The following is a 239,594-nucleotide window of genomic DNA, read 5'->3' on the forward strand; positions in this document are numbered from 1 at the left end:
TAAAGAAAATGCTGCGGGTAGAGCTTTGTTTTATTTTTTCCTGTCCTTTCTGCTCAGCTTAATTTATTAAAGATAATAAAGCACTCTGAGGTTTGTAGAGTTAATTTTTTATGACTGTTTGGCGCAACGGTTAAAAACAGAGTCGTTTCCAAGATACGTAATTGCTTTGAATCCTGTTATTTAATTTTCTGTGCTTGTCTTTGTTCCATCTGGTATTTCTGTTTGCTGTGAGTTTGACAGAAGAATGAAGATCGCTTGCATTGCATAACAAAGTTGAACTGCATGGACCAACAGTATTGTAAAGGAAATGCTTCAGTGTTCGGCTTCTGTGTCTTTTCTCGGATTGATTTGTAGCTTTTCAAGACGTTTTAGATCTGCCTTCTTTATCCTTTTGTAACCTGCACATGTTTTTTCTTCCACTCCACATGTGATGAAACTGACTCAGGTGTATGTTTATTCTCCCTCTGTGTGTGTGTGTGTCTTCACTGCAGATGGTGAGGCACGCCCTTTCTCTCCCGGATCATCTCAGTGAATAGCCGGCCGCACAGAGCTGAAAGGATCTCAGCTCAGCTGATAAATAAAACCCTCTTCCCTCCGCACAGTGTGGGAGAAAGTGCCACTGCGGTGCTGGTGTGGCATCTTTGTAGGCTGATAACTGAAGTGAAAGCAGCGTTTGAGCGATCATCTTTCACCTGGAGCCACTCACCTTTCAGGACGTGGCCCCAGAGCCGGCTGTCAGGGCAGGTCTGTCAGTGGGAGCAGAAAGAGATTCTCACAACCGGCAGAGCAGCACAGATGCAAGCAGCCTTCCTTATGAGACTGGAGATTTATCCACAAGGGAAAAGACATGTTATTTTTTGGGTGACCTTCATGCAGGTCTAAGACTTTTTCATTGACTTTTATCTTTGCTTTAGCTGGTGCCCAGTGGGGCTGTGTGTGGTGTTGACTCTTCATCTTTATGATTTTTCATCACTGGGCGAGTGTGTCTGAGTGGCTGGGAGAGCCAGCATGGCCAAGCCTCTGCTGAAGATACAGCGCTACTTCCGCAGGAAACCTGTGCGATTCTTCTCCCTCATCCTCCTCTACCTGACCGCCGGGAGCCTCGTTTTTTTGCACGCTGGCTTCGTCGGGGACAACGGTCCCGGGGCCCGAGGAGGCCGAGACTCTCTTATAGCTTCGGAGATGGGCAGCTGGGCTTCATCGGACACTCGGGGACTTGGCCTCATGAGTAGGGTGTTTAAGGAAAAACGGAGAAGTGGACGGAGGTTCGGTCCCCCTTGGATGAAGAAAACTAGACAGGAGGGCCTTGGGATGGTGGGCAGGGGGCGAGACTACACCAGCAACTGGAACCGCGCGCTGAAAGGACGCAATGCCAAAGACCTGGATGATGGAAGAGGTGGGTGAAAACCGCTGTTGCAGTTGTGCACTTTTTTTTTAGCTGGGGAGTTTTCCAAATAAACCATCTGAGCCACAACCTTTAGTTTCTTTTACATCTCAAAGCAAGTTAGCAAATGTCTCTTTTAAGCAGTTTTAAACAATATGGTTCAGTGGTTAGTCCTGTCCAGGGTGAACGTCGAGTCATGCATTATGTCAGCTGGGAGAGGCTCCATTTGTCATATATGGTACACTGTTATCGCACTTTTCATTTAACTGCTTCATTTTTAACTATTTTCAATATGTTGCAAGAGAAAAATGCTAAATTGGCAACATAGCAGCAGCAGTGGTACAAATGCTGAACTTTTTATTGCAGGCCCAGTCATAATGGAAGCTCACTGGCATACTCACAAGCTGCTTTTGTCCCACTTTGTGCTAAAATGAAACAGATCCCAAAAATTACAAACTGCTGCATCTTAATGACTCGACGCTACTAGCTGTAATTGGTCATGTGGGAGATCTCCTCAGAGTGGAGTGAGATGATAATTATAATTATGTCTTTTCTCCGGAATAAATCCTTTAAGGATCTCCCCGTCTCTGTGCTTCAGCTGTAGCTCCTTCACATGTTCTGCACATGCTCACATTTTGACTGATATGACAACAACCAAACGATTAGACGATTGTGGGATTAACCCCTTTATCTGGCTCATGTGCACAATCCCGTCTTAAAAGGTTTACATGTAAACTCAGTGCCAGCTTATTAAATCATAATGTGTTATGGAAACACTGGTGTAAGGCTGGAATGTGTCTACCTGCAGCTGACATCTCTGAGCTTGAACAGGACAAAGATCTTTTAAAATGAAACATGGACAAATTTGCTCCTGGCTCTGTTTTCTCTTCCTCCTCTCTGATTTTCGTATCGTGTCTATCACTTTCTTTGCTCTCGGATGAAGCACAAACATTTGAAAACGAAGTCAACAGTTCACATTTCTGCCATATGCATTTATTAAGTAAAAAACGACCCCTGTGTTGCTCCTATCTTCATGGCGAAACACAAGAGAAAACTATAAACTAGTTAAGTCCTTAAGAAAAAAGTAGTAACACCATTTTTTTCCCTCTTATGTTAACATGTAACATTTTACCCACAGTCGTTAGATAAGTGCAAGAAACTCAAAGAGCAACAGCGCCACGGAGGAAGAATACAAAACAGCATGAGTTCGAAACACTCGGGTGCCACTACTGAAAGCTAGAAACATTTTGCTCATCAATGGGAGTCCAGACACAGAAATATCACAATTTCACTGGTGAAATGTGAAGAGGCTTTACTCTCTCTGTGGCATGTTTTCAGCATCTGTGCCTCAATTACACTTCACAGCTCATCTCGTGTTACTACACTTTTGAACTCTTATTTAAATAAAAGGAATCTATATGGCAGTGAGAAGGTTTGTTAATGGGGAAAAAAAGCACCTTTATGATGGAAATGCACGGTAGACTTGGAAATTAGAGGGTTAAGTCTCCTCAGAGTCGAGTGGAATTAAAGTTCAACTACCTGCTGTACAGGTGGGAACTTCTTTTACCTTTTATTTTGTATTTCAAAATATTATTCCCTTTGTGTTAAACCTGTAAAGCAGATTAATTGTCAGGTGACTTTTTGAGTGGTGCTTAAAAAAGAAATAATATTCCCGTATCGTTCAGCCAGCGAGAAACCCTCAGTCCGGCTGTGATAATCTTCACGCACTGGCAGGGAGATAACTTCGCTGGGAATGAGCACATGCTATCTGGCTGTTTCTATTTAATCATCTATAAAATCCTAAAATAGACACTTGAAAAAAGCGTAAATAAACAGACAGATTTTGTTTGAACTACCTTTTAGTGATGTTGGTTCCTGTTTTTTTTTTCTCCAGAGAAGCTGTACAGCCAGGTGGGAGAGCTAAACTGCCATAAAGATGAAACATAAGTGTGAGGGACTGCTGCTCCATCTGTGTTATGTGTGCTATGACAACAGCAGAGTTCCCTCCTGATTTTTAACTCTGGGAAAGACTCCCAACATCTGTAAGCGTGAAGCGGGTCATAATCCCTGAGTCACAGCACAGTAACCTGCTGTGAATTCAAATTTAGACTATAAAACAATGCACAAGTGGTAATAACCTTTTTTTTTAGCCCCCTCTGCATTCAGAGGGAGCAAAGCAAACATGTTTACAATGTACACTCAGCCACCCCACGCCTCCACCCCCACGCCGCCCTTTTCTGAAACTCTAACCTCACGGGATTGCAGCCGAACGTGATGATAGAGTAATTAATAACCTCAAAGCTATCTTTTGCGCTCGTGCATCCAGCGCCACTCATTAATATGTAGTGTTTAAGAGCCTTTTGTCTTCCAAAGGTGGCTGTGTTTGGGTTAAGAGTTTTTCTACCCTTCTCTTTTTACTCCAAATGTAATAATTCACCTTGGCTCCAAATTTAATTTGAAGGGAATATTGCGATAAGATGCAGACCACGGCGCATAAGCACATTTTTGCTGTGTGGGCCAATTGCACAGATGTATGCTGCACAAATAGACAACAGGAGTAGGCTGGAGAAAGGATATACTCGGAGCACTATGGAAAATGTGATTCACCAGCTACAATGAGGTCATTTCGGAAGATGCTAAAATGATTGAAAACAATAATTGTATCAGTTGCATCTGCCGTTTCATCCTTTACCTTCATGTAATGCGAAGCAGAAGTGTGCTATTCAAAACAAGAGATGCTGTTTCATCAAATCTGCATTTCCCTCCATCAAAAAGCAGATTATTTTCCAGCTCAACAATAGGTAGATTACCATCCGCTGCAGTGCACAACATGCTGCTCAAATGCAGGCCTGTAGACCAGCACAATTAAGATAATGCAGGGGACTCTATGCTTTTTCCCCATTTAGTTATTAACAGAGGTTTAAAGGGGTAATGGCAGAGCACAGATGGTGAGAGGTTTGCTGGTAGGGTCTGTGTAGCCCGGTTAAACACGAGAACGTTGTTCTAATGAGAGGCAAGAAGCTGTTAGAGGGTCATTGTATGCCTCTGCAGAGGTTCACTAGAGCCCAGCCCCCACACACTTCTGAAAAATGCAGAGAGATGACTGCCACTACAGTTACAGGCCACTAGAAGGGGATATCTGTCTTTATAAATAAATAAAGCTTCTGCCCCAGTTTGGACTCCCATGTGCGATGTCACCACAGCGTGACGCTGTGTGTGAGGACTCTAATGTGGATAAAATTCACCTCTGACACTTCTGACAAAGGGTTTTGATTGCTCTGTATGAGCTGTTACGTTAGAAATGTAATCTTATGTACATATAAGTTATGTTTTATCTGCACACACGACCAACTGTGTTTTCTTTCCTTTTTCAGCAAAGTACATCGGCTGCTACATTGATGACACTCAGAAAAGAGCTCTGAGAGGAGTTTCCTTTTTTGACTACAAAAAAATGACTGTATTTCGTTGCCAGGACAACTGTGCAGAAAGGTATGACAGTAGCAAACAACAAAAAAAATCATCCATTAGGCAAGTTAACCTTCTTTTTTTTGCTGTCTTTTGATTCCTACTGAGAAATTAAAAAAACCCTCCACTACAAAAGAGCTGAAGGGGAGATAAAAAACCTGCAGGAGATCAAAAGGTACTTTCCCATCGTAACTGAGCTAAAAAAGCAAAAAATAAATAAATGAAAGAGAGAGAAAAGCTCACGAGGAAAGATGCACAGTAGACCAAGCAAAATGACCTCCAGGCCCATTTGTGGCTGCACACAGGCTCCCAATCATATCACATTTTTATATCACATATAACAAATCCTTCACAGTTTTTGAGTTCCAAAGTTCATTCTTGACTCAACGTGACAGAATATGTTTGCTTATGGTGTGAAAATGTTTGAAAATGCTCTTGGAATAGACTAAAGTATGAGCCAATGCTCCACCACAGACCACATGATATTTTAGGCATCCAAGTCCTCCCAACTTTGGATCTGCAGTTTCAAAAATACCCTTTTTCTATTTAATTGTAGTCATGGCACACAAACAACTTGCTGGAAGAACTTAACTGGACTGCCCCTTCCTTGGCCTCCGTTCAGCTATGGCCACATTAATCTGTTACTGCGGCCCAGGGCAAAATGAGCTAACCGGACCATTAACCTCCCTGTTTGTGTACGTGAATAGTTTTCCTGTGCTTGAGTAGAACATTGAACACAACGTACAAAACGAAATGAGACAAGCGACGTGATAAAGACTTTAAAACTAGATTTTGACACGGCCTCTTCAGGCCTCTAAGATTATGCAGTGCTCAGCTTTTACTGTGTTTTAGTTCTGCATATTATAAAGAAATGTGATTGTTTTGTTGAAACACTGAACTGCGGTTTTGAGTCACGCTGGCGTTGGTTTATAATTAAAGACCATTCATTAAAAAGCAAACAAAACAAAAAGCCTCAGGCCGTTTATTAAATTACATTTGCATTTATATCATGTTTTATAAGGTAAAAAGACATCAGTCGGTTTGTTATAATGCAAGTATTCTTTCACTGATTGCCAAAAAAAATTCTGTTTTGTTTTAGGGTTTTTTTGCACTGCCACAGTTTTCATGTAGTAAAAATACGCGCTCCAGTTTTCAAGCCATTCATCTCCCCCACTTCTCCTCCATTTGTTTCCCATTATCCTCTCATCCCGTCTCACTCTCCGCAATACCTCACCATCCTTCTCTCACCTCTTTTTTTTTCCCTCCTCCCTCCCTGTGGAGTACCAGGGATGGCTCTATCGAATGCACTGAATTACACCCATGACTGATTCACAGAGCAGAGAATAGGAGCAGAGAGAGATGCCTGTTTTCAGCTCCTTCTCCTATTAGTTCTTGCCTCTTGCAGCCACGTTTGCTAGAGTAGCGGGTTAATAAAAGCAGACAAACAAATGTGGGGCAACACATCGTAGGGGGGGAAAGGGGTTTGGGTTTGATTGACAGCCTGGGGATTTCTCCTGTGTGAGGTATGCATGTTCGATGTCTAATTGCACCTGAAAAGCCTTCTGGGAGTCAGATCCTTCATCAGGCAACAGTACGGAGAGGAGAGGCCCTGTGTGATAAATTCTAGTATACTGCACACATTTATAATTGGCTTTGCTTAAGACGCCTGCAAAGCACATAAGTTTTCTCGTTTTCACAGCGATGCATTATTCTTGAATAATATTTTCATGCACAAACCACATCAGTGGAAACAAACCACATCAGTGGTTTGTTTCCATTGATTACAGCTCTCCCAGCTGCTCCAGAGGATGAACTGTTTTTGCCTGTGGAGGATTAAGGAACATAATGAAGGCTCAAAACGATCACTTAAACCCCTCTGTCTCCCTACGCTAACAATGCTAATCCTTTTTTTCCTCTTCCCTCCAGGGGATATATGTATGCAGGCCTGGAGTTTGGCGCAGAGTGCTATTGTGGTCATAAGATCCAGGCGCCCAATGCTTCAGACAGCGAATGCAACATGGAGTGCAAAGGAGAGAAGAGCAACGTGTGCGGAGGGCCCAACAGACTGTCCATCTATAGGCTGGAGCTGAGTCAGGAGTCAGCGCGCCGCTGTAAGTCTGGCATCAGCATATCCAATAACACAACACGTCAAGTGTTTACTACTGCTGATATAAATACTCTATATCAACACTGACAGGTTCACAGTCTAAAATAAATGTGAAATGAATCTTTTAAATGGAACCTTCAAAAAGTTTAATTTCATTATAGATTTGCCATAAAAATAGAATTTGATATTTGAAAATAAAATATTAAACTTGGGTCCCTTTTCTAAGATGGATCTGATTAGATATGAGTGTCCTGAGAGTCTGTACTTAGGCACAAAGATGTAATTTTGATTCAGGAGTGTAACACCCGCGGCTACTTTGAGGGAAAAGATTTGTTTTATTGCCACAGTCGGGAGCAGGCTGCTCTGTTGTGTTTACCTCTTTCCCCGGAGAGCTGCTCTACCTACACAGCCCAGCCGCCTGTGGTCTTCATCCTAAACACCGACTGCCTGCCAGTGGAAAACTTCAGTCTTGGGAGAAAGAGCTGATTATCAGGAGTTGTAATGATCTTATAGTACAGAATATGCCTAATTTTTTGATTCCCTGCTGGATCACTTACAAACTAATGAACAGTCTTTATTTCGTATGCTAGTTGAATTTTAATTGAGAGAGACAGAATATGAACCAAACATCCAGAAAAATCTTTCCTTTGTAACAAATTCAGCAGGGTGTCTAAAAATTATTTCTCCTGCTATACCTGTTATAAAACTGTGGCTTGCTTTGTTGCTTTGTTGTGGGAACTTTTTTCTTTATAATCTAAAAAAGTCCCGAACACATGGTGGGGTGACTCTATCCACCCTTTCCTTTTTGCATTCACTCTTCCTTTTTCTCTTTCTGGGCTCCTGCTTCTTGGAAATACTGTGAGATCAGAGAGAGTTACCATGCAGATATGTGGTGAATATTTTCATAGCTCAACTGCTCTCTCCAGAGGTGTGCACTACAAAGCAAGATTATTGGGTTAGGGCGGTATTTCAAGCTTAAAGTCAAGGTTCTCATTGTGACGAAGGTGGCTGTACCTTGGTACATTCAGCTTTATGCTGAACAGATAACCTGGTGCACAGCAGGTTATAATCACAACATGCTCCAAGTCCTGAAGGAAAACATTTTATAGATGCAACCTAATAAAAATGTTGGCACAGCTGAAGGAACCTGCTAGAAGACTGCAGTACAAAAATCACCATATATGGTCACAGTTCAGTAGATCATGCATAAAATGAATACTTTTATACGCGATCCTAGACCTGATTTTACTCTGCTGAAACCATGGCTGCTAAACAAAGATTAGGACTTTGACCAGTCTGTGATAAATCAGTTGAAATAATTGGACACACTCTAATGTAATTTCCACATTCCTGTTTTGGGGTATGGGCCACTGTAAAACCTGAATGCCCCCAGGCCTTCCTTTTGCTGTTTCATTGTTACAGCCCGTTCTTTTTCAATCTCTATCACCTGCTCTCCTCATAATGTCTCTGACTGAAGCAGGCGGCACTCAAATGATCAATTCTGAGTGGACGAAAAGTCTAATAATGCGTCCGAATCCTTCTTTTATGTGAGAAGCGGGAAGCCTGGATTAACAGAGACAGTTGATAGCAACCGTGGCGATATCCGTTATCTCTGACTGGGGGTTTGAGAAATTGTTGAGCCAGCTGACACAAAGAAAGTTTGGCTATGCTGAACCTGCTTCACAGTGCACCCCTCTGTTCCTCTGCTGTTTGTTTGTTATTATTCTCATTTCTGCTTTTAATCCTTCTATCTAACTGCTGCGCAAGCATTTCATGTCGGCATTTTCACCTCTAACCCCGATCTCATGTCATGTGAGGGCTGCTCAGAACATCAAAGAGGAAATGGAGGAAATGTGATGTGCTAGCTGTTTTGCAAGCTTTGCCGAGTAAATCCCAGCTCTTAAAAGCTATAATAACTGAGCACAGATGCATCGTTGATGCACTCTTTGTTATTGAGACCTCATTTTCTGTGATAGCTGGATGGATTTATAGCTGCAGCATGTTAAAACACAGAAAGGTAACACAAACAGGATCCATGGAGAGAACGTGGCATTAAAAATACAACTTTAAGTCAGAGAACAAGGTCGAAAATAAATAAAACATTTAACACACACACACAGCACTAGAACTAATTTATAAAGGGGATATTCTCTTTTTTTTAAAGTCTGACACCACTGATCACTAATACTTCCTGTAAAGGAAAGGAGCGAGTGCTCAATAGTCTTGTTTACTGGTAGTGACACTATAAACTTTGAGAGGAAGGAATACCAAAGAGACGAAGCTCCATTTGCATATTTTACTTGGCTATGTCTGAGCAAGCAAGGTGTCTTCATCACACTGTCTGTCACAGTGAAAAGCAGCGCTTGTTTGGTTTCTCTCCTCTGTCATTAATTCTTAACAGTTTGTTGACAACAGAGACATTTTCGTAAGTACTCTATACTGGCGCTGCTGACAGGTTGACAGCCTGCAATAAATGTGAAATGGATGTTTAGATTTCCTTTAGCAGTGACTTAAATCTGGGTGTCACCCTTTAAAGTTGTGGTGCAGTGCGAGAAACATTTCCATCGTGAATAAAAACTAATTTATCTTTTCAGTTAGGTTCAGCAGGCTGGAAAAAAAAGGTCAATAACAAATTAAAAGTAAAAAAAAAAAGACCTACACATGAAGGAGAAGAGCAGCTTTTGTGATGTGTTGTCTTCACCAACATCAGACCACAGAGAGGATTTGAGGTTGCAAGTCATCCCAGGAACACGAGTGCTGCTGTTAGTTTAGGGTCTCTGTGTTCTTTCGTGTTGGTAAGTGACAGTCTGGCTTGTTTTGTCTGTTTCAGATGGCAGTGCCATTTTCAAAGGGTGTTTCCACCGGCCAGACAATGTCACACTGGCTCTCCCCTTCAGCGCGGTCATCCAGAACATGTCTGTGGATAAGTGCGTGGACATGTGCACAGAGAGGGTGAGTGGATGTTGGGGATTTGTACGCTGCGCGAGTGTGTCTTCAGTGTATAATGGCTGTTGTGTTCCAGGAGAAATCGCTGGCTGTGCTCGCTGGAGATCGATGCTACTGCGGATTCCCAACGCCCCTCTTCTCCCTGCATGAGCTGGAGGACGAGGGCATGTGTCTCAATCGGTGCCAAGGGGAAGAGTTTGAAAGCTGTGGAAACGACAAGTACTTTGTCGTCTACCAGACACAGGTTCAAGGTAAATTTAAGTGTTTCCTGGCAGCGGCTGAAAAGCCACACATGTGTTGAAGTTGGCCACATTCTGTTGGTGGGAAGTCCAAGTCAGACTCTGAGGTTTAGCACATTCAATTTAAAGTATGATAACACATGTGGTATTCAAGTGCAAAGTGTCAGCATGAGCCGGAACTTTGTCTAACTTACATGTCGTGCAAAGTTTGCAAAATGATTTTGGCACTGACTGTTCAACCCTGAGCTGTAGATGATTCCACGTATGAGATGCATGAATCTGTGGTGGATTAAAGATGTGATCATGCAGTGAAGAAGATCATTTCAAAAATCACTGTTCTTAGCCCCTTCAACCAGACGTGCATCTTACACTCTAATATTAAGTTAGTGCTGTTTTGGGCCTAGCATGGAATTCAACTCAACTCATATTTAGGTATTTACTGGCTCCACAGTTGCTTACTTTCTATGTTGACTGCATTGCTGATTATAGCACTCTGTGATGTGCAATAAAAAAAAGTTGTGGTTGTCTTCCTTATTAACTCACACTGCTACATCTGGACTACTCACTGGCTTTCTAGCTTCTACTACTTGCATGTGCCTCTCATTTAGATAAGATGCCAACTTCTGTGTTGAGCTGCCCAGAATTCACAATAGTGATCATCACTTGTGATGAGAATGGGATCTATAGATCAGATCCAGATCTGTCAATTGGACGCAGCAGAATCCCAGCAGTGATAGGGATTAGGGAAAAACCCCTCGGAATCTAGATGCTGGTGATGGAGATGAAGATGGAGGCTTGGATGGAGCCTGACATGGGAGAGGGGAGGAAGCTGGTTGCATGAAGGCATCTGGAAAGGAAAATGAAAAATCCGCAGTGATATTTAAAGTACATGGAGTAGCGGCTGATTGGCCTGAAGAAGGCGGGCAGAAGGACAATTGGACTTGTGATCTTGCAAAGAGCTTGACAGTGTGGGAAAGGGGAACTGATGCAAAGCTTAGATAAGTTACCAAACATCCGAGAAGCAGACAGATGTTTGAATACAGATCTTTCTTATTAAACGTGTGTGTAAGCTTCATTTAGACAAGTTCATGTTTTTAAATTTTGTAGGCAAAGTCCTGAAACTTCACTCTTGAAGCTGCTACTCGTCTAAAATGACGTCTGATTGGTCGAAGTGCCTCTTGAAAACAGAGCCCAGAGGAGGTGCAGGAGTGTAGTTCCCTCTTAGACCACTTGAATTACAACAAAAGGTTATCGTGGATTTTTGTCAACTGACATAAAAACTATATCACCTGCGCTAGTATCAATTATTTAATTCCTCTGCTAAGCTAATTATGAGCTGCAGGTACATTTTGAGTACCTCCACACTATCCAAAAGCTATCAGCCTGGTTTTTAGGAAACTTCATGGAGTAGTTGGGCTAAAGGAAGAGATAATTGACTTCAGAACCACATAAAGAGAAATGGATAAAGAGGTGGGATTCATTTGTATAGATGTCAGCTTTGCACTCTCACATTCAGGTACAGACGAGACCACCAAGACTAATTTGGAGGAGGTGGCTTTAGTTGTACTTCCAAAGGAACTCCATAGTGGTTTGTTTATGGTGGGAGCATGATCCAGCTCAGAGGCTAAGAGGTGTGTGCTGACAATCTGAATAAACACGCCTTCCCATTGCCAAGCACACTTTGCATTCAGGGAGAATGCAGTGTGCACAGTTTTTAGCAAACTGAAGTGAGGGAAACAGATATATAAATACAAATGTTAGGAGTAAATGTGTTGTCTATGCTTCTTCTCCAGACACATGTGCTCAGTAAGCAGACTGATTGTTCTGGTGTGGTTTGCAGTGACGCACTTCGGTCCGCTTGGAGAGTTCCCTGTTTGACCAGAAACCAAATATTGGGGAAAAGCTGCAATTTATGCAAACTCATTGACTAAAGAGCAGTGAACTAATGTTACGAGTCCCAGGACTAGTTGTACCAAAGTAACAAGTGGTTGGTTGGTTATAAACATGACTTATAAACCCTGTTATAAATTTCCACATGTTCCTTTGTTCTAGTGTCCAGCGTTGGCTATACTTCCTTTATGTCAACAACAGACGTAACTCGTGCTCAGTTTCAAACTGTATAAACCAAATCAACACTGAGATTCATTCAGGAGGCTTCACTTTCAACCAGTTAATATTTCAGGTATCTCACAGCATAAATCACAGCCTCAGAGTTACTTTTAAATAACTATGATTGTTCTCATTTGAGCTCACAACATCAAATGAATTACAAACTAAAAAAACCTCCAGCGTCACACTTTAAACTTTAACCCAGTCACAGCGTTAACACTATCAGCACTGTGCCATATGCCAAGGGTTCAGCGTCGCAGTATTGAAAATAAATACACGCAATCACACACACAGATTATCGGTACATTATGAAGCTTAAAAAAGCGTTGTTTGTAACATAGCTCCTGCCTTTTTTTTCTTAAGATGCCATGGCAACAGACTAAACTAAGATAAACAGCCGTGTCCCTAAAAAGACTCATTACACTAGTGCTAAAAGGTTGTGTGTGTGTGTGTGTGTGTGTGTGTGTGTGTGTGTGTGTGTGTGTGTGTGTATGGTTTCCTGGTATACCAACCTGAAAAACACACAGGAATGAAGACATGAACCACTTATTCATATGGAGTGGGCAGGGTCCCTACCTTAGGAAACCCAGATGCAATACACCAAAGCACTTTGGCTCCAATTTAATTAGTTTCTTTCTGCATTTCTGTCATGAAGTAAAAATAATAACCTTCTGTTTGCACAACAGGTATAATTATCCCACTGTGGCTCCCTTTTTCCTAATACTGAGATATTTTGCTTGTTATGAGCTGGAAAAACTAAAAATAAATACAAAGCTTAAAACCACAACATGTGAACAATTTCGGGAATAAACAGAAATAAAAAAAAGTCTCAGCATTTTGTGTGCGCACAAACAGGATGCAAGTGTGAAAACACCCGAGTGTGTCCACGCAGTTTAAGCAGGAGCAGAGGGCACTAAGAAAAAAAATGGCTGTGATATTATTGTCTGGAGTTTGCAGACATGCACACGAACAGCAAAGGGATGGGTGACATATGAGGAAGTCACACTTCTGAGTTCTTCTGCCTGACCCCCCCCCCCCCCCCCACACACACACACACGCACTAAATTCTTATTTTCGTGCCATTATGCACGCTCGATGTTGCAAATCATACGAACATTATTTATAACTTTACATTTTTATTTGTTTTTTTTCCTTTTTTGTAAATTTGCAATTTTTTTAATAGTTTATGCTCTAAAACGTTTACTTAAAACAATATCATCATGAATGTTCTTGGATTTGACTGTAAAATCTTGGGTTCCAGACACATGCATGCTTATCGCTGTATTTCTTGTTATTCCAAATATTGTTATGAAACTCAAAAATCCAGAATAGGTCTGTCTTCAGTCCAGGTGTTGTTGTGGGCTGTGTTTCCTTAATGCAGTGGACAGATGTGGCTTGGATCAGCAGAGTCACTTTGCAGTAAACAGAAATGGAGGTTGCTGTGAACAAACAAAACAAAAATCAGCTGCTGTGTGAAATGAACTTCATGTGATCATTCTTGGCAAGCTGAACCCAGAAAAGGGAACCTGTCAGAGGTCTGAATGTGTTAGCTTTAAATCTGGTTTCAGTTGGAAAAACCACATGGTTTTGGCCCAATGCTACACCCTACTAGGGAAGACAGTAGTGCTGTGAAGCTGAGATGTTGTTGTCTGGTTTGTGACCCCTTGCAGTCAGTTGCTTTGTTCACAGAGTGTCTGAGAGAGATTGCAGTTGGTCTGGATCATGAATATTTGGAGACAGGTTGCATCCTGTTGCAAGTTTTAAGGAGATTGTTTTTACACTTGCATGACTGAGACATAACTCAATAATTCAAACCCTAATTATTACAAATTGAACACAAATGTTGTATATCTAAAAGGTGTAATAGTCTGGATGGAAACAGACAGGTCAACTTGAGTTGTTGGGAGACTGTTTGAAGTTATTAGGTGATATTTTGTGGAGAAAAATATAATAAAACAAGCCCGCCTTGACATTTTTTCTTTCTATAATAATCATCCAAAGTTGAAACTTAATAATTCTGTGTCTGTTATTACAAAACTGTGTAAATACGCAGGAAGTGACTGATTTTCAGTATTAATTTTAAACTTTGAGGTTCATTTAATCGGCTGATCTTTGTCCACTGTCAGATAATCGGTGCATGGACCGGCACTTCCTTCCCACTCGTGCTAAGCAGCTGGTGGCCCTCGCCAGTTTCCCTGGAGCTGGCAACACCTGGGCTCGCCACCTTATAGAGCTCGCCACTGGCTTCTACACCGGCAGCTATTACTTTGATGGCTCCCTGTACAATAAAGGTATGCCTCGGCATGTTTTTGACACGATTCACAGACGCTCAGCCATGAATGCACCACCGTGGATGCTATAAAGTCACTCTGGGCTGTTTCACAGGATTTAAAGGGGAGCGCGACCACTGGCGGAGTGGGAGGACAATATGCATTAAGACACATGAGAGCGGCAGGAAAGAAATCGAAGCCTTCGACTCCAGCATCCTCATGATACGAAACCCCTACAAAGCCTTGATGGCAGAATTTAACCGGAAATATGGTGGACATATTGGATTTGCTTCCCAGGCCCACTGGAGAGGGAAAGGTAAGCTGCTGAAATCTCTGGATCAGTGAATATTATGTTGCACGGAAGTCTCTCCGTCATCGTACTATGAAGAAAATGAAAATAAAAGACTTCATTAAACTGAGGCACTGAGGGCATATTTCATTTTTTGTGCTGATAACATTGTGGTGAACAAAGTTTGAGTAAAGCTTCACAATAAGTAGAAACTGGAACACTGCAAAATGAGAGAAAAACAAAAGAACTGAGAAACTGTGATATAGAAGGGCAAAGGATTGAGGAAATGCAATCAAACTCTGGCCTTTTTTAGCGGTTTGACCTGCACCAGTGTGGCTGAGCGCAACATTTTGTCTTTTGAAAATCATTTACACCATTTAGCCACAGCATCAGCATTCAGATAAATTAGAAGTGTTTATGACAAGTCTGATTCAGATCTTCATTCTAGGTTTAAAGTGGGAAATATATGTATACATGATCTGAACACTTAGCAGCTTACTTTGTTTCCTTTTTTATGCTGTTAGCTGCAGATGTTATCAGTCAGAAAACGAATACACAGTTTAAAAAGCTGGTGAAATGTCTTCCATCCAGGAAGTCACAGTTTAGTCATGTTTAATTCCTCTTTTGTCCACTTGATGCTTAAAATAATGGATTAAGTTCATTTTTCATTAATAACTATGTCTAAAATATAGAGATGTCTTTATATTTCAGGCAAATTTTGCTCTTCCTATTGCATTTTTCATGTCTTAGTAACCGTGGCAACCGCTTTTGTCTCGTCCCTGTATCGTCTGTCTGACTTTATGCGAGGTTTCATCGATTTTTTTTCCCAGAGGCTGGAGAGTTGCCGACCCAGCAGTTGTCTCTCTTTGTGGAAACATCAGCACATTTGGCCTGCCATTTCCAATGAGTGTTTATTCCCTCTGTTGTTTGGAAAATGATGCAGTGACATCACTAAAGAGAAAGGCTTTCTGACAGCTGCCACTTCGAATAGACGGAGAGCGGGTCAGCGTGACATTGTGCGCAGGGCCCCACATGTACGATTTGATGCATTCACCTCCGCAGAGGGAGACTGTGGGGCACAGATGATGTTACAGACACTGATGCCTTCCAGCGTGGCCCCATAATGTCAGCTCAGGGGCAAGTGCAACTTATTTTGGAGGTCATGCCATTTTAGAAAGCACAGTGAGTTATTTTCCACTGTTATCTCGTAGATTTAGCGGCTATACAGATGCCTTTTTTGGGGTAATCTGTCAAAAAGATACTGTCTGTGTCTTCACTCTGAAATGAGCAGAACAGGATTTTGGAGAAAAAGTTAAAATACTTTGATGTTTTTTATTGTAACTTCTGTATTTGCAGCTTCTTGGCATTTCTGCACTGCTGGTTGTGTTTTTGGGTGAAATTTCTGATATTCTGTCCACTCTGGCACTAAAGTTGCCTCTATTATTGGTTTCTGAGACATTGCAAACTCAGCAGACTTTAAACTTTATCGACACCCTCTCCCAGCAGTAAAGATTTGTCCTTATGCAGCACAGCTCCTGCCAGCTCCCACTTTTTATGGGCCACTAGATGAAGCTGAAAGAAAAGGTTTTCTCACAGCAGCTCTGCAGTTTGAATGACAACCAAAAATGTCCAGACATTTCAGAAATTACTTAATGTGCCTTCCCTGCCTCTGGAGTTGAATGACATCAGTGCTAATACAGCTAACACAGCTCTCACTTCCTCTTAACTCTATGCCCACGCTGACACTTTGACTTTTTTGTACCGAAGTTCATTTTACCGAGAACCTAAATTTTATTCGAACAGACAAAACGTACATGCACTTAGCAATATGAGCTCTTTGACAATTATGACTTAATAACCTTTGGTAACCGCTTCTTCGTCTAAGCTGAAATCTCAAAGTGCAAATTTTCTGGTGTTAATGGAGACGGCTCAGTTCTGTTATTTCTTCTTATTATCTTTCTTTCACTTACACTTTTGGTTTACAATTGTTTCATCATTGTCAAGCAAAAGTCTTGAGCCACCCTTTCTGGTGTTTTTTGAAGTGCTCTTGAGCACTTTGAAGTGGCTTTCTGAAGGTCTTTCAAGGTTTTGCTTTGGAAATCGGCTGCCCCGTCACTTCTTTTTAATTGCAGTCTGCTATAGCAGTGCTTTTTTGTAAGTTGACCTATGAGTCATTCAAGCATAAAGGCAACAACTCAAAGGATGAACCAGTGTGTGTCAGCACATAACAGACAAACTTAGCAAAGAACCAATTTTAAATTGTATCTTTAGGCACTTTGTACTAGCATGCTGACACAAAAATTCATACGTTATTCCCATTTCTTTATTTGAATCTATGAAAAATGCCAAACATAACACAGTTAATTAGGATAAAATAGTATTTTTGCAAGAGCAAAGAGCTATTAGCCAAAACTGGGTATATCGCAGCATGGTGTGCCGTGTGTCTTTTAAAAACAGAAAAATTAGGAAATTGAAGAAGTGGAGGTCAAAAGAAGAAGTGTCAGGCCTGAAAAAACTACAGCAGATAAACAATATCTGAAAGTCATTTTCTTAAAATACAGGAAAAAATCCAACAAAGACCTGACACCAGACGCCAGAGGTGATCCATCTGCTGTTCACAGGGTGGCTGTAGATGTTCTTCCTGCTATATTTCAGTCTGTACTGTAGAATGCCCTTTAACTTGTGCACTGGTACCCAAAACCCTCATTTATTTATGTTCTGTGGCCTCTTTGTCCTGCAGAGTGGCCCGAGTTTGTCAAGAACTATGCCCCTTGGTGGGCGTCCCACACGCTGGACTGGCTGCATTATGGGAGGAACGTCCACGTGGTCCACTTTGAGGATCTGAAGAGGGACCTGTTCACCAAGCTCAAAGGAATGGTCGAGTTTCTGGGTTTGAAGGTTTCTGAGGATCGCCTGCTCTGCGTCGAGGGCCAGAAGGACGGGAACTTCAAGCGGTCGGGGCTACGTAAGCTCGAGTACGACCCGTATACTCCTGAAATGCGTTCAAACATCAATGAATTGATCAGAACAGTAGATGCTGCTTTGAAGAAAAGAAACATGTCTGGGGTTCCAGAGGAATATATGCCAAGATGATAAATGTGAAGACCTCTGTTTTCCTTTTTATTTTGTTAGTTTTCCTTTTTATTCCTGAACATCTTGTAGAATTTCATGAGATAAATAGATTTTTTATTGTGTTAGATGTCTGTTAAGTCATGTAGATGGACACCTATTGCATTTTTTCAGTCATCTGTTTCTTTTTTAAACGAAACTAAATCAGCTTCATGCATTCATGGAGTAGACGTGACAGTTTTAGCAGGCAAGGTTTGTGTTTCTCTCATTTGCTGAATGAAAAGCACTCCTTATCCTGCTCTATGCACATGTGCTGTGTAGGCATGTGCACATGCCTTAACACAAAGAAGCTACAGTAGCTGTGACTACAGAGGGGCTCATCTGACTGTGCTGACAAAAGATACGATACAACACTGCAAAGTGTGTTCAGTGAGCTTATTTTGTGCAAAAGAAAAGTCAAAACATTAATTTTCCTGCTGCTATTACAGTTACAGAACTATTTTATATAAGAAGCTCACTGAAAGCTGTATCTCTTTGTTAGGGGGGAAAATGCAATATGCAGGGTATAACTACCTGATGGTGATGATACTGTGTGTTTCCAAGATTTTGTAAGGTGTTTAATTCACTGTATGTATGAGAAATCAGAAGGTTATTCAAGAAGCTGAGTTATCCCTTTCGAAGAGACTGACTCGAGGAGAGAAGAGGATTAATGTCTGCAGCATTTATTTATCTCCCGTGAGCAGCGCACACGTTGATTCATTTGGCTGTGAATATGTTTTCTTAACACTGGACTCGATGCAGAAATCCAAAAAGCACTTCGGTGTGCAACACCTTCCCCAAAGATCACTGAGGAATTAGGCATTACACTCGTGTAATAGACTGGAGTTTACCTTATAAGTAGTGACTGTTGTAGAGGTTTATTTATGAGAGCTAATCATACTGAATGTGAAAACTGTCTTTTTTCTTTTTTTTTCACTGCTTTGTTGTAAGAAAAGCTTTGAAACCGTTAAAGCTCGTAATCATTTTCCTATTCCTTGTTGAAAAAAACAAAAAAACTCCAGCAAACCTTTGTGCAGCACGTCTTAAAACGGCACTCGATCTCCTCTGCCGCTTAAACACAAACAAATACACAGATTGATAAATCCAAGGATAAAAAAACAACAACAGCACCGGTGATTGAGAGCCAGACAGCATTAACTGACTTCCATTTTCAGTATAATAAAACTATATTTTTATAGTGTATGCTGACACGTTCAAAATATTTGTATTGCAACAGGCAAACGGGAGAGGTTGTTTCTATTTTTAACACATGCTTTAAACTTTATTGGCTCTTTGCATTTATTGACAAGCCGGCACTTATTGAACAGGTGTCACATTTGAATGTATTTTCTATGGAATGAATGTAATGTAATATGGCCCAATAAATGAGTGAATCCAAGGAGTGACTCATGACTGAATTTTTTAGAAATCTGCTAAGATCTGTAGTAGTCTTAAACATTTTTATTAATATATCACATACCATATCACAACAGCGATCTGCCTGTGACTACAGGTAAGAGAAAAAGTGTTTTCCTGCTGTGACCCTTAGGCGCTCTGTAGTTTTATGGTTCAGTGTGCACAACAAGGCTTTCCTGTAAACCTCTGAGAGCGCAGCCAAGAGAAAAACAAGACTAAGCACTGACAAGCGTTCTGCTTCGTTACCTAAAGCTATAAATACTAATGTCATGTGCTGCTAACATGCACGTGCTAATTTCTTTTAGCAAGTTAAATATCAAAACAGGTATATGAAAGACAAACATTGGAGACAGATTTGCCTTCAGAAGTGCTCAACAAGGGGCTGGAAACATTCTTTAAAGATTTTGGTCCATATTAGCATCACACTGCACATCCATGATGTGAATCTCCGGCTCCACCTTTTCTCTATTGGTTTGAGAGCTGGTGACTGTGGAGGCCAGCACAGTAAACTCACTGTGATGCTAAAGAAACCTGTTCGAGATGGCTTGGGTTTTGCGGTGTGGTGTGTTATCCTGCTGGAAATAGGATAGAAGATAAGTACACTGTGGTCATAAAGGGATGGACATGCTCAGTGACAACATTCAGGAAGGCTGTGGTGATCAAACAATGCTCAGTTCGTCCAAAGTGTGCCAGGAAAGTATCCCCCACACCATTACACCACCAGCAGCCTCAACTATTGATAAAGGATGGGATGCCAGTTTCTAAGGAAGAGCAGCTGGTTTGCACAATGTCTACATGCATAAATGCGCATTAATGAGCAGTTGAACAGACCTACCTAATGATGTGGCCAGTGAGGACGCAATAACATTCAAACTGTGTTTATAAATTAAAATAGTACAAAATGAATATAATACAAGTGAAAACTCATTTAGCTCATTTAGAATGTGAAACCAGAAACACAGCTGAAGAAAGTTTGAACAGAGACATCTTTTTCTCTCTTTTTAGCAACACTCTGTACATGTTAGAGAACTGAGAAAACAACCTGCTGCAACATAGAAAGCAAACAGTTTCCCAATTCTTGCTTGATCCAGGAATGCACCTTACAAACCAACCTTCTCTCTTTCTGTTTTTTTCTAGCAGGAAAGAGGGTTATGTAAAAATGTAGGTTATTCTTAGGAGGCTAAACACTGTCTTATTTTAAACTTTGCTGTAGTAAAAGTGTATTGTTATGTATGTTTCTCCTGCAGAGTTGTGTCTTTTCACTCTGTGAGGATTCATTCTCCACCATGAATGTAGTTTGTAGCACTTCCAGGGCTTCATTTTTCATCCCTTTAGAGGTTGCCGTCTGTGTTTACCGTGTTCACCACCTTATAATAACATGACAGCACGTCTATTTCGGCCTTAGCAGGGCCTCCTGTGATTCTGACCCTGTAATTTGGTAATTTAGTCCTTTTCTGTTTAATGATCAGCTCCTGGGTCTTGTTGTGTTTCCTTTCTTTTAAAGATGATAGCAACCTAACCATCTCTTTCAGTTTAATTAGTAATAAAAACATTAATAAAAACCTTTGATTTAACTATTTTTCATATCTTTTTTTTCTCGAATGCTTTTTGTTACTTTTCCAGATCCCTTGGACCTTTTAGTGAAACATAATTAGCAGTAAATATTGAGTCTGACTAGCAAAGTTTTGGACAAAATAAAAATCAAACAAAATGAAGAGTTTGAGTATTTTTAATTGAGTTTGAGAACTAACTCAATTATCTTTAAATATTTGTACAAAAAAAAATTAATGGCAGCTTCTAGAGGTCCAAGATGAAAATTCTTTATCTTTTGGCTGCGCCCTTTCTCCATCTCATCCGATCCCTACACTGCTCTACACCACTACATCCATGAATTTTCTCCATGGTCTTGCCCTTTTACTCCGGCCTGACAGCTCCATATTCAACATCCTTTGTCCTACATATATATCCACTATCCCCCCTCATTTACCCAGGCTTGGGACCAGCACTAGAAGTACCCTGGCCTGTTGCCCTCGGTGGTTGGGTTGTCCAAGAGGAAAAGTGAGCGTAATGAAAAAGTCATGAGAATTTACCTGAGGCTTGTGGATATCTATGCTGAAATTATTGGCAGTCTATTAGAAAAAGCCAAAATGTTGACCTCCTACTGGCTGGAGGAAAATTGAAGGGATTACCAAAGATATCAGGATTCATCCTCTGTGACCTCTGCCAGACGGATGTAAGCGAGATATTTCTTGTCTTGTCTTTCTCTTCCCAACCAAACAGCATTTATACTACAGCTGTCTAGTTTTGGGTGAAAGGCATCACGAAACGCATTATATATTTCTGAAATGCTGTAATATAATAGATTACTGTACAGTTACAACTATCAGATAGTCAACTACAGCTAGTTATCTGGATGATCTGTGATTAGAGAGAAAGAAAATCATCCATTGTGCCTTTCTCCTGCAAGCAAGCTCCAATGAGCTAATGTCAGTTGTGCTGGGAAGAAATAGACCACTCTGCATCTTTCCATGAGTGGAGATGTGAACTATACTTTTATTTTTACTGCACCAAAGAGAAATAACATGATGGTAAAGATCAAACCGTATCCAGGACAGAAACATCTATCCAGTGCCGCTGAAATGACCCTTTGAAGCATCTGCACAGACAGCATGCTAACACAAAGCTAGAAGGCAAGAACCCAGAGTGATGTTAAAGCTGAGTGTAAGCCAACCACAGCCCGGCAGCTTGAGCCTGATCTTCATCATGTAACCAAAGCAGGGATGACATGCAGGCTTGTGATGTTGTAGCCTATTTTGCTATTCTTGCATGTTTCACTATGTGTTTTAAGTAGTGGCTGCTGTGGGAACTGGTGCAGTGAAGCTGCGTCCTCAGCACTGAAGCTAAATAAGAGCTGTATAAAGTGTACATTGGTTGTCCCAGGGAGATAGCTGAGGTTCCTGGACGTTACTGTAGCCACCACACTCAGACCAGACACTGTCCAGTTATCCAGAAAGTTGAAAGAAGTTAGTCTGTTATGCTGGAGCTGACAGTCCCGTGGGAAGACCAGTTAGAGTACAGTAAGCTCAGGAAAGAAAGATGTGGACCTAGTTGCCAGCTGTCAGAGGCAGAGGTGGAAGGTGTGAGGTGAGAGGTGAGAGGGGTGAAAGTCTTTGCAGGCCAGTCTCTACACTGAGTCATACTGCTGTTGGGGATATGGAGACTCCAAATGAGTAAAACTGTCAAAAAATCTTGGAAGCAGCATAGAAGCTGGCTTTGGCTGAAGAAGGGTGATACATATCAGAGGATCCCTGGATACAAGCCGGGGCCTGGCATACCCCGGCTGGGTCATCTGGGAAAGGCTGTCTGTAACAGCCGATAGGCCAGGGTAGATCACTGAAGATATGTCTAGCATGCAGCAAAAAGTGTATGCTTGAACAACAAAAATTAAATAAATAAATGATGCAGAACTCCAAAAGCATAATCATAATCAAAAAAGCGTACAAGCTAGACGCCAGAGAAGAAAGACGCATTAAACATCAATGATAAAACTGTGTAGTGGCATATATTTTCTGTAAAAGTTGACACTAAAAACAACACTGCATCTGTGCCTCATTTTTTTTCACATCACCCACAAACATTTCCTGGAGAAACCAATGATGTTCCTACACCAAGCCACAGCTTGGTGTCAAGGTACATTTACACATACACTGTCTGACAGCACCTTAGTCACTTTTATGAAAACCACATTTGCAAAATATCTTGATGATCAAAGCTTCATGAGATTTACAGGCAAAGCAAAGGCATCATATAGTCCTTTAATAGTTAATAACAGGTTAATGACAGGCTGAGTGTGTGGTGGCTATCAATGATATATCAAAAAAGTGTGTCCCTATTATGATTGGTTTGTAGCCTGAGGTTTGTATTAACTTGTAATTATGTTACCATGCATTTCAGGCCACAGAGTAACCAAAAAGTCACGTAATCAGCAGTAATTGCACATGACAAATTGCTTAGTTTTTGAGTAATGACCCTAATACTTACTTATGGTTTTTGTCAGGTTTGCCAGCATTTCCTCCAGCATGATCTAGATCACATTTAAAGTCATAGTATAATACTTACTAGCAACTATGTGTGTTGGTTTTAAAACAGGACTGATTGTGGTGACTGTAAACAGAAACCATCCAGTGGCTTCTGACACAGTTTGTAGAACTCCTGACTTTAAGCAAACTCTTTCACATTTATACGTGGGCAGGTTACAAACACAGTTCAGCTTTAAAGGTTAAATCTCTGACCAACATTTCATTGTTACTCATTGACAGGGTTTCAGGTAATCTGTGCTTTAAGGGTTTCCCCACAGCCCTACACTGTTTCAACATTTTAAAAAATTACTAAAACTCAATTCCTCTCATGCTTCCTGTTAAGTTGTGAATCTTCTTGCAGCGTGGGAAATAATTATTTGATCCCCTTCTGAATCCTCAGTCTCAGATATTTCATCTGAAGTAGTTTCATTTTTGCAGTGAGTCATACATAAAAGTCATAAACTGATTTGTGTGTCACTGAGTGAATGATGTATTTGGACCCCACACTGACTCGTTACTTGGTGGAGAAACCCTTGTCAACAACCACAGCAGTAAAACGCTTCTTGTAGTTGTTCACCAGGTTCCCACACACTCTAAGCTTCAGCTCCCACCACAGATTTTCAAAAACACTAAGGTCTGAAGACTGGCTAGACCACTCCATCACCTTAATGTGCTTCTTCTTTAGCCATTCCTTTGTGGACTTGGTGGTATGTTTTGGGTTATTGTCCTGCTGAAGGACCCATCTATGACCCCTCTTCAGTGTGTCCTGTAGCTTGACTGTGGGAACATGCCTACAGGGGGATTGCGGATGCTGGAAGATTGGGGTGTAGTGTGTTACCAAAAGTGTTCTTGGTGACTGTGGTCCCAGCTGCTTTCAGATCATTATTAAGCTCCTCCTGTGTAGTTTTGGGCTCCATCCTGAGGGCCACTGATTGTCATTTTATGTTTCTTCCATTTCAGAATAATGGTAACTTCTTGCCGAGCTTCTTCCTGGTGGTCTCGTAGAGCATTCCAGTCTGTGTGCAGGTCAACAATCTGGTCCCTGATCCACTTTGACAGCTCTTTGGTCTTGTCCACGGTGGTGGACAGATTCGAATGAAAGACTGAATCTGTATACAGGTGTGCTTTACACACATAACAAGTTGAGTCAGGAGTATCTGAAATTGATCGACTGTAATGTGGCACACAGCCCATCTATAGGAGCCAGAATTCTGATTGTATTGTAGGGGATAAAATACCGATTTCACTCAGTGACATGCAAATCAGTTTATAACTTCATGTTTCGTATTATGTTGAAATTATGTCTCTCTTGATTAAAATACAACTACCATAGAAATTAGAGACTGTTCCTTTCTGTTAAAGTGTGTATGCAAGTGTTTTGAGCGTATATCTTTTTAAGTATAACTTTCACCCCACCGTACTCAAACATAGCCTCAAACATGCTGTGAAAAAAGAGGCTTCTCTGTTCTTGTGCAGTGACCGGTATGATACCATTGCACCATATACAATATATGCAAGTAAAATATTGATGAAATAACTGGTATTTCACAGTAAACCACATATATTTCACATTTAACTCACAGTATAAAAGTTTTCCTGAAGCCTCAGTGGGCAGAACTCCAGAAAAACAATTGAACTTCAGATCAGAAATAGTTGAGAGTCTCTAACTCTCTAACCAACATTTCATTGTGACTCACTGCCAGTGTTTTGAGAAATCTACTTGTGTCTTGTCACAGCCCTACACTGCTTCAGCAGAATGTCAATGAGGTATAGGAACTCATCCGGCCCACGATTTACCAAAAATTCACTGGTTATTGTAATGTGTGAAGTACAAAAGGAAGGTGATAAGGTTTTCTCACTGCTTGGCTGTACAAACTAAGACAATTAAACTCCACTGAGAAGTCAGTGAGACTCACAAACAGCCATATCAAGGACGATTTAATCTACTTCACCATCAAATAAAAGTGTTTTAGTTCCAGAGTATTTTTATTATTATTAATATTATTTCATGGCCAATAATAATTAAGGTGTGGAAAACAATGAGTATACAAAAGTGCACAGACATTTCTCGGAGAAGCCTATGATAATCTGACATGACAAATGTCACCTTGACCTTCAGCCCAGTTTGGGTGAGACCTGTTAGGTGATCATTGTGTGAGTTTGACTAAATTCTCGCTAATGGTGTAGGAGGAGTGATTCTTGTGAAGTGTCAACAAGTGGACGATGGATTCCTCGGCATGCACGAGCTCATCGGTCCTTCAGCCAGATGGGTGAATAAAAATCCCCAGACTCTTTAATTCCTGTTGTGATATCTCTTAGGTTAAAAATGTTATGAGTGTTTATCTCTGTCTCATCTTTGTGGTTTTAGAGTTTAGACTCAAAATTAGGCTCAAACACAGTGTGCAAATATGTCATGTGGTTCTACTGGTGTGCAGAGGCGGAGGTGATACCGTTGGATCAGATACAGGTGCAAATAAAATGTTAGTGACATAACTGGAATTGTCAGTGAAATGCGGATGCACAACAGACATTAAAATTCTTTTAGTTTATTAAAGCTGTGAAAAGCAAGGATTTTGGCCTCACATGTTATTCAAACCTCGCTCCCCCACGACAACATTTTCTGACAAAATTAACACATTTTGCTAACAATGGCTTCGTTCCTTTCTTGCCCTTTTTTATTCTTGATATTTCTTGCTTCACATTTTCCCAAAAAAATGAAAACTGGCCTTGAGAGAGAAGTCTATCTTTTCCTTGGCAAACAGCTTGATGTACGATAAACTGGAAGGCTGCTACAGATTTTTCATCACCAGAAACACATTGCTTAGCACAGTTTTAACTGATGTTAGTGTTGTCTGTGCATTTTTTTTTACAGTTTCCCAAATGTATATCTCATTGCAGATAAGAAATGAGTACATTTTCAGTAAGTGATTGTTTGTTTGAAAAGCACAGCCTCCAAATACAAATTAAGCCTCAATTTTTGAGAAATTCGAGAGTGAACCAGAGAACTAACTTTAATGGATCTTGTTTAATCTCAGAAACAAAGAAAAGCAGCAACAAAAGTCAAACTTTTACAACTACAACTACATTCATAGCAACATAAATTGTTGCACAGTATCTGCGAATACAGATTGTGTGATTGGCTGAGCTTCACCCTGTCTTACTCTGTATTGTGGTCAGTTACACTTATTGAAGTGTTGCAGCGTGAAACTGTAATGCATTGTTATATTATAATTAGAGTGAGTGCTCTTGACCATCCTTTGTTTAACTTTTAATTAAGATATCAAGAAAGCAAGTCAAAACTTGTGTCTGTTCCAACAACAGACACAAGTTGTTTCCTTCTTGTTTTAGTGTTTTACCAGTCAAATCAGGCTTTCTATAACCATCCAACCATGCAGGAGTGCCGCAAGAATCAGAAAGTGATCTGCAAATGCATGCACCACCTTGTGTTCCTTGATGCATGAAAGTATGTCATGAGATTGTTTTTAATTTATTTTATTTTAGTAAAACACTTAATATACAGGTAATGCTTTGAGTCTAATGTATAATACATGGTCATTTTTACAGCTGGAATATACATATTTCATTCACAGTAAAGACATATTTTACATTGATTGCACATTTTTAAACATTATTTTTGTTGTCCAGTGAACCAACTGACTGAAACAGTTTGGGGTGATTTTTGCACATCTAGATGTGTGTAGAGGCTCGTCCATCCATGGAGCTGGACCTGGACAGGTAACGGCTGGTGGTACGACCTTCATCTCCCATTGCATTCTCCATCTTTGAAAGCAGAGAGCTCTTAAACTTACGCCTGAAGTCGTTGCCCATGAAAACGTACAACACAGGATTGAGGAAGCTGTTTGCTGCTGCCAAAGCAGTGCCTGCTTTGAGTCCGATCTTCAAAATGGTGAGGTTGTGGTGGTGGGGGTTCAGCTCAAGTAGGATGAACACGTGGTACGGAAGCCAGCAGATGAAGAACCCAACAATCAGAGCAGTCATCACCTTGAATGGTTTGGTGTTTTTGGCCATCCTGTTGGTTCGAAGCTTGAGGATGATGATAGAGTAGCAGATGGTAATGATGATGAAAGGGATAACAAAGCCAGCGATGAAACGGCTCGCTGCGACAAACTTGTGACCGTGTTGGTGTGTGTAACTGTTCAAGCAAATCATCCGACCTAGGTGTTCCTTAACATCCCGAAAAATCATAGAGGGAATGCTAACTGCGATGGCGAGCAACCACGCCATGACAACAGCAACTAATGCCTTTCTAACAGTGCGCTGGTTCTGAGCCCAAACTGGAAACATGACTGAAACACAGCGGTCGACACTGATGAGGACAAGGACGAAGATGCTGCTGAACATGTTGAGGAACATAACTGACGGGATAAACTTGCACAAAAAACTGCCAAAAATCCAATCCTCAGTCACCGTGTAGGCAATGGTGAATGGGATGAGGGAGCAGAACATAAAGTCAGAGAACGCAAGGCTCAGGTACCATATGGTGTTGACTGTTTTCTTCATCTTGAAGCCAGAAATCCAGATGACCAAAGCATTCCCACAGGTGCCCAGCAGGAAAATGATCACATTAATTATGACTAAAGTCACACAGGAGCCTTCACATTTTGGCTTGTGCTGAAAAACTGGCTCTTCATGTGTAGTGATATTGGAGGAATCATTATAAGTGTAGGACGCATTTTCAGGATAGTCATAGTCCAAATTTTCTATATAATCCATTTCTTCTAAGGGTGAAAATATGTTTGGAATTTCTGTGAAAACAAACAAACAAACAAACATTTAATTTAAACAAATGTTTCCCATTTTAATTTTAATCTGAATAAACATCTTTGTGTATAACTGCATATAATTAAACAACAGCAACAACATACCTGCAGCAACAACTGTTCTCTGCTGGTGATGATCGTGTCCAGTGCACAGTACCAACTGAGCTGAGATAATGCTTGCAGAGGTATAAGAAACAGCATGCAACCAAAGTCAGCTGACAGGGTGGTTTCTTAACACTTCCATCTCCTAATTTCACTACTGCATTTTGTGGTCTTGCACTTTAATAGCTCTGAGGCATTTGACTGTTTTTTGTGGATGTTTTTCTTCTTCTTTCCTTTTCTTTTCTTTTTTCAACATAAACAATTTTTTACTTTTTTATATATCAAATTACTGATGACTGATCGTAGTCCTAGAAACCGCAGCATTACGCTGTTATTAGCTATTACTTATTATTATTACCCATATGATCAGTGGGCAAGGTTAAATATTAATATCCTACTTCAGCAAAGGTTATTATTCTCTTCTTCTGGCACGTAAATAACAAAAGTCTTGAATTTACCACACATGTGCTGCCCAGTGTGAGTTTTGTGACTTGGCTTTGATGGTTCTGTCTCTGACAGCTGCACACTTTTGGCCAGATGTGGAAGGGAAGCAAGCCAGAGCACATTGTTTATTTAAGCTTTGGTCAACATGATTTTAATTTGATATTGCAACGCCAACCTCTGATGCAGATGATTCAACTAATGCGCACAAAGTGCAGCAGCTGTTGTAAACACACGTCTGTTATCATTTTAATGACTGAATTAGCTCTCAATGGTTGTCCTGCTGCATGGAGCCATAATCACGGAGGCAGACGCAGCCGTTCCTTAACGTTCTGGGTTTCTCCTGACCGCGAGGAAACAGCTGCAAGAAAAAGAAACACAGATGGCAAAGTTGCTCAGTGTAGAAATGCTGTGATGAGTGAGGAGGATGGCAGTGCGCTCAGACGTGACTCCTTTTTGCATCTCAAACTTCCACTTTTCTACAAGATAATTCACTGATTGGGTCCATCAGGCAGAGAGGTGATCCAACGAGAAATGTGAAGGTGTTTTAAACTTTCTAACAAATTGAGGAAACCAATTTGTTTGTAGCTCACATTTTTTTAACATGAGTTCTTATTTTGCATGACCAAAGCCAGACACTGAAACAAGCTTTTATAGGTTACATATTTGGCTCATAGTGTTATGTAAGCTGTTATATTTATTGATTACTTGTTGTGAATTTATGAATTTAGCACTCACATTATGAAACACACTCATGGTTTATTTACAGTACTTTTATCTAAAAACAACACACAAACACAGGCCGCTCCTCTTACTTTGCCGTCATGAGATAATATGGTAGATAGCAACAAGTAACAAACTTAGTTTCGGAAATATTATGTGCGGATTGCTTAGCTGACCTCATGATGCATTTCAGCAAAACTACTTTAACTCAGAACGACTCTGTAGGATGGATGTGTTAGTGAAGATAAGGTTAAAAATAACCACACACGTATAAACAGTAAAACACACAGTAACCACATTTTGCTTTGCTGCACCGTGCATGTGAGAAAACACAGCTTCCTGCCTCGTGAAGAAGATGTGTTACGCTTTCATAAAGGACAGGAGATTATTGTTCATACTTTCACTAAGGATGCAGATATTTAACTGTTTGGATTTTAAAGGGTCACTTTGATAAGGGTGATAGCACTTAAAGCATTAAAGGAATATCATAAAAACATATGTTAAAAATTGTCAATAAAGATAATACTGCAGGTTCTGTAGAGTTTGGTACCATTAGTTCTGCTTTATACAGAAAGGGGAGAGAGAGAGGTTGTTGTTGTTTTTCTCGAGGGTGTCAAAGCTAAAAATGATGCAGTGCACTGGGTTCAGAACTATGGCACAGTAAAAATGAGGAGGTTGTCCTTCACCAACCTATGCTCATAAAGCATCCTTAGCTGTAGCAAGGCACTGCGATATACATGGCCTTGGTTTGCAAGGTCTCTAGTGGAAGAGTTCACAGATTAGAAATAAGCCATACACAGCAATAATCTACAAACCGGATTCCAAAAAAGTTGGGACACCAAACAAATTGTGAATAAAAACTGAATGCAATGATGTGGAGATGGCAAATGTCAATATTTTATTCAGAATAGACCATAGATGACAGATCAAAAGTTCAATCTGAGAAAATGTATCATTTGAAAGGAAAAATATGTTGATTCAAAATTTCACGGTGTCAACAAACTTGAGTAAAAAGTAAATTTGAGCATAACGAAGAGCTGGAAGACCAGTTAACACTAATTAGGTTAATTGGCAACATGATTGGGTATAAAAAGAGCTTCTCAGATTGGCAGTGTCTCTCAGAAGCCAAGATGGGTAGAGGATCACCAATTCCCACAATGTTGCGCAGAAAGATAGTGGAGCAATATCAGAAAGGTGTTACCCAGCGAAAAATTGCAAAGACTTTGCAGTTATCATCATCAACTGTGCATAACATCATCCGAAGATTCGGGAGAATGGAAGACTGTTCTGTGGTCAGATGAGTCATGATTCGAAGTTCTTGTGTGGGACGCCATGTCATCCGAACCAAAGAGGACAAGGACAACCCAAGTTGTTATCAACGCTCAGTTCAGAAGCCTGCATCTCTGATGGTATGGGGTTGCATGAGTGCGTGTGGCATGGGCAGCTTGCATGTCTGGAAAGGCACCATCAATGCAGAAAAATATATTCAGGTTATAGAACAACATATGCTCCCATCCAGACGTCATCTCTTCCAGGGAAGACCCTGCATTTTTCAACAAGATTATGCCAGACCACATTCTGCATCAATCACAACATCATGGCTGCGTAGGAGAAGGATCCGGGTACTGAGATGGCCAGTCTGCAGTCCAGATCTTTCACCTATAGAGAACATTTGGCGCATCATAAAGAGGAAGATGTGACAAAGAAGGCCCAAGACGATTGAACAGTTAGAGGCCTGTATTGGACAAGAATGGGAGAGCATTCCTATTTCTAAACTTGAGAAACTGGTCTCCTCGGTCCCCAGACGTCTGTTGAGTGTTGTAAGAAGAAGGGGAGATGCCACACAGTGGTGAAAATGGCCTTGTCCCAACTTTTTGGGGATTTGTTGACACCATGACATTTTGAATCACCATATTTTTCCCTTAAAATGATAACTTTTCTCAGTTTAAACTTTTGTTCTGTGATTTATGTTCTATTCTGAATAAAATATTGACATTTGCCATCTCCACATTGTTGCATTCAGTTTTTATTCACAATTTGTTTAGTGTCCCAACTTTTTTGGAATCCGGTTTGTATATTACTTTCATTATTAACGTCTCAGCTGCCTAAACGTAGTCTGGTGCAGGTTATGCCTTGGTATTTGGAATTAATTTTACAGCTGTAAAACCATAAATATGGATTTTTTTGTTCAATTTCAGTGTTTTTAATTATTTTTTTTAATATTAAATATTACTGAACTGTGTTTTAACACTGTTTCTCTCTTGTTTTTACTTTTCGAGCATTCTTTGTGAATCAAATATTCTAAAAAACATCTACAAAATAACATCTTTAATATTAATTCATATACTGTACAACATAACATTTTACTATCTCCCCACTGAGATGCTGTTGTTTTACACTGATGAGTTAAAATGGTAAAAAAAAAAAAAGTGCCCTCATGCAATCATATGTGTTGTTGTTTTTTTTGTTACATTTTCTGCAAAAGGCACAGAGATTGTACCTTAGAGCTGATATTTTAAGAATAGGTTTCTATTGAGCAATCGTTGAGTTAACCCTGTGTCATTCTGAGAGGAAATGTACATGAGCAAACTGGTCATGTGTAACTCTGGCATTGAGCCACAAGTGGAATTTTTTTATCCACAAAATGCGACTACAGCAGCACCGAAAATGGAGCAGCTCTTTGCCCAGACTTCTTTTGTGTTTGGCAGACTCCCTCGTTTTGTTGTGCAGCCTGATCGTTCTACTTCAGCTCCCCCTGAAAGCTTGCTGGAGAGTTAATTCAACAATAAAATGAGAACCAGCGAGGTTCAACATGTGGGTATGTGCTCCTCTAAAAATAAAAAAAAATAACATCACTGCAATTTCCTAATTCGAGTGAGTCAAGTGATGAACTTGTTCACAAATTTGAGGAAATGAAAGTTACTATTTCATATCTTCTGACATCAATACTTAAAAAAACTTCCTTCATTATATCCTGATTGCCATGGTAATACAATGAAAATGATTAACTGTGTAGATTTCCACAGTGTGTACTCGGGCTGATTTTAAGCTTCAAACACACTTTTTCTTCTTCCAAACCCTTCTCCCCTCATAGCCGGAGGGTCCTCTGCTGTACAGTGTCAGCTTTCACTCGTGCTTGTGGGCCATCTGAATTGTATTTTGAAGTAACTTGAGTGTTATTACTGCTTTACTCTCTACTGCTTGAAATCCATTTTACACATTAGAGTCTAGCAGAGATTCACCCGTCACTGGCATAAATCTGCTTACCTTAGATTAAAGTGGGATGCATTGTTGAGTCACAGTACTGCAAATAGATGCTGTGGTAAACTGATCTGTAGAACAAAGCGTGCCATTAACCTCAGGATGTGATTTTATCAGTTTATCACACAGCACATCCTCAGATACCTGTTAAGTCTTTTATTAGAACAGTCTATCAGGCAGGAACTCACCATCATAATGGACACATTTAGAGACTCAGCTTCGCCAAATAGTATAGCTGCTGAGAATAGCAAGGCACTGATACAACCTACAACCTGTATGCTGAATAAACATGCGATTGGACTTAGACGGGCCATTTCGTTCATGCAAACCGCCGATTTGTGTTCAGGTTTACTGAGGTTATTTGTCCTTGTTTATCTCAGATAGACTCAGACAATTGCCTCTCAAAGTGAAAAAAGGTATCTTGATATCACTGTGACAGAGACTTGGAAAAAGACACTTGGTTGTTTTGGAGTCCTTAAACATGCCAAATGAGTCAACAGAGATAATCTGAATCACAGGAAGCTTTCTGACATGATAAACCCCTTACCCACATTCCCGGTACACCGAGCAGAGATGAGCAAATGTCAAAGATTTATTTGCATACGTATGTTGGCGCTCTCAGGTCTGACTGGCTGCCCCTGTGGCTCATTAGAGGCCATCATCAACGCAGCTGCAAGTTAAGTAGTCCAGTCAATCACCTGATTAGAGCTCACTCCTGACTGCAGAAGCACTGATTGACTCTTCCTGTAAAGAGGGAGCTTTTGTCTTCCCACTGTTGGGTTTTGGTCTGCGATATTACAGAGCATCTTTTCTTTCAGTGTAAACTACCACAAGTTTCAGTTGTTGGGAAATGGAACTACATAAACAAAAGCAACCAGAATCTATATCCAGTTACGATGCACTGACTGGGTTTTTTTTTTTTTTTTGCTTTTTGTTTTATAGGAGCTCAGCGGACACACCCGTCTGTGGTTATCATTAAAATATCTGCCTGGACTGTTGTGAAATTCAGGTTGCTAAGGTCCCAGTAGGCCTCATGTGTTTTGTTATGTGGGTGTGCGATATTGCTCTCGCCCTCTGACTCTGTGGCCTGCATGAGTCTTGTCTTGACTAACTATTGTATCCCTCCCTCCAACACTCCATGTTAAATTGCACTCTGTTACATTAAAACAGTGCAGAAATATGCAGGGCTCGCTCTAAATGTTTTAGGCTAAGATATCAGTCATGACTTCGGGACAGAGCCAAAGCTTTGGCAGCACACTCGGAGCAACAATGTGTTGCTTATGCCAACTTCACCCGCTGCACTGCAATTCAAATGAATTATGCTCCTGGCAGCAACTTTTCTCAACTTATCAAAATAAGACACGCTTTTTTCGGTTTGAAATAATGATGCAATTTGCAGTAAAATGCCTGCTGGAAACTTTAGTAAATCACAGCTGTATGAGTCATTTAAATAATTTGTGCTCTGAAAAGGAATCTTTGACAAATATACATCCAAAAAGGAAATTCCAAAAATACAGTCTTCAACCACCTCATGTATTTCTTTTTTATTTTATATATTTTACTCAGAATACAGGAAATAGGTACAGCAATGTATTAATACTCATGCAAACATAAATGGAAATACAGCATATAAGGAAAAAAAGAGTATTTGGTGTGAAATGTATTCTTTTTTGTAATTTCTTTAAGTAGTCTTCAGGAATACTTCTTCAGGCCTCTTGAAGGACATTTAAAGCTCATTTTTTATGCTGGCTGCTTTTTGTGGTGTAAAGATGATCACACACTGCTTCATGTTGTGAAGCACAAAAGAGAATAACAGGTTAGTTGGATACTAGTCCATAACTTCAACATGGATCAACTGAAGCGCCACATCAGGTCCTGTTTCTGGTCTTTTTCTCCCATTTCTTAAGGACATGACTTTCAGACACTATTCATCTGCTGGAGATCGTTTTGTAAGTCATACGCATCTACTTTTGTCCTCATCTTGTCCAGTTTCCCTTTTAGTAAACCCAACAGCAGCGTTTTAATGCAGAGCAAATGTATTGCACTGTTACAGAGCATTAGTAAATCTGGACCTAGAATAAAACCCACTGGTTACCCGTCTGAAAAAATAATAGATTAGTTCTTCTTCCTTTGGACTAATGAAAAACCCATTAAGATAAATATTATTTTTAAATATGACACTTGTTTGATCTTTTGTTCAAATGTACTTATTTTATTGTGTGCAGTTGGCTATGATTTTCAAATTGAGTACTGATGATGATTTAATGTTTCTGGAAGTATTTTGATTTTCATTACACCCTTCAAACTCTTCTATGGCTTTTTCTTCATCTTCCTCCTTTTGTCATTTATTTTATAAAGAGGTCTATAAATTAAAATCATACTGTGCACAGAGAAAAGAAGAAGTCATCAAAATCAATCGAGTTCAGTAAACTTCCTGTGACAGTGCATGTAAACTTGTATTTTTATTATTTAAACTGATGTAATTAGTCCAGACAAGCTAAATCTCATCATACTTTATTGATTTTGGTTTATATAGCTACACCAGTCATGAAAGTGGAAATGATCCACAGCCCTTTAAAATAAACTGAGTTGACGTCAAAAGAAGCTCCACATGCGATTGTTTTTCTTTCCTCTGTGGTTTATGAAGATAAACATCTTCATACATGGAGATCGCCCTCAGGAGGATTACAGCTGGCAGCTTACCAACTGTAGTGTGCACAGACAGACCAACAAGACCCAGAGGTAAATCTTTCCATTAAAAGCCTCTTGTTCATTCAGACCAAAAGAAGAACTCACACAGCTGTCTGTCCTTAAGACAAGAGACTATAGAACCTTCAGCACAAACAGAGAAAAAAGCTCAAAATGCATGAAAAGAAAAGCCTGCTTCCACTTTACTGACCTGTTGCTTTGACCTCTTTGTTTTAAGAGAAAAATACACCTTTCAAGCCAAGCTGATGCCACTTGGCAGGTCAGTCTCTGTGTGACCAGAAGTGGACCATCAGACCCATAAACAGCTTCAGGAAAGTGTCATTTTGTATTTCATCACCATATATTCGGTGACAACAGAACATGCTTATGGCGATATAGATGCTGTTTTTTGTTTGTTTTAATCTCTAAATGAAGGACTTTGGGTTATTTTCACTATGGGTCACACTGGAAAATGATCATAACATCAGTATACAGTTTACTTACATCCATAATTATGTCTAATGCACAATTTAGTCCAAAAAAAATCCTCAACACTGCACTGCTGGGTGCCAGTTTAGTTCAGTGGAAGAGCAGGTGGCTATATGACGTACGGCCTGAGTTTAAGTCTGATCCGTGGCCCTGTCATGCATGTCTTCCCTTCTCTCTCCCCACTTTGCTGTCTAGCTACACTGTCTCTATCCAAAAACAAGGCTAAAAGCCTCCCTTCACACAAAAAAGTGGTGCCTCCTTCATCAACTTTCCTGTTATTTTGGGGGGATTTTTGTCACCAGTTGGCATTGGTCTGGTAACCTCTGGTCTGAACAAATGCATATTTGCTGGGTGTCTGCTGGCAGTCAAATTAATCACAAACAGGTAAAATAGTAGCAGGTAACTGTGGTCACCAGTAAGCTCTAGGTCTGTGTGACTGAAGCCTTAACCAGCTTGTTAGCTTACAGGGGCAAAGGTGCATCTTTTTGGGTATCACAGCTACAACTAAATTAACCAAAACTGATACGCAGACCAAACTAAAATTACTAGATTTGTCCCTCACCACCCCACTCTGTCAGAAATCTTTTGTTTAGCAGATTACAAAGAATTCTGTATGCTGCTCAGTTAGAAACTGTTTTCTTCCCAGTAATGATGCTTGTAATCTCTGTGTCACAACATTGTTCTACTCAAATTGCAAGAGTATATAAGTCACACTATTCTAATCGATATGTGACACAATATAAATTGTTTTCACTAAAGGTCGGCTAAGTAATCACTTGCAAGTTCTAATGCTAAACTTTCTTCAGTTTGCAGCTGGGTTCAAGTCTGTTTGTGCTACGAAGTGTGCAGAAAATGAAGCTCTGGCGCTCTGATTCCAAACTGCAGGACTTTAAAATGCGAAGCTGGCGGGAAATGGATGGAAAGGAAGATGCCGCTGGCTGTTTGTTTTTGTTTAATATGATGAAATCAGCCTCCAGATGGGATCCTAGAATGATTACCATATGGGCCCACAGTGATTTATGAGACTCGTTGGCGCTGAATGCCTCGGTTGCTCAGATTCCACCTGCCGTCAACACAGACTGATCACTCTGTCATATGAAGGAGGCAGTGATGTGTACATTTCTTTGAGATGTCAAAGAGCGTGTTAAAGTGAAATAAACCTATTTTATCTACATGGCAAATGACACATTTTCACAGATTCTGATGAGTCTAATAACCATGCAATCAGATACAAGTTAATGAATTTTTGACAAAAGAAACGATGGATAAACTTAATAACGCTTAACAATAAAAGTCATCTGGTTTTATTTTCTGGGGTTCAGAAAAGAAAACAAATTACAGCCTTCTCTGCAGTGAGCCAACTATCCATATGTTGATTTATTTACTTTATTTCGTTTTCTGCAGAGCAAACAATACACAGACAAAATATTGGGCCGCACCTCTTAACCTTTGTGGTGCAGCCAGTCATACGGTCTGCTTTTACCAACATTTATGAAAGAATGGGTGATTTTAAAGAACTTACTAAACTTGAGAGAGATGCTGTAATAGGATGCTGCTGATGCAACAGGTCAGTTTGCGAAACGTCTTGCCTTCTAGATGTTCCACAATCATCTGTAACTGGTATTACAGTTTTTCTCGATTGGTTTGGCTCATTTCTTGAAACCGAGATGACATTCTCAAAATAACATGGACAAATCTCCAAACCACCTTGCAATTGTTCACAACAGAATGTCATTTTTCATTGGTTTTATCAAATTGCAAATGCTTTAGTACATGTCTCAAGTGACTCTGTGCTTCTTTTCAAATGATTATGTACAAGTAGCTACAGTTAGCACAATGAGCCCACATTTAGCACATTTTCCAAATAAATAGATCTTGGCGATCTAAACTGATTAGTTGATTTTTCAGTGAAATGGTCACTCACTCCAAAACATATCAGCATGGTTTCATTGTGTAAGTCATCATATGCACAATTGTCTGTTCAACTGTCAAAATTAGTCAAAGATATAATACCATGAAAGAATATCTTGGAACATTTGATAAAGTTATGACAGTACTTGACAATCAATCAGGTGAAATTAGAACTAACCAATCAAACAGGTTGTTTAGATACCTGACAGGTGTTGTCTATGATTATGACTGCTGCCAAAAGTATATAGACAGAGCTTGGCCCGGGGCCAGTTTCATTTGCAGTGTGAACATGGAAGCACCTCGCCAAGTACAACAGCAACTTCCTGCTCGAGGAAGAGGAGGAAGAAGAAGAGGAAGAGGAGGAGTGAGAATGCGTGGAGGAATAGGGGGAAGAGGCCGAGGAGCACGGAGGCACCATGATGTCCCAGATGAAATCCGGGCCACCCTTATTGACCACGTTATAAACCATCGCCTCACAATGGCAGAGGCAGGTCGCCGAGTGCAGCCTAATGTGCCTCGGTCTACAGTCTCCTCCATCATCCAAACCTTTTGCAGGGAAAACAGGTACAGAACTATGCTATTGAACTATTCAGTGTTGGTGTGTGTGTAGGCCTAGAGTACTGTAATATCTTCATGTGATGTTATATGATACTATAAAAAATGACAAAGAAAAAAAAATGGAGAAAATACTGTGAATAGTATTCCAGTCACTGTGCAGTGCATCACACTTTTAGTACCATAAAACAGCAGTAAAATTACATTGGTAACTCATTTTGTAACAAATTTACAGTGTTGACCTTTGACTTGTATGTCTAGGATTGGACGACAGCCTCAAGTGGGTGGCAGAAGAAAACTTCTAAATGAACAACAAGAACGAGAAATATGCAACATGGTCATTGCAAATAATTCCATCACACTGAGACAGATTCGTAATGCAATCCTGCTAGACAATGTAATGTTCCAAAATATAAACTCTATCAGCATCTCCACAATAGACCGGGTATTGAAGAAACATCAGATGACCATGAAACAGATTTACAGGTTACCATTTGAAAGAAACTCTGACGGAGTGAAAGGGCTGCGGTACCAGTATGTGCATGTAAGTCAACTACTGATTGTCTATCATTGTAACACTATTACAGTAAGACATGGTTACCACTGTTTTTTTGTTTTGCGTTATCCTTTTTACCTTCAGAATCCAGCTTTGTGTGACTAGAGCATTTTGCCTAGAAATTGTCTTCAGTTCTCCACTCCCTGTTTTTACAGTACTTTAGATCCTCCCTGCAGTATCTGTCTCTACTTGACTGATTAGATTTATTTCTATTCTATTGTAGAGAATAATGGCATTAGAAGGCAACGAAACCCCTCACATCCTAGTGTTCGTTGATGAAGCTGGCTTCAACCTGGCCAAAGGTCGAAGGCGTGGCCGTAACATCATTGGCCACCGAGCCACTGTGGATGTCCCAGGCCAGCGAGGAGCAAATATAACAATGTGTGCCGCTATATCAGAAAGAGGTGTGGCCACACACATTCCCAGTTTAGGACCCTACAATACACAAAAGCTCCTCAATTTTTTGGACCACCTATATACTGATCTGATCCCAGAAAATGAGAGAGGTGAAGAAGGACCTCAGCTACCACATTATGTCATTGTGTGGGATAATGTGAACTTCCACCGCAGCCCACGCATCAGAACCTGGTTCACCACCCATCCCCGGATGCTAATGGAGTTTCTTCCACCTTACTCTCCTTTCCTAAATCCAATTGAGGAGTTTTTTTCAGCTTGGAGGTGGAGGGTGTATGAGCATCAGGCTCAAGACCAGAGGGCCCTGCTGCATGCAATGGATGCTGCATGTGAGGACACACACGCCGTTTCTTCCCTCGCTGCATCGCAAGGGAAAATATCCGTTGCGATGTGGATGAGAATTTATGGCCTGACAGAGAGCAGCGCGTCGATGGCCAGGGGGATGAGGATGGTGGCCAGGAAAGAGAGGGTGACAATGGCGACCACTGAAAATATTACTGTACTATAGTTCTGAAACTTTATTCACAGTATGGTAGGCTAGAGTTTTTTTTGTTTTTTTTGTTTTTTGTTTGTGTTTATAACTGTTCACATTTACAGAATCCTGTATATGTTTTCTTTTCACAGTATGTTCTCTAATGTTAACATTTCTTTGTACGAATGAAAATGTTTACAGTTTCCTTGAGTATGAGTGGTTTATTGGAGGCTGATTTTACTGTAAAATCTTTTAGTTTTATTCATAGTGGTATTCTGTTGCTAGACCTGTGCTTCAGTGACAAAACGTCTAAGCGTTTTGACTTGCAGTGCTTAAACAATGCCAAAGGTATAATGCATTTTGGGGGCATTGACTATTTATATGAGAAGGATATTTAGTTTTGACACATGGATAAACTCTTTTGGGAGAGATATGAGCTTTTGCAGGGGATCCATGGTGTTGTGCTAAACCATCCAGGTTATTTTGACAAAAGCACTAAATGAATGCACATGTGCCAAGGCAATTGAGAAGGATCTGTGCTATTTTGACTGTACTGACCTTTTATATGGGAAAGGAATCTGCTTTTGAAGCATGGACGAAGAGTTTGGGGAAAGATATTTGATTTTGCTAGTGAGCTATAATGTTGGGCAGGACTGTAAGACTGTTTGGCCAAATGACCTTATGGTTTTGAGAATGTCATCTCGGTTTCAAGAAATGAGCCAAACCAATCGAGTGAAACTGTAATGCAACGTGGAAGTATTTTGAAACCAGAAATAAGTGTCAGAGTGGGAGTCAAGGACTGCTGAGGTGCATAGTGTGTAAAAGTTTGTTTGCTGGTTCTGTATAACTGTATACTGGGAGCTTCATGGGATAGTTTTCTATGGCTGAGCAGCTCCTCTTTTCTCCCTACATTGTATATTATACAAATCACCTCAGGGCATTATTTACAGTTGGATCAAACTCTGACTATACATGAAACACGGTGACAGATCTGATTACTGACTTGTTGGTGATACCAGGGGGCTTTCCTTGGGTGTTACTATTAATGGATTTCAAATGATACACCCACCCTTAAAAACAAAGCCATCCCTACTTGAGCTGTGTAAAGACCTCCACCAAGTGTGTGATTTAGTTTCCCTTGTCACAAAATCATCACCCTGCATTGGAAAATCTTTATAATATCTAGAAAAGCAGCTAAAGGCAAGCGCCTTCAGGCGAGCGCACAAAATCAAAGGTTGTCATCCAGTAGGATTGTCTTATATTTAATCAGGTTATAAGGTGCTCTAATTTTATTTTGTACCCATCTGTGTATTACCAAAGTAACCAAAACAAGTCACCAGCCAGTCATTTCTTGGTGGGTGAAGGAAATAATGAGCAGCTCACGGTTCCTGAGTCATCACTGTGTGCATTTGACAGAACTAGTGGCTCGCTCACCCACGCCTCTGAACAACACAGGCCAATGTGGAAGTGCAATAATAAGTGAAATAGCAAGAACTGCCTCAGGGAGGGCCATCGTAATAGCTGTCCCTCAACGGAGACCCAATTATTTTGGTCCCCTGTCTTTCTCGCCAGATCATTCACTCACCTATTGACTCTGCTCATTTCTTCAAGCTGGTGCAGGACCTGACATGCTGGTACATGAAGCTGGTACATAATGCATGACTGTTATCCAAGGGGATATGTTACTGACGAGCAAACAAATATGACAGTGTTTAACACAATCAAAGATACCAGCAAGACCATCAGTCAGATGCAAAGACAGAAGACAAATGGTACAGCATTTACACGGCAACATAGCACATTATCTATTTTGTCCAGACATTCATGGAGGGAGCATCTTTGTGAAATTCTTTGTGATTGGAAGAAACACAACAGGCAGACGAGAATGCAAACTGAATAAATCATGAGCGCCGCTTTAGGCAAAATGTCACGAGGAAGATGCACACACACTCTTCACTATTGTATTTACACCTCAGTTATTCAGTAAAATTAATCATCTACAATTCCCTGTACGGGTACCATGCAAGTTCACTCAGTTAACTCACAGTTTGTGGGGCAGCTTATTCAGAAAGATCATATCAGCAGCAGTATGATAGCAGGAAGTGTTTATAGTATCTGCAGCACAGTCAACAACCACACAGAAGAAAAGGGCTGGGTGGAGCAATAACACCTTAAAGAGGCAACCTTACTGTAAATTGTGCAAAATGGTTTTAATGCATAGGTATTGTCATGTATGAGTGTGGCTGAACTACGAAACCGCTGTATTAAGAAAAAAGCATCAGGGACAGAAAAAGAAATGCAAAGCCAGAAAACGCTACCAATGCATGTAAAATTGTCTCATATATTGTATTTAGAATTGTTGAACGCTGAATATAATGATGACAGTGCAGCTGATTTCTGTACATTATGCAGTTTGCATGTAAATAGGTGAACAATATAAACAGGGAGTCGTTGTTGTTATAGTTTTAAAAGTGTCATTATTTGTTTATTGTCTCCTGTGTGAAACCTCTCCACTAAAACCTCAACAGAGACAAAGGCAAAATATTCGTATGAAGTCAAGGGGTCTGTAAAGCTCATTTTCTGCATATGTTTTAGTCTGATTTTCTTCATTTCGTGGAGGTGTTCGTGGACATGTTAAGGGCAGCCAAACACAGCTCTCTGTCCTCTATCTTGTCACCTGAGGGGAAAAACACACATCCTGACCTCCCAAATCGTCTTGCAGAAGCACTTGTCATTCTGCCACCGAGAGTCGATCCTGCAGTGACATGGGTATTTCGGATGCTGACATCTAAGGGCAGTTGTTGCTCTCAGTGTGGCTCTCCTGCACACTCTCATACATATTGAGACCCCCTCATCCTTGCCTGCTGAACCATCCATACTCCAGAGATTGCAAAGAGCGCCACCATCGCTCTCCCCCTCTGACTCCCTAACGAGATCCTCTATCTCTGACACCCAGCTCTGTCACCCAGAACAAAGCCTCGCCTCAGACAGAAAAGCAAGCAGACTGACTGCTCCACAGAGGCTGGATGGAGAAGAGCGAACCGTTAGGGGAAGAGGCACAGTGCTTGTGCCAGAGGGATTTATTTCCTGCCCTGACAGGTTGCTTTTTTTCCAGGTGGGCAGATGGATTTTCTACCTCTAGAAGCACAGTTCTAGCCAGCAGCAGAAAGACAGCGTGTTATTTTAATAGTGTATGACAGGTCATCTCTGGAGTGTACTTTAAGTTAACATGTCAGGTGGTGTGAAGATCATGATAACGCACGTAGCAACCTGTGAATAAACAACATTTGTTTTATTCTGCACAGAGAATAATATGAAAGCTTGTAAAAAAAAAATGCCGCATAGACATTAAACATTAATTAAAACATTGCTATAAGAGATAAAAGCATATGACAGGAATGCATTAAAGATTAGAGATGCCTAACTAATCCCAAAGTAGCACAAGGCTTTTAAGGCAGTTAATAACAGAATTAGCACTCATCAATGATTTTAACTGCAGACTCGTGTGGTTTTTATCTGCTCTCACAGCTGAGAGGGTTAGCTCATGTCAGCATGTGCCAGATGGGCATAAAGCAAGTCCACAATATGACCTGGAGTGCATTCATCTCATGCCATCATTTATCCTTCATCAGTTACTCATTCTGCCATATTTGGCCTGACTTTTGAGCTAAAGGGGAGTCAAGAAAACCATTTTTGTGAACATTTCAGATGGAGAAAGGGCCAATATGTCACCATTTTGATGCCTGTCTGTGTTGTCGCCAGCTGAACTGAATTCAAGAATGGAGGGAGGTACGCTGAAGTCGCTTTAGCCTCTACACATTCTCTTAAGTCTTGATTTAAGAAAAAAAAAGAAGATATAGTTGATTCTACTAGTTGCCCCAGCTTTGTGGGGGATCTTTGACTTTGAAGACTGTAAATAGCATCTTACATACTTCGATTTCCAGGAAGCATCAGCATTTCCTATCACTTAAAGTGTAAAAATAATGAGTGCTACACTCCTTTAATGCAACAGCGAGCACCTTTTCGTGATCATCCTGACTGCTCATGTCTGTCAAATGCTGTCAGTTTCTAACTGAGATTTTATGTTATTAATTTTTGGTCTACATGACAAAGTTATTGATGACATCAGCTTTGCATCACTACAGATGTTTAGTTATCATCCAGAGTCAAAGATTACACATTGTTTTCTGAGCTTTTGCAGGAATCTGTGTATAGGTAAACTGTAACATGTTAAATCGCTGGCCTGCTTCATGTTAACTTTGATTATTCGAGCCAATTTTGTACATCAGTGTACTGTCACACGAGGTGACAATTTATTGTCACACCTTGTGTCTTACTTGTGCTGCTGTCATACCAGAGATTCACTTCCACTGGTTGAGTCAATAACTGAAGGGAACTCAGAGAAGATTAGTCGCTGCATTCATCAGTAAGGTAAAGAAGTCAATCATCCATGCACTAACACTGAAATAAATAAATATGGTAAATGGCCTGTATTTGTATAGCGCTTTGTTAGTCCCTAAGGACCCCAAAGCACTTTACACATCCAGTCATCCACCCATACACACACACATTCACACACTGGTGATGGCAAGCTATTGTAGCCACAGCCACCCTAATAATTGAGGATCTCTGAGTAACAACAAAAGGCAGACACAGACAGACCAACTTATAGATGTGACAGTAAAGCAAGTGCCAAGAGTGGCTCCAGAGATAAATGAGAACAACCAGATACAGCTCATTTCACAAACCATTCGGAAACGAAGTGTGTTATCCAATGGAATTATTCCAGAGCTAATGTCTTATTAATTTTAATCCACCGAGAGAAGCAGAGCTCTACTGTCATCACAGAATATATATATATATATATGAAAGCTGCAGGAAGTCTTCAGGTCTGGAAAGGGAAGGTAATTTCTTTGAATGGCCAATAGGAGGCGACTTATTTGATAATAGAAGAAATCTCTGGGAAAATGACCCATTTATTTTTATTTATACCCTAAATGAATGCATTAGTTATGATCTTGTGACCTCACATGCTCGTTTATTGGTTTATTTAATAAACCAGTAATTTGTTCAATTTGTAAATTATTGTCAGATTTAGAATGATAACTGAAGACAAAGCAAGGCCAGATAAGGACGTAGCTACGATGACAGTGACAAGCTGCTATTACGACGTTTACATACGCTCGTCGTGGGCATGAATGTCACGATCATTTTGGAACTGTGTTTTTTCCTGTTTATATGTGACTGTACATCAGACATCTTTAATAAGAACTGGGAGAACAAGTTTGAATTTATCTTGGACTTTTTCTAAAGCACACAGGGTCAAAACAAATATATGCAAATATATGCAAACAGTCACTCATCTTAATAAGTGGTGCTGAAGGTTTGACAATATATCTTACTCTTTAGTGATTGTGATTGACTGAAATTCGTAGTTTCTGTTTGCATAAAAAGGATTTGCTTGACAGTGCTCGTTGGATTAACCAATATACAGTGGCTTGCAAAAGTATTCGGCCCCCTTGAACTTTCCCACATTTTGTCACATTACAGCCACAAACATGAAAAAGTCCTGTTGTACTCTCAAGAGGACATCTTGCACCTTCTTTTTCTATTGCTGCCACATTTATGTGAGTTGGGCTAACAGAGCACAGGGACTTTCTTTTCGAAATGATGAGGGTTATTTTTTGCAGATATTATGGTTCTGTAGCTAAACAAAACTTTTATTCGGTTTCCTTTGTAGTGGACAGCAGGATTTACTACCTTACAGTTTCAATCCGTGCACATACTTGAGCAAGCACAGGGCACAATGAGATAGCAGGGATTTTACTCAAAATTGTGGAAGGAGAGTCGGTGGCTGTCAGATGTGGTGGAGGAAGAACAGACATTAGAGCAGGAAGATGAAAGCACAAAGGAGGATATACCAGCTTTTTAGGTGGCATGTTATAAGATTTTTCTTTTTTTAATGCAGGGCTCTGAAGATTTTAGGCAATACAATTTCTAGAAAGGGAAGAAGGAGCCTTTTCACTTGAATTCACACACACGCACAAAAACACACTTCAGTTTAAAATGTAATTTCTTCTTTTATTCTGTTGATTTCTATAATTAATAACATATATGTTAAAAGTGCATTATCTGCTGTCTTTATCAATTACATTTAAATGAGGTTGGGGTTTTCTTTTTTGCATGAAACATGAAATCAGGACAACACTGGCAACAAACCACAGAGACAGCTGCTCCTCTGATTACATCAAACAGGAAATAAGCAACCAAGTTTTAGAAAACATCCTTCAGCACATCAGTGTTCGCGGCATGACTCAGATAACCTATGATCCAAATTTAGTAGTTCCAGGTTATAGCCGATTCAATAAGTCAGGACAGATTCTTTAAGATTAGGCAGTCCATCAAAGTAACAAATGCACTTGATGTCTTTGATAAGGTTGGAACAAGCCCTTCTGGATGGTGAGTCCTCTCATAAGCACAGTGCAACATGCCACATCATTCTGCTGACACCATGGACGGATGATTTCCTTCACAGGCTGCTGAGTAATCAAAATCCCAACACTTCATTACCCTGGTTTACACTATGCTGCTTACCCATAATGTACTTAGGTGACATCATTTTCTCCCAGCTTAGGCTTCTTAAAAGCTGGAAATGTCCTCCTCCAAGCTTTCACCTTCCTGCTCCACTGTCTGACCCTCTAAGTATTACTCCACTTGCACCGTGCTGAGAAAAATCCTGTCTTCCACCCTCTGTCATACATCCATTACCTAGCAACCCAGGTTTAGTTGAGTGTTAGATGTGGAGAATGGAGAGTGTTCTCTTCATCTAAATGTTTTAATGTTCATGACTAGAAAAATGTCTAGAAATTCACAGAAAAAAGAAAAATATCCATAACATCACTTTATTCTGTAATAAAACAGGACCTGATGTCCATTACCAGGGACAGAAGATAAAAAATAGATAACTATTCTATTTGTTTTTCAATTGACGCTGTAGCATGTTTCTTTCAAAGGCAATACTTAAATAATCTAACAATGAAATATAAAAACATTTTTTCTTCTGCATTTCAGGAAGATATGAGGGTGCGGTGCCTTTTTCTCAGTGAGGCCCGCCCTTCGCTTGTAAGGTCTCATTCTTCAAAACCAAAAAGGCGAAGGCCAAAACACCATCTGGGTCTCAAAAAAGGGAGTTGACAAACCACAAGGTGTCACCAGTTACGTCGCTGCGCTGATGTCTGTTAAACCAATATGCAGTTCTGAAGTAAGTGAATATGAAATAAGCAGCTGGTAACTGCAGCCACAGACAAAGTAGCTGAGCCCTCAGCAGCGTGGTGCTTCTGAGAAGCTCACTTTGAAGTCAGATAACTACAGAAGCTGCTTCACTTAACCCTCGCTGATTGCTGCCAAGGCTGATTGAGGCAGGCTGTGATTTTGGCTCTAGTGATGATTGTGCTTTAGTACCTTAGATTTTGGCCATGATGCACTATTTGACCATGAGTGAAAAGTGCTCGGAGGGACCTTGTGTGCTTCTCCACAGCCATACTTCACATATTATCGATGGCAGGTTCTTTTGAGCCAAATACCAAAAATACATTTGGTGCAATTAAAGTTAAGTTTAAAAACAAAAAGGTGCCCCAGCAGGTGTATTTGCACCAATCACAGCTCATCACTGGGAGAATACTGATTAAATATTTTCCCAAGTTTTCTATCTTTCTTCCTCTCTTTTCTCCAGTCAGACTCTCAGAGAAGACATGGCGACATAAATACACCCTTTACCACTATACCCTCCTATTTGCATTGAGAAGTCTGCATGAATAACACAGGTAAAGAAATAATGCAAGTCAAGCAAGCGCCATTATCCTCCAAGGCGAAATTGCTGTGGGTCAGAACAACAAAGGCTCTGTGGTGGGAAATGATGTTAGTGTGCAGCTGCAGAAAAGGGTGCGGCGAATTCAAAACCTCAGATTTCAGACGGACCTTAGAATGGCTGCTAATTCATAACCTCCCCTGAGATACCTGTGGTGAGAGTGTGTTGCTGCAGAGTTACAGGCTGTGCGTGAATACCAGCTATTTAGAGCTGATAGCCCGCCATGGCCATCTGCTGAAGATATGCCTAATAGTGTTGGCGTTGGCGTGCAGCCAGAAATATATCCTCAGCACCTCAAGCTGTCCACAGCAGGTGGTAATCTCTATAAAAGCCATTTTACTATAAACAGAGGATGCACATTAAGCTTTAAAAGACATATATAAAGCCTAATAGAATGGCAGTAATGTGAAGGACAAAGAGATAAACAGATGAGAAGGATTACTAAAATGTCACTAGAGAAAGAAGCTGAGGATGAGGATGTTACTCTTGGTTTATACAAGCATGGGTTCCTTTTTTGTTATATTCAAAGACTTGATAGCAATGGCTTTGAATCCTGATCATAGTGATTTTGAGGCCAAGAGTGCTGCTGCAGTCTTTAGAGGATATGCTGGACAGAGACCGAGTTGTTTGCGTAAAAAGCAATGCTGCCCTCATCTGTTTGTTAGGGAGTTTACATTCTGCTGGCAGAAGAAGGGCAAATGGAGGTGAAGTGTGTCTTTTAAATATTGGTCTATTTATTTCCTAGAACCAGTTACTCCCAGTTTATGGTCACAGGTGGAGGAATTGAAAGTAGCTTCCTGTTATGACCAGAAGCAGTGCAAGAGCTGGCAGTCGGGTTTGGGATTGAAACGGGCAAATCCAGGTGCTAGACTAAAAAGAAACAGTGTAATTACCAGAGAAAACTAGATTTACATCTCCTCATGGTGATTGCATTTTGCTTGATATGCCTGCTTATTACCTTAAGACCTGATGAAGTGGGTGCATTACAAATTTGGAGAGGAGAATTGTTTTATTTTGGGTTTAGAAGAGCTGCAGCTGTACAAACAGCTGTATCTAAGACGACTACTGCTGTGGGGACAAGTACACCCTTACTGGTTCCAAAGCAAAAGGGATAGGTAACAACCAGGTTCTGCTCATCAAATGCATTTGATTCATTTATCTTCAGCAAGTGTAAGCATAAATGCAGAATTTCTGGCAGTTTTATTGCTCTGGAGCATTTAGATGTGTGTTAACATGATGCTACGATCTTCCCAGGAACATCCAAGCAAATTCATCCCAAATGTCCTTTAGACAGACGAGACAAAAGAGGAGATGTTTCGCTATGTAGAGAGGTGATGATTTGGGTTTGTTTTGCAGCCACAGCACCTGGATACCTTGAAGCCAAAGTAAAATGTGAGGCCATCAGTCAAACAGCTAAAGCTTGGCTGATACTAAATCACGCAACAGGACAATGATCCCAGGCACAGCAGCAAATATACAAGAGAATGGCTGAAAAAAATAATAATCAAGATGTTGCAATGGCCCAGACTAGGTGGTTAAGAGAGCTGTGTATAAACGAATACCACAAACCTCAATGAACTGAAGCAGCACTGTGGAGAAGAATGAGACAAATTTCACCCACAACAAAGTGAGAGACTGATGAAGTCATACAGAAAGTGATTACATTGGTTGTTGCTGCTAACAGTGGTTCTACAACCCCATAGGGAGTATTTAGTGTTTCACAGGAATGCACCACGATGATGATGATGATGATGATGGTTACAGAGTGCTTTGACAACTTCCTTTTTCACAGGACTGTATGTTGTTTACCCTGACTTGTCAAATCAAAATGATCTTTTGTTGTGTTTATGTCTCAAACACTGCAAAATTGCATGAATTAATATAACCTGAAATTTAAAAAAAAGGTTTCATATTTGAACAGAATGAGCTATATTCAGAGTTTGACAGTGAAATACTTAAACTTACTTACTTAAAAAAATATATATTTTTCTAAATGTGGAAAAATGCTGTGCCCGCCCAGATCCTGCAAACATGATCTGTGAAATTACTCTGTTTGCACCTGTAGGTAGATTTGGTCTGCATTAGGTGAGTCTTTCACTCTCATTGGCTTTTAAAATGTAAAAAATATTTACATATTAATAGATTCTGGATCTTCTGAAGAGAGGACGAAGCACCGATAAGGATGGAAGTGAGTTGTTGCTTTTTCTTTCTTCGATAACAGGTCAAAGCAAAGGAGATTGTATAAGATGGGCAAGAGGGCACTAAAATATTAAGGGAGAGATCCACAATGATGGTCGAAGTATATACCGCAGGGGGGCGTTTTAAACCCTTATTTTGCAGCAAAGAAATAAACTTTTGTGAATTTTTAAAAATCTAATTTGTGTGGAGATTCTAAACATGTAGCTTGAGATCCCACTGAACACAGAAATGAACGCTAATTTATATAATGCTTTCAAATAACTACAAAATAAGTACCCAGTTGTGTTTCAAGATTTCTCTACAGCCTTGATCTTTGGCAATAGAGGGGCTTTAAATAGGATTTGTTTCTTCTTTTACATGTTTAAAATACCCCATAACTAAAAAATAAATTAGATTACATTAGATACCTACTGATTACATAATGTCGCTCTTGTCCCTGAAAGGTAAAACTCGGGGAAAAGGTTTCCATGACTCAGCCAATCAGGGACGGCTACGAAACGAGAGTTGTATTGCTGTATTTTCACCCAATCGGCTCTGCCCTTCAATACACTTCGGACCAATGATATTCGAGGATGTTCAAACGTTGAGCCTAAGGAAGTTGGTGATGTGTGTATTATGTGTACAGCTGTTCCGACTCTGACAAAAAGACAGCCGCCGTTTGGTCGTTAAGTTAGCTTAAGGTTTAGAGCCTCCGTTTGTAGCTAAAGGTAGCTTGCTTCCTAACTTACGGGCGTTAAAAGTTGTCTCGTTTAGTTGATCTCTCGCGGCAGCTGCTATGCTGTTCGTTTTCCTCCTGTTCGCCACCTTTCGGGTCTCCATGCTGGAGTGAAATTAGATGGGGGGCATTACACCAGAAGATGGAGGATTTAACCAGGGCTCCTCATGGCTGCTGTGAAGGTGTGGAGTTACTACAGCGCCCGTGTCCTAGGAGGATGGGGCCCGCTGCTTTGCATCGCCCTCGGCTCACTCGTGGCGCTCCTGATGCCCATGGTTGGGGTGGAGGATCAGTGCTGTGCCTCCCTGAGAGGCATCGCTCTGCTCCGCTGCCAGCTGTGGGGAAGTCCACAGCAGCATCCAGCTGTGCAGTCCACCAGCCTCACCGTCCCCTTCACTGCTCTTGATCTGCTGCCTCAGAGGCCCAAGCCGACCAAAGGTACACTCACGTTATTTACTGTGGAGGTCAGCTTAGTGCCATATGCAGAACAATGTTAACCATATGTCGAGAAAGAAGGCCCGTGTGAACTCATGTAGGGCTTAATTTAACAAATTTATAGAGAAAACTGCGTTCCCTTTATCGCTTTCAAGCTCTGATCGTATTGGTTTTTCCTGTATGTTGGGATTTCTGAATGATGACATTGTGAAGACGTCAGCTTGTAATTCTCCAAAACCTCTGCAAATTGTAGGTATTTTCACACTGTTTTCTAACTGTGAAGACCAGCGAACTGTTAAGGAAAAAGAGGAAGCACATCAACTAAATGTAAAAATAACAAATTTGCGGCTTCAGTGTTTTAAATTGAATATTAGTTCCCTGAATGATTTCTGAAGTTGTTGAAAATTCTAGTTCATCCAAGTGTAATAACGTTTTTTTTAATTAATTAATTAATTAATTAATTCATATTTTGTCATGACATGACCTGCTGTTTTACTGCATCTTCACTGCTCACCCTGTCAATCATGTCGTGATTGCAGAGATGGAGCTGGAGGCCAAAGCTGCACTGCAGTTGGCTCAGGAGATGAAGAAACTTGGGAAGAGGGAGAAGGCTCACAAGCTGCTGGTGCATGCACTTAGCATGAACCCAGACTTCGTGGATGCCCTGACGGAGCTGGGGACCATTTTAGAGGAGGAGAAGGATGTCGTCCAGGCAGATCACCTGTACACCAAGGCCCTGGCCATCTCACCGTGCAACGAGAGAGCTCTGGTTAGCCGAGACCGGACCCTTCCCCTGGTGGAAGAGATCGATCAGCGTTACTTCAGCATCATCGACAGTAAAGTGCGCCAGCTTATGTCCATTCCTAAAGGGAACTCTGCATTCCGCCGAGTGATGGAGGAGACCTACTACCACCACATCTACCACACCGTGGCCATCGAAGGCAGCACGCTCACGCTGTCAGAGATCCGTCATATCATTGAGACGCGTTACGCCGTCCCCGGAAAGAGCCTGCAGGAGCAGAACGAGGCGATCGGGGTGGATGCGGCCATGAAGTACATCAACACGACGCTGTTGTCCAGATCAGGAGCCATCACCGTCAACGACATCCTGGAGATCCACCGGCGGGTGCTCGGCTACGTAGACCCCGTGGAGGGAGGGAGGCTGCGCACCAATCAGGTGTTTGTGGGCCACCACATCCCTCCTCACCCTCGGGACCTGCAGAGACACATGCAGGAGCTCGTTCAGTGGCTCAACTCCGACGAGGCGCTGCAGCTTCACCCCGTGGAATACGCTGCACTCGCCCACTATAAACTGGTGTACATACACCCATTTGTTGACGGCAACGGACGTACGTCGCGGCTGCTCATGAACCTCGTGCTCATGCAAGCGAGATACCCACCAATTACTATCCGCAAGGAACAACGGGCTGAATACTACGCCGCTCTGGACACAGCCAACGAGGGTGATGTGCGGCCCTTCATCCGCTTTATAGCCAAATGTACAGAAATAACTTTGGACACGTTGTTGATTTCTACTACGGAGCACGCCGTGGGGCTGCCGGGAGCAGGCCAGGACCAGACCTGTTTCGACTGCAAGCAGACCATCCCATTCCACAACTGAGCATAGGGTAGGGATACAGGAGCATGGCAACACTGGCATGCAAACATAGATGTCATTTCATTTTAGAGCTCCATCATAAAATGTGAATTCCTTTGTCCACATCATACCCATCATTCCCTCCTCACAGTTTGGATTCTGTGCCTGCTGAATTCATCAGCCTGCTTCAGGAAGGTGAACTGAAATTTGCTTTTTGTCGTGTCAGGTTTGCTTTACCACACCCTAATTTTCCCACGCAATGAAAAGTCGTGTTGTGGGAGAGTTTAGGCGTTTTAATTCTCCATCATATTACGAGGAGGAAACAAAACAAGATTTCTGTCGGACTTGAATCTTCAGTTTCAACTGCGGATGTGCACGGTGAACATTTAGTTCTTTGACGTAAAGATGATGTCTCCAGACACTGTAATGCACTTTCCTGTATTTTCTTATTTATTTTAAAATAAAAGTGGTCTACAATGAGCAAAGTCGGGCATCATTTGTATGACTTTATTAAAACGAGTTTCAGACCAGAAAAGAAGGGAGGGAAAAGAAACATGACATGGTTTCAAAGAATGAAAGTGAAAAAGCACAAAAATAAATACTGAGATTAAACAAACAAAAAATAGCCTTTTATTATTTACCTCTATTCCAAATGTAAAACACTGACTATAGAAATTATACAAACGGCAATGCACATAATACAACCTTTTTAGTATAGACAAAACAGAAGGTGACTTCTACAACTTCAACTTTTTTTTTTAAATTAGGCCACTGCGGTGAGAGCAATACATACAGCTTGTATTACATGTTTTGAAAACTTAAGATTCATCACAAACTATGCTGACCTTTTTTCTTTTTTTTTATAAAAAAACGTGTTTACCGAGTATCATGTACACAAACAGAATTTTATTAATGTGTAAAACAAGACAAGTGGACAGCTGATCGACCCCCTGAAACATGGGATTACTGAAATGGGAACTGCATAGATTCTGACCATCCTCTTGTTTTTCCAGAGTGCCGTCGACTAAAGAAAACCAAACCGCACTTATAAAAACAGCTCGAGTTTATATTCACACTTTTTTTTTTTTTTTACTTCTTCTTTCAATATTAAATGTTAGAGTGCTGCAAGTGGCTCTTTTTTACTAAATAATCTGCTGTGGTAATTTTCACTAAGGGTTAACATCAAATAATCTGAAAGCCAATTAAAAATTCGCCAATGTAGACAAAACTAATGACTGAAAACTGTCTTGAAGGACAAAGCCTTTCTTCTTTCTGAGTGATAGACTACAGGCTCACGAAGCCCACTTGAAGCCAGGTGTTTCCTGCCATCAAAGCACTTCAGAATCACCAGCTTCCTGCTTATGTGCACCCTCTTAAATTTCAGGCAGGTACCCTTCGTTCCTCTTTAAAGGTGACTGACGTTCTCCACCTGAACAGACGGGCCACGCATGGAAACATAAAAAATATAAGCAGGGTTTACTTAAAACAGATTTGTGAACACTAACTCAAGCATCAGCTGTGTGCTGCAGGACAGCAGCTTTCACACCGTCTTAAAAGGTCTTGTTTTTTTTGTTGACGGTAGCTTTAGAGGTCTCTATAGCATAATAATACTGGACATTAGTAGTTGACGGTGACTCAGTGATGATGTTACATAAAAAATAATGAATCAGCTGTACTAGAAGGTCAGGAAATAAAACTATTTCGGCTCCTTAAAAACATCTGGAGAGTGTCTTTTCACCACTAGCACATCCAACATTATGTACACACACCGACTATATTACACCACGTCCAAACTTTTGCATATACCTATTTAAAACAACATTCACAAGTTTGGCTGTTTTGAATATTTAAAAAAATACTCTCCCATATGCTTCTGTTAAAATCCCTTACAGTGCACAACAACAACAACAACAACAACAAAAACAAAAGAGAAAAACAAAAAAAGGAAACCTTGCAACAATTTTAGATACAGTATATTTACACACAAATATGATACACTTTTAATAAAACATCCTGGCTGCCATCTTCAAAACACACCCATCAAAAACAATCCGAAACGCTCTTTGAAAAGGGCTCGTGATGGGGATTTAAGGCAACCTCGCAGAACGGATGGTGAGAGCATGACCGGGATTAAAGGGACATCAGGTAACCGGTTACGAAAAAGAAAAAAAAATTAATCAAGGACATCCATTTGTAAGGACACAAGATGGCTTTCAGTGTGAAGGCGGTCGTCACGCTCTTGCCGGTCTTCTCACATGTTGAGGAGCATCTTGGCAAAGTCTGAATTTGACAACTGCTTCGGCTCTCCGGCTGCATTTCCTGCTGCGCTGGCTGGCTCTCCGTCCGCAGCGCTCCCGTTCTCCACTTTCCCGGCGGGCACGGATTGTCGGTGGAGGGAACGAGGGAGCATGGAGAGCTGGGTGCGTCCTTTCCCTCTCCTGGGAAAAAAAAAAAAAAGGAAAACAGTTGAATTTGTTTCCTGTCTTTATTACCAATATAGATCTGGGAATCAGGGAAGAGCAATTGCAAACATTTTGTGGGAGAAACGTTTTGGGAAACTTACGCTCCGTACACCTGGCGAGGCATGGCGTCTCCCGTGGGCCTGCTCGACCCAGGCTTATCTATCGTGTTTCTGCGAGGAGGGTTGCTTATAGCAACAGAGATTTTGTTGCCCTCCACTTCTATGCCGTCCATTTTCAGCACTGCCTGAGAGGCCTGGGTTTCATCTGCAAACTCAACATATGCCAGACCCTGCAGAGCCACACAGCATAAGAGGGTTAACACACCTACAACTTTGCCCTGCGTGTGGGTCGAAGGCAGCGATCACTAGCTCCATCATCTCACCGCTGTGCTCTTTATTCCTCACCTTGGGTTTTCCTGAGCGATACGTGACCAAACGAACTTCTTTGACGGTGCCGTGATTTTTGCAGATTTCCGCCAGCTGCTCCTTAGTGCACGAGAACGGCAGTCCAGAGATGAAAATTTTGTGTTTCTCCATCATCGTGTTGTATTTAAACACCTACAAGGACATAAGCGTAAAGATATCACTTTGCACTGCATGCTCCAATCATGTTAGCCAAGCTGGATGAAAAACGAATTGAATTGATGAATCACAATATTTTACCCCCTACAATAATAATCTTGGACTTGGTGAAGTGGCATTGATAGCTGTATTAAATGAATAAAAATGATGAGGCGTCTAAGTTCAACACAAATGCAGGAACTGAGCCACGCTTACCTTAAAGTCAGGATTTTTGTTTTTGTCGACACAGGGTGACACAAACACGGGCCTGCCCTCCACGTCCCGTCGGTCCAGCTTCAGGGCTTCAGGGACTGACACTGGGGATTCAAACTGTATATAACCGTAGCCTCTGAAGCTTCCTTTACCAGTAAAGATTGGGCGAATCTGCTTGATTGGACCACAGGTCTCAAACAGCGTCCTGAGTTTCGCCTCTGGCTCCTCCAGGGTGTACGCCAGATTGCTGACGAACACGCTGCTGTTGTCATTTCGAAGCTCCGGGTTGTCTTCGTTCTGCCTCTGGGCAGACGGAGCTGCTGCTGCTGCTCCTTGTGGGGCTTTTTTAGTAGCAGGCAGAGCAGGCTTATATCCAGGGGGCGTGGCCTTTCCAAAGAGTCCAGTCTCTGTCTCCATGTACTCATCTGTGGGTTGGTCAGCGTTTCCTCTGTGCCTTTTAGGACCTTGTTATGTCACAGAGAAACAAAAAGTTAGAATCACACTTAGTTTTGGTTAAAAAAATAATTAGTCCATCAGCTAAGGAGTCTATTTCACCTGCGTCCTCATTCCATTCATCTTGATAATCGTCCTGTTCTGCTTTCCTCTTCTCCCCAGCTCGCGTTCCCTTCTGGACCTTCTTCTGAGCCTTCTTTTCTACCTTGGCTTTCCGCCGCTGCTCAGCTCTCTCGTCCTCTTGCCGAGCCAGGTTGGCTTCTTTCTCAGCTGCCTAACAGATGGTCAGAACATGGTAACATTAGCCAAAGGCAGCCAAACGATACACCTGGCCGGTGCAGTACTGCTCCTACCTTCGCTCGCTGTTCATTAATCCTGTTCAGCCGGGTCTCTGTCTTCTGCACAGCGAAGTCCCAGTCCTCCAGAGAACCTGTAGGTGGGAACGTGTAGTATAAAGCCATACTGTGTCAAATTCTCCCTTTTCTTAAAAATAATGATTTATAATGAATTTATAATCATTTTTAGTTTGAGGCTCACCTTCCACTCTCTCAAAGCTGAGCAGGACTTCACATACATGCTCCGGGTAGTCTGAGGTGCACTGAACTGCTCTGTGGAGAGCTTTTCGACAGTGAATCGAGTCCCCGTATGACCTGAAGATTAAAAAAAAGCAAAAACCATCAAGCACACCCATTTTTTTAGTTAGTTAGAAAGTTTTTCCCAGTCAGGCATGTCCCGTCTAACTCGCACACTGAAAATTCCAATTACACTGACATGTACTGCATGTATGTACTGTGAGTGTGCAGTCAACATGTTGACTGTGAAACGATGTGCAGTCAAATACATTTGGACAAACTGCCGGTAAATAACAGATACTGTTCATCTGCTCTGCATAGTTTTTTAAGCCCGACACTTTTTCTGTTGTCATCCACTTGTCCAGTTTCATTGTTTTTTTTAAGGGCACACATGTTGAGATATGCCAAGTTCTAGCTGGTTGGAAATCACCTTGTTTGTCTGTGCAAAATTCTTACCTTGTAACTTTCAAATTGTGTTATATTTGGTTCTTTTCATAGATTGAAATAACGCTTCAACAACAAAAAGACATTCTTCTGAATGTGGTCAGCTAAATAGTCTGGACTGAAAATGAGCGAGAAAGCAGCCAATGTCCAACAGTGATGGGATTTCTGGCTCTTTTTAGAGAACCGGCTCTTTCGGCTCCCAACCGGCTCTTCAGGTCGTTTTGTTGCTTTAATTAATTTATTATTAACAACAATATAAAATTATGCACAAAAGGAATTACTAGTGTAAAAAAAAAAAACCCTGTGGTTTTATTTAGATATATTTATATATAAATATATACGGTGGCCCCAAGAGACAAAGCACGTCCAAGCTCCAAAGCACATTTCTAGCGTTACCTGAACTTCCAAAACAGAGCTACTAGATCACTTAAATTACACAATTGAAAGCATGTGTGTATTGTTTGTGTATTTATACACAAGCACTCATATATATTCAAATAATTTAAAAAAATGTTCATTTACCTGTTACTACCACACACCAAATACGGTCGTTGGTACTTGCTGGCTTGTGTAGCCACAAGATAACAAAAGCTCAACACTGCGCCTAGCATCCTGGAGCACTTCTGTTGTCTTTTGTACGTGTTTTGGAGTTTGTACGTGCTTTGTCTCTAGGGGCCACCGTAAATATACTTTTATTTATTCACTCCACATAAAATGTAATAAAGTGAGAGAAGGAAAAAAAACCCACGACTCCCAATAAGGAGGCGGCTCGCGTCGTTCACTTCAAAGAGTCGGCTCTAAGAGCCGTTTCGTTCGCGACCGACACATCACTAATGTCCAAAGAGAGTCTTTGAAAGACCTTCAGGAAACCCGGAGACTGCTTTACAAATGACTACAAGAAAGTCTGTCTCCTTGGTAGCAATATATAAAGAAATGAGTGGTGGGCTTGAGACCTTTGCACAACAATGTAGGGTGTATATATTGTATAATGCACTACTTAGAAGTAAATGAAGAAGAGACAAAGACAAAGTCACAGACTCACAAACCTTTCCAGGTTGTAGTACTCGAGCCACATGTTGGCATACTTGGCGTTTCCTTTAGTCATGATGCTGTCCCACAGTTCTCTGGCCTTCTGCATGTTCTTGCAGTGAAGCGCCTGACAAGGAAAAGGAAACATCTATATGACAAACACAATAACTCCTGAATCCAAGTTGTCAGTGAGAACACCTTTACCCTCCATCTCATTACAAAGAGGGTAAAGGTGATTTTTTACAAGTGATTCTACTGTGACTCAAACATGTCTGTAGGAAACTGTGGAGCTATATTAACTCTTTATTTAAGACCTAATTTAAATAAAGAAGCTTACTTCTTTTGTTACGTGATTTGACCTGGCTCATCCTACTGTGCTAACTGATTTACTCGCCACAATCCAACAACACTACTACACACTGCATGCTCCTGAAAACGGTTGTCATAGTAACACCGCTTACCTCTATCCGTGCCCAGATCTGCATGATGATACAAGAAGGATCGCCACTTTCACCAAACCCTATAGTGACAAAGGAAGGTGAATAATGTGAAAACTAAACCAGGACAAGAAGACAGCAAAAATAGATGTCGGTGCCGTCTGCTTACGCTCTTCGACATCGTGTTTCATGTAGTCCAGAGATCGAGAGAAGGCTGCTCGTAACTCCTCTAACTCTTTGCTTGACTCTGCAAAAAAAAAAAAAAAAAACACAAGGTAACACATCATCAAATAAATTATTTGAGTTGTGTTTTGGGTTTTTTTGACATACAAAATGTTCATGACACAAAACCGCTCTCACCTTTACTGAAATCCACGCGTCTCCTCAAGTAGTCGAGGTACGCCTGCCAAATTTCCACGTAATCGGTAGCCTGAATGAAGCCTGCATTTAGTGCCTTCTCAAAGACGTCTGCGTGGAAGACAAAAGAGAATAATACACATCAGACGACAACATTTCTCCATAGGGTCGTTAGTATTTTCAATAAATTCAAGGTGGTTTTAAAATGAATGAAAGACAAGCACACGTCTTTCATTATCCTTTATAATGCTAATGATTTAATATCAAGGTAAAATTCGGGTTGTGTTTGGTTTCATCTATTGCCTGTTTTATGACTCTTTATGGGCTACAGTGGTAGACATTAACCATAAAAGTCATAATAAACCAGATTAGGATAGTCAGGTTTTTTTCAGAAAACAAAGAAATAACTATACTGCAAGTTAAAATAAAATATTTCCCCATCTCACATCGTAAATATGCTGTATTTTTCAGGGAGCAGGCCATATTATGGACTAATTTTGCCTTTTTGTCATCACATTTAATATAAATGTGATAAGGACTGGTCTCCCTTAGCAACTTCCAAGAAAAAATAAACACAAAAATGTGCAGGCCTACGTGATCTTATAATGATGGAGCCAAGTCCATCCAATCATTTTTTTAAACTCTTACATACTTGGAAGTCAGGCAAGGTTAAGAAAGGTTACATTTTTCCACATTTCATTAGTCACACAGCTCAATCTTTTTAAACTCAAACATAGTTTGTTTATTCTGCTTTGTGGTTTCATTATTACTAAGTTAATATTCATCCTGTGTTAGTAATTGCTTCCACAAATACTTGTAAATTCTTTTTTATAATAAATGAAATAAACAAAATAATCACTTATAATGAGAACAATTATCAGTTTGTCTCTAAAACCAATGCACATCCATTCAGAATGAACGCAAATTAAATTCCACTGAAAAATCATATCAATCTTTTTCAGTCGTATTTGTTATGAAGAAAAAAAAAAGGAGTTCAAATAGTTTCAATATTGAAAGCAGCGAGCGCTCTTGTGTGAACAGCTTCGAGCTGTGCTCGTGTTCTTACCTGACACGGTCTGATGGTCGGCTCCGTGCCTCTCCAGAGCAAGCAGGTAGCTCTTCCACAGTCCCATGGTCCAGGGGCAGTTCCTGACTGCACGTTCATGAGTGGAGAGAACCAAGTCTTTGAACTTCAGCTGACGATCCTGACGATCACAGAAAGAAAGATAGTTAAAAATGGTTAAAACAGTCTGAAAAAAGAACGAGATGAACAGCAAGGTTTTATACATTAGACGGGGTGTGTGTGTGGGTGTGTGTGTGTGACCAACAACTCACGAGGTATGTGGTGTATTTGGCCCACATGTCTGGCACCAGGCAGTTCTCTGACAGAGCACGCTCAAAAGTTATCTGGATCCGTGCTGGGTCGCCCTCCTTTAGTTCAAAGTCGATGTAGGCCTGATATTCTGCTAACTTGGGAGTTTCTGCTACCATCTGCAGCAAAACAACAGCAGCGTTCACAAAAACGATCAACATCATTTAAAAACATTACAGAGAACGAATGGACATCATATTTAGCAAAGTGCATTACCAGTGCCTCCTCAAACGGTTTGCACTTCTCCATCTGCTGCACAGCTTTCTTGTACTGATGCATAACCGTCTCAGGGACGCCATGTTCGGACCACTCCTCATATTCTGCGTAGGTGCCTTCCATGTCTACAAAGCAGCAGAGCACAGTTGTCACAGATTTTACATTTACATCACACCGTCGATAGTCATTTTTCAGTTTTGCAAAATGTTCTACTTTATCTGTTGCTTTATTTAAATTTAGAGATTCAAATGTTTCAGAAATGGCACGGCTCTCCACTCAGAGAAAAACAACACGATACCAAACCATCCGGTTACCTCTCCAGTAAACTAATGAGGAGTGCACTCGTCACTCTGACACGTTAATTTTATCCTAAAAGCCAGCGTCATCATTTTCTTTAAACTGGGTAATTTCTGACATATGGCTCTCGCAACAGGAATCTGTCTCATTTTACAGCAACCAGTCTGGCCAGAAGACACGTCATGCTTACCCATTAAGGGGATGGCCAACTGTCGGCGAAACAGTGTATGGATTCGCTCGAGCTGGGTCTTCAGCATCTCTTGTTCCTCACGGCTGGGAATCCTGCCAGGGGGAGGCTGAGAGGAAAGCCAGCAGAGAACATGGGTGTTAAAGCACAAGCCATTCGGTTAAACATGGAAAGAATTCAAGTCAGCAATCTGAACTGAAGAAGTGTTATATTTGACATCATTAACATGGAAACTAAATTATTTCCACTAGCTTTTAATTTCTAAGACAATGGTTGAAACAATATGGCATATGTACACAATCAATACAAAAACACAAATATAGCTTATGTGTGAATGATGAACTCTGTCCTAGTGACGGGCGCACAAACCTGTACTGTGGACAGGATGGCGTTCTCAAACTCTCTGTATGCCTCCCACACCATCTGTCCCTTGGTCATGTGAAGCCCCACTGCTGTCACCGCCCTCTCAAAGATGGATCTCACCCTGTCGATTCCGCCTGGTGAGCCCATACCGCCGATCGAGTACTGTGCGTACTCAAGCCAGATATCGGGGCCTGTGTGTGTAAAGTTAAATGTTAGGATTGTGTAATTACTAATCATCAGGCCGGAAGGTGGTGGCGATGGTGTTGCGCACTCACAGATATAGTCTTTAACAGCTCTCTCAAACAGCTCATATACTTTCTCTCGGTTTGGCTCCTCCTCAGTCAGACGGATTTCATCCTTGAGCCAATCCAGCCAGATCTCTGGGGGATTAAACAAAACAAGGTTTCAGTTGTAAATAATGCAGAGCCGCTTATTCCTCCAACCCCAGAAGCATGTTAGCCGTGCACCGACCTTCAGTGAGAGGGAAAAGCTCACTCATCTTCTGCCTCGCCTTTCGCAGGCGGAAAAGTTCCCCCTCTTGCTTTAGCAGCTTGATAAGATCCACATGGCAGTTGTAGTCGAAAGCGTTGATGGACAGCTGAGGAGTTACACAAAGATGAAGAAGAAATGAGATATGTGACAATGCACTTCAGGGGTTTTGTAGGCACAAAATCATAATCGGTTGGCATGTAAAATCTACTTTAAGCTGTTCTTGCATTCACAAGAGGTCGCCACAGCAGGTAGCTCCGCATATTTGATTTGGCCGAATTTTTACCCTTCATGACGCAACCTCTCCCAGGATCGCACCAGGGATCTTTTGATTCTTAGGTGAACACATAAAACAGCTACAATTGGTTTGCATGTAGGAAAAGTGTGTTACCTTATTTAATATATCTCTATGAATTTAAAAATATTTTTATGAAGCTTTTTGGCAGGCCAAGATCTCTTTGGTGAAAATACAAATCGGTTATATGCAAAAAAATCCCTGCACACAGTGTATCCTAAATAATCCATGCTTTCTTTTATGTGTTTACTAATTTATTTATTTTAATTTATTACCACCACAAAAGAAAATAAAGTTCACTTATAATTCATCTAATGAACTATGAGAGTTCTCTTTAAAGAGTAATAGCATTGTTTTTGTTGTTCTTTATTATTAACAGCTGCAAGACTACAAACTAAAAAACTAAACCCAATCCTTCATGAGAGCAAATGTTTATATTTTGTTGAGTTGTTGGTTGAAAATTCAGGTAGTTTCGTGGGTTGTAGTTTGATCTGTTAGACTTTTGGGCTACAGCAGTGAGACTGAGTATTTAAAACATATCTCTGTATATAGCACACTACAGTCAGCAGTACCACACACTGATGCTCGCAGAGGGACTCGTGTACAGTCATGCAGTTGGATCTATATTTGAGTGTATTTGTAGGTTGCAGGAGAGCTACACCTACCACACAGTCAACTCAGCGCAACACCAGCGACGCTGCAGAAGCATTCTCCGTACTTAAGACTACAGCAGATTCAATGTTATGTGAAGGGGTCACTGATCACGTGACGCCCATTAAAGTTAGCACAGCGTGTACTGTTTTTGTTTGTACTGTACTTTCTTTCTAACCCACACTAAATGCTGGGATCCCGCCGTAGACTGAGACTGCAACAAAAAAGGCGCGTGTGAATAGGAGGCACGCGAACTATTAGCCTCGCACATTAGCAAGGCAGCTAATCACGACAGCTATATAAATGACGTGGATGTATATTTAGATGTTTTGGTTAACGAGAGCTACCAACACCACGTATATTTTCTGCCTTTACTCTACCATGTCATGACGGAGGAGTTCACAGCTTTAATGCTGCCAACCCGATTGTGGCTGGCCGTGTTTACCACCCATTCATTCTCATTAGCCCCTCGGCTAACGCTGGCTAATTACCTGCTCCTCAAGTCGCTGGATCTCGGCTTCATTTTCTTTCTCGTCCTCCGACGAATCGTCCTCCTCGTCTTCGTCTGAATTTTCCACTCCCATGCCTTCCTCCTCTTCTTCGTCCGATTCCATCTCCCTCTCCTCCATCCCTGCATCTTCCTCCTCCATATCTTGCAACTGCGTTTGCTCTGCGTTGCTTGACGCTGCCATGTTGGAAAGCCTATCTGCCTGGTAACAGCCTGCTAGCAGCCAGCGGGACGACGAGAGGCGGAGCCCGTCAACACGGGTCACCGTCTAACCCCGCCCGTGGCCGCTAGTAGGCGCTCTCTGGTTGTGTAAAACCTTCTTCTCTCATTTGTTTGTCAACACAAGCCGTTCGTGCTTCCTCGTGTTCACTCGTTGATTTCCGTTCGCAGTTGGTGCTGGAAACATGGCGAACGTCTGCCTACGAAGCTCCTCGTCCTTGCTGCTGTTTTTCGGCAGGAGGATTTTCAAACCGGAGCTGAGCGCTGTCTGCTTGTACCACAAAAAGGTAACCGAGTGAAAATGCGTCCAAACCCTCTGACGTCACCTTACTTAGAGTTAGCTGACATTTTTTGTTGTTGTCACTGGTAACACTGCCCTGTCTGTCAGCTGCCCCACCAACAGATCACAGATATATATATATATATATATATATATTTTCTGATAAGTGTGACCTCTCCCTAAGGTTGTGGACCACTATGAAAACCCGAGAAACGTGGGCTCCCTGGACAAAAACTCCAAAAATGTGGGGACTGGATTGGTGGGTGCACCGGCATGCGGCGATGTTATGAAACTTCAGGTAAGCTGGAAGCCAGCAGCAGAAACCAATGTATTGTCATGTCTTTGAAATTCCGATGTTTGACTCTGTGCTGTTTGCAGATCCAAGTGGATGAAAATGGAAAGATCGTCGATGCAAAGTTCAAAACATTTGGCTGCGGATCGGCCATTGCTTCCAGTTCTCTAGCAACAGAGTGGGTGAAGGGGAAGTCGGTATGTTAAATTACCAAACAAAGTACAGGCAACCAAAAAATGGACCCTAAGTGCTGTTTTCTCCGCTTTATTGTAAAGGGTCTCATGAATCTGCTTTTACCGTGCAGGTTGACGATGCTCTGAAGATCAAGAACACAGACATTGCCAAAGAACTCTGCCTTCCTCCAGTCAAGCTTCACTGCTCAAGTAAGTTCACAGTCGTTATTAACACCTCTTAAGACATGGGTGTCAGAATATATATCATATATCAAATATAAAGTCTGGGGGGCAGAATCGACCCAGCAAAAACTTCAGTCCGGCCCACTGGAAGACTTTGGAAAATGTGAATGGTATTTTCATTTCAAGTTTTGTAGCTTTTCCTAATAGAAGGATCTCCACTGTGGCCATTCATACTAAACCAAAGTATTTTAGGTCAGTTAATAAAAAAAAAGACAGTAATTTCTTATCATTTAAGCATAAAGGGTCATGCTGACCGATTTCTTTAATTCAATATGGCAGCATTTCCTAATTGTGTAGAAAACCTGAGAAATATGATTCAAACTGGGGGGTTTTCTTACATTAAGCTATTTCAGGGATTAAATATGTAGTTAAACAGCTTCACAACAAAAAAGGGGAGTTTCCCTGGTGCAGCCCACTTAAGATCAAAATGTGCTGTTAAGTGTCCAAAATAGCTTCAGGACCATGCACACCATTTTCCCCCCGAAACAAATTCTTTCTCTTGCTCTGTTTAAAAGCACATACATTTATGCTTTCAGATCAGGTGTTTCCTGTAATAAATCATATAATTTCAGCCATGGGGATGATAAAATCCAGCGCGTTCTTGCGATACTGGATTTTATGAAAATTGTCAGCAGTTCCTGAGTTGTTTCTGAACATCTTAACCAATTCCCTCTCATCTAAGGGTGACAGTTTGGGTCTTCTTCCAGACTTTGACAAAAACACAGTTACCAGACCCCGTGTGTATACTTTTAACCCTGTGTGAGAATCAGAGAAAGTCCATAATAAATTCAGAAGAACAGTTCAAAGAAATCATTAAAAGTCCCCTAATACAATGTCAGCCCTCCCCATGATAAGTGTAAACTTCTGACCATCACTATAGGTTAACTGATGATGGTGTGAATAGCTCTGTTTCTATGTCTTAGCCATGCAACAGATTGGCGAATTCTTCATGGTGTAACCCGTCTCTATGGAAGATTGAATGAATGAATGAATGACCGTATTAATCACACCTACATAATGATTATATGAAATCAAATCACCCAGTTATCATGAACTGAATGCTTTTTGTTTTCCAAATTATGCTCATAGTGGCTCTAAAATCTGCTTTTTTTTTCAGTGCTTGCAGAAGATGCCATAAAAGCAGCACTGTCAGACTACCGGCTAAAGCAACAGGACAAGGAGGAACATGTTAAAGCCAGCAATTAATGTTTTTATTCACTGACTATAATAATAGATGTATCCTATTGTTGGATATCGTGCCTCTCCTAGTGCCAGAGCAGTGCAGACAGGTCGCTGTAATCACATCGCATCAGATCTTGCATCCATTGGGGAATTCTCCACAGGTGTGGGTCCCATATTGTTCAAGTGTTAATAGCGTTTATGGATTCTTTGCTTTTATCACACAATCAGAATTGTTTATTTAACAATGGGTTCATGGTGAAGCTTAACACTTTAATACACAGAGCATTAAAGACATCTTTAATGAAGCAGGGATGTGGGTTTGTAGTTTTATTTTTTTTGGCTTTGAGGCTCTTTCTGGCTCACTTGTGAGACAATGTAGGTCCCAGATGAAAGACTTGGTATGAGAATGTCAACAGTTAAAGTTTACATACAAAAAAAAGTTCAGAAAATTTGTATGAGGTGCTTTGCTTACTGTGAATAAACAGATTAAAAGACTTCAGTGTCTGTGTGTGTGTGTGTGTAAATGTCATCCTGCTGATCCTGAATCAGCAGGAGCCACCCTCTGCTGACGCACGAGCACCTTTTTCAGCACGAGCAGCACTGCCAGCATTACGAGAGCCACTAACACACACAGCACAACGAGCAGAGAGACTATCGCTGCAGAGGCCTGCTGAGTGAACAGCTGTGGGACGAGAGTGGGCACGAGTGCATCTCTATGTGTGGAAAGCAAGAACTGTGTCCCCTCAGCAGGGGTTACGTTACTCTGAGGGTATCGAGCTGTAATGTTGTCTCTGCAGCTCTGTTCCTCCTCAGGGAGAGAAGTAGTAGTCTTTAAATGGAAGGGGCTGACTGACTGACTGTTATTTAGGGATAAACACTCCTCATAGGTAAGAGTCTCTAAAGAGTAGTGCAAGACACGCGTCTTGGAAGAGTCTTGATTACTGTTTAGAGCTTCAGAAAGCAGTCCATTAGTGGTTAGTTTTGATATTTTCTCTGCTGGCTGCGCTGTTAGCATCCTCCCCTGTGCAGAGCTGAGGTCACGTTCGTGTGTCCTGTCATTTGGCTTCAGGACACGAGGACAGATGGTCACGACAGAGAGATTCAGAAGCAGACGGTGGGCGAGATGATCAGGCTCTGTGCACACAATGTCTGTGGCCATCTTAAGCCTACCGCTCAGCAGCCAGCGGTACAGATACAGAATGTCACACTCGCACACCCACAGGTTGTTGGTGAGGTCCACAGATCTGAGACGTGGCAGGCTGTCAAAGGCGCTCTCTGGGACTGACCGCAGGCAGTTGCTGTTGATCTTCAGGACCTGCAGGTTGACCAGGGCAGACAGTGAGGGCAGGTCCAAGGCAGAGATGCAGTTTTCTGAAAGATCTAAGTGGGTCAGTGATGGTGGAAGACTCATGGGGAGACTGGTAAGCCTGTTCCCCTTCAGCGTCAGGACCTGCAGCTTGTGGAGACCCTGAAGTGCCCCGGGCTGGATGGCACGAATACGGTTGTCCTCTAAGTCCAGGTGAGTGAGGTTTCCCAGCTGCCTCAGGACACCTGAGGTGATGTAAGTAATGCGGTTTTCTTGCAGCTGCAGGGACTCCAGGCTGGGAGGCAGGCCACGAGGGAAGCGGGCTAGCAGATTGTGACTGAGGCTGAGCTCCTGGAGGCCAGAGAAGGGCCAGAGCTGGTGGTCCACATTACAGAGCTGGTTTCTGGCCACAGATAGAGCCGAGGTACTGAGAGGAACCGAGCGAGGGAGTGACCTCAGGCCTAGTGACTCACACAGAACCAGAAATCCTGGGCAGCAGCACCCAGTAGGACAGGGAGACACTGCAAGGCAGGCTAGAGGACAGATGCAGAGAGCCAGCAGGACACCACATCTGCACCAAAGCATGACTCACTGCAAGAATAATGCAGGAAAGACAAGAAGTTAGATGAATTTAGAGGATATGGTTCTTCTAAAAGTTCTATAAAGGAAGGGGTATAATGTTATAAGATGGCTTAATTAACGGTTAATAAGCAGCTGAAAGATCCCTGGTTTGATCCAGGAAGGACAGACAAAGTCCACTGGGGCTGCATCAGGAAGTGCATCTGACATAGAAACTCTGCCAAAACAAACACGTGGAGCCACCTGCTGTGGTAATCCCGTGTGGATAAGGAAACAGCCAAAAGCAGCTTTATTAAAGGTTAATGAACCATTTATTAATACCAGTACTCCACCAGCACACTCTGGTACATATAATGACCTTATGGAAAAGAGCTGCAGAGTGTAAAACCCATTCATGGAATTGCCAAAGCTATTTATAAAGCCACTTCTTACGTCTTAAAACCCCATGATAAGGTGTGACTTGTTATAAAGTGATGCCAAAGAGTGAAAGCTGCCTCACTTACCATTCTTCTTTCTGTGTATTATCTGCTCCTCCAAAGAGACAGGCAGGGGTGCTTTCCCATGCTCCCTACGTGATCGACTGTCCCTCTAAAGATAACCGACGTTGCTGATAATTCCAGGCAGATGCTCATCAAAGTTTAATGACAGCCTTAAGGAGCTCTATTACCTGTTCTTGATCATCTTCTCCATCCGAACTGACCAAGAAGTCCTTTTGTTTGTCAGCTGTTTTATGATGAACAAGCTGAAAATACAAAAGACATTCAGAAAAAAAAAAATGGTATGAAAAAAAGGATGTCCTAAATATTCTCCTGTTGGAGCCCAGCTAAGGTGGAGGTTATTAGTGACTTTAGTGAAGATGTGCTACAAGGTTTGCATCTTTCTGGAAGGAAGAGTGAAAGTAAGGGGCTAGCATTTTCTCGAATTATTTAGCACCTCATTGATAAAAGAGCAGGGAATCTGAGCCCGGTGTACGGCTCTGTCTGGGCTCACGTTTCAGCCACCACATGGTTACACTTGCTTTTCAGCTGGTGTGCTATCATGTCCTGTTTGATCTTTGGCAGTTTGACCTACTTAAGACCTGAAAGGAGTTTTATGTTTGAGGATTAAAAAAACGAATTTTCTACATTTTTTAAACAGATTTCAGATGGCATCATGATTTATCCATGTCACACTGGAAATAAGATATTAAAATACACAACTGAAAGAGTTGCACTGTTCATACAGCATCAATATTTCATTACTTGCTCAAAATATGGAACAAAAGGGATTCGACTTTTTATCATAATTCTAATGGGAACAAATCAGGGTCCCCAGGATTTGTATAAACAATACATGAGCTCCTGTTTTGTGCCAAAGGGTCCGTATGTATCTGGATTACTGCTATTGAAATATTAAACAATTCTGTACAGTTGCCAGCAAAGGACAAAGGGGGCTCTCGTCATCTCCAGGCTCGAGTACCTTCTTCTGCAGTCCTGCGAGGTGATGGTGCCAGCGGCTTCATCCCGGCCAATCAGAAAGCTCTGGCAGTGTTTTTTTTTTCTTTTGCAGATCAGGGGTTTGAACTGTTAAAAGAGAAGACAGCCTATATCATCACAGAGCAGATATCACAGATCTGGCATTTCGGTAATTACCTTAAAATAGTTACCAGTGATTTCTGTGTGGACGCAGGTCAAAATTACAGATTCCCAAATGGAACATAATGTGCACGTTGAGATTGTCCTCTTTTTTTTCCGAGACCTTCCTCGCCTTTTCTAATTGTAGGTTTCCACAGGGTTGTATCTGTGCTTCATTTGGCGTAGCTTCAGCCATTTACGCTGCTACATTTACGGCACTCAGAGACATCTTTTTTGATAGCTTTATTAAATATAAGCAAAACAAAACGGTCTTTTTGTAAACAATTCAAGTGTCAAAAAAGAAAGCAACTGTGGCTGAGGTTAGGCGGAAAACAGTATGTCAGCATGACAAAAGCATCGGCACATAATTCAGGCTTAGATTAGATGCTCAAGGTCATTAACTTAACAACAGGACAGAGTAATTTAATCAAAGAAAATCAGACAAGAGAGACAAATATGCATCTGTCAAGCCTATACACGTAAGCTAAACATGCCAACTGTCTATCCTTCTACTCACATTTCAAACGTTTACACTTAAAATAAAAAAAAGCATAATTTATCGTATACATAAATGCACTAACTATTTAAAAGAAAAACTTAAACATTTGTTTTCTACTGCCTACTTTTTTATACATTTGCCCATTGAGAGCAGGTCAAAGGTATTAGCCGAATAAATATGTACAGTCATTGTACAAAGAAAGTGCACCCTCTTTCAGTTCAAGACAGTTCAGAACAGCATCCTGTGACATATTACAACATGTCACTGATTTAACAAAGACTAAGCTGAAACGCAGAAGCAGTGTGTGAAAACTAAGTCCACCCTTCCATTATGAAGTAAGGGGGTAACTAACAGCCAGGTACTGCTGATCAAATGCATTTGATTAACTAATCATTTGATTAACTAATCATTTGATTAACTAATCATTGATTAACTAATCATTGGCAGGTGTGAGCACCTTTATAAAATCAGAGGTTTGTAGGTCTGTGGTATTCAGGTGTGTTGACACAATGCTGAGGATGAAAGACATCAGCAACAGTCATCAGTGTGGGAAAGGTCATAAGGTCATTTCCAAACAAACTGAACTCCATCACTCTACAGTGAGAAATATAATTCACAAGTGGAAAATGTCCCAGCAAATTCACCACAAGGTCCACGCCCCTAAGATCTACAGCTCAGACTGTGCAGGCCTCAGTTAGCATGTTAAATGTTAAAGTTCATGACAAAACAATTATCAAAGAAAAGACTTAACAAATGTGGCTTATTTGGAAGGGTTGCCAGTAGAGATGCTTAGGTTTAAGTTACATCTGATTAAACCACAAGACCAAAGCAGACATGTGTGGTCACTGTGCACGGCGCCATGTTTAGGGAAAACTGAACACAGCATATCAGCACAAACACTTCATAACAGCTGTCAAGCACATTGGTTGCAGCCACTGTGTCCACCATGAACTCCTCTGCATACCAAAGTATTGTTGAGTCTAATGTGAGACCATCTGTCTGACAGCTTACGTTTGGCCTAAATTTGGTTATACATCAGGACAATGATCCCAAACACAACATCGAATCTACAACAGAATGATTGTTGCAATGGTTCAGACAAATTTCAGATCTCAGCTCGATTGTAATGCTGCAGGCCAAATACCCGCAAACCTCAATGAACTGAAGCACTGCAGCAAAGAAGAATGGACCAAACTTCCTCCACAACGACGCGTGAGACTCGTAAAGTCATTCAGAAAACAATGACTTCAGATTATCGCAGCTAAAGGAGCGTACTTAATGTTTCACACTCTGCTTCTGCATTTTGGTCTGCAGTTTTTCATTTTAAGAGCTGATCATTCTTTAATATGTCCTGATACGTGAAACCTTAGAACTGAAACACACTGTGATCTCTTTTTACCATGACATGCAGTACACATAGTAGATTTGTGGTAATTTATACAGCCTTTGTTCAGATACCTAAAAATAACACAGTTAAAAGGTTTTTAAAATAAAATATGATATCATGTGAAACTTAACAACCCGATGCAAACAAAATGAAGTAAATATAACTGTAAATATAAAGAGAAAGTTTTGCTACTTATCACGTCAAGTTTACTGACATTTCACTTTGACTTATTTACAGCACCGAACGTGTTGCTCTAAATGACGGATCCAGATGTTTTCACTCCAGCAGGACATAATGAGGAGATTCCTTTGGACAGGTATGTGGAATAATACTTTATTTTAGTTCCCTTTGAAAGTGTTATTCACAGGAAAATCATACTTATTATATAAAGTTTTACTGCCTCGGTAGCACAGTGGTGTTATGTTTTTTTCAGTAATTACAGGAAAAAGAAAAATCATGTGCTTGCCGTGCCAAGTTAAAGTTGTTTTCGGCACATGAAGACAAAGTGGCCGTTAAAAGGGTCTCGGTATGCTGCTATCTTTCCTCGTGCCTGCTTATCAATCAAACAATTTGAGCTGTACCATTTGTAAACTTTTCAGTAACCAGTGATTCGGGTAATAATCCTCTTCACTGTATATTTAAATCTAGATCTTAGACTTTAATGATGGGTAATTTTTCTTCATGAGGCATGACTTCACCTAAATATAGACCTATTTCCCTCTGTAAGGCTATTCTAATGAAAACACATTTTGAGGACCCATTTTGCCTTTGCCCGTTTCTGATCTTGTTTAAAAAGCGAGAAAAAGCCCACCACTGTGACCTAGTGGTGGCCTTTTTTCAGATGGCAGGTGCAGACTGGCTGACTGGAGCTAGAGCTGGAGCTGGTGCTGGGACTGGAGCTCTGCTGAACCTCCTCCCTGTGCTTCACCTTCTCTTTGTGTTTTGGTTCCTCTCTCCGCTTTTCCACTGCCTCTGTATCTCTGACCTTTCTGACCTCCTGTCGAGGTGATGACCGGACGTCTCTCCCTCTCTCTCCCACCAGCGCCTTGGAGGGCATCCGCAGGTTCTTCGGGGAGGACATGCTCTGAGTCTGGACCCTCTTGACGTGATCGACGGCGTACGGTTTCTCCTGCAGGTCACTTGAATCCTTGCGTCCTCCGGCTTTATCGGCCGTATACTTCCTGGGTGGATGAGGTAGGGGCTTATATGCCTCCAGCTTGCGCTTGTGACTCATTGCAGAGGCACAGCAGATGATGAAGACCATGACGATGAGAAGAGAGGTCACCACGATGATGATGAGCATGTTCTCCTGCAGGAAGTCCACTACTCGGGTCAGGACGTAGTCCTTCAGACGGATCATGGTGGTGGTTATGGTGTTGGTGAGAGTGGGACCCCCGGTAGCGGCGGTAACGTGAACAGGCGCGCGGGTGGAGAAAGACACCGGGAAAAGGAGCTCCAGCTCGGCTTCATCTCCGCTGCCGTCCATGGATATGTTGTAGAACAGAGGTGTGGCGTGACACACAGAGCAGCACAGCGAGAGCAGGGTCACACAGGAGACCTGAAACACCAAGTGAGACTTCATCTTCTCTTTGAGTCCTGCAGAAACAACAAGAGGATGCTTTTAATTTCAGGCAGCACATAGACTCGAAGTCACTGAAAGAATAAAGTTGATTGTTAGGTGAAAAGATTTGGGACTGCCTTTCTCAACTTTAATATCTGATCAGAAGGCATGTGGTCCTGTCTTGGGTAAGATTTATGACGTGCACGTTTCTGGTTGTACTGTCGCTGTCTCTGTTGGCAAGTGTTGTGCACACGTGTAGTGCTCTGTTGGCTATTTTATTTTTAAAGCTTGGCTTCATTCTGATGGATGACAATGTGCCCAACAGCTCCTCTAAAACAGCTCTAAATCTTGTTGGTTTCATCCTCACACATTAGGAAGACATAAAATGTAATAGCTTTAGTTTTAATGTGGTCTGACTGTTTCCCTTAAGACCAGCAGCCTGTTGCAGTGACTCCTGGTTTTCAGGTGCTGGTAGGACAAAAGCCTCACTAACTGTTGCTACTCTTTATCTTAAGCTCCTCACTCACCCTAAATATTTACGTAATCACATCTCAAGTGTGACAGGTATCCATCTTGACCCGGGTTTTTCATTTGCTGCCTCTCTCTCTCCTGCACCAGATCTATTTTAGCAGACAGCAGAGTAGCCATTACTTACTCGGGGTGGAGACAGAGAGTTTGGAGCTGGAGGCCTTATAATTTGTAAAGCAGAGGGAGGCCACCCATCCACCACACCAAAGCCAGGAGGAAACTGTATTCTAAAGCGAGCACAGAGGCGTGGGAGACCTGCGGCTCTCGCCTCTATATTTACACTGGGCAGCAGCTGCTGTTCACCAGCCCACAGCAGCACAGTCTCACTGAGGATATTTCTGCTTCCAGGAAAAGCTGCATTTACACCATGACTGAGTGAAACCTCCTAGCTTGCTCAGTGTTACATTTCTCCATCCTTTTCTTTTTGGCTTCCTCTCACTGAGAAGATTTAACTGAAACCAGTGAGTCTGTTAGCTCTGCAAACCTGTTTAACTCTTTAACCCAGTCTGTAATTACACAGTGCTAAGCTGTAAAGACAAGCTCCCCTTCCCAGTGTGGTCAAACATACAGCATGTACTGTGCTGCACCAGATGGCGGGCTGGGTCTCCATCCTTGAATGTACAGCTCTAGGACGGCCCTGCCCCTTAAGTCCCCATAATTACAGCTAAAATTACATTTCCTGTATTTCACTAGAGGGTCGCCCTTACCTTCAGCTCAAAGCCTTCTAATTTGTGACACTTTAAAGCTTTTATAAACGTAATTACATGAAAAACTTTGAACGTGCAGAGCCATATTTTACACATATACCTATCTCACATTCAGCCTGATGACCCAGTGTGCAGCAACTTACTAAACAAATGTTAGACCATCTCAAATATTTCTTGACATACAATTGTGGCTACCTGGTACACGGTGCAGATTCAAGGTTAGACATTTAGATCTTTTTTTTAAGGAAGTATTCAGAAGAAAATAATCCATAAATAAGTCGTGCATTCAAAACTATAGAAGTATTTAAGAACTGTACCAACGATCCCTTTAACTTTTGCTGCAATATTACTACTATTACAGTTGCATGTTGAGCGGTTTTCCCTTGCAGTGAGTATATTATAGCACAAGATTATCAGCATAGCTGAATCTGTAGTGATGCATCACATGATTTACAGTTGGATTATGTGAAAAGTTTGCAACATTTGAATCTCTGACATAAAATAGTTGAACCGAATGTACTTTTGCACAAACATTCAGACTTCATTTATTTCTTCATCACTATTTGCCACTCGTGAAACGAATGTATAAAAGTACAACGTATGAAAGGTCAAACATCCTGAAAATATTTGGCTTCTCTTTAACCTTGAACTTAATTTCACCACAAATGTAAAATGTATACTTACAGGATGTGCTAGCCTCGGCTTCTCTTCTGTGCAGCACAAAGCAGTGAGTAAGACTGCAGAAAGAGGGAGGAAAAGGGGGAGACAAGACAAGACAGACGAGAAAGTAAGAGTGGAAGACCGTTTCCGAGGATTCGCCCTCCCTGCTGACTTGTGCCGACTTGTTGTTTATACTGAGCTCTTAAAAGTATCCTCACCTCAAACTCATGTCCAGCCCTCCATCTTCAGGTTCTCCTCCCTCTTTTTCTTTTTGAACTTTCTATCCTCCAAGAGCCTAACTCTTGGTAAGTTCATGTAGCCGGCCATGTGGGACCAGATTTTTTTATCATACATATGTTTTTTTTGAGAAACATTTGATCTGAGCATGGTGATACTTCACACTAACAGGACAAAAGATACACGGGATGCTCTACAAATAGAAACAGTCTTTATTTGCAACGAAAGGCTAATTTGCCACAGTATGTGCTCGTCCATTCACAGTCTGACTGACAGATACAACCTTAGCCTCAGTGTTTATCTTTAAAACAAATATGTTGCAGTTGGTGCATGTTAGTCCCAAGTTCTTCGGAAAAGGGTATTTCTATTCTTGGTGGGGCGAGTTCCACAACTTTTTTTTGGCCTGCACTGAATACTCTCTAATTACGTTCCTGCTGATTACAGCCTGTCTCTGCAGGGCATACAAGACCAGTACAGGGAGAAAACACTCTTTTCATCCTGAAACACATGTACAGAGCAAATATATGAACTAAATGGACTTTTAGGAGCACTGGATAACTGTTTAACTTGCAGGGCATTTATTTAAGGGTGCTCGTGTTCTAGTCTTGTTACACAGTACTGCGTAAAAGTGTCAATTATAGTTTTTTTTTCTTTCCAGGGAGCCAAACCTTTCTTATAGTGGTCTGAAGAAATACCTTCTGAAGGCCATTTTCTGGAAATCTTTCAGTTTTCTTTGGACATTGGCTGCCTTTTCATTCATTTTCAGTCCAGTTCTTGTACCCGTCCATTTTCACAGGAATGTTTTTCTTTTTTAAGCCACTTAACACTGACCCATGAATCATCCATGCATTAGAAAAAAGGCACCAGTGTTGTGTCTGCACATAACAAACAAAGAACCAAGTTCTATATTTAGCCACTTTGGAATAAAGTAGGTGTTATAAGAGGCTGGTAGTAACTATTTGTTAAGTTGAATCTGTAGAAAATGGTAAAGATTAAAGTATGACAGGCACAAACTAGCATGTTTGCACCAACAAGGTGATTCCCAAAGAACTGTTGGCCAAAACCTGCACACATCTATGTGATTAAGAAACACAAGAAAAAAAAAATCTAGCAAAGACCTGACACAAGACGTGAGAGAAGATTTTTCCCTTCAGTTAGTCCATATTAAGGATGGCTCATACCAAATATTGAGTTTCAAGCTTGTTAGAACTGTATGAACTCAGAATTGACTTTTACTTTATTCAAATGATACAAAAAAACCCAAAAAAAACCCCAAAACACTGCAACTATTTTCCAAGCAACACAAAGAAATGAGAAATAACTCAAGACTTTTGGGAATGCATGTTGACTGTGTGTGTCATACAGTAGTACCTAATAAAGTGTCCAGTGAGTGTCATATTGATCATTAATCTGTGTATTTGCTAATTAACAACTGAACAGTGAACTCATTTTAAAAATTCTTTATTAATTTTTCTTATAATCAATGGTTTGATATTTGAAGCAAGAATAATGAACAAAAATGCTGAGCAGACCTCCACACGAGGCTTTCATCCTGGTTCATTTTTCATCAGATTTTCTTTCTTGATAACCTCCGACGTAACGGAGGTTCTGCTTTTCTCATGATGGCAAGGTGCAAGGAACAAACAGGGGGAATGTTTAAAAATCCACCTCCCATACAAATACCCTCTTCAGCACATCCACAAAAAAGAAATGGGGAGGAAAAAAAAAAAAAAAAAAAAAAATACAGATATATGGTCACGTTATTTACACAGTTCTCACTCATTTTCTAGACCTCAATTACAAACATACATCTATCTTTCAACACATTTTTTATTTTTCCACCTACAGTGTCCCTTTGGATCTCTATAAGCTACTACTCCTCAAAACTCCGCTCTTGTGCCAACAGTGCTAACCCAGAGAGTGGCAGTCTCATAAAAGATATGGCAGTATGACCAGTGTCAGCCAAACATGCATCACACTCTACATTTCCTGTCACTAATATTCTCAGATTATTGATGACTCAGCTAACAGATTCCTGGTTTTACATCATTTTACATTTTAAGCTTGTACCCCAGAGGAAAGTGTCACAGCGTCAGGGGCACAATGTGTTTGACAAACCCTGACAAAGTAATGCTGCCTGGTGAACTTTATTATGGACTGGCAGGACTTCATGATGTCACACAGTACGTAAGAAACCGAGTCCTTTGAATTTTGTACTGAGTATAGCACCTCAAAGTGGGTTTAAACTCCAGGCACCTCGCCTCCATTTATTCCACAAAACTACTCACACAACAGTCGACCTACAAAGAAACCAAAACTAAATAAAACACTTCCAGGGTCACCTCTATGGCACTTTCAGGTCTTTACAGTGGTAACATTTATTAAAGGCAAACAACAGATTGAACCATTACCCGTCTCAGCTTCCCACAGGGAAACAATCTTTAAAAAAAAAAAAAAAAAAAAAACAGCAACAACAACTCAGGTTGAAAAATATGATCCATTTTCAAATTTGACTGCACTAAATTGGAGCATTTGAGAAATAGCCAAGATGTGGAAGTGCTAAGAGGGATGTAGAAACAGCTGGAACAAGAAACAGGATTTAATTGAACATTGAAGCAATAACCCAACTACTTACTTCTTCTAAATTAAAAGGAAAACTCTGTAGTCGAAAGTCTACAGTGGCTGGTACCTAAAAGGCCAGAGACATGAGGACCCAGATTAGGCCTTTGAGGTCTAGCCAGCTTTAACATCACATGTTTAAAAGCAGTCAAGTAGCTGCGGGATTATTTGATGTCATTTTAGAAAACTTTCTTTTGTGCTTGTACAGAAAACGCAGACATCAGATGGCAAAGCAAACAAAAGAGCAGTGACAAAAAAAATAAGCCCACTGCACTTGACTACAGTGATGTGCTGAGCAAACGCATGGATAACCAAACAATCGGGTTGGAGTTTTTCCGCGCAGAAAGAATGAAAATGCAAAAGCTCGTCTTTCCATGGGCACCACATAAAGAATCCCAACAACCAAGCAGTGCAACTGAGTCACCGCAGTGAGTGTGTTTTCCCCCTCATACCAAGAACAGCCAATAGGAATTGTGGAATGTGTCACTTTCTTGAATAAGTGCAGAGTGCATGTTGGTAAAGCAAGGTAGAAAGGAATGCATGTTTACTTGGACTATTACGTCCACAGTCGGAATGATGGAAAAGCGACAGGAATGAAAGGAAACAGCAGAGGCGAAGTGTGGATTTCTGCAGCTTCAACAGAGACAGCAAGAATTAGTCACTTAAGATTGTGTCTGAGTGTTTGGTGTCCGCTGTGGCAACCTGCAATGTATTTTCTTTTAACTACAAATTTAATCTGTCAGTCTCTCTTTCAGAAGCATCCAATTAAATTATTTTAATTTCATAGTGCATCACTGATTTTGTTTCTTTACTTTAAAAAAATACTGCTAAGGAAGTGTAAACAAAAGTCCAGATTTGGCAATGTCTTAATTTTGGAGAAGGGCAAACACCAAACACTGAGGCCAACTTATAAAACATGATGCTATACAATGATAAATTGGGGGTGGGGGGCTGTTGACATGGTTTTCTTGATCATTATTCTAAAATGCAAAGAATTATGTAAGATCTTTTTATACAAGTAGACACAATTTAAAAAAAAAAAAAAAAAAAAAGACTGCCACAGAATAAAAGGAAAAGTCCTTTGCCACCAAAAAGAAAGTATTTTCTACTAAATCTGCCACATGTTCTTCTTATTCCACCTGTTTTAAACTGAGGGTTGGGAGCTGGCTAAGAAAAAGTTCATCTGGAATGTTGCTAGGGATCTTTGCTAGGCAGACGAAACACTGTCATTGAGATAGGCAGTGAGTGTTCCCGCCCACCCCCACCCCCAGCCAGTGGAGCGTCCTGAATTGTAGCGGGTTGGGCAAAAGCGTCCTTAAATGGCAAGTTTGGACATCTGCTCTTCAAGTTGGACGATTCGCTTTTCTTGACTGCTGATCATGTCCTTGAGGGACTTGATTTCTTTCAAGATCTCCTCCAGCTTGGCTTCAGATTTCTGTGAGAGATACGAGAAACAAAAGTGAGACTTAATGGGCTTTTAACCATCTTTATGGAAATACAGCTACAGTCACTTTTAAAATGAGGTAAACTTAAGGTGGGTCCCTTAGTAGTACGCCTTGAAATCCATGGGTCAAAGAAACTTCTAGGAATTTTAAGCTGGTTTTGCACACACTGAACTTAATGACTGCACCCATGAATAGGGCAGATCATAGAAAGATGGATTCACAAGGAGTGAGTCTAGTTAAATCCACTCCCTAACAGATTGTGGCAGGTTTAGTTTATTTAAATTCAACTTTTACCTTAAGATCAAAAAAATCAATTTACTTAAAGAGACAAGTTTCTTCATTATTAAAGTTTGATGAATCCATTATTTACTGCTCAAGTTAAAATGTTCATCTTGATCTACACTGACCAAAATTGCTGGTTATTAATTTTCTTTCCTTCTTTTTTTGTCATAATCTAACAGCTTTAAGTCAAGTGTCCTTAAACCAAAAGCTTCATTTCCCCTAGCAAGAATGACCTTAAAGCAGACTACTCTCTAATCTGTGCTACATGTAAGGCCCTTTGGGACAACATCCCAAGTTTTGTTTTAAATCAAGTGTGGTAGGATCTGGCAGTCTGAGGGTTAACATCTTTCAACACCACTGGAGCCCAGTGGGCTATGATTACAGAGCAGACCTTCACAGAGACACATGGGCTGGGACCAAGGCTGTGTTGTGGGTGAGGTGCTGCTGGACGCCCAGGAGCATGCGCCCAGAGCAGCAGAAGACCTCTCCCTCTGTGGGCCAGAGTGGGACGAGTAACATTTACAAACCACCTCATCTAAGTTTGGCAGCAATCTGCCATGACTAATAAAAAAAAAAAAAAAAATGTAACGCTAGGAGTCCCAGACAGCCACCTGCAAGGAGATGAGACAGTGGCATAGCATGACCTACATGCAGGGACCTCAACATATACAGTGTAAGACTGTGAAATAAGGCATCTCAATCTACTGTTTAATCTAATCATGCAAAATAAACAACTGTTAAAAAAACGACCTTACTCCTCAACACTACACGTCTGAGACTGAGTGACAACGTACTGTTAAATCGGTTTTAACTGGACACACTGATGAAAGCAAACACTCACAATTGATGGAGCTGGATGGGAGGACTTGTTGGAAGAGCTCGACTTCTCTGAGTTCTTGGTGACCTTGTTGTCCAACATGTTCTTTTTGACCACTTTGAATTCACGGTTCTTGCCCGGGACGTAGCCATTCTTCAGAGAGATGAGAATGGGGTCTCCATTCTTACCATCAAACCACTCCTCAGCCTCCAAAGCAGGATCTGGACCAGCTGTGTCTGGGTACAAGTCGTCCTGGAACAGGTCCGACTGACGGGAGAGAATAGAGCAATAAGTTGTGAGGAAAAGAGAACTTGTGAATGTGGTGCTTGTGATTTAAAGAGTAGATTAGAGGTCTAAAAGCTGCTGCAAAGTAGCATGTTAGGGCGAGTACTCACCTTTCTAGGCACAGTCATCACAATAGGCTCACACTTTCTTTCATGCAGTTTATAGAACCTGCAACATAAAAAGTCTGGTGTTACTCACAGTTCAATACATCATTACACAATAAAAACAGCAGTTTCCTGTGGATTGTTGTATTGCGGTTACAGTTTGCCTCCTAGTGGTCAATCAATGAACTCCACATTAGAGATGATGGAATAAAATCAAAACGATTTCTGGTTTCAGAGATGATGATTTAGGACCAGTCTTGGGTTACCTTGCAATTTCACACTTATTGACATCGAGGCCCCTCTTTGGCATGTAGCCCATACCCCTCTGGGGCTCCTTGCTGGCAAAGGTATTCAGAAAGTGAACATAGGGAGCCTCGTCTGTGATTTCAAAGTAACGGATGCTGCTGTCTCCCTATCAGGATATAAACAAGTGTTTTATTTCTAATGTGTGCACATTTAAATTGAGACATTAAGCTTTGTGTTAGAACAATGCTTGATTTGATTATTGGGTGCTTAGAAGGAAACGCACCTTTCCACAGAGGTAAACGACATTGGTGTCTGGGTCATAGAAGGGCAGAAGCACTCCATTGCTGGTGTCCATCTCATTGACAGTCATTGGCTCCTCCAAGTTTTGCTTAAAACAAAAACAGAAGAAAGATTAATTTGAGGCAATACTGTTCAAAAACATTAAAACACAGCTTTACATACCAAGTCCATAATGAGGCAAACTGAAGTGCTACAGGTGTGGAAATAGATCTTTAATCAACTCTGAAGCCCTTATAACTCACACAAGTTTATCATTACAACAGCAATGATCAGTAACAAACCTTATAGTGATCGGGCGACCCTGAACCCTCCCTTAATCATGCGAATGGGGGATTCCCATGATGCACTGAGCATTTCTTCTTCACCCACTCACATTGTGTTCATACACCACTCTGCATTTCATCATTAGTTATTGTGAAGCAGCTTACCGTATTCCAGAGAGCCAGCTGCCTCTCACTCATGCGACTGAAGCCAGTAGTGAGGATGTTTCCATCACTAAGGAAAATGGCCCTCATGGGGCGAGCGCCCTCGTGGGCCTTCTCTTTCTCCTGTGAAATAGAGGTTAATGGTTAGCCCTGCGAGTCCGTGTTACTGCCTTATCTGCAGTTCATCGTGTTTGTTTCTGCTGAGGTCAGAGGTAGGAACACTCATAAACCTGCTTACTGGTGTGATCATTTAATCAGACAACCATCAGGCAGAAGTGAAATAATCTGAATGAATATTTTTGATGTTTTATGAAAGGAAAATTCTGGCACGGGTGATTTTAAATGTGGCATGAATGCATCAGAAATATTCAGCATTTCTGATACTGATGGGATTTTCACCACAACAGCCTCCAAAGTTTCATCAGAACAGCTTAAACAAAACTCCACTAAGCACAGTTCTGCACTGATTCAATGTGAGCAGCTGAAGATTGGGAAAAACATGGTTTGGTGTGATGTTTCTCAGTTTTAGTTCTGCCAAGGAAGGCTCAGGCTTTGGTTATAAACTCCATGAATCTACAAATCCCAGGATGAATCCTTGGCTTTTAGGGACAAGGAAAGATTTTGTATGATTCCAACAGAGCATGCTTGGAATGTACGGAACAGGAGAATCAAAGCATTAAATCAGAAGCTGTCAGAATGACGTAATGCAATCATGTCAACACTGGAGCACAATCTCAAAGGGAGGATTTCAGCATCTTGCCCAATCCATGCCACAAAGAACTGAAACTGCTGTGAGATCAAAGGGAAGCCTGACCCAGCATCAACAGGGATGTCACAATACCAGAAATCTAAGAGGCTGACGATGATACAAGCAAATACCACTTCAATTCTACAACACTATCAATCAAGTTAACGCATTTAAACATAACCTCTTATTTAACAAAAACAAACCAAAACAAAAAACAAACCACTTTCCGACACTTCTTGCATTCTGGTTTTTGGAGGTCTATGTTATATCATTAACCTGATAAACTAACTCAAATGCAATTCTGGCTGCACTCTGTCTTTTTTCCGCTCCGACATTCACAGCAAAATTTGAATGCATCTGTACTTGTTATTAAACTTTAGGTGCTGTTACTGCCCTATTTTCTCAGGTGCTTACAGCAGCCAAGGCACATTGTGTAAATTTTTACAACACCTTGGTAGCAAATTACCGTTTCCCATGACAGTCCTTGGTCTGAATCCAAACTAAAACTGGTAAGCTTATGCAGTCATAATTCAGACTCACAGCTAACAACAATTTTAAGGGAACAATGTTACCATACCGGGGCTTACTAGTCTCTCTACTTCCAAATCAAAAACCCCTGCACCTGAATTCATATTTACCTTTTAAATACTTCAGATACAGTTCAATATAAAAACAGAAAATATGACAATTTATTTGCAAACTACTTACTCCAACAATCTCCTGCTTGCGGGGGTCAATAACCCGGATGGACTTGTCCTTGCAGGAAGTGCAGATAAGGCTTCCATTGCGGTTCCAGCACACATTGTAAATGACATCAGGATGCATGTCCTCCAGGTTGATCATGGCCTCACCGGTGCCCACATTCCAGATGATTATCTGGTTATCACAACCTGGTGACAGATGAAGGTAATGGTGAGGTTTGTGCTCAATCTGATCATCAAGTTTTGAAGGCAGCATTGTTTTATAGATTTGGAAACACTGCCAGAGCTCTTACCTGCACTAAGGAGGATGTTTCGTGCTGTTGGATGCCATGTGATGATGCCCACACGCTTGGAGTGGCCCTCCAATATCACCACTGGCTCAGACATGGAAGTGACTAGGCCATTCTCCGGAATCTGCCACACCTGTAAAGAGACCAGGAAGTCAGAAACTGGGAGCAGACAGTAAAAATTCTCTGAAGTATGAAAGAAAAAAAATATTCTAAAGGATTTCATGATGATTATGCTGAACACAGTCTAGCAATTAAAATTTATTAATCCTTTATTTATCCAGGTAAAAATCTCATTGAGATTAAAAATCTCATTTCCAAGAGAGACCTGGCAAAATGATTACTGGATCTAAACTGTAATTACAAAAAGGAACCAGAGGGGGGCAGCAATCACCAAGAATTCACAGCATGGTCCTTATTGACTGATACACACAGACTTAGCAAAATCTAGTTACACAGGAAACTCATGAACAATGATGGGAATAACGGCGTTACAAGTATCTGCATTACTAACTGCGTTACTTTTTTTCAGTAACGAGTAATCTAGCTAATTACTATTTCTATTGTTACAACGCCGTTACCGTTACTAACAAGAAAATGCGGTGCAGTCGCATTACTATTGTTCAACAAACAGACGGTTGAAGCTGTCTTCAGCTTACCGCACCTTATATCAGTTGCATGGAAGTAGCTGTCTATGTAAGTAATCTGGGCGCTACAGCTTTAAGTAGCTGCGCACACTCCTGCAGGTGGCAATCACTTTCTGGCAGATGATCACTTTTTGGCACAACACCTGGAGTTATCAGGAGCAGTAGCTAGCCACTGTAGAGCATAGGGAACTAACTCCAGATGTAACCCATTGCCATGGTTTAGGGAACAATGACGAGAGAATTAAGCCAACATGTTTTTGGTGTCAGGTGAAATAACACCGACCAAAGGAAACCCACACAAACCCAGGAAGAACATGGAAACTTCACATGTTCAAAACCAGATGGGTTGAAAGCCGGGACCTTCAGCAGTGCCAAACCCAACTCAAATTTTAAGAGATATGCAGAAAAAAGCAACATTATTACCCCACCTCAAAACCAGCTATTTAAGACTTCAGGATGTCAAGTACTGATTGGTTACTATTCACTAACACTATTTATAACATGATTACGTTGATTCATCTGATCTACTTTGTCATAACACTGCTGCATGAAAAGAATTTGAGGTTAAATTTTTTCCTTACATTCTTTAGTGCTCGGTGCCTGGCACAGGCATCCTGTAAAGGTTGTCCTTTCAGAGGAATAGAATGGGTACGCCTAATGCAGCATTTTAAAAAGAAAATAAAGGCCACTCCAGCACATTTTAACATTAAATTAGCTTCGTTGATGTCCAGTGTGTACTCTGTGATAACAAAATCTATTCCTTAATCTACAATAAACGTTTTATGCCCTGCCTACGTTATAGTCCTACTTTACAGGCCTGCTGTGTACACCAGCCAACCCACTCTTACCAAATCTAAACTAAACATCACTGAGAGTCTATTTAGGTTGTGAAATTTACCGTCACATGTTCTATGATATGAAGAGAGGAACCAGCAATAGTTCCTCTCTTCATGGCTCACACTTCTGCAAAACAAACCAAATAAATACTGCCTTGATTTAGCATGGGATTAACAGGAAGTCAGGCCTTTCAGGTGAGGAAGTGGCTGCCATCTAAACAGGCTGAAAGCCTATCCCAGCCTATTATATACCAAATAAGGACATATGGAGAAAAGTAAAACAGCAGCCTGAAAAAAGTCAGTGACCTCAGCTCAATAAATAGCTAAATCATTCCCCAGCTCTGATTCCTACAACACATATTTGAGCTTAATCTAATCCAGAGGGTGAGGCCTGCAACCATTCATGAGTAACCGCAGCCTTGCCTTTCGCAATAAGAGCATGTAGCCTCTTGCCTCTTATGATCTAAAGAATGTATGCTCCTGTTGACCCGAGGAGGTTTGAGTTTGGGTGTAATGGGTGAGGCGAGCCTTACCATCACGGTGCAGTCCTCTGAGCCACTGGCAATGACCTGGTCATTGTGGGGGCACCAGTCAATGTCCAACACCGGGCCTGTGTGACCACACACTGTGGGGTAGGATTTATCAATGCGGCCCGTCTGTAAAAACACAGATAAACAACAGAGTAATAAGATTAGTCTTAGTCTAGAGAACATTATCCATGCTGGAGGAGCGAGTGTGTTTTGAAACAGGACAATTAAAGGATGATCCTAAATCCTACCTGCAAAAAGCAGCTCATAGATCACACACAAACTCCAATCTAAAAAGGTACTTTGGATTTATCATACACACACACACACACACACACACACACACACACACACACACACACACGTATATTTATTAATTAGTTAATGACTAATGCTGGCTGAAATGAGTTATATGTACATTTGCAGTGAAGGCAGCCTACCAGAGCAATTATGAATTTAAAAAACAAACAAACAAACAAACAAAAACCTCAGACCCAATAAAACTATTTCAATTTTTTAAATTTGCAGAGTGGGGAAACCCCCCAAAACAAATGCATTTAAAAGGTAACACTTAACCATCCTTGTGTACAGTTAATTACAGTTTGGTGAGAAAATACAAAGAACAAGATTAACTGTGTGGAGACAAAGATTTCTTTTAATGGAAGAATCAAAAAACAAACTAGTTCAGCATCACTGAAATCAAATTTAAGATATCAACTCACATTACATGGCTCAATAAAACAATTTAAGCATGAAAAATAAAACTAAACTGCTTAAAGCCAGCCTTGATTTATAACATCTCCATAGACAAAAAAACAAACAAACAAAAACACTTGGGTTTTACTGCAATCTGAGTTTGTGTCTAAAACAAACTCAGATTAGATTTAGCTCCTGCTGGACCACCCATAGTAATTAAGGAAAGTTTCTAGTAGTGACGTCAGTAGACAGTAGAAACATGCCAGAGATTCAGTGCAGCAATTTACTTTTAAATAGTAGCCCCAGATCAAACATTACTAAGCTCTTTATATAATCTGCTCACGCAATTCTGACTATAAGGTTACAAATGAATTTCTAATGTATGCACTTGCACATCCTTAAAGTCATACTGCAGATGGATTTCACCTCTAAACCCTATGAGTCCAGAGAGCCAGGTGATCTCTCTGCACGGTGAGGTGACCTATGCTCTAAAGCCTGGGTGACACGCCCTAGTCTGTGCTGACTCCCTTGTGCCACTGCAGAGCCATAGAAATGATGTCACCTACTGTGGAAATAGTCCCTCTGCTGCAGGCCTATTTAAAGCATCATGGCTCGTATAATACAAGGAGTCCCTCACTGCCCACAGCTATTCTGAATGGCTTGACACGAGCTACTAAATCCAAGAACCGTATATTCTGTAATGAGTCAGTGAGTGCTGGCTGCAAGAGTCAGGACCACTGAGGCATTAAAGTAGACTGCAAATTGTACATGACAGACTTTATAGCCAAACAATTAATGTATTTAAAGCTTTTAAATATAAACATTTTACTTCTGATTCATAGCAAACAGATTTTGTTTTTATAAACTCTAATTATAACCACTATGAACCCTTAAACTCACACAGGCAATGAGATGGCACTTCAAACTCGCTGTTATTGCATACTTTTAATAACATGACTCATTTAAGAGGTCCACATTGATGCAAGTGTCTTCTGGGCCAGTCCAGACCTGCAGTGTCCCTGTGCTACGTGAAATATACCACGCTTGTACCAATGCTGTCACCTGACACAAAGCTGGGCTGTGACACACACTCCAAGCTTAGTGATCAAAGTCTGGTTTATGTGACAATGATCTCTGTGTGTGTGTACATGTAATAAGAAAAATCACAAGATCGTGCCAGAACCTTGCCCTACTGAACACACCCTCAAATCCACCCTGAAGCCTAGTGTACAATAAGCTGACTTTGACACTACTGTCAATAGGTTTCTGTGAGCTACCAGCTTATATCACATAACACTACCATTACATTATGAAAATATACACCTCTCTTTGTTTAGTAACTTACATTCAACTGAGCCAGGATGTTTCTGTGCACATAATTTCATCACATGCGAATGTATATTAGCTCGCAGTTAAATGTATTCATGGACAAGACTTCCCAAAGGCAATAGGAACAGGATGTAAAGCAGGAAGGACATGGACTGATGACCAGGTGGTTCAACAGAAACTGCATAAACAAGTTTGGAAAAGAACAAACCGATCACACAGATAAGATAACCCAACAGTTCAGAGCCATTTGCATTTCACTTATTCTAGTACTATAGCATTCCAAAGAGGGCATGAAGACATTGTCCATATGTCTGTAGTATCAAGTTGGAAAACAATACACAGTAAATTAGTAATTGTAGCACACATTTCCCATCATGCTTCTCTTTAAAATGGTAATCTCATATTAAACATAGCCAAAATTAAACAACAGGAAACTTGCAAGTAATCCCTGTGAGCCAACTCTAGAGACAACGCTCTAAACTCTTTTTTTAGCATAGCTCTGGTAGCAGTTTGAACAGCAAGATCAAGCTACTTTATGTTCTGTTAGTGAGGGGTAGACAATGGGAAGAAAGCAGACTTAAAGGCAGGTGGCCTTACAGGAAGAACAGCCATAAGGGCTTGTTTCAGTGAAAGAATGAACTGAGCGGCTGCATCAAGGCCCAATAAGAGATAAACAATGATTATCTGCACAGGGAATCATGCAAGGCTACTAGAGTAGAGTCCAAAAACAAATATGTAGAGCTAAAAAAAAAAATGAACAAAACTGTTTCACACCTTCTGGTTTCCTTGTCCTAAGCTTCTGAAGTTAATAATAAATGTTGGTCTGATTATTCAAGACCTTGTATGTGATGAGAACGATTTTAAATTTCATTCTGGATTTAACAGGGAGCCAATGAAGAGAAGCCAGTATAGGAGAACTATGTTCTCTCCTTCTAGTCCCTGTCAGTATTCTTGCTGCAGCATTTTGAATCAATTGAGCAATTTTAAAGGATTTTTCTTACAATAACTAATAACTTTACTACAATGTTCGTTGCATATTATGACTCCTGTGTTCTGCTAAGCAAAAAGGATCAATCCATAAACATGTCAGCCCCTTTAGTCTCCGTTGCCCTTTCGCCTCCCGCCTGTGCTAACCGTTTTACAGCCTACGAGTCTCGTCTGATCCTCGTCTTAGTGCGTTTTATGAAGAAACAGATACACACAGACCGAGCACCCCTCTGTGTTTGGGCCATACTGATTTGTTAAGTAGGGCTTAATTTGTACAACACACACTTGAGCATAATATGACCCCCTATGCTCTATGAGAGAATTTTGCCTATTTTTATTTATTTATTTATTTTAATAAATAGCACCTACTCTGCTCAACTCCACTCTACTCAGTTTTTAGTGTTTTCCATTATATGGTAGTACCTGGTAACAGGTGCGTGTTAGTATCTACAGAACTGGGCTTTCAAGCAAGCTGAGTCGAGCTGAAAATATAATGTCAGACTGCAGGCCACTGATTGGCCAAGGAGTGATGTCACTGGATGAATCACGAGAGCGACTCCTTCACAAGAATCAAACATAAACACAAAAAGCCATAGGTGCAGATACACATCGCGTCAATGTCGTCCATTGTTGTGGTGTGGAGGTTTTAACTACAGATGACATGTGTTACAGTAAGAAATAGTTCTCAGATGGAACCAGAAGCATGAATACCAAACTCCAAAAGAGAAACTGATGTTTATATCTCATCATTTTTCTACTAACAGGATAAGTTAAATCCATACTTTATGCTCGAATCTACTGTGATATTTGTAGTCCCAATAACACTTCGACTAAACTCCCGAAAACCCAGGCATGGCAGAAGAGGCCGACAGTTCGACCAGAGAGCCAGGCGTTCTTCACATTCCACACCTCAGCCTCAAGCAGCTCTGTTATGAGTATGACTAATGAGAGCAAGTGGGCCGCTAGGGTGTCAAATGTAACACCCTTTGAGGTGTTAATGGCGTTTGTGTCTGATATACACAATTAGGAATTTCAGGGTCTGCAGAGCGAGCACAAGCGGCTTGCCTCAAGTCTGCAGAAAGTTATGATGGCATGATACACAAGTTCAGGAACGCAGCTGGCATGAAGCAGGGCATCAGTAATTGTGAGCATGGGAAATTAACAAGCACCAGTGGGATTGCCTGTGTATAGCAGTACACCTATTGTGTGCATCTTAAAAGTCTCATATTGTGAAAATGTATTGTTTTGTGGTTTTTCCCCCACCTGGAGGCATAAAACAAAAGCTGTGAACATTTTTAATACGTTACTACTTTCATTCCTCCACTACATCTACAGTGGGGCAAAAAAGTATTTAGTCAGCCACCGATTGTGCAAGTTCCCCCACTTAAAATGATGACAGAGGTCAGTAATTTGCACCAGAGGTACACTTCAGCTGTCAGAGACAGAATGTGAGAAAAAAAAAAAAAAAAAAAAAAAAAATCCATGAATCCACATGGTAGGATTTGTAAAGAATTTATTCGTAAATTAGGGTGGAAAATAAGTATTTGGTCACCTCAAACAAGGAAAATCTCTGGCTCTCACAGACCTGTAACGTCTTCTGTAAGAAGCTTTTCTGTCCCCCACTCGTTACCTGTATGAATGGCACCTGTTTGAACTCATCATCTGTATAAAAGACACCTGTCCACAGCCTCAAACAGTCAGACCCAATAACGCCGCCATGGCCAAGACCAAAGAGCTTTCGAAGGACACCAGGAAAAGTATTGTAGACCTGCACCAGACTGGGAAAAGTGAATCTACAATAGGCAAGCAGCTTGGTGTGAAAAAATCAACTGTGGGAGCAATCATCAGAAAATGGAAGACATACAAGACCACTGATAATCTCCCTCGATCTGGGGCTCCACGCAAGATCTCATCCCGTGGGGTCAAAATGATCATGAGAACGGTGAGCAAAGATCCCAGAACCACACGGGGGGACCTGGTGAATGGTCCCAGCTCTCTGCAGGTCAAAGTAACAAAGGTCACCATCAGTAACACACTACAATGGCAGGGAATCAAATCCCGCAGTGCCAGACGTGTTCCGCTGCTGAAGCCAGTGCATGTCCAGGCCCGTCTGAAGTTTGCCAGAGAGCACATGGATGATACAGCAGAGGATTGGGAGAATGTCATGTGGTCAGATGAAACCAAAGTAGAACTTTTTGGTATAAACTCAACTCGTCGTGTTTGGAGGAAGAAGAATACTGAGTTGCATCCCAAGAACACCATACCTACGGTGAAGCATGGGGGTGGAAACATCATGCTATGGGGCTGTTTTTCTGCCAAGGGGACAGGACGACTGATCCGTGTTAAGGACAGAATGAATGGGGCCATGTATCGTGAGATTTTGAGCCAAAACCTCCTTCCATCAGTGAGAACTTTGAAGATGAAACGAGGCTGGGTCTTCCAACATGACAATGATCCAAAACACACCGCCCGGGCAACAAAGGAGTGGCTCCGTAAGAAGCATTTGAAAGTCCTGGAGTGGCCTAGCCAGTCTCCAGACCTCAACCCCAAAGAAAATCTGTGGCGGGAGTTGAAAGTCCGTGTTGCTCGGCGACAGCCCCAAAACGTCACTGCTCTCGAGAAGATCTGCATGGAGGAATGGGCCAAAATACCAGCTACTGTGTGTGCAAACCTGGTAAAGCCCTATAGTAAACGTTTGACCTCTGTTATTGCCAACAAAGGTTATGTTACAAAGTATTGAGTTGTATTTTTGTTATTGACCAAATACTTATTTTCCACCCTGATTTACGAATAAATTCTTTACAAATCCTACCATGTGGATTCATGGATTTTTTTTTTTCAAATTCTGTCTCTCACAGTTGAAGTGTACCTCTGGTGCAAATTACTGACCTCTGTCATCATTTTAGGTGGGGGAACTTGCACAATCGGTGGCTGACTAAATACTTTTTTGCCCCACTGTATATGCTCATCCACCTTTAAAAGCCATTTTCAACTTTCCACATTAAACTGCAGCTACTTGCAAATCTTCTGTTATTGGTTGCAAGAGTGAATAGAGATTCCTTAAGACTCAATGCAACTATCCACCAATCCTTTCTACTGTGTATACAATTCAGGGTCAGAATACTCTGGGGGTCACTTTGCAAGAGGCAAGGCACACTGTGGACAGGACGCCAGTCTAATCACAGGGCTAACACACATTCATGCTCACATTAACACCTACAGCCAACATAGAATCAAAAACATACTATTCAACTCTTTGGATGGTGGGAGGAAGCAGAAGTAACCTCAGAGCTCACACAGTCACATGGAGAACATACCGACTCAACAAAGAAACCCCCCAGATGGTCAGCAGGTTTTTAACCGGGAGCACTTCTGCCATGAAGCAAGAGCATTAACCACTTTATCATCCCATGGCCTGCTTATTGGTTATTGCAACTGATTCAAATGTTCAATCGAATGTGAACTTTGAAAGCTTGAAAGAAAATAAATAAATAAATAAATAAATTATCAATAGACTGGAAATTTTCTCCACCTACATACACCCTCTACTTCTAAAAATTCTTTTTAGAGCCGATTTCCTCATTCCACTCTGCTTCGAGTCCCTGAAACTGCCTGCTTTCTATAGTTTGTGGCTAGCCTTCTGGCTCAGTACTGCATATATGAATGACAACTTTTATACTGGTTAAGCAGATCATTTATTTACACCATTTGCCTCATGAGAGACAGCAGTGAATTAGAAATTGTGCATTTGAGGTTTTAGAGAACTCTGCACTTTATTGCTGTTTTTACAGTAGACAAGGCATGCTTTAAAAAAAAAAAAAAAAAATTATATCTGCTTACTAGCAGTGCTCTGGCCCTTTCCTGCTGTCATACTGCAGGAACCCAACTCATTTCACATGGCAGTTTTAAATACTACCCAATACCATATCTCAGCAACAACATAAAGCCTCTGGTTCAGTTTGGGTTTGGGTATAGGTCAACAGATTATTCAAATTGCGATGTACATTGCCAGTAATCCCCAGTACCTTTGATCAGTAAATAACCCAACCTTTAGGCCCTGTGTATTCAGGCAGGTATAAGACCTTAACACCTCAGCAGAGGAGTGTACAGTGATAAGGCAACTTGTCCACACCTCAGCAAAAAAAAGGTCAGCATTTTGTGAGGAACAAGAAACTGCACCAGTATAAACCACGCCTACACGAGCAGCAAGCGACTGTGCTCACTGCTGAATACCTAACATGTCCATAACTACACTACAGACATTTGAATCCTTTGAGAGGAATGTCTGAGGCCTAGAAAACAACTGGTTGCATAGCAACAAGTAAGGCTGCAGAAAATAAGGGTGAATCACACCCGATGGATACAAAGCACAACACTGAAACATACACAAAAAAAGAAGAAAAATGCATGAACGAGATTCCCTGAAGGCAAAAGAGGACATTCTTCTCATTCACACAAGGCCTGCACACCACACTTCCTCTCCTTGCAACTCAACATGTGATTCACACATGCACACCACTAACAGGGTCTTGCATGCATGCCGTCCAGTGCTAAGAGCTTCATGGAAATTTCCACTTTTGCAAGTCTCAGCCTATAAAGCTGAGGCGAGGAGCTAAGGTAGAGATAAACAGCTGAGGAGTAAGTAGCAACGGCGGCTCTGTTACACACGGAACATTATCCCAAGATTTACAACCTCCGAATGATAGGCCAGGAACAATGCAAAGCTGGCAGTAAACCAGAGCCGTATTTCACTGAACAGATTAAGCAAGCATACCTGTAGATAGTGTAGAGTTTATTATTAGATATTTTTGCAGCCAACATCTTTGAAGCATCTTTGGTGACAGAGATTACTCAAATGAAAAATCAAAGCTTCCATTATCTTCTAGTACGTCTAAACAGATATTTTACACCCCCTGAGGGATGGACTCTCCTCACGTCTATTATGAGCGGAGTACATGCTGTGACAGAGTTCTGCACTTTTGGCTGAAAGCTGCTAAAACATACTTGGAATATATATGTTAAGTTGGTAATGCATTCAGATGTAGATAGATGAGAAATGGCTGCAAACTAAATAAATAGCTAAAAAAAGATTTCTTTCTAAAAATCTTCTTTAAAGATTTGCTACTTAAAGAAAAAAGAAGCCAGGAGTGATACTGATTATCACATTAAAATATTTAAATACGGCACTTGGATACAGTGAGTGACTCATTGACAGAAACAACATCTGACTCCAACCCAATTCTCTCATCTTGGCCGCTCTTCATATTTCGGCCTATCCCAGAATTCACATGTGTACTTACACTGCACGAAGCAGCCAATGGCAGGGCAGGGAGGAAATGGTCTTGGAAGCCTGTCAGGCAGGGAGCAGTGAATGACCATATATGGTAAAATCTGCAGTCAGCAGGACTGAGAGGCAGAAGCGGCAAAGGCAGAAGCAAAATGACCAAAGTGTGGGGAAAGACCCTGGATATCATGCACACCCAGTGCATTTTTGCATAAAGACACAGGAAGCAGCTACAAAGGCAGTAAAACCTAGTGAATATTAGACAGAGGAGAAATAACGTGTCACTGTAGAAATGCCCAAGGATTACTAACAGGCACAGGCTCAGCAGAATGAATGAATGGTACCATTGATTTAAAACCCACACTCCAAATTTGATTTCTGTAAAGTGCTTAGAACATAAAGGTGTTGCTGGGTAAAAGTGTTTATTGAGCAGGATTTTTTTTTTTATAACACTCCCATCATAGGATGAACAAATCAGATTTCGATTTAAAGGACTATAAATTAAAATCCACAGTAACAATTCACTCATCCTTCGCTCTTCGTTCGTGTTGACCAGAGAGGAGCCATCAGGATTTTTTCTCCCAATTACGAGCTAGCTGCTGTATTCACTTCTACAGCTTCCTTCATATGGAAATCAGGGAATAAATTAGCAGGCATCCAGCTAAGAATGAGAAAGGGACAGATTGAAAGCATGAGGGAAGGGAAAGACATGTGCAAAGCTAGACATCTGATCCCCTCTCTATAAATCTCATTTTTCTCTCAGGAAGAGGCAACAATACTCGTGGCTGTGCTGAGTCAGGGCGGCCTGCCGCACTAACCCACAACCTAGTGAGTCACAAAAAAGAGCCACCCCCACGAGGTCAGGTCACAGATCTGAATTTTAGGTGATGCTTTTTATATACCCAAAAAAGCAATTTGAGGACAAAAGAAATATTGCTCCCCCCGTCTGGGCTTGCATGACAGTAACAAAGACAGTGCATAGTTACTTATAGCTTAATTACCAAGGGGGGGGGGGGGGGGATTGCATCATCACACTTCTGTTGCGCCCCCCCCCCCCCCGCTGCACCCCTGCTGCACCCCCCCATAAGTGGAGTAATGACAAAGGGCTGTACTGGGAGTAAGCATTGGGACAAAGGCCCAGAGCAGCTGGCTTCCCGTAGAGACTAGGAGCCACACAGCACAGGCAGATGGGTTAGCCGCACAGATGCACCCTCAAATTAGAAATCCAAAGGGGAGGGAGGTTGAAGACACTGAGGGGATGTGCACCCTTGCAAAAAAGTGGAATGAGACCCAAAAAACTGTAACTCAAGAGTTTTATCCACAAAGCAGAGCTGCATAAATGAGAACACAGAAAAACAGGCTCATTTACACAAAACTTAAACTTGTAATCCATTCATAACTGAGAAATAGCTTTTTCCATGTAGTATTTTAGCAATGGCGTTAAGTGCAGAGATCAAATCTTTAATACCAATCCACTGCTCTGCAGTCTAGTCATACAATTTGCAAGAACAGACTTGTCCCACTTTTGAGACCTGCATTGCCAGCTGAGGCTATACTGAGATTTCCAGATGGACCTGCTTTGTCAGAAAAAAAAAAATCATTTGAGAATAGTAAGGTCATAAAGACTTGAAATAGAAGTTAAAAGGAAAAAAAATTAATAATTTAAGCTTAAATCTTTATGTTAGTTGTAGGTTCTAATAACTGTCTTTTCCCATTATGGTTATCTGTAAAACAGGTTTGGTGGCACAAATACACGTCAAAGTATCTTTAACATGCATACATACAAATCTTAACTAACATAATTCCCCTTTCAGCGCCAGGCCCTCAAAGCATGGGCTGCTCTATGAAGAAAAGACTCACATTTGAAGGACTAGTTTGTCAGGGTTACAAGAAAATACGTGGGAAGATCTGAAAGTCTCAATTGAGGAAACTGCCTAGAGGTTTTCGCTGTACAGAAAGACCTCACTGAAAACTTTTTTTTTTTTTAATTCAGCAGTGAAAGTAGACTTTGTTCAGGAGACACACCATTACTGTACTGCAGCATGGCATGCAAAGGGAAGCTCAGTAGTACACAGACACAGAAAGAGGAGGACCCAGGAGGAGTGTGAACCGGTTCGAGCTCGCAGCCCACCTCCAGTACAAGCTTTGTATTGAATGAGGTGCTGAGAGGTGTTAAGCTGTGTGATGACAGGCCTAAGGATCCAGTCTCCAGTGCCAGGGCTAGCTCATATGACATGGCAGTGTAGTGGTGTACACTAATTACAGGTCCAGGGTAGATCTGTCAACAGCATTTCAGTGCTTATGTCACTCTATGTCAGGGCCTGCTACTTGGCCACTGCCTGACGCTGACAAACAAACACAAGCTAGCAGCAATTCACCACTATCAAACATAACAGCAGCCAAGAGGTTTGTGGGACATGCCAGGACATTGGACCTCTATTGCGCCTTAACTGACCTAATTATGACACAAGGTAAAAACAAACGGGAGGCATGTACCCTGCTAATTTGTTTACATCCAAAAACTCATCAACATGGAGGCAAGGATCAGGAGACCGTGTAGCTTGCATTGTACTTGCGTGGCTTGTGTGAAACAACCCACCGTTAAACATTAATCCAAAGGTTTATAGTTCAACTTTATATTCATATTACTCAAAATATAATCAGGGAGCACTGAAATCATGTAGTATGATAAAGAATACGATTTTTTAAAAGTGGATGCAACCATGCTTACACATTCAGTTCACTCCATTTGCACACCCCAGCCCAGTCCAAAGGGCGCACAACACATAATAAACTCACCTTGTGCAGAGGGAGGACGAGGAATGCTCCGCCACCGCTGGCCTCAATAATTAGGGCGACAAACTTGGGGTTCACTGCACAAAAGGCGCTGTCCCACGTGACCCTCGAGACCCGGATATCATCGTAGCACTGGTCATTCTTCACCGCCTGGCCGAAGACGTGACGGAACTTGCTCTGCCGTACAACTCGTCTCATATCTGCAGAAAAAAAAGGCAGAGAGCACATTTATTTAAAGACACACTGTTGCCGTTGTGATGTTGAACCTATTCATTTCAGCAGAGGTTTGCACAAGCCGCAACTGCAATATGCACCAACACAAATGTAGAGTATGTGAACTAGTGAAAGCCTCGAGAGGCTTTCACTAGTGAGACACCCAACGAAAACGTTCAGCACATTTGTGATTACAGACTGAGAACATTAGAGATTTGATAAAAGTCTGAAGTTGTCGCTATGCACAGTCTCCTTGTATCTATTTGGTCCTCAGAAAGAGGAGTTTGTCACATGCATGTTTCAGATTGACAGATTTATCACCTTTTTTTAAATAATGTGAGGACGCTACAGTGAAATACAATGGTGTGATTTCATGGTTTCGCTAATGTCAGGTAAGCACTTCCAAAAAGGTACTGTGAAACAGAATGTGTTTCATGAGATTTTAAAGACTTCAAACTATTTCCAGTGGGTAGCTGTAACCTCTGTCGCGCCTCCTAAATCTTCCATTGTGCCAAACATTAAACATCTGCCATACTAACAGCATGTATCTGTGGCACACTTTTAGAAAGAGCCACTTCTAAGAGGGAAAAATAGGACATACCCAATCCAAACAAAAACAGACTCTGTGGCTGGTTCAGCTAAAATCTTTACCAAGACAACAATCTGTTGGCAGACAAAGGCACTCTGGAAAACATGCTCATTCAAAAGCTTCAAGTTCCACAGCTCTGCCTACAATAACAAACCACTTCCAAAGATAATGGAAAGCCTTCCAACTTCAGACAAACAACTGAATGAGGTCCAATCTTACCAAAACCTATAGATAGGCAAACACTCTTGGGTGGGTTTCGGACTCCTTTATTCTATTTTTTTAATATTCCACATGGGAACAGTTTTAAAGCCTGAATCACCACGACTAAAGCATGGCACAGGATGTGGGACATGTTTTGAAGGTGGTTTTCCACTGTGTGCAGAGAGAGAAAGAGAGACGGGGAGAGAGGAGGAGAGTGAACGAGCAAGGAGAAAAGAGTGACTATGAGCGAGAAACACTTGTGTGGCATGTTTCCGACAGGACAAGGATCACAACACAAGCAGGAAGTTCGTCCTGTTGAGCAGTGGGAGTGTCCGAACAGCCCTTATCTATCGTAAAACAAGTATAGAATGTCATTAACTAGTAGAATGAATAAGTTATTATAAACCTAAAGAGGCTAATTTGTTCAAAAATGGAATTACATTTTTAATCTCAAATTGTAATCTTGCTCAAAACAGGGGTTTGGAGGAGTCCTCCCTACATTTATCTGGTTCAGGAGTGCATTGGTGTAGGAAACTCAAACTTGATTAGTCCTAGAAAGAGCTGATCAACTACATTGAAGTCCTTCAAAGATAACCAAAGGTAATTATTCTGCAACTTCACAAAACCTTATATAATGAGCTGTAATTACTTTTCATGTGTGTCAAAAAATGGAGAAGGAAAAAAAATAAAATTAAATAAAATTAAAAAATAAAAAAAAAAAAAAAAAGGGGGGGGGGTGTTTTTCCAGGAATGCGATCGCAATCTGGGTCAACACTTTACAGGAAAAACTTGTGATAGGCAAGCCTTGTTTGCATACCTGTACAGCTTTGTTTGTCACATAGCTGCATGTCAGTAGAAACTGAAATCAGATGCCTCCCTAGAGGAAAATGTGCTGACGACACCAAAATATGAGGCAGATTTGCACGCTTTTATTTGCCCGTAGCTCTTTTAATTACAGGTGAATAATTTGATTATTATTTTAACGTTGTCCTTTTTTATGCATCTCTTCTAACAAATACAAGGAAACCCTTGACACATGAAAACACATATCACATGAAAGCCTACATGTGCCCTTGAACTCTCAACCAAGAGGTTTCTGTCATATTTCAGCCTGCTTAAAGATCAAAATGACTGGGTGTTCATCAGAAGTTAGTGAGGGTGGTTTGTGCCTATCCGACTACCCTTGGAAAAACCCGGAAATCATTCATATGGTCGTCAAACCCCATCTGTATTGATATATATACTGAGATGTCAAAACTTATCGTCAAGGGTACAGGGGAGGTCATCAAATGTTCTCTTTGTGGAGTTAAAGGGAATATTCTAAAGTCAAACTGACTGTACTTTATTCTGTGCAGAGAGATCAAAAACACATGAGTGGAAATAAACTATGTGCACCATATGAATTAGACAAATCAGACGTGATGGCGTGACTGCTTGAGGTCAGGATATGGTATGAATATTGGAATGAACAAAGAGTGCACAGCAGGTGTTTAGAGAGGGCTTAAACTCACTTTTTTTTTTTTTGCTTTTTTGTGGTGGCGGTGATGATTGAGCATGTACATGATCACAAAAATGAACTCATACTTGGGTTTCCTGCATAGAGTTTTTTTTTGGGGGGGGGGGGGGGGGGGGGGTGGGGTGACAAAAGCATCGTTTTGGTGTGGTGAGTGACATGTTGCTTGTACTGTACAATTATGCCTACATGCATAACAAAAACTTAATATCCACTGTGAGCCTGAAAGAAAAAAAAAAAAAAAAAAAAAAAAAAAAAAAAAAAAAAAAACCTTGTAATGTCATTTCATTTTAAATAAATTGCCCTCCATACAACATACTGGTGGGCAGCCTGCTTCTGCACAAATCAACGCAACGAAGAAAACCTCCACTGATGGGTACACAGCATGACTGAGCTCCATTTAGTGACACAGCCAAAACTAAAGCCTCATCCACATAAACAGCAATTTATCCATCAAATCTGCTTTATTTGCACCACCTCAGATGTGAGATTAGTTTCACTTGCTATTTGGCCAACAGTTATTTCCCTGTGATCACTACAGAATTACACATGCCATGGCCCGTGTTACACTGCAGCTAGTCTGTTCTTGTAAGTACAATCCTCACGACACACGCCAACAGTCCTTGCAATGTAGTCTAAAGGCCATTTTGGTATTCGCAGCTGTCAAGACATGCAAGATTGTGATGGTTTTAACAGCCATTTCAATGACAGATCAGTACAGGGGCCCAAAGAGTCCCAGACTGTGCAGAGGGAGATGTTGCAACACAACCACACCAATCGGAAACTCCAAAACATGAGATGCAGCGGTGTCTTTGGAGTTTTACCTATGCTAACACTGTCAAGGTAAACCACTAAAGTTCAGGAATTACTTAAGCATTGCTGATACAAAGTGAAGCATTAGCTTACGGCTGATTCTTCACCTTAAATGTAAACTGGTGGACGATTTAAGTGGAGTTTCTTTTGTTTGAAAACTTAAAGCAAGCCTACCTATCAGGATAATCAGGTGCAGCTAAGTTTTGAAATACCAGAAGACAGAGTCCTTGCCACACTGTCATCAGCAAAACAAGCAGCAGAAAAGCCCAGTATTACATTACTGTTGTAATGCCCAGCTACTCAAAAGTGATGTAACTATTTTGAGAAAGAAGTGTTTACACTACAAATGCTTAATGAAACCAGACTGATCCACTGTTTTCTAGATTGGATATGCAACCTTAATCACGAGGGATGGGCAGTGTACACGCTGCAGGTCCGAGCAGACTGGGTGGGGTGGCAGTTGATAATACAACACTGGGTCATGGTGAATAGGCCACGTTGTGTGGTAGTGACGTGTCCCAACAACATTTAATCAGGAAGACGGCACAGTTTCGAAAGAACTTTGAGCCTCCTATACTCACTGCAGACTAGAATTACATTTATTCCAGAAGTATTGCACTTGTATATAAAAAGCAAGACTCTCAGTAGTTTTTTACTACATTCTGACTCAAATTGAAATGCTCCAAACTCCAGACTTTCTCTAGTGATCAATTCATTAACAGCCAGTGGAAACAACTCTTCAGCTGGGAGCCATTAAACAATAGGAAAATAGGAACAGAAGTGTAAGTCCATAATTAGAAGTGTGGCAGCCATTTGTGCTAGTTTGTTACAAGACAATGTGTGTGACAAATAAGTCGCATACTTCATGTACACGATTTATACATCAAGTCTGTTAATCACCAGTTATTTGTTATGTTTTCACTGCTATTATTCCTCTTCAGTTGTTTTGGGGGGGGTTTTGGCATTTCTACTCAGTTGTTTTGTGTAATGTGTAAAGAGGTACGTATTCCAGTGTCTCTGATCTCACTGAAGGGAAATGTCACCAGGGCCAAGCTCAGGTGTTGACAAGAGGAAGGACAGAAAAGCAGCAGTAGTGTCACAGCTGAACTGAAAAGAAAAGGTTATCCAGCCATGCCATTTATTAAAGTAGAAAATCTGTTATGTCAGGTCCATTTAGAACGCTGTCATCTGCTTGGTTCTAAATACACATATAAAGCAACCATGACCACACCAGTTTTCCTCATTTGGTAGCGCAAATGGTGCTGAATGTGTTCAAACTCAAAGATTGATCATCTTATTTGCTCAAACTGCAAAAGTTAACACAAAAACAGAGAAGAACTCTCAAATAACAGCTTCTAAATAGTTAAATTGATTACAGCTTCAAACTGCAGATATTTAGTGTTAAGTGGCTCTGGCATGTAAAATCAGCGGGGCCTGTGTGTTCAGGCAGTAAAGGCTTGGCACTGGACTGACAGCTTCAGTCATACGTTAGTGATACGGAGACACTCCCAGGAGAAATGCTGTGTGTATTCAATGATAGCCTCCTGAGAGTTACAGTTCACTGATTCAGCCCCAAGTCAAGAAAAAATAAATAAATAAAAATATTTTGCGCAAATAAGATGAAAGCAGACCCATGTACCTTATTGCCTCCTGAGCCAGCAGCACTGAGCCTGATGTGCAGAGACAGGAGGAGGGCCCACACCCCGAGGAAATTACCAACAGGAGTAGCACCAGTGTGACACAGATTTTAACATCCTTGTTTGTATTCCTCAACTGCACTCACATCTGACACTGTTAAGCAATTGAACAGTATTCCAGTCATGTGTAACCAGTATCAAACAACAGACAATACTACCTTTAGGAACAGCAGAGTTTCTAAAACCAAGGTTTTCCTTTGGGCCGGTGCTAGATTGGGCCCTCAGACTGAGGGTCACTCCACACTGCCGTGCTGGGCTATTTTGCTGTGCGGAAACAGATTTATCTTCTGCATATATTCTGTCACTCATCAATGACGAGAGTGGGTGACCACTGGCCAAGGAAATATAAATGGCCCCCTTTAATTTGTGTTATAAAACAGTCATCCACTGTGGCGGCACCTCAGTGACAGGGGACATCTCATGCTGCCACAGTCAGTTATGTTCACACATTTCAGTTAAAACATAGGCCACCTCAATCTGTCAACACCCATTTGTATTCCAACCGGTTTCCCATTGACACAACTAACGTACAATGATATTACCAAACATAACTGCACCGTTGTAAAGACAGAGCTGCAGTAAAGAGTCTCTGTTATGGTGCTGAAACCCAAATATAACCTCTTGTGAATCAAATCAAAGCAACTCAAATCAAGAGTAAACTAATAAATAAATATATATATATATATATATATATATATATATATATATATATATATATATATATATATATATATATATATATATATAGTTAAAAATCCACTTCCAGGCTCTATATGTTTTTAATCACTGTTTTCAGGGTGCAAAACTGCACTTGCTGCTTTGTGTTTTAGAGTGTGCTCGCTGCTTGGTCAGTAAGATGTGACATAACATGAAAATCCCAGCCACAAATCAGGATGAGCTGATGTTGGAGAGGGAGAGGCAGCGGAATTAGAGCGGAATTACAGACAGAGCCTAAACGGTCACCAACAGTCATTATGGAAAACTGCTGTATACTATATACTCTTATTAGCTGCATATGAATTACATCAACCTACTTTCTTTTCCATCAGCATGTCAACAGTAGGGCTGGGCCATATCATACCATTCACGGTAATACCGGTATAATGTTGGCCAACGATAAGAAAATGAAATATCGCGATAGAATATGGGTAAAACGCGCATGCGCAGTGCCTTTGTTTTCATATGCACATGGCGGAAAAGCATTCCGGCAGCGGAGAATGAGAAGGGCGAAAGCGGATCGTTGAATAAAACAGATGAACCAGAATTGGTTTGTAAAAATGGTGCAACTTCAGTGGTGTGGAACTGGTTTAGCTTTCGTCCGTCAGATACACAACAAAACACTATTTCTGGTAGCACATGCTAGCAGGCCGTCGTTATTACGTTATTAGCTATTAGTTTTTTGGAAAATACGGCACACTTAAAATCAATCCTTTGATTTTTTGAAAATCGACGGTTGTGTTTACTGACCTCGAAACGATTTTATGTCGTACACGGCGCTCGAAAATCTGTCAAATGTTTTAGTACGACTTTGCTAAGTTACGAACCCGCACCGCTTGATGGATTGTCGGAGCATTACGGCTATCGTAGGCAGGAGCCTCGCGGAGTGATACGTACTGTGCTTCAACATAATATTACCGTATTGTGTGTGTATAACCTCTTTTTAAGTTTTGTGGATATTATACATGGTTATGCTGAGGATATTTTGGCCAATTTCCACTGGAAATGCCTTTTGGATAAACTGTCAGCAAGGAATTTGCACGGTTACATTTTTATATAACTTTAATGCACATAAGAAACAGCTGCTTGTTTAAGTGAAAATACATTGATGGGTTTTTTGCACTAATAAAGTTGTGGAGTTGTAAAGTATTTTGTCTAGTGTCAATTATATCGTCAGTTATATCGTTATCGCAAATTTTCAAATGTATATCGTGATAAATATTTTTGGTCATATCGCCCTGCTCTAGTCAACAGATATAAGGAAGTTAGAACTAATAAAAGTAGTTAAAGTTTAAGATCATTTTAAATGAAGTTTAACACCAAACCAAGGACAGCAATATACATCAAAAATGAAAATATACTAATTTCATGTAAAGTTCTTAAATTACCAAATAGTGCCACCTTGTTAAACTCAGCCCAGGTCACTGCTAGCCATCCATGCAGGTTCACACTAATGACACACTAATATGGTGGTAATATAGAGAGGAAGGTGCATGGGATTGTATTTGTGGTTAAAGAGTATCATATTGTACCTTTAGTAACAGTCAGTATAGGACAGACGTTTCTTTCTCACACCACACACACCCACCCGCCAATGTCGCCTCATTGCTCTTCACACACTGGCTGCCTTTTGCCTTTTGTCACCAAGACCACATGAGACGCCACCTAAATCCCCTTCCTGTAACCAAGGCCACGGACCACTATTGTAATCAGAGTCCAGCTACATTCCAACAATTTTTGAAACAATGAGATAACGTGCCTAGTTCTTTTTCTCCCCCCACCTCTCTCCGACCCCAATCTGTGCTTTCATTCGTAAGCATAGAAAACACTACACAGATAGTGTTTTAAGGAAAGCAGCTGTATTCTTTTACAGTTTGTAGACAAAATGAGAAGGACTGAGTGATAAAACTCTAAAAATAAATAAATAAATTATAAAATGGCTTTCCTTGATTCTGCATATTGACTGTAACTGTTGTACATTGACTTCAATGGAAAATCTATAGAACTCATTCCACCCACATTTTGACAGACTACAATCCGCACTAAAGCAGCCACACATTTGCTAATATTCGAGTGCAGCTGTGGACGCCAGCACATTAAGAGTGTGAGTGAGATAAAAGACCAAATGACTACAGATGATGACATTGATGAAAAGAAGGGTCAGAGGAATTATGTAGTGTTCAGATGTTTTAACCATTGTTAACCAATATTTGATCTGGCAAAACTTTACACTGGATGCTCTTCCTGACACAACCATCCCCATTTATCTAAGTTTGGGATTGGCACTAGGAATATACTGGCTTAATGCCCCTCCCAGCTGGAAGAAAGCCTGGAGAGGTGGAAGTATGCTTTGGAGAGAAGAGGAATTAAAGACCGCAAAAGCAAGACAGAACATGTGTGAATGAGAAGGAGTAGAAGTAGTGAAGATAGATGAGTTTAATCATCAAAAGCAATGGGGAATACACAAGAGGGATGAAGAAGAGAGTGCAGGTAGGATGTAGACAAGTGTCAGGGGTGATTTGTGACAAAAGAATAGCAACAGGAGTGAAAGGAAAGGTTCACCAGATAATAGCAAGTTCAAAAATCAAAGCTGAGACGGTTTTGACATGTGCAGAGGACGGATGGTGGATAAATTGGAAAAAATATATTGACGAGTTGCCAGGCAGGAGAAAGGAAGACCACAAAGAAGTCATGGATTTAATGAAGGAGGACATGCAGAGGATTGGTGTAACAGAGGAAGATGATAGGCATGGTATGAGATCAATATGATTCTTGGTGGTGACTCCCTGAAGGAAGGAGCTAAAACCAGGAGGAGGAGACAGTTTAAGTGTGACAAAGGCTACTTTCACACTGCAGGCAAAAGCGCATCAAATCCGATTTTTTGGACCCTATGCGACCCATATCCGATCATGGTATGACAGTGTGAACGGCACAAATACGATATTTTCAAATCCGATCTGGGTCACTTTCGTATGTGGTACTGAATCCGATACATATCCGATGTTTTAGAAAGCGACTGCTGTTTGAACGGTCATGTTGCATTAAATCCATCTTTTACGTCACTGACACAAGACAGATGCCAATTATCAGCGCCGGAGAAGACATCGCGAACGCTTCCTGGCCATCCAGTGTAGATGTCAGTGAAACTATTGGGAAGACAACGTTGGAGAAACGTAAACATTTTATTTGTACTGTATAATCTGCAGATTCTGACAGAAATCTGCAACTATCCTTTGAAGCACCGCTCCTCTAAAACAGCAATAAGGATAATTATTAGGTTAACTACATTATTATGTAAATAACTTAAAGCAAAAATTGGGAAACGTAAAGTCAGAAGTCTTTATAATAAGGGCCATCAGTCAAACAATACTGTTTGCTCTGGGTCTAAACAGAGTGTTGTGTGTGACGTCTTCTTTTGCGCATGCGGGCCTCTTTGAGTGTTCACGCTAGAGCGCGTTTGCTGTCGCATTTTATTAGTAGTGTGAACAAGCAGACAAAAAAAAAAAAAAATCAGATTTGATCAAAAAAAAAATCGGAATTGAGCATTAAGACCTGCAGTGTGAACGTAGCCAAAGAAGCAGAGCAGCTTGCTCTGCATACTCTACCTTTTCCCCCCACAAAGGCATGTAAATACATGTAGACGCCAGTACAGGGAGTCAAAAATGTTGGATTTAAGTAACCAACCCTCGATGCCTACTACCTACTGGCCATAAACAATTCTCTCAGACAGCACATTCCCAGCTATCTGAACAGCTGTGCCATACTTCACTACCAAACCAGACTTGTGCTCTGAGCCATATATGAGCCTCACTGCCCACTTCACTGGAGCAGTACTGTTCTTGAATCTATTAAAAACAATTGAAAAAAATGAAATGATACAGAACCTTTTTGCTTTTTAAGATATTATTTTGTGTTATTTTGCTTGTGTTGTTTTGTAAAACGTTTTTGAATTACCGCGACAAGATTTTTTTCCCCATATTGTTCAGCCATAGAAATATATTTAGATTTACGACCCAAGAGCAGCACAGAACTAATTACTAGCTGCGATCACATACCTCAGATCCTATGTTTAATATGTTTAAGAAAAAACTGACACTGGCTGTTTTCCAACTTCCTTGTTTCATAAGAGAAAAAAAAAAAAAAAAACAGACTCCTTAAAGCAAGACATAAGAAACAAATGTGTCAGAAAACGTCTGCGTGTTCAACATGAGACTGGCCATGCCTCAGAGTGCTCAAGCTTAGCCCTGCATCCAAACTCTTTATCACTTTCTGCTCTATAAGACTTTAAGGACTAAATCCCAAACTTCTTATCCTACTTAGAAGTCAAGGTTTAACAGGAACTACTTTAAAGTCTTAGAAAATTACTCACAACAGGAAAAACCCTAGTTTGTGTTGGTGTTCGTGTGTAGGATTACATTTATCTGTGTGGACATTTTCCTTTTCCCATGAGACAATCTGCATGATAAGCCAAATGAAAAGCAGACAAAAAGTCAAAACCTGCTTATTCCTCAACTCAGAAAAGAAAATCTGCTCAATATTACCGCCTCAGTGTACAAAGCATATTCCTTCCTTCTTCCTGATTAGATACTTCCCCTCCCCCACTGACTAATGCACAAACCACCACTTCATTTCAACAGATGTTGTAAGTGGTGGTGGGAAAGACCAATGGATAAAACAGTATTATTAGTGTGACTGCACCTGCTTGAACTGCTCATCTACAGTTCATTACAAACGTAAAGAAGATGACTAACAAAAAGTGGACTGCGGATTTAACTTCATTCTTCAGCACAAGAAAAAAAAAAAAAAAAAAAAAACTTTATGCCAAACATATCAGGACAAAACAGAAAGGGTATTTAGATGCCAAACTGACTACTGGCTTGTTTTCATAACATGGTCTTTGTTATGGACGCAACTTGTCTGAGCAATGGGGACTAACGCAATTAGCAGCATAGATTTAGCCAGCTGTCCCTTTTCTTATCTACTAGTCCAGTCTAAACAAGCACGACTGCACTAAGCAGGTAGTTAATCACATGTATCTGTGCTCAGATTTAAAAAAAAGAAATTTATTGATTATGTAGGAATTGAGATAACATCTTGCATAGACAGGACAGAGGCATGTAAGCGAATGGAGTCTTTGATGCAGAGGCCAAATCGATGACTCAATGTTTAGCTTCTTTCCACATGACATTGATGATGTCCAAGCATCAAACATACACATAAGGCCAAAGTCTTGGACTAGTCCACCAACTAGAGGATTTGTTTTGCGGGGGGGGAGGTACTCCAATAGGAGCACACGGAGGACGCTGTGTTTGGTGCAGTGTTTTCATGATAAGATAAACTGCAAAAGAGGCCTGCAGTCCATAATCTAATCTAAAAACCAATCTGAAAATTTACTACATAACACTTTGTGGCATGTGCTGGTCCTTGGCCAGGGACAGCTACCAGTAAGTCATACCACGGAAAATATATGCTTCCTATTTCAGTTTCATGATTTTCTTTCTACACCTTTCTGCAGTGCATGGATGCCACAGAAGATTAGATGAAATGGAAGCAATGGCTTTTTCTGTTTTTTGTATGACTTGTTGCATTTTAGCTTGTTTATTTTGGTCTTCCTGTGCTAAAAGTAGGTTTACCTACCCTAATGCAGGCACTAAAAAGACTCCACAAGAGGGATTTTAATAACCTTAACACTTCCTACTTTCTGCCCTCTGGACAAGCAAAAAAGAAGAACCGTGTAAAGGTTTCTTCAGTCCGAAAGTGCTTATTCTGTATTTCCCTGAAAAGCCACAACTACTTGTGAAAAAAGCTGGAAAAAAATCCACCAGATGGGAAGTGCTTGATTTAAAGAAGTCAACACTAATTAAATAAATGTAACGGACATGCTGGATACCATATTACTTTCATGTAATTCGCAATATTTGAAATTCACTTGAAAGTTCACCACAGCCCACACGAGAGCGCCTTGCAGCAGCTGATAGGAACAAACACTCCCTCACATCTTATGCTCAGTTTCCCTCTGCTTCCTGACCCACTTCCTCTCTCAGCCCAGCCATAGGAAGGCAGGCTATCCACTTCTCAAGACCGTGTGCTGCAGCACAACAGGCAGAGGTTTATGTGTCTGGAATGGCAAACAAGTCTTAACACAGCTGTAGAGCTGTAGTACTGCTGACCTCAGGGTCGCTCTGTCAGCCTTCACCTGCTTTTGTGACCCCAGTATGATTCGCACATGGGAAGAAGGGGGGACCCTCCTTCAACTGCAGAGCTAATTACACATAGAAGCTGAGTAACCTAGTTAAAGACAGGGGCCAAGTATGTAAGTCATGCTGCCCTTTTGGCACACTAACCACAGTCATTACAATTCAAACTACCCTATTGTCATAAACAAGCAAATGAGCCAGTGGTGGCGCACAGACACAGCGATACACAAAAGAGTGTTTGGGAATTCATGCAGCCACTAGTGACTCTTTACAGAGACTACTTATGACTGCCAAATGGGAATAAAGGAGACAGCACTGAGTATTTAATTATCTCCATAAAACCTTCAGATTTGGAGTCAACAATTGTAATAAATCATTTCCAATGGTGGTATTGTTTTGATTGCTTTCAATCACTTTAAAAAAACAAAAAAAACAAATCATCTCTAGTTCAGGCGTTTGCTTTTCTCTGTTCAGTGCACCTGTTTATTGAATATGTACTGGTCATATAATGAAGTCAAAAAGAAAGATCTTGGCTTGAGAAGCTGCATTTGTGAAACGCAGTTATGTTCCTGTCCACCCCCCACCCCCCCCCCCAAAAAGCACCCTCATTCATTAATGGCAACACCCATTTAATTACATCTGTGGTCCAGTTGTGGGCAGTTTAATTAAGATATTGAGGCAATAAACCGTTTTTGACTGCAAGCCAAACAACACTTGCATTTAATATACAGCTCTCCACGTATGATGAAGCAGAGGCGGTTTGGTGATGGTGGAAGAAGGGGGGACGCAGTAATCTATGCAACTGGGAGGTGCATCCACTTTCATGCTTTGACTCCTTCCCATTTCCCTTCCATAACACTGTGTTAGTGGGTCAGTTCTGAACCTAGCAGCATTTGCGTGAATACAATGGACTCGAAGAGGGTAATTTACTGTATGTGCGAATTAAAGACTTAACATTTGGATATTTTTTCGAGCCCATTGTTCAGTTTGAAAGAGACTACAATGACGCCAGCAGTGAATGCCAGGGGGCAGGGCGCGGTTGCACCTCGGCGTATGTGGGTCTACCGTTTGGGAGATAAGTTTTCCTGCCGCACTATGGCTAGCTACCCCACCCCGATCCATAACGTACAAACGGCACATTCCCTCCCTCTAAACCCAAGAGCCAAAGGAACAAAAATCATCTTTGTCTATGGGCTAGAAAGTTTTTCAGCAATGCCAGTTAACTGCCGCTAAAGGTTAGTGCTAGCTTTACCGAGAAAAAAAAATGTTCCCATTACACAGACTGTCCCGATTCATTTTAGCTAGCGCATGCACTTTCGTGTCTGGACTGCTGTAGTTGGGTGTAGGGGGAAAAAAAACGAAGATCGCCGCAACCAATTTAAGAGAGCGAAGCAGAAAAACGAAATATTCTTAAATAAGCTACATCATCTTTAACCTACCTTCTGAGAGGAAAATGCAAGTATCTCCGAAAGCCGAATGAAAAAGCACAAAACCCAACTCGTATCCCAACTGATTTCTCCTCCCTCTGCCGGAGCCGCTGCTGCGCTGACACGAGCCGCTCTCTCTGTGTGCTCTTTCCCCTCTCCGACACAGGCCCCGCCCCTCCGCTGCTTTGGCGAGCGCTGCGTGGATTACTTTCTTTGAAGGACACAGCTCACAGCCAATCACAAGCATAGACCTCACACCTCCTTTCTTCAGGTTCCCACTTACTGAAAATGACTCCTAAACTGTGTGTTTATGGCAGCTTCATACCATTTTAATCTCTATTGCACGCCGTTATGTCCTCCTGTTATCCATTTACTACATACTGGTTATTATATACATATTTTTCTACAACCATATGTTAAGAAAAAGCACAATTTCACTACCCATTTAGATGAACTGCCAAATGCAACTCCTTCATGATCCAGGAGGATTTCATAATATGGCATGAGGCTGAGGCAAAAATAGCTGGATAGTCTGGCTTTATGCATGTACATCCAGTTGTAAGTGAGTGGGGGCAAGCTGGCTGATACTATTAGAAGGATATATACACACACAAAGAATGTGGCTAAGTTGGCTAACAAAGTTGGATTAAATTTCTTAGGCTTTTTCCAACATCAATAAGCAAAAAGTGTGATTCAGGATGAAGCAACACCAATACCTGCTTAGTAGATACTGAAATTACATTTCACATCTCCATAAGAACACATGTACCCCAAGTGTAAAACAGCACCACGAGATGGCGGTATTTCACAAATCCAGAGATTCCCTACACTAGAAAACAGCCGTGGTCTATCAGGCATCCTTTCCCAACATTTTAGGGCTCATATGCCAGAAAAACTTCAATAAACACGGACATTGATTCATTTTCCTGCTATCCTGGTACTCCCAGTTAATTTGACGCTGCAGTAAATGGAGTACTGCACAAAAGTCTTAGTCTTATTTTAGTTCTGTTTTTTTGCACAATACTCAGCTGAATCAGTTCCCAGTTCATTCTGCAACAAGAATGATGACCTCTAAAAAATTACCAGGGTAATAAGAAGTCCTGCAACAAATGATGGCTTTAAAAAAAAAAAAAAAAAAAGTGCACCCGTACACTAAAAAGAAGTGGTGCGGCTTCAAATGTAAGTACCAAATATTTCATTTCTTATTTTATCCCGTATTTATCCCATATGTATGAAAAGCAATTTGCATTAATATTTAAAGATCTTTGATTTTAGGCTTAGATTTAGCCTCCTTACACTCTGCAAAGTACTATGTATGTTACAGTGTAGATTTCAAATTACTTACCTTTTCTCATTGATGGCTTCCTCTCGATGGGCTTCTCGGGGGTTTTCTGAGCAGAATCAAAAGCCGCCTTCATCTGTGCCACCTTCACGGACTGGTTCTGCTCATCCGACTTGAGTTCAGCTAGCTTTGGCCGCTCCTGGTGCTGCAGCTTTTCATGCAGCTGAACTGTCTCCTTTATGAGTTCAGAGACGGGCCTTGATCGGGGAGTGCCCAGGGACTTGTTTCTCTCTGAGATAGAGTCATCATCTTCGTCTTTGCCAGGTTTTTTAGCAGTATCTTCTGGAATCTTGTTTTCTGTGTTAAGCATCATATGAGCATCCTTCCTCATGCTGACTGAGACTTGGCGGATTTCCTCTGAGGTAACCTTAACACCTGAACTCGAGACTGAGCCAGCATCTGCAGCTAGTGCAACAGTTTTCTTCAGGGACTCTTTTCTCCTGACCAACTGACTAGCTGCCTTTTCAGAGTCAGATAACTGTGGGTTGCTTTTGCTCTCAGCATCACTTCTTATCTTCAAAGGAGGTCTGAGAGTACTGGTGTCTGTCTTTTGCCCATCATTCTTTGTAGGTGGAGACAGAGAGGAAGGTGCAGATTCCTCGCCACTCACTTCACTTTTTTCATGTGAAACAGCTGATTGTAAATCACCCGAGCCTACACCCTCAGAGAGGCCTATATCTGCCTTTATCTTCACATCCTGCTTGTTTGAAGCATCAGTTGAGTCTATGTCTTCAGCTCTGAAATCACGCGATTTTGGGCATGAGCTCTCAAAACAAAGCAAATCTGAAGCTGCACTGTGAGTAGAGATTGCTTGTTTCACATCCAGGTCTTTACTGGTGTAATCTTTTGTTGCATACTCTACTTTATGCTTATTGTGTATCCCATCTGCAGAGGAGGACAAAATCCCCTTTATATCACTTTCTGAAAGATCAATCCAATCACCAGGCGATGCTAATGCTGAACTGTCAAGGACCTCCTTTGCACTTACGTCTACAGGAACATCTGAGGTGTCCTTGCAGTCAGTATGAACTTCTTTTATTTTAGAAAGGGATGGTGTTGCCTCCTTTTTATTCCTCTTAAGCAGCTTCTCCAAAATAGAGCTGGGTTCAGTGGAAACTGGATTCATGTCAGCTGTATCCACGTGTGAATAAGCCCTTGCCAACTCTCTTTGGTCATCGGTGGCAGCTTCATGTTTTGTTTTACTTTCTGCGCTCTCCTTTGAAGGTCTACAGTGAATGGTATCACTCACGTCTGATAAAGGCGCTCTCTGAAGGCTGTTTTTCAAAGGATGCTGGGGTTGAGGTGGGGGCGGTTCTTTCCCCTCACTCAAGCGGCCCACTGTTCCCGCGCAAATCTTAATATCCTCATTCTCAACTTTATGCATCATGGTTTCATTCAGATCCTGAAAGTGCAGAGACTCACTTCCTGCATGAGCTCCACATCTGCTGCTCGTCTGCATCATAGATCCCCGTTCAGAGATGTGAAAAGAGCTTGCGTCCTCTGGGTTTTCACCTTGGTTCTCCTCATGTGGTAAGATTCCCTCTGCCGGATACTCCATCTTGATCTTTTTCTCACTCTTGATCTGACTGAACCGCTTACAAGCTCTTGCACTTTCCACAGTTTTCAAACTGCTCTTGCAGTCCTTGTCCGTCTCATGTGGGACCAGTGGAGCAGTCCTCCCTCCTCCTCCTCCTTCCTCCTTTCCTGCAACCCCTCCCTGTCTCACCTCTCTTGCAGCAGCAGAACTCTCCCACACATTCATGTGCTCCTTACTAGAAGGTGTTGTTGGCTCCTGATCCTGAAACGCTGGCTTTACCCCGGAGTTACTGCCCTCGTCTTCACATAATGTTTCTCCCTCTATGACATCACCTGCATGACTACCCACACATTCAGAGTCATGGCTGGGCTTCGTCTCCTCCGATCCTTCACTGAAACCTTGCTCTCCTCCTTCCACTTTGTCTAGATTCTGTCCCATGATGGTCTGTGGAGAAAGACACAATGTTAATTTCACAACAGTCGACCAAATCCTCCTTTAATCACACACTGAAAACTGAAATAAACAAAAACAGTGAAAACAGAGGAGGAAGTGAGCAGACACTGTGCAGCACATTGCAAACACTCATAGTCACACGGGCCATTTTCATGGAGGTGGTTAACTGCAATAGTATAGTCCCTGTTGACTATTTAATGCACTTCCAATGTCTGGGCCAGCTTGACTTTAAGTCAAATTACATTTGCAACATTAAGCAGTGAGCTCTCCTGTGAATTTCCATACTTTGTTTTTCGATCGATCAGTAATCCAGTAAATGAATCAGGGTTTCTTTTTGTTTGTTTGTTGTTGTTTTTTTGAGCATCACAGATGATGAACTGTTACTTGCAGTCTGTCTCAAAAGCATGTAATTAGTTCACATTTCTTTAGCTGAATTTAGCAAAAATGTTAAAGATTACATAGTTCATCAGGCACTAAATATTTCTCAAAGACCTACTAGCTGAAAACTTGGCATATCTCAGCGTGGTGTGCAATGTGTGCTTAAAAACATCTGAGGAAACAGCAGATGTGCAGTATCTAAGAGTCATGTGCTCAAAAAAAATAGAAAAAGAGTCCAGCCCTTTAGTTGATGCATCTACAAGTCATGGTACAACAGTGAGTGTCTACAGCTATCTGTAAGACACGGGCGGAGCTCTGCCATGGATTGCAGCTGCATTTCAGTCAGTGGTGCTGGACATCTTGTCAAAATTGATGAAATTAAGAACGCAAAAGTATCTTCAGATTTTGATCCACCAAACAATACCATCTGCCATCTTATTGCCAACAGCTTAATTTTTGATATACAGATATTGACTTTCAAGCTCAATACAACTGTACAAACACTGTTTTTTGCTTTTTATACTGTGCAGCTCTGCAGATGTTTCAATAAACTGCTCCACCCATTTCCAGTTTTCCCAGAAGAATACAAAGATGTGGTGGGTGGCTAGAGACTTCAGCACAGTGCTGCATGTTAAATGTAGGGAGATGTGTATATTCATTTAACTGAGGGTCTGTGTTGTATATCAGCAGGCTTCTCTGGAGAAACATTATCCTCCACAGCTGACTGCAGCTATTGCTCTTACAAATATGATGGAGGTGTCATTGGTGCTTATGAAGATAAATGGTCAGAAAATATTACAGCCTTAGCAAGAGGAGGTAAAATGAACTATTATTAAGCCAAGCATGGGGGGGGGGGGGGGGGGGGGGGGAATTACAATTACGCTGAAGAGATAAACCTTTCCATGAGTGTGTCTAATTGTTTAATGGGTTACTACCCACCAAACTGCAGCAGTAAGCAGAGAAAATGGTTAAATACAATGAACAATGATCTGGACACGGAGTCTGTTTCCTGTCTACGGCCTCATCACCCATCTGTGTGACAACATATGACTGCTCTTGTCTTATCATCTGACAGGCCTGCATGCTGGCCAGAGACATGTTGAAAGGGGCTAATGTTATCACAAAGCAATGGTGGCATAACTCTGTGGAGAAGCTGTGATAATGAAAGAGAGTGCAGATGTGCATGATAGCACACATAAAAGGCAGAAGGAGATGTGAGGACATCAAGTGAAAACAAGTGACACGTCTGCTTTCCTTCACGTCATGCGGCCTAGTCAGGTTGAAGCCAGTGTCGTAGCTCAGTGGAATTCACATTCACAGATTGTCCTCCACCTACTCTCTCACTCATTGTAGGGAACCCCTTCCCTTAAGGCATTTCATCCATCCTAACAACAATTCGTGAATTATCCGGTCTCATCCCTCCTGAATGCCCAAAGCCCATCACTTGATCCCCATGTGCTCTGTTGCTCCAGCATACTCAGACATCCAGGAATTCAAAACCAGTGAGGCACAAACCAAAGTTTCAGCATGTGGAAAATACACAACTTACTGTTTCCCTAAGCTTTGATAAGCACAACAGAGCAACAAGCCTAGCTTGCTGCTCCCAAAATACACTGGGCGTAATATTAAATATCTTATTATATGTTGCAGCTGACACTTACCAGTTAAACGCTGTAGCCAAGTCGATCGCTCCTCGCTCAGGACTGACAGAGTGCTCTTTGTTGGTTGTTTGGTGATGATCGGTCCTCCCTCAAATAAACCAGCAACAGGAGCCTTATATTACATCCATGTGATGTCACAGCACATTTGACTAATAAGATCAGGGGGCGCTTGGACTTGTAGATTTATTTTTTGCTGTCTTGGAGATGTAAAATTAAATATCTCTAACACTGTTTGGACATACTGTTTATGAAGAACAGAAATATTCGATCAGAAACAGAAATCATCACTGTGGGAGGGCAGTCAGCAGCACAGTGTAATTGCAACAATGGATATGTATATTCAATGGCCACTTCATTGGGTATGCCTGTTCAGCGAAAACATCTAACCAGCAAATCACATGGCTTGCAGACACTACATGCTGAAGTTTGAACTGAGCATCAGAATCAGGAAGAAAGGTGATTTAAGCGACTTTAGAGGTGATATTGTTGTTGGTGCCAGAGTTTCAAAAACTCAGTTGTCTGGTTCAAAATGCCTTGTTGATGTCAGAGGACACGGTAAATCAATTAACCACTGGTTGCAACCAAAGTATAACTTCAACCAGTGGAAGTCCACACCAGGTGTAACTCCTGCCAACTAAGAAGAGGAGACTGAGCCTGCAATTCACACAGGATTTCTGCTGCTGTTATGTCGTTGCTAACCGTGTCGATTATTTTATGAGCACAGTGGATAACGTGTCATGTCACAAAGCTCAAACTGACTTCTTAAACATGACAGTGAGTTCACTGTACTCAAATGGCCTTCACAGTCACCAGACCTTAATCCAATAGAGCACTTTGGGATGTGATGCAACAGGAGAGTCAATATGCACCAAAATCTCGGAGAAATGTTTCGAGCATCTTGTAGAATTAAGACAACCTGTGGGGGGAGGGGCCACCCTGGTGCTAGCATGGTGTCACTAATAAAGTGGCCAGTTTGTGTATATTTGAAAACAACAGCTTCAGTGGAAATGGCAAATACAAGTAGGTGAGAACAAAGACATAAGACACAAGGCAGACAAGCCCCACTAGCAAATATAGAAAATGACTTAGTTTGTGTTTGCTTCAATATGAATCTGGGTGATCAGGGTGAAACACAGGCAGGACTGTTGCTACTTTACTCATTTCAACCCACTTGGAGCGTGATTACGTTTGCCAACTGTGTTAAAATCCAACCAATTGAGGCTGTGGATTAAACGTGTAATGCTGTTGGGTTTTTAAACAATTTTCTTTTGGATTTAATTCCAAATCCTTGCATGTATTTTTCTTTAATTGTTTACCTTTTGTCCGTGTCTTCTGTGTTTCCTCGCGTCTTCCTCTGTTTGTCGTGTCTTAATTATGGCCGCTTCCCCTTTTAATTTGGTGATTGCTTTTCCCTGTGCGCTTCTTTCCTCCTGCTTTCAATACATTTCTTGAGTTTGGTTTAGTTTAGTTTTATTCCCCTCCTTCTGCTAGATAAAAAAAAAGTTGATTCGTGTTTTTATTTGTGTTAACATTTTTTATAATTTAAATAAATGTAAAAAAAAAATGTATGTGTGTGTGTGGGGGGGGGATCTGAACTTCCTCGGACTCTAACCCAAGTGTTACGAGCATTTTTTACATCTCTGTCCAGCAGTTAAGAAAAGCAGGGTTGTTGTTTTTTTATGTTGTGTCTGGGATAAACCGTGAGCGTATGTCCAGGGGAGTGGGATATTATCTGAAAACAGCTCTGGCCATTTCTTTTGTTTGCGCTTGGTTACTGGAGTAACGTCCCAAACAGGATGTGTCCTCAGATAATAAAACAAAAGTGGAGGTGCTGCAGCCAAGAATTCACCGGCAGACGAAGGGGAAGAGGGGCCCGTCCACACCCACCGGCTGCTTACTGAAAGCTACTGTGCCGACAGACAGGCAGCCAGTGTTCTTATAAGCCGGTGTGTTTGAGTTTATAAAGGTCACTTTGAATCTAATCTCGAAAAAAAAAACAATTTGTTACTAGTTTAACGCGATGTTTTACTCGAAGCAGGCTTTTTTTTTTTTTTAGCAGATTAATGCGCCTGTTTACAACTGTTTAACAGATTACATCAGGGGACTAGTCATTCATTTCACATCCGTTGACAAACCAGTCCAAGTAGAAATGGGTTTTATTCACACACACATAAAACTGCAGCTTAGCCACCTCACTTCCTCACCACACGCTATTCTGTGCACAGGAGCAGCATTCATACACACGGTCACACGCAGGCCTGGAGAAACAGGAGTCTGTAAGTTAACTCATGCACTGATGTCATACAAACACTGACGGGAAGCCAGATGTTATATAACCTGGCTGTTAGAAAATATTTCCTCTGCCAAAGCGTACAGATGAGGGCACAATCATGATGTAATGTCAGGGCGCACACTCCATCACAGTGGATTCGTGTATTTCGTTATTATGTCTGAATATCTGTGCCGGACAGTTCGAACATTCATGAAGATTATTCCAGCTGTTTGTGTTCACCAAAACATTGCAAAGACTAAAACCTTTTATTTATTAGAAGTGCAAAAACGTATTTTTCCATTTGCCATCCATCCACATTGTTTGTAATTTGAAAATTGGAAAAAAAAATAGAGATACTGACTGGGCACTACAGAGAAAAAATGAGTTGTAAAAATGCAAGGAAACGGAAATAATCGCAAAACAATAAAATACAAAAGAAAAGAAAAAAACATTTTGGTTTTTAAATGCAAAAGAACGTGGAATAAAAACTTATTCCCCAGGTACGTGTTGTTTTGAATCTGTAAATTAAGTTGGATTAAGTTACCCAGTCAGGGTTACCATAGCTGATAATCATGTATATTATGGGGCAAAAATGTTAGTTTTCCTCCAAGGAACCACTTTGCTGTATTGTTTTGAAAGTGGTCTTGAGAACAACTTGGTGAAAAAATGATTTTCAATTGTATTTTTGGCAGTTTATTACTAGCAGCTTGTCACAAAAACTATGAAATCTATGAAAAATGTCAGACACAAGTCTTTTCACACAAAGACGACTTGAAATGATAATACTTGGTACGAACACCTTTCTTAACTTTAAAGCTGGTTAGAATTATTCAAACTCCATTTTTGCTTTATAGATTGTATTTCCATGTGTGTTATTTTGTATTGTTGTTGTATGTTATTTTTCCATTTACTTTATCTTCATGAACCAGTACTTAACTGTTGGGGGCTCAGTTTTGAGACGACTGTGATTCCTGTCGGTCCCCTCTGGCATTCGACCCCGAATTGCAACGTTTGGATCTTTTACGAAATCCTGAGTAACTCTTCAGTTTTGAAAGAATTATGCTCAGAGAGGGAAGAGCAAAAGCAATTATGTAAAAGAAATGTTTATTTCCATAATTAACACATACAGTACAGTATCTTTACCAACATAAAAAGTGCAATATGCATTCAAACTACAGCAATGTACAGTACAAAAATTACTGCATACTTAAATATAAAAAGAAAATGGTTACCAAACCATGAAGTAACCTACTGTGATCGCTGTCACGTCAGTGTGACAAAAGCTTCAGAACTCATTAATGATATGAGTGTAAAAGCTTAACAGCTATGAGCCCGGTGACTCCAACGAGTCTCTTTTGTTTCTCCCAAAAGGTGCAAAACAGATGTGACAGCATTTAAATATGTACGTGATTGACGTTATGATTCACATGTTTCATACAGCTTCAACGGCATTTCCTATTTAAGACAGCCAAAATTTAAAAACTTAAAAAAAAAAAAAAAAAAAAACCCCAACAACAACAAAAACACTTTGGTCTTTCACATTGGAAAAAAAAAAAATAGTAAAAAATGTTGTGAGCTAAAAATGTTGGCAACCCTTAAATAATTTTAAGGTAAAGAATGTTGTAATGTTTTCTGTTGTTTTGTCAAGAATGTTCAGCTAACTTTAGCTGTCATAAATCCCCAGTTTCTGTCACGCTTTTCAGCCATGTAGTGTGACTCCACACTCCGCTCTCCCAAGAACAGTGAACATTGTAGGGAATGATGAGGTCAATAACATTACTCCAATGTTATTTTGGAAGATAGCTTGTTGTGTACCAGTATTCACTCAATAAAAAAGCAGTGCAAAGGAACAACAAACTCAGAAATGTTTCTGTTTGTTGAGAACAGTGAGCGTGCCTCTGGCAAAAAGTTACCTCTCCTCTCTACTCTCATCCCATTCACTCACTCAGGGACTAACACATAGTAAATGCATTAACACAGTACACTTCTGCATTAAAATGGATTTAAAAACCAAACTGATTTCCTCACTTTAACTAGACATCAGCAACTGAACTGACTTGAACTCTTGCTTGGCGTTCATGTGAGCAAAAGCTCCATGAACACAACATGAGGTAACCATTAATTTTACAACCCGCTAGCATCTTAAACATAAACCGTGTGGTAAACAACTATGTTTATTCAACAGTTTGCTTTATGTGAAGCTCTTTGAGGGAATCAAGTTCATCAATGTAGGCTACCACTTTGTACCCGACAGATAAAAATAAGATAAGTGCCAGTGGACACCAAATTAAAGGTTACAGATCACCGTACCGTCTCGTTCTGCGGACGAACACACAGCTCTGTGCCTCTGGTCTCGTAGGTAAGGCACTTGTTTGTCCATAAATCAAACAACTTAGAGGTGAACTGATGGCTTTACACACTTCTCAGATACAGCAATATAACTTTCATCACTGTGAACAGCAGTTTGAGAAACAATGTGGCAAAGGAGAGCATACACTCCTTATAACAACAGTTGGCTTTCTTTTTATTTTCTCAGACTCGACCCTTTCCCGTTTCCAGAATCTGTACAACCTTCTTCAGCCCCGCAGGGTGACAGAAGAGGGGATGAGTGGACCGTACACAGCCTCCACTTGATTTGTCAGCTTCTAGGTTCACCTGGTCGTGCCCTCTCTGGAGTGTGCAAGTCCTTGCGGGGCCGGGATAGCGCAGAGGTGGTCGGGGAGTCCCAGTCCAAGCTGGGGTCTGGCTCTGGCGACAGTGAGAGGAGCAGGAGTGTTCCTGCATCTGAGGAGCAGACTGAACACAGGTCCTCGGAGGACAGGTTGAGGCTGCCCAACTTGGCCAGCGAGTTGGACCGCTTCAGCCTCGAGGGCACTGTAAGGCCTGCTAGCCGCATGCGGGTCTCGATCTCCTGTGCCCTCTGACGTACGAGGCCAGGCTTCCCCCTCACGCTCCTCAGGCTGTCGCTGCTGGAGCTGCGTGTCAAGGTGGAGCCGTGAGGCGAGGAGGTGGGTGTAAGCAGTCCAGACCCCACCACCCCCAACAAGGCTTCATTGGTCAGTGGCACGACCAGTGGCTCTAACCGCACTTGGCATGGCGTTGAAGATTTAGCGAAGTCGCCGGAGAACTCCTCGTCCTCCTCAGTGTGAAAGGGACTCTTTTGGGACATTTGGCATCCGTGCAAAGGCTTCAGAGAGTTCAGGCTTTCCTGAGATAAACCCGCAAGTCTCTCTAGTCTCTCTGCACGGCGGCGGACCAACCCAGATTGTCGCAGCTGTAAAAGGGTCTCCTGTTGTTGGCCAAGGTAGCAAGCCACTGCAGGCTTGTCTTCCTCAGAATCGATCTTCATCAGCTCAGGGAGAGCCTCTGAGGCACTAGCAGACTGACTCTCATCAAGCTCAGTCTTTACTTCAGAGAACTCCCCATTATGCTCAGGCTCTACTAACTGCAGTGATTCTCCAAGCCGTTCCTCTCTTTCAAGTGGAGCCTTGGTTGGGGAGGCAGCACAGTTGGCACAGTCACACAGAGGCCCACAGGGGCACCGCAGTCCCACTGAGGATCTGAGGCCTTCAGATGAGGTATGGGACTGTAGGAATGAAGCACTTGGGACTTCGGGAGGAGTCAGGTTAAGGCAACGCTTAGAAGCCAAGTTTGGAGAATCTTGTTTCAGATAAGACTTGGTCTGATCACACCAAGGCAGTGGCGTAGAAGCATCGGCTGGAAGGATGGAGGAAGCTTTTTTCTAAATAAAGACGGCGCAGAAAAACAAATGCAACAAGCAACAGTTATTTATGCAAATATTTAGCATTTTCAGTCTGAAATATGGGCTAAACTTCATTTTTCAAACTTACATTGTAGTTGCATGGAGTGCTGAAATGGTTGTTATTGTTGGAATTTTCATTGAGACTTGCCAGGTCCATCCCATTACCCTCTACTTCGACATCTTGTGTTTCACCACCGCCTTCATCATCTGGCTGCATTAATACCTCCATCTCTGCCTCCTCCTTTTGCACGTCCTCCTCGTCCTCCTCCTCCACTGTGCTGAATTCCAGCCTCAGACGCAGCTCCTCAAGGGGCTCCGGACCGCGACTGCAGGTCTGGGCCGCAGTCCCCTCTGCCGTCGGCCCAAAGTGGGGGAGCGGCAAGCCCTCACGGCCACCAAAGGCCTCGTCATCCAGCAGAGCATCCCTTTCCACATCCTCAATTTCTATAAAGACCTTCTCCATGCCGAGAAGGGGAGGGCCGCGCACAGGTGTTGATGGTTCACTGTCCAGCGCAGAGTCAGAGAGACGGCGGAAGTAATAGTTGTTGTAGGCTGGGTCGTTCTCCAGGGGAACAGTCCTGCATGGGGAGGGGCACGCTGCACCTTTATCAGATAGTGCTTCCTCACAGCAGGGAGACATTCCTGGATCTGGAGTCAGGATGCCTCCCTCCTCTCCTCTGCAGCACTGAGCCATTCCCTGCTGTCCCTCGGCCATCTCACAGTCTCCGTCTGGATGCCAGAGCTTGTTGTGCCGTTGTTTACTGAAAACAGAGAGAGACCAAACACAAGTTTAAAAACGCTTAAAGAGTTCACCTAAGAGAAGACAATTTATGCATAGATCAATCGAGGGATTATACCTGGCATCCAAAATGCCTTCGTATTCTGCCAGCTGTCTCATGAAAGCTGGGTTGGGTCGCGTGATGCTCCTCTTTTGCTTGACAAAGTTATAAGCTTTCTCTAGCGACCAGCCGTACTCCTTCATGGCATAAGCGATGACGGTGGAGGCAGACCGACTGACACCCATCTTGCAGTGAACGAGACACTTGGAGCGGTTCTTTCTGTGGGAAGGAATACATGCACATTTTTATAAAACACATAAACATCAATTAGCAATGAAAATAACCAAATAAACTACAAACTTTCCTTTTCCACATTTGCCTTCGTCTCATCTGAAAAACTGTTGAGGTTGGATAGTAGATTAAAAACAAAAGAGGCATCTGAGGACTAATTTTCTTAATAAGTAAACCAGACTCATTCTATTACTCGATTCAGCTGTTTTGTGAAAGGGATGATCCAAAGTAAAACAGAAAATGCTGGAACGGTTTTACACTTATTAAGCAATATTTTGGAACACACACGTGATAAAATAATCATGTGAGGTTTGCTTTCTCAATTGTTTACTTAGTTCTCTCCTTGCTGCTCCTTCTCTCACTCCCAAAATCTCTCTTTTTCACTTGTGGCCTCAGCTTATGGACTTGAGCACCTCCCCAACACTTAAACTGGTGGATCCCTTTATTTCCCCACTGTGTCAACTTTACCAAAGCAAATTTTGTGTTAATCAGCACTTCAAGAACCTGCCTGGCTGGTTCAAGTGTTGTCAGAAAATATGATCCCTAAAGCAGGAAGTTAAGCTGGAATTCTGTTTTTCTGCTACATAACAGATTTGTTAACTACACCTGTTCAACTTCTTTTTAACACAAATATCTAAACATTCAATCACATGGGAACACCTCAATGGCTTTTAGTCATTTAGACATGGTCATGACAACCTGCTGAAGTTTAAACTGAACATCAGAATTGGGGAGAAAGGCAGTTTAAGTGAACGTGGCATGGTTGTTTGTGCCAGACAGGCTTGTGGTGGTGGTGCAATAGTATGAAGGATATTTGCTACCAGCCGAACACTAAACTCCACAGCCGTGGGGCCATCTTATGACAGCTGCTTCCAGCAGGATAATCCAAGAGAGCACCTCTGGGCTGTGGTGGAACAGGGGATTCGCATCATCTGCTGCGTGATGCTATCATGTCAATATGGACCAAAATCTCTGAGGAATGTTTCCTTGTTGAATTTACGGCATAAAGAATTTTAGGCAGTTCTGACTGCAAAAGGGGGTCTGACCTAGTATTAGCAAGGTGTGCCTAATGAATGAGTAAGTGTATGTACTACAACCTTGAAGTTACCAAGTGGGGTCATTTATGACCTCAGCTGTATATTTATATGTACTAATGTGTTACTTCACTAAAATACTAGCTTTGTTGACAGTAAGTCTCTAGTGATGATGACATACAGATAGTTATATCATCAACATGTTTTCTGTTCCACTCAGGACTCACTTTGCTTTAACAATGAAGTTATATGTGTCGTTCCAGTGAGCAAGCAGGTCGGTGGCCTCTTCATCGTAGACGCGTATGTTGTGATAACTGAATGTGCCTGGAAAGAAGTTGTCTATTTCTCGGGTTACATTGAGTATATAGGCCACCCTGGGGAGGAAAGATAACAGGAACTCATCAACAGCATTCTTTCTTGCTCAAATCATAATGAAAATATGTTTTTTTATGTGGATATCTGAGCTTCTCTATTATCTAAAATAAATCACCCTGACTCTTGCAGCTCCTCCAAATTAGATGCATTCCATTCAGAGCCCTAAAAAACAAAATGAGAGAAAATAATGTTTAGACTGGGTATATTTTCAAATCTTCGGGAGACTGTTCTTTCTCCAAAACAATGATTTTAAAGGCAAGATTACTTTAACACTAATGTTCCTTTGGGGTAGAACAGAAAAGGAATCATTTTATCTCAGCTACTCGCAGGAAACAACAGATGTAGCAAATGTTTCTGTCAATGTAAGAGACAGCATTAGTTTTCCCACCAGGTAGACATGGTCAAAGATGAGGGTGGCTTTGTCCATCTGACCCAGGATCAACAGCATCTCATTATCAATGAACTCTTTGTATTCCTTAAGGTTGCAGTTCATGTGTTGCTCCAACTCTGTACGGATCTGAACAAAAAACACACAGCATGACTTATGTGTGAAGGGCAATAAACACACATTTAAGTGATCTCTTTTAACAAGTTAGTGCATTGATTTTTATTTCATCAAGTGACCTACCAAAACAAAGGACAGGGGCTATTCAAAACATCTTTTATCTTGCAAGCTAGACAGTCAAAAATTTACATTAAGAAATGGCAGTTAAAGCAATAATATGGAGGTATTGACAACATCTGAAAGACTATTAATACTTTCAGATACAACTGCCCATCTGCTGGGTGAAACCTAAGCAGAATATTGACCTTCATATAACTGCAAAGGAGCTGCAGGAAGGTTTAGCTGACACAAGTGGCACTGCACCTCTCCACTCTGCAGCACTGATGCAGAAACAGGATCTACATCTAAAAAGGAAATCCTACCTGCAACCTCATCACAGAAGACTAAAGCATTAAGCTTGGGTAAGCCCAATTCACTGTATCCGTTTGTTGATGAAGAGACTACAGTGACCAAATTTAAGTAAAAAACAAATCCAATCTAGAGCTCAACAAGCACAAAGTGTATGGAGTGGCATTCAGAGTTTCCTAAACAGAGAATCTGCAGGGAGACTTTATGCTATATGGTAAAAAGTGAATAAAATCCTAAATCAAGAATAGAAAAGATAAATGGTGTAAAGAGGGGTTAGTAACAACTAACTTGGTAGGATAGCCAAATGCTATAATTTAAGTTAATGAGAAAAAAGTAGGATGCATGTTTAGATGTTTGCTTAGTAGTTCTTTTCACTTCCAAAGCAAGAAATTTGCACAGGCGTGCCCAAGTATTTCCATAAATAATGATAAATCTTTAAAGAATAAAATTTAAAGGAAGCCTTTCAAAACTAAACCACATGAAATGGAAAATAAATGACTTTTTTTTTTTTTTAAACCTGTTTGGAGGTGACGTTCTCAAGGTCCTGGCACGTCATGATGCTTCTGAGTTTTGCTTTAATAAGGCACTCTGTCCTCTCTCTCTCTGAAGGCCTGCAAAAGATGATGTCTCATGAAACTCTCAGCACTTGTTAAAGACAGCTGCTCCAAAAAACATCTGAACCCATTTCAACAAAATTTAAGTTGGACCGCGTTTACTGACTTGTCGACAAACATGGTGGGTGAGTCTGGTCGTGTGGTTTCCAAGTCCTTCATGGCGTTCCACTCGTTGATGCAGCTCTGGTCTGAAGCAATGCAGCTCTCATAGTAGCCCATCCAGGTGAGAGCCATTCCTCCAGGGAAATAGTTATACCTGCGTGAAACCTCACATGCTTTGTGCAGAACCTGCAGGGCTGACCTAGATGGTTGTTGAATAGGAAAATAAAGAATTGATAGTTTGATTCTCTTTAATGATGAAAAAAATAATAAAATAAAATCACATGATTGTGTTGTTTACAGTTTGGCCTTGTGCACTTTTGTGCACATATGTCTTTATGCCAGTAGGTGGCATATTGAGCACTGCCTCAGCCTGCACCATTGCAGCAGAGTCTGTCTATTAGGGGATTTATTGTTGTGTGCCATGAAAGTCAACTGTAGCAGCCAGCCACTGTGACTCCAGGGGTTGATCATTACTCACCACATAGCCTGCACTGACACGGGTTTGAAGACATGAGTCCGACCTGCCGTGTTCACAGTAAAACCCCTGAGGAGCAAATAAAACAGATGGTTACTATGTGTTCATCTAAAGTGTCAGGGATGGATGCAAAAAAAAAAAAAAAAAAAGCAGCATGATAATGCTCCAGCTGTGGCCTCTGTCCTTAAAACAAGGGTCATAAAGAAAGAATAAAAAAATAAAATAAAAACTCACCCATCTCCATCCAAGTGGATCTTTGTATCGCTCCACAGAGGTAGCACCATGCCTATCGAACAGCTTTTACTGGAAAATTAGAATAAAAAAGGCAAAAAAGGGGAATGAAAGAACAATTTCTACATGGACTTTTAATCAGAGAATGAAAAACACTTCCTACAGTTGTTACAAGAAAAAAATACAAGAAATTTGTATTTTGTTTAAAACTACTAGCTTCACAGGTAACTCCATGGCTCCAACAGAGAAATGGTAACATTTAAATGTCAACTGTTTTAAGGTACAAAGGTTTGAGCTTGTGTGTTGCTAGAAACAAGGACATATTTAAAGCTTCAGCCAGAGTGGTGCAGGTGAGTGCTATCTACATTCACAAGTACATATTGTATAAATTATTTCATCTGTCTTGTTCAGAATAAACTCAAATAAAAATATCAAGTCTTAAATGGAGCTTAGCCTTAAAGAATATTAAACTCTACATATTTTACCAGTCTTTGTTGGTGAAGTCGATTCCCAGAAGGATGTTCTCCTCTGTGTCTTGTCGCCCACTGGTGTACACCACCACCATGTACCGCACACGATCTGACCATGCACTCTCCAGCCGTACCGCCTGCACAAGACACAAACAGTGGAATTCAAAGTGTTTCATCCAGGTTATAAAATTTCAAAACACTAATTTAAGTATTTATATAAGAATTAAAATGTTAACATTGTGTTAACTGCCTTCACACAGGCAGAAAACTTCAATTGCACATAAAAGCTAATGCACAGGAGAAGCAAGAAAATTCTGGTAAACTGCTTTTCTGTCCAACAAAGTGTTGCACGCTTGATGCAACAGGGTAGCTGAGTGCTCAGGATGTATGCGGGCACATAGCTGGTAAACATAAAGTGGGTAACACATACACCCCTATGCTATGGAAACATGTTGTAATGCTCTCCTGAGTATGTTCAAACCTGCCCTTGTGAGCTAATAATTACAGTGAGCAAATAAGCATCTGATTACACAATAAAATGCATTCTGGAGGGTTTGTTAGTCACTGGTCTCACTGTGTGTGTGTGTGTGTGTGTGTGTGTGTGTGTGTGTGTGTGTGTGTGTGTGTGTGTGTGTGTGTGTGTGTGTGTGTGTGTTTCCATCTAGATGTATGAACAGATTTAAGCCGTCTCTTACCAGTTTGATTCTGTCCTCTGATCGAAGAATGTTTATCATCACCTGCAGGTGTTGAGGTAAGTCACCTGTTGAGGTGGTGACAGTTATTATAAATGTTCATCAGCATACACACATTTGTAGTTTGAAAACAATAAGGAGAATTAAGGAGAATAAAAAGCAAGCACAGTGGCTTATTAAATGCACTGCTGAAGGATACTGAAGGTAAGTGAAATTAGGCTGCTCCCTAGTGTTGAACATCAAGGCCAAAACTAATACCTGCTCCTGGAAAAACGAACAGATCACCTGCTCAGTGATTCTTATCAGCTGACAAAACGTGAACTGACAATGAAATTGCATGCACAAATTTATCTAACCACAACAACTCAAGAACTTGTCTTGGCTCCTTTTATATCACTGAGTGATCTATCTGCCAAGACATGTCAGTGGAGCTGGATAATAAAACAGGGCGTGAAGATGGACCAGCAGTTGATAGAGAGCCAGCTATTTTGAAATATGTCACAACAGGTCAGGAGAAACAAACTGACATCCTGACTGGTTTAACTTACAGATACTGGCATGAGACAAGGCAAAAGACTCTTTCTGGCAGTGTCATTTCATTTCTCTGCTCTGATTTTTGGGCCAGGCTTAAACTATACACATTATATTTAAAACCTACAAATAAAAAAATAAAATAAAATAAAAAAAAAGGAGGATCAACACTATATTGAAGGTATTCTAAAGCTCCTCCACCAAGTTATTGTTTTCAGTACTAAAACATTACTCTGAATTTATTTGACAGACCCTGTTTATGCTTTGGGTTCATTCTTCATAGCTGTTAGAAATAAATCCTCAGAAAACTATTCACATGCTGTGGATCAAAGTCAAGTGAGTTCCTAACACTAACAGCTGCAAGTTACCAGTCATACTCAACACATAAATGCACTGTATTCATTGTTTTGTTAGTCTAGTTTAAACTAGTTCAACTTAAAGTCTTCACTTAAACCACTGAGCCTGGAGAGAAGTTAACAACAACCAAACAGCTCACTCATATGTAAAGTCAAACACGTCACAGCCACATAAATATTGTCTCCCAGATTGCAGAGCATTGTATTTTTAATGTCATGGTTATTTCCACAAAACTGGTTGATGAGACCAAAATATTTTATTCCCACAGAGCAGTTGTTCTTCCCTTCTTCTCATGCATGTTTTGCATGAATCCCTCTCACTGTTCTGCACTTTTCGTTTCTTAAAGGCCAGAGTTACTGGGAAATTACACAAGTATTTCCATAGTAAAATGTGTTTGAGGACAAAGTAGGACCTTCAAATATGTGGGTTACCTGACAAAGTGGCTGGCAGCATAGACCAAGCTGCCAGCCGCAGCCAGCACTTGCCAAGTGACTTGGCAGTGCTTCAACTGTTGGCTAGTGTTAAAGACCCATAATGTCATTGGACTGACTCGTAAGCCTTATGTCTTTAAATCTATAATTGTGTCTTTCAAAAGTGATTAAAGATACATGCAAGTTCAGTTCAACTTGTAACGAAACCTCTGACTTTAATAAATAGAAAATCAATTACAGATAAATCACTAGTTTAAGTTCAAACAGGCCTCACAGGAGTGTAACCATAAATGAGAGACTTAAAGCAATTTGCATAATGGTTCTATTTTTACAATATCCAAATTCCATTATTCTATTGCAATATAATAGTATTGTGGCATTAATTTACACAAAGAACCACAAACTCTGTTTCACATAAAAAATTAAACTTGAATAATTTTGTTTATCTTGCTTGAGCTAAAATGATGAAAAACTACCAAACAAAGTCACAAAAGGGAAATCTGAGTACAACTGTTTATAGTTACTAGGTAAAGTTAACACAAAGCAAAGTAGTTCAAATGATAAGGCCCTCCTTTAATCGTCAGCAGAAGTTTTGTCCACAGTGCTAACATACGCTGGATTTAAGCACTAATCTGCCTAAGCTACACGTCTGGAACATGCTTATCAACGAGGCAGCCTCCATTCTCCACACCTCAGCCGCAAACATCTGCTGCAGTGTTAGGAAGTTTACCAGCTAACCTGGATGAGAAGTCTAATGAAGAGATTCACAAGCTCATGAGTTCAGTTTGGGTGAATGACGTGGGTACTGTAGTGTCTCACCTGCATGTTTGTGATGAGGATGTGCTTTCTGGCCTTGGTGACTGCTTCCCTGCTGCAGAAAGAGAGCAGCACCCTTCACCATGAAGAAGCTCTCACTCAGGCTGCAAACAAATGAGAGGAAAGTCAGGGGTTACACATCTTTAGAAAAGACACACTGTGCGTAAAGGACAACTCAGCAGAGCAACAGCTCAGGTTGCTCTTTGGAAAACTCAACCAAACAGTGGGACACGAGACAAATGAATTTTTTTTTTATTTTTTTTTAACAGGATGCTTCTGTTCAGTTGGAAACATCCAACGAGATGACAATAAATCCTGGTTGTCTGCTGAGGGCGAATTACCTCAACAGCTGAGTGGAAAAGCCCAGCTGCCATGTTACAGGCCCAGACGTCAGGTCTGCAGCCGCCATGAATCAAGCTTTGATCCTGAATGCTTATCTGTCTTTTTTCTGCTGCACTCAGATTTGACCTGTCAGGACTCCACTGTCTTGGTATAATGCAGCACAGGCCCAAATAACTGACCAAACTGCAGCTGTTTGCGGCGCTTAACCTCCACAAAGACCAAAAAGCAGCAATTACTACGTCACACCTGCTTGTAAAAATCCATGAGTTTTTCAGGTTAGGCTTAAGACGTGTCAACAGACGACACAAGTATGAAGGCGCAAAAATAAATAAATAAGTGAGGTGTTTCCTCCGGGCTGAATTCAATCATTCCATTTCACTGAAAAACAATGTCAATGCATTCATAAATCTACAGTACCTGGCAGCTGCGTGGAACACATGCATCATGTATTCTGTGTGTGCACTCTGGCAAACCAGGACATCTTTGAAAAAACAAAATCCTAACATGTACTAAAGAAGTGCCTGCCTGCAAATACGGTCATCAGGAAATCACTGTTTTCAAGTTGTGTGAGCTTAGAAAGCAACACTGGCATCAGTTTATGATTATGAAAGAAAAGAAAAAATATTTTGCATCTCAAGTTTGCACAAGTTTAATGAAAAGAATTGAGATGAAATCACACTTCCAGGGGAAACTGCCGATTACTGCAGTGGCTCCTAAGGTTGCCTCAGAGAAAAACTCAAATATGAATTATTATCATAAATGTCCTCATCTGAATTAAATCAACTACTGCACATTTTTATATCCAGCTCTGGAATTCCTCTCCCAAACAGCCCTCTCTGATCATACTTTCACAACCCACATACACAAGAGCAGGCCTGGCTCAAAACAGATGATTTTGTGGGAACAAAGGATTTCGTTTTGTACACCTCACAATAAACTCCGGCCGCCCCCAGCAGCACAGCAAAAAAGTTTCAGTGACAAAGTATGGGGGTGGACACCTCTCAACAAGAGCTTTTTGTCTCACTTTGGAGGATTTTTGTTTCACTGTGTTCTCTGCTTGGGATTTATTACGCTGTCAGGAAGGTCTACTGTCAGGGAACGACTATATGTGCCAAAAGTGGCAATACCAAGAGCAAGAGCAGAGCAACAGCCCCATTATTGCTCAGCAATTTGCACAAAATCCATGCTGCCTTCATTTTCTAAGTTGTAATCCAACTGTAAGTTCACTGATCTTAACCTGTGATACTAGATAACTTCTAGCAAAAAAAAACAAAAAACAAAAGTGCACTCTGGTGAAATTTGAGAATCTGTGAAACTTGTCCTCGTGTAAAATCAAGAGCTGTCCCGCAGCTTCACGATCACACTCAGACATCCTAATTGAACCTACTGTCTCTTACCCTGCAGCACCCTGCTATCAGCTTCTCCACAAACACTATGGCTAAAAATACATCTGGTATCAAAGCAAAACAAAAAAAACAAAAGGCTATGAAAGAAAAGCTCGCCAGATAGCCAAAATGATTCAGCTAGAATGTGGAGTGCTGTACCCATACCTTATTTACATCATAGTGAAAAGATCACAGTGAAAAAGTCACAAGAGCACAGCTACTAACAGAATGAAGGTGAATCCAAGATTTTGGAATCGCATAACTCCTTTTAACTGATGTTCATTATCTCATATCAGCAGGAAAAGTCCTAAAACCAACTTAGTCTGTTGACCTGAAAAGACGCCACGGCATCTATTCGAATAGAATCCAGACAATCTTCAACAACTTATACTGACAGATTTTATTAAAAGTTAGAATATACCAAGTTGTTTCAAAATCTAACCACTATCATATCAGTGAAGGATTTCATTCTTAGCTGTTTAAATCCCATTTAGAAGTTAAACTTAACTTACATGCGGTTTATCTCACTCTGGGTCAACACTGCATTCTTCACAAAATAAGGTAGCATCTTCATCATGGCCTCCTCAATGGCTTCTACAACCAGATACATCCTGTTAACCCGAACCAGACACACGCGTCTCCTGCACGAGGTAACCCCTCTTGGTCAGCCTCCAGAAACAGCGAAGGAGCAAAGCAAGAGAAGAATGGTGGCTACAGCACTCTTGAGTGACAGACTGACTGACAGCCTGTACTCATCTGCGCTGCTCAGTAGAGAAGTGCCGCCTGTTCAGATGCCACTCCCCCCGTTTCACCTCCTCCTCCTCCCTCATGTGAGCGTCTCTTTGTGCAAGTCAGCCTTCTTCCTGCAGGGACATAGTGCAGCCTCCACCCGCTGCCTCAGGCTCACACAAAACCAGTCTCCCTCGTCTCCCAGTCTGTCCTGTCTCTATCACACACTTTTGCAGTGTTACACTGAGCTCTGTTATGATTAAGATATTCCAGTATCACTCAAAGTGCAGATCTCCAGTATGAAATCTGTGTCAGCTGAGAATGACAAAGTTAAAGAGGTGGTTTCTTCCTTAGCTAATGCAGAACATTTATCTCCAGGATGTTGTGTTGCTAAAACCATGTCTGCAAAACGACGGAAAAGCAAAACCACTTGAAAGACAAAAAAGCAGACTGAGGAATTTTGGCTTGAAACTCCCTAATGGGATGTCTCCATGCCACATTATAGGTCAACAGAATCCAAGGTAGTTCCTCCAGGCTGCTTGACACATGGGCCAAGCATGGCTGGATAGGACAGTAAGAACTGGCAACGTCCCAAAACTCCTAAATCTCATTATACGCAGGCTTATAAGGGAGGGATTATCTTGGCTCTTTCCTTAAAGTGGCCAGTGCTGGTTCTCACTCATTCACATGAACCACAAACAAACAACATTGTGTTATATTGTTGGAGATTACAAGAGGTGAAAACAAGCATATCTTCTATGTCTAATATGTCAGCAAGGACTATTGCTTTTAAATGCAGGTAAAGAAGGAAAATATGGAACTGAAATTAAATACAATGAGGCCATTATAGTTCACAACAATTGGTGAAACGTGCAGCCACATGGTAGCCTAGGCTATAACTTTCCTTTGCACTTTCTCTTTCTCACCAAGCATTTAACCCCCCACACATATACAATGAAGCGGCACTACTGTGTTAATCTGAGAAGATTGGCTAACAGACACTAACAATAGCTCTGCGACACGGATAACAAGATAGCCCTCCTTTTCTCCTCAACAATGGGACATCGTCTGTAACACCCGTGGTTACTAGCAGGTGCTGTACTCTACAAACTGCTCTGTGGCAGTCCAGGTGAAACCCTAAACAGCTTGATGTGCCAGGTGCAGGAAGCAGAAGCGTAGACCTGAACATAGGAACTTATTCTGCATTTAAGGTCAAGCTTTAGAAGCAACAGGTAGGAATAAAGGCATGTCATTTAATTAAGGTGTAGGCTGTTCCTGTAAAAGTGTCCAGGTGGACCTGAATGGGGCCAAGCAGGACCAGATGTCTGCTAAAGCACTGCTCTGAGTCACCAGGTGAGCTGCTATGTTAGAAAGGTACTCTGGACTAGACTGAGCACTCACAAAGAGGCTACACAGAGGCTGTAACCAGGCGGGTTTATCCACGGTCTTAGAGTGTTTTGCACACAGCAGCACAATAAGGGGAAAAAAGCCTCCTCTCGGGGCTGTCAGTTGCATAATGCTGGCATTTTTCTCACTGACACCACTGAAAGCAGTAAAGAGAGGGAGGGGCCAGACATGGAGGAACAGACCTCCTCAAGTATCTGTGGAGTTTTGAAGGGCCTGAACAGGAAACAAATAACGTCATCGTGTTACAGAGAAAAATAGACCCGGATCTGGTGATTCTACTGTAGTTTGTTCTGCCAAAAAAAAAAAAAAAAAAAAAAAAAAGAGTAAAAGTATTTACTTTCTGGACAATAAAAGTACAAGTATACTAGTGCCTGTGGACAACCTCATCTACCAGTCCTTCATCTCACTATCTGTGCTGTGCTTTCTTTCTCTAACGCACACATTAACACACATTTTTGTCCGATTCTGTGTCTTGCCCACCTCTGCTGTGTACAAGGTGGTAAAATGAAATCATTCCTTGGTTTAGCGCCATAGACACCTGCATGATGTTTATGTTGGCCCAAATCAACCCCTCCAATTCGTCATCATTATCGAGGTGGGCCAGGAACAGCGAGCACAAATACTCCCAGTTGGCAGATGCACAGCTGTCAATTAACAGATGCAACTACATATCTACCGCAGAAGATAAGCAGTCTTATCTGAAGAGAAATGTGCCTGTCAAGTAAAAGACAACTTATTACGCCTTACTATAAACATGAATTTACTGGCATTTTAACCACAGAATGTTATCTTACAGACTCCTCAAAAAATGAAAGAAATCTTGAGGCATGCCAGCACTCGCATCACACATAGATCATTCCCTCACACATGCATTGCTTGGGGACACAGCACAGAAGATTGCATAACTCCAAAAGAAACTAAGCTCTTAAAATGATGAATGTGCACACATCATCCAAAGTGAATAATAAGAAATCAGGGAATCAAGTTTATGAGAACAAAGAACTTTCAACAGGAGAAAAGAGAAATCTGTCAATATTAGTGACACACAAAGACCGGCTTTCTCTGTTTCACCATCTTGACAAGTTTATTTTGTACATGGGACTAAGCTGTTACAAAAGTTATTGTATTGATTTGTTGTGAAATAAAAAGTCTGCCTGTGCTTTGAGATTCAGTTTGGCCGAGTTAATTTTTCAAAATACAGCTGTTACAGTCATTGCATTTAATGTTTTAAACCTTCACATCTTGCACAGTTATTGGAAGAAAGCTTTTTTTTTTAAAAATTGCTTCATGTTTTCTCTGTCAAAAATATATACACATCTACATCAACATAAACTCAAAGAGCCTAAAACAGTGCACTTGCATTAATGTTACAAAAAGAATAAAATAACACACGATAAAGGGACAATTACTCTATTTTGAAAAAACACACCTCTTTCTCTCTCTCAAGCTGCCCCAGGGACTCAGAACAAACTTTTGGAAGAAAACTGAGTTTATTACTGAACACAGCTGAGTCATAGAACTTGTAATGCATGAATCCCTTATCCAAAGATAACAAACCAAACATATTCAGCTTGGGAGTATTCACAAATTTGAATGCTCAAAACACAAGTTACTAGAGCCAAGTGGTTTCTTGAAATCATTGACTGTTCTAAAAATGCACTCTTGTTCTTGTTATAAGATCAGGTACACAAAGGGAAACCCACTTCAGACTGAAAAGAACAGATTACAACAATTATGGCTGCTGTACATTATAGTCATGTCAGATTTCTCATATTCCTACATAATATAAACACATAATATATATGATGCATTATTAGATACACCTGACATAGTTACTATGACCTGTAAAAGTTTAAACTGAGCATCAAAATGGAAAGAAAGCAGGCTGGTCAGAGTATTTCAGAAACTGCTGATCTACTGGGATTTTCCCACGCAGCCATCTTTAGGGTTTACCAGTGAGCGACAGCTGTCTGAGCAAAAATGCCTTGTTTATGCCAGAGTAGAATGGCGAGTCTGCTTTGATACAACAGAAAAGAAGAGTAACTAAAAAAAGCGCTTGCTGCAACCAAAGTATGTAGAAGAACATCTCCAAATGCACAGCACGTTGAACGTTGAAGCAGATAAGCAACAGCAGCAGACGACTACACCAGATGCCATTTCTGGAAGCTAAGAACAGGAAACTGAATCTACAGGCTCACCAAAATTAGACCTCAATTTTGGTAGTGCAATCTTTAAGCACTTTGGTCTCCTTAGTCCACTGAGCATTGTTTAAATGCCACAGCCTACCTGAGTATGGATGCTGACCATGTCCATCCCTTTGTGACCACACTGTTCCCATCTTCTGATGGCTGCTTCCATCAGAATAACACACCATGTCATGAAGCTCAAAAAGTCTCAAACTGGTTTCTTTAAAATGACAATGAGTTCACTGTGCTCAAATGGCTTACAGTGTCACTAGATCTTAATCCAACTGAGCACCTTTGAGATGTGGTGGAACAGGAAATTCACGTCATGACTGTGCCAACAAATCATCATCAACTGTGTGATGATGCCAGTGTGGACCAAAGTCTCTGAGGAATGTTTTCAGCACCTTGTTGAATCTGTGCCACGTAGAATTAAGGCAGTTCTCCAACCTGGTACTGGCACAGTAATGGCAACTAACAAAGTGGCTACTGAGTGTACATGACACATCCATCCGAACAGACTAGAGAGTCAGTAAGCATTTTTTTTTTTTTATCTACACTCATTAAACACTGCTTAATAATTTGCTTGCTGTCAAATACTTAAAAAAAAAAATGCTGATATTGTGTGTTTTAAAGGCATAAAAAGATCAAATCCTAAATGTTAAGTTTTGTTTCAATCTATGCCACACACACACACACACACACACACACGGTCTGTTAAACAGCAAAAAAGAAAAGCTGTGGGAACGCCAAGTGACTCAGATAATGATGCGCAGTCCAAGAACACGTTGATCGGTCTAAGTGCTGATAAATAAACAGACATAATTGTCAACATATTACATGATAGACTACTAGGAACAGCATGTTTTTTTGGTTTGGGTTTTTGTTTTTTACAGTTGGCTTTTAAGAACTGTAGACTTTAATCAGACACACACCCACACGCTTTTTATGACCCTGACAATCAGGTGTGCTCATTCACCGATAGCGCCTTGTTTGCCAATATTCCAGGTTTTACTAAATGACTCAAAGGCAGATGCAGACAGTCAGTTGATAACACCTGTGTGGTACCATATCACAGAAAGCTTAAGCTAAATTTGAAGTAAACTTACCTCAGATTTACTCGCCGTTCATCTTCACTCCCAAAATCCTGCAACAGAGATAACAGAAAAGATTTATACCATACTGAAATCATTTCAACTGCACTGTTACTGCTATAGCAGAACTATAGTCTTGCCTGTATTTTACTAAGCACAAACTCTGATAAATGTATGCAAAAAAAACAAGCAGCAATGGAGGTGCTATACATTCAGCATCTACATTTTGGAAGATGAACATACAGAGATACTAAATTTTGATATAAAGCATACTTTCTAGGGTTACCACCACTACAGCTACTCATGTGATCTGTACGAAAGCTGTACAACTTCAAACACCTATTCTTAACTGTATCAACAATGGCTCACCACAGCAGGATTGTAGGGATGCTAGGGTAGAGTTTGATTGAAAACATGACTCTGAAGTAAATGCCAGGGTAGTCAAGGTACATGTTTTACCTTCATTTTAAAGGCAGCCACACCACCAAGAGAAGCTTACAAGGTGTAAGAGTAGATAAGACTCTAAAGTTCATCAATATTTTGAAAGATGTTGTTCCAAAGACGATTTTTCTTGTCACAGTGAAGGTGCATTAAAGTACTGGCAATGGGACTCAGTTGATGCTGAATGTAACAAACATTCAGCTAAAAGGAAAAATAAAAATGAGGAGTACCATTCGTAGGGAGGATGGAAGGAAATCATTTTGCACGGGCTTCCACAAAGTAATGCACAGCGAGCTGAGTGTCTTTATTATTGTGCATAAGCATGAAAATAACCTCACACATTAGCTGCCTCATGCCTTCATACCAGTGTCTCCTGCCTCCCTGTTTACCTCAGTTCTCCTTCCTCCCCTTCCTACAGTAGTCCTCCTCCACCCCACCCACCCCTCATGAGCAGATGACATCATAGCTGCAGCAGATTTCTGCCAGCTTTATCTGTCACACCTAAACAGCCGTCAGGCAACAATGACATACAGGACAGGACCAAAAAAAAAAATCCCCTTTAGAAAAAGGAGACAATCTACTTGCACTAAATAACGTGTCACCATATTTATGAGTACAAAATAAGGTAGAAATAAGAAGTATTTCAGCCTATCCTTACCTAACACAGCTCACACACTTCTGGTTGTAAATAAAGCCAGCTATAGATAGTAATTCTAGTTTCTGTTACAGGCAGAGAGCAGCACAAGGTAAGCTTCTCTGCCTATAGCTGGTAGTTAGCGCCCCCATCTGGTAACGGATAACTACTTAAATAGCAAAGGGAACTTATTTTGAATGGCTTAAACCATTACTTCTTCTCAGTGAAAGTATGCAGAAAACTCAAACCGTGACTATCTACTGTTACAGTTAAGTATTAACAATTTCAGTTGTCGTCGTATGTGTCTGTTTGCCAGGAATATGGTATTTTCCCATGCTTAATCGCACGACCAACGACACAGCACGATGGAAATTAGAATAGCGATAATCTGTGTGTAACTGTTTCCAATTTGATTTCTGTAATAGATATTTTAGGGTCAAGTCCGCCGAGTCAAAACATCCACACAGCTTTAGTGTCAGTAAATTAATGCAAATATAGCAGCAGTGCATTAATCTCCCTGACAGCTCTGTGTGCTTGATATATTTAAGAAAAACGTTCAATTTTAATGTCAGCCACTCACATCATAAACAGCTAACGTTAATGTTAGCCACAGCTCTTATCATTTATGAGGCACTTGTCAAACTAAGCTAACGTTAGCTCTTTAAAATGGACACCTGACCAATTGAACAGGTGTGGCGTTTCTTTAATATTATTAAATAACAAAAAAAGATTTCACAGACTAATTGGAATAAGCGATAGTCAGCTACAACTCTCTATAACGAAAACGTTTGCTAGCTACCATGAGCTAACAGCCTAGCATAACTAACTAGCTAATTCAGCCTCAATCAGCAGGCCTTCCTCTGGCAGCATCTCCCTCATCCTCACTCTGACACCACCACAACGGAGCATTGAAGCTTTGCTTCACTCGGCACCAAACTCACCTCCCCCGCGGTCGTAGTTGCTGTGCTGGCGGTGGAAGCGGCGCTCGGGGTCGGGGACCGCTGCAGAGTAACCAACGCCATGGCTGGGAGCTGAGGATGATGATGCACCGGCCGGCCGCTCTGGCCTGGTGAGCTGCAGCTAGCTGCTGGGCTAACGATACATACAGCTGACAGAGAGACTGATGATTGGAGGGAACCGAGCCGAGTTATCCTTTCAGGCAGGGCCCCCGGTGAAGGAAGTTATGCCTTCAATCCATCCCGGCGACACTTCTTTTGTAATTATGTAGTCATAATATAACTGCTAAACCTATGAATAATAGTGACATCACGGCAACTGACATGTACAGCAGCCTGTTTGTATGCGACCTTTAAACGAGGCAATTCAGGTTTACATAACAGGCTATTTACAACAGGATCGAAAACACAAATAAGGCTATGTAAAACCACACTCGTGGGTAGGAACGAAATGTAAAAATCGCGAAAGAAAGAAATATTCAAAAAGCTTTACAGATATACGAAAAATAAGCAATGTCTGAAATATGTTTTTACTATTTTGTTCAGAAGTAGGCGTGACTTGACTCATAATAATGTGCAAAATGCGACCCAAAGTACAATAACAATTTCATTATTATTATTATTATTGTTGTTGTTGTTATTGCTGTTCTGACTGCTTTTATAATAATGAATCAATATAATGGCATATCTGAATATACTTAAAGTGTTGCTTCTGCGTGTGTGTCCCCGTCAATCTGTGTTGAGGTGTGGCTTCATGAGACAGCAATGGCAATTTTATTTTTATTGCTGATTATTAACGTATCCTTTTTGCTTTACACCAGGTAATGTATTTCTGACTGTCGGTGGATTATTCTGATACTGATGGATATGCAGAACAGGACAGAACTTGCCAGAGAATCTGCCCTTTTTTTTTTTTAACATTTCTTCATTATTAACGAAATCTCTGATTTTAATTCAGCACATTAAAGTTTTTGAAATGAAATGACAATGATCCCAAACACACTACCAATGCAGTAAAAAGAGACCGGGATAGAAAACACTACCAGTCATGGATTGGCCTCCCAGGAGCTCGGACCTCAACATTATTGAAGCAGTGTGGGATCATGTAAACAGAGAACACAACAAAAGGCAGCCAACATCCAAAGAAGAGCTTTGAATGTCCTTCAAAAAGCCTGGAGTACTATTCCTGAAGATTAATTAAAGAAATGACAAGAAAACTGACCAAGACAGTTCCGACTGTGTTGAAGAATAAAAGTGGTGATAGGAAATACTGACTTTCAGATTCGTTGGAACTGTACAAACTATGTTTTTGTCTTATATGCTGTATTTCTGTGTAAGGGTCAAGAGTTTTGGACAACACTGTGACTGCCATCGTTGCAGTCCTTTTAATTATCAGGCGAGATCGACAGAACATTTTCTCAGTAGGTTGATTGCGGTTTAAACTATACACCGTGAACGCGTCTTGCGCTCTACGTGCCTGCAATCTCCGCCTTGCTAGCAAGAGAGAGGCGGACCAGTTAGAAGTAGGAGCTGAAACACTTTTGCTTTTTAACTGCCCAAAGCGGTGGAAAACCAGAGTGAAGGTAAGGCGAAACTTATTTGTAATCTATAAAGTGGACTATGCTGACAGCACGTGCGTCTGATCCCTCTAACCATGCTGCTTTTACTCAAGTTTCAGTAACTAAGTTGTTGCTTCTCAGATGGATTCTTTGTTTCACCAGATCTCAGTGTTACGTAATACTCTACTCTTAATAATAACCATGTGGAAGCACAAGTTCTGCACAGCTGTGGCTCACCCCTCAGTTATGCAGCAGGTTTGATCAGTGGAGATAAGTTGTTTAAGGTCTTTATTGTAATTTCTGTTATAGATACTGCATACGCACATGTAATGATTGACTTAAAATGTTGAAATATTTTACATTTTATTAAAATATTTCATTAACATATAACTTATTCTCAACGATGAGCAAATAGACAAAAAAAGAAGAAGAAGAAAATCATTTTAATGTTAATATTGAATCCAGTCTTACTCAATCTGCTGGTTAATGGTTATGTTTGATTCCTTCATGGGTTAGTGAGTCTCACTGTGTCTCATGTTAGTGCAGACATGCGGGTGGCAGTGATTGGGGCAGGAGTGATTGGCCTGTCAACAGCTCAGAGCATCTATGAGCACTATCACTCTATTGTCAGTCCACTGACCATCGAGGTGTATGCAGACAAGTTCACTCCACTGACCACTAGTGATGGAGCAGCCGGCTTCTGGCAGCCTTATCTGTATGATAAGGGCAACGTTCAGGAGACGTGAGTGTGTTTTATTTAACTTTCCTTTAGATTTTAGTTTTTATCTACAAACATTACTATTGCTACATTATTCCCATATGTGTCCTTGACATTTAGAAAATGGAATAAAGAGACATTTGACTACTTGCTCAGCTTTCTCAAGTCACCTGAGTCCATAAAAATGGGAATATTCCTTGAGTCTGGCTACAACCTTTGCAGTGAACCCGCACCAGTGAGTACTGCTTCTTTTTTTTGGAACTACACTTTTTTTTTTATCTCAAAGATAAGATTTATTCTTATTAGGGAACCTTTTACAGCCAAGAACATAGGTGTGTGTATATTTGGTTAAAGTGCAACATCAAGCAACTCATTCACAAATTTATTGCATTTCGGGGCAATATCTACACTAAACAAAGTCCAGATGCTCTGAAGTAGAGCTTTGTTCAGCCACATAAATGATTGTTGAATGCACTGGTTGGAAACTGTAAAGAGAGAGGCCCCACTAAGGGTTGTTTTTACACTCAGAATCAGGGTTAATTGGGATTCTGTGTACTAACGCCACAGACATTTCTAGCAAATAATGAGAAAAACTTGCAGGAAAATTGTTTTGCACATGATTAAGACTGTGGAAGCTGTATAATTATTCTAGAAATACAAGAAAGCACAAATATGCAAATTCTGAACTCTTGTAACAAAGTGGATGACATCCCATAGTACGTACAAAACATTCAGGAATGCACACGTAAACTCCTCCGGTATGTAGTAAGGACCCTGTCACACTGCAGTTCTGAAAATATGGAATATGGAAATATTCAGCTGTCTGCTCGAGTGGTCTGACAGTCACGAATGGAGATGGACTTATGTGGTCAGAAGTTTACTTACACTCATCAGATTCTTGTCATACCACAGCTTTACCAAAAGTTTAAATTGGGTAAAAAACAGTTAGTTGCAGAGATCCACTTTAGCAGATGATAAAAAGAAACACAAAATACAGAAATTACAAGAAAGCTTGCATTTGAGTGTTTAATGATTTCTTTCAACTGTTCCCTTTTTAGTGCGGAATGATTGTAAAGCATCTTTAATGACTTTAAAAAACAAAAATTGGGTGCTCAAGTTTGGATTTATTTTAGATGTTCTATAATCTGCACACAGTCAAAACTAAACATACAGACTCAAATATTTACATACATTAACTTTAACTTCACCTTGAATCAACAGCTAGGTGGTTGAATCTTGGACACATGTGGGTGTTACAACAGGACGATGATCCCAAACACAAACACACATGAAAAATGTTTTTTGGAATGAATAAAGCAGACTAACATTACAAAAACCAGCCAATTTAAACAAGCTTGTTGATGACTACCAAAAACATCTGGTGAGGTGCCACTTACATTTAACCAAAAATCAGTGGGGGCTAATGTGTATATATATGAGAATATATGTATAGTTTTGATGCTGTGTGAATTAAAGAAAATCCTAAATGAATTCAAACTTGTGCATGTTTAAGTCATTAAACATGCTGTACAATCATTCCACTCCAGAAAACAACAGTTCAAAGACATCATTAACATTGATGTACATCCATGGCCATGATGAGTGGATGTAACCTTGAGAACACAACTGTATATTAGCTGGCACTGACATTGTTGAGTGATTTCTGCATGTTTGCAAGTAAGATCATGCAGTGGGCTCTTTTTTTCTGTTGTGTCACATTAGTTTAGTGCCGGTTAAAAGTTCACAGGTCAAGCGATGAAACTGGAAGACTTTCAAACACTTATTTTTTCATATTCTTATTTTATCTTAACCCTTAACTTGCTATGCTAAAAGCTTAGCATAGCAAAACAGAAATAGAAAGCTGCAGAACCAATCCAAGTTGGCACAATGCAGAGTTACAATAGTGATGCAAAACTCAAGTATGTGTCCAGTATCGGGTTCAGTGCACTCTGGAAATTCTTTTGTGAATTTCATGTGTTACAATAAATCTGCTCTTAGCAGCAGAAAGCATTTCATTGAGCTTTCTCTTGCAACATGAAGTAACATACATTTCTTTTAGTTGTAGTCATGCCTACATCAAAAGCCTATTTGTCATGAATGGAAATGGCTCGTATCTCATTAGAGCAGCCAAATAATCCCAAAGTACAATCAGGCTAATTCTGTGTTATTTAGGAAACCGGGTAATTACGTCAACCACAAAACTGCCTGTACTGGTACTGATGGTGATCCTTCACTGTTACCACAGTGTCCTATATTGTTCCATATTAGGAAAACGGAAACCAATATTGTACCATAAAGTTTCACTGCAATCTATGCAAGATGTCAAATATTAATAATATACACGATAGAGCAACTCTGTTTAGTTGGCAGGGCTTATTCCCAACGTTAATTTGGCACTTCATAAAAAAAAGTGGTTATCCTCAGTTGTAGCAAATGTGGCTGAGGAAGTTAGTAAATAACCAGGAGCTGATGAAACCCCATCTAACCCAGAAACACTTATTAACATATTAACTTCTATGAGAGTGCGTACTGAGAAATCTGACAACAAAAAAATGTTTCTTTCAACTCGATTCCTAATCTTTAGGGAGTTTGTATGCATTAAGCTATTACTAAGTAGTTCACAGGATGACTTTCATAATGTAATAGCACTGAGAGGAATGTGTGACACAGACATGCGTTTGAGTCATAACCAGAGTGAAGAGTCAGCTGACTCGATATCACCAAGACAGCCCATGCATTAGCAGCCCAGATATAACATGGTAAAGACAAGCGGGTTTTCAAGATGCACTTAAGTTACTTTCTCTGTTGAAGATCTCTTTATTGAAGATAAAAACCCAAACAAAATATCAGTGTTTGGCCACAAGAGACTCAGAGTTTCACAGTGGATACATCCTCTGTAATAACGTGATTTGGTGACTGTGACACCCATAAGATTGCCCTCTCACTGCCCGTGGCTTGTTTTTGGTTGCAGGATCCCTCGTTTAAGGACAGCGTTCTTGGCTTCAGGCAGCTCACAGACCGAGAGCTGCAGATTTTTCCTGGATACAAGTAAGCTCTTTCTGAAAAACGCCAATGAAAGACAAGACACAAATGAACAAATAGTTAGCCACATAGTCAGCTGTTTACATACAGTGTGAACAAGTTGACTTTGAATGTGTGGTAATTAATTAAAGAAACTACTTGACCCCATAAAGTCTGAACCATGAAAAAATTGCCAGAAAATTAAAATTAAAAAATGCAATGTGTATTTAAATGTATGACCAATTTAAAAAAAAAAAGGAAAAATTAAATTTAAATTTGAATATATGAGTTTTAAGTTGTATTTTCTTTGCGACATCTGGCATTTGTAACCCTAACAGGGTTAGGGTTGTAAGTCACACTGAGGATGTTGACTCATGTTTCAAATAACATAAAATCATGTTTAGTTTGATAAACATGAATTTAAAAATGCTAAATGTGTGAATTTCACTGTATTACAAGCGTCCCACTAAAAGTTACCAGTATTTTTTGTGATTGAATGGACAATGTTGCACAACCAGCAGTTTTAGTGAAACATTTGCTTCTTATCATTTGTTCAGGTTTGGGTGGTTCAACACTGCTCTCATGATAGAGGGTAAAACATACTTACCTTGGCTTATGGAGTGGTGAGTGATCACCTAACTGACTTCTCATGTTGTATCAGTATTGATTCATTTAGTCCAACCTCCTGAGTTAGCTTTAAAATTCCCAAAGTATTTGACATTGTTTGAGATCAGTTGTTTTTATATTTTACCTTTAACATAAGACCATATCGTGTTTACAATTTTATAATGTTGTCCGATATATATGCTGTACCTGGTGGACTGATATGATCCCACAATACTGAGTAACGTATACTTGAGACTTCATCCTATTATGTATTAGTAATAAGAGTAATAAACATGTAGTCTTCATTAGGTTCTTGTGTGTTTAGCATCGATGCTCCTTAATATAAAAGGTTTTCTAGTGCACAGTGTTTTTATTTGCAGGTTGCGAAAAAGGGGAGTGAAATTTTATCACAGGAAAATAAAGTCCTTCAAGGAGGTTAGTGAAAGTTTTCAGTGTATTGTTCTTGCAAGTTCTTTATACATTCACCGGACACTTTATTAGGCACACCTTCTAATCTGACTTAATTCGTCATGGGATAGATTCAGCGAGGTGCTGGAAACATTGCTCAGAGATTTAGGTTCATGTTGACATCATTTCTTGTAGCTGTCTGGTCTCTCTCCTCTGACCACAGGCATTTTCACCCAAAGAACAGCTGCTCACTGCATAGTTTCTCCTTTTCTGAACATTTTCTGCAGTGTGGGAAAATCCCAGTAGGTCAGCAGTTTCTGAAATACTCAGACCAGCTGGTCTCCCATTAACAACCACACCACACGTTCAAAGTCACTTAAGTTACTTTATTTACTCATCATGATGCCTGGTTTGAACTTCAGCTGGTCGTCTTTAATGGTGTTTTGCTGACTTATGCCCAGTCTGTACTATATTAACATTTATTACTGAATGTTGTAATGTTTTACAGCCTCCAGACAAGTTGAGCAAAAGTTATCTGTCACCATGTTTGTTATCTCCTATCATCCTTGACTTTTTTTAGCTGGCTGAAACCGGAGCAGATGTGATCATAAACTGCAGTGGGATGTGGTCAGGCCAACTGCAGCCAGATCCAGACCTGAAACCAGGCCGTGGCCAGATATTGAAGGTGAGAATATACAGGGCTGTGTGTATGTACTGCACAAGAGATAAAGGAATGACGGAATGAACTGGTGTTTCTTTGTATTTCAGGTCGATGCTCCCTGGCTGAAGCACTGGATTATTACCCACGATTTCACCAAAGGAACATACAATTCACCATATATCATTCCAGGGTAGTACAAGTAACATGCCACACTGATAAGCACTGAACTGCAGAACCACACAGCTGTTGACTTATAGTATTACTACATTTGCAGTTAGAGGATTTTATATATTTCACCTTAAAAAAAAGTTTTTAAATGTAGTAGCTCTAGTAGTTACTCTCTGTAGTTCAGTTGCTATGTTAACAGCTGCAGCACTTTTTCGTATTGATTTGGGGTTTGAGTACAATGAAGACAGAAAGCAAGAGCTGTTTTTATCAGTGTGCAAAACATTTGTGTCCGCAGAAGTCGTTTTGTGACGCTTGGTGGCGTTTTCCAGATGGGAAACTGGAGTGAACAGAATAGCTCTGTCGACCATAAAGAAATCTGGGAAAAAGCTTGTCAGCTTGAGCCTAGTCTCAAGGTACGATGATTTCAGCAAGGCCATAAAAAGATATGATGATTCAAGTGTGATTAATTATTTACAGTAAGTGTTCTGTGGTGCTGAAGTTTTTAACATTTTTCATTTTATATATTTAGACCTCATTCTAAAAAGATGTAACTGAGTGTCAAATTTTCAGTTTCTGAGTTACCTTTATTATTATTTATTTGTTTATTTATTTTCAGTTCTGAAAAGCTTTCATCTCTTTGTTCTCTAATCTCAGCATGCCAGGATAGTCGACGACTGGTCTGGCCTCAGGCCAGTTCGCAGCAAAGTCCGACTGGAGAGGGAAGCCATATGGTCTGGTGAAACCCCCATAGAGGTATCCTTTTAAAATCTAAGTAGCGGAACTGTAAATACATATTTCTGCTATTAATTGTCTAAAATACTGTGGCATTATTCAGGTGATACACAACTATGGCCACGGAGGTTTCGGACTCACCATTCACCGAGGCTGTGCCGAGGAAGCGGCGAGGCTCTTTGGTCAGATCGTGGAACAAAAAGGCAAAGGTCCAAAAGCTCGCTTGTGAATTGGTGTGCAGAAGTAACGATTGATGCTCTTTTTTTCAAATGTCAGCATCAGTGCATATATTGCTCCTAGCCTCCACTAATTTAATATTAAACATCATTTTCAAACAATCTCATGCACCTGCAAAGTTAAGGACAAGGCCACCATTGTTAATTAAACAATGGCACATATGTAAGACTATCATGCTGAAATCTATTTGAGATTTGGATAATTTGAGAAGCACTTTTTATGTATAAATTGTACATATTTTTGTGAATTTTTTAGTGCACTAAATGCAAGATTTGCATCGAATTTAAAATATTTAACTAATTAATAAAAACACGACAGTTGCTTGTCTTTGAAAGATCATTTACTACAGTATCATACACATTTACATCCAGTGCGTTGACAAGGATCTGTGCACACAGACACGTAATGCAGTTCTTCATCTCAAACACTGGCAGGTAACAGCTCATCAGACCTATACTCGTTAATCTCTGTATTTATTTATTTTTTTAAACAAAACTTCCCTCAGTCCATCTCCTCGTCACCTCTGTTACAAACAAAAGCAAAGACAACAACTAAACCAGGTATTGATACATTATTTACAGAACGCAACATCCCGCTGTGGACATTCGGAAACGCAGCATCAAAGTCTGCTCAAGTAGGGCACGAGATGCATCAAAGTCTATAGATTATGACACCACATACATGTGTGAATGTTTTTGTATTTTTAAATTATGTAAACCTTGCTAACTAGGCTCAGTCAGCTTTGGATGTTGAGAAACTGCTCAGATTTAAATGATCAAACACTTTAATGTTAACGTAAATACAGGATCCATGGAGCGTGTTTGTGCTGTAAATATGAGAAGTTATTATCTTACTGATGTTAATATCTTCTGGTGAAGGTTTCAACAGATCCCTCAGCTTGCTATAAAGAATCTGTCCTGATAATGATCAAGAGATGAGGTGGTATTTTCAATGTTACCTGCATTTTCCATGGGTCTTTACCGTGTTAAAATGTGAACTAATACTGACACAAGAACAACACATACAACACAAGAGTTCAAAAGGATGCTCGGTGTATGAAAGCTAGTGACTTCCTTTCACCTCTCGCGGCTGAAACTATTAAATAACCCCACACCCTTTTCATTCAGATGCCCTGTTGTTTTGATTGTGTGGGATTTTCCTTCAATCTATCAATGCTCTGTTTTAAAAAATAAAGACAAGTGTGATTAGTGTATTTCAGCAGGCAAATTATGCGCACAGGATAATGCTGTTCCTTACATATGTATCTACGCCCACTACGTTAGCAGAAGCAGCTTTCTCATAGGTTTAAGAGTAGGTCTCTCGACCACAAGCTAAATAGGTAGTTTTAAGGCTTTTTGAAAAGAAGATAGTTGTTTGACCTTACGCTATCCCTTTTGCTTCTCTTGGATTAGAAAAGCTTGATTAAAATACTTTGGTTGAAGTATTAGAATTCTCTCTTTACGATTTTCCTCCCCCATTCACTCTCACACTCATGTAGGTCATTTGGTCTTTCTTGATTACCCTGTGTGCAGTTATACAGTGGCAAACTTGTGAGAGCAATGGTGTTTAAAAGACTAAAAGTACAATGACATGTACATGTAACTACTGTGTTGCCTGGCTCCCAGCCACTGCGGTGACTAAACTGAAGATCATTGAAGGGGGGCAAAGATGAACACAGAGAGCTGGTTTTGTTGTCTTCCCTCTCCTTGCTTCTCTTCTTCACTGTGGTCTCCTCTCAGCTGCACTGCAGCTGATGCATCCTCAGCCCTGGGAGCCGGAGCTGGAGTCAGGGACTCCTCCAGCGCTGTGGGAAGAGGCCCTACCCATCATCTCCTGTCCCCACTCACGGTGGCTGGACTCCTGCAGGCCGCGGCCTGTCGTCTCAATTGGCAGCGCGCAGGAGGCGATGGCTGCGAAGAGGCAACAGCAGCAGTACACTGACAGAGCCAGGTACACCGAGGACTCCAGCATCACCTGCAGGATGAAGCCCATGGACAATCACAATGTATGACACTAACACTCTGACATTTTTGTGCAGTGTTGTCATGGGAAAACAAAGTGTTACCTGGGCAACAAACGGAGTTATTAGGGCACCAACCCTGGCCATTCCACTGCTTGTTCCCAATCCTAAAGCTCTGGTCGCTGTTGGGTATACCTGCAGAGTTTCAGAAATACATAGGAGGCTGCCAATTTTCTAATTCTGCCCTGCAAATGTGTTTTACACAGTAGGAGCAAAACTGCTCACTGTGTAGATAGCTTACCTCTGGAGTGTACACATAGGCTGCCTGAAACCCTCCTGCAATAAATGCTCTGGCAATGAATATCAACACTGTCATGGAGGCTCTGCAGGGGATAAATCAGTATCAGTAAATGGACAGCATTACTAATTCTTAAAGTATTTAAAAGCCTGATTATGGCCAGTTGTGCCTTTACCTCCCAACACAGCCATAAAGTGGAATAATACACAGAGAGAAAACGAAGAAACACAGTGCCATGGTCTTCCTCCTTCCCAATCGATCGATAGCCCACAGCGTCACCAGCAGTCCTGTACAACATCAGCATACTCAGACCCCTAAAATCAAACTGCATGCTCTCACATAGTAGAAAAAAAAATGCAGGTGCAGCCAATCATATTGAGACACCAAAATGAGTGCCTGCATGAGTGTATGAAAAAACAACAACAATAGAACAATAATTGAAGCAAGAAGAGAGGAGGCATTTATATTAATGCATAATAACCAGCAGGTGGTCATATTTGTGCATAATTTAGAGCATAATTTGCACAGTTTTTAATATATTGAACAACAAATTTATGAGAGCTTGGTGATGTGTACCTGGGAATTCAGATAACGTAGTCCACAGCAGGTCTTTGTAGTCGTCAGAATTCAGGTATTTACACTCTAAGCTGCATCGGAGCTCCTCCTTATTACCTTTGGACACTAGAGGGAGTTACACCAAACAGGATGCTTCAAATCCAGCACTCAGCCTACTGTCTGATGCTTTTTGCAAAAACATAACCACCATAAAGTGTGTGAGGCCCTCTATCAGCATCTGACTCACTTCCACATGCACCTCCCTCCTGAAACAGCTCTGTGGTGAGCAGCACCAACCCATAGTAAGAGAAAGCATTCGCAAACCTGCAGGAAGAGACACAGATCAATTCATGCTGATTTGCTTTAGGTAAATCACTGGACAATGAAAACGCAAGGTTTTCGAGAAAGAGGAAGACATTATCAATTGCTAATTTACCAAATAAACCACAGCAGGACTGTGGTCCAGCGGAAGTGAGATGAAAATAAGTCTCGAATCTTCCCACGATCTTCCTAATAAAAAAAAACAGCCATAAAAAAACCCCTCAGAACACAAATGGCAGTATGATAGAGGGTACTTAATGTACACAAAGCATTTAGAGTTTTTGCAGATGCACACTGCACCTGTCTGGCGGCAATCAGTTTTCCCAGTGGCATGGGTGCTCCGTTCTCAGTGGCAATGCGCTTCAGTGTGTTCAGAGCCTTTTCCTGATTCCCGGTCAGCACGTCGTATCGAGCACTCTCTGGCAGCCACTGCTCCCACCCACCAAAAAACAAAAGAAAAATTAGGTTGATAAAGCTGTAATCTATCATGCTTCAAATTGTAGAGCAGCTCAAGACTGCCAACATACTTACAAAGCACAGAATGGCAAAAATGAAGAGAGGAATGGTAGAAAGTCCGAGCAGCCAGCGCCAGCCCAGAGTGGGCATCACCAAGATCGCTAAGAGGACCTCAAATACAGTGCCCAGTGCCCAAAATATCTACGACAGCAGCAAATGCAGGTTTTAGGGCTGAGAAGGTTTAAGTGCTGAAATGATATAAGATTTGTGCACTCCATACCTCAATAAGCAAGATGCATGTGGCTCTGGACTTCATAGGCAGAAACTCAGCATACAGCGTCACCCTTACAAAAAGAGGCACTTTATTATGAACCCAATCGCCATACATTACAATTTGATTGTTTTTTTGCTTTGTTTTTTCAAGATGAAGGGTTACTCACGACTGAGGTGCCCCTCCAATGCCGAAGCCCACCAGTGCACGGAGGACGAGGATCCAGCCGTAAATAGGTGCAAAAGCACTCATCAGGCCGTAAAACATCGTCCACAGAACACTCAGCTTCAGACCCTGCATGTGTATACAATCAAGACATAATACACTGCTAAATAAATAAATAAGCAAAATCTCACTCTGGCATAATGAAGCGGCTCACTCCTGTTGTCTAGTATGTACTAAGAAACCCTAACTCTGTAAATCATTTGGACCTCTGACTGAATGCTATTAGAACTTACTGTCTTTCTGCCGTATTTGTCAGATATGTTCCCCCAAAGAGAAGAGCTGATCATCATCCCGATGAACACTGCCTGTATCAAGAAGAAAGAAAAAGAAAAAAATCAAGTCCCAGTCAGATTGCAGCCAAAAGTTGTCCGACATAGCATGCACATCCTCTTATACACTGTTCTTAAACTGTTGGTAGTATTTGGTTTTGGTTGAGCCACAAAAATGTGAATGTTTAGTGTCTTTAGTAAGTGAACCTTAATTTCCTTGTTTGAATGATATTCTGTATTTCACTCTGACCCTAAATATGACTTTCAGATTCATTAAGGTTGCAAAGACTCAGCACATATCTGAAGTGTGCTCAGGTCTTCTTTTCTTCTCCATTTGCTGGCTCCGTTTTAATCCAAGCACAAAATCATCCCTGGGAACTCGATCAATAACTGACAGGACGGTCATATTGCACTGCAAGAGGAGGACTTTCACAGACATAAGAGAGACATTACCGATGTAAGCAGTGCCACTTCCAGGCTGGGCAGTCTCCATTCACAGTGGAGCTGTGGAGCTAAGATGCTGAGGATCATCATCTCCATAGCATCAGCCATCTGAAAACACACAAAGATACTCAGTGAATTCATATGCAGTTGTCATAATTACTTTGTATGGTGCTTATTTAAATGAAAGAGCAGTTCTCACCCAGGATAGGCCAGTGAGGATGGAGAGTTTCCACTGAAATGTCCCAAAGCCTATGGCTTCTACGGCATCTTCCACCATGAATGTGTCTGAGAGAATGAGGGCGTGCAGCAAGATTGTACTTGAGTCTGAGCCCAGGAGGAAAATGTAAGACCTTAAAACAGCTGTCTGAGAGAAATGAAGCCATGCCATACTGTACCATCAGTCGGATTAGCAAACTCTCGAGGTACTGGAGCTCCCTCAGTGAGTGCCACAGCCTCCAGATCAGTCTGCTCTGCAATCCTTGCATCCTGCTCTCTGCTCTCAACATCTTCCTCTGAGCGTGTGCTCTCACCTGTGCGACGGAAGCGGACAACACTACAAAAAACATAAAGAAGAGGATAGAGTATATCTTATCCTAAGCTCAGGAGAATGAACTTATCTGCAATAAGGCAGGTCACAGGAGTTTCATAAGACTGGTGTCAGAGCAATGCTGAGTGCAAATGAGAGTCAGAGGCTGTTGCCTTGGTGATATGAGCTTTTCCTGGCTTTGATTTTGTGTATGGGTGATATCATTCTCCAATGGGGAAACCATATCAGGCCAGCAGACAGGTTGGCACACTCCACTTCACTGCCAGACAAGCTTTTAAAGGCTAAGAGATGCACATGTGAAGGATGGAAGGGATAGTCTTCTTCTACATGCAGATAATTGATAGTTTGCTCAGCCTGAAAGACTAAAAAAGAACACGGAGAGTGGGACGTCTTAATCACTGTAATTACATAACATAGCCTGCTTGCAGTGGAAAGTAGCCTATCAGTATTACAGATGAGTTTGTGAGATTTCCGGGGAGGTCTGTGTTCCCCTGTAAACACTATAATTTCCCCTTTCAATCTCTCTGGTAAGAAATGCACACACCGGAGTAGGTAGTTATGCTGCAGTGGACAGCTCTGACATGTTTACCTTCCCTTTGAAACAAAAATAAAATGTGATTTTAATTTTTTTTTAGCAGGATTCTGAAAGGAGACTCCTAAATATCTCTCAATAAGGCTAAGCTAGACTGTCATGGGCCAGCCTTAACGCATGTGCAGCAGGGCTGTGATAAATTGTCTTATGGCAGTAAACATAGTAAAAAAAAAAAAAAAGTAAAAGAAGAAAATCATGTTTAACCCCCCCCAAAAAACTTATTAAGCTTAGAAATCACAGCCAATCTGCTTCCGGTAAATAAATAGTTTCTTAGGAAGATGCTACGCCTGTAAACAAAATGCCTCCAGTAGCGGAGACAGAAGACGCGGTGTTATTGTTCTTTGTTTCTCTTCTGTCTGGGAACACATGTGTGGATAATAAAACTGCACGATCGGTGCTTTTGAGCAGCTTCAGGCTATCTGTGGTCCAGGGAGCTAATCAAAGGCGACGCGAAGCCGTCAGAGGGCGATGCGTCGGACAATCACGCAAAGCCGGGAGGAGAAAACACACAGAAAAAGGCGTTGGTGTGCTGACTGCACCGTACTCACGGCAGCTGTCTCAGCTGGAACAGATCATCGTCCATTTTGGTGTTCATTGGCCGACGGTCCGTTTGGCATCATCGCCGTTTACATGGTCACGACGGGCTGCGATTTCAGCACCGAGGAGAGCGATCTGCTCCGGGTGTCCGTCGACAGCCAATGAGAGGCTGCCCTGCGCGAGTCACAGCGCGAGACTCTCGGAAAGGCATGAGCTCAGGAGGGTATGAGACCGCATGACTGCTGATTACACGAGCCAACACATGACGAGTTATCAACACTGACGCTGGAAACCAGACCGGGAAACGCACAACACAGATGCATCGGAATTTTTAAAGCTGTAACGTGAAAGTTATTGAAAGAACACCCAGAAGCGAGTGTACGAGTGGGGTTGAAACTATTAGTACAACTCGATGCAAGTTTGCTATTTATTTAAATAATAATAATAATAATAATAATAATAATAATAATAGGGGTTAGGAAATAAGTTACAACAAGTGACGTAACCAGGGTTTAAAAATTAGTAAGGTGAAGATTTTTTCTCTCTTAAGGTATCATGTTCCAGGTGTAGATAGATTAAATGTGAGACGGAAACCTGGTAGAAGCTTTCCCCTTTATGCTTTTAGAGTCACATAGCTTTCGTGTCAAAACTGGCAGTCTTTAAAATGGGCACTAGTGTTTCCAAGTACTTTTTTGTCTTCATTTTGAGCGCTATACCAGTTTTCTGTTTAAAATAGTCCAACAAAGATCCCTTTTTTTTTTTTTTTTTTTTTTTTTTAATCTACACTCTTGCTTGGTAACTGCACTCGTGTGCTTTCTTTGAGATAAATGGAAGTTTCTTTGGCATTTTGTTTTCTAAGCCAATGAATTTCACATACACTCACGGAAAAGTCACGTTACGGCAGCAAAGTGAACAGTGCAGAACAAATAGATGCGGTATAACTTATAACAGGGGTGGGCAACTCCAGGCCTCGAGGGCCGGTGTCCCTGCAGGTTTTAGATGTGTCCTTGAACCAACACAGCTGATTTAAATGGCTAAATTAGGTCCTCAACATGTCTTGAAGTTCTCCAGAGGCCTGGTAACGAACTAATCATGTGATTCAGGTGTGTTGACCCAAGGTGAGATCTAAAACCTCGGGGCCTGGAATTGCCCACCCCTGACTTATAACAATAGTGCTATACAGAAAACCTATACACTGTACAAGGTATGAAATTTTCAATTTAAATATATATATATATATATCATACAATATGAAGCTTAGTAGCAGCAAAAAGGGACGTTTGATGCAGAGGTTGTGTGTTTATAGCAGGAAAGGTGGAATGTTGCACCTGTGCTCCAATCATCAGTAGAAAAGGCTACACTTCTGAAGCGACTAGCTCCAAGAGTTGCAATACAATCAAAGCCAGAGAGTTTGAAAACTGAAGGACTTCGTTTTATACATGTCCCCTCTTTTGCAGGTGCAACTATATATATGAAAAAATAGAAGCTGAAATTTAGATTAAAAAAACAAAATTAAACAAAGAAATAAAACAAAATAATAAAGCGCAGATACGTGTTTATCCGTCCACTTGAAATGAAAATAGGACAATGGAAAAGATTACTTTCCTTCTGGCTCTGGCCCTATACCAGAGGGTAAGCCAATCCTTTACTTTCCTCGTGTCATGTGTAAAACAAGTGAGGGGCAGTGTGAGGCAGGGCACAAGTTCCTGGAATTCCCGTAAAAGCCACTTAGCGAGTTTACAGGCCAGATTTAATTGTCTGTCTTCTGAAAAAACAAAACAAAAACATCTGATCTCGTAGGTGCTTACGGCCATTACAACGTTGTAAAAAGAGAAAGGAGAAAATAATTGAAATAAGACCTATGGAAATTTGGAAGGCTTGCACGGTGTTTTGATGGATTAATTTCTTTTCCAAGTGTGAAACCTCTCGTTTTGTTCCACAAAATGTTTTGGGGAACTTGAAGTGTGATTTTAAAAGATTTGTGAAATGTAAATAATTTTGTGGTTTTATTCTGTTTTCTTAAAGAGTCTGATGAAAGCATAAAAACTAATTCAGAATCAAATCAAAACCAACGCATCAGTGCTTCAAGCCCTACTTTTTTTCTTACGACCGCAGGTAATGACGTTACAGGCGTGCCACTCTTCCTTGGGTCCGTCCTGAAACACACCATCAACCATTGAGAGTTCCGCCGAAGGAGCAGGATGTTGTGGTGCAGAGCAAAAAGCTCTGATAAGCTTGTTCAGGAGTTTCTTGGCACTGGACCCGTAATCAGGTAAATCCTCACCACCTGGCACAAAACAGCTTAATTGCAGGTGCACGCGGAAGGAAGAAGCGCGGTCGCGATGCCGCCGCCGTCGTAGGCTTTGGTTGGACCCAAAATGAAACATGCGCAGACTCGCTGTCTGGTTTAATGCCACAGTTAGTAAGCCTGCTACAGGAGATATGCACTGATATTAATGAGGTATAGACTGTTTTTGAACATAGAAGCGTGGGTGCTTATTGATGGAGGATACGTAGGGGCCAGAGGGTAGCCTTACCTCGGAGCTCTCGGTAAGTTAGCCACTACAGCTAAACCTAGCCTGTATGTCCTCTTATGTGAACTGGGTCGTGTTTACTTACTGATAAAGATGGGGTAATTAGTAACGCCAGGGACTTTTAATTTTTTTTTTAACCCACATAATGTTTGTATTGAAGCCGCAAACATCAGTTCAGGCAGTTCAACTGAAGCTTTATCAGAGCAGATGTCGGTGGAGGTTTTCTTTGATGTGATCGAGTCTCGTCGTGTCCTCGTTTACTCCAGATTAACTAATTAGATGTCGGGTTAGTAGATCATAGAGTGGAATTGTTGTGCCCGTTGTTTTGTCTGTGCTGTCTGAGGGGAGAACATTTTACAAATTCTAAATATATTTATATACTCAAATGCTAGGACGACTTATACCAGTGTGACATGTAAGAAAAAGTGGGATTGATGAATAAAAGTTTAATAAAAAAACAGTTTGTAAGAATAAACTTTATGACAGAGCTGATGTTTAATTATATTTCACAGCTTTAGTCTGTAAAGTGTTTGGTGGTATATTAGAGACTTAATATTCATTTTTGGCTTGAACCTTTATCATATTTTGTTTCAAATCCGAGCTGATCGCTTTTATTGGGTGCCAAAAATTTAGTGATGCAAGATATGGTGGCCAAAAAACAACAAAACACACACACCTCCATCATCAATACAACTATCAGTCTATATATATTTAAATGTTACTCTCATGCCTATCCTTTCTGTCCTATTTTTATGAATCCTCCCCCCATGTCTGATCCCTTGCTGTGTTTTGTTGATAGGAATATGTTGTTGTCGTTGTTGTTTTTAGAAACAAGATGATAAAGAACTGGGGCGTCATTGGTGGGATAGCTGCTGCGGTTGCAGCTGGAGTATACGTTTTGTGGGGTCCAATCACAGAGCGAAAGAAAAGAAAGAGAGGTAAGAGCTGTTGTGACCGTGTGGCGCACACATTATATTTATGGCACTGTTTACATTGCAGCAAACTACAGTGACTCGTGGTTCCCTGCAGGTATGGCACCAGGTCTTTTAAACTTGGGGAACACCTGCTTTCTGAACTCGTTACTTCAGGGCTTAGCAGCATGTCCGTCGTTCATCAGGTGGCTGGAGAAGTTTGCAGCTCTGCCTTCAATCCAGTCCTGCAAAGACAACCAGCTATCCACGACACTGCTCCAGCTTCTCAAAGGTACATAAAATTCAAATTCAAATTCAAATTTTTATTTGTCACGTACACAGTCATACACAGTACGATATGCAGTGACTGTCTGGCAACTGCTCGTGACCTAAGAAAACAAAAAAAAAGCTATGAATACGATAGGAATACATAGAAAAATTAAAAAGGGTAATTTTACTAGGAAGGATAAAATAAATTAGGTTAAAAGGAAATAACTGTCCACCAAATTAGAATGAAGGGTAATTTAACTGGAAAGACTAAGATAAAATTCTAAATTAAGTTGAAAACAGAACGTACAACCAGACACAATCTAGAACTCTATGCATGTATGAAGAATATATAAATTATTCTAACGCAGCTGTACCGTATGACTGGAAAACCAGTGTGTCATATAAGCACAGTGTACTGGACATGCTGAGTTCCTCTGAAATTTTCACATGGAGGTTGTTTCTGCACTGACAGCGCTATCCAGTGATGAGCCAGGTGAGGATGATGTTCTTGATGCTGGATGTCTCCTGGATGTCCTCAGACTGTACAGATGGCACATCAGCTCATTTGAAGAGCAGGTCAGTCGGTATTATTGCTGATATTGTTGTTTTTATTTCAAATGAATAGTGCAGTGCACTAGTACTTTTCCTCATTGACCCAATCTCACACACATTCAGCAACTTAATCTGCCTCCAGGCTTTTTTTTTTTAATTTTTTTTTTTTTTTTTTAAACATTCACATACACTGTCATTCTGAGGGATGCATTGGGGGCAACTCAGCGTTCATTATCTTCTAGGACATGTCTGGAGGAGCAGTGGATCGATCCACCAGCTTTAGATTTGTATACAATTTGCTCGTCCACCTCATAACCGTTGTGTGTTTGTGTTGGTTCATCCCTTCTTAGGATGCACATGAGCTGTTTCATGTCCTTACATCTTCTCTGGAAGAGGAGCGAGATCGTCAGCCCAAAGTCACAAATCTGTTTGATATGCACTCCCTTGAGGTAATTCATTTTTCTCGCCATTTCTCTTGCATGTTGCATCCATTCCAATACACTCTGTAGAGTCTTCTAGAACAATGAAGCACAATTGTAATCTGGAGTTTGTAGGCCATAATAATCCAAAGATTGCCTCTTACACTCTAAAAATCTCAGTTGGCCTCTGTGCCTTTGAAGTATCAGAAATATGTGTCTAGTTATTCTTTGTGTGTGTGCTTATTTTATACCAGAGTCTCCCAGATCAAGATGAGAAAACTATGACATGCAGAAGTCGAGGTGAGAAGGAGTAGAAATCATAGATCCTAGATGATAAAACCAAAACAAAGTTGTATTTCATTTGAGTGAAATTCTCATTTGGCAGCTCCCCTTCATCCAATACCAAGTCCGTGGAAGTTTCAGCATCCGTTTCATGGTCGGTTAACAAGCAACATGTTCTGCAAGCGCTGCGAGCTACAGGTGAGTTTTTTGTTTGTTTGTTTTGTCTTTTTGAGGGGAAAAAAAAAGGAAAATTACTGTTTGTCTTCTTTCAGGATGTGATTTTATACCTCTGCTTTGCATTTTTAGAGTCCAGTGCGGTACGACTCGTTTGATAGTCTTTCCCTGTCCATTCCTTTACCTCAGTGGGTAAGTGAAAATGTATCTTGTGCTGTGTACACAACAGTATATTTCATGGTTGTTCTGTTTGTTATAATATGACTTGTACTTGTTCTCAGGGGCGGCCGATCTCTCTAGATCAGTGTCTTCAGCACTTTATCTCTTCGGAAACCATCAAAGAAGTGGAGTGTGAAAACTGCACCAAGGTACACTGACTTCCATATCAGTGCCAAGCTAAACTGTGGCAATCCTCTCATTAAATGATTTACTCAGTGAAAGATTTGAAGTGGGGAGGTCGCCTGAAGAGGAACAAAAGGTCCAGTTGTTTCTTTCACAGGTCTATTTTTTGCTGATTTTATGTATAAATTTTAAGTTTTTGATCATTTTTCCTCAGCTTCAACAAGCAACCACGATAAATGGACCAGTTGTAGAAAGCCAAAGGACAACATTTGTTAAACAGCTAAAACTGGGGAAGGTAAGTAGTCTCTTTTGGTTAAGCATTAATAACCCAAGTATTTATTTTCCTTTTAGAAACTCTGTACATGGCAAATGCTAGTACTTACCCAGCTTGAGGTTGAAGGGTAAATGATTGGCAGTCTTTGTTAGCTCCCCCAGTGCCTTTGCATCCATTTGCAAAGATTGACGTGGTCGAGTGAAGGAACCCCCATCAAACGACAGGAGCATGTGCAGTTTGCAGAGTATCTATCAATGGACCATTACAAACACAACACTTCCACACAGAGGAGTCAGCGGCTCAGATGCACTGCAAAATCCATAAAGGCTGAAAGCAGAGACGATTCAGTAGAAAAACCCTCTGCCAATGGCTCCGGTATGTTGGAGTTCTTGCATCTGTATTATTATTATTATTATTATTAATAATAATAATAATAATAATAATAATAATAATAATATTATTATTATTAAGTTTATTTTATTCATGCATTTATTGTATTTCGTGTTTCAGATTCAGAGCATCATAACAACAACAAACCTTTTTCTAATGGAACTTGTTCATCGGTCCTCCTTCACACTTCTGGTGTGAACCCACAGCTCAGCCTCACATATGACTACAGGTAATCAATAAGGAACTCAAATATATCAGGGTATTCAGTGGTGATCTGGTAATTGAAATCCCTTTTTCCGCATTGGCAGAATTAGCAGATCTCAATGTGTCTACAGATTTTTATTTTTTTCTAGTAGAGCTAAAACCAACACATATGGACAAAAGTACTGGGCCACCTACACATTACACCCACAGGAGCTGCTCAGCTGTGGAAACTCCTACCATGAAGCTCCCGGCAAACAGTTTTTGTGCTGATGTTAATGCCAGAGGAGGTTTGGAGCTGCCACTATGGATTACATTTACACAGTATGCACTTCGCTGACTGACTCCGCTCTGTAATTTTATGTGGTCTGTCACTTTGTGGCTGTGTAGCTGTGGTTCTTGAACACGTCCACTTTGCAATAATACCACTTTTGGTAGAATATCTAGAAGAAGTTACACAAACTGACCTGTTGCAACAGCAGCATCCTATTACAGCTCTACCCTCGAGTTCAATGAGCTCTTTAGTACAACCCGTTCTTTCCCAAATGTTTGTAAAGGCAAACTGCATTGCTAGGTGATTGATTTTTGTAAATCTATGGCAATGGGATGGCAAACAGTTCAAAGATTAAGCGTAGTGGCCCAACACTTTTGTCCCTATAGCGTGTATTAAACTTAACAAGCCTTTCTACTGAAAGCTAAACTATCACGAAGCCGAAGTTTCATTGTTTAAACGCCAAGTAGGCTACCCAAAGGAAATCTACAGCTTCGTCTTAGACCTATTTTTGCTCTCATACACCTACACTAAGTACTATACAAGAAGAACCCAGTATCCCTATATTATATTTAAACAACATCGATACCATTACCAGCATTTCTATTTAATAACATTCAAAACAATAACTTTCATTGTTTCTGACATCCATTGTCTGTCACAACCTTATTAACGAACGCACCGGTGAAAATGAACCGAAACAAAGACTGCATCCAAAAATCGTGCATGCAGATTGTTCCACACAGGGTCTAAGCGAGGACTAATCATAAACTACGTGTATTTGTCCCGTTCCTTCCAGTTCTACAGAGTACCTTTTCCAGCTCACGGCGGTGCTGGTTCACCACGGTGACATGCACTCAGGACATTTCGTCACCTACCGCCGCAGTCCCTCCTCATCTCGCAGCTCTTCGCCCTTCAGCTGCCAGTGGCTGTGGGTGTCAGACGATTCGGTACGCAAAGCCAGCCTGCACGAGGTGCTGTCTTCCAACGCTTACATGCTCTTTTACGAGAGAGTTCGAAGGCTTGGCCTCTCTCTGCAGTCAGAGCAGTAACCAAAGGCTCGCAGCCTGAATGACTTCTGCCTTTCCAGTCATACTGTCACACTCGATGTGGCAGGGGACAGCACGGTTACCAACAGGTGGCTTTGTGAACATGACACCAGAGAAGAAAGCTATCCTAGAGTTGTCCTAGGGTGTAGTGTGATGTGTTGTGGACACCTTGCCTGCTGCTCTGCTCCAGAGGAGGAGCCTTTTAATCCCAAAGATAATAAAACTGCAGGATTTTTGTGTTATCGTTTATCGGTAAGCTACTTTTTCTTTGACATGTAATAATTTATGTAACACCTCAACTTCTACCAGATAAAGAAAGAGGAACATTAAACGCTGCATCGGCCACAACATTAAAAACCACTGACAAGCAAAATGAGTAATGGTTGTCATCACTGGTGCCATGATCTGCTGGAAAACCTATGGGTCATGGTATATGGATGCTACTTTGGTACACTCCACCCACCTAAAGACTGTTGCATCCCAAGCAATGGCACTCTGTGGCAGTATCCTCCTCCAGCAGCATATTTACGTGTGTGTGTGTGTGTGTGTGTGTGTGTGTGTGTGTGTGTGTGTGTGTGTGTGTGTGTAAAAAGCGGTTTGAGTAGTCAGGACTAGAAAAGCTCTAAATAAATGCAGTCCATTTACCATATTCCCAGCTTCCAAATCCTGATCTGATGGAGAGGCTTCATCCTGCAAGCAGATTAAAACCAAAATGATTTTGGTGACACCACAATATTAGACTGGTGGTTTTACTGTTGTGGCTTATTGGTGCAGTCTATGCCAAGATAATAACCCTACAAACTGTGGTTCACAGTGAAAGCGTACAGTGTTTAGGCTGGCTCAAAAGTTGGCTAGAGGTGTGGCTTCTGGTGTTTAAATGTGAATACACCCTAGGCTGCTTCAAGGTGTTCCTATTATTTTGTCCATTGCCTTCAAGTGGCTCATTAGGACTTGTCAGTGATTATATTTAGGAGCTGTTGCATATTCTGAAAAGTCACAAAGGTGGAATTATCCTTGACTCCGGTTCTTTATCAGATGTAGTTTGCCTAATCCTTCTCAGCAGTGTATGTAAACCCAGAGCAGTAATAATGTTTCTATTGACACGGTTTCTGTTTGATTATTTTTGCTGTTTCTAGTGAACCCAACTCTATCACGATTTATAAAACTGCACGTTTGTGGTTTAAGTGCCATATTGTCTTAAATGCCCGAGATTTTAAACACTTGGAACCATGAGTGCTACAATTAATGTGAACGGGGCCCTTCCTTGAAATGTGACACATCACAGCCAGTTGACATGCTGTGGGTGTTTTTAAACAGGTTAATAAGAGACGTGCCCTTAGTTAACATGACTACAGAAATCTGCAGTCATGTTAACTGTTTGTTTATAATTAATAATGTATAACTTTTGACCAACGAGGACAAAATGAGCAGTGATCTGTTGCAAAACTGCTTAATTTTTGCAGTTTGCACTAGTGTATATTCATGTGAGATTGTATTTGTGTGCAGTCTGTAAGGTGATCGTTTTCAGGCATTAAAAGCATTAAAAATGGTCTTTAGAGTGTTTTATTAAAGCAAGAACATTTTTTGGTACGTTTAAGAGATTGTTAAATAAGCTTATGTTAATCACCCCATTATTTAAGCGTCTTTGAATGAAATACAGTTAATTTGAAAACTGCTCAATTTGCAAGAGGTTTAAAAGTATACTTGTTACTGGTATACCAAAGGCAGCAAATCTTTTATTAGGGTGAACATTTGATCACCCTAATCAAACTGCTGATCTACTTGGGCCTTTCCCACACAATCATCTCTGAGGTTTACAGAGTGTGGTCTGAAAAGGAAAATACCCAGTGAGCTGCAGTTCTAAGTGCCAGAGTCGGAGAAGACTGTCCAGACTGCCTCCAGCTGATCTGAAAGAAACCGTAACTCAACCACTTGTTACAACCAAGGCATGCAGAAGAGCATCTCTGAATGCTGGAACTGCAAAGCAGATGGGCTACAGCAGCAGGAGACCACACTGGGTGCTACTCTTTTCAGCTAACACTAGAAAATTGAGGCTACAATTGGTATAGTCTTACCAAAATTTGCCATCTAATGATTGTGGCAGCAATCTAATAGAGCACCTTTGGGATGTGGCGGTGAACAGATAATTTGCATCATGGATCTAAAACAACTACATGATGCTATCATGTCAACATGGACCAAAATACCTGGGGACTACTCTGAAGGTAAAAGGGGTCCAACCTAATAAATTGGCGAGTGTATATAACCTTGGAATCTGACAACTCTGGAACATAAAAAAAAAAGCTCCTGTATCAACAAATATTTCCATATCCAGGGAACAAACTGATGCTGAAGTCATGCACCCCCCTCTCATACCCATTAAGCCCATTAAAGAGAAGTCTGATTAAAGCAGTCTACATTTGGACCAACCTGACAATCCACTAAGAAGTACATTTTCATTGTTTACATGCCTTTCCTTTAAATGCAACCCAGCGACCTTTTACTTTCCAGAGCTGCTAGAGTACAGCAGCAGCAGTCCAATCAATGAGAACTAACAATCTCACAAGTCAACTGTTTACATTTATTGATCTGAAGGCTTTGCCTTCTTTTCGAACAGAAACATGAATATGAGTTGAGCAAAGTTAAATGCTGATTCACTGAAAAAAAATAAGACTGTCTTCCTCCAGAGTGTCAAGTTGCTTAAATTGGAGCTGTGCTGTTAGTGGCTGTGCACATGGCCATGTCCCTAACTTACACCCGGCTTTGGCTTGCTCTCACGCTTGCTGTCCAGCAGAATGCGCCTGAATGTGAGGTTAATGCGAGGCAGGAGGATCTTCTTGCGGACAGGGAGGCTGTGGTACCAGAAGGTGTTAGTCGGCGGGTTCATGAGGAGCAGGCTTCCGTGAGCGAGCTCCAGCTTCACAGGTTCAATTTGTCGGCGGCTCTGCTTTCCTCGCGAGTCTCTGTGTTTGAAGAAGAAGTCCCGCGCTGCTCCCAGAGAGACCGACGCGATGGGACAGCCGGGGTCCAGCTCCTTCTCGTCGTCACGGTGCTCGCCCATGTGATCTTGCCCATCTTTGTACCTGATGGAGAAAAGTGTGTTGATCAGTAAAACCTCCAAATCTCAAAACTGTGACATTTACAGCTTGCATCAGTCATTTCTCACCTGTTAACCAAGACAAAGTTGAATGTCTGTCCTGTCATTTTAGTGACAGTGTCTCGAATGTATTCCAAAGTTGGAGTCCATGGGCAGGCTATACGCCTCACCCCAGAATAAGTGTACGTTAGGCCTGCGTCTCCATACGTGGCCTGCTTTCTCGGTATGTTGTACACCTTTCCATACACCTGGACCTTTGACTCTTCACCTGGAACAAGTGCAACAGTTAATGCACTGCAACTTCTGCTCATAACTTTAAAGAAAACAGGGTTGATGTACCTGTTGCATACACCACCTCCTCCTCCAGCTGTGTAAAAAGGCAGTCTGCCTCCTCTTTAGAGAAAAGCAGTGCATAATCACAGTCTAGTCCCTCTGCTTCTATTTTTTGCCAGGGAACAGGATTGGAGAACTCTGCAAAGGCTGCATCCTCATCATCTTCAGAGTCTTCCTCCTTTATTTTCTCGTCTCTTTCCTGTTTAATCTTTTTTCTTGGACTTCCTGCTGGAGTGTCACTGGTGCAGCGACGTTTGTTCCGATCCTGAATCACAAACTTTTCCATTGGTGGATTTTTAATACCTGAGTGATGGAAAGAGGAAACATTAGCATTCCTCAAAGATTTTGGTCCATATTAACACGACAGCATCACACAGTTGCTGCAGTCTGGTGCACATCCATGATATGAATCTCCTGTTCCAACACATTCCAAAGGTGCTCTACTAGATTCAAATCTGATGACTGTGGAGACCATTTGAGTACAGTGAACTCATTGGCATGTTCAAGAAACCAGTTTGAGATTATCTTAGTTTTGTGGCATGGTGTGTTATCCTGCTTGAACCAGGCATCAGAAGATAGATTCACTGTTGGGACAGACATGGTCAGCAAAGCTGTGGGGTTTAAACAACGCTCAGTTAGTAGTAAGTGTGCCTGTGAGTGTACTAAGAAAATATCCTCCACAGCATTACACCACCTGCAGCCTGGACCTTTGATACAAAGCAGGACTGATCATTGCTTTCATGCTCTTTACTCCATATTCTGACCCTACCATCTGAATGTTGCAGCAGAAATCCAGACTTATCAGACCAGGCAGCGTTTTTCTAATGTTCTAATGTTCTTTATCCAATTTTGGTGGCCACTGCATCCTGCTTGCTGTAGCCCGTTTGCGTCAAGCTTCAGCTGTTGTGAGCAAGTGTTTATTTGACTTCCTGTAGCCTTCCTATGAGCTGGAAGTAGTCTGGTCAGTGTCTTCTGACATCAAAAAGGCATTCTCGTCCACTGAGCTCACTGGATATTTTTCTTTTCTTCAGACCATCCTCTGTAAACACTAAAGATGGGTGTGTGGTCAAATCCCAGCAAACCAGCAGTTTCTGAAATACTCAGAACAGCCTGTCTGTCACCAAAAACCATGCCACGTTCACCTTTCCCCCCACTATGGTGCTCAGTTTGGACTTCAACAGGTCTTCCTCGCTATGTCTGCATTTCTAAATGCACTAAAATTCTATTATGTGACGCAACTGGCCGACCTGCATTATGGGCAGTTGACCCGGTATACCTAACAAAGTGGCCGGTGAGTGCATGTTTAGTTTACCGGAAAGAAGAACAACAGAAAATATGCTCAGTTATTTTGCATGAAAAATGACTCAAAACTGATTTAAATATGAGGCTTTCTGGTCATCATTACGTGGACGTTTTGTTTCGTTCTACAAACACCTTAAATAACAACAACAAAAAAATCCCTAAAAACGTCAGACAGACACTTTTTTTTATTCATGTAAATAGACGCTTATCCTTATGCTAGGTGCTGCACGCTTACTTTTAACAACATAAAACGCCAAACAGTAGTGTGTCTTGAACACCCCTCAGCTCATTAACATATCGCTGTGCCGTCACTGTTTAGGCGCCAAATGTGTTATTCCCACTTGGGGAGATTTGGGTTTCGGAGCAGCAGACTGCTGTTTTATTCTCATTCCGGGTATTTTTTTGAACTCTCTTGGTTTACAGCAGGTTACCACCGCACTGTTTTAGACAAAATGATTGGACAGAAGACTATTAACTCATTTTTTTCGCCAGTTTCGAAGAAGAGGACTTCTACGGAGTTAATTGAATCCGAGGAGGATGCAAACGAGCCGGTGAGTGTCATTTCTTTTTTAAAACAGTTTAAATTTTAAGAGTTAAATATGTACCTTATAAATTTTATATTAGCTTGTTGGCATGTATTTAAAAAACTTACAGTTGAGTCATGAGCGTTTCAGACACTGGGAGATTTGTAGTTTCCCGCGACGCGTTCGCGTACTCCAAGCTGCGTTCAAAGCCACCGCTGTGTTGTTGGTGTTCAGCGTGACACTCGCAGCGCGACTATGATTCCACCGCTTTGTCGACACTTTCTGAAGCCGTTTAGACCCCCGGCTGTCCGCTTCTCACCAGTTCTATGTGTTTCTCAATACATTAAAATTATCCAGAAAAAGCAGAAGGGCTGTGGGGTGGAGACGGAGCAGAGCAGCCCACGCCCTGCCCCTCTGTCCCCGGAGCAGCTGGAGAAGATCGCCCGCAACAAGAAAGCGGCGCTGGAGAGACTGTCTTCCGTTCAAACACCACCAGGGTTCGGGGAGAGCTGGAGGAAGGCGCTGTCGGCTGAGTTTGGAAAGCCGTACTTCAAACAAGTGAGAAGAGGAGGAGACGGGATACTGCACACTGTGTCTCTGTTGTTTTGAACAGTTATAGTGACTTCACATCTCTCCCACAGCTGACGAGTTTTGTTTGTGAAGAGAGGAAACGCCACACAGTTTACCCACCTGCTGAACATGTATTTACCTGGACACAGATGTGTGACATCCGAGATGTAAGTGTGTAAACTGACAATCGATGCCATGTACAGATTGAGCTTCAGTGACACTGGTTGTTAGACGTAGACATAGACTTTGTTTCATCCAACAGTGGGGAAATTCACTTGTTACAGTTTTTCTTTTTTTTTGCTGTTATTATATTTGTAGATGTACATAAAGCGCAGTGGGAGTGATAATGATACACATGTATTTTTAGACGGTATTTATTCTGTGTGTATACTGTACAGTGCGACTGTTGTTGGGATGAAGGAACGGTCTGCTGCTCGAGAAGCTGCTCGGGGCCTCCACAGTCTTATGCACGGGGTGTGAGGTGTTGTCCATAATCGACATTAGTTTGGCTAACGTCCTCGTCTCACCCACTTCCTCTATGGGGTCTAGGGGGATTATGCAGGACCGAGCCAACCCTCTCTGTGCTGCCATCTCCCCAGCAGACAACTGCATAAAAAAATTTCCTGCGTGATGTATTATCTGAGGTGTCCTTTACTCTGTCACAGTCGCCTAACCCAAACGTGTGTCTACAATTCCAGGTAAAAGTGGTGATCCTTGGCCAGGATCCATATCACGGTCCTAACCAAGCTCATGGATTGTGCTTCAGTGTGAAGAGACCGGTGCCTCCTCCCCCCAGGTTTGAAGCCCTTCACTACCTCTGATGGGGGAAAAACACATATAAATGGCTTTCTTCATGCCATTTCTTCTTTCTTCTTCTGTGAATGAATAACTTTCATACCTACTTGTTCCCTGTGTTGGAAATTTGTGAGTTAATTGAAATCAGTGCTGTTGAGTCAGATCCTTTTCATTTCCAGCTTGGAGAACATGTTCAAAGAGCTGAGCTCTGACATCAAAGGCTTCCAGCACCCGGGACATGGAGATCTGACTGGATGGGCCCAACAAGGTACTTGAAAAAAAACAAAACAAAAAAAACCCATTTTGTTAAATGTTTAATCATAGTTCCACAATAAGAGAGCTGCAACAAACCTGCTCTCCTTTTTTTTTTTTTTTTTTTTTTGACCTTGCTCATCAGGAGTGCTGTTGCTCAACGCTGTGCTGACTGTCCGAGCGCACCAGGCCAACTCCCACAAAGACCGAGGCTGGGAGGCGTTCACTGACGCCGTGGTGCAGTGGCTCAGCAAAAACCTGGAGGGCCTCATCTTCATGCTGTGGGGATCATATGCTCAGAAGAAAGGAGCTGCTATAGACAGGGTCAGTTGTTTTAATTCAGGCTCATTCAGCTTAAGCTTTATAATGTGTTTTCATACTAAGTTTTCTCTCTGTGTGTTTATAGAAACGTCACCACGTCTTGCAGGCTGTTCATCCGTCTCCCCTGTCTGCTCATCGGGGGTTTTTTGGGTGCAGACACTTCTCAAAGGCCAACGAGCTGCTACAAAAATCTGGAAAGTCTCCCATTGACTGGAAAGCACTTTGAATTCTAGTTTTCTAGCATGTGTTCAACTACAGACCAAAACACCCATAAGCTTTCCTGCAACCTGTTTTTGCATCTTCTTAGTATTGGCAGCTTTTTCTGTATAGTTTTTTTGAAAGCCTTTTGGCTAAAGCTTACTGTTGAACTGCATATCTTTGTATGCACATAACAGTTTCCATGTTGTAAATATGTTTTGTACACTATTGCTCTTTTTAGGTTAAACAATAAAGTTCCTTTTTTGTTCTTACTTTTTTACATAAATGTTGGGTTAATTAAAGTGATTCCAAAAGGCAGATATAGTGTTTTAAGGCCGGGCATGTTGACTACCTCTGACGTCTGTAACACTGAGTTCTGTTAGGGTCTGCTGTTGAATAAGGGTAGTTTTTTTTTCTCACAGTAATTTAAAGTAGTTCATAGTTTTGTAAACTATTAAATTGAAAAATAATCTGAGGGACCAACTAAAACTATTTTCTCCTAAATGGGGTGTAAGTAGAAGTATAAAGTAGCATACATCATAAACTATAAATCAACATTGTGCTTTCATACTTAGATGGATACACTTTTGGGTTTAACCTAGGCTAAAAAAACAAACTGCTTTTAAACTTTAACATAAAGTAGTCAGAGTCATTGTAATGTTCTTGTTACAGGTTAGCTGTGTCTAATATAACCAAAAATTATATGATATAAATGTTTATAATATCTGTTGTACATTTATAGGTCTACTCCGATCTATAAATCTGTAAGGCACATGTGAAGGTTGTAAACTGGAAAACTGAGATATGCTGTGGAAACTGAATACTTTTTTAAGAAGAAACATTTTTTAAATTTCTTGATTCATGCTCAATTACCTTGCTGTGAGGGGCCCATGCTAACTAGTGCTGACCAAAAGAGGTCACATTGCAGATTAATTTAATAATTTTCTTTCTAATAATAATAATCATAGGAAGAAGAAAGTATATAGTTTCCCTTGCTGTGTATTTATTCACCACTCTGCATTTAATGATCAGTTATTAATAATCTCGGGGCCCAACCAGTCACGGCTAATGTCCGTCCCTCTATGCGCCTGGTTATGCTGAAGGTTTCTTCCTGTTAAAAGGTGGTTTTTCTTTCTTTCTTTTATTTTATGTACTTCAAGTTTATGGAGCATTTATGCAGCATACACCAAAAAAAAAAATACAGACCTTAACTAATTTAATTACATGTACATTTCCCATCTAGCATACACGCAATTTAAAATATTAAATCTGGTCGAATGAAATGTACTTGATTGATATATATTTAGTTTATACCAAGGGTGATTAATTATTTACTAAATAAACATTTTATTTTACGTATTTCAACTGCATTTTACTCAAAATTATTGCTTAATGGTGGATGTTGAAATTAAGGTGAATTTTTTTTTCTTTTCTTTCCTTTTCATGCTCGTTTCCGAACTGTTTCGGATGTAGACGTCATTGCATGGCGCCACCAGTGACGCAATGACGTCGACAGGAAGAGAGGCGGTAGTGGTAGTAATATTCACACAGGTAGAAAACTGAGAATGCCCGTGCAGAGCAGCCCCGTGCGGGACTCCTCCGTACATTTCAGGTTACTCCAGCAGTACCTGGTCCTCCTGAAGAAATACCCCATCCTGACTAAATCTGTAACCAGGTCAGTACACGTCGCGTTTCTGCACTTTGACAGTGTTGCAAGTTAGAAGCTCCCATTTACTGACAGCTAAACCACTGTACTGTAGTCAGGTTTCTTGGGACGTTTATTACACTGTAACTAAGAAAAGTGTTTTTATCAGTGTTTTGTTTCCTGCTCGTCTTCAGGTCTTTTAAGACTTTGTTTGCATTGAACGCACACTCATTTTGTCACAGCACTGCTTTTAGCCAATCAGCATCTGTCCTGAAAACCTCCCCCACTTAGTCTTTTGCAAGTGGACTATTGATACTTATTGACAGTTGTGTGTGTGTGTGTGTGTCCTTTGTATTTTCAGTGGCATCCTCTCTGCTTTAGGAAACCTTCTGTCTCAGTTTGTGGAGGCGAGAAAAAAAGCCCAGAAGGGAGCTCCTGTCAGTAATATCGATGCAGCTGGAGCTGCACGCTATGCCATTTATGGGTGAGATCCAGTAAAGAAAGCAGACTGAGCACTGACTTGTTTTAAGGCTGCAGGTCTGTGATTGTGATGTTGTTCCAGTTAGACTCTGATAAAACTAATCGAACACTGTCCAATGTTATTGGTGTCTGTGATAACACGGTTATGTGATAACATTTAGATGTTCTTCTGCTATTCATATTTGCCCTTGTTGTGTGTTTCAGGTTGCTTATTACAGGACCCGTGAGCCACTTGTTTTACCAGCTGATGGAAGTATGGATTCCCACCACAGATCGGTTTTGTGTAGTCAAACGTCTGCTGCTGGACCGGCTTATTTTTGCCCCGGGCTTTCTGCTCCTTTTCTACTTTGTAATGAACATCCTGGAGGTGGGTCATCTCAGACACCATTGCTTTCAAATTAGCTCAGTATAGAGGGACACCTGCTCTCTAATGCAAAAAAAGTCATGTCAAAACTGAGGCAGCAGAGGCCCTCACCTCATTTAATTATTTCTTAATTTATCAAAACAGCTCACACAACTTAGGAGTCCAGTTTTGCTTTTTCATTGCACTGGAATGGTGTTTAAGCGTAGTTGTTGTGGTTCAATGAACAACAATTTATTATGCAAAAAAAAAAATCGAAGTATATGTCACATTTGAGATTTCTAGAACTTATACACACCATTGCCAGTATCTTAACAAGCTTTAATGCCATACATATGTCCTAACATTGGACTGGCACTATGATGTACACTCATTGGCCAATTTATTAGGGACACCTTGCTACTATTGAGCTGGATCTACTTTTGTCTTCAGAACTGTCTTGATTTTTTTTTATGGCACAGAAGGTGCCGGAGACATTCCTCAGAGATTTTTGTCTGTAGTGACATGATGGCATCGCACAGATTCTGCAGATTTGTTGGTTGCATGTCTCCAATTCCACTGCATCCCATAGGTGCTCTATTCGATTGAGATCTGGTGATTGTGGAGGCCATTTGAGTACAGTGAATTCATTTTCATGCTCATCTGACACCAAGAACCTGGCAAAGTACCCGATTCAACCTGGACATTTACCATAGTATTAATTATCATGTCCACGATATAAAGATTTTATATATAAGCGTGTAATATGACTGTAACCACTGTCCCTTAGGCTAAAGGATGGACTGATTTTGAAAAGAAGATGAGAAGAAGTTATTGGACCGCTTTGAAGATGAACTGGAAAGTTTGGACCCCTTTCCAGTTCATAAACATCAACTTTGTCCCTGTTCAGGTACACATTTCACTTCATTTCATCAGACAATGAGTTATTTTCTGTCGCCACATGTAATTAATTTCTTCGCACCTTCTGTTTCTGTGTACATTTCTGGTTTCAGTTCCGAGTGCTGTTTGCCAACATGATCGCCTTATTTTGGTATGCCTACCTTGCATCTGTGAGAAAATGATGCTACCAAGATGTCTCTAGAGAAAACACATCTTCAGGAAACAGTTTTGGCATATTTGTAAATGCCTAAAAACTGAGATCGTACAACAGACTGTTACGTTTACTGCCGTAAATCTGTGCCTAATCTGGTCACTAATTTTCACATACACAAGCAATTAAATTTAAAGTGGACTGAAACCATTACCACTTGTTGCTGTAACATTTTAAATACTCGACTTGAAATTTATATTTTAACAGTGTAAGATCTAATAAACTATTACTTTATATGACTGAGAGTCTCTCATAAACATTGAGAATGACAGCCCCACCTTCCTGAGCTGACACAGGCAGAGGAAATGTGAAGAGACGTAGGCTCCTGTTGTTAACTTTATTCTTTGTAATACGTACAGTTAACATGTATTTGTCATGACAGAATCACCAACGTGTTGATTTGTATGAGTTACTTATCTGTTGTGCCAAAAGAAAACACAGATTTGCAAACTGGTTAATGAACCCATATTGTACGGTCTATGGGAATGTTCTTGTTTTTCCAAAATAAAAGCACTAATAAATATGATAAATGAGATAAGTCAAGCTTATAATATTAAATAACATAAATGGGTTTTCTGAACCATTTTAAAGTGTCCTCAGCCTCCTGTCAGGTGCAAAGTCATGCAGATGGTGCTGTGGTTTCTGACGTTGTAGTCCTCCAGTTTGCCATCCTGCATCTGTCGGCCTTCATGAATGAGGCTCTGCTGGCTCGCTGGCACCCCCTCTCTTTTCTCGACTCTGTTCTTGAAGTTGCTCACAGTCTCGCCGGGTTGGATGTCATAGGTGCTCAGCTGTCCCTTATCATTTCTGTGGCACAAGGACTGTTACAGATGAACCTGCATACTGGGTTTTGCTGGGTAATATGACCAAGATACAGCCAGAGGTTGGCCATAAGATAGACTTCTCCTCTTCAGCTGCCCAAAAAAAGGCTCTCAATCAAAACATAAACAGACCATCTGTAGTGACAGGTAAAAGAAGCCGTCATCAAAACAGAAAAATTCCACCTGCTACTGTGGAGGAGTTGGATCAACTGATGGGAAAATATTTTTCAAAGCATAGTTCTGTTCTGAATAGCCCATAATGTTTTAATTTAGGGGGGGCTGTAAATAATTTGCATTTACTGATTATGTACTTACTAATTACCACTGTTCAAAAGTTGAATAAAGAAAAAATCATATGTTTACCTATTTTTAATTAAAACCACTTTATAGAACATCACATCAGTTACAATGTAGAATCAGTGTCATGTATAGTTTACAAATGACAAAATGTTCACATAAAATGATGACAGCATTTATATAATATCACCCACTACTATCATTCTGTAATTTACTGTCTCTTTTGAAAATGTATCACTGCATATACAGCACAAGACTTTTAGGAGTATTTAACAAGAGCATTTCCCCTGGTTTTACTAACACACTGGGGCACATGTTCACCAAAACGCAGCAAACCTTTGCCATCTTATCCAGGAGGGTCACCTTTTCACCCTCACGTGGAAGAAGTAATCTGATTGGCATGGTGTTAGCATGTAGTATGTACTGTATGTAGCATGTACAAAGATTTCGTAGTGCCCCATGTGTAGTGTTGGAACCCAGTCAGGATTTGTTTCATTCATTTCATAGGCTGGTTTGCTGCAATAATGCCAAATAATTAGCAACTTTATAAATAAAGGTAGTTCTTCATGTTTGTTCTAATTTGCTATGACCTCAGAGCGCATTGAAAATAAAAAGAGTAATATGAACTTATTTAGAACTTACCAGAATGAAAATACTGAAGCACACCAACAGATATATGTGGATGGTAGAGAACTGAATATCAGCTCGTCTCACAGCTGCTATCCAGGCTAGACGCCTTCTTATGGTAACATCCAACACATAAGCTCCCTCATGACGCTTCCAGGTGAGGAAACAATGAAAAGAGAGCCCATTTTCAAGCTTATTCCTTTACCGGTAGTGCAATCTAACATTACAACCGACCACACAGCAAGCATTTGTTTGGCCTGCTAATATGGCGCCTCAACCAAAAATCCTGGCTACGCCCCATCCGTAAGATCACGCTCCAGAGCCCTATTAACGTACGGATCTAGAAAGAAGACGCTGCATTTTTAACTCTGAGGGAGATGGAGAATGAGCCTATTTCCAAAAAAAAGTGGAGTGTGTTCCTTTAAGTACTATATTGTATATATTGTCAAAAACTAAAGTGTACATAGCAGTTGTTGCATCTTGTTTACTGTATCACTGACAGATAATTTCAAAGTCAAGTGAACGCTACATTATAGTGAGATATTGTGTAATGTGAAATACTGTAAGCAAATAAATAAACTGCCTAATTCTTGCTAAACCTTTGACTCTGTTTTTTTTAATCCAACTGTTTTGCAGATGAACATAAAACATGTTGTTACTTTTAGTATTATTATTATCATCATCATCATTGTTGCACTAAATACATTTTAAATAAAGGATACTTTGATATTAATTGATTAATAAATTAATAGATTAATTGATTATCTGCCATTACTACCTCCTGCCATGCAGATGAAAAACAAAACACTTTCTGTGTGATAACTGAAAGTGTTTTGTAATAACTGTCTTTCACTTACAGCACAAAGCAGAATTGAAGTGTACTGTTCAAACACAGGGATTTTAAGTGGCACCACAGTGGGTTAAAACAAACAAACAAACAAACAAACAAACATAAAAAAAAGACATGTCGGTTTTTCCTGTGACTTTCATATTGTGGACAGTTAGAGCAAGGAATGCCAATTTCTCATGGTGAATCTTCAAAGACAGAGCAGAGTGGGTCTGCTTCAGTGGTGCACTGATCAGGTGATGAAAGCTGAACTTGTGTGAATTTCACTCTGGGTCTGTAAAACCTCAGATGAGCAATGTTCTGCCTGTAAAACATTGGTTTGATGTGTAATCCACACCAGGATTATTTATAATAAAAGCATTTTTTAAAATTGTGGATTTACTACTTTTCCTTGATTATTAAAGGACTACAACACCCAAACTAGTTATTACCTTTGCTTTAATTCTGAAATTTTGTTTTTATTATAGCGAAAGTAGTCTTCAGGAAAAGTTCTCCAGGCTTCTTGAAGGACATTCAATTCAATTCAATTCAATTCAATTCAATTCATTCAATTTTATTTATATTGCACCAAATCAAAACAACAGTCGCCTCACAGCACTTTATATTGTACAGTAGATCGTACAATAATAGATACAGGGAAAAACCCAACAATCATATGATCCCCTATGAGCAAGCACTTTGGCAACAGTGGGAAGGAAAAACTCCCTTTTAACAGGAAGAAACCTCCGGCAGAACCAGGCTCAGGGAGGGGCGGTCATCTGCTGCGACCGGTTGGGGTGAGAAGGAAGACAGGATAAAGACATGCATTCAAAGCTCTTCTTTGGATGTTGGCTGCCTTTCCTTCCCTCTCTGTCAAGATGATCCCACTATTCACTAATGTTGAGGTCCAGGGTTTGGGGAGGCCAATACACAACTGATAGCATTCCATAATGTGTTTTTCTATTTGAAGATGGTGGTGTTGTAAATGCTATTGTATAATTACGTTAGCACAATGATGATAGGAAGGCCCCAACCCCGCCTTCCTAATGTGGGAGCCAACCAATAGCACCACTCCCTCCATGTCTGCGACCAGTGAGATCACAATCATCCCCATCTAACAAGGTACCAGTGATATGAGACACATATGTTGCTTTCCACTTGTATGCACAATCATACTGGGTCACAGGTGGTATAGGGGAAGTCTGGTAAACAGGTCCCTGGTGGCAGGAAACTAAGTCCGTGGGTCAGAGGGGGCCAGCCAAGATTCAGTCTCTGAGCATGTTACATGTAGACCTGTCTCGTCTGTGTAATCAGTGTCAGCCGTGTCTCCCAGCTGTTTCCTTTCAGTCCTGTTCACCTCTTGTATTTAGTGTCTGAGTCTTCCCCTGCTCGTCGTTGCGTCGTTCTTCATTCTGTTGCTTTCCCAGTTTAGTTAGTTTTCTGTTCAATTGGCAAACTCCCAATAAAGATGGGTGTTTTGACTTCACGTTTGCCTCTGTGAGTCCTGCTCTTGGGTGCCTGCCTGCCTTCACACAGCCATGACATTTTCTTCTTTTCTTTCTGTTATTTATCTTCCTTCGTTGAGTCTCTGTTTCCTCCTTTTCTGCTTTGCAGTTTTTCACTTTTTCCTTTTTATTTGTTTCCTGTGTTTGTTCCTGCTGCTTTTATTAGATGCAAGCTCCTCTGCAGAAAGAAACACAATGTAGGACACATGTAGCTTTGAAAGATGGGTGCAACACTGACTGTCCAGTTCAGCTCAAAATTCAGTGTTTAGACATTTTTCTAGCTCTCCCATCCTCTTCTTCATCCTCCTCCTCCTCCCTTGGTCTCCTCCTCGAACCGCCTGGTACTGGGTTGGGGGGCAATAGCACAGGAGCATCCTGGCCATTGTCTCCATCGTCATCACTGTCATCTGTGTCACTATCAGGAACACTTTCAGTGTCGCTCTCAGACCCCTCATCTTCCCACCACCACCTCATTTCGTCCATTGGATCTTCTTCTGCTCCATTATTGTACAAGGGTTGTTCTATTTCTAGAGGTGGATTTCTTTCTCTGTAATCTCCTTCTCCCATCTCTGCTAAATGAATGACCAATGGTTGTTCTATTTGTTGGGGTGGATTTCTTTCTCTGTTATCTCCTACTCCCATCTCTGCTCCATTAATGACCAAGGGTCGTTCTATTTGTTGGGGTAGATTTCTTTCAATGTTATCGGCTACTCCCATCTCTGCTCTATTATTTTCCCAGGGTCCTGCTATTTCCTGGGGAGGATTTATTTCGATGCCTCCTACTGGAACATCAACTGCCTCCTCTTGTTGTGGCAGTTGATTATCAACTAAACCAAGCAACTGATCGATTTCAAGCCAGGGGAACATCATGTGAACTGCTATAAGATTTCTCTGTTGCAGCCATTCCAAAACCAGCTCATCGACTGCTAGCCCTACACCAACGTGGTTTTGTTCACCATCGTCATGGTTTTGTGAGCCGCCTCCTCTATCCATTTTTTTGAAAACAGTCTGCTTTAATAGACTGGAGGAAACTGGTCGGTACAGCTGTCAAACTTTTAGCTGATTGGTGTAGAACTTTTAAAATGTCCTTGAAAAAGAGTTTAAATCGCTTTAGCAAACCGTTTAAAAATACGGAGCAAATGTGAACTAATCGCAACTGATTGCTGTGAGGAACACTGCGAACTAACGGCTATTTGAGGATTTTCAGAGATAAAAGTCAAGATTTTGATTGGTCGTGCTTCGATCTGACTTTTGTGACGTCATCGAATTAGGTTCATTGTGATGACGGTCAACGTTCTGCTGATGAAAAAATGTCGCCGGTGACTGAAACTTTTACAGGTTGTAGGTTTGCTTATAATAATCAGTCCGCTGTAACTGTATGCCAGGCGTTTATTAGCAGCCAACATGAACGTCCGTACACTCGTAACAGGAAGTACACATAACCCCTAGAGAGAACCACAGCGACACCTGCTGGAACTCTCCGTAACAGCAGAAACAGGAGGCAGTATGGACAAACATAACATTGCTGTTATCTACATCCCCCTTTTCAGTTTTTTTTTTCTTCTTAGTTTTGCACTTTTCAGGCAAACCCAAATCAAACAACACCACCGTAATGGAAGAACTTATCAGGTTATGGATTACACAACAAAATGAAGGTTCAAATATCAAATGAAATTCACAGTAATCATTGTCATAACTGCGACAAGTATGCAATAACATAACACGAGATAAAACACATTTCAAAACAGAAAATACAGCACCAGTGTGCTTTTAATCCACGTATTTACTATTCGGTTTAGACACTCTACCAGATCTGGTTCGGTACAAGTTGTCATCAGAGCGTACTTGGCATTTTGTAGGTGTTATCACCTGTTCTGACTGTTTTGTGCCATGTTGTGGTGGGTCGAGTTGAACTTGAATTGTTTCATGTTTGTTGGTTTGTGTTTTATTAGGTTCAGTTTCATCCGCTCGTCGAGATGTGTCCAGTTCATCTTGTGTTGTAGCGAGCTTTTCGGGTTGAGGCTCGCTCACAGGCAGAAGATGTTGTCTGTTGCGCCTGTATTCTTTTCCACCCGACTCAACGACATAAGAGCGAGGTTCAGCACATACTTTACTTACAACTCCAATCTTGTCATGTCCTCTCTGTGTTTGTAATCTCACCACCTCGTTTGGTGTTAATGGACTGAGCAGCTTGCTGGACTTGTCGTAGTGCTGTTTTTGAGATTTACGCTTTTTTGTGAGTTGAGTTTTGGTAGTGGTTGTCACTTTTGCTGTTGGTGTTAGCAGTTTTTTGCACACAGGAAGGGTTGACCGCGTTCGTCTTGATAGCAGCCTCTGTGCTGGTGAGCCAAGAATGTTGTCTCGTGGCGTGTTGCATAGATGTAACAGGTTCAAATAGAAATCAGTTCCATCTCTTTTTGATGTTTCAAGGAGTCTTTTAGCCCTCCGGACAGCTCTTTCACTGAGTCCATTTGACTGAGGGAACTCAGGGCTGCTTGTGAAATGTATGAACTCCCAGTGTGTGGCAAACTCACGAAAGTTCTGGCTGGTAAACTGGGTGCCATTGTCTGAGTACAGTTTCTGTGGTATCCCATGTACTGAGAAGTGGTGTTTGAGTTTGTTAATGACTGAGGCAGATGTTAGGTTTTCAAGTTTATCTATTTCAAACCATCCAGAATATTAATCCACGAGCACAAGGTAGTGGCGGTTGTCCCATTCGAATATGTCTGTGGCTGTGATGGACCAGGGAAGATCAGGAATTTGGTGTAGTTTCAGGGGTTGTTTTTGTTGGTGAGGCTTTAGACTGTTGCAAATGCTGCATGATTTGACTTTGTTCTCAATGTCAGAGTTTATTGTCAGCCAGAATACGTTGTCCCTTGCTCTCCTTTTTGTAGACTCCATGCCTGGATGTCCCTTGTGTAGTTCCTGTAGATAGGTTTCATGTAGTGATGCTGGAACGATGGCTCTGTTGCCTTTCATAATGACATTGTTGTTGATGATTAGTTCATCGTGGTAGCTGAAGAATGGTTTTATTTCTATAGGCACACTACTTGCTTGTTTTGGCCACCTCTGCTGGATGTAGCGAGCAAGTGTCTGTAGGGTAGCGTCCTTCGAGGTGTGTTCGGTGAGCTCTTGTAGGCGTTTTGGTGAGATGAGCTGAAGTGACATTACCTCGAAGTCGCGCTCCTCTTCCTTTAGAGGTTGCTCATCCAGCGTTGGTGTGCGAGAGAGTGTGTCTGCGATGTAAAGGTGTTTGCCTTTCTTGTACACCAGAGTCAAGTTGAACTTTTGTAATCGTAGCATCATGCGCTGTAGCCGTGCCGGGACTGTGTGGAAAGGTTTGTTTTGGATTGTGACCAAAGGCTGGTGGTCAGTTTCAATCACCACTGGCTTTCCGTAGATGTAGTCGTAAAACCTGTAACATGCGAACACTACAGCTAGTAACTCCTTCTCTATCTGAGCGTACCTTCTCTCCGTTGGAGTTAAAGTTCTTGATGCATATGCCACAGGTTTGTCGTCCTGAAGGCATGCAGCCCCCAGACCATGCTGGGAAGCGTCACATGTGAGAGTCACTGGCTTGTGCATGTCATAGTATTGAAGTACTGGTGGGCTAGTGAGGCATGCTTTAAGTTTGTTGAAAGCATCCTGCTGATGTTGAGTCCAGCTCCACACCACATCCTTGTGAAGCAACTGACGAAGTGGTGCTGACAGTTCACTTAAGTTTGGGATGAATTTGCCCAGGTAGTTGATCATTCCCAGGAAACGTTGGAGAGACGTCTTGTCCTCTGGTGGTGGCATTTCATTGATCGCGGAGATTTTAGTTGGATCTGCTTTTAGTCCTTCGTCAGTGAATATGTGTCCCACGTAGCTCACTTCTTTAAGTCTGAACTTGCACTTTTTTGGATTCAGTTTGAGTTTTACTTGTCTGGCCCGCTCCAGAACTTTTTTTAAATTTTTGTCATGCTCCTCTATTCCTTTGCCTCCCACTATGATGTCGTCAATCACTGCGCATGGATATCCCATGAATATTTGTTCCATGGCTCTCTGGAAGACTTCAGAAGCGGTGTTGATGCCAAAGGGCATCCTCAGGAATTTGAATCTGCCGAAAGGTGTTGCAAATGTAGTGAGAAGACATGAGGCAGGATCTAGTTTGATTTGCCAGACGGAGCTCTTTGCATCCAGAACTGAGAAGATGGTTGCTCCCGACATCTGAGCAGCTACTTCCTCCACAGTTCGCATGGGATGGTGAGGTCGCATTAGTGCCTTGTTCAGATCCCTTGGATCAATGCAGATACGAACATCATCTGTATTCTTTTTGTGTGTTGCAACCATGTTAGATACCCATTCCGTGGGCTCCTCCACTGGTTCAATTACTCCCAGGGCCTGCATTCTTTGGAGTTCCTCTTTAACTCTTTTCTGCATAGGAACAGGAACGTGTCTTGGAGGGTTGACGACAGGTGACACATTTGGAGTGAGTTTCATTGAGTAAGTTACAGGTAAGTCACCGACTTCATCTTTAAACAGGTCTGTGTATTCATGAAACACTTTCTGCGCCAGTGTCTCATCCTGATCTGTGTCAACCTGGTAGGCTTCCTTGCTGAAACTAACCAGTTTCATTCGCACGCTGTCCTTTAATCCGCCTTGAGGCGACTTTTGTTGTGATTTGGCGCTATATAAATAAAATTGAATTGAATTGAATTGAATAATCCGATGATGGGTTGCACATCGTGTTTTACAACTTGGAATTGCAGGTTATACAACTGTCCAGCTAGCTTGCACTTGAGAGTAACTGTGCCTGTGGTCTTGATCTTCGTGCCTCCGAAAGCAACGAGATTTACCTGTTTTTGTGACTTGAGTAGGGTTTTGTTGTTGCCGATGTTTCTGTAAGTGTCTAGTGAGATTACGTTGCACTTTGCCCCAGTGTCTACTTTTAGTTTGAGGGCCTTATCAAAAACTTTTACTGTGCAGTATCCTTCTTTGTTGTGATTGTTCTTGCCCTCCATTGTTAGGTGTTCAATGCAAAATGTCTCATCACTGTCTGGGTCAGCATCCTCTGAAATTTGGTTCACTTGTTGGCCTCTGTGATGCGGTTTTGCTGATCTGCATTGTTTTTTGTAATGATTGTATTTTTTGCAGACGTGACACTGTTGTCCGAAAGCAGGACATTGCTCCCTTTTGGCTGGATGCGAACCCCCACAGTTTCTGCAATTTTGAATGTTCGTTAGAGGTTTATTTGTTTTCCTTTGAACTTGCCATGTTTAATCTGTACAGTGTCCACACTAGCAGATGTAATATGCTTTGGTGTAGAGAGGGCTTTGCTATGTTGATCTGTGAGCTCGCTTATTTGGCATATACGCACCACCTTGGTAAGAGTGAGTTCCGTCTCTTTAAGCAGGGAACGTCTGACGCTGTCACTGGTTATACCACATACTAATCTGTCTCTGATTAACTCGTCTTTTAGTGCACCAAAGCTGCAGGTTCTGGCCATGTTCTTTAACGTGCTCACATATGCTTCAATGGTTTCACCGGGTTTCTGTTGTCTTTTGTTAAAGTTATGCCTCTCCATTATGACATTGGTCTCTGGGTTGCAGATCTCCCTGAACTTTCTCTTTAGACATGCGGGGTCTTCCCTCGATTCCGCGGCGACTTCTACTATGCCTTCAGCTGAGATGAACGTCATAGATTTCCTTTGACACTTTGTGTTCCTACTCTTGTGACCTGTGATGGTATTTCTTTTGATGTATTTGTATTCTATTGCATTCACAGAGTCTGGCCCAATAGGAGTGCTGAATCCCACTTTAGACTACCAATCGTCAGTCGACGGAAGTTTCGTCACCACAACAACAACACATACCGGTGTTGTGCCAAAAAGTGATTGCCTGCCAAAAAGTGATTTCCAATGTTTCCATGTGTTTTTTAGGTGTAATATCGTTACGTATGTTGCTAAATAGACTTTGGTGAACAGGTATTACAAATGGGTTATATATAAAATTAAAAAATGACCTCTTTCTCAAGTATCTTTGTAACTGTGTTATTGTACTTACATTATAATCAATCAGCTCCCTATTGTCCACTTAAAATATCTTTACAGAACTATTTTTGCCTTTGTTGCAATTTCAGCTGTCCTCTTGGCCAGATTAGGCTTAAAAGAGAATATTTTAAAGTCAACAATAACTTTTTTAACTGCATAAATAAAGGATACATAAAGGTCACTGCCAAAAACTGATTGCGGCTTCTACCTTGTTACAGGAATGTTGTTTGTTGCTCAAGATGATGTGATATCATTTATGAGGGATACATGTGACTATAATATGTTTCACATATTATAGACCAACAAGTTATTTATAGCAGTTTAAATACAAGCAATCAGTTTTTGGCAAATACCAGAAATCAGTTTTTGGCAGACAATCACTTTTTGGCACAACACCGGGACAGCGAAGCAGCCGGTAAGTCCGCTATTTTTTATGGAAACTTGCATTTCTTTTATAAATTATAGACTCTAAGACGCTCCTGGGCTTAGCTGAAATTACACGAGGCTGAATAGTTCATTCAACTCTTACTTTAGGCTAAATGTTAGCTGCGCGGTAGCCAGCATCTAATGCATTACGCCCATTTCTAGTGTTTTCAAATGGCTACACCTGATGACGGCGACACTAGCAATTCGTGTTATAAATCCAGATGCCCCTGCACATCGTCAGCAGGCTGGGTGAGAAGTATGGTCTTCACCAAACCTCCACAGGAGCTGCTCAACCGAGTCGCTGCCTTCACTCAGGCACAGACGGTATCCACGCGCCTTCACGTCTGCAGTGCCCGGTGGTGCTTTCCGTGGCTCGTTACAAACGATGTGACATATATGAAGTCGTAAGTGTATCGTGTATTTAATATCGTCCTAGGCAGATTTACTGCACTACCATTTACTACACATTTACCTGTGTATGGCTATTGTCAGTAAATGTTGCTCATCGTAAACTTTCTTTAAGTGTGTAACATTCACAATGATACTGTTGATGGTAACGTGTATGATTCCAGCGTACCTGACAGGCACTATTGACTTTTTGTACACAGTTGATTATGTAAAGCCCCTCGCATTGGATTCATAATCAAGTTCACTGATTGACTGCCCTGCAGTGCTGTTTTCCTGTATTCCTGTTTCATCCACTTTAATAAAGTGTCCTGTGTTATAGTAACAGTGAGTTGTGGATTCACTTAATGAATGCCTAAGTTGGGCTTTAATCTGCCTTAGACTTACTGGTCTTCTTTGAATCAGCACCACAATAATCGTAAGGGCACTGACAAAACATACAAGTATAAATAAATAAAATCTATTGAAAGAGAAATATGTTTGATATGTTTTTATTAAGTTGCACACAAATAGCATTCTCTGCCAACAGGCTCAGAAGACAAAACTATATAGAAACTGTGGAGGCAAATTTCTTTTCTCTTGTATTAATCACATGTTTAATCATATCACATTAGTTATAGTAATATCACTTTCTCACTTTACGAGCACTCCCATCACCAGTTTACATGCATGTGGAATGTTAACACAGTGAGGCCATTGTAATGGGAGACGTTAAACAGATAGTGGGATGATCCTAGTGTTTCACTGGGATGCTCTCTCCACATTGCAATGTGTTTATTAAACCCACTTCAAATCAAGCTCACTGGGTGTGTTGCAGGTTATTGTTAAAATTTCCATAACAAAACACATTACAGACCGGAACCACAGAAGCAATGTGTACATGCAAGTGGCAAACACAAGTTTTTGAAGTATTTGTACAACACATGCCTCTGCAACAGCTTCAGTGCAACAATATCTCTTCGTGTACGGGTCAAGAGTTCAGGGTATGCATTTAATTTCTTGCATGTCTGTAAATGACTAGTACAATGGTATGAATAATCCTTCACATTTTACCAGTATAAAAGTAAAACAATTACATCGTCTCATCGGGGCAACCTAAAAGACTCCTTTTATGGCTAGTCTTTGCACATCATAATAACACAGAAGAGAAGAAAGCAATTCATTCTCGATTGCTGTTAATTCCAGGGGATTTTCCAACCTGTTTTGGTTCAAAAGAGCCAAAGAAAAATCCTCATCAATGTTAGAGTGACAACTACATGCTTTTATTCCATGTGCACTGATAATGCTTACTGTCCTGTCATTGTAAGCCAGTCAAAATACATAAATAACACATTGTGATCATGCTGAAGACCACAGATGGCAGTCCAGGTGTCCCGCACTTAGACTGACTCGAGTCAGTCTAAGTGCGGGACATTGTCTTAAAAAGTGGGACAAGGAATAGAAATGCTGTACAAACCCACATAAAGAGGGGCATCTGGTCACCTGGGTAGGCCTATAATAGATGTATTGGGGGTCAAAACCACTGAAGGATTTTAAAAATAATTCTGTGCTGAACTGGGAAACAAAGAAGTGACTTCAGTAATCAAAGAAGTGACTTCAGTAATGGCAACAATAGTTATTCATTTGTGTTTTAAAGGTAATACTGTTGGTTATGTGTGCGGGCACACACATCACACTGTGGACTCTGTGGAGAACAAATTGCGTTAGATACCACGAAATACGTTTAAAATTCGTTGGCATGCCAAGCAAAGAGCCCTTTAAAGTGAAATGCTGTTTATTTGCCATCTGACGATATCACGTGGAGTTGCGTCCTGCCACCTGTAGGGGCGCTGTTTTGGAAACCCCCATATGCGTCATATGCTCGTCAAATGATCGTTTGGAGGTTGATCAAAACAACCCCTTGATACCTGACAAAACAGGTTTATCCACTAAGTGGGGGATGAACAGCTGGGAAACAGCTGCTGACAGGATTACCAGGAAAAAATCGGTCTAATTTTAGTTGACTGTACTTGTTTAGACATGATTTACAGGGAAACAAAACAGAAAGGGTAGAACAGAGATGGGTGCACTGTGATAAGGAATTGTCATGGTGACCAACAATGCGGTAACGAAATGATCCTCGGTAGAAATGAGGGTCTCAAAGTGTGCTAAGAAAAAAAAACACCTTACCATTACATCACCACCACTCTCAACCCTTCACACTAGACGGGTTGGAGCCATGCTTTCATATTTATGCCAATCCTGACTTTACCGGCTGAATATCACAGCAGACATCGAGATTCAGACCAGTTGTCCAATAAAAACACCAGTGTTGCTGAGCCTGTGTGAACTATGATCAGTTTCCTGTTTTGACTCACAGGACTGACACCTCCTGCACCTCGGCTGCATACCACCTAACAGCAACAAACGTAGATCACCTTTCCTCCCCATTCTGATGTTCGGTTTCAACTTCAGCAGGCGTTACTGGCCCTACCTACATATTTAAATGCACCTATATGCAGCTTGTGATCGGAAGTTAAGATATTTTTGTTTACGAGCAGCTGAACAGATGTACCTAGTAAATTGGATAGTCAGTCTTTATCTTCCTGTTTCTCTCTCTGTTGCCTGTCAACGATAAAAAATAAAAGACTAAAGCAACTACAAAAAAAATAAAATAAAATAAAAATGCTGCTATAACATTTTAAATACTCGACTGGAATTATATATATTTTAAAATTTATCTAGTAAAATACATTAGTTTATATGACTGAGAGTCTCATAAACTTTAAGAATGACAGTCCCCCTCCCTCTCTTCTTGAGCTGTCACAGACACAGGAAATGCGAAGAGAGAAAAACTTCTATTGGAAACTTTATTCTCTGTAATCAGTGCAGGTAACATGTATTTGTCATGACAGAGTCCATAAAATGCTGATTTGTATGAATTACAGTTGTTCGTTGTGCCAAATGAAAACACAGATTTGTTAACTTGTTACACAACACATAATGAGAACAGTGAATAAAATAAATAAATACAAGATTAGTCAAACTTATTAAGATTCTATAGTATACATTTTTTTTTTCTGGTGTATGAATCATGTTAAAGTGTCCTCAGCCTCCTCTCAGACGGAAAAACATGTAGATGGTGCTGTGGTTTCTGACGTTGTAGTCCTCCAGTTTGCCATCCTGCATCTGTCGGCCTTCATGAATGAGCCTCTGCTGGCTCGCTGGCACCCCTCTCTCTTTTCTCGACTCTGTTCTTGAAGTTGCTCACAGTCTCGTCGAGCTTGATGTCGTAGGTGCTGGAGTGTCCCTTTTCATTTCTGAGGAACACCTGGATGGGAGCAGGCGGAGGAGGCTCGGTGACCAGCAGGGACACCTGGGAGCCGTGCTGTAAGCCGTAGTAGCTGATGGGTTTGGAGTCATCGTTGAGAGGGGTGTTCTGGCCGTTTATGGAAACCAGTTTCTGCGTCTGAGGGTTGACTTCCAGTTTCTCGTAGATTTTTATTTTCAGAGAGCCAACTGTGTCCTCTGGGTTCACGGTCAGAGTGTGGGACTCACCCAGCATGTTAATAGTTATATCCATGTTGGTTGTAGTCTGAAAGAATTCAAAATAGTCCATTAGAAAACACACACACTGGGGAAAAATGACTTTTCAGTTCTTTATCAGCTTCCTACCTTGTGATGACTTTTTCACTTCAAGTCTTCAAATGTGGAAACGTAAATGATGCTCGAGCAGCAGCAGCTAAGTTGAAGGGCTCAGCCTTTATATACATTCTGCCTCAGCTGATCCACACCCTCACACTCACCTAAGGTTCGTTTTCCCTCTCTGCCATAACAACTTTCAGTTTCTATTGTCTAAGCATGACTTGGCTCTAATGCTGTAATTAAAAAGCCTTTCCTTCACAAAATCTAGACTTAAGAAAAATGCCTGGCCTGTGGAGTCAGTCTAAGTGCGGGACATTGTCTCAAAAAGTGGGACAAGGAATAGAAATGCTGTACAAACCCACATAAAGAGGGGCATCTGGTCACCTGGGTAGGCCTATAATAGATGTATTGGGGGTCAAAACCACTGAAGGATTTTAAAAATAATTCTGTGCTGAACTGGGAAACAAAGAAGTGACTTCAGTAATGGCAACAATAGTTATTCATTTGTGTTTTAAAGGTAATACTGTTGGTTATGTGTGCGGGCACACACATCACACTGTGGACTCTGTGGAGAACAAATTGCGTTAGATACCACGAAATACGTTTAAAATTCGTTGGCATGCCAAGCAAAGAGCCCTTTAAAGTGAAATGCTGTTTATTTGCCATCTGACGATATCACGTGGAGTTGCGTCCTGCCACCTGTAGGGGCGCTGTTTTGGAAACCCCCATATGCGTCATATGCTCGTCAAATGATCGTTTGGAGGTTGATCAAAACAACCCCTTGATACCTGACCAAACAGGTTTATCCACTAAGTGGGGGATGAACAGCTGGGAAACAGCTGCCGACAGGATTACCAGGCAGAAATCAGTCTAATTTTAGTTGACTGTACTTTTTTAGACATGATTTACAGGGAAACAAAACAGAAAGGGTAGAACAGAGATGGGTGCACTGTGATAAAGGATTGTCATGGTGACCAACAATGCGGTGACGAAATGATCCTCGGTAGAAATGAGGGTCTCAAAGTGTGCTAAGAAAAAAAAAACACCTTACCATTACATCACCACCACTCTCAACCCTTCACACTAGACGGGTTGGAGCCATGCTTTCATATTTATGCCAATCCTGACTTTACCGGCTGAATATCACAGCAGACATCGAGATTCAGACCAGTTGTCCAATAAAAACTCCAGTGTTGCTGAGCCTGTGTGAACTATGATCAGTTTCCTGTTTTGACTCACAGGACTGACACCTCCTGCACCTCGGCTGCATACCACCTAACAGCAACAAACGTAGATCACCTTTCTTCCCCATTCTGATGTTCGGTTTCAACTTCAGCAGGCGTTACTGGCCCTACCTATTTAAATGCACCTATATGCAGCTTGTGATCGGAAGTTCAGATATTTTTGTTTACGAGCAGCTGAACAGATGTACCTAGTAAATTGGATAGTCAGTCTTTATCTTCCTGTTTCTCTCTCTGTTGCCTGTCAACAATAAAAAAAAAGACTAAAGCAACTACAAAAAAATGCTGCTATAACATTTTAAATATGGAATTATATATATTTCAAATCTGACGATATCACGTGGAGTTGCGTCCTGTCACCTGTAGGGGCGCTGTTTTGGAAACCCCCATATGCGTCATATGCTCGTCAAATGATCGTTTGGAGGTTGATCAAAACAACCCCTTGACACCTGACCAAACAGGTTTATCCACGAAGTCTGAGGGTCGTCTCCCAGTTTCTCGTAGATTTTTATTTTCAGAGATTCAACTGTGTCCTGTGGGTTCACCCTCAGGTTAAGGGACTCACCCACCATAGTGATAGTTATATCCATTTTGACTGTAGTCTGAAAGAATCAAAAAATAGTTCTTTAAATTACACCCGAAAAAAAGAGTTTTCTGTTATTTCTCGCAGGCTCGCCCAGCTTCCTACCTTGCGATGGCTTATCGAGGCAAAACAAACTTCGGAAATTTGAAGTATTTAGGTAAACAATGATGCTCACACAACAGCTGATCAGCGCCCGCCCACTCACTTAAGATTCGTTTAACTCTGATGTAATAACTTTCGGTTTCTAGTGTCCAAACATCACGCAGTGCTATGGTGCTTGGGGTATTTTGATCAGAGACTATCCTTCTTTATAAACAAAACAAAACAAAACAAAACACGTGTTTACGACCAACCTACAAAGGGCGTGTTAGGTTAAGAAATATGGAAATCCCGATTTTTTTCAGATCTCTCTTTTGGTAACTCGGAATCAAATAAAGTATGATTCTGTTTAATTTTGAACACAAAGATATGCAAACTATTTATGAACATTTGCTTTTCGCTTTATTCTACTGGATGTGTTGCGGATTATTTCAATACTGGAGAAAACTTCTGACTGTATATATGCACTGACACACACACACACACTGTGAAAATAAAACTGATTTGAGTCTACTTTTGAATGTACAGACAGTTGTAACTGACCTCGGGTCAGCGGGAAGCTTGTTCCAATGACGACAGTAATGTCAGCACCCTCAGGACTCTTAATGGTGAATTCCCTTTCAGTAATGTGTATGTAAGGACTGGCTGCTGCATTCTGAACATGCTGAAGTCTTCCTACTCAGGATTTGGATAGTCTTGCCAATTCCTTGGATTAAATTCTTTTATAAATGCAAATGTTAACTAGCTACTGCTAACAATACTCCAGTGTCAAACCACACTTCTGCAGCAGTGTAATATAAAGAGCCTTGGATATTAGCAAATTTATTGCTGATGTAGCTCCTTTGAATTAAGGACATTGGCATCAGCCACAATGTTTCATTTTCACTTATTAATTTATTGTTTCACAATGTTTGCTGCCAGTGATATATGCAGGAACAGACATCACATATATGATATAGTAGAGTCTGTGGGGGACTAAATTATGTAAAATTCCTACATTGTATTGATGTCACACCAGAAATGTTCTTTTTAAGATCTGAATTACATGGAAACACAACAGAATGGTCAGAACAGAAGCTTGGTACTGTGGTCATAAAGGGATGGACATGGACAGCAACAGTAATTATTTAATCTGTGGTGACTAAATGATGTTCGGCAGTAATAAGGGTCTCAAAGTGTGCTAAGAAAATATCTCCCACTAAACTAGCAGTAACAGCTTGAACTGTTCATACAAGGAAACATTGATCCATGTTGTTATATCATTAACACCAAATTATGACTCTGCCATCTGAATGTTGCAGCAGAAATAGAGACTCAGCCTTCCATTGTCTAATTTTAGTGAACATGTGTGAATTATAGCCTCAGTGTCCTGTTTTTCACAGACATGATTGATACCCGGTGGTCTTCTGCTGCTGTAGTCCTTCTGGCTCGATGAGCTGTGTGTTCATAGTTCTTCTGCATTAGATATTTGAGTTAATGAACAGCTGAACAGTAGCCCAGTGAGTGTTTGTATCTCTCTCTCACTCACTTAAATCACTTTTCTTCCACATTCTAATGCTCACTTTGAACTTCGGGAGGCCACCTTGACCAGATCTGCAAGGTTTATATTCAGTTCAATTCCATCTAATTGCTGCCGTGTGCTTAGCTGGTTCGTTATAAGCAATAATGCGCAGTCGAGTGGTGTACCTAATAATGTGGCCACTGAATATATTTCTCTTTCTCACACTCTGTAGCCTACCAGTGATTAAACACCAAATACTCTAAAATATTCAGCTTATGGTGATTTTTCAGAAAGTAAGAAGAGAATAGTTTTGCTCACATTTTTTGAAATCCTCCAAGTTTGTAAAATGAAATATGAAGATAAATCTTCAGGAAACATCTCGTATATAAATGTATCTAACTGTAATAAAAGCCAGATAACTGAGATAATACAACAGACTGTTGTGTTTATTGTAAATCTGCTTAATCTGATCAATGATTTTCACATAACTATTGTGATTAGCACTTCAACAGTGAACTGGTGCCATTACATGTTGTAACACTTGAAATACTCGACTTGGAAATTTATATGACTGAGAGTCTCTTATAAACACTGAAACTGTGATTTTAGAACTACTTTTAATGGGACCCGTTTGTCTTGTGATCTATACGATATAGCTACAGCCCCTCCCCCCTTCCCCAGCTGACACAGACACAGGAAATGTGAAAAAGACATAAACTTCCGTTAGAAACTTTATTTTCTGGATTCAGTGCAGTTAACATGAATTTGTCATGACAGAATCCATAACACAGTGGTTTGTGTGACTTAAACACAAACTTTAACACAGAATGGTTAATGAACACAGACGGTGCAATCTGGAGGAATGTTTTTTTTTTCTTCAAAATAAAAGCACTAATAAATTAAAAAATATATACAAGATTGGTCGATATCATTAAAATTAAATAACATGCATGGGCTTCCTGGTGTATGAATCATGTTAAAGTGTCCTCAGCCTCCTCTCAGACGTAAAGTCAACTCGATGGTGCTGTGGTTTCTGACGTTGTAGTCCTCCAGTTTGCCACCCTGCATCTCCCGGCCTTCATGAATGAGCCTCTGCTGGCTCGCTGGCACCCCCTCTCTTTTCTCGACTCTGTTCTTGAAGTTGCTCACAGTCTCGTTGAGCCTGATGTCGTAGGTGCTCGTTTGTCCCTTTTCATTTCTGAGGAACACCTGGGTCGGAGGAGGCTCGGTGACCAGCAGGGACACCTGGGAGCCGTGCTGTAAGCCGAAGTAGCTGATGGGTTTGGAGTCGTCGTTGAGAGGGGTCTTCTGGCCGTTTATGAAAACCAGCCTCTGCCTCTGGGGGTCGACTCCCAGCATGCTCTGGATTTTTATTTTCAGAGAGCCAACTGTGTCCTGTGGGTTCACCCTCACGGTGTGGGACCCACCCACCATAGTTATAGTTATATCCATGTTGGCTAGTCTGAAAGAATACAAAAATAGCTCATTATGATACAAACGCTCAGGAAATAAAATACTTTTCAGTTATTTCTCACAGGCTTGCTCAGTTTCCTACCTTGCGATGGCTTATTGAGGCAAAACAAACTTCTCCGGAAACTTGAAGTCTTCAGTCGTGCTCAGGTAAACAATGATGCTCACACAACAGCTGAGCGGAAAGCTTCAGCTCAGCTCTTTATATACTCTCCCGCTCAGCTGATCAGCGCCCGCCCACTCACTTAAGATTCGTTTACCATCTCTGCTGTAACAACTTTCGGTTTCTAGTCTCCAAACATCACGCTGCAGTGCTATGGTGCTTGGGGTGGTTTGATCAGAGACTATCCTTCCTTAAAAACAAAACAAAACACAATTCGACCAACCTACAAATTAAGCCACGTGCAGCGGTCGTGCGTCAAAGGGCGTGTTCGGTTAAGAAATATGGAAATGTCGATTTTTGAGATCTCTCAGATTGAAATAAATTATGAATTTGTTTCATTTTGAACACAAAGATATGCATTTTTTTTTAAATTAACATTTCCTTTTTGCTGTATACCACTGGATCGCTAACTATCAGCAGATTACTTCAAAAATGAAAAAACTTCTGTCTGTATAGGTGCACCGAGGCAGCAATGTTCAAGCAACAGAACTTGACCGAGAATCAGCACATTTGTAAGATTTCTTCATTGTTACTGGAGTTTATGAGAGCTATCGTTATGTCCAATGAAACTTAGCACAGAGAACTGTTCTTAGTTAATGCGGTGCATCGAATTTTTCCATAATTAAATGTTAATGGTAATTTTATTTATATGGCAAATGTCACAGCAATAAAGTCAATGTGCTTAACATAAAAGATATCATAGACATCATAGGCATCCTATGATGCCGTGGACACACACACACACACACACACACACACACACACACACACACACACACACACACACACACACACACACTGTGAAAATAACACTGATTTGAGTCTGCTTTTGAATACGCACACAGTTGTAACTGACCTCAGGTCAGCGGGAAGCTTGTTCCAATGACGACAGTAATGTCAGCACCCTCAGCACTCTTCATGGTGAATTCACTTCCAGTCATTCTGTGCTGAAATGGAAGTTATAGTGATGTCAGTACTGGGTAATGTGTATGTAAGGACTGGCTGCTGCATTCTGAACATGCTGAAGTCTTCCTACTCAGGATTTGGATAGTCTTGCCAATTTAATGGATTAAATTCTTTTATAAATGCAAATGTTAACTAGCTACTGCTAACAATACTCCAGTGTCAAACCACACTTCTGCAGCAGTGTAATATAAAGAGCCTTGGATATTAGTAAATATATCCTTTGAATTAAGGAGACGGGCATCAGCCACAATATTTAATTTTGAGTTATTAATTTATTGTTTCAAAAATTTTTGCTTTCAGTGATAAATGCAGGAACACACGTCAGATCACATATATGATATAGTAAAGTCTGTGAGGGACTAAAATGTGTAAAATTCCTATAGTGTATTGAATTTTGCAGCAGAAATAGCGACTCAGTCTTATATTGTCTAATTTTAGTGAACGTGTGAACTATAGCCTCAGTGTCCTGTTTTTTACTGACAGGCTTGGACCCGGTGTGGTCTTCTGCTGCTGTAGTCCTTCTGGTTCGATGAGCTGTGTGTTCATAGTTCTTCTGCATACCTTGGTTATAAAGATGGGTTGTTTGAGTCACTGTTTCCTTCTTATCTGCTCAAAGCATGTTGATCGTGTTTAAATGTAGTGACCTGCTGCTATGTGACTGGCTGTTTAGATATTTGAGTTAATGAACAGCTGAATAGGAGCCCATTGAGTGTTTGTATCTCTCTTGATCTTTCAATGTGTAGTCTATCACTGACTAAATGATTTTTCAGAAAGGACAGCAAGGAAATGTGTCAATTTTAAATGTTTATATCAGAGAATATTTTTCCATGTTTTTCCTTAAATGGTTTAAGTTCTGTTTGCTGACTCTCTTCCATTAGACCCTGACTTAGTCTTCCAAAATCTAAGCTCTAAGTTTGTGAAATTAGTATTGTTATTATAATATTTTGTATTTAACAGGATGAACACTAGTTTAATGTCCAATAAACTTGCATAGCCAGAGACTACAGAGACTGCAGCGTGTTGTGCGCTCTGCTGAGAAGGTGATTGGCTGCAGACTCCCATCTCTGCAGGACCTGTACACCTCCAGGACACTAGGGCGTGCAGCTCGGATCACAGCTGACCCTTCTCACCCTGGACACAGTCTGTTGGACCTGCTCCCCTCAGGCAGGAGGCTCCGGTCCATTCGCACCAGAACCTCTCGCCATAAGAACAGTTTCTTCCCCTCTGCTGTTGGACTCATGAACAATAACCATATGACTGTTCCCACCACTAACACATGACCCTACACTGTGTTCACTGCATCATTCCATGTTTGGCACTGATCACCACCTGCACTCATGTATATATCTATCTACTTAGCACTTTTAATTCTTATTTTTATGTCTATTTAAGCGTTATATGACAGTATGTTTGCACTAAGTACCGCAGCAATTTCCTAATGTTGTAAACCTGCTCAACATTTGGCAATAAAACCCTTTCTGATTCTGATTCAGAAAAGCCTATATGGCACCAACAAACATACCATGTTTAAAATCACATTCTGATGCTCACTTTGAACTTCAGCAGGTCACTTTGACCAGATCTACAAGTTTTAAATGTAGATATGCAGTTTAATTCAATCTAATTGCTGCCGTGTGTTTGGTTCATTAGTTACTAGCAATAATACACCGTTGAGCTGTGTACCTAATAATGTGGCCACTGAATATATTTCTCTTTCTCACACTCTGTAGCCTACCAGTGATTAAACACCAAATACTCTAAAATATTCAGTTTATGGTGATTTTTTAGAAAGTAAGAAGAGAATAGTTTTGCTCACATTTTTTGAAATCCTCCAAGTTTGTAAAATGAAATATGAAGATAAATCTTCAGGAAACATCGTATATAAATGTATCTAACTGTAATAAAAGCCAGATAACTGAGATAATACAACAGACTGTTATGTTTATTGTAAATCTGCTTAATCTGATCAATGATTTTCACATACAGAAACTATTGTGATTAACACTTAAACAGTGGACTGGCACCATTACATCCTGCTGTTGTAACACTTGAAATACTCGACTTGGAAATTTATATGAGTGAGAGTCTCTTATAAACACTGAAACTGTGATTTTAGAACTACTTTTAATGGGACCCGTTTGTCTTGTGATCTATACGACATACAGCCCCCCCTCCCCCCCTTCCCCAGCTGACACAGACACAGGAAATGTGAAAAAGACATAAACTTCGGTTAGAAACTTTATTGTTTGTATTTAGTGCAGTTAACATGAATTTGTCATGACAGAATCCATAACACAGTGGTTTGTGTGACTTAAACACAAACTTTAACACAGAATGGTTAATGAACACAGACGGTGCAATCTGGAGGAATGTTTTTTTTTCTCTTCAAAATAAAAGCACTAATAAATTAAAAAAATATATACAAGATTGGTCGATATCATTAAAATTAAATAACATGCATGGGCTTCCTGGTGTATGAATCATGTTAAAGTGTCCTCAGCCTCCTCTCAGACGTAAAGTCATGCAGATGGTGCTGTGGTTTCTGACGTTGTAGTCCTCCAGTTTGCCACCCTGCATCTCCCGGCCTTCATGAATGAGCCTCTGCTGGCTCGCTGGCACCCCCTCTCTTTTCTCGACTCTGTTCTTGAAGTTGCTCACAGTCTCGTCGAGCCTGATGTCGTAGGTGCTCGTTTGTCCCTTTTCATTTCTGAGGAACACCTGGGTCGGAGGAGGCTCGGTGACCAGCAGGGACACCTGGGAGCCGTGCTGTAAGCCGTAGTAGCTGATGGGTTTGGAGTCGTCGTTGAGAGGGGTCTTCTGGCCGTTTATGAAAACCAGCCTCTGCCTCTGGGGGTCGACTCCCAGCATGCTCTGGATTTTTATTTTCAGAGAGCCAACGGTGTCCTGTGGGTTCACCCTCACGGTGTGGGACCCACTCACCATAGTGATAGTTATATCCATGTTGGCTAGTCTGAAAGAATACAAAAATAGCTCATTATGATACAAACGCTCAGGAAATAAAATACTTTTCAGTTATTTCTCACAGGCTTGCTCAGTTTCCTACCTTGCGATGGCTTATTGAGGCAAAACAAACTTCTCCGGAAACTTGAAGTCTTCAGTCGTGCTCAGGTAAACAATGACGCTCACACAACAGCTGAGCGGCTTAGCTCAGCTCTTTATTATACTCTCCCGCTCAGCTGATCAGCGCCCGCCCACTCACTTAAGATTCGTTTTCCATCTCTGCTGTTATAAGTTTCGGTTTCTATTCTCCAGTGCTGACTAATGGCGCGATGCTTACAGCATTACAGGTGTATTGATCAACACACCCCGTGACGCGTTTATGAACATATAACCTAACAGGTTTATCAGCCAGGTAGGGGAAACACCCCTGGAAAACATCCACTGATACAAATCACAGGGAAAAGCTGCTCTATTTTTAGCTACCTGTACTTTTTTGGGGGTGTGGATTGTATGGAATCAAAACAGAAAGGAAAATAAGCCATTATGCACTGATTAATATTGTTACAATAGATAAAGAGATCATCGTGTAAATCATAAATCAAGTGTGATAGAAAAAATACTTTAAATAAAGTAAAACACCTGGAGACAAAGTCCTGTTCTAGATGAGAATCAAAGTACTTGACGCATTAAAATGTCTCATGTGACTGTTATATACACTCACTCTCCGATTTATTGGGTACCCCTTGTTAGTTCCTGGTTGTACCCCTTTTGGCTTCAGAGCTGCCTTTGTAGTTCTTTGTAGCACAGACTCAAGGTTTTGGAAACACGCCTCAGAAATTTATAGTTAATGCAGTTTTGCTGGATGATTGCCTTAATGAGTAGTTGAAAAGGCATACCTAATTAAATGGCCAGTGAGAGTATGTATATTGCTCTTTCAAAAGCAGGGGTATCAAACATGTGGCCAAAGGGTCAGGACCACCCAGCAGGTGGTTCAGTTTGGTCCACTGAATGGCTTTGCATACAGGTTATTATACATTAGGTTCACTGGTGTGGCCCAGATGAGAGGAAACTGGGCTTTATGTGGCCCATGAGCCAAATTATATTTGACACTAATGACCTAGAATAAAAATCATGACAGCTGTAATCACAGGGGGAAGAAACACACAACAGTTTCTAAACAGTTACAAAAAAGTTTGAATACATGCAAATCTTAATATGTAAAGTATTTAGAACTTCCCAGTAAATGTACTGGAATTAAGAATTAATTACACACAAAACAAAAATATTCAACTACAAGAATCTCAAACTGTACTTAAGCACAGTTCATTTTATTCACTGCAGATCAAAATAATGTACTACCTTTGACCTCAGTGTCCTCATAGAGGCTGTAAATAAACCGTCCACTCACTATTTCCATAAAACGATACTGAAACTAAACAAAACATGGGCGGCAAATGAAAGTGAGAAACACAACTTGTACAAGTTTTTTTATTTTCCTGTTGCAGAAAAAATGTGAAAAAAAAAAATATGAAGTCAAGCTGGCCTCAACCGGCAGATCAGACACATACAGCAGCTCTTAAACAACACTTTCCGTCTTCAAAAAACGTAATAAATATCAAGGCTATAGATTTATACACATCAAAACTCTGAGTTTTTCAGCATGGCAGTCCTCTCCTCCCTCTTAGGTAAAGGAATATTTCCTGTGGTAAGAAAACAAGCAATAGTTAAAGACCCCTGCAGGTACACAATGAATAACATAACATATTGGGTAATTTTATTAATTTCTCTACTCATTAATCCAGTCATACCATTTTTAAATCAACACTAATTTACAGAACCACAAGAAATTTGGGTTTTTATTACCTGGTGGTGCCACAAAATATTCTTCAACTGTGCTTTTTGAGAGCTGAAGCAGTTTTTCAGCACAGTCACCCTCCATCACAGCATCCTCCCTCAGGTACAAAACCCTGATTGTGCAGGGATAAAACCCAATCTTTAATCAGCATTGAAGCTAATACGTGCAAGTGAACACAGCCATTAATTTACTGACAGGTGCATACCTGACATCAACCCCAGCCATACCTGTCCTCCAAAACTGAATCCATCGGTTCAACCCCTGTTGTGTCAACGACATGAAGCTGGTCTGCAAACCGTATGGCTTTTTCCAAACAGTCCAGTCCCTGTTTGGTGCGAAAATCCACCAAAGCCAGTCGCTCCAGTTTGTCCACCAGGTCAGCAGGGATATGGGCAGGCTGTTAGATAAATGGTGTATTGCTTAGAAATGTATGGGTGACAGCTTACTTCAACCATCACTAAAATATGCCCAGTACTCTACATAATCATTGAATAAAGTCCTCAATCATTTATTCTCAGCCAACTTTATAATGACCAAATTTTTTTCATCAAGTTATTTTCCTCTTTGAAGAGTTTAGCTGTCTGTCACTGCTACACAGCTTTATCATATCCAAGCTAATTTTGTATGACATTGTTTTGATGTCATACAAAACCCTAAAGCCTCATGGCAACAAATAACTCACTGAAAAAAAAAATTGTGGGATCTGCCCACTATCAACTAAACTGACATTAGGAAGGTGTTCAATGGCCAGTAATGGCCTAAAGATGAATGACTGAAATCTGTCAGCTAAATATCTAACATCTACTGTGGATTTCCAGACATTCAGTCATAACTGTACTATGCTGTGCTGTGCTGTGTTAAGGGGATTACCGGAGGAAGCTGGTCCTCTGGTACTGGTTCCCATGTTGCCACCTTTGGTATCTGTAGAAGAGACAACCTGGTAACAAGACTGAGCCACTGATCAATAGAAGATGCTGCTATATTGGATATAGTGAGGGTAGCAAAAACTAAGTATATTTACTCAAATTCTGTAGTAAAGTAGTTTCTGAGATAACTGTACTTTATACCCCCACTTTCAGGGGTAAATGTTACATTTTTAATATTTATGTTGACATCTCTAGTTATTAGTTACTTTTAGTATGAAAAGGCAAGGCAGACCCTGTGACCCTCCTCATATGAAGACACTACATTTAGAATTTTCTGTGTGTAAATGAGAGGGAGACAGGTGTACCAGTGAAGCTGCAAGAAGCAGAGGTAGTGAAGGTAGATGTGTTTAAACACCTGGGGTCAACCAAAACAACGGACAGTGCACAAGTGGCAGGTGAAGAAGAGAGTGCAGGCCGGGTGAAGTGGGTGGAGACGAGTGTCAGGGGTAATTTGTGACAGGACAGCAGCAAGAGTGAAAGGGAAGCTGCTGTGATGTATGGTTTGTAGACGTTGGCACTGACAAAAAGTCAGGAGCTCAAGCTGGAGGTAGCAGAGTAGATGATGTTAAGATTATGTTTGGACCAGGATGGGCAGGATTAGAAATGAGAACAGCTGAGGTTGAGCAGTTTGGAGACCAAGTCAGAGATGCAATGCTGAGATGGTTTGGACATGTACAGAGAAGAGATAGTGGATAAACTGGACACAGGACACAAAGGGTAAGACTACAGAGAAGGTTCACATATACACTGAAAGAGAACATACAGAGGTTTGGTGTGATAGAGGAGGATGCGAAGGATAAGGTGAGATGGAGGGAGATGAACTGCCTAAAGGGAGCAGCAGAAAGAAGAAGACAGTTCATTTTGATTAGTGGTGTTTTATACTTTGTCAAGCAATGTGGACTTTATTGTGTTATACTACAAAATATGCTCATTATCCCCATGTGAGGGGATAAAATACAAACAAACTGTAACTAACAACTTTCTGGTCCAACAGGAATTTTAGTTTATAGTTATCAGGTCCAACTAATCCCAAATAGCTAGGAGAAATTAAAATCACATCGCAAAGAAAAGATCGCTGGATCTAAAGAGCTTAAAATACTGTGCAACTTTCAAACTTTGTGACCTCTGACCTCTCATATTGACTGCGCCACCAAACAGCGGTAGCTTTCCTGCAGACTTCGCACATAAATGTTGAAATTATCAGATATATCGTCAAAAACCACGCTTAAGTTTTAATCGGCATGTCTCAATTAGAGGGGCTAACCCAGAGCCCTTCTCTAACACTTCAGCCACGTTTTAATGCTAATGCGTTGCACTTAATCAGGACTTTTACTTGTGACACATGTACTGTACCTTCTGGTTAAGTGGTTCAGAGCTGAGCAGACGCGTTGTATTTGCGCTGTGGCTCTGCGGCCAGCTGATTCTCTTGCAGTTTAGGATTGTTATTGAGTATCCATCATTGGGTAGCAGGCTAAATAACATCCGAGGGATTTTTACCGACACGCCACGGAATGTACGCGAAGCAGCGAGGCTAAACACGGACATTTTCAACACAGCTAGCTGCCAGTCAGCTATGTCTAAGATGTAGTAGAAAAATCAAGCATTTCCCTTCTAGTCTACTTTCACTAGGAAGGTAAGCTCCAGGCTAACCTAGCTTCACATGCTATAGCTAGCTAAGGACCTGCTGTAGCTAGCAGGAAGAACGAGAGGAAGCGAGGGTTTGAAATCTGAACGTACTTCCTTGTTGGCACCGCCACACTTATTTTCTTTAGTTTATAAGGAATGAGGGTTTTAAGCCTGTTGCACGTATAACACAGCTTAATAGATGCAAGGCTTAAATTATAACAATTTTAAAATACGAAAACGAATTAGACCTCAGTATAATTTTGAGTTAGCTTGCGACAGCCGTGTATCTTCGCATCGAGCGCCCGGATAGCTCAGTCGGTAGAGCATCAGACTTTTAATCTGAGGGTCCAGGGTTCAAGTCCCTGTTCGGGCGTCAATTTTTGTTTCCAGTTTTCAAACTACTCAAAATACATACCGACCCTGCTGACATAATAGCGGCGTTCTTTATCCTGTAAGGGGGCAAACGCGCTGAGAAGCTCGCTTTAAAAAATGAATGCAATGAAGCTGATTTCCACTAAGGTGTAATTCTTGACTTTAAAATCTGTACAGAGTCTCTTGACAAAATAAGTCACAATTTAATCACCACCACAAATGTCACACCCTCAGGAAAAAAAGAGCTCTTTCATTTGTAAAAACTTTCATGTGAAGTGAAAGTACACTTTCTTTAATTTTTAAGGGTTTTAGTATCAGGGAGTAATGAAAACTTAATTGAATCCTTAATAAGTTCTAAAGTTATCTAGGTCACAAGATGACATATTACACACTGATTCATTATTAGCCAATCAAATGCAAATCGGAAAGTGTGAGCACCTCTGTAAAAGAAGAAGCTTTGGCAGTTTGGAGCATTTAAGTGTGTTAACATAATACCAAGCAGCAAATGTTGATCTGGGAAATCAGTTAAATCAGTCTGGGAAGGGTTATAAAGCAGTTTGAACACAGTTTGAAGTCAGTCATTCTATAGTGAGAAAGTTGTTGTCTTCACCAAGAGCCATCGTCCCAGCAAATTCAATGCAACTGTGCAATGTAACAAAAGGACTGAACATCTATCACTTGTTTGGAGGCGTTGAAGAAACCTCCAGAAGTCTTCTGGGTGCATTTAGTTTTTATTTTATTAAGTCCTGATACATAAAACCTATTTAAAGGGTAATTTCTTTTTCACATGACTTCCTGAATCTTGATTTTTGTTTTCTTACTAATGAACAGAACCCTGTTGGTGTTTCTGCCTAATCAGCCCCCTTCACTTAGATTATATTTAGTAAAATGCACATTACAATTATGGAAAAATAATGATTCCATTTTATTTTTTTATTATTAGAACATATACCATTTAATATATTGTATATATGACCTAAGTATAGAATTTGATTGTTTTACAATACACATTTAGAACTGGCCACAAAATAAAAATATCCGATTTACAAACAAAGCAGCATCCGAAAGAAAGAAATGGATGAATGAATAAATAAATATTTTGGCATAAATGTTACAATAAATTAAAACAGGCTTCCTGACAGCATTTAGCATTCACAAAGAAACACCAAGATTAAATGCAGCTCATCCCACCACACCCTTGAAACAACACTTGAAAGTTTTAGGCTTTAAATGATGAGTATACGTCTGTCGAATCTGCCAAAAAACCAAAAAATGCACTTTTAAAAATCTGCCATACGGTAACTTTCATTCTCAGCTCTCTGCCTAAACCATCCTCACACTGAATAATCATATGATCTCCGCTTTTCAGCTAAAATTAACATTTAAAACAGGCACCGGACAATACAGGACAACACAAGGAAAAAAAATCAAGATGAGTAATCACAATTTACAAAGTTCACACTTGGTTCACTGGATAATGAAAAAAAAAAAAAAAGAAGAAGTTAATCAATCCAAGCTTGTTTCTTTACACGAATCTCCGCTAAGACATCAATCGGTAACATAAATGTCAGATTATGATTTTACAAGATAATTTATTTCCAATAATTCAAACACGTTTTCTTCTCCCGGTACACCACAGTTAACACACATAACAAATAAAGACATACTATTTGGCAGACGAGGCAGTTCAAGAACACTGGAAACACCGTTGGCTAAACCAATAACGTGGTGTTAAAAGCTGAATTATCCTGAACACTGTGTGTGAAACGTAACTGGACTGGGTTACATTTTGGGCTCCAAGCCAGTGCCCTGAATCAGTCTGTAAAAATTACTTTTGCTTTAGGGTGTAAAGCATATTAAAAGTCTGCAGACATTCTTTCCTTCGTTAGAATAAGAGGATAACTGTATCTCTTTAATAGCTCTATCTTGTAGACGAAAAATAATCAATATAAACTATTATCACAATGTATTTTTCCCATAAATATAGTCTCTGGTTGAATTCAGTTCTGCTTTTTGGTTTGAAGTGTGCAGCTAAAACCATCTTTATCTGAAAATATTAAGTGCACTCGGACTAAAGTTGACACTTGAGGGATTTCTGAGAAAAAAAAAGAAATATTTGGAAATTAAACAGCTTTACATTTGTTTTCACTTCAACGTACTGACAAATGTTAAGCGTAATATTCTCACACACCTGCTGACAACACAAACAACATCGAATAACATATAAGGATATAGTCAGTAAGGCTCATAGCAGCAAAATGATTGTAAAGGCTTCATGTATGTGTGAGAGCGTGCATTCTTCTCTTGTGCTGCTACAGCCGGTCACACTTTGCTCGGAAGGAAAAGAAGACAAACAGCACAATCACTTGTTCTCTATCAGCATCTGCACCTTGCACACAAGATCTCTGGCCAGGGTCAAAATCTGCTTGATGTTGTGACGCTCCGCCATTTCTGAAAGGCACAAACAAACAACAGCTTGAACATTTTTACCCATGCAAGATTGCACAGATCGTCTCTGTAACTGTCCGTATCCGTGATATTGTAACTTTTTGAAAACATGCTCAGAAAACTGTTTACACAGACTTTACACTCGCAGTCATCCATAACTCACTCTGCATTTCATGCTCTAATTAAAAGTTGTAAGTTCATGCTGGCAAGCAAATAATATCTCTGACTCATTTACATAATTGTATTCAGCTGCTCATAATTCAGTCTAAAGCTATTTTTACCTGAAAATGAGCCTCACTCCTCCTTAACCCTGGCTATATATATATATATATATATATATTAAATTAAATTTTCACCTGAAAATATGTCAGCAACACCTACAAAACTACGAGGGCACGATGCCAGCCTTGCTCTCTGTGGATAAGACAAATCTGTGGGAGCGTTTTGAAATACAATATGAATCTTTAGTGAGCCAGAGTAGGAGTTGGAAACTATTTACTGTCAGTAAATAATGTTTTAAACCTCAAGAGGGAGCAATCCAGTCTCAAGATTCATTGTTTTAGCTGCAGAAGTTTATATTGAGCAGTGTTGCTCTGTTGTGGGACTTAATGCCCTTGCATGAATGTACATGGACAGTCTGAGGGCAGTGAAAGCCCAGCAGGCACAGAACAGAGCAGGCATCAAGGACAAAGCACTGATTAAGTCAAACACAATATGTAAAAGACAATCTCAGGTAGAGGAGGGCTGCAACAGTAACTGTAGGCAGTGTGCAACAATCTCAATAACAGTGCCTATATTTGATTTGCCATTTGAATGTGTAAAAGGAGATATCAGCTGTGGCATCAGTTGATGTGTGCTGGCACTGGAATCAGCTGCTGTCACTGGGATTTTGGGCTGAGTGTAAGTTCATCGCCTGCCTGAATGTTCTGCTCCACAGAAATGGAGCAAAAACATGCTACAGCTATTTTAGTCAAAGCAGCAATCTGAGGCTCATTCACTGAATATCACGCTTGGCAACCCTCGAAAAATGATGCGTGGTTTCAAATACTGCCTGGTCCTGATACAGGGACCTGGAGGGGTGAAAAGGTTGAGTCTCACAAGAAACTCTCCTGTTAAAACATGAGACACGAGACTTCAGCATGAGACAAACAGGTTTTTGAAAACTGGATGGGAGAGGCTGCAATATTACAACATCTAATCTATTGTATGAGTCAGGCTGTTAAAATGGTGATCTCTATAATGTAGCTGCTTCTTCAGTGTCTTTAAGATACAGAGCTAAAATTAATCTGCTGTAGTATACAGGCTGAATAGTAATACAATAACAAATAGATTAACTTTAATAAGTAAAATATCAAACATAAGGCTAGAGGACCAGAATTGGCCCAGCAAAGACTTAAATTTGGTCGACTGGACGGTTCTGGAAAATGTGAAGGAAGGCATAAATTTTCTACTCCTTGATTTTTATGAAATGCAAGGTATGGCTATGGTACCAATTTGAAAATCCTACGATGCTTCGAGTTATTGAGTTCAGAGAGTTGGATGTCCAGACTGCAATGACTGCGTGCCCGACGGGCTGATGACAATAAAAACTTTATATTTCATAATTATAGGACAGGCTGGGAAATAAGCTACTGGAGGCTTTTCTGTAATTTTACACATTTATCATGTAGAAACACTAAATGTTGAAATTGGAGTTCTTTTTCATATATTAAGACATCTCAGGGATTAAATGTTTAATTTAATGTCTTTACACTGACAGATATGGAAGTTTCACTGTCTGGAGGATAAAAAAAATAATCTATCTGCAGTATTAGAACAAGGCAAAACAGAGTAATGTAATCAGAGTAGCATAATGTTAATATAAAACCTCATTAAACCAGATAGTTACTAGATTAATGTTGGTTTTGAAACTTGTTCTTGTTTTATTGTGCCAAATAGTCTTGCACAGTAATGTATATGTGAACTTCAGCTTCAAGGCTTTACCGTTGAAGAACTTAATGATGTCAGTGAAGTCCATGTTATTCTCCAGGATGATGTCCCTGTACACCTCCACCAGCGCCAGTGCAATGAAGAGGACAAAGTGACTGGAAGAGACATGCTTTGCTGCCCAGATGGTTTCCCAGACTGCAAACACGTCATCATAGACCAGCTCTGCAAGACAAAGCGCCCAAACAAAAGCTGAACTGCAGCGGCGTTCGGAGGTTTGGGTGGGAGGTGAGTTCGTGGAGCTTTCAGTGGATAGAGGAGATGATGCAGATACAGCAAATACGATAATAGAAAGTACGGCTAAACTAGGGCAAACCCTCATTCTAAAGTACTGTGAATCGTAAATCCAGAACATTTAACGATCATTCATGCAAAATCTCCTCCAGCTGAATCTGCTTCTAACAAGCTGGCAGATTGTTTGGTATTTTATCCACAAGCAAGGCTTAAAGAGAGGAATCTTCTCTACAGGGAGTGCAGAATTATTAGGTAAATGAGTATTTTGTCCACATCATCCTCTTCATGCATGTTGTCTTACTCCAAGATGTATAGGCTCGAAAGCCTACTACCAATTAAGCATATTAGGTGATGTGCATCTCTGTAATGAGAAGGGGTGTGGTCTAATGACATCAACACCCTATATCAGGTGTGCATAATTATTAGGCAACGTCCTTTCCTTTGGCAAAATGGGTCAAAAGAAGGACTTGACAGGCTCAGAAAAGTCAAAAATAGTGAGATATCTTGCAGAGGGATGCAGCAGTCTCAAAACTGCAAAGCTTCTGAAGCGTGATCATCGAACAATCAAGCGTTTCATTCAAAATAGTCAACAGGGTCGCAAGAAGCGTGTGGAAAAACCAAGGCGCAAAATAACTGCCCATGAACTGAGAAAAGTCAAGCGTGCAGCTGCCAAGATGCCACTTGCCACCAGTTTGGCCATATTTCAGAGCTGCAACATCACTGGAGTGCCCAAAAGCACAAGGTGTGCAATACTCAGAGACATGGCCAAGGTAAGAAAGGCTGAAAGACGACCACCACTGAACAAGACACACAAGCTGAAACGTCAAGACTGGGCCAAGAAATATCTGAAGACTGATTTTTCTAAGGTTTTATGGACTGATGAAATGAGAGTGAGTCTTGATGGGCCAGATGGATGGGCCCGTGGCTGGATTGGTAAAGGGCAGAGAGCTCCAGTCTGACTCAGACGCCAGCAAGGTGGAGGTGGAGTACTGGTTTGGGCTGGTATCATCAAAGATGAGCTTGTGGGGCCTTTTTGGGTTGAGGATGGAGTCAAGCTCAACTCCCAGTCCTACTGCCAGTTTCTGGAAGACACCTTCTTCAAGCAGTGGTACAGGAAGAAGTCTGCATCCTTCAAGAAAAACGGGATTTTCATGCAGGACAATGCTCCATCACACGCGTCCAAGAACTCCACAGCGTGGCTGGCAAGAAAGGGTATAAAAGAAGAAAAACTAATGACATGGCCACCTTGTTCACCTGATCTGAACCCCATTGAGAACCTGTGGTCCATCATCAAATGTGAGATTTACAAGGAGGGAAAACAGTACACCTCTCTGAACAGTGTCTGGGAGGCTGTGGTTGCTGCTGCACGCAATGTTGATGGTGAACAGATCAAAACACTGACAGAATCCATGGATGGCAGGCTTTTGAGTGTCCTTGCAAAGAAAGGTGGCTATATTGGTCGCTGATTTGTTTTTGTTTTGTTTTTGAATGTCAGAAATGTATATTTGTGAATGTGGAGATGTTATATTGGTGTCACTGGTAAAAATAAATAATTGAAATGGGTATATATTTATTTTTTGTTAAGTTGCCTAATAATTATGCACAGTAATAGTCACCTGCACACACAGATATCCCCCTAAAATAGCTAAAACTAAAAACAAACTAAAAACTACTTCCAAAAACATTCAGCTTTGATATTAATGAGTTTTTTGGGTTCATTGAGAACATGGTTGTTGTTCAATAATAAAATTATTCCTCAAAAATACAACTTGCCTAATAATTCTGCACTCCCTGTAATTGGTGCAAACTGTGTCAGGCTATGCTGTCACTTTACCTCGCTTGAAGTCTAGGAGAAACCAGCGGTAGCAGAAATAGAAGTGGGTGTAGTCTCCATTCTGGTGCATTAGCTCAAACAGCTCACAATCCAGGATCTATACAGAGAGACGGTCAAAGTAAATTAAATAATTATAAATAAAATTAAGACAGTAATTGTGTGAGAAAAACGTGAAGAAGAAATGGGGGTTTGTAGAAGCTGTGTGACCTGGATTAGTGAGCGCATGTTTGCAAAGTGAGTGTCCATAGCTCCTCCGTGTGGAAAGTTTTGATTCATTCTCTTCATGAGTTCAGTGAAACAGCTGAAAGCCATGGCCTCTGACAGGACAGAGAGAGGAAGCGGGAGTGAAAAATCGAGTGGGCAAACTCTTCTCTGCTGTTACATCAAATACTGTAAAAATACACCAAGTGTCAAAGAGGAGGGAAAATAAATAGTGAGTCAGTGTGTTGACTCACCATCATCCAGAATGACTAGAAGTGGAGCCAGCAGGTCGCACATTCCCTGCACGTAACCGATGTCAAGGTGCCTCCAGATATAGCTGTGAATATACAACCAAGAGAAGTGAACTTGACTCCACTTGGCTGCTTTTCTCTCTGAGCTGCACTAATGTCAAGAGCTGTTTCCACACTCAAGTTGTAACATATAATAATCACAGTTTTTAGGACAACTACTCTGCAAAAGACTTGATCATATATTTTTCTCGGAAATTGGGGAAAAGGTGGAGATTTATTGAAATGCGGAAATACAGCATATGGAGTAAAAACAGGGTTTGCACAGTTCTTACAAGCTTGCTGGACAGCGTTATTCTTCAGCATAGCCTGAACTCTCTTAGGCAACCTGTGTTGTAATTTTTAAAGTAGTTTTCAGGAATAGTTCTCCAGGCTTCTTAGAAGACATTCAAGCTTTTCTTTGGATGTTTGCTGCCTTTTATTCTGTTTTCAGTATGCTCATATTCAGTATGCTTCGGATCACTGTCATGATGAAAAATGAAGCCACTGCAAATCAAATACTTTCCAGTTGGTATTTTTTTGGTGAATTACAAACTGATGGTACTTTTCTGTGTTCATGATTCCATCAGTTTTTCATAATTTCATAATTCCAGCACCACTGGCCCAACTATGAAAAGCCCTTCTACCTTGTTTTACAGAAGGCTGTAGACACTCACTGTTCTACCTCTCTCCTGACCTCCTCTGCATATATTGATTGATATTAGGTTAGTGTTAAGGATCTTAACGAGTAAAGAAAAAATAAAAAAAAATAGAAAAAAACCCCCCAAAACATAAAAATATTTAACTGTTGCTCAAAAAAAAAGTTCTGGCTTCTTTGGAGCAAAATATAAAGAAATGATGTGTGACTCAAGACTTTCGCACAGTACTGTATGTTCTTCCTCCAAAACGTGTTATTCTTTGTAATTAGGGCTGCTAAAACTGTAAATATATATATTTTGTATAAGAAGGGCTTAGAAAGGTGTAGATGAGTGGCTCATCGTGAGTGAAGGCATAAAGAAAATAAAGATGTAATCTGCTGTTTAAGAAAACGTCTTTTTTGTGTGTTTTCTTATTTTCAACTAGTTACAAGAAAGAAAAAAAAAGTTAGGCATGTACAATAGAAGCAGACATAAAAACTAGAAAATGCAACTGGAGAGAGAAAGAATGTGTAGCCTGTTAGCTCAACTGGCTATAAAAACATTTCAGATCAAAGTCATTTCTGCTGCACTGTTGGATTTTCTTTCCTTGGGTTACATCTTAGTGTTGTGATCACTTGTATTCCTGGCTTCGTAGTATTATTGTGTCGGAAAATTGACAAAGGAAGCTCTCAATTGAATCTGAGTGAGTCATTCAGCTCTTGAAAAAAAGAATTGCCCACTGCTTTGTCTTATTGGTGTTCATATTTTCACGGTGTTTAAATATGATCACAGTTATATATGATGTTTATAGAGCATTTATGTAGTTTATTTAAGCCTAAACAGAGACAAATCCTCCACTCTTCTTCTATATCTTTTTCACCGTAAGAGCTCTCTTCAGGAGTAAAATGCTTAACGAATGACATCACTTTTTTCAAGATTTTGTCAAATCTTAACAGCCAATAATGACGAGAAACTCACGTTTCCTTTCCATTTTCCTTTTATTACCCTTGAGTGTTGCTCTCAGTGTTTTACCTGCACATGATGTTGCGTAGTTTCTCCAGGTTGGCAGGAGTAAAGTACCAATAGTTTCTATCACAGCGCTGGACGTCCTTTTCAATGCGGTGCAGATTCAGTGTATACAGGTCCAAAAGTTCTTGCTGAAATAGATGAAATGATACTTATGTTTAAAACATAGTTACGGTCATTTGAGTTTATTTAATGTATATTAATTTCATATGATATTGTCATACAGAGAAAGGACTCCCAGTTGACACTTGAGAGGTCACTTGGTTCTTTGTGTTTTCAGATGCAGCCAGAGAGTCAAAGGGAGGGTAAAGGCTCTCCATCTCCGGCTCCGACAGGTTGGACTCTGTGCCCTCTGGACTGAGCTTTCTTTGTTCCTCCTTCTGCCTGAGCTCTACGTGAGGGGGCGAGTTCTCAGAGGAAGACGAGGTTTCACAATGTCCTTTCCTGCTCCAAGGCACCATGGAAACTTTGGCTTTGGGGATCTCCTCCATTTCTATGGCTGAGGGAGACTCATCTGACTCAGTCATGATGTGAGGCTCATCTTTCTGAGTGGCACTGTAGGCTTCTCTTGCTTTCACCACTCTGGTGTCTGCTGAGAGAGTGAGATTTTCCATTTCAGGAGCCCCGGGACCTTCGAATATTTTCTCTTTCCCTCCTGTCACTAAAACCTCTTTACTCGTCTTTGATTCGTCCACTTCCTCCATCTTTTCCACATTCGCTTCTTCGGGTTTCAATGCTTTTGCCGCTTCTAGTGTCTCTAAAGATTGGTTACCTTTAATGTTCCTATCGAGGCTTTTATCTTCAAGCTTTGTCCCCGCTGCTTTAACAGCTTGTGACTCCTCGATATTATCTTTCATTTCAGGCTTTAAACTCATCTTTTTCGTGTCTATTTTATCACCTGTTTCTGCAGCATGTTTTGAAGTTTTGGTCACATCGGAGGCTTTCTCTTTCTCCACCCTTTTGTCCTTCACTTCACCTTGCACCTGGCCATCCTTTTCCAATGACTGACCTTCGCTCTCTCCTCCTGCAGGCTTGACAGAGCTCTGTGACGCCTGAGGGACAGCTGCAGGTCTCGGGGTTGTATCTTGTGCAGCGCTGTCCTCTGTGCTGAAGGAGCCGTCCGACAGGCCAGAGGTGATGGAGAAGTTGCGAGAGGAAGGATGTCCAGAGTCAGGAGAGCTCGTCCCGTTCTGCAGAGCTCCATTGGGCAGCTTAGGCACCTGTTTGGTTTCTCCATTCTTGGGCTCCATCTCAATCTGGTCCACCTCCTCTACAGACTCAAACACCTGAAAGAACAAGCCAAAGGGAAGCAGGCTACTCCAGGGGAAGGGTTGGGAGGATGTAAAGAACTAGCAGGAGAGAAGGTAGCAGTGAGGAGTTTTGGTTCAAAATGCTGAGATCAAACGGACAGAGCGACAGAAATGAATGATAGAAAATGCAACATTATCTTCACCATCTTTAAAAGACCAAAAGACTAATTTGACATCCAAATATTGCTGAGTTTGTGATACCTGTGTGCTGCTGCTGGAATCACTCTGCAGGCGAGCCAAACTCTGCCTGTCTGAGCTCTGGGAGGACTGTGATCGGAGAACAAAAGGCATGTGTGGGAAAAAGAGTATAAAAAAAGCACAATTCAAGCTCCAAAAGTGTAAAACTGGCATTAATGTTTAATTCTCCATCTTCTCTGTCATTGTACCTGGATGAATTACTAGTTTTGGTCACAACATACACTGGTCTACACTGAAGGTTACTGTGTTTTTCCTTTGAGTCTGCATGTATACGGGTTGCTGTTTTACCTCATTGCTCACAGTTGAATCGTGATGCTTCATCTTCTGACTGTAACTGTCCATGCTTGCACCTGAGGAGCACTTCGCCAAAGCCGCAGCGTGCTGCTCCTTCTCTCGCTGGCGGACAATCTCCTCACAGCTGAGCCACTCCCCCATGGTCTGCTGGTAGCACACTCTGACCTGATCATCCACCTGCATGAAAAAGTAAAGGATGAAGGATCAGTGTTTAGGTGGAAAAGGCTTCTGGTTCAAAACCATAAGCATAGAAACTACAAACCTCCTTTCTCTCAGCCTCTGACATACCAAACTGGTAATGACCCAGCAGGAAAGGCCACACCTCTTTCCTCAGTGATGGGTCCACACCACCAAAGTACACCAGGCGCAGCAGCTCCTGCTCCTTGTAGGCCTAAAGAAACAAGAAAGGCAGTCGATTAACTGCATATGTAAATAGTTCATCACTGCTTCAAAACAACAGAGGCCACAGGCTGCTGGTGCTGAAATAGTTACTTCAGTGTCAACTGGTTTATTAAGAACAATCCAGTTTGCAGTGCTTGGCTAATAAACTATTCTTTTATTTTTAATTCAGACTCTCTTTGACTCCAGCAAATATAACAGATGTTAAAAATAAGTTTGAGATTTATAGAGCCATTAGTCGCCTGTCATGCACACTGTCGAGAGACTAATAGTGTGAACCACTTTTTAGGAGAGGATTGATATTAATATGAAGACTGACTGAGTGATGGGGGATGCTGCTTGTGTGTGTGAACAGAAAAAAGGTAATATTAAGTTTGTGTTGCAGTAAGGGGATGTCAGAGGTGCTTACTGTGCAGTCTTTGAGGAAAGTCTGCCACACGTCTGCGGTGAGGCCTCCGGAGGCGGCACAGGGCACGTCGGGCGCCACAATGGTGTGATTTACGAGAGCTGAGAGGTGCGTACGCACTGTAGAAAGGTGACGGCAGTATGCCAGCCCTGGTTGACAATGCAGTTTGTTATTGAAGAAGCTAAAGCACGCCATAAAATACGTTTTCAAATTGAATGTGAAGGGATTTTTCAGGGTATACACTACGGCTCAGTCACAGTAGAGTAAAAATAGGACGGCAACCTCGCTGTGATGAGGAACAATCAGTGGTTGACCGGTGAACGCATTTAGTTTCTTTGCTGTTAGTGACCGGCTGCAAAGACTTGCGGCGATGCCCAGAGGTTGAGCTTGCAGCTTTTAATTGCAAAGTGATTGCACAGGTCACCGCGTAGGAGGCAAGCTGTGTCCTAACAATCGTAGTCTGATTCAGTGAGTAGTTTTCTCATATGAATTTGGGATTTCTGCTGATTTATGAGTGAAGGTCGTTATGCACCGAGTGCGATGCAAAAAAGCGACATGAAATTCAGAATTGTAAGATCCAAACCTGTTGTGTAATGTATAGACATACCGAACACAAAATTCGCCCACAAAAGATGTGAAAAAATTGAAGTCAACATCGTCATGCAACCATCTTTTTCCCTAGTGTGACTGCAGCATTAAGCATTTACATACAGCCATAAAATGCCCTGGAGATGATCTGATACTTCATGTTGTCACATAGCAGCTTCAGAGGAGTCCTGCAGAAAGACACAACCCACATTAGTATGCAGAGAAAACACAGACAGCTATACACTATCATTAGACCAATTATTAAGTGCAGGTAATTCATATTCTCTCGAATATATGATAATCCTCTATCTAATGTAGAGTTCATTACTGTGTCGGGGCTGACCTTTTATAAAATGATAAACTGTTATGCTGCCATATAGAACAAATTAGCCAGCAGCCTGTCTTCTTTCCACAGCTCTCTACCATTTTATCTGCACAGCTTATCACCAATTCTCCCAACACGTTCTCATTTCACTGAGGTAAATGTCACACAATTGTCTTCTGGGTAATTGCTGGGTTCTTGTATCTTGCTTCCATCCCCGGTTTCCTCCGTATTGCAGAGGTTGTCAGGTGCGTCAGGTGAATCACAGCAGCCTTCAGGAGCTTCACAGTTCCCCGGTCGTAACACAGCTCTGTCTATCTTGGGGCGTGTTTTATCTCTCACCTCTCATGGTTGCACCCCTTGGGTGTCGCCGCTTCAGAGAAGCTCCCCTGAGAGCAGGAGGAACACGAGGACTTCCTGAGAGTGGGATGCCACATCTTAGCTCCCGGATCCATCAGATCTGGAGGAGTCACTGCAGCACGCACACAAACACGCGCCATCATAATCACTTTAGAGCAGCATACTGCTGAGGCTTTCGAGAACAGTTATATTTGCACTTTGCAATATTTTTGCTGAAACACAATTATGCTGATCACTAGTGACCTGCTTATGCTCGATTCCTGTAAGAGCAAAGAAAAGGCGCACAAACAGAAGCATTTACGATACTATGATAATCGTGAGGAATGAAGCCATCGTGTTTGATTACATTAATATAGGGAGGAAGTTCAATTAAGCAAGCGCCTTTCTCAATTCGGTTGCCATGTTTGATTAGTTGTCCACTGTTCGCCTGATTAAAGGCTATTGTGTCGTAGTGCAGTAAAAGAGGTGTGAAGCATTGTGGCTTTATTGACACGGCACACCAATAAACATTTCCTGAGGCACAGGACAGGGCAGGAGGATATTAGACGCAAGGAATTAAAGCAAGGCAAAGCTGACAGATGGACAGACGAGCCAAAGTGTGACAGTGTTACAGCTGCTTCCTGTGAGTGAGGGGGATTCTTCAGGACAGCTGCAGGACTGCCTGGGTACGACCAGGGTCCCTGTTTTGGTAGGGCACTTTCCAATCGGTTGGAAGGACAGGGATGAAGTCAGACGGGGAGGATGAGTTACAGTCACTGTAACAAACAATCGGCAACATTTTTATCAAAATGCAAAGGCAGGGAGAAGCCCCTGGGCCCTGCTTATGTCTGGTGACTCACCAAACTCTGACTGACTGTTTGGAAAGAGGATTCGGAAGACATAGTCCGTGGCCTCGTCCTCCTCCTTATCGGAGACCGAGTCTGAGGATCCAGATCCCTGAGGAACCCTCTTTCGTAGCTTAGGAAACACCTTTCCCTGCAACAAGAAAAATAACTAATGGCAATGACAAATATGCTGAACCGCTAAAGCCCAGAAAAGCCACCCCTGTGAAGATGAACCTGTTTAGTGTCTGTATGATTAAGCCTATTAATAGTGGCTGAACATGCGTGGGTGGTTCTCTTTATTCAGTTCAGTTAAAGAAACATTAACAAAGCTATTCAAGGTCTAAGCAGATGCTAATCCACACTCCTTCACAAGTATCTCTCCACACAATGCTTTAAAGAGGCTGTGCATCCATTTCTTTCACATCCAGATGTCTTTTCTTTATTGATTTATTGATCAGAGGAGACTGAAGCACACCCTAGCTCTTTTGTGTGGAAGAACACTAGAATAAATGATGCGTGCTGTGGGAGAGCCCTCCGTGCTGACCTTTCCCCTCTGCAACCAGAGTGGAGGATCAAGCTGGCCGTGGGGAAGGAGGCCATTCTCAAGGCAGGAGAGGAACTGGAGCAAATGACCTCCTTTAGGGAAGCGAAGTGGAGGTCTTTGGATCCCGTCTTGACTGACCAGCACTGCCGTCCCCCCACTGTCCACTACAAGGTAAACAGCAGATGTAACAGATCAACAGTAATAACCTGCAAACCCAGAGTTACAGTAGTGATACAATTTCACCCACCTTGCTGATGACAATGCAAATAAACTATCTCCTCTAGAGGGATTGTCATGGCATAGTCCCAGTAAACGCTGAAAAATATGGAGACAAAATGCTGTGACCCAGACTAGTCTAACCACAATACTAGATAACAGCGACACACAAACCCATTGTAAATATTTATGAAAATCCATTATTTTACAGCTGCCAGAAAAAAGTAGTTGGAACAATCAATTCATTTGGAGAGAGAAAACACCTCACAGGTATGACATGATTTACGAGTTCGACAGGTGTCTTTTACAGTGTCTCAGTCAATAAACCATCTGCTGGATGCCGGTGTGTGAATATCAGCCTCATCAGATCAGCACCATTTATTCAGTGAGCCCTTGAGCAGCGCACAAACACACTGCATTATTCAGTAACAGCCGAGTGTTAGACAAACAACACAGCGGAGAAGAAATAATGTGCTGCTTACACGTCTGTGTGGAGGCAATTTACATGCTAAGATCAATCAATCAAATCTTTTTTTTAAATATATAAGTAACAAGTTTTAATACACATAAAGAACAAATAAACATGAAGTCAATGAAAGTTATCCTCTTCACACGAGAAAAGAAACCAAACCAAATGTTGAACATTTCCTGTTTGAAAAGGAGTATTAATTCCTACCCAGCTCATCTTATATATCTGTTCACAATCTAATACAGATATATGCTATAAATAAATATGCCTGTCTAATACACAGATTCATGTTATTTTAATATATATGTTTTTATAAACAGATCTATAATTATTTAACTACACCTATACAAAATTATTGCTTTTTTATAATAGTTACTATAGTTAAATAATTATAATGACATATTAAAGCATGTGTTACTATAGAAGTTGGTATTATAAAAGTATTTCCAACATTTTACATAATGATTTTTACAGATAGGTAAATTTGCACCTGCGTTCATACTCCAAGTCTCCCACAGAGCCGTTCATGAGCTGATTGGGCGTCCACTTTAGTGTCATGAGTTCAGCAGTCTGGTGCAGAGACAGGTAACCTGGAATAGCCTCCATATCGTCCCTCTGAAAGAGCCACAGGGATTCAACTGAGGTTATGTTTGTAGGTAATAATAAATAAATGTAATAAATAATGCAAATTTTATCCACGGTTTACCCTGATAACACATAAAAGCAAAGCATTTATTAGTTTTGTGTGAAAAAGACAAAAAAAGAAGGAAGTGAAGATGTGTGCATTCACATTATATTACAGTGATGTGAGAAAAAATCTGCTAGAGTGCTTTGATGACAACATAATATGTAGAGCAGCTTTTATCCAGGACGTCAATGTAACAGGATATATGTCAGGTTTTAAAGATTTTATCTCACAGCTATATAAATGCTGAAGTGGACCGAGACGGTTACCGGTTGTACGAGCACGTTGTTCTTGCCAAACAGTAGTGTCGCCCTGTTGTTCTGATGCAGCGACTCCACATATTCACGAGCTGATGGTGAGGGGGAGGGGCGCTCATCCATGCTGCTGCTGGAGTGCCGCTTCTGGATCTAGACACACACACACACACACACACACACACACACACACACACACACACACACACACACACACACACACACACACACACACACACACAAAATATATAAAATCAGATCAAAAACTCATGACTTACATTTATTCATTCATGTGCACCAATGCAGTTTCAGTCGTTGCCGATGTCAAAAACCAGTCTGATTTTGCTTGGAGCACACAAACGCATCCGTAAGCACCGCGGCATACAGGACAGGCCAAGTTGACCTGGTTCGCTCTTAACTTGGCAACTAAATAAATGTGATTGTCTGCAATACACTCTGTTCTTTCTCCTGGGACACACTGAGCTCCACTCATTGCAGCAATCTTAACGAGGCCTCCAGACAGATAAACAGCATCTCAGAAAGGAACGTAACTGATAGTCTGCCGAAGCTAATATCAGCTCATTTCTCAGCATAAATGGACACTATACATGTGCAGAGAAAAAACAAAAGAAGCCTGAAACTAACTCTGCTTTCACATCTGCTGAAAAATACAGCTTTTATTGTTTTGGATATGTTTACTTTAGAAATTTGCAGCAGAAAATGTAGTTTGACAGAAACAAATGATCATGAAATCTAAGTAAAACTTACATTTATGTTTTTTGGGAGCTGTAAAAGAAATACACAAGTGCAGATGCTTATAGATGGAGTGGAAATGGAAAGAGTTAATGAAAATACGTTCCTTGGATTGACAATAGAGGATAAAAACACCTGGAAATCTCATACATGACATATACATAACAAAGGCTCAAGAAGCATTTCAGTACTGAGTGAACTGGACCACAAACCACTCCATGTTCTCTACTCTCCACTGGTTTTAGCATGTTTGAATTACTGTGCAGAGGTCTGGAGCTATACTTATCAATACTGCAAAAAAAAAAAAAAAAAGGCCATACAGATAATCCATAATACTGATTATAGAGATCATTTAAACCCACTATTCCCAAAATCAAATACATTTATGAATTTCACTGATCTGAGTCATCGCAATAAACAGCCTAACTCCCTGACAATATTTTGTCTGGTTTCTTTAGGGGGCACCACAGCAGCTCACCTGCCTCTATCTCCCCCTATCCCTAACACATCCTCCTCTGTCAGATGATCCCTCTGTATGTCCTCCTTCACTCCATCCATAAATCTTCTGTTTTCCTCCTGCCTGGAAGCTTGATATTCAACTTCTGTTTGTCCACCATTCCTCCTCTGCACATGTAAACACCATCTCAGCCTTGCTCTCAACTTTGTCTTTAAGCTGCTCAATCTGCTCACCCCTCTGATGTCCTCATGACCAGGATGGATCTCAACATCTTCAGCTCTACCACCTACAGCTCAGCCCCCTGACTTTGTCAGTGCTATCGTCTGAAAACCATACTTTTGTCACAAATCACTCCTGATACTCGTCTCCATCCACTCCACCTCTGTCCACTGTCTTCTTCACCTGTCTGGTCCATTGTCAGTTGCTTTGGATGGTTGTCCCTGGATATTTAAACTCATCCACCTTCACTGTCTCCCTCTCACTCACACACGCCTCTACTGACATTCATTGTTCTTCTCTCCAGAGCATACCTCCACCTTTCCAAGCTCTCTTCCACCTGAACCCTACTCTCACCATGGATCACAATGTCATCTGTAAACATCATAGTCCACAGAGACTCAACAAATAACAAACAACAAATAACACTTACACACAGCGCGGGCCTCTTAGTAGGAGAATCCTGCCTGCAGAGGCCACCGTGGATACGATGTCGTTGTACTAACTCGTCAGCAGACGGGTCTGTCCAGAAGTGGTCAGCTGTCTTCATCTTTGTGTATTCCAATGCACAAGGTCCAACTGTTGAACAGTTTTGTTAAGCAACAATCTCTATGAAAATCAATCATTAAACACGTTGTGTAATAAATAAAAGACAGAAGAGTGACTTCATGCATGTCCAATCATCCAGGTAAGGAAATCCCAGAAAGCTGATCCTGTTGATACGATTAACAGACTCAAGTTGCTGGGAAAGACTGAACTGAATTTATTAATCTATTTATTAATCTATCACTGGAAAGTATGAAGGTCCTTGCAATCCCTCAATGCAAGCCGTCTTGTCTAGAGTGTGTATATTGTCTCGGACCTGTCAAGCAAAAATCAACTGAAAAAAGTAATAAAACAAAAATAAAATGGCAGAAACGTTTTTTTTTTTTTGCTGCTGTCCTGTCTTGTTATTCAGTTCAAGGCCCCTTGGATTGATACTTGGACTCTCTTGGTTGGGGATAAGGGGACAAGCATGCAAGCATATTGATAGAGACAGGGAGCACTTCTGCCTCCAGTGAAAACAATTTTCACTGTTCACTGGTGGGAAACAACTGCGGGACTATGCCTGTGTTGCTGCACAGCAGATGTCAACAGGTTAACGTCTCAGCAGTTTAGCATTTGGTCACGAGGACAGGTTGAAAGAATATAAAGAGCAAAGAACAGTTTCCTTGCTTGGACAATGAGTAAATATAAGAAATGGTCTTGTAAGAAAGGGCAGGATAACATAACGTCCTTGTTCTGCTTACTTTTCCCTAGGTCATAATCTTAAATCTTCATGTAAATGATATTAAACCACCACTGTTGGTATAATTACCCAACAAAGATGCGAGGATGGGTCCATCTACAGGGTCCATGAGAACAGCTTCTTTTTCGTAGTATTTACTGAAAGACAAATATGAAAGGGGAATTATGCAGGAAGACAGAAATCTTGTAACTCATTTGGACAAGATGCTGTTTCCCATCTCAAATTACCTGCTGTTCTCCACCAGGTAGAGGACAATCTTGTCTAGCACCTTCTCAAAAAGAGCCGTCCGTATCCACAGGTTCTTGACTACAGGCGGGCTGAGGCTGGGCAGTCGGGGCATCTTGCGAATGCTGTCTTGACTTTGCAAGCTTTGACTTCGTCTGCAGAAGGGAAAGAGTTATAATTTTAGGAAGTAGACGTGTTTTTAAAACTCCTGAAGCAAAACCCCATCTGCATAAAACAAATACAGTGGCATAAGTAACTCATGAATAAAAATGCCTATAAACATGAATTATTTAGAAGCTTTTCATCATAAAAATAAACCCCAGCCCTTCAGAGAGACAGTCATTTGTTTTCAGTGCTTTCGCTGGAACAACAAACAGGCTTTGGTGCAAGCTTTGAAGTCTGCTGTGATGTGTGATATGAGCTGTGATGTGTGCGTCTCGCACTTTGTCTCAATGATCTGCTCGAGCTCCTGGGCCTTCCTGCACAGCTCCTCAGCTGGGGGAAAGCTTTTCCCCACCTTGGTGAAGAGTGCCGCGATCTTGTTGCTACGTAGAAAGCCTGCCGCTCGCCGCTTCAGCCCATGAAGGACACACGCCTCCACTGCAGCTGTGTGTACAAAAGCACGATGCCATTATTAGAGCGCACTGATTAATAAGGTATGTCAGAAAAGCATAACAACATAGGACACGTGAATCCATCATAACAACAAAATCATCAAACCCCACAGAGAGACGGGCAAAATGTAAAGCAGAAAATGCTTCTGTGGCACAAAATTTTAAGTTTAATGTTATTTTTTTTTATTATGTTAGCAAAACTCATTTGACTTTAAATAGCAGAAAATATTATTTTAGCATTTTTAAATCAGCTGGGACAGTAAAAATATAAAAAGAAAGCTCACATGTTAAGTTGTTTTACATAATTTGCTATTTACACGTCACATGGACGCACAGGCAGATTATGATGGATGGGCAGCATACTCTGCACCTAAAGCTTTCACATAAGAGTAACTTTACCTACAGCTGCATTAAATATTACCATAACTTTGATCGGCAATGACTAATGCAATTTTGACATCACCCAGAAATGTGTTTGGTAACACAAAATATTATCTTATGGGTAGCTTTTATCATTCATTCTCATTCAGCCTAGCAGTTAGCTGACAAATAATGTGGCTTGTTGCGCAGTTAATTGCACTAACAGTACCTTCAACACCTTAAATTTGGGCTCCAAATTTGGTGTGAAATTGTTCTTTTGCATGTTACTTGGCAAATAATTAGCTGGCATCTGAGGATCCCCCTTGTTAATTAAGTTTGTGTTAGCTGAAATATCGTCACTGGCCATTTATTTTTTATACCTGGCTAGTGGATTGGACATTTATGATGTGAATCTCCCGATTCGCCACATCTCAAATGTGCACTATGCTACTGAGATGTGGGGACTGTGGAGGCCATTTGAGTCCAACTCATTGTCTTATTTAAGCAACCATTTTCAGGTGATTCGAGCTTTGTCTTCTTGCTGGGAGCAGCCATTAAATGATGGGCACACTTTGGTCATAAAGGGATGGACATGGTCAGAAACAATCCTCTGTGGTGATTAAACAACGCTTGGCTGATACTAAGGAAGCCAAAAGTGTGCCGAGAAAATATATCCCCCACACCTTCACAGCACCACTAGCCTGAACCATTGATACAGGGCAGGATGGATCCATGTCTCCGCGTTGTTCATACCACTTTCTACCCCTACCATCCGGATGCCACAGCAGGAATAACGACTCATCAGACCATCAACCTTATCAATCTTCTTTCAATCACCTTTCTTGTGATGGTCAATCTGAATTTCAGCAGGTCATCTCGACTATGATGACTACATGGCTAAATGCACTGAGCTACTGCCATGTGATTGGTTCTCTGTTCTGTTTTAGTTTTACATATCGAAAGAGAAAACCAAGATGACCGTTCTAAAGCTCAAGTTTCTTCTAAGCTGTACTCCACAACATAGAAGTTACTTTAATAAGTTAATACTGTGTATTTGTATAGTCTACATGTATGTACGTTCAGTGCATTTACACTGTAGAGATCTAGCATCTGTCATGTGACCTGTTTGTTTTCTTATTTGATGAATGACCATTTGCTAAACTGTTTCCCTGGTCACAATACACTATTAAATATGCCAAACCATCAGGTAATCTTCCAGTTTACCCAGTAAGCGGCCCACAAGTTAAAGGCATGTGGACACACTTGCACAGTCACTTGACCGTGGCAAAGAATAAGACACCCCCCGTTCCCTTTCAGGTCTACGTGGCAGCGCCTGGAGCTGTGTTGACATTTGAGTTCTCTTTCAGGACTAATCCCGTAGCTCTGTTCACATGGGTTCAGGGGGAAGGCTGGGGTTGCCATGGCAACTCACGAGAGAGCGAGATGAGCAGAGGGAGGGAGGGCCAGCGCCGAATCATCAGCATCATGATCGTTGTCTTTCCACCATCTTCACCCCACTAAACACTGTCACTCTTTCCTTCACCCCACCCCTTTTTTATGGACTTTCTCTGTCACTGTTAAAATCTGGTTTACAAGATTTTACTCCAGCACAGCCATTAAAAGGCTCAGTTTTCCCCACCCTGAACATTTTTTGCTAATTATCCCTCACATCTTTCTAAGGGCAACATGCTGAATGTCATGACTATATTAAAAGGCCTCCAAATATACTTCATGCCCTTTACCCTTTCACCATTTCAGCTAAGTCGTCTCCGATGCCAAAGCTGAAAGCAATAAAGCTTTAAACCTCTACACTTTTGTGGAAGCTTATGTCACAATCTCTGCAGCATCACTTAAATTAAATCCTCTGAAATTACAACCAACATCTGTTGCAGAAGTACTCATAGTTTTAGAAAAAGGGAAACCTGTTACTCACTTTTTTCAATACTGGAATTTCAACTTCTTTAGTGAAGTGAATAGTTTTATCTGAACTATTTAATGCAATTACAATCACAAAAATCATGTAGTGTGAAGAAAATGAGCATCACATGCACGGATTCAGTCCCTAATGGTGAAAACAGCTAATACAGAAAATTGCCTCTAATCATCCTGTATCTGTGGCAACTGAGTGCATTAGCAGACTCTTGGCAGTGACACAGCTGAACAACACTTCGTCCAAGGCATTTGTGTTGTGGATCTCAGCAAATGAACGGGAGAGAGAGTCTGTGGGAATGAGTCAGCACGAGGTTCTAAAAAGTTATTAGCAGCCCAATTTCAGTAAGATTTGAGTTTTAAAACAGAGTTGCTAGTGAAATATTTAGAATGTGTTTGTTTTCCCCTTTATTTCTGTCACGTAAATAATATCACACCACGAATGCTCGTATTAAACATCTCCAATAATGACGTAACCCCTGTTAACTTCAGCCTCCTCCTCTCTGCTCACTTTTAGGCATTTTCTTTCTACTGTGCGTGTGTCACCATATCCCTGATGTGGAAATCGTAGACACCTAACTCTGGCTGTAAGCTGAAAAAGAATACCCACCTGCTGATCTAACCTTCTTTTTGAGAATAGGAGTCAGTCAGAGAACAACTTTTTGGACAGTGAATGAACCGAGAAGGGTGCATTAATGGTAAACATAAGACATATGAGCATTATTTTGAACTGTCAATCATGCAAAGCTAGTCTTAGGGTCCAAGGATAATCTTTTATGTGATACTGCTGGCCTGACTGCTTATTACACTGTGCTTCTTTAAAACTGTATGGCAACAAAACAGTGTATGTGCGCTCAAAATACTTCCACTACCAACAGCATAAGTGGAGGACACTTATTGACAATCTTACTTTAGCTTCAGGAAGTATTTAACATGCTAACTGGTGCCTGTAGAGTCTGAGATGTAGCTCTTGGGTTTCTCTGATTACACAGCCTGACTTTGGGGGAATACCTGCTGAGAGGCCACTCCTGGGAAGATGTCTGTTTTGAATATTTTCCACTTGTGAATAATATTTCTTACTGTAGTATGATAGACTTCAAATTGTTTGGAAATAGATGAGAACCAACAGTTGTTCCTCATAAAACTGCCAAGCCCTTTGATTTTATAGAGGTGCTCACATTTGCTGATGATCATTTATTTTAATGGTACAGTGTTCAAAAGCATTTTATCTTTATTATGACATTTTTTTTTAAAAATTCAAGTGAACAGCTTTTGCATTCCCTCTGCACTACCAGCATTTTAGCCTCTGCCTGGGCAGCTCATCACACTAGCCTGGGCTTTGGAACTTAATTGCTCCCCAGTGAGCAAGCTGAGTTTTTTCTCCCATCTTCCACTCACTCTCACTCTCTGTATAGACCACATCTGAAAGACATGTAGTAGCAGGAGCCCCTACCCCCCCAAAAAACAACAACCCAGAGATGAGAGGGTCATCCTGCTGCTGAATTGCCACTGGTACTGGTATGACAGCAGTAGATGAAAGATGTACCTCAGACAGAACAGCAGCTATTAAATCAGGCTATTAGATGATCCAACAGATAATGTCCACAGTGCAGGCTGAGACCGTTGAAATGAAACATGAAAGCACCACCGGATACACATAAAAGGCACAACCCTGCCCCCCACAACACAACACAACACTGAGAGGTATTAAAGAAGTCTTTTAGCTGCACTGTAACAAAAATCTGAGCTCTGTGACAAATTATTTTCATAACCCTCCTACAGAAAAATAAAACTACAAAAAAGAGATTTGGGGTAAGCTGATTACTGGATGGGAAGGATGTCCAACATTATTCACTTATGGTTGTTAAATAGGTTCAAGCTGTTCTGCAAATTCTTTTCCTACTATGATAATAACCCAAACAGGCTCTACATGGACATTATGAGGGAGTGAGCTTACATAAGAACCCAAAAAGGAAACAACATTGATTTCTAAATCAGCTTATTTTTGATTTTACATAGCTCTAAATGAATTTCTTCAAACAATGACACTAAGAGGTAAGTCACTGTTTCTGCAGCGTCTAATTTACTTTTCCTTCTTTGATATTAGTCTGATCCAATTAGTCTGAGTAATGCAAGTGCGCAATTACAAGCCTATAGACAACACCAGTTTCTCTTTATTATCACTGGTACACCTCCTTGCACATTTTTTATACAGTAGTAGAATGATATCATTTACGCCACAGGCCGTTTTTTAAATGGGATATTTTGCTTATTTAATATTTTTCCCTACTTAATTCTCTTCCCTACTCTGAGTATTTACAGCCTCTGGGCATGTAAAATGAAGCCAGTGTGGGTGTGCCGCGTGTAGTTCCTCTAGTGGCCACACGAGGCATGCGCTAAAGTGGAAAAAAGTCAAGTCAAAGAAGTCAAAGTCAAGAATCCAATGTGAAAAAGCTTATCTTTAAATCATCAAAAGGATGTTTTTGTCTCTATAGATAGTTTTCTCCTTCTTTAGGTTGGGCTTAATCTGTTTATAATTCATCAAGTTGGGCAACTGGCTTAAGAGTGTGGAAATTATCCTTTCATGGTCTATGGGAGTGTCACGACACAGGCAGCTGAAACCTTCTGGTGTCCGCTGGGCTTCACCTCTGTTAACTGGAGTCACTGAACTGGACTTCTCTGCTACATTTGTGCTGTTGGTGCTTTTGAAGCATTTTCAGTTAAATTATCTGACAAGTAATATGGCACAGACTTTTTTGCTCCAGTTTTGGTGATTCAAATTTTAGTCTTTTGCTAGTCTCATCGCTAATTAATTTCTCTGTGTCGCAGTCGTACAGTTCATGGATGCAGCTTGCTACCCAGATTTGCTGATGACACCACCTTCTTTTCCAAATATGGCCACTGCTGGTTTATAAAACAAAAACAAACCATAACCATGGCCAAAATGCCAATGCTTGAGTCCAATGGGTGATGTCACGCTGGTGATGTCCATCTTTTAAATACAGTCTATGGTATTAACAGCTCTGTCTATCCCTTTGTTAGTTGTTATTCTGTCACATGCCTTATTTTCTGCCAGTGTTCAGCTTTATTCATGGTTTGATTCCCGGAGCTTCAGAGTAACTTCTTAATTTTTTTTTTTTTTTTACTTAACCTGTGTGTTTTGTGACATTAAAAAAAAAACAAACCATAAATACGCATAAGTTGCTTTGTCCTGGCCTAACCAATCATCCCAAGAGTCAGAGTTTAGCTTCTAATCTAAACACCATTAGAAATTATTTATTTCACATTAATAATAATGGTCTGTGTTACGCCATGCCTTTTTTCCCCCAACAGTCTTTGTCTTTGCACACAGCTAGTAAAAATATCACCTTTTCTGCAAGCTGAGAATCATTTTATTCACACTTAAATCCACAAATATATCTTGTTATTGATTACAGCTCCGGTCTGAGCCAGACATCCGATGAGCGTGACCACCTGCATGTGGGCAGTGTGTTTCTCGCACTAATCATACTGCAATCCAGAAGTGTGATTTGGAGGCAAGAACAAAAACACTTGGTAAAGGACTGAACTTTAAATATCTCTTATTTGTACTGAACAATAAATATACTCTTGTGCTAAAAGTGTGTCACTGCCTGCTGTTAATGCAGTAGGCATTGACACACTCATCCACCATCCACCATCTCTCCTTGTGGAAAAACTAATTCTATAACACAGACCAATGGATAATTTCTTTGTAACAACCAAATGTTCTTTGAATGTACCGAACATCTCACTGTTATCAATGACTCTACATGAGAATATTGATTAATCTAATATTAATTAAAGAAATTAAATTCAGTTAGTGGCGTTGGAATGAGTGTAAATAGAATAGAATAATCCTTTAATTGTCCCACAAGGGGAAATTGGGTTGTAACAGCAGCAAAAAGACACATATACAAACAGAACAGGACACAGGGCATAGAACAGAAGCACTCAAAATCTTTACATATTTACATCATGGACAATAGTTACCAAAACAATACTGTACAGTTATTAAAATTAAAGTACAGATAAGTGGCAAACCCAGGTTGTTGTGTGCAAACAGAGCAGGATACTGAAAGATGTTTAAATAGTAAGAATATTTAGAATAACTTGAAAAGTACAGGTTGTGTATTGTACCTGTGCATTAAAAGTAGACATGTAACTTCCAATAAATTAGTATATATAAATTGAGAAACGTAATGTGCAAGTTATAACAGTAGCAGTTGTTTGGTTGAAAAAAGCAGAAAAAAGCAAAAAAAGCAAAAAAGCAGAAAAAAGTGCAATGAAGTGGCTTAATGGTTAAGAGAAGTATCACTGCGATTGCTTTCTTTTTAATTTTGTCCTGTAATCAATAAATGACTTGTGAGATATAAGCAAGTATGATTTGTGTGAAGTAATTTTGAGCAAGGCATCATGTATAATTGATAATATTTTAATGGTTGAAATTAATCATGAGTTTTAGGCCACTTTTAAGAGAAACGTAAGATCAGGTTGTATAGTTCGACATTCAGAGCGAAAGATAAACAAGATAAAGAGTTCTGAGTAACTTGACTGAAATAAGCTGACATTAAGCCGTTCCAGCATTGCAGAATTACTTGGAGAGCAAAAGCTTCACGATTTGTTTGATTACTCACCACAAAAGGACACAATATGGCTGCTGTCTTCGTGGACAAATTTCCTGGTAACAGCTTCTTCCATAATCTGCTTCACCTGTCAATGACATGGCAGATGTTGGGTGACTCATTCATTAATATACCACAACAGGCAAAATTTGGTGGCACAGGAAGATAAATATATATTTCAAATCTAATGTAATTTTGTGCATAAAAATGAGCTCAGTGATGAACTGGGGTTTGAAATTAAGGTGGGAGGGACACTGAAGAAGGAAGAATGCATGTTAAGTTGGTGGATGAGTCACCAGCTCTCATCTCAAACTACTGGGAAATGAAGGAGATATATTTGGGTGTGGAAGGAGAAAAGGGAAGGGATGGGAGTTCATCACAGACCCTTGTTTATTACTTTTCACATCCAAATAAATCAAAGCCCAACTTGTTTTTTAAATAAGGATAGAGAGGGTCAGACATCAGAAATGGCTATTATTCAGGTTTTGTCATCTCTGGGATCTGTCCCTCTCTCTGATCACATGCCAACAGCTACAGTTAGAGCCATAAGATTTTGGACAATGACACATTTTTATAGTTGTGAACCACCACAGTGGAACTAAAAAAACAAAACAAATCAATCAACAGACTGATGTGCAGACTTTCGGCTTTTAATCGAGGAGTTTAACAAAAGCATTGCATTAACTGCTTAAGAATAGCAACATGTTCTACACATACATGTTATCAAGGGAAGTATGGATGAAAAGTGATTGGACATTTGTCTGACACCTGGTTTCATGACCAAGTGAGGCCTGTTGCCTCGTTATTCCACAATGCATTTAGTAGACAGATGACCCCGGGTTGACTAAACTTGCAATTGGTAGCTGTTCACTGGAACTCTCAATATGAGGTCCAAATGAGGGAGGCCATCATCAGGCTGTAACTACCGGTTACACTCAGGAAGAAGGAGGCCAGATTAGACTTTGTCAGAAAACATCTAAACCAACCTGCACGGTTCAGAACAAATATTTGGTCAGATGAAATCAGGATGAATCAACTCATGATCTGACACCACATTATCTGTCAAACATGGTGGAGGCTTCGGCACGCACTGTATGTTTTCCAGTCGAAGCAGGTCACTACTGTTTATTGAACATGTGACTGCTGATAGAAGCAGTCTATAAAGATGAATTCAGAAGTGTACAGGGCTATACCCTCTGCTCAGATCAGACAAATGCTGCAGAAATGAACAGACAACACTGCACAGTGCAAATAAAGAGCAGCCAAAAGCAGACTGCAAAAGCAACCCAAGGTTTTCTCAAGGGAAATAAAATATTCTTTAATGGCCAAATCAGTCACCTGTTTCAGTCAAACAGAACATGATTGCCAAAGGCCAGAAAAACCCACAAACAAGCAACAACTGCAGTAGGTGGTTGCAGAAAAGGTATAACATAAAAGTTAAAGGGAGGAAACAGAATTTGGTGATGTCCCTGTCTTTCTAGACTTCAGGTAGTCTTTGACTGCAAAGGATTTTCATCCGATTATTAAAATAATCCTCGTATTTAAAATGATGTTAGCTTGTTTAATTACTTTTGATCTTCTGAAAGTGGGGAACTGTGGGTAAAAATAGTTGTAATTCCAAACCATTTACTGCTAAGATTTTTGTTAAAGCTAAAAATCTGCATATCGATCACATAAAGATTGTATCCACTGTGGAGGTGCACAGAGGCAAAACTACAAAAAAAGGTAAGTAGTCAGATAATATAAGGCACTAACTGTATAGCCCATAGTTAAGATGATTGGGTGTATCAGATGCTCTGGTGGCTATGGAGACATCCTACTGTGTGGGCACTGGTCTGCAATATGCATGGAAAGTATCAAGCCCTGGACACGGCCACACAGATAGCTGTAATTTCCTGTTGAAATGAGTCTGTCCACAACGACCATATTACACTGCCAGGTTCACCCACTACACACAAAGACATTGACTTAGGGACACACACACACACACACACACACACACACACACACACACACACACACCTTCTCCAGCACATTAACTCTATATTTCGGTGGCATGGGCAAATATTTTCTCTGTGTGGCACTTCTGCAACTGTAAGGCAATGAAATTTACAGAGGGATCATAATATTTTCCACTAGATAAAGTTCTATCTTCAGATTGGATTTTCCACTATGGCACACTTAAATTGATTAATAATTTCATTACTAGTTTACTCACTATACATAAATGGATTATGCCACCTGTATTTTGATCTCACATTTACTGTAAGAAAACAGAGATAATTAAATCACTTCAGGTCATCCATTTGGCATTCAGATCTTTATTTAAGCAAACATGAGCTGTTAAAATATGAAGGCACACAGTACTTAAAGGCTGGCTGTTATCTAACTATTACTACTGGCTATGAGGAATTTAAGTACTGCTGTTAATCAAGATGACAGTAATTTTAGCTACCTTACTGTTGATATTTACTCTAAGCATAGCATCTGACGTTTATGTTTATTGTTCATTTATAAAATGCTAATCTAGTTCTCAAACAAATGAGGTGAAAAGTGTTAACCTCTCACTTAAATTTGATTTTAAGTGAGAGGTTAACTATAATAACTGAAAAGTACTTTTTATACTTGAATAAAGTTACTCAGACATTTGGCAGTACTGGTAAGTTTATATAGTGATGTTTAATACTGTGCAAAAATCTTGAGTCACCCACCACGTCTTTATATTTTGCTTGGAAAAGGCTTTCCACAAGATTTAGGAGTATGTTTATGGGAATTTTTGACTATTCTTCTAGAAGCTGCAGGCAAGCACAATGACCAAGCACAATGCAATTATTCAGATCCTGTGGTGAACTCAAACACTGATGTTGGACAAGAAGGCCTAACACGTAATCTCTGCTTTAATTCATCCCAGACGTGTTCTGTTGGGTTGGACTCTGTGCAGGCCAGTCAAGTTCTTCCACACCAAGCTCCCTTATACATGTCTTTGTGGACCTTGCTTTGTGCACATGTGCAGTCGTGTTGGAACATCCCCAAAACCGTTCCCACAAAGTTCCACAAACATGAAATTGTCCAAAAATGTCTTGGTATGCTGAAACATTACGAGTTCCTTTAACTAGAACTAAAGGACTGAGCCAAACTCCTGAAAAACAACCCATAATCCCACTCTGCATTGTGCTTGGTGATGCAAGGCTCAGATGCAGCTGCTTGGCCATGCAAACCCATTCCATGAAGCTCTCTACACACTTCTCTTGAGCTAATCTGAAGGCCACATGAAGTTTGGAGGTCTGTAGCGATTGACTCTGCAGAAAGCTGGCAACCCCTGGGCACTATGCACCTCAGCATCCGCTGACCCCGCTCTGTGATGTTACGTGGCCTTCTACTTCATGGCTGAGTTGCTGTCCACTAACAGTTGACTGTGGAATATTTAGTAGCGAGGACTGGACTTGTTGCAGAGGTGGCATCCTATCACAATACCATGTTGGAATTCACTGACCTCCTGAGAGCGTCCCATTCTTTCACAAATGTTTGTAGAAGCAGTCTGCATGCCTAGGTGTTTGATTGTATACACCTGTGGCCATGGGAGTGATTTGAACAGCTGAATTCAATGATTTGGATGGGTGAGTGAATACTTTTGGCAATATAGAGTACAACACTGCATTTCCTACCCCTATTTTTAAGACGGAGACTACAGGCACGAAAATGTAACAGATGCACAAACACTGCTAAGAAAATCTGCCAACTGAGCTCTCACTGTTTATGCAAGATGACAAATTAAATCCACAAATCTTTCTTTTTTCTAAATACTTGGACGACAAATGAACCCAGAAGCCTGGAATAAAAAAACAAAAAACAACTCACTAATTAGACAGCAGTCATTACTCAAACTTGGACTGTTCGCATCAGTAGCATTGTTTTCTTTAGCATCAACAGAAATGATTCACACTGCCGACACGCCAGAGAAAGTGGCAGTCACTGTGATGCACACCAGCTCCGTTAATGATTATATAAAAGCCTGCGTTCACGCAAACACACACAAACCCTTAAAACACAGAGGGCTTTTATATGCACCAATTTTTTTTCTCAGTGCATCTGACACACAGAAAACTGACTGCTAACTTGAGGAAGCACCCTCCTCCTCCTCATCTCTCTCGTCTGGGCTACAGATCAGGCCTCTGAGGAATTTATATGGTAAAACGTCTAAGCACAGACAACCTACAGGTTTCTATGGAGACGTCACGAGTCTCACAGTGGATCACTTCCGCCAAAAGGACGCGCAAACATTCATTCATCTCTGAAATAAGAGGCTGAATGCGGCTCTCCAACAGCCACTATTAATATCTAGATGCGCCGTGTTGTCGTCATCTTGTTACTCTGGCATCAATAAAGCAGAAATACCACCCAGACTTTACTTTTTAAAGTAACCATATGTGCTACAATATCACCCAAGAAACAATATATTCTCACTGAGATTGAAGAAAAAACTGAAAATTTAGAGAAAAAAATGATTCATTTCATCAGCAAAGCACGATGAGTCTGCTTGAAGGCAACAGCATGAGTGATAAAGGATCTTTTGAGTATTCCAATTAACTCCTCCAAGAGCAGAGAAAGGAAATAAGAGGGAGAGAGAAAGCTCCTTGCATTAAAATCTCCATCCTACATTATTCATAATCACTAAGTCTAATGCTGAATGAAGGGAGCGCACAATAAAAAAAATAATTACTGTTATTCATGTTAATCTACGGCACACGGAGCTGCAGTTCTCTTATAAAGAGGTCCAGCTGAATCACGATTCCATTATGTGAATTACAGCTTAATACCGAATGAAAAGAGTGATCAGCTGTAAAAATAGCAGAGAATGTGATGCCACCATAAAGGTCAATATAACCAAAAGACAGCCCAAAACAGTTCCAAGGTACTCTAACCACAGGGTGGCTTTTCTAAAACGTCTTTCTGATGACGGCACCTTTACGAGGACGCTGTGGGATTTTGAAGCGCTGATTGTACAGTGTCAATATTCAGCCTTGACATGAAATAATTTTACACGACGTATCATTCGAGGTCGAGACAGGACAGCTTTAGAGGAAGCAGGGCCCTCCATTCACATAACATGGTCCAGTTTGTGCAGATTTGCCTCAACTGCCATACTAAACAGCATGAAGTACTGTAGTTCAGTTTGATTATAAGCAGTGTAGCAGCAGTGCACCTCAGCAAAGCCAGGTAATCCTATCCTATCGATTTAAAAGTGTCACTAGGGCTACTTTCAAAAAAAGAAAGGAAGATTTGGGATGTTGTGCAAAATGTAAATAAAAACAGAATGCACATTTCCAAATGTCATGAACTGACATTTTTTTCACAAAAGAACATGGAAAACATCAAATCTTTAAACTGAGACATTTTACTATTTCATATATAATATTTGCTCATTTTGAATTGTTGTCTCTCTCCGGGTACTCCGGCCTCCTCCCACAATCCAAACACAGGCAGTTAATGGGGTTAGGTGAACTGGTGATTCAAAATTGCCCATAGGTGTGAATGTGAGTTGACTGGTTGTCTGTTTCTCTGTGTTAGCCCTGCGACAGACTGACAACCTGTCCAGGATGTAAACCACCTCTCGCCCTATGGCCGTTGGGACAGCCGCCAGCCTCCCCGTGACCCTGAATTGGCTAAACAAAAGAAAATGGATGGATGGATGTTGTCCCATTCTTGAATGACATAGCATTCTAACTGCTCAGCTGTCCTGGGCCTTCTTTGTTATATTTTTCCTTTCATGATGCATCAAATGTCTTCAAGTGGTTAAAGGTCAGGATTGCATGGAGTGCAGGAAGCAATGCTGCTGTAACAGCTGCTATGTGTGGTTTAGCATTGTCTCGGTGAAATGTGGATGGCCTTCCCTGGAAAAAAAAAAAAAGTCATCTGGATGGAGGCATATATTCCTTTAATAAGTCACCTTTATACACCTTTCAGCATTGATGGTGCATTTTCCAGATATGCAAGCTGCCAATTTCAGAAGAGCTAATGCACCCACATACCATCAGAGACGCAGGCTTTTGAACTGAGAGCTGAAAATAAATCGGATGGCCCATAAAGATTTTTACATTTTGACTTCTCTGACCACAGAAGAGTTTTCCAGTTTGCCTTAGTCTGTTTTTTATGAGCTTTGTCCCAGAGAAGATGGCAGCATTATTATGGATTATGCTTATATACGACTTCTTCTTTGCGTCACAGAGCTGTAACCTGCATTTGTGGATGGCACGGTGAACTGTGCTCACAGACAGTGATTTCTGTAAGTGTTCCTGAGCCCCTGCAGTGACTTCCACAACAGAAATGTTCTGTTTTTAATGTGGTGCTGCCAGACAGCCAGAAAATCACGTGCATCCAATATTGATTTTCATCATTGTCCCTTGCACACAGAGAGTTCTCCAGATTTTCCGATCTGTTGATGATTTTATGTATCGTATACGATGGGATATAAAGAGTCTTCACAATGTTACATTGAGGAAAATGATTCTGAAAGTTTTCCACAATTTCTTTTTGAAGATTCATGAGCTTTACCGCTCTAAAATGCTCTTTTTATATCCAATCATCTTCCTGACCTGCTGCCAGTCAAACTAATTAGTTGCAATTACCACTTACGTTTCCAGCTTTTCGTTGCCCCTGTAAAATTTTTATTTTATATTTTTTCATGAGAAAGTTTTTTGGGTTTTTTTGTAAATATAACATAGATATCTTTTCTATGTTCTACTGAAAATAATACATGGTTTTATGAGATTTGCAGGTCATTACATTTTACACAGCATCCTAACTTTTTTTGGAATTGAGATGCTAGTTTTTAATGAAACAATCTCAGAAATATTAGTTTCTAATACAATAATAATATCTGATGTTTTCCCTGCATTTGTCCCTGCAAAATGAATGCATCAGCCCTGGATTAGTGCTGTAGCCACTCCATAATCTGCTTTGTATCTAGTAGCTGCTCACTACTGAGTCAGAGTCTCCGTCTTGCAACGTCTGTAAAGAACTGGTTCTTGTACAAATCCCTGAGACCAGGAGTATACGCACAAGCAATCAACACAACACGATGAAATTCACAGACCTCCACTGTGTTTGCTGCACAAACAGTTAAAGTGAAAAATCTCTATAAACAGTCAATCTCTCAGTCTATTCAGTTTGACTACCTGCAAAAGTTCTCACTTTGATTCATTTGCTTTTTTTGTCCTCAAAATGTAATTAAGCCAAGGCCAAAGCTCTATTTAGCAATTTCAAAGAAAGTACTCCGGATGTGCATAAATATTTACTAGATTCTTCCCTTGACCGCGCTCTACCTCTCCACCTAGTTTTATGAAATTCAGCTTGGTAGTTTTTGTGCAATCTCGTTTATAGACAGGAGGAACTCAAGACCCAACAGTAAAAAATTAAACAGGAAACTAAATGACACAGCTCTTCAGTTTCTCTCCCTCTCTCTATTGCCCCTTCTCTCCTTTAGCAAACACAGGTGTGTATTTCTGTTTGTGTGCATGTGCACGTGCACACGTGATTTTCAAGAAGGCGGAGGGAGCAGCACGATCAGAGCGAAATGCAGCCAGACAGAGTGGGGCTCTGTATCAAAGCTGAGGCAAATAAGATTTCTTATTTAAAACAATTTTGCGCCAGAAGGCAATTCAGCTGTCACAGACATCCTGCGCTCTCTGGATAATGGCCCACATCCAGGTATATTTGAGCAGACTGATGGCACAAAACCAGCTGGGCAAGGAGAGTGTGAGAACACACAGCATAGAGTCACCATATGGCACGGCCCACACTGAGTAATAAAAACCATAAACTGATGTGAAAATGGCACAGACAACAACAACAACGTCTATCTTTCCTTTCAGGCACTGAAGAAGTAGATACAGCTTTTTCAAAAATGTTATCAACAGATTTAATAGATGTAGCAAAAAAAGAAAAACCCTAAAAACCTCTGAATAAGTTTCCACTATCTCTGATTTTGGCCACTCTTCAGCTGAAAAATGTTGAAGGATGTCTCAATTTAGCTTTTATTAGACTCCTCTAAATCCATCAGTTTCTCCTGATTGAGACATTCCTTAGTGGATTTCTATTGTGACCAGAATCTTTATCCTGCTGAAAGCTCCATTTCTGGCTCAGGTTCAGTTTTTGGATAGACTGACCCAGAACTCTGTGATATGACGCTGAATTCATAGTTGACTAAATGACTGTAGGCTGCATGAAACAAACCCAAACTATAACATTTCCATTTCCAATCAAAGTTGGAATGAGGACCTTCTCCTAAAAGATGTTTTTGTTGTGAACCAAACATATCTGCTGTACCGGGTACTTGGGCTTCCTCCCTCCCTCCAGAAACAAGCATGTTGGGTTAACTGGTGATTCTAAATGGCTTTTGGCTGTGATCTAGATAAAGTGCTTTAAGTGGTTTGAATGGTAGGTGAAACTAGAAAAGCGCTACATAAGTACAACACATTACATTATTGATATTGTGGCCAAACAAACGTATGTGTATATGTTTCCGTTCCTAATGATCTGGTCTTTGGTTGCTTTGTAAAACAGTAGCTTAGCTTTGATGCTATTTTTGGACAGCAAAGGCTTTTCCTGACAAAATTCCACACAGGCTACATTTCTGATTGCTCTGATTGTAGATATATGGAGTTTGACACCAGGCTCTGTAAGACTGTCAGCGCGTCGTGCAAAGACATTTTGGGTTTCTGAGGCTTCTTTTTGCATCTAATGTCCTGCCTGTGGGCTAAATTTGCTGGAGGGCAAACTGAAATGTTTAACATCTAATAGTTTTCCTTGCAAATAATTCAGATATCTTTTTAAATCACTTGCCACACTCTTAGACATTCATCGGCACAGAGAACCTCAGATGTCAACGATTTTAAAAGGACCTCCTTTACAAGCTTCCGATCACTGCCAGGATCAGTGATGCTTTTTTAATTATGAAAATGTTTTAAAGAATGTAAATTGTATGTGTCATTTGTTTGCCCATCAGCTCAGTGTGTATCCTGATCGAATATGGTAAAAAAAAGAAAAGTAACACTTTCCACTCTTCTTTTTTCTTTTCAGATTCTTACATCATTAAAAATGCTGATCTTCATTAAAAAGCTGTCTGAGAATAAAGTCGCTGCTACGCTAACAAAGAGCCCCAGTGAAAGAATCTTTGAGAGGCCTTATGCACACAGAGAGCATATTTAATCATGGGAAGGGTCTGCTCTCCACAGATAAACACTGGAGAAGCAGAGGAAAACAAATCAGGCCACCGCCTCTACACTCTTCCTTTCACAACACTCAGGATGTGATGATTTAAAGGAATAAAGCCCAGTAGAGCATGAGGTAATTAGAGAGGAAAGTTAAAAAAAAAAAAACACTTTTATCGAATGAAGGTTGAAAATGTCTCCATGCAACAATCAAACAGCTGTTACTGTCCCTCTTCATCTGAATATTCTTTTAGAGACCAAAACCAACAAGACTCGGAGGGTTTGGGTTATATTAGAAAGGCGTGGATGACACTGAGAAAACCTACCCTGTACAAACAAAGGGCAACAAAAACGCTTAACTGTAAAGTATACACCACTACAGGACAATGGAAACACAATAAGGTAACACACAGCAGTCTGCTAACAGACATGCACCTGTCATCTATCTCCAATACACTGGATGTGCTTTCGTTTTAGATTTCAGCTGTCAAAATGTTATCGCTCTACTGTGAATATTTCAACGTGTCTCTGTTACGATAAATCAACTTCCTGTTGGGGAGTTTTAGTTTCCTGCCAGTCCCATGTTTGGGTGGATGCAATTACGACCCCAGAAGCTTGCTGCTGATTTAAATGAGGTTGCTATGTGTGAAAGAAAGGGTGTTATTACTTTAAGGAAGCTGCTGAGATTTAATACATGTTTTAAAAAAAGGAGCAAAGTGGGGGAAAAAAATGGTGCCACTCTTGATTACCTTCAGCATCTATATGAAAGGAGGCTCTTCACAAAGGCACGGCCCATCAGTTTGGACATCTCACAACATGTTCACTTCCATCATGCTTCCACCATCAAGGCAAAGGTTTAGCCAACATGCCAATAGATACTATCTATTTTCAACCTTTCCCCTCCATGACTGGTGACATGTAGGACATTTGGCTCTCGGACTTTAGAATTTCACCTGCAGTTTACTTTAATACTTACTGAGCTGAATGTAGTGTGCCTGCTTATCTTCAAGACTGTATAGGGGAGTGTTGGCGGCACGATCACCTCGACCGTTCATCATAATCTAATGAAACTCTATAACCTTACTAAGGCATTCATTTTGTGGAACAAAGGGCTTAACACTATGAACCATAAAAACATTAGCTAATCTAATAACACCTTCCTCCAAACAGATGCTCCTGCAGGTCGAGCTCTGCATCCCCGCACCATCCTCATTAACACAGGCTTTATGTAACAGTCTAAACAGTCATTATCATGTCAGTGACATTTATGGAAGCTTTCATATACACAAAACTCATCTCACACACACACACACACACACACACACACACACACACACACACACACACACACACACACAGTTTGAGTCTAGAATCACCAAATGGTTTGGCAGAAGGCTGATGGTTTGCTGTGCCATAAACACAACAAACACTGGCTAAAGACAATCTGCTTCCTTCGTGCTGCTTCTCCACCCAAATAATTAGTGAGGTGCAGCACTACATCATTCATGCTGAGAACAGACCTTAACATATTAACCAACCATAAACTGTTACTGGACTTTAATAACTATTATTAGTATTCTACTTTTTCTCCCGTACTATCAGCTTGTTTCCTGGTGTTTTTCTGGCTGAGGTACAGATGAGCACCACAGGCACACATCTGTAATCATCACCAGGAAACAGCTGACACGGTGCCAGCCAGTCTTTGTTAGGGATCACCTGGCAAGCCTCTTCGAGCACAGGCTGAACTGCAGAGCTTCATACGAACCAACATGTTTGTTTTTCCGACTCGATAACTGCTGAGCTGAAAACACCCACCTCCTTTTTGACGGTGCGCAGCAGCCGCTGACGGGTCTCTGCCTCTGAAACACAAATAAACCAAACAGCGCATCTTTACTTTCTGACACGACTCAACTTTCTCCGCGTTCCCAAACAGAGCCAAATGTTACTTAAATAAATTTAAACAACAGATGATTACTAAAAACGTTCTTTTGCTCCCACCTGCCATGATTGTTGCCATGGATCCTGTCTCCTGTCTGAACGCAGCACCCTCCCATCAGCTGCTTGTACAATGTGGATCACGACTCCACCTCCTCCGAGCACACGCCTCTTAAAGACACGCTGCGCTCCCTCCGGGAACGGGTCAGAACCAGGGGAGAGAAATAAATGTGCCGCATATTCACCGAAAGACAGCTTTCTAGCCTTAAAATCGGAGTGGACTATATTATTTACGGATACAACCCATATGGATACAACGTATTACAAACGCTCTTTAGTTACAAGAAATCTTAGCGACAATCTGACTCAAGGATAGTAAAAATAATTTGGTTTAACCGAGATTTTGGATGAAATCTATTACTGAAATTAAGACATGACTAAAACACATCAGAGCTTCGTTTTTGCGTAAATTTATCAGATGGGGAAATCTTTTGTCCTTACGCCATCTTGTGGTCAAAATGTAGAAGAACGGTTACATTAAGATGCCAAACAAAACAAAACTAAAATTAAATTAAATTCTGGGTAAAATTATTATATAAAAATCAGTTATTAACATAATAAACAAATAAAAAAATAAAATTCATTGATTAACCGTAACTACTAAAATAATAAGTAAATAACTAACTAAATTAATGAATAAAATTAAAAAAAAAGGGGCAAAAGAGAATAAAAAGAAATAAAATAAAATATATATGAAGATCCATTCTTCCCCTCATCTGTTCTACTGTAACACTCTACTGCATGTCAAACCAGATATGACTCTTGATTATTTTTCTGTAAAATTAAAAATAAAAAAAGCTTGAAAAACCGCGTCATTCTGCAACAGAAAATCCCCACAAAGAGTTATAACTCACACTGTCCAGAAGATGGCGACTGTGTAATATATATTTATACCTAGTGATTAGAAGAAAAATAACCAGCAGGTCCATGTGGATCACCATTTTTCACCTTTTATTTAAATTTTGCACTTACTTTATTTTTTTCTCATAGCATCCAACTCAGAACACATTAGAGAAACCTGCAATGTGAGTTGGAGAACCACAGTAGACTTGAGTGAACTATAGAGTGGGAGATCTTAAGGCCATGAGTCCAGCCACGCCTGGAGGACTGAGCTGTCAGGTGAATCAGGTGGTGAAAGGATGGAGTGATAACACAAGATGACAGACTGAGGGGACTGAGGGGTGCAGAGTTGGGCCCCTTTCTCCCCCCCACGCTGTTTTTCCTCACAAGCATCCTCTTTAACCCAGGATTCCCCGGCTGGGGTGACTCACACCTTTAGTTAATGTGAGGTAATAGGATGTCGTGTTAAGTGTCATAACAGGACTTCTGCCTGAGTAAACGGCACAGCACACCAAACTCCTCACCAGCTATCCTCTGCCTAATTAGCAATGTTTGTCTTTAGACCACAGCTCAACGCACACAAACATCAACACTCCACATTTATTTGCATCCTTTTAGCGTAATGCTGTTCTGTATAGGAAGAAAAATGTATTTTAAAAATGGACAGGTTCCTATGAATCACAACAAGGTGCAAGTGGACAGATCAAATAACAAATAACAGGGGTTGCAGTAAAACTTGATTTAAATACATTTTGATATAAATATACAAAACAGATGAAAAAGGTTAAATTTAGGGACTTCATTATTTTCTAAATGACAACAACTCAAAGGATTTTTAAACCACACCAACACCAGCTTTAGAAATAACAATGCTGTGTTATACAGGCCTCTTTGCCTGTCAGCAGAGCCTCTGGCAGAAGCCAACATGCACATGTCGATGCGTGATTAGAGTCGACGTGCTCTAACAGACACCAGGGCATGTGAGGGAGGCTCCTGTCAGTCTGATGCTCTTCTGCACATGTATGCCAATGCAGATTGACAGGTTTGTATGTCTGAGAAGGCCAGTAATGTATGGTTTGTTGCTATGTTATTGGCCCTCAGGGGCCCCTACACCTCGGCTGGATAACCACAGCCTTTCCCTCCCAGCTTTTCCCCATCCTAGCTCTGACAATAATATTATCACTTGTATTATAACTTTCTCTGCCTCTCCCTCTCTGTCTATTACCCGGAGAGGTGCTAACTTGAAGGGGAAATAATCTGTATTCTTCTTTGCTTCTCCTTTGATGTCCATTTAGCAGGAAAGGGCCAAAACAACAGTTATTAAACAATCCTTCTGCACAGCACGTTGCCCCAGCTTCAGGTGGGGAAGCTGGGCAGTAAACCATGTGACACCAGGCCAGACAGTGCGGCTGCAACTTGGTTCTTAAGTGACAATTTTATGATATTACTGGATGTCTCCTGTCCTATCCTGTGTCATATCCATTTCCCAAAGTAACTTCATTTGATGCACTCTCTCCGCTCACAGACCTACATGACCATGGCTCTCTGACTATCCAGTTAGTAGCCTTTTCAAACTACTCAGTGCTAAAA

At 40.9% G+C, this 239,594-nt stretch overlaps 19 protein-coding genes, 1 non-coding gene and 1 pseudogene across 32 annotated transcripts in view; 8 read left to right on the plus strand and 13 right to left on the minus strand.

The window, feature by feature from the left end:
- Window positions 1-19,316, plus strand: part of wscd2 (WSC domain containing 2) — a 41,251-nt gene extending 21,935 nt beyond the window's left edge. For 2 of the 3 annotated variants that reach the window (XM_040019267.1, XM_040019266.1), the window contains 8 exons: window positions 492-1,396; window positions 4,759-4,873; window positions 6,776-6,960; window positions 9,787-9,908; window positions 9,979-10,153; window positions 14,377-14,541; window positions 14,636-14,836; window positions 17,550-17,902. In XM_040019267.1, the coding sequence (XP_039875201.1) occupies window positions 1,009-1,396; window positions 4,759-4,873; window positions 6,776-6,960; window positions 9,787-9,908; window positions 9,979-10,153; window positions 14,377-14,541; window positions 14,636-14,836; window positions 17,550-17,902 (1,704 nt within the window). In that variant the 5' untranslated portion in view covers window positions 492-1,008. Of the gene's footprint in view, window positions 1-491; window positions 1,397-4,758; window positions 4,874-6,775; window positions 6,961-9,786; window positions 9,909-9,978; window positions 10,154-14,376; window positions 14,542-14,635; window positions 14,837-17,549 lie in introns of those variants that run through there. The other variant, XM_040019268.1, reaches the window with a different exon arrangement.
- Window positions 19,317-25,942: 6,626 nt separating this feature from the next.
- Window positions 25,943-28,430, minus strand: cmklr1 (chemokine-like receptor 1). The gene is made up of 2 exons (XM_040019618.1): window positions 28,299-28,430; window positions 25,943-28,178 (listed from the first exon to the last, which is right to left on the minus strand). Exon 2 carries the CDS (start codon window positions 28,144-28,146, stop codon window positions 27,100-27,102), a length of 1,047 nt encoding a protein of 348 aa, XP_039875552.1. The 5' UTR covers window positions 28,147-28,178; window positions 28,299-28,430; the 3' UTR covers window positions 25,943-27,099.
- Window positions 28,431-50,436: 22,006 nt separating this feature from the next.
- ficd (FIC domain protein adenylyltransferase) lies at window positions 50,437-54,535 on the plus strand. Its single transcript, XM_040019325.1, has 2 exons — window positions 50,437-51,024; window positions 51,561-54,535. Exons 1-2 carry the CDS (start codon window positions 50,754-50,756, stop codon window positions 52,640-52,642), a joined length of 1,353 nt encoding a protein of 450 aa, XP_039875259.1. The 5' UTR covers window positions 50,437-50,753; the 3' UTR covers window positions 52,643-54,535.
- sart3 (spliceosome associated factor 3, U4/U6 recycling protein) lies at window positions 53,485-63,781 on the minus strand. The gene is made up of 19 exons (XM_040019324.1): window positions 63,507-63,781; window positions 62,052-62,178; window positions 61,856-61,960; window positions 61,587-61,771; window positions 61,221-61,326; window positions 60,734-60,858; window positions 60,481-60,636; window positions 60,212-60,350; window positions 59,149-59,256; window positions 58,958-59,035; window positions 58,813-58,871; window positions 58,369-58,478; window positions 56,844-56,956; window positions 56,660-56,736; window positions 56,409-56,580; window positions 55,857-56,317; window positions 55,485-55,637; window positions 55,182-55,369; window positions 53,485-55,056 (listed from the first exon to the last, which is right to left on the minus strand). Exons 1-19 carry the CDS (start codon window positions 63,705-63,707, stop codon window positions 54,870-54,872), a joined length of 2,850 nt encoding a protein of 949 aa, XP_039875258.1. The 5' UTR covers window positions 63,708-63,781; the 3' UTR covers window positions 53,485-54,869.
- Window positions 63,782-63,859: 78 nt separating this feature from the next.
- iscu (iron-sulfur cluster assembly enzyme) lies at window positions 63,860-66,407 on the plus strand. Of its 2 annotated transcripts, XM_040019329.1 has the most exons (6): window positions 63,860-64,029; window positions 64,207-64,320; window positions 64,401-64,511; window positions 64,619-64,697; window positions 65,848-65,945; window positions 65,997-66,407. In XM_040019329.1, the coding sequence occupies exons 1-5, from the start codon at window positions 63,928-63,930 to the stop codon at window positions 65,934-65,936; spliced, it is 495 nt and encodes a 164-aa protein (XP_039875263.1). In that variant the 5' UTR covers window positions 63,860-63,927; the 3' UTR covers window positions 65,937-65,945; window positions 65,997-66,407. The 2 variants fall into 2 exon arrangements, with proteins under 2 accessions (XP_039875263.1, XP_039875262.1); XM_040019328.1 differs by having other exon boundaries at window positions 63,861-64,029; window positions 65,848-66,407.
- Window positions 66,408-66,438: 31 nt separating this feature from the next.
- On the minus strand, window positions 66,439-69,507 carry LOC120726316 (slit homolog 2 protein). The gene has a single exon (XM_040019804.1). The coding sequence runs from the start codon at window positions 67,801-67,803 to the stop codon at window positions 66,439-66,441; it is 1,365 nt and encodes a 454-aa protein (XP_039875738.1). The 5' UTR covers window positions 67,804-69,507.
- A 181-nt stretch (window positions 69,508-69,688) lies between these two features.
- On the minus strand, window positions 69,689-76,322 carry tmem119a (transmembrane protein 119a). Its single transcript, XM_040019326.1, has 2 exons — window positions 74,777-76,322; window positions 69,689-72,892 (listed from the first exon to the last, which is right to left on the minus strand). The coding sequence occupies exon 2, from the start codon at window positions 72,876-72,878 to the stop codon at window positions 72,117-72,119; it is 762 nt and encodes a 253-aa protein (XP_039875260.1). The 5' UTR covers window positions 72,879-72,892; window positions 74,777-76,322; the 3' UTR covers window positions 69,689-72,116.
- A 112-nt stretch (window positions 76,323-76,434) lies between these two features.
- Window positions 76,435-116,502, minus strand: LOC120726058 (coronin-1C-A). 2 transcript variants are annotated; one of them, XM_040019320.1, is made up of 13 exons: window positions 116,405-116,502; window positions 115,089-115,176; window positions 111,063-113,040; window positions 96,354-96,550; window positions 85,265-85,387; window positions 83,255-83,384; window positions 82,969-83,150; window positions 81,516-81,635; window positions 81,071-81,175; window positions 80,808-80,953; window positions 80,548-80,605; window positions 80,177-80,419; window positions 76,435-79,043 (listed from the first exon to the last, which is right to left on the minus strand). In XM_040019320.1, the coding sequence occupies exons 3-13, from the start codon at window positions 113,032-113,034 to the stop codon at window positions 78,924-78,926; spliced, it is 3,396 nt and encodes a 1,131-aa protein (XP_039875254.1). In that variant the 5' UTR covers window positions 113,035-113,040; window positions 115,089-115,176; window positions 116,405-116,502; the 3' UTR covers window positions 76,435-78,923. The 2 variants fall into 2 exon arrangements, with proteins under 2 accessions (XP_039875254.1, XP_039875255.1); XM_040019321.1 differs by lacking the exons at window positions 111,063-113,040; window positions 115,089-115,176; window positions 116,405-116,502 and adding an exon at window positions 109,730-109,863.
- Window positions 116,503-118,447: 1,945 nt separating this feature from the next.
- ssh1a (slingshot protein phosphatase 1a) lies at window positions 118,448-138,890 on the minus strand. Of its 2 annotated transcripts, XM_040019322.1 has the most exons (15): window positions 138,391-138,890; window positions 136,390-136,427; window positions 129,238-129,338; window positions 127,103-127,167; window positions 126,423-126,544; window positions 125,941-126,009; window positions 125,710-125,775; window positions 125,236-125,430; window positions 125,033-125,126; window positions 123,991-124,119; window positions 123,718-123,764; window positions 123,455-123,601; window positions 121,981-122,181; window positions 121,212-121,884; window positions 118,448-121,102 (listed from the first exon to the last, which is right to left on the minus strand). In XM_040019322.1, the coding sequence occupies exons 1-15, from the start codon at window positions 138,469-138,471 to the stop codon at window positions 119,999-120,001; spliced, it is 3,132 nt and encodes a 1,043-aa protein (XP_039875256.1). In that variant the 5' UTR covers window positions 138,472-138,890; the 3' UTR covers window positions 118,448-119,998. The 2 variants fall into 2 exon arrangements, with proteins under 2 accessions (XP_039875256.1, XP_039875257.1); XM_040019323.1 differs by lacking the exons at window positions 136,390-136,427; window positions 138,391-138,890 and adding an exon at window positions 131,474-136,383.
- Window positions 138,891-139,592: 702 nt separating this feature from the next.
- Window positions 139,593-147,959, plus strand: LOC120726066 (D-amino-acid oxidase-like). Of its 2 annotated transcripts, none has more exons than XM_040019335.1 (11): window positions 139,593-139,988; window positions 140,511-140,706; window positions 140,803-140,917; window positions 143,654-143,730; window positions 144,261-144,326; window positions 144,690-144,744; window positions 145,298-145,402; window positions 145,486-145,568; window positions 145,842-145,959; window positions 146,201-146,299; window positions 146,382-147,959. In XM_040019335.1, the coding sequence occupies exons 2-11, from the start codon at window positions 140,513-140,515 to the stop codon at window positions 146,505-146,507; spliced, it is 1,038 nt and encodes a 345-aa protein (XP_039875269.1). In that variant the 5' UTR covers window positions 139,593-139,988; window positions 140,511-140,512; the 3' UTR covers window positions 146,508-147,959. The 2 variants fall into 2 exon arrangements, with proteins under 2 accessions (XP_039875269.1, XP_039875268.1); XM_040019334.1 differs by having other exon boundaries at window positions 139,594-139,988; window positions 140,506-140,706.
- On the minus strand, window positions 147,366-153,218 carry svopa (SV2 related protein a). 2 transcript variants are annotated; one of them, XM_040019330.1, is made up of 16 exons: window positions 153,002-153,218; window positions 151,710-151,867; window positions 151,514-151,599; window positions 151,324-151,422; window positions 150,835-150,906; window positions 150,546-150,670; window positions 150,386-150,449; window positions 150,181-150,306; window positions 149,950-150,078; window positions 149,765-149,838; window positions 149,576-149,652; window positions 149,350-149,454; window positions 148,949-149,060; window positions 148,777-148,858; window positions 148,581-148,670; window positions 147,366-148,489 (listed from the first exon to the last, which is right to left on the minus strand). In XM_040019330.1, the coding sequence occupies exons 1-16, from the start codon at window positions 153,046-153,048 to the stop codon at window positions 148,277-148,279; spliced, it is 1,659 nt and encodes a 552-aa protein (XP_039875264.1). In that variant the 5' UTR covers window positions 153,049-153,218; the 3' UTR covers window positions 147,366-148,276. The 2 variants fall into 2 exon arrangements, with proteins under 2 accessions (XP_039875264.1, XP_039875265.1); XM_040019331.1 differs by lacking the exon at window positions 151,514-151,599.
- Window positions 153,219-154,088: 870 nt separating this feature from the next.
- usp30 (ubiquitin specific peptidase 30) lies at window positions 154,089-161,366 on the plus strand. 2 transcript variants are annotated; one of them, XM_040019332.1, is made up of 14 exons: window positions 154,089-154,194; window positions 155,106-155,262; window positions 156,353-156,462; window positions 156,554-156,727; window positions 157,178-157,281; window positions 157,608-157,706; window positions 157,931-157,976; window positions 158,062-158,156; window positions 158,265-158,324; window positions 158,414-158,500; window positions 158,689-158,769; window positions 158,901-159,123; window positions 159,259-159,367; window positions 160,410-161,366. In XM_040019332.1, the coding sequence occupies exons 2-14, from the start codon at window positions 155,192-155,194 to the stop codon at window positions 160,660-160,662; spliced, it is 1,512 nt and encodes a 503-aa protein (XP_039875266.1). In that variant the 5' UTR covers window positions 154,089-154,194; window positions 155,106-155,191; the 3' UTR covers window positions 160,663-161,366. The 2 variants fall into 2 exon arrangements, with proteins under 2 accessions (XP_039875266.1, XP_039875267.1); XM_040019333.1 differs by lacking the exons at window positions 154,089-154,194; window positions 155,106-155,262 and adding an exon at window positions 155,352-155,540.
- A 1,853-nt stretch (window positions 161,367-163,219) lies between these two features.
- alkbh2 (alkB homolog 2, alpha-ketoglutarate dependent dioxygenase) lies at window positions 163,220-166,155 on the minus strand. Of its 2 annotated transcripts, none has more exons than XM_040019338.1 (4): window positions 166,044-166,155; window positions 164,096-164,392; window positions 163,826-164,024; window positions 163,220-163,742 (listed from the first exon to the last, which is right to left on the minus strand). In XM_040019338.1, exons 2-4 carry the CDS (start codon window positions 164,373-164,375, stop codon window positions 163,406-163,408), a joined length of 816 nt encoding a protein of 271 aa, XP_039875272.1. In that variant the 5' UTR covers window positions 164,376-164,392; window positions 166,044-166,155; the 3' UTR covers window positions 163,220-163,405. The 2 variants fall into 2 exon arrangements, with proteins under 2 accessions (XP_039875272.1, XP_039875273.1); XM_040019339.1 differs by lacking the exon at window positions 166,044-166,155 and adding an exon at window positions 164,859-165,566.
- Window positions 165,658-168,662, plus strand: unga (uracil DNA glycosylase a). Of its 2 annotated transcripts, XM_040019336.1 has the most exons (7): window positions 165,658-165,942; window positions 166,273-166,473; window positions 166,557-166,652; window positions 167,184-167,281; window positions 167,460-167,548; window positions 167,678-167,856; window positions 167,939-168,653. In XM_040019336.1, the coding sequence occupies exons 1-7, from the start codon at window positions 165,718-165,720 to the stop codon at window positions 168,077-168,079; spliced, it is 1,029 nt and encodes a 342-aa protein (XP_039875270.1). In that variant the 5' UTR covers window positions 165,658-165,717; the 3' UTR covers window positions 168,080-168,653. The 2 variants fall into 2 exon arrangements, with proteins under 2 accessions (XP_039875270.1, XP_039875271.1); XM_040019337.1 differs by lacking the exon at window positions 165,658-165,942 and having other exon boundaries at window positions 166,141-166,473; window positions 167,939-168,662.
- A 902-nt stretch (window positions 168,663-169,564) lies between these two features.
- On the plus strand, window positions 169,565-172,162 carry pxmp2 (peroxisomal membrane protein 2). The gene is made up of 5 exons (XM_040019558.1): window positions 169,565-169,726; window positions 170,058-170,180; window positions 170,381-170,543; window positions 171,307-171,426; window positions 171,530-172,162. The coding sequence occupies exons 1-5, from the start codon at window positions 169,617-169,619 to the stop codon at window positions 171,596-171,598; spliced, it is 585 nt and encodes a 194-aa protein (XP_039875492.1). The 5' UTR covers window positions 169,565-169,616; the 3' UTR covers window positions 171,599-172,162.
- A 10,688-nt stretch (window positions 172,163-182,850) lies between these two features.
- LOC120726183 lies at window positions 182,851-188,226 on the minus strand (annotated as a pseudogene).
- Window positions 188,227-190,335: 2,109 nt separating this feature from the next.
- On the minus strand, window positions 190,336-191,303 carry LOC120726244 (polyubiquitin-like). The gene is made up of 2 exons (XM_040019664.1): window positions 191,169-191,303; window positions 190,336-191,075 (listed from the first exon to the last, which is right to left on the minus strand). Exon 2 carries the CDS (start codon window positions 191,063-191,065, stop codon window positions 190,601-190,603), a length of 465 nt encoding a protein of 154 aa, XP_039875598.1. The 5' UTR covers window positions 191,066-191,075; window positions 191,169-191,303; the 3' UTR covers window positions 190,336-190,600.
- Window positions 191,304-194,594: 3,291 nt separating this feature from the next.
- Window positions 194,595-195,411, minus strand: LOC120726015 (polyubiquitin-like). 2 transcript variants are annotated; one of them, XM_040019221.1, is made up of 2 exons: window positions 195,277-195,411; window positions 194,595-195,178 (listed from the first exon to the last, which is right to left on the minus strand). In XM_040019221.1, the coding sequence occupies exon 2, from the start codon at window positions 195,171-195,173 to the stop codon at window positions 194,709-194,711; it is 465 nt and encodes a 154-aa protein (XP_039875155.1). In that variant the 5' UTR covers window positions 195,174-195,178; window positions 195,277-195,411; the 3' UTR covers window positions 194,595-194,708. The 2 variants fall into 2 exon arrangements, with proteins under 2 accessions (XP_039875155.1, XP_039875154.1); XM_040019220.1 differs by having other exon boundaries at window positions 194,595-195,183.
- A 1,236-nt stretch (window positions 195,412-196,647) lies between these two features.
- Window positions 196,648-199,823, minus strand: gatc (glutamyl-tRNA amidotransferase subunit C). The gene is made up of 5 exons (XM_040019219.1): window positions 199,308-199,823; window positions 197,899-197,949; window positions 197,256-197,425; window positions 197,037-197,140; window positions 196,648-196,873 (listed from the first exon to the last, which is right to left on the minus strand). Exons 1-5 carry the CDS (start codon window positions 199,497-199,499, stop codon window positions 196,812-196,814), a joined length of 579 nt encoding a protein of 192 aa, XP_039875153.1. The 5' UTR covers window positions 199,500-199,823; the 3' UTR covers window positions 196,648-196,811.
- Window positions 199,824-199,880: 57 nt separating this feature from the next.
- trnak-uuu lies at window positions 199,881-199,953 on the plus strand. The gene has a single exon. It is a non-coding gene; the product is annotated as a tRNA-Lys (tRNA).
- Window positions 199,954-199,982: 29 nt separating this feature from the next.
- On the minus strand, window positions 199,983-237,467 carry sgsm1a (small G protein signaling modulator 1a). Of its 2 annotated transcripts, none has more exons than XM_040019216.1 (25): window positions 237,168-237,467; window positions 236,985-237,028; window positions 225,973-226,048; window positions 218,858-219,020; window positions 218,417-218,569; window positions 218,259-218,326; window positions 217,335-217,480; window positions 215,491-215,628; window positions 215,027-215,151; window positions 214,099-214,166; window positions 213,852-214,015; window positions 213,323-213,458; window positions 212,466-212,595; window positions 211,925-211,989; window positions 211,217-211,362; window positions 210,671-210,799; window positions 210,403-210,585; window positions 210,118-210,183; window positions 208,831-209,955; window positions 208,613-208,737; window positions 206,910-206,992; window positions 206,662-206,771; window positions 206,455-206,551; window positions 204,384-204,551; window positions 199,983-202,403 (listed from the first exon to the last, which is right to left on the minus strand). In XM_040019216.1, exons 1-25 carry the CDS (start codon window positions 237,184-237,186, stop codon window positions 202,315-202,317), a joined length of 3,816 nt encoding a protein of 1,271 aa, XP_039875150.1. In that variant the 5' UTR covers window positions 237,187-237,467; the 3' UTR covers window positions 199,983-202,314. The 2 variants fall into 2 exon arrangements, with proteins under 2 accessions (XP_039875150.1, XP_039875152.1); XM_040019218.1 differs by having other exon boundaries at window positions 208,831-209,892; window positions 237,168-237,464.
- Between the last annotated feature and the right edge of the window lie 2,127 nt (window positions 237,468-239,594).

This window comes from Simochromis diagramma, unplaced genomic scaffold (genome assembly GCF_900408965.1).
Source record: "Simochromis diagramma unplaced genomic scaffold, fSimDia1.1 OVJJ01000822.1, whole genome shotgun sequence".
NCBI classification, from domain to species: Eukaryota; Metazoa; Chordata; class Actinopteri; order Cichliformes; family Cichlidae; genus Simochromis; species Simochromis diagramma.

Bases quoted from the DNA above. Each gene is read 5' to 3' on its own strand.
- cmklr1 (XM_040019618.1), bottom strand. From the start codon at position 28,146: ATGGATTATATAGAAAATTTGGACTATGACTATCCTGAAAATGCGTCC.
- ficd (XM_040019325.1), top strand. From the start codon at position 50,754: ATGGCTGCTGTGAAGGTGTGGAGTTACTACAGCGCCCGTGTCCTAGGA. The intron at 51,025-51,560 runs GTACACTCACGT...TCGTGATTGCAG, and splicing joins GAGGCCCAAGCCGACCAAAG to AGATGGAGCTGGAGGCCAAA.
- sart3 (XM_040019324.1), bottom strand. From the start codon at position 63,707: ATGGCAGCGTCAAGCAACGCAGAGCAAACGCAGTTGCAAGATATGGAG. The intron at 61,961-62,051 runs GTCGGTGCACGG...TTAATCCCCCAG, and splicing joins GCTTTTCCCTCTCACTGAAG to AGATCTGGCTGGATTGGCTC. The intron at 60,859-61,220 runs GTAAGCATGACG...GCTGCTTTGTAG, and splicing joins GTTGGCCATCCCCTTAATGG to ACATGGAAGGCACCTACGCA.
- iscu (XM_040019329.1), top strand. From the start codon at position 63,928: ATGGCGAACGTCTGCCTACGAAGCTCCTCGTCCTTGCTGCTGTTTTTC. The intron at 64,321-64,400 runs GTAAGCTGGAAG...TGCTGTTTGCAG, and splicing joins GCGATGTTATGAAACTTCAG to ATCCAAGTGGATGAAAATGG. The intron at 64,698-65,847 runs GTAAGTTCACAG...TTTTTTTTTCAG, and splicing joins AGTCAAGCTTCACTGCTCAA to TGCTTGCAGAAGATGCCATA.
- LOC120726316 (XM_040019804.1), bottom strand. From the start codon at position 67,803: ATGCTTTGGTGCAGATGTGGTGTCCTGCTGGCTCTCTGCATCTGTCCT.
- tmem119a (XM_040019326.1), bottom strand. From the start codon at position 72,878: ATGAAGTCTCACTTGGTGTTTCAGGTCTCCTGTGTGACCCTGCTCTCG.
- LOC120726058 (XM_040019320.1), bottom strand. From the start codon at position 113,034: ATGGGACAGAATCTAGACAAAGTGGAAGGAGGAGAGCAAGGTTTCAGT. The intron at 85,388-96,353 runs GTGAGTTTATTA...GTGTTTTTACAG, and splicing joins TCGTCCTCCCTCTGCACAAG to ACGGGCCGCATTGATAAATC. The intron at 80,606-80,807 runs GTAACCCAAGAC...TTTATGTTGCAG, and splicing joins AATAAGTGTGAAATTGCAAG to GTTCTATAAACTGCATGAAA.
- ssh1a (XM_040019322.1), bottom strand. From the start codon at position 138,471: ATGGCGTTGGTTACTCTGCAGCGGTCCCCGACCCCGAGCGCCGCTTCC. The intron at 129,339-136,389 runs GTAAGTTTACTT...ATTTGTTTGCAG, and splicing joins GAACGGCGAGTAAATCTGAG to CCTGAGTGAGAGCTTCTTCA. The intron at 123,765-123,990 runs GTGGGAAAACTA...TTTGTTTTTTAG, and splicing joins TCTTTGACCATGTCTACCTG to GGCTCTGAATGGAATGCATC.
- LOC120726066 (XM_040019335.1), top strand. From the start codon at position 140,513: ATGCGGGTGGCAGTGATTGGGGCAGGAGTGATTGGCCTGTCAACAGCT. The intron at 140,707-140,802 runs GTGAGTGTGTTT...CTTGACATTTAG, and splicing joins AAGGGCAACGTTCAGGAGAC to AAAATGGAATAAAGAGACAT. The intron at 144,745-145,297 runs GTTAGTGAAAGT...GACTTTTTTTAG, and splicing joins AAATAAAGTCCTTCAAGGAG to CTGGCTGAAACCGGAGCAGA.
- svopa (XM_040019330.1), bottom strand. From the start codon at position 153,048: ATGAACACCAAAATGGACGATGATCTGTTCCAGCTGAGACAGCTGCC. The intron at 150,079-150,180 runs GTAAGTATGTTG...GGGTGGGAGCAG, and splicing joins TTTTTGCCATTCTGTGCTTT to TGGCTGCCAGAGAGTGCTCG. The intron at 149,839-149,949 runs GTGCAGTGTGCA...TTTTTTTATTAG, and splicing joins AACTGATTGCCGCCAGACAG to GAAGATCGTGGGAAGATTCG.
- usp30 (XM_040019332.1), top strand. From the start codon at position 155,192: ATGTTGTGGTGCAGAGCAAAAAGCTCTGATAAGCTTGTTCAGGAGTTT. The intron at 155,263-156,352 runs GTAAATCCTCAC...TGTTGTTTTTAG, and splicing joins GGCACTGGACCCGTAATCAG to AAACAAGATGATAAAGAACT. The intron at 156,463-156,553 runs GTAAGAGCTGTT...GGTTCCCTGCAG, and splicing joins GCGAAAGAAAAGAAAGAGAG to GTATGGCACCAGGTCTTTTA.
- alkbh2 (XM_040019338.1), bottom strand. From the start codon at position 164,375: ATGGAAAAGTTTGTGATTCAGGATCGGAACAAACGTCGCTGCACCAGT. The intron at 164,025-164,095 runs GTACATCAACCC...CACTTGTTCCAG, and splicing joins GGAGGTGGTGTATGCAACAG to GTGAAGAGTCAAAGGTCCAG. The intron at 163,743-163,825 runs GTGAGAAATGAC...TTTCTCCATCAG, and splicing joins AACTTTGTCTTGGTTAACAG to GTACAAAGATGGGCAAGATC.
- unga (XM_040019336.1), top strand. From the start codon at position 165,718: ATGTGTTATTCCCACTTGGGGAGATTTGGGTTTCGGAGCAGCAGACTG. The intron at 166,474-166,556 runs GTGAGAAGAGGA...TCTCTCCCACAG, and splicing joins GAAAGCCGTACTTCAAACAA to CTGACGAGTTTTGTTTGTGA. The intron at 166,653-167,183 runs GTAAGTGTGTAA...CTACAATTCCAG, and splicing joins AGATGTGTGACATCCGAGAT to GTAAAAGTGGTGATCCTTGG.
- pxmp2 (XM_040019558.1), top strand. From the start codon at position 169,617: ATGCCCGTGCAGAGCAGCCCCGTGCGGGACTCCTCCGTACATTTCAGG. The intron at 169,727-170,057 runs GTCAGTACACGT...TTGTATTTTCAG, and splicing joins CTGACTAAATCTGTAACCAG to TGGCATCCTCTCTGCTTTAG. The intron at 171,427-171,529 runs GTACACATTTCA...TTCTGGTTTCAG, and splicing joins TCAACTTTGTCCCTGTTCAG to TTCCGAGTGCTGTTTGCCAA.
- LOC120726244 (XM_040019664.1), bottom strand. From the start codon at position 191,065: ATGGATATAACTATAACTATGGTGGGTGGGTCCCACACCGTGAGGGTG.
- LOC120726015 (XM_040019221.1), bottom strand. From the start codon at position 195,173: ATGGATATAACTATCACTATGGTGAGTGGGTCCCACACCGTGAGGGTG.
- gatc (XM_040019219.1), bottom strand. From the start codon at position 199,499: ATGTCCGTGTTTAGCCTCGCTGCTTCGCGTACATTCCGTGGCGTGTCG. The intron at 197,950-199,307 runs GTACAGTACATG...TCTCTTCTACAG, and splicing joins CTGAACCACTTAACCAGAAG to ATACCAAAGGTGGCAACATG. The intron at 197,426-197,898 runs GTAATCCCCTTA...TTTATCTAACAG, and splicing joins CAGAGGACCAGCTTCCTCCG to CCTGCCCATATCCCTGCTGA.
- sgsm1a (XM_040019216.1), bottom strand. The intron at 217,481-218,258 runs GTAATTATACCA...ACTGTTCAACAG, and splicing joins CATCCTCGCATCTTTGTTGG to TTGGACCTTGTGCATTGGAA. The intron at 208,738-208,830 runs GTATGACAATAT...CATCTATTTCAG, and splicing joins CAACTGGGAGTCCTTTCTCT to CAAGAACTTTTGGACCTGTA.